The 288,358-nt window shown below is 40.0% G+C and overlaps 3 protein-coding genes and 2 long non-coding RNA genes across 7 annotated transcripts; 2 read left to right on the forward strand and 3 right to left on the reverse strand.

Moving 5' to 3' along the window:
- The first annotated feature begins 5,442 nt into the window (after positions 1–5,442).
- LOC126948985 (uncharacterized) lies at positions 5,443–38,030 on the forward strand. The gene is made up of 3 exons (XR_007723578.1): positions 5,443–5,921; positions 36,508–36,782; positions 37,873–38,030. It is a non-coding gene; the product is annotated as an uncharacterized LOC126948985 (long non-coding RNA).
- On the reverse strand, positions 6,996–51,477 carry IL5RA (interleukin 5 receptor subunit alpha). The gene is made up of 13 exons (XM_050781409.1): positions 51,048–51,477; positions 49,649–49,790; positions 46,600–46,668; positions 46,031–46,115; positions 43,782–43,927; positions 42,795–42,933; positions 39,032–39,185; positions 38,765–38,952; positions 36,236–36,381; positions 32,983–33,121; positions 17,314–17,410; positions 15,557–15,641; positions 6,996–11,110 (listed from the first exon to the last, which is right to left on the reverse strand). The coding sequence occupies exons 3-13, from the start codon at positions 46,600–46,602 to the stop codon at positions 11,024–11,026; spliced, it is 1,269 nt and encodes a 422-aa protein (XP_050637366.1). The 5' UTR covers positions 46,603–46,668; positions 49,649–49,790; positions 51,048–51,477; the 3' UTR covers positions 6,996–11,023.
- Positions 51,478–73,856: 22,379 nt separating this feature from the next.
- On the forward strand, positions 73,857–104,738 carry TRNT1 (tRNA nucleotidyl transferase 1). 3 transcript variants are annotated; one of them, XR_007723573.1, is made up of 9 exons: positions 73,857–73,930; positions 75,967–76,141; positions 88,483–88,676; positions 91,739–91,877; positions 95,826–95,952; positions 97,647–97,840; positions 98,672–98,925; positions 99,118–100,376; positions 103,703–104,738. XR_007723573.1 is itself a non-coding variant. In XM_050781407.1 (9 exons), exons 2-8 carry the CDS (start codon positions 75,994–75,996, stop codon positions 99,379–99,381), a joined length of 1,320 nt encoding a protein of 439 aa, XP_050637364.1. In that variant the 5' UTR covers positions 73,857–73,930; positions 75,967–75,993; the 3' UTR covers positions 99,382–99,398; positions 100,237–100,377. The 3 variants fall into 3 exon arrangements, 2 of the variants coding, with proteins under 2 accessions (XP_050637364.1, XP_050637363.1); XM_050781407.1 differs by lacking the exon at positions 103,703–104,738 and having other exon boundaries at positions 99,118–99,398; positions 100,237–100,377; XM_050781406.1 differs by lacking the exon at positions 103,703–104,738 and having other exon boundaries at positions 99,118–100,377.
- LOC126948984 (uncharacterized) lies at positions 76,102–87,802 on the reverse strand. Its single transcript, XR_007723577.1, has 3 exons — positions 87,580–87,802; positions 80,623–80,660; positions 76,102–76,177 (listed from the first exon to the last, which is right to left on the reverse strand). It is a non-coding gene; the product is annotated as an uncharacterized LOC126948984 (long non-coding RNA).
- Positions 101,091–204,814, reverse strand: CRBN (cereblon). Its single transcript, XM_050781405.1, has 12 exons — positions 204,805–204,814; positions 130,850–130,939; positions 126,439–126,545; positions 125,330–125,532; positions 124,051–124,200; positions 118,968–119,127; positions 107,540–107,602; positions 106,033–106,117; positions 105,248–105,363; positions 104,727–104,791; positions 103,748–103,879; positions 101,091–102,349 (listed from the first exon to the last, which is right to left on the reverse strand). Exons 2-12 carry the CDS (start codon positions 130,914–130,916, stop codon positions 102,169–102,171), a joined length of 1,329 nt encoding a protein of 442 aa, XP_050637362.1. The 5' UTR covers positions 130,917–130,939; positions 204,805–204,814; the 3' UTR covers positions 101,091–102,168.
- Positions 204,815–288,358: the final 83,544 nt, after the last annotated feature.

The following is a 288,358-nucleotide window of genomic DNA, read 5'->3' on the forward strand; positions in this document are numbered from 1 at the left end:
AAGAAACAACTCTGGGTAACTTGAGCAAACAAAAAGTAAGGAATTAGAATGACACAGGTTAGATCACATGAGCCAAGGAAACACTGAAGGACCAAGTCTTGAGGAGAATAAGAACCAGGCCACTCTGCAGGTGCAGACAGTGGGGACTTTGGAAAGTCTTTTTGGGGTGCTATTGTGGGGATGAATCAGCTTTGTTTCCAATTTTGATGCCATTATGCTAAATATTCAGATTCCTGGGAAAGTGATCAGTTCCATTTGAGTTGCACAGCCAGAGTACCTTGATCAGACTAAGCCTGTACTCATAGGGGAGGGATAGTCAAAGGAAAATTAAGTTGCTGTTTTCCAAAGGTAACAGAAGAAATGCTGGGTTGGTATAAGTAACAGATTTTCCATGCTTAGCCAGCCAAGGGGACTTTCTTTGGCCCTTAGCCCGAGTAATACACTCGAGTGGAATGAATATATTACTGCTTGAGATTTTTTTCTGAAGGAGGAGCACTAGGAAAATTTGCTTTGCTTGTTTAACCTTTCCAAGTGCCTACTCTTACCCTCTTTTTTGTGTGTGGAATCCACTTGTGATTTAACTGTATGAAAAGAAATTCTATTCTGCCAGATATTTGGATTCTCTCAGTGTACCTACTTTCTGTGGAGCCCACACATGCTACATACAAAGCAGCACCTTTCCATGGGCACAGAAGACATGGATGATAAGCTTCATTTCTCAGGTAAACTCTTAATTCTTCCAGCCTGTGAGGTGGGAGGTACATAGGCCTTGATATTAAGATAAAATGATTGTGTTATTCCCAACATCAAGATTGTGGTTGTTTATATCCAAGAGGCAATGTTAAATCCTGATTAACCTTTTCCCAGTCTCTTCCACCACCTTGCCTCACTACAAATATGCCAAAGAATGTTGTTATAAAAAGTATACAAATAGCACATAATTAGCAACAAAAATGTCATGCAGTTTTTAAAGTAATCTAATGTAATCAACCAACAGGTGATTTTTGTTCACTACATTGGATTATCGATGCTACTGTTCTCCTCCATTAACACTTATAATCAAGAAGTGACTGTTATTTTCCTGTTGTTATAATTAGCAAAATGTTCTGGCTAAAAACGTTATGTGGCCAACCATAGTGATTTGAAAGGCAAGCCTTTAAAATCAAGGACTTATTATCAATCTGTGGACATACCCCAGATTTTTCCATTACAAAATGCCAGACGCTGAGGCCTTACAAAGGCAACCTAACACAGAGACTTAAGAATGTGGATCCTGGAGTTTGACTGCCTGGGCTGCATTGTAACGATTTGCTACTTATTAGGGAGGATAAAGTTTGTAAAACTCTAAATGCCTGGCTCTCCAAACAGTGATGATTTTATCATCCGTTATTGTTCCTCTTCTCAAGGGACTTTACCAGAACCCCAGATGTAGGATGTGGATGCTTCTCGTCACCAAAATGAGTAGAACTCAGCTGGCATATTCATTATCACCTTTTATTTAAACATGATCATTTCTTAATATAAATTTTAATATTCGATAATTTTAATCATACAATCAACTAATTTAAACTTAGGCAGTAGGGTTCCCATTCAGATGCCAGGTTTTGCATAAAGCTTCCCTCAGCTTCCCCATCTGGAACTGACCTCGCATTTCTCCGACCTCCAGGGGATGGGGTCAGTACCCATTCATGTCAGTCATCCCTTTGAACCTTGTATTTAAATCATTTTTGTTGGTGTCTTCCCGCTTATAGTAGACACAGAGCACCTCAGCGTTGGCATCTGGTATGATTCCCCATTGTGCTCCCGGGCACCAGGCCTGTGTTGCCCCCATCTCAGACCTAGAGGGAGAAGAATATCTGGCCCCATTTCCTGTGACTTCCTCAGGCCCCCTGCCAGAGTGTGATTACTAAATGCAAATCAGGCTGCCCATTCTGCAGAGGCCCCTTTTCCCCTTGTGCTAAATGGGCCATGCAGATTAAATGTTCCAGCTCTGCAACTCAACTGTAAACTACAATACTCAACAGAGATCGCAGTTTAAATGAAATTGGCCTCTATCCTTTATCACCAGCAGTTATGGACTGTGGTAGATTAGCAGAGCTCTAATGATATAGATCACATAGAGAGAAAGCTTTTTTTAAAAAAGGTCAACCATATGATCGATCTGAAAGTCTCGAAATTGGAAGGCTGAGCTACTTAAATATAGATGCAATTACATGTGATATCGCCATTCTCTGTAAACTGGATTTTTGCCACATATCCTTATTTATTGTTATGAATAACACAGACTATATCAGGAAATATATATGTCATAGGACTTTAACAAATAGTCATATCTTTAATTTGTTTTTCTAGTTTTCAAAGGGCTTTTCACACTAATAAGGAGGAAGACACAGGTTTTTATTCCTTTTTTATTTACAAAATGGGAGCAAAGAGGTTATATAGAAGCCCAAAGTAACATAGACAATTAGAAAGTCAGGGCTGGGCATGGTGGCTCACACCTATAATCCCAGCACTTTGGGAGGCTGAGGTGGGGGGATCACAAGGTCAAGAGTTCAAGACCAGCCTGGCCAACATGGTGAAACCGAGTTTCTACTAAAAATACAAAAATTAGCGGGGTATGGTGGTGCATGCTTATAGCCCCAGTTACTCGGGAGGCTGAGGAAGGAAGATTACTTGAACTCAGGAGGTAGAGGTTGTAGTGAGCCGAGATTGCCCCACTGCACTCTAGCCTAGGCAACAGAGCAAGACTCTGTCTCAAAAAAAAAAAAAAAAAGACTAGAATTTAGAACTTAAACTCGTAAATTAATGCATTTCATACACCTAGAAATAAGTACTTAGAGAAAGGACAGGGTGGGGTAAGGAACTAGACTTTGAAGTTCAACTAGAGAACGTTATAGGACAAATAGATAGGCCAGAGGAAATAGTGAGGTAGAAGGGTGAGATGTCTGAGGTTCAGATGCTGGAGGTGGAGAAGTTCTGAGTGCTGGCCAGGCCCAGGGCACAGCCATCTGGAGGAATGGGATAGGATAGGTCCCTGAGAGGGTTTTAGTTATTCAGCAAGGGACTATTGGCAGCCCTCTCTGTACCAGGCACTATTCTGGGCACAGAAGAATGATGTGGCATTCAGATGTGTGTGAGGTAGCCAAGGCATCAGTAACAGTATTTTGTCACAATACAGAGAAATGCAATGATAATAATAATAGTAAACAGTGATTATGCTTATAATATGTGCCAGTCTCAGTGCAAATCAACCTACTGATTTAGTTACCATTTATTATTCCTATTTTATACACAGAGAATTGAGGTTGAGAGGTTCACATTGTCCCTGATCACACAGTTGATCAGAGAGGCCAGGAATTGGAATGCTGGTGGCTTGGGTTTAGGGCCTACTCCAAAACATTAGATGTCTCTATCTGTAAATAGATGACATATAAACAATAAGGTAGATTGGTAGATAAATAGACAGATAGATACCAGTTCCCATAAGCAACAAGAAGGAAAGGCAGTCATGAGCTTCAGGCTCAAGTGGGATGATTTCTCTGCTTCTCTTTCCTTGACTGCAAATATTGTTTTTTACATGTTCGTTGTCCTTGACTTCAGGTGTCTTAGAGCTGTTTCTTTAAACTCCGGCTACCCTGCAAGATCAGGATTACCCAATAAAATAGGAGAGCACCCATTAAACTTGGATTTCAGATTCAAAAAAAAAGTTATGCTTCTCTATATAAGTATGTCCCATCCCATGTGGTATTTATTTGAAATTCAAATTTAACTGAGCCTCTTATTTTTATTTGCTAAATCTAGCAACCTTACACCAGGAGGTCTTCATTACCCTCATTGAGGTAATTAATTTGTAATTCAAAATTTCAGGGTCTTGCTGATGTGTTGTCAGATCTCTGAAGGTCAGTGGCTCTGAGGACGAGACCTGAAGTTTGTTGTTTTGAGTTCTGTTTCGTTTGCTGAATTCTCCTTCCCACTTTTCCTTGGATGGTGTGAGGATGGGATGTGTATGTGTCCAGAGAGACAGGGCTGGTGGGTAAAGTTCCTGTTAGAGCTGGCAGAAAAGAGGTTTTTTTTGTTTTTGTTTTTGTTTTTTTAAAAAGACAGAGTTTTGCTCTTGTTGCGCAGGCTGGAGTGCAATGGCGCGATCTCGGCTCACTGCAATTTCCGCCTCCTGGGTTCAAGTGATTCTCCTGCCTCAGCGTCCTGAGTAGCTGGCATTACAAGCATGTGCTGCCATGCCTGGCTAATTTTGTATTTTTAATAGAGACGGGTTTCTCCATGTTGGTCAGACTGATCTCGAACTCCTGCTTTCAGGTGATCCACCCGCCTCAGCCTCCCAAAGTGCTGGGATTACAGGCGTGAGGCACCGCACCCAGCCCAGAAAAGAGTTTTAAGACAAGGGAATCTTTCCCCAGCAAAGGCCCACGTTACATGGCAAGAAGGTGTTAAAGCAGGTGGAAGGGATTCCAGAAATATTCTGAAGGGTTAAAAAAAATGGGCCTGTTGCCAAGAACATAAGCCACAGCACAGCTAGTTTGAAAACTATGTAGTGGATGCATCATTTATCAACTACAATGTTAGGACCAAATATCCAAGACCAAATAACTGGCGGTTAGAATTGGCCCGGTTGTTCCTCTTGAATTTAGTGGTTAACAAATAAGATATTGAGTGCGTACTGTGTGTCAAGCACTTGCTGGGCACTGGAGAAACTGAGATAAATAGGGTTAAGGCTTCCCTCCTGGTTCACTGAAGGAGACAGAAATACACTTATTAAAGGATGTTGTGAATAGTGTGACAGATAAAAGTATGAACAGAATGCTGGACCGGTGTTTCTTGCAAAACCTACTTATAATGAGGTTAAGTTCAGTCAAACACATTTTTTTTTTTACCATTGATCCCCCGTGATGATTTTTATTTGATCAAACGTGATTGTTATTTTCTCAAATTGGTTGCTTTTCTTAAAAAAAAAAAAAATGAAAACACATTTACACATATTTTGAATACATGAAGCCATGTGTAAATATTGGCCTTCTGGGAAAATCTAGCTTATTGCCTGCTTTTTTTGTAAATAAAGATTTATTGCAACATAGCCACACTGATTGATATACTGCTGATGGCCACTTCTGTGCTATCATGGCAGAACTGAGTATCTGCCTCAAAGACCATATGGTCTTCAAAGCTGAAAATATTTACTATCTAGTCCTTTAAGAAGATGTTTGCTGACCAAGGAGAGTGGCTCATGCCTGTAATCCCAACATTTTGGGAGGCCAAGGCTGGATGATCGATTTAGCCCAGTAGTTCAAGACCAGCCTGAGCAACATGGGAGACCCTGTGTCTACAAAAAAATTTTATAAATTAGCTGGGCATGGTGGCACACCCATGTGGTACCAGCTACTCGAGAGGCTGACGTGGGAGGATCACTTGAGCCCAGGAGGTCGAGGCTGGAGTGAACCGTGATCACGGCACTGCACTCCGGCCTTTCCAGCCTGGGTGAGACAGGAGACCCCGCCTTAAAAAAAAAAAAAAAAAAAAAAAAGGGCAGCAGCAGCTTGCCGACCTTTAAACTACGACAGCAGTACTTTATTGTTGATTTCGTTCTTGCAATTTTCCTTTCGGGTTTATGTGTTCTTTCAATTTATTACTTGGCAGGGACAAATCTTTGCTTTTAATTTTAATAAATGAAACAAACCTAATAAGACACCTTCACGTTGAAAAGAGTCCGCTAGAACTTTAAAATCACGCACATGGGCCATATGGGCGGCTTTGTGTTGCTCCTGACAACCAACGCAGATGTCTACTGAGAGCCAAATGGTGGGTGGTGCCGGCTGGGAGGTGCGCAGGGAGCGCGGAGGAGTCCAGGTGTTTGGTAGCAGCTGAGGTGGATGGAGGGCGGCGTTTCTGAGACGAGCATCACACAAACTGTGAGTTTTTATTACTTCATTAATTTAAGCTCCAGTGACGATTTAACTTCTGCTATAACCACACATTAATAAATGAACCTACCATTAGAACTTACTTATTTAGAATCTATATTGTTTTCTATTCTGGTAAACATTTAATAAGCTCACTTCCTTTTCCTTGGTCTGGTTAGACGCAACCAGCAGTGGGTTCCTACTTGGGGCTTATGGAGACAAAGATAAAGCAGACACTGCTCTTGACCTCAGAGTGTTTACACTGGAAATGAGACAGAGGATTGTTAAAGAGTCCAAGCCAGGCGCAGTGGCTCACGCCTGTAATCCCAGCACTTTGGGAGGCCGAGGCGGGTGGATGACGAGGTCAATAAATCGAGACCATCCTGGCCAGCATGGTGAAAACCCGTCTCTACTAAAAATATAAAAATTAGCCGGGTGTGGTGGCACGCGCCTGTAGTCCCAGCTACATGGGAGGCTGAGGCAGGAGCTTGCAGTGAACCGAGATGGTGCGGCTGTACTCCAGCCTGGGCGACAGAGCCAGACTCCATCTCAAAAAAAAAAAAGAAAAAGAAAACAGTCCAATCACTGATAGAATTAAACAGAAGGACACTTAATTCAAACTGGAAGGTGAGCAAAGACTTTCACGTGGCAAAGAGTCGAAACTTAGAAGATAAATCAAAGTGTCAACAAAACGAAAAGAGGTTGAAAAGGCTTTTTCCACCAGAGAAAGTTTTGGCAGAGGCATGGAGTGATGCAATAGCATGGAGCTACAGGGAAATAATCAGCACGTTGGTGAAAACTGAGGTAGGAGTATTTGGGTGTGTGGCTGGAGAGCTAGTAAGGAGCTGAGTCATAGTGGACTTTAGCTTTAACTTGAAGATGATGGGGAGTTATGTAGGCAGATGTGCCTTTTACATTGATCCTTCAAAGGGAGGAAATACTGGAGGCCATGAGTTCAGTTCAGAGGCTACTGTAATAGTCCTAGCTGAGAGATGGAGGAAGACAATAGTGGGGACCGAGAAGGGGAATATAGGGGAAAAATGAGAAATGTACCCACTCCTCTTTAATTGCAGACTTAGACAATTCACTGTCATTTATGTTTAATAGTTCTCATTTTGAAATATTTATATTCACATCTATTACCTACAAAACAGGAAATAAACAAAATTGTCTTTTAGTACAATACAAAATTCCAAAGAAAGAAATGGTTTTCAAAAACTTTGCACCCTGGTACTCAATTTGAAGGATGTAGAAGCAGGAATAGCTACAGTCCTTAGGCTAGCACCAAGTCCTATTCTAATTAGGTTTTTCACCTTTACTCGTGCCATCAAAGATTGTTTTCAGTTCTCTGTTCTCACTTCCAGATATCTACTTTTTCTTTGACAAATTAGCACCTAAGGCTTATTAATTCCACCAGCAGATGGTCCTGACACATATAAGTCTCACCATGAAAACGTTTGCATTTTTAATCAGGATGTTCTTTGCCCACATGGATTCTTCCCCAGCCTGCATGAATAGCTTGAGGTCTGAGGCATTTCAATGAGGCTCAGGTGGTCTGGCTATTGGCAAACATGACCTTCACCCTCCAGTCTCTCCAGCACTCCCCCATGCTGCACGCAGTGAATTCCAAATGCCAAGGAAAGAAATTGGGCTAAAATCCCTATTGGAACGGATGTCTTGGAAAAGCGTGTTTGTTCTGATCCTGTAGCCGTGGAGGCTCTAGGGGAAAAGTGACTCTCTACCCTGTCCTAGTGGGAGATGGCAAGAGATGGGAGCCGATATCATGACTTTACCTTACATCAACCTGTCGCTGATGGTGTTTACTGTTAAGTGAATTTCAAACTCTTTGACTTGCCATGACAAGGCTAGTGAGAACAGTATAGACCACTCAAAATGAGCCACTTCTGAAACGCCTCTTACACAGCAATTTGTACATAACCATTTAGACACTTTGGCAGCAAAAACATCCAGGTCACAGTAGCTCAATGGTTAGGCACATGTGTCTCCTGGTTGCTTCTAACCACATTGTCGATAGACACCCAGCTTCCTCCCCATGTTATTATTGTAGGCCTTGAGGATCTCTGCCAAATACTGTTCAGTCTAACCTATATACAAGGTGCCGTATCAGGGCTGACAGAGGGCTTAAGAAACATATTTTCTTAGGTCAGATAGTGTCCTAGATACCGCAGATAAAAAGACGTATTTCACACAAGCTCCATCCTCCTGGAACTCGCAGTCTAGAGGGGAGGCCTCCCAGCTGTCAATGGTATATCCTGCAATGCAGTAGTTCCAACATGGCGATGTTCTCATTCTGGATGAGGCCCAGAATGAGAATCCAGAGGTGGGATCAACAAACTCTGCTTTTGAAGGCTTCATGGAAGAAGTGATGATGATTATGGGTTCCCAAAGAATGACTATGAGTTCCACAAGGCAAGAAGGGAGGAAGAAGTTCCCAATCCACCAAGGAGGCCACATGGGCTACTTCGTGTTGCTCCTGAAACACATATACCAAGGGCCAGATAATGGTACCAGCTCAGGGAAGTGTGGCAAGGAGCTGCACAGAGCGCAGGTGATCTATGGCTGCTGAGTTGGAGGGAGCAGTCTCTGAAGCGAGCATCACACCAAGCACTGAAGAGCCGGCCACCTTTGTGGGGGGGAGCTCCCTGCTTCTGTTCCTGCCTCCTAAGCAGAGGCAGCGTCCACAATGCCGACTGTCTAGGTTCTGGTTTGAAAGAGATCAGACAGGGTGCTTCAAGCCTCCCCATAAGGACAGTTTTCTGGGGACAGGCCTTTTCTGTCACTTTTTCCTTCAGCGACTGATTTTCAAATTTTGGTATTCATAAGACTCCCGGAGCAGCAGTTCTCCGAGTGTGTGCTAGAGACCAGCAGCATTGGCATCACCTGAGAACTTGTTAGAAATGCAGATTTTCAGACCCCACCCAGACCTATTCAATTAGAGACTCAGAATGGATCCTGCTCCTCTGTGTCTTAATAAGCCCTCCAGGTGCCTCTGATTCTGACCTAAGGTGTTCATTAAAAATACAGTTTCCTGGCCAGGAATGGTGGCTCATGCCTGTAATCCAAATACTTTGGAAGGCTGAGGCTGGTGTATCGCTTGAGCCCAGGAGTTTGAGACCAACCTAGACAGCATGGCAAAACCCCATCTCTACAAAAAAAAAATACAAAAATTAGCTGGGCATGGTGGTATGCGCCTGTAGTCCCAGCTACTTGGGAGGCTGAGGGAAGAGGATGGCTTGAGCCCAGGAGAGGGAGGTTGCAGTGAGCTCAGATCACATCACTACACTCTAGCCTGGGTGACAGAGCAAGATTGTCTCCGCCCACCCCCAACAACAACAACAACAACAACAAAAGCAGGTCTGAGATTCTGAATCATTCGAGTGACCAAACATTTTAAACATTTTGCCAATTATTGCACCACCTCCATGGGCCTTGCCTTCTCAGCCACACCCCTAAGCAGGCCTCAGCTTTCCCTGACACTCCTCCCCACATTTCTGGGGTCACTTTCCCCTGAGCCTGGTATTCAACTCCTCACTATGCCATTTCCTATCAACTTCTCCGAACCTTAGTAACTGCAATTATAAAATGGAACAGTAATACAGATCACTATAAGACAGTTCAGGCTTGTCAAGATTTAAGCTGTCTCTGTGCCTATTACCCAGGGTTCAACCCTCTGCTAGTTATAGTGGATAATTATAGGTTATTACCCAGGGTTCAACCCTCTGCTAGTTAGAGTGGATAATTATAGGTTATTACCCAGGGTTCAACCCTCTGCTAGTTAGAGTGGATAATTATAGGTTAGTTAAGAAAACAAACCTGGAAATATATGGTGATCAATGTGTCCCCACTGATGGATCAAGACTGACTAAAACAACTCCAGAAAGCATTTAAAGAGTGTGCCATGTGGGAATTCTGGGCACTGTTACCTCCTTTCTCAGCCTTCAGCTTCCTGACCCAGGGCCATGTAGAATCAACACTGTTTGGGTTCCTTCCTCTGGCCCATCTCTGCCCAGGACACACCTGTACTTGGTTCCACCTGTAGTTCATCACCCATCACAAAGGCCTCCAATCTGGATGCAGACTCATATGTGAAGATGTTAGGAAGAAGAACTTCTGTATAGATTGGGATATTTGATGGGATGGCCTTGTAGAAACCTTTCCAAACTTGAGAGACTAGGATTGACCTGGCATTACTTGAGTTGCTCTGAAGCCTTTGGCAGCAAACATCTCTTCAGAAAGTTCCTTCTTGATTCAGTGATCCCTTTCATGATTGAATTATGCTCAATGACTTTCTCAGCATATTTCCAGAATATTAAGTCTTCCTTCAAGAATGTATATTTGAACGAAATCCTGTCCTCTCTTTTAATATGGGGTGATATCTTAGCTCTATTATGCTTTTAAATTAGTTGGTTTCAAATGATGTATCCTGGATCAGGCCTCTGGAGCTTGAGATAATTTTCTCTCTCTCTCTCTCTCTCTCTCTCTCTCTCTCTCTCTCACACACACACACACACACACACACACACACACTCTCTCTCTCTCTCTCTCTCTCCCTATAAAACGATTATTCTAGAATGTAGGGGGGTGAGGAATTTGTGGCTCTCACTTGCTATAGAAAAGATAGTCTTGAATCCAAGTTCATGATTCACTCCAAGCTGGTGCAAAATGCTTTCTTCCTCAGATGGTAGCTGAGTGCTACCACTGGCAGCTTAAACAACCAAACGGGCACTGCCAGAAGTAAAGATAGCTGAACGTTAGCCTTAAAAGCTGTCTCTTGTGCAAGAAAAGTTTGAGGTAAGTCAAGCAAATTGCAAAGATCGGCAGGTGAGGAGGTGCTACCCTGTTCGGAGTGGTGAGAAAAAACATGGCAAAATGCTTGGATGAATCAACTTCCCTGCTGTGGGCGAGGAGATTTTGATGAAGCATCCATACTTTTAAGGGATATAAGACTGATGTGTCTGTGTGTATTGCTTCGCAGCTAAATTGAATATTCCATAAATTCTGAACACCTCTTAGCCAAGAACCAGCATCCCTGTTCTTCTTTTCACTGAGGCATGTGTGTGTGAGTTCATCAGAGGATGCCACAGTGGCAGTCAAAACACAGAATCCTCCAGGGTCTCAACTCCAGGCTTCTCTATATAACTGATGACTTCAATTTCTGTCTCAACGGAACCAGCTTTCTGCAAAACAAATGATCTTTCCTTAGATGTCTTTTAGAGAACTTTTGGGTTCTTTGAAATCTTTACACTTGGCTTTAAGTCTATTATTTTTTAAATAAAAATAGTAAATGTTCACTGAAGAAGATGTAAAAAATAAAGTGGAAAGAAGAAAATACCTAGCCATACACCTTTCTCCCAAACACAGCCCACTGCTTCTCGTAAGCCTTTCTTTCTAGGCATAATGTTTTCTTTAGACTTACTTGAAGTCATATGGATACACATCTTTTCTTTTTAGCCAGAGTCTCACTCTGTCACCCTGGCTGGAGTGCAGTGGCATGATCTCAGCTCACTGCAACCTCCACCTCCCAGGTTCAAGCAATCCTCCTGCCCCAGCCTCCCAAGTAGCTGGGACTACAAGCACACGCCACCGTGCCCAGCTAATTTTTGTATTTTTAGTAGAAATGGGGTTTCACCATGTTGGCCAGGCTGGTCTTGAACTTTTGATCTTGTGATCCCCCCGCCTCAGCCTCCCAAAATGCTGGGATTACAGGCATGAGCCACCACGCCCGACTGGATACACATCTTTAAAAATTGATTTCTTTCTCTCTGACATTACTGATTATAAATTACATTGTTAAATGTGCTTTGGTGGCATCACTTTTGATAGCTGCATCATAATTCCATCCATAATTTACTATAGTATCCCCCTAACTTTGGACAGTTCTGACCCATTTTGGCTATAATGAATAATGCTGATAATAATTGGAAAATTGGTAACAAAAATAAAATTGCCTGTAAGAGATCCTATTCTTTTACTTCATTTACTCATCTAACATATTTTTTACTACCTGCTCCACACTAGCTACAGTGCCGTGTCTTGGGAATTTACTGATGGACACAGCAGGCATGGCTCCTGCTTTTATCCATTTTACTTTTAATAGTTTACAGGCAACCTAATTGCGGGAGGAACCCTCTCTGGTTGCCATTGTAGAAACAAGGAACACCTGGAAACCAGTCTCATAAATTAAAAGCTCAGATCGGGCGCCGCAGCTCATGCCTGTAATCCCAACACTGGGAGGCTGAAGCAGGCACATAGCTTGAGCCCAGGAGTTGGAGACCAGCCTGGTGAGACCTTGTCTCTACAAAAAATATCTAAATAAGTAAATTATCAGAAAGCTCAGGATTTGATTTTTTAGAATAAGCCTTTCTTTTTTACTGCTAAAGGCCAACTTTCTTCCTTCACAGTACGTTTGTTTGTTTGTTTGTTTGTTTGTTTGTTTGTTTATTTATGACAAGTTCTGACTCCATCACCCAAGCTGCAGTGCAGTGGCACAATCTCAGCTCACTGAAACCTCTGCCTCCTGGGCTCAAGCCATCTTCCCACCTCAGCCTCCCGAGTAGCTGGGACTACAGGTGTGCACCACCATGCCTGAGTAATTTTTGTATTTTTTGTAGAGATGGGGTTTTGCCTGTTGGCCAGGCTGGTTTCAAACTTGTGAGCTCAAGTGATCTGCCCGTCATGGCCTCTCAAAGTGCTGGGATTACAGGCATGAGCCACTGAGCCCGGCCCTTCACTGATGTCTAAATTTCTAACTGAGGTCTAAGTTTCTAACTGAGGTCTGAACAAGCAAAAATTTGCTTCTAGGATGGCAGAGCTCCTCTAAGTCCTGGGACTTTGGGCACCCACCCCAAGCTCAGAGTGCACATGACCATGAAAAGCAGAGGGTTTCCTTTCCCACTAGCCAAACATTTCCCAGCGGCCATCCATAGCACTAGTATGCCCTCTTGTCACCCTTGTAGCACAGCCTCTGAGAATGGCTTTTGTCCTTGGAGGTGGAGGCTGTGCACGGCCTCATGGGGCCCAGCTGTAGGCAGCTCTGCACTCGCTCTCATCCTCTCTCAGGTGAAGAATTTAGGCCATAGGGCCCACAGCACCAGGCTGTACTTCATTTCCCCCATTCTACGCGCGTTTTCTTCTCTCAGTCTCTAACTGCTTTGTTTTTATGTGAAACTCTGCAATGTGAGAAGAGAATAAGTTGTCCTGAGAAGCCAGGCGCTGTTGAGTGCTGCCATTCATCCTCTGCTTATTCTGAAACCAGCTTGTCTGCCCCAAGTTGTTATTTTACACACTTGACTTGATTTTAATTAACAACAAATCACAACCTTATACAATAAGCTCTTAAACCAGTTTATTTCACCAACTTTGGAATATTAAAGGAAATCTTTCAGGGCTCTGTAGGGAAATTAGATACCAGCATTAAGATGTTCCATTAAGAGGCTGGGACAAATGACTTCACTTGGCTGCTTAAACTAGATGTGGGCTGGGTACGGTGGCTCACACCTGTAATCCCAGCACTTTGGGAGGCCGGATCACTTGAGGTCAGGAGTTCAAGACCAGCCTGGCCAACATGGTGTAACCCTGTCTCTACTAAAACTACAAAAATTAGCTGGGGGCGTGGTGTCGGGTACCTGTAATCCCAGTTACTCGGGAGGCTGAGGCAGGAGAATCACTTAAACCCAGGAGGCGGAGGTTGCAGTGAGCCGAGATGGCTCCACTGTACTCCAGCTTGGGTGACAAAGCGAGACTCAATCTCAAACAAACACACAAAACCAGATGTGTTTACTCAGGAGTGAGTGTGCTAGAGCAAGGAGGGACTGGCAGCACACATCCAGAACCGGCACCAAAGCTCCACCTTGGGGTCCACTCTTCTTCCCAAAGAACTCAGTGAACAAGAGCAGATGGGCCATTCCCCTGATAAAGGAGAACACAAGGATCCAACCATGGGCAGAATGATTCTTTTGCCAGCCTCCACTCTCTACTTCAGTCGGCTAGTAACTGTAACTGTCTATAAATCCTTCCAATACCCAAACTGCAAATGCTAAGGAATGTTCATCACTTATTGAAATTAATCATTTTGATGAGTTTTTCCATGAACCCTTTATTTTCCCTACAACCAGTCACCAGGTGGTTCATCCAATCATGAGTTACTTCATTTGAGAGAAACCTAAATTTACTAAGAAAATTGTTTGATCTAAATCAAGGATTGGCAAACTACTGCCGCGCGCCAAATCTGGCTTGTTGCCTGTTTTTGTAAATGAAGTTTTACTGGAGCACAGCCACACTCATTCATTAGCACATTTTCTGTGGCTACTTTCACACTACAATGGCAGAGTTGAAGAGTTGAAACAGAAACCATTTGTCCCTCAAATATTTACTACCTGGCCCTTTACAGAAAAAGTGTGTTGAGCTCTGATCTAAATAACTGTTCACTTTAAGGATAAATTTGACAAAGTGCATTAATTATACACTGAAGAATCACAAACCATTGCTGAGAGAAGTTAAAGAAAGCCTAAATAAACGGAGTGATATGCTATGTTTATAGATAAGAAGACTTCATATTATTAAGATGTCACTTTTCCCCAAATTAACTTATAACTCAACACAATATCACCCCAAATCCCAGCTACCTATTTTTGTAGAAAATTATCAGCTGAATCTAAGATGTATATGAAAATGCAGAGGACCTAGAATAGCCAAAACAACTTATTAAAAAATTTTGGGCCTTACACAAATGGTCTCATGGTTTACAATAAAGCTATAGTAATCAAGACAGTATTGTATTGGCATAAAGACAGACAAATAGATCAATAAAACTGAACAGATACTCCAGAAATGGACCCAACTATATATAGCAACTAATTTCCAGCAGAAATGCCAAGACAAGTCAATGGGGAAAGGATTATTTACTTCGACAAATGATGCTGGAACAATTGAATAGCCATAAGTAAGTGACCACTGGGCTGAACCTAAGTGCTCTGAATGGTGAACAGACCTAAGAAAATGCATATTGGGTGAAATAATTTGCCTTTTCTATAGTCTTTTTTATACTAAAGAGCTAAAGTTCCCTCTGAAAATTCTCTATTAACTTAGTTACTCATGTGGAAACATGGAGTCTTAAAACATTAGAGCTAAGCAGAACATTGTACAATCTCATTTGTGTCCCTTATTATACCAGAAAGAAATTCAAAACTCATAGGATTGAAGAGATTGTCCAACGTCAGTTAAGGGATGGCTGATATGAAATTAAAATTTAAGACTAACTGGAAAGAACACTTGTAACTCAGTACCTTTCCAATATGTCAATAATGAACATGCATAATAAAACAATCAGGCAAGCAGGCATGGTGGCATGCTTCTGTAGTTCCAGCTACTTGGGAGGCTGAGGTGGGAGGATCGCTTAGACCCAGGTGTTTGAGACCAGCCTGGGCAACATAGCAAGACCCCATCTCTTAAAAAATACAAACAACTGAATCAGCCAAAGAACAGAATGACTGAAGCAACAGAAATGCTCGTGGCCTTCTGAGTAAAAGCCCTGCCTTGTAATATAGAAAACTAAACCCAATGACAGATCCCAGGGGACTCAATCCTGGACACATATGGCATATCATAAGAACTTTCAATATTACCTCATAGTTAGCAGTTACAAAGAGATCTTTGATATTACTTTTTGGTGCTGGAATTGGTGGAAACAACTTGATCCATAAATGACATCTGAAAACAGAGTAAAGAAGGAATTAGGTGAGCATGAGTATACCTTTTGTCTCTAAATATCTACTCTAAAAATTGACCTGGTTAATTCTAGAACCTGCTGTTTTGTAAATTCAAAATCTTTATGTACCAAGACTTCCAAAATTATAGGTGAAGACTTTGTGGGTACCACAAGGCTTTGTTGTGGCTTCTGAGTCATCCAGGGAAGACCAAATGGGAAAGTGCTTTGTGTCAGTGGGTGTTACGAGGCCTAATCTCTCAAAATGAACTGTCAAGTGTGTGATGTTGTGCCGTTTCCTGCAATGCTGATTGAAGCATTCCTTCCTCAACTGTGTTTACTCACAGGGTTTACTTAATTTTGTTTTTTTTGAGACAATGTCTTGCTCTGTCACCCAGGCTGGAGTGCAGTGGCACCATCACAGCTCATTGCAACCTCCATCTCTTGGGCTCAAGCAATTCTCCTGCCTCAGCCTCCTGAGTAGCTGGGACTACAGGCACATGCCACTGTGCTCAGCTAATTTTTGTATTTTTTGAAGAGACAGGGTTTCACCACGTTGCCCAGGCTGGTCTCGAACTCTTGACCTCAAGTGATCCTCCAACCTCGGCCTCCCAAAGTGCTGAGATTACAGATGTGAGTCACCATCCCCAGCCGAGTTTATTTGCTTTTCATCTCCTTTGTACTGCCTTCCCCCAACCTGTAGATGCCATCTAAATATAACGTTTATAATATAGTAAAGCTGTTTAATAGAAAAGTCATTTTCTTTTCTTTTCTTTCCCTTTTTTTTTTTTTTTTTTTTTTTTTTTTTGAGATGGAGTCTCACTCTGTTGCCCAGGCTGGAGTGCAGTGGTGCGATCTCGGCTCACTACAACCTCTGCCTCCCAGGTTCATAGCTGGGACTACGGGCGTGTACCACCACGCCCGGCTAATTTTTTGTATTTTTAGTAGAGATGGGTTTCACCACATTAGCCAGGATGGTCTCGATCTCCTGACCTCATGATCTGCCCGCCGTGGCCTCCCAAAGTGCTGGAATTACAGGTGTGAGCCACCGTGCCCAGCCCTTATAAAACTCATTTTCTAAATTATGAAAGGGCCAAGACAAAACATGTTTTTAAGTCTCCTAAAAGGTCTTGTGCCTTACTGAATGCTAAAATGGGTAAGGGGTACTTATGGGCTATTTGCAGGCTCTAGGATAGGACACCAGATCCACATGAGATTTCTAGAATCTGTGTTTGACCTAATAGCCATCAGCCACTCAGAGGCCTGGTGACCTGATAGTTGAGGATGATGATGTGCAGGCATTCTGGTGATTTTAACCTTCCTGAGCTGTGAAAAGCCTATGTCGACAGCTTACCCAAGACAGCCAAGGACTGAGTGGAAGACTGAGAAGGAATCAAAAGAACCTGCAAGTAGAAACCTTCACAGATATTAAAAGCTGTCGACAACTTCAAGTAGGAGTGAGTGATAGCCGAGGGCTGCGTTGTGCTCTGTCCAACTTCTGTAAATCACCTCTGATGTTTCCACTTTTGATTTGACCTACACTCATCTTGGACAGGTCATCCAGGCACAAAAATACCATAATTTTACCAGATAATAAGAACCTTCTGCCTACCGGAGGCATGGTAAGCCTGTAAAAATGCAGTACTCAGACCCCACTGCAGGTACCCAAATACTTACATTCTACAGATGAGCAAGAGAATTAACAAGATGAAGCAGATGGTTGCCATAAGCACAATGAGAAACCACTCTCTCAAGGGCTTGTGTTCATCTTTTCCTGGTGGAAAACAAAAAAGAAAGAAAGAAGATAAAGTCCAAGTTAGAAGCAGCAGGTAAAAGAAATGATGAGGCTTGGGTCATCAGACAGCTCAGGTTTGAGTTGCTGGTGCTGGGTGGTGCTGGGCAAGTAACTTAATTTCCCTGAGCCTAAGATTTCTCATCTGTTAAAGATGGGTAACAGCCATCTCACAAAGTTGATATAGGGTGAAATGAAATGGCGGCAGTGAGGCCACTTTTTTTTCTTAAAGAATGATTTATTCAATCAATCAGCAAATATTGATGGCGTTCATTCCATGCACTGTGCCACTTGAATCCTGAAGCTTATTTGTTTTTGGTACGTAGTAAGGTTTTTAGATAGAAAAATCCACAAAAAGATAAGCCTACTGAGTAACCCAGTTGCATCACAATCAAAATATTTTACGAAGTTGGAAATTAAACTTTTGGAGGAAGTAAAGAATGAGATAATACTTGTAGTGAACAATAAAGGTATTAGACCCTAAGTGCTTTTCAATCTTAAATACCTTCAAAGCACCCATTACCATTTTACAGATAGGAAAAAAAGCAAACTGCCATTAAGTCAGTACAGAAAGTCAGTATTTTGTATGCCACTTATTCTCTGTTTAAATTTGCTTTGAATCTACATTCAAGGGACAGATTCTTCTAGGAACTTCTATGATAGCTTTGGGGTGTGTAATTTGTCTTTTAAGTACTAGAAAGGCATCCAAGACAAACTCAAGCCAGGTGGGGTGGCTCATGCCTGTAAATCCAAGCACTTTGGGAGGACAAGGCAGGTGGATCATTTGAGGCCAGGAGTTCGAGACCAGCCTGGCCAACATGGTGAAATCTCATCTCTACTAAAAATACAAAAATTAACCAGGTGTGGTGGCAGGCACCTGTAATCCCAGCCACTTGGGAGGCCAAGGCACAAAATCGCTTGAACAGAGGCAGTGGGGGTTGCAGTGAGCCGAGATTGTACCACTGCACTCCAGTCTGGGGGACAAAATGAGACTCTGTCCCGCAACAGCTCCCCTGCAAAAAAAAAAAGAAGAAAATAACTCAAGGCCATTTACCAAACAGTGTTTAAAGAGGTTATGTGTTTGCTAACCTGCCTGATTGAATAAGGTAAATCCTGCGTCATCTCCCTGAATATGAGTTTCCTTTCTGTGGGAGAGGCTGCTCATTCACTGATTCCTTTATTCATCCATTTAACAAATATTTATTGGGCTCCTATTGTATGTTTGGAACTGTACAAATTACTGGGATTCAGTGGTCAAAAGATCACATATGGGTGCTCCCGTCATAGAGTCCATTAGGAAAGAATCACACTCAGCAAAAAGCAACACAAGCAATGATGTAATGACCAGTGTGCTAAATACTGTGGTGAGGTTTCAACCACACTGCACCAGGAGAAAAGGTTACCATCCCCAGTTTGCCATGATTTGCTTCCTCTAGAAAACAAGAAATACATAAGTGGAATTTTCAGGTCCTTGTTAATAGCCTAAGACTTCCTAAACCTCCAAAATACTTAAAACTCAAATCATTCAAGTAACAAGAAGGAGAGATGCCTTGGGATATAATCCTAGTGATTCCAGTCTTGCCTTGTTCTCTTGCTTTTGCTTTTTTGCCTCCTGAGGACCCTTACCCAAGCTTTATCTTCTGCCTCCCAAAAGTTTTAATCTCCTTCTTCATCTCTTCTGTTCTGCTTTCAAATATCCATGGAGTCCTTCATCTTGAATAAGCCATTACCTTGCTCTGCCGTCTGTCTCCACTGTCATCAAACACGTTCTTTCTTTATTTCCCAGTCTAAATTACTGAATAAAAGCCAGGTGCGGTGGCTCACGCCTGTAATCCCAGCACTTTGGGAAGCTGAGGCGGACGGATCACCTGAGGTCAGGAGTTCAAGACCAGCCTGGTCAACATGGCAAAACCCTGTCTCTACTAAAAATACAAAAATTAGCAGGGCGTGCTGGCTCGTACTTGTAGTCCCAGCTACTTGGGAGACTGAGGTAGGACAATCGCTTGAACCTGGGAAATGGAGGTTGTGGTGAGCTGAGATCGCACCCTGGCATGCCAGCCTGGGTGACAAAAGCGAGACTGTCTCAAAAAAAAAAAAAAAGATTCGGGCCGCTTCATTTCCCATCTCTAACACTGCTTTTTTAATCACGGTGACTTTCTCCTAGTCTAATTCAAAAGACGCTTGTTTTCTTTTTCCAGCTTTATTTTTACTGACCTCCTTCCTGAATTTCATAGTTGAGCCCACCTTGAAACCGAGTCCTCAGCTTTATTGCCCCAATCTTCCTCTTCTTAGATGGCACTTCTCCCCATTTTAATTTTGACTTGCCCTCTCCACTCATCCTTTGACCCTTTGGTATTTTCCACTGTGGTCTATTCTTTGAACTTTGAAAAGTATGTTTATACCGCTTCATCTTTTAATTTTGGGAAATCTTCTCCTAGGTTTTTATTCCTGATCCTGCCTGATACTCAGCTCCAGGCCTAGATCTTAGCCTGTCCGTAGGTGAAACCTGCTGGAATATTTCTCAAGGCTGACAACATTCAAAACCAAATGCGTGCTCTTCTTCACATCAAAACCCCTTCTCTCAGTAACTGCCCATTTCAGTCTCAATCCTTCCAAGCCCCCAAACCTGAAGCCTTGAAGTCACTTTGACTCTTTCCATCCTTTACAGGCCCTGTCCCTTCTCCTCATTCCCTCGGTTCATGTCATTACTGTGTACCCAGTGATTAGTGCCAGACAGGCATGCTTTGTCCAGTGCTTTCATCCCTGCCTAGTCTGGACACCTGGCTTCTAGTGTCAGCTTGCTGTGGAGGTGGTCACTCTGGGCCTTGGTTTCCTCATCTTAAAACATGGCAGTTGAAATATATAATCCTGCAGATCCTTCCCCAGCCAGCACCTTTTCTAGCACCACTCACTCAGTACAGGGTACTGTCACTTCATATATACATACCTTTAATAAAATTGGTTTTAGAAAAGGAGTGCCTTTTTGGGCCGGGTGTGTTGGCGTAATCCCAGCACTTTGGGAGGCCAACGGGCAGATCACTTGAGGTCAGGAGTTCGAGACCAGCCTGGCCAACATGGTGAAAGCCCGTCTCTACTGAAAATATTAAAATTAGCCAGGTATGGTGGCGCCTGGCTGTCATACCAGCTACTAGGGAGGCTGAGGCAGGATCGCTTGAACCTGGGAGGCGGAGGCTGCAGTGAGCTGAGATCGCGCCACTGCACTCCAGCCTGGGCTATGGAGCAAGACTCTGTCTCCAAAAAAAAAAGGAAAACAAAAGTAGTGCCTTTTTGCTGCTGGAACTTTAAAAGTTGTAATAAAATATAAAAATAAAAAAAGAGAAATCAGTAGTCACTGGAAGTAACTAAGAGCTTATTTTCTATACATATTTTTACATTCCCTTTTTCTGAGTGCTTCTAGGTGCCCAGATACTGTGTAAAGTGCTTCACGTACATTCTCAATTCTCACAGCGATGCTTTGAGATGGACACTATTATTCTCACTGTACAGATGCAGGAACTGAGGCAGAAAAGGACAGAGTAAGTCAGCCCAGGCCACCCAGCAAGGAAGTGAGGGAGCCCAAACAGTCCGTGCTCTTAGCCTTGATGCAGGAATCCCATTCCTCTCCCTCCCTCTGCAAAACTGAGGGCACACTGAATACACAGGAACTTCACTTCACTTATTCTAAGCATTGCTTTTCCTTGAGAACTCTCCTGAGCATCATCCCTATAGCTCTCTGTGCTTCACGGTGGGAAGCCCTGTTCTATTGTTTGCATCCCCGCTGCCTGATAAGGCTAAGTGTGCAGGCAGCTTCTCTAATTAAAGGTGGCTGCTTTGCAAACTACCGTTCCTCCTGACATTCCCCAAACTCTAGGTGAGACTGAAGCACTTGATTAAAAACCTATGACTATACTATTTATTTATTTATATGAGATAGAGTCTTGTTCTGTCACCCAGGCTGGAGTGCAGTGGCATGATCATAGCTCCCTGCAGATCCTGACTCCTGGGTTTAAGCAATCCTCTCGCCTTAGCCTCCCAAGTAGCTGGGACTACAGGCGCGCATCACCGTGCCTACCTAATTTTTAAAATCTTTTGTAGAGATGGGGCCTCAGTATGTTGCCCAGGCTGGTCTCAAGCTCCTAGACTCAGGCAATTCTCCTGCTTTGGCCTCCCAAACTGCTGAGATTACAAGCGTGACCAACTGTGCCTAGCCCTATGGCTATAGTTATTTTTTTTTCAAGTTTTATTTTGAAATATACTTATGTCTATTGTTTTACAAAAAAGCATTCGCCACATTTTGTTAAATAATGGAAAATGGACCCTTAAAGTGGCAAAGCTTTTATTTTCCTAAATCCTACAGATACTCGATGGTTCCAGGATTAATATTCAGTTCTCTGGATGGGAGCTGAGTGCTCTGTTAGACTTCGTTTTTACTGCATTCTCTCTTAGGTAATGTGAAGAGTAGCTGGGACAAACAAATACCAGCAAATCAAATACTGTCTTACTTTATCTCCCAGTCTGATTTCCTGAATAAGGCATTCAGCCTGCTTCATGGCTCCATCTCTCAAACTATTCCCTGCTCGTAACCATTATGCAAGTATCCCGATAACCACATTCAGAAACTGTAGGTTCAGAGACACGGGATTCTAATTCAGCAAGTGGTACATCAGCAGAAAAAATGTTATCCTGTTTACAACTAGGTTAAACCAACAGAAAAAATATGGGTCCTGCAGAAAGAAGGGGCAGTGTTGTAAATAATTATCAGGGTCACACTGTCAGTCACGTTTGGGTCTTAAATTGTGCAATACCCCCTAGCCTGATATGGCAAGTTCTGATAACAGTACCGTTTTCTTCTGACCATGATTACAAAAATCTTTTCAGTTAAACCACTCTCGAGTTATTCACTTCAGCCCTCATTTTGATAAGCGAAGATTCTCACTGAATTAGCAAAAATATAGAGGCAACCCTGATTTTATTTCATTAAATGAAAAAAAGTTATTGATGCATACAAAGTACTACGTGAGAAGCAAAGTCATGGTCACTGCCGGGAGGGAGTTGGCACATTAGTCATTTCTCCTGGCCTGGCTTCTCCACTTGCCCCAAATGCATTAGGGCTACTCACCTATAGCCAGTTGAAAACAGAACTAACCCCTGAGAACACAATCAAGGTCAGCTTTTCCTTGAAGAAAATATAAATTGGCAGGAAAATTTTGTGCAAGAAAAAGCTTTCACGTACTCATTGCCAAGTAGAAATTACTTGTGGATTACTTGTGGTCAGTTACTTATTTATGCCAAAAAAAAAAAAAAAAAACACCCAGTAGATTAGTGAATTAAAGTAAGCACCTACTCTGTTTTGCTGAAAGTAGAGCAAGGAGAGAAGATCCCACTGAGAGCATACATTCTTTGGGTCAAAATGATTAAGAATTTCAATACTTTAAAAGTTGGGAGATCCCACAATGTAGTCTTAGTTTGAATTCTGGGGTCTCCAACCTTGGAGATTTTAAAAACAAAATGTATTTCCAGGTAATATGGCTCTTTTCTCTGACTCAAGGAGAATACCTTTCTTGCCATTAAAAAGGAAGTCACAGATGTTTCTTTTCAAGAAATCAATGGGCACTGCCATTTGGTTATGCAAAAATGGGTTTCAGAAAGAAGAAGTCACACAGCCTGTCCTTGTAAGGAGGACAAGCTCTCCAGACTCCCTATTTGATTCCTGGGTGCTTTTTAGGCATCGCTAACTTAGACCATTTGGGAAATTCAGTTTCTGGTGTCTGGGGACCTCAGTTTCCATTATTTTTGACATCTTAACCATTTGACCTTGCAAAGAAGCCAATAGTCTGCTATTCTTCTATGACCCTAGAATGTATATGGAGTGGGACATGGGGTGCAGGTGGGCTGAGACAGTGGCAACACAGAGGGCAGAAGGACTCCAGGTATTGCACCCAAACTAGTCCCAGCTCTGCCTCTGGGAGTTTTGTCAAGCCACTTCCCTTTTAGGGCTGCAGTCTCTCTTGCTCTATGATCTATGAGGTTTACACTAATAGCTCTTAGGAGGTAAATTTGATTTGGAAGCCTGTTCCACCTTAAATTGTGCATGTAAGTATGAACTTTCAGTGCTTACATATTGATTTTGAATCTGATTTCAGACTCAACAATAGGTTTCCAGGAGCTAATTAGTAAATTGATGGGATGCTTCCAACGGAGCAGGCCTGCTGTGTTTTTAGAACCAGCAGGTGCTGAGAGAAGTTCAAATGGCACCAACAGGGTTGGATAATTGAGAGGATGTTAATATGGTAGTCTATGATACAGGGTTTAACTAGCTTCCTGTGACTTGCCTCTGGTTGGAGGGGAGACTGTGGCATCATTCATGAATGAGCACCCCAAACCAGATCACAGGCTCCCAGTGCAAGCAAGTCAGAAGCAGACCTTTTGGGTGAGTGAGCTTTCGAGGCAGCTGTCAAATGGACTGTGGGAGGTACCTGGTTTAGAGAAATAAAAAGAGGACAGCAAAATGCAGCTTCAGTGAACAAAATGTGTAGAGTAGTGAAGGACCCAGATCAAACACACACAACCAGCACTATCTTCATCTGGTGGAACTGGGCTTGAATGAACTGAATAGAGAGAGGAAATGGAGACTGTGTATTTGTGTACATGTGTGTATTTGTGTGCATCATGCATGTATTTGTGTGCATGCATGTATTTGTGTGTGCATTCAGGATTAACTGGATGGTTCACTGCAGTTAATTTTACTGCTTGTTAAGTTTACTGCTTGTTTGCATTATCCCCCAGTAGGACTAGACTTGATGAAGTTGAGAGGGGAATTCCTCATGGCAGTCTTCTTCTCTGCAGGCTTTCCCACAAAGCACCAAGGGCCATGTACCTTCTAGGGCCCCCCAAGCAACCCAGAATTTTCTTCCCTGTAAGGGGCTGCTGGGCCTGTTTTATCAACCTGCTAAAGCAGATGAAAGCTGGCTGCAGAGCATGTGGTCATCACATAGAAGTAAGCAACAAGGGATAAAGAAGTTTAGTCCTAGACTGAGTGTGGTGGCTCAGGCCTGCAATCCCAGCACTTTGGGCAGCCAAGGTGGGTGGATCACTTGAAGTCAGGAGTTCAAGATCAGCCTGGCCAACATGGTGAAATCCTGTCTCTACTAAAGATACAAAATTAGCCGGGCGTGATGGTGTGAGTAATTCCAGCTACTCTGGTGGCTGAGGCAGGAGAATTGCTTGAACCCCCATGGGAGGTGGAGGCTGCAGTGAGCCGGGATCATTGTGTGATTGCACTCCAGCCTGGGGGACAGAGCGAGACTCTATCTTATTAAAAACAAAACAAAACAAAACCAAACAAAAAAAACCCCAGAGGTTTAGCCCTAGTTCTGCCACTTGCTACCAAAGTGACCTTCAGCAGGGTAGCCTCTCCAGCTTCTATGTCCTGCATTATAAAACAGGGAGATGGACTGAATAAATTAACACATGTGAAGTGCTTAGCACAGTGCTGGTACATAGGTGATCAATAAATATTACTTATTGTAATTACGATTAGGATGAAAAGCATTGTGTCAACAAATTCATCAAGATAATTTCCCTTTCATCAAAGCGAGGCCAAAATTGGAGTGCTATCAGAATTCCCAAAATGCAGAATGATAAACTCAGGTCAGGAGAAATAAACACACACCAAATATTCCAGATACTGAGGAAGAGAAATGGAAGTTCCTGCCCTTCAAGGATTTAGGGTTCATAATGTTCATGTTAATGAACATTATGAAGAACTTGGACAGGAACATTTAGACAAGAACGGCCTGAAGAAACTAACTTCATTCCCAATGGCTTGTCTGGATGGAGACTGACAAGGTCAAGAGCTGGCAGAGCTTCCTGCTTTCACAGCCCCCAGCCCCTCTGCCTGAGCTTGGCCCATCCTCCAGCCTCAGTTTCCCTGGCTGGAGTAATAACCACCAGGGCCATGGAACATCTCAAAAAGAACCCAGGTGTGGAGCCAGTCCTCTGGGTGGATTCCAAACCCAGGTGTCCCACTTACTATCTGTGTAGCTTCCAGCAGTTCCTTCACCTGTCTGCATCTGTTTTCTCACCTGGGTGATTAGGAAATCATGTATGTGATGATAAATAAGATGATGTAGGTGAATATGTCCTGCACAGGAGCTGGCCCCCTGACAGAGTCCCTCCCTCCCCCAAGCTGCCATCCCACCATGAGGCAGAATGTATGCCTAGAAGGGAAGTGCAAACACCAATAGAGGTGGCTGTGCCTGAAAGCGCTGTGGGAACTCCCTGCTCCTGGCAGTTGGAGATGAAATCTGAAAGGCCCCTGTTAACCCTCCTTCAGGCCAGTGGGATGACCACTGGGGTGAGGCAGTCCTGCTCCGCTGGTGGGAACAAATGGGGCTGCCAGGTGGGTTCTAACCAGGCTGGACAAAAGGAAGCAGTGTGACCAAGCCATCTGTCTACACAGGAAAACCAGAACCACAATAAGCTGTGTTAGTCTTAAGTCAGCCTAAGTGGGTCTTTCATGTTGTTACTGGGTCAACTCTTGTTCCTTTTAAGCAATTTTTGCTACAGTATAGACCCGGAGGCTCCCATCTCAAACCTCACAAGAGTTTTGCAAGATTATTTTGGAAGGCCTGGGGATAGCTCATGTGGACCCTTCTACAACATTTCCCTTTCATCTTTCTCCTCGTGTCACCATAGTGTGAGAATTTAACAAGGAAAAGTTGCTGAAGGAGAGGGATGGGATAAGGAGAGACAGAGAGAAGGGATCAGAGCTCCAGGTAGGAGTCAGAGTCCAAGGAATCAGGTTGGAGCTGCGGGACCTTGGCACAATGCAGGCAAACTAGAAAATGAAGATGTATTTGATGGTCCCAAAGGTGACTCCAGTTTTTGATTCCAGGTGCCCAGGACAAAGGTACGAAGTCACCTCATACATCAGCCCATGAATGTCAAGTCAAAAGGAAAAGGCACAGGAGTTTCTCTGGGGTGGCCTTCCTTCCAGCCCATATTCCCATAGGCCACCCTGATACCCTATCTCAACCCATTTTCATTAAGTCCTAACAGATTCTAGGCTGTGTCACAGGACTCTGAGACACCCACCCCACCAGCTCAAACTCTTGAGAGGAAAGCAAAGGCCAATATTTCCTATGAGCAACACATCTCTATGTTTAAGGAGCTGCTGGGGGCAGCAGGTGCTCCTGTCTGCTGTGACCTCGTGACTGAGTGATCTGAAAACTGTGCTGAGTCTTCTTCAACTCCCCCGGGTGTAGGTGCCATGCATCTCAAGACTAAAGAAAGCTTTAAATAAAATACATTTTTAATGGAACCCAGTAGCATCATTGCATAGATCCTGGCCATCAAATTTTGCCTTCAGTGAGGTCAAAGCAAAACCCCATCGTTTCTTTGAAGGGCAATTGCAGTGATTGTGGTCTGTCACAGAAGAAGCAGGTCTCAGAACCACTGATCCTGACCAAAGACACAGCCAGAAATAAGAGCAGGGTAGACCCACATAACTCTCCTTTTCCGTAAGCAAGGACATGACCATGGGAAAATTTATTTTCATCATTCCTTGTTTCACACTTGGCATTTGAGCTTCATGGATGGAGGAAAGAAGAGAAGGTGATGGACTTGAGAAAACACACAGCTTCATGAAGACCAGGGTCAGGAAACAAAAAGTTTCGATAAACAGGAGACAGCAAAGATAACAAAGGAACAGAAGAATCGGAAGTTAAGAAAGTTTAAAAAGGAGAAAGACATGTGAAAATTGGGAAGTTAGCTCTTAAGATAAGACAGAGAAGCCAGCTGACATAGGGCAGTTGATAACGAGTACTGATAAAGTGAAACTGCTACTTCCATAAAAAAAAATTCCCGCCCAGCTCAGTGGCATGTGCCTATAGGCCCAACTACTCAGGAGGCTAAGGCAGGAGGATTGCTTGAGCCCAGGAGTTTGAGACCAGCGTGGGCAACATAGTGAGACCCCTCATCTCTTAAAAAAAACATTCTGAATCAAATTGTAGGTCTCATTCAGTTTTTGAGAAATCTTCCAAAGGAGAAGTCACTATATCAAAAAGACGCCTAAGGTGCATGTTTATCATAGCACAATTCACAATTGCAAAGATACAGAATCCCCCTAAGTACCTATCAACCGATAAGTGGATAAAGAAAACATGGTAAATATACACCATGAAATACTACTCAGTTGTACAAAAAGAATGCAATAATGTCTTTTGCAGCAACTTGGATTGAATTAGAGGCCATTACCCTAAGGAAAGTAACTCAGGAACGAAAAACTAAATACCACATGTTCTCACTCATAAATGGGAGCTAAGTTTTGGGTACACAGAAGCATACAGAGTGGTGTAATGAACACTGGAGACTCAGAAGGGGAGAAGGTGAGAGGAGCATGAGGGATGAAAAATTACCTATTGGGTATGATACAAACTATTCAGCTGATGGGTACAATAAAAGCCCAGACTTAACCACTATAGAAGTCATCCATGTAACCAAAAACCACTTGTACCCCTAAAGCTGTTGAAATAAAACAATTATTTTTAATTTAAAAAATTCCATGCTCTGGAAATTCTAGGACAGGAGAGCCAATCAGGCACTGTTCAGAGCAAGCGAAGAGCACTCACTTGCTAATTATACCCTCTCCCTGCTGTCCCCTGTGCCCCTTGGCTGGCCAGGGACCTTACCAACAGAGCTGGACAGCACCCCCTTCCTCTCCCAGCTCCCCTTATCTCATCAATCAAAACTTACCCTGTGTCTCATTTTTTTAATGAAATAACCTTGGGCTATAATGGGTTAATTAGTTAATCAAATCTATTCTAATTCACTAATTGGCTCATATGTCATCTATTTGAGAAAATCATATAAATAGCCACTTCTTGGCTGTTTGCAACTACTGAGTCATTTAGTATCTCAGGACCTCCATTTTCTTACTTTAAAATAACGGTGGGGGGGAATTAATGTCTAAGAAAGGGGTGATATTTGAGTTGAGTCTTGGCGTAAAATGGAATGGAAGGGCTGCAGCGTGCTATTTTTAAGATAAGGCAAAAGAGGAGAGAGCGTGTTTAAAGGAAATGAATGTAGCAGCAAAATCGCCTGATAGACTTCTAGCTGAGCATAATTATTGCTGCATCCTCAAGGGATAAAAAAGAGCCATGCAAAATGTCCCAGAGGGGCTTGGACTTCCTATTATGTTTATTAATCATCTTGATGAAAATGGAAAGTCTACATTGATTAAATTCACTAATGATCCTAAACTGAGCGAGGAGTAAATTCCAGAAAGGATAGATTTATAAGGTGAGTAGTAATATTAATCAGCTCATCTTCATGAAAAGGGTGGCAGTAAATGAAATGGGATTTGCTATAGATAATGGCAACGAGGTACACCTGGGGGGAAACGATAATGAGTCCAGATTCAAACTAGGAAGGTATTATTTAGGAAATAATAATGGTGAGAGAGCTCTAAAGTGGAGAGTGAATAATAAATTAAAAACAAGCTTAAAATAAGCGCTCATTATGGATCACAATTTCACTCTCAGCACTTTTGCAGTGGGGTGGTACAGAGAAGGTGAACGTGAATGGCAGAGATGGAAGCAGGTTTGTAGTGCAGCACTTATATTTTACTGGTGAGGACGCTGGGGCCCAGAGAGGTTAGGTATAGACCGACCAGGTCAGGGTGGAAAAACCCTGTCACGCTGGTCACCACTCTGTCCCCTGCGGTGGTGGCAGGAGATCACGATTCCTTCTGACAATCTAAATTTAGCCTCAGAATCCTCAATGCTGCACTCTAAGCAGTCTCTCATTACTTTGCTCACAAAATATTATCTCGTGTCATCTCTAGCTTACATCATAGAGCTAGACGTTGGCAGAGCCGTGGCTAAAAACCTAGATGTCCTGAATGTCTAGTGCTTCTATTTCACCCTGTACGTTCTAAATTCTCAGCAGGCAACATTGACTATAACTTCAAAAGTCAAAGACTCAGAAAGCATAACTCACTTCTTATCCAGGGTTCTGACCTTGATGCCCATCATCTTGGTTTAAGTTTCTTTAGACAGCATTTAAAAATCTCCCAAATTGAATATATATAGAGAGAGGTGTTGGGAAGACACTTAGAAATAGCAATAGTTTTGAGCCAGTGAGTTTTGTGCCCCTGGGGAGTCACAGAAAGCATTTTTAAAAAGAAGTCTATTGAATTCAAGTAACAAAAATTAAACTTCCACCTTAGGCATTTGACAAAATTAATGACCTTGTTAAAAATTCCCTGAGACTGATGAATGCTTCTCATATTTGTTTCTCTCCTGGGGAACAGAATGAATTTTCCCTGTGCAAATGGAGCCATGTTGAGGAAAGTCCTGTGTGTGCTGGTTAGTTAGGTGAGGGTGTCAACCTAGGGAGGAAGGGAGGGGAGGGGAAGATTGGTCTCAACAGAATTGTGAAGCAGGTGAGTTTTGCCCATTCTCACTTCCTTTTAGTGTCCTTTCAGTTCCCTCTCCCCAGGAAGGCTCATGATGCTCCTGTAAGTCTCTCTGATTGATGGGACGGCTACTCCTCTAAGGCTGAGCTGGTTGTGTGTTGCACAACTTTAGGGGACGCTATTCTCCTTTGGGAACTCACTAACTTAGCATGACCAGCCCCCTGGCAGTTTCAGAACAGTTCTCCATTTATTAGGCCTTTCCTTATCTTTCCCAGTCTTCAATGGAAACCTATCTTCTATGTGTCAGATCAGAGTCATTTCCACATGGGCTAATGGGTCACTGCCCAAGACTTTCCTGAAGACCCACCCCATAGCGTAAGCAAATGAATTAAATAGTAGAACATTTTGGCATGTGCCTGAACGAAATCTCTCCCATGTATACTCTTCCAATGGTTAATGAATACCTCATAGGATTCATGAGAGATAGCATCCACACACTTGATCACCCATAATCACAAAGGTTGGCTACCAAGATCTTTTTCTCTTTTTTTTTGTTTTGTTTTGTTTTGTTTTTTTTGAGATGGAGAGTCTAGCTCTGTTGCCCAGGCTGGAGTGCAGTGGCGTGATCTTGGCTCACTGCAGCCTCCACCTCCTGGGTTCAAGTGATTCTCCTGCCTCCCGAGTAGCTGGGATTACAGGTGCGCACCACCACGCCCAGCTAATTTTTTGTATTTTTAGTAGAGACAGGATGGTGTTGATCTCCTGACCTCATGATCCGCCCTTCTCGGCCTCCCAAAGTGCTGGGATTACAGGCGTGAGACACCACACCCATCCCCTAGATCTCTTAAATAAGACTTTAATCTACCCAGCACTTTAAAGCTTGCAGAATCCTGTCCCACCATGCCAGAGTGTCCAGAGATCAGGTAAGATCAAGTCAGTTAATCTGGGGTCAGAGCCCCATCCCTGCCACTTGTTGGCCATGCAGAACAGAGTTAAGCCAATTATCTAAACTTTCCAAACAAGTTTTTTGATAGGACTAAGATAATGTATTTACCATAGTGCTTGGCAATAAATAAATAAATAAATAAATAAATAAATAAATAAATAAAAATAAAAAAACACATGTAATCTGCTATCCCTGCAGTTGTTTTTATTTCAGATACCCTGTGGGGCAGGAAAGCTGGATGTTATCTCCTTTATCTTGAGAACCCTAGCAAACAGAGAGAAATGATTTGTCTGGCGATACACAATCAATCCTTGTCAAGGCTGAATGTTAAACCTGGGCTTTCTATGTAAGGCTCCAGTCTTCTTCCCACCATCTCATGCTCTTATAGACCTAGTGCAACAGTTGACGACATGTGTGTGCCTCCCCAGGCTGCATGGTTTATCATATACATGAGACACACTGGTTGCTTTTTAACTGTTTCCTTCTCTCATACAATGCCTATGCTGACTTGCCGGAAACACCCGAGTAATAGCCAGAGTATGAATTTTCTTTTCTTTTCTTTTCTTTTTTTTTTTTTTGAGACGGAGTCTCGCTCCGTCGCCCAGGCTGGAATGCAGTGGCATGATGGGCTCACTGCAAGCTCCGCCTCCTGGGTTCACACCATTCTCCTGCCTCAGCCTCCTGAATTTCTGGGACTACAGGCGCCTGCCACCGCGCCCACCACCACGCCCGGCTAATTTTTTTTTTTAGTAGAGACGGGGTGTCACAGTATTACTGAGGATGGTCTCAATCTTCTGACCTCGTGATCTGCCCACCTCGGCCTCCCAAAGTGCTGGGATTACAGGCGTGAGCCATCGCACCCGGCTAACACAGGGTATGAATTTTCTGTCTTCAAGGTGCAAGTCCACATGTCCTGGGTGTGGAATTGACATCTGTGTCAGGGTAAGACTGGAAATGTGCCCCTTCATCCATAGCTGCCATTGGGTATATTATCCTTCACGGATCTCACTGACAGAGAAGGTGCCCATCTTACTAGCCAAGCAAACTAGTCCATTTGGTCCTAACATAAACAGTTGCAGAGCTAACACAGGAGCCCGGTGATGCATGGACCTTTTGATACTCTATATCTGTTAGGCTGAAGGCTCAGGGACAGATCCAGATTTTGTGGGCCCCTGTAGATTATTCAATTTTGGAATCTTCTTTTTTTAAAAAAAGTATAAAGTCAAAATTAGATACGGGAAAATTACAGAGATGGAGAACAGACTAGTCGTTGCCAGGGTTCAGGGATAGAAGAGAGGAGAGAGAGATGGGTGTGTTTATAAAAGGGTAACAGGTGATGATGAAACTGCTCTGTATTTGACTGTGGTGATGGGTACATGAATTTAAACATGTGCTAAAATTGCATAGAACCAAACACACACATACAAATGAGGACATATGGCTGGGCACAGTGGCTCATGCCTGTAATCCCAGCACTTTGGGAGGCTGAGGCCACTGGATCACCTGAAGTCAGGAGTTCAAGACCAGCCTGACCAACGTGGTGAAACCCTGTGTCTACTAAAAATATGAAAATTAGCCAGGTGTGATGGCATGTGCCTGTAGTCCCAGCTACACGGGAGGCTGAGACAGGAGAATCACTTGAACCCAAGAGGCAGAGGTAGCAGTGAGCTGAGATTGCGCCACTGCACTCCCACCTGGGTGACAGAGCAAGACTCGGTCCAAAAAGAAACAAACAAATGAGGACATATAAAATTGATGAAATCAGTAAGATCTGGATTACCAACACCAATATTCTATTCCACTATTGTACTATAGTTCTATAAGATGTTACCCTTGAGGAAAACTGGATGAAATAGACACAGGATCTCTATTTTTTCTTCCCACAGCATGTGAGTCTAAGTATTTCAAAATAAAAAGTTTAATTTAAAACATGGATAAAACTGGAAACAAGATTTGGGAAAAAAAAAATAGGCACCGGGTCTAGGAGGGTTGGTGCTAATGACAAGGTTGGACACTTAAACTTCACTTGGCTTCATTTCCTGGTTGGAAAGGCAGTAGACCAATAGAAAATGAGTCACATTAGAGATATGAAACCATTTTAAGACCCACAAATGAAAGTGTACACTTCTGGGATTACCTTCTTTGATCACAAGGAAGGCTGCCAATGTAAAATAAACATAAGCTACTTACCCACATAAATAGGTTGGCTCCACTCACTCCAGAGCCCCGCCTCTCTGCACATGGAGCTCACTGCTGCTCTCACTTGAACATCATACTTAGAAAGATCATCAATTATTGAGATGAATGCATTGGTCATCATTTTTTCTATCTAAGTGGGGAAAAATAGCATTATAAGAATCTCTAAACACCTAATTTAGTTCTGCCAATTATCAGAATGGGAGGCCCTATATAGGTCATGTGACTCACTGTTCAGCAAGCCATTTAAAATCAACAGGGCACATATCAATTCGTTTATACTAGGCGCTTCAGTGTTGCTGTGTTGGCAGTCACCCTTCAGGAAAACGCTATCTTGTAACCCAAATATATGAAATGGTCAACAGTCAAGATCCAGGTGATCCTATCCAGGCCGAGCAGATGTTTCCAGACTGAAAGACTGGAGTGGCCTCTGCCAGGATGCATTATTCCCTCACCTTGTCCCTCCATAATCTATGGTCACATTACTAAATAATATTACACGAACACTAGATTGTCTCGTGTTGAAGCAGTTTTCTCATGAATGAGCCCTTCTTCTTTTTCTTTCTGCTGATCACGGTCGCCACCATCCAGCCAGTCCCCTGTGCCAGAGATGTGTTCCTGACACCTGTATCTTGAATACTCCCTGGAGGTGTTTCTCCCTTTTTTACTCCAGCCCTGTGTCCACTGCCTATTTTAGCTCTTATTATCTTTTGCTTGGACTGTTGCAGTAGCCACTAACTGATATCCATATGTCCATGTGGCCCCTCCCCACTCACATCCGGTTTTCACACTGCTACCAAAATTCTTCTTCTACTCTGCAAATGTGGACATATTTCTCTCTTGTGTGAAATTCTTCAGTGGCATCCATTGCCCGCAGTCATGGTTTTTAACAAAGAAGCCATTTCTTTATTTAAAAAAAAAAATCTTATAGAGCCACTCTGGGAGAAGTCACAGTGTCAGATACAGAGTCATGAGTTCAGTGTTGGTCTTATATCCAGGCATCCAGGCAGACTGAATTACTTGCCACTTGACTGAAAGAACCATACTCTCCCAAGCATAAAGTTAGTCCTTTTCCTAGACTGGTGCAGGTCAGGAACTATTTATTACTGGCCTGTGATGGGCTAAATACAGATAAAATTATGACTACAATTTGGAAGTTTTGGTAGCAATTTGACATCGCCATGACATCCAAACACATGATCAGTGAACTGATACTTTACATGTCTTTGGCTATATTTAATTTTTGCTAGCAAATCATTTTTATGTATTTGACAAAAGCACCAATCGATGGTAGATTAGATATTATAAAAACACACGCACTCACAGCCCTTCAGTGTAAGTATTTTGGGAAGCTCTGGCTAAGAAAGTCCTTCTCATGTTTTCTCACCAGACCAGTTTCTCTTCATCCTTGCAGACTCCGTTCAATTCCTCTCTGCATAGCAGACTCTGTGCACACACCCCCATCTCTAGCTGCACTGGCTTTTCCTGTGGGAGAGCAACCCCAAGGCTGGGCAAATATGTCACAAGATTGGGTCACTCCATGGCAGAAACAGTCTTATTTCTCACAAAGAAGCCAATTTGTAAATATTTGTTGAATCTAATGGAATTGGCTTTGTCTACTCTCTATAAGACATGAGTTGGAATCCTGTTTTTTTTCCCTAGCTTTGTGACTGTGGGAGAGTTACTTCATCTCTTTTGCCTCACTTTCCTATAAAATGGGAATGATAATTACATCATAGAATTATTGTGAGGGTGGAATATACACATAATAAAGTTTGACACATAATTGATGCTCAAGAAATGTTGATTGACTTTCTTCTCAGTTCCTTTCCCTTTGTAATTTTTGTCTATTAGTACTAATGAGTTTTTTTAAATTGTGGTAAAATACATATAATGAAATTTACCATCTTAATCCCTTTTAAGTGTACAGCTTTGCGATATTAAATACTTTCATATTGTCGTGTCACCAATGTTCAACAGTCTTTTAATCTTGCAAAAGTGAAACTCTGTACCCATTAAACAATAGCTCTCCATCCGCCCTCCAACCAATTCCTGGTAACCACCATCCTACTCTGTTTCTAAGAATTTTACTATTTAACCTCCGAAAGTAGAATCAGACAGTATTTGTCCTTTTGTGACTGATTTATTTTGCTTAGCATAATGTCCTCAAGGCTCCTCCGTGATGCAGCATGTGTCAGAATTTCCTTTCTTTTAATGCTGGATAATATCCTATTGTATGTATATGCTGCATTTTGCTCATCCATTCATTTAATGGGTACATGGGTTGCTTCCAGCTTTTGGCTGTTGTGAATAATGCTGCTATGGACATGGGTGTACAAACATCTCTTTGAATCCTTGTTTTTAATTCTTTTGTATATATAACCAGAAATGGAATTGTTGGATCATATGGGAATTCTATTTCTAATTGTTTGAGAATTCATCATACCGTTTTTATAGTAGCTGCATCACTTTAGATTTTTTTTTTTTTTTTTTTTTTTTTTTTGAGATGAAGTATCGCTCTGTCCCCCAGGTTGGAGTGCAATGGCACGATCTCGGCTTACTGTAACCTCCGCCTCCCTGGTTGAAGCGATTCTCCTGCCTCAGCCCCTACCCCCAAGTAGCTGGGATTATAGGCATGCGCCATCATGTTGGCTAATTTTTGTGGGGTTTTTTTGTTTGTTTGTTTTGTTTTGTTTTGTTTTGAGACGGAGTCTCGCTCTGTCGCCCAGGCTGGAGTGCAGTGGCCAGCTCTCAGCTCACTGCAAGCTCCGCCTCCCAGGTTTACGCCATTCTCCTGCCTCAGCCTCCCGAGTAGCTGGGACTACAGGCGCCCGCCACCTCGCCTGGCTAGTTTTTTTTGTATTTTTTAGTAGAGATGGGGTTTCACCATGTTGGTCAGGCTGGTCTTGAACTCCTCATCTCAGGTGATCCACCCACAGTGGCCTCCCAAAGTGCTAGGATTACAGGCATGAGTCACTGCACCCATCTATCATTTTAGATTTTAACCAACACTAGTACCAATAAGTCTGTTTCTAATCCTTTGTATTAGTTTCAACCAAAAGTATGTTCTTTCAAAACAAAAGGCCAGTAAGATTTGGTTTATACCTATAATACCTGGGTAGATGTAAGTTAACTTTGACCTTGTTAGTACCAAGCTGTAACTTGGTTGCAGTCACTGAAGATAATTTTTTAAATGTTTCTAAAATAAATGTCTGTCATCAAATATTGGAATGATCTGAGTAATTACCTGCAAATATCCGTTCCTTGCATTGTGTATTTTTACTTCATAATCAAAGCAATGGATTGGAAAGGCAGACACTGGTTTCTCCCATTGGATAGAGAGACGAGTTCCTTCAATCTCTGCTGTGACATTCAGTGGCGGATTTATTTGATCTAAAGGAATGAAAGATCAGTGATTTTTTTTTTTTTTAGAATCAGTGATCAGAGCTGATAACTCCAATCCACCCACACTTCTCAAGGCATTTCTAAGATATGCTTTTTTCAAATATTTACCATCAGGTCTTAATCAGCTGATCTCCAAGCCACAGGAAGCCAGTGGCCTCCCGTAATACTCTTGTCTAATAGTGCTGAAGAAGAAGAGACCCTTTCTGGAAACTACAAGGATTACTACTCCAAATGGAGTCAAATGCTTGAATCTCTTCCCCACTCAGCTCATTGCAAGACTCACCCACCATCTACCTTTACTACTCAAGTTGTACCAGGCCCAGAATAAACCTGACCACTGAGAGAACGTTTCCCTGGACCTTCCACCAAGCCTTGCCTCTTCCCAGTAGGTATGTGGCCCTGAGCAAATCACTTCCCCTTTCTGAGATTCAGTTTTCAATTTTAATTTCATTTTGTTTACTGCATCTTTTGTTTTTTGTGTGTTTGGGGGATGGAGCAGGAAGCTTCAGTTGTCTTTTGCATCAAAAAAGAATGGATTAGGGCCGGGCTTGGTGTCTCACACCTATAATCCCAGCACTTTGGGAGGCTGAGGCAGGCGGATTACGAGGTCGGGAGATCGAAACCATCCTGGCTAACACGGTGAAACCCCGACTCTATTAAAAATACAAAAAACTAGCTGGGCGTGGTGGCAGGTACCTGCAGTCCCAGCTACTCGGGAGGCTGAGGCAGGAAAATGGCGTGAGTCCGGGAGGCGGAGATTGCAGTGAGCCGATATCATGCCACTGCACTCCAGCCTGGGGGACAGAGTGAGACTCTGTCTCAAAAAAAAAAAAAAAAAGAAGAATGGATTGGTCTTCACTTAGGACTCTAATGTCCTTTCCCCTGAGATCTCACTTGATTGTCTTATGGTCCCGTGAAGTGAGGGGAAAATTAATTCTTAATGAGTGTCCTTGTCTTAGGTAATGTGACTTAGATCTCACAGTTAATAGGGACAAGCTAAGAGTGGGGTCGACTGGCTTCAGAGCCTCCTGTTGCCTAAGGAGAAAATTCTTAACCAAGAAAGTACTTATTTATTTTAGTAATCTTAGGAATTAGCCTCAATAAAATGAAAATCATAAAAGAAAATGAATTCCTGTGGTCTGTACTAGATTATATCCATTTTCATATTAATATCATTGTTTCTAGGTCTTCCTCAGCATCTTTTATTGCCTATTTTCATGAAAGTGACATTTTTAGTTCACCTAAGAAATATACTACTGAGAGAATTGCATAACCTCTTTAGTAAGGGCTATGATTCTTGACACAAAGTTATATTCCATTGGAAAATAGGTATGTCACAGCCAAATCATACTCTCTAAATAATATTGTAGTGTATTTATTAAACCTTTATGCCAGGCACTGTTCTAAGCACTTTATCATTAGTAACACAATTCTCACGAAAACCGCACAGGAAGTATTGATTCCTCTCCATTGTTTCAGATAAGAAGATTAGGCACAAAGGAATGATCAGCTTGTCCAAGGTCACTCAGTCAGCGGTGGAGCCAGGATCCAAATCCAGGCAGTCTGGCCCCACAGCCCATAATAACCACCCACCATTGAAATCTAGAATCTCCGTAACTCAGTATGCCATGTGAGAGCGCCTGGTGAGTTTCACGAATAGAACTATCTGGGATGAGGGAGAGTGTCTTCTCTATTGAGAACTGAGCAGATGAAACCATGAATATAATTTTTAGAGCTGAGAATTGCACACTGAGAGATATTCGAGCTGCAAAACATCCAGGAGATGGGCCAGAACAGTGAGAAATGCAGAGAGAGAGATATTAGCCTGGAGAAGAAGGGCTTCTGGATGGGAAACCTGCTGCCTGTGATCAGCTAAGAGAGGCCATTTGTTAGGGAAAGGACTCAAACCGGCTGGGGTGGCACTAGTCCATCACAGGACCCAGGGGCAGAAATTTCACAAAACCTGTCAGAACTCATGAAAGATTAAATGGTCTCTTTTAAGCAGCTAGTTCACTTTTCCTGGTGCAGTGATTCTCAACTGGGGGAAATTTTACCCCCTGAGGGGCATTTGGCAAAGTCTGAGACTTTTTAAAAAATCACAGCTCAGGGGCAGAGGGGCATACTGCTGGCATCTAGTGTGTAGAGGCCCCTCTGCTGCTCAATATCCTACAATGCCCAGGACAGCCCTCCATAACACAGCTATCCAGCAAAAATCATTGGCGGCGTTGGGCTGGAGAACCCTGCCCCAGTGGTTTTCAAACGTGGGCCTGATGCTTACTTAGCATCAGAAAAGTAGTAGAACTAGGTGATCTTCTCCAGTGCAGAGATTCTGAGATTCAGTTATTTCAGCTTTGGGTTAAGTCGATCTTACCAATGGCATGAAGGGCAAACAGCTGATCAAAGGGCTTGATGGCAGAGTGCTTGCTGGAGCCGTTAACAAGCACTGCAAGCCAGTCACGCCCTCTGCTGTGGATAAAAGTCCTGGGAAACCAGCATGCGATATTTCTCCCCATTGAGTCTTTGCTGTATTCTTGGCATTCTTCAGTCCAAGAGCCATACCTAAATTGGAACACTCATGAGTTTTATGAGGTTGCAGGAAACAACCATTTGCCTAAGTAAAAATAGGTACAGTACTAACCTATAGTAGAGAAAATACTGCGTGTCCTCAGGGGCATCTGTGCCAACAAGCCAGGTGCAGTGAAGGGAAACTTGGTATGGCCTTAAATGTGAATAATTATCTGCTGTAGTGTTTGTGGTGCAAGTTAAATTCACAACTGAGGTTCCGGGAGACCCTAGGTAGTCAAAAATAAAAAGAACAAAACATTGCCATGGCAAACTCTGAATTTCATGCTTCTTTTGGAACTATAATGATATAAACATCTTATTCACCACCAAAAAATAATCATCTTCACGTTTTTTTCCCCTTGAGACAGAGCCTCACTCTGTCACCCAGGCTGCAGTGCAGTGGTGCGATCTTGGCTCACTGCAACCTCTGCCTCCTGGGTTGGAGCGATTCTCATGCCTCAGCCTCCCAAGTAGCTGGAATGACAGGTGTGCACCATCACACTTGGCTAATTTTTGTATTTTTGGTAGAGATGGGGTTTCACCATGTTGGCCAGGCTGGTCTTGAACTCCTGACCTCAAGTGATCTACCCGCCTCAGCCTCCTAAAATGCTGAAATTACAGGCATGAGCCACCATGCCCAGCCATCATCACATATTTCTAGAAACCTACTAACTACAAAAGGCCAACTTACTGGAGATATGGAATTAGAATTATAAAGTCCCCATTTCTGATATTAAACAGCTTCCCAGCTATTTTGTTTGGGGCTTGGGGGTGATGTTTGTGCAATAAATGTGACAAAGTTCAAGAGAAGTACAATATATTGTCGTTTAGAGGTTGATGTCCAGCAACTTTGGTGCTCTAATGCCACATTTGTTAATAACTAGCTGTGAGACATTGACCCCCACTTTTCTGGGCTCTGTATTTTCAACTGTAAAGGAGAGGGTTGGTATAGGAAGGTCTTGAGTATCCCTTTCCATCCTAGAATTGTGTGATTCATTAGGTTGTATCCAAATGCTTCATGAATTACATAGGTTGCTGCTCAGAAGAAATGAGTTTTGACAACACTGCAAGATAATACCACTACTTTGCAGACTTGATGCACATTAGCATGTTAAAGTCCTCTTTAATATACTAGGACTTTAAGAAAACCTTGAATTGGCCAGGCACGGTGCTCATGCCTGTAATCCAAGCACTCTGGGAAGCCAAGGCTGGTGGATATCTCTTGAGCCCAGGAGTTTGAGACCAGCCCAGGCAACATGGTGAAACCTCGTCTTTACAAAAAATATAAAAATTAGCCAGGCGTGGTGGCATGCACCTGTAGTCCCAGCACTTTGGGAGGCTGAGGCGGGCAGATTGCTTGAGCTCAGGAGTTTGAAACAAGCCTGGGTAACATGGCGAAACCCCGACTCTACAAAACATACAAAAATTAGCCAGGTGTGGTGGCATGTGCCTGTAGTTCCAGCTACTTGGGAGGTTGAGGTGGGAGGATCACTTGAGCTGGGGAGGTTGAGGCTGCAATGAACCAAGATCATGCCACTACACTCCAGCCTGGGCAACAGAGTGAGACCCTGTCTCAAAAAACCAAAAGAAAACCTTCAGATTTTTTTTTTTTTTCTGAGACGGAGTCTCGCTCTCTTGCCTGGGCTGGAGTGCAGTGGCCAGATCTCAGCTCACTCAGATTTTATTGTATTATTATTATTATTACTTGGAAACAGAGTCATTCTGTTGCCCAGGCTACAGTGCAGTGGCATGATCTCAGCTCACTGCAACCTCCCCCTCCCGGGTTCAAGCGGTTCTCCTGCCTCAGCCTCCCGAGTGCTTGGGATTACAGGCACGTGCCACCACACTCAGCTAATTTTTGTATTTTTAGTAGAGACTGGGTTTCACCACGTTGGCCAGGCCGGTCTCGATCTCTTGGCCTCAAGCCATCCACCTGCCTCAGCCTTCCAAAGTGCTGGGATTACAGACATGAGCTGCCATGTCCAGCCCCATTTACTTGTTATAACTTGTCTAGACCACATACCAGCCAATTTGCGTGAGCTTGATCCCAAGTACAGAGACTAATCCAAGGCAGATACAGGATCACAGAGATGGGTTATTGTATGTGGCTTACATCAAACCACTATTTCCCCTTTCTATAGTGAATAACTGGATTTTACCTATAAGGCACTTTGCAGCTTACATTTCTACAATTCTAATTATCCTCTGAGCACTCTAATATAGGATGACACTAATAAAAATTATTTCTGTTTTGAACCAAGTGGAATTCACATAAAATGATTCCTTGGATGAGAACTATAAGACAAAGAGTCTCTATAGATCTCTAAACTGTACTTGGGCATGGACTTTCTGGTCATTTGGTGCATGGACAAATATATATTAGGTTGGTGCAAAAGTAATGACCAAAATCACAATTACTTTTGCATCAACCTAATATATGAATATATACATGAACTGAATAAGTCAATTTGCTTCGAGATATTTCTTCTTTTTATCTGTGCAAAAGCAAAAGTACAGATATATCTTTTATCTGTGCAAAAGCACAGATATAAAGAAGAAATCCATCTTTAACTTCTCTACAGGTAATAAGAGGCTGTCTCTCATCATCTTCTCCCTCTGCTTCTTGAAAGACACTGGCTGACAGTGATAAAAATGATCTACAGCTGACTTAAGCTACGACCAAAAGACTCCCTTCTATCTCTCAAGGCTCCCACTTGGATGCGGTCCTTTCTGGCCTGGGTGCAAGAGCTTGTTTCCTTCTCTGAGCAACCACCAACAAGACCAGTGTTTCCCACAGTGTATTTTAAAGACCAACAGTTAATACAGCAATGAGAGGTTGAAATGAAAACAAGCCTTTCTAGTCACATAATTTGAGAAAGACTTAATGAAGCAAACATAAATAAGTTTGCATTTAAAATCTTGGCTGGGTGCAGTGGCTCACACTTGTAATCCCAGCACTTTGGGAGGCCGAGGTAGGTGGATGGCTTGAGGCCAAGAGATCGAGACCAGCCTGGCCAACGTGGTGAAACCCAGTCTCTACTAAAAATACAAAAATTAGCTGAGTGTGGTGGCACGTGCCTGTAATCCCAAGCACTCGGGAGGCTGAGGCAGGAGAACTGCCTGGTCAACATGGTAAAACCCCATCTCAATAATAATAATAATAGTACAAAAATTAGTCCAGCATGGAGGTGCACGCCTATAATCCCAGCTACTTGGAAGGCTGTGACATGAGAACAGCTTGAACCCAGGAGGCAGAGGTTGCAGTGAGTCGAGAATACACTGCTGCACTTCAGCCTGGGCAACAGAGGGAGACTCTATCTAAAAAAAAAAAAAAAAAAGTAAATGAGAAGATCTTTATGATTCTGTTTTAAGTTACTAACACAATTCAGAAGGCATGGTCTTTCCAGCTGGCCATATGACAGGATAATTGTTCGAAAATTACCCGTGAGCTCAACTGACCAAGGCAATTGTTATTGGGTGCACCCATATGCCCCAGGACTTGGTAGCCTGCTTCTCCTCTTTTCTCTCCCCTATTGTGTGTGTGCACTTAAGTGTGTGATCAGAAGTATTACTGATTCTAATTATCAGAAACACCAACTTTCCACTGGAGGTCAATTCACAGACGGTGGATATTTCTGCAAGAATGTGCCAGATGGAATTCAGTTGGTTATGATAAGAAGTGGCAGCAGCCTTAGTTAGGATGTTGTTGATATGGGAGAGTACTTGACAAGAACAAGTGACTGACTAAAGGAAAGTGAGTTAGTGTTAATTTTTCTGCTTTTCCATATTTGCAAAGTCCAAAACATACAAACTGGACTTTTGGAGGCCTGCTTTACCTGGTGGGGCATGAAGTTCAGCAGAAGCCCAGCTGCTGGCCAGGAGTGAGTGGTCGTTCTGCAGGATGGTCCGCACACTTGCTGAAAATCCTTTGTGGAGGATGGTTACGCATTTGCTTTCAGTGATTCTGGTTTCATACTAAAAATAAAACCCACAAGTCTTGATACATAAAAGAGAACTAGCCTTAAGAGAGCTATTTTAATGAAATATGCATTTTCCTCTACTTTTTAAATGACGAGTAAGATGCAATGAAATAGTTTTGCTAGAAAAAAAGTCAAAACAAAACTATTGTAATAACAACATAGTAACTTCTCAATGACACATGAACACATTATTCTTGTAAAAACAAACTAAATATTACAGTTAAACTGAAGTTCCCTTTGACCACCATCTCCCCAGAGGTCAATGTTTGACAGAAAATTCTCTAGAATTCCATATTGACTGAAAAATGGTTAATATGAATCACTTCTCCCTTTGTTTGACTTTATTACACATCTAATATGTAGTAGGTGCCTGAATGTAGCCCTGAGGTAAAATTGAGGCTCTGAGAAGCTAAATGACTTGTCCCAGGTTGCAAAGGTAGGAAGTGGATGAACTGGGATTCGAACTTGGTTTCCCTGACTCTCCATTCTGTCTGCTGTCTTCTTGTTTTGCTAGGCTACTGTCTCCTGTTCTGTTGGGTTGGTGATTTTAGGGGAAACAGAAAACCAGTATCCAATCCATTGTGCCTAAAAAGTTACTAAACATTCTTCGTTAAGGGAAAGAATCATCCGAAAGTTAAAATATTCTGCGATGCTGTTTAATGCTGAACAATACACCCAGCACTAGCTCACAGGCATTCTTAGAGAGACACTAGTCTACTGGTAACATAACAAAGAGCCTGTCAGTACTTTTGTTTTTTAATATAAAATTTCATTTGATAAAGAAAATGCAGTCAAAACGCATATTTATTCTCAATAAGGATATCCATTAGAATAAACACTTACATCATCTTCTTTTGGAGCGTTTATTTTCACTTGATATTCTAGATTAACATTCCTTTGCTCTTGATCAGGATTTGGTTCCCAACGTAAAAGAACTTGAGCCAAACCAGTAACTTTAATGGTGAAATTGACAGGTGGGAGAAGTGAAACTGTTGATTCAAAGAATAAAGAAACAGCACAATGTTCAACTGAACATAGGCAGCACTTTTAAAATTTTTTGAATATTTGTTGCCCTGCAGATGCTGTCCTGGACCTGCGAGCACCACAGACACAGTTGCTCCTGCCATGCCTGTAACACCGGGGCAAAGAGAAAGTGTCTATTTCTACCTGAGTAGCTAGGACTACAGGCGCATGCCACCACGCTGGGCTAATGGGTTTTTTTTTTATTTTTTTATTTTTGGTATTTTTAATAGAGACAGGTTTTCACCATGTTGGCTAGGCTGGTCTCCAACTCCTAACTTCAAATGATCTGCCCGCCTCAGCCTTCCAAAATGCTAGCAGGCAGGAGCCACCACGCCCAGCCTAGAAAAGGTTTCTTTAAAACTGTTTTTAACATCTTTTTTTACATTGCCCATGTCCAGGTGTTTACCTATAATACCTATATTTTTATTGAAATATGAACATGTTACTATATCACTATTCACTATTCACTGTAACTATAATTTTCAAACTGAGAGTCATTATCCATTAGCAGTCAATGATAACAATGTATTGGTTTGTGACCATAATTTTTCTTTTAATGATGTGGAAGAAAAATAGAATAGAAAATATCAGTGTGCATCAAACCTAGTAAGAGTTGTTTCATGAATCTCGTTTCCACTACATAAGGGTAGTTATATATTTGTATGTGTGCTGGTACATAACGTAAAAATGTATTTACCTCTTATTATGAGTCACAGACAAAAATATTTGCAAGCAAACTTATTTAAATAGGGCTTTACAGAAAGAAAATGTTTCTTCCCCCTTCATGAGCCACTCTCTGACTTTGCTTTCAAAATAAAAGCTTTTGCTTAATTGCAAAATCAATATCTGTTTATTGAAGAAATTTTGGAAAACACAGATAAGCAAAAAGAAGAAGATAAATTTTTTAAAATAATTGTACCACCAAGAATGGCATTAACATATGATATATTTGTTATTTTTTTCTTGGGTGTATATTTATGCAATTTTTAATTTTTTTACTACATTTAGGGCAGTATTGTGCACACAATTACAAAACCTTCTTTTATTCATTTACTAAGTTATCAGGATTTATCCATGCATCTTAACAGACTTCCCACACCTCTACATCCATGTAGAGGTTTTTAGAGCTCTGAGGATTTTTAGAGCTCTGTCTGTATTGCACTGTCCATTATGGTAGCCATTGGCAACTTGTGGCTATTGAAATTTTAATTAATTAATTAATTAATTTTTGAGACAGAGTCTCACTCTGTTGCCCAGGCTGAAGGGCAGTGTTGTGCGATCTCAGCTTACTGCAACCTCTGCCTCTCAGTTCAAGCTATTCTCCTGCTTCAGCTTCCCAAGTAGCTGAGATTATAGGCATGTGCCACCACAGCTGGCTATTTTTGAATTTTTAGTAGAGTTGGGGTTTCACCATGTTAGCCAGGTGGGTCTCAAACTTCTGACTTCAAGTGATCCACCTGCCCCTGCCTCACAAAGTGCTGGGATTACAGGTGTGAGCCACAACATACGGCCTAAATTAATTTAAATTCATTACCTTAGTTGCACTGTCCATATTTCAAGGGCTCAGTAGTCACATATGGCTAGTGGCTACTGCATTGGACATTACTGCGATAGAACATTGTCATTACCATAGATAGTTCTGTTGACAATGCTAGACTGGGACCTGGGATGATTTTCCTTAAACTCTGTCATCACACCAAATACGTACATCAACACATTTCAGGACAAAATGCAGTGGAAGTTTCTTACTGTTTGGTCATGGGGCCTTCTAACTACTCCCTTGTGTGGGAAGACATTCCAAATGCAACCACTGGCGCCAGCTTTATTCCATGGTGCCTGGACACCCACACTTTGACTTTGATTTCCCACTGTAGCATAACATTTGCATTTCAGCCAGCATTGCTTTCTTAAAATATAGCATGTTTAAAGCATCTGTCTTGAGGATAAATATTATCTCATAAAAATCCATATATAATGTTCTAATTGACAGTTTAAGAGAAAATAATGTTATCCTTTTACTAACATACTTTTAAAGGTAAACATTATTGAATTGAATAGAAGGTCCTTACTCTTGTCATCAGGAAGTAAGTCAGCTTGCAGTATCTCAGTGGCCCCCAAAAGTATCAGTAATACAGGTGCCATGATGATCATATCCTACAGAAAACAAGGGAGATACCAAAATCATCTTGCTGCTATTTTTAAGAAAAACTGAAAGCTGCTTTCTAACATAAAATGTAGTTGTTTGGCCATTTGAGAAACATTTATGGCATATTCGTGATGTGCTAGAAATACAAACATGACTAAATCTTGGACTTTGTCCTTCTGATGTAGATTCATAGCTTGAAAGACAGAGTGAAACATAAATTGATAAATGTAGACCAGTTGTAAAACTGCCCCCAATAAAGGTGTGTGTGGAGTACAACAGGAGCAGAGACTTCTGATTTGCCGTCTAAAGGGTGAACTAGAGTCCTTGAAACACACAACAGGGAAAAGACACTCCTGGTGGAACCCAAGGTATGTGCAAAACTGGAAGAGAAGGAAACAAATAGGAGGGGATTGCTTTTCGGCAAGAGACCAGAGCAGACCTTTGAACAGTAGAAGTTGTAGCATAGTCAATAAAAGAAACAAACAACATTACCATTTTCACTATGAGGATTTAAAGATGAGCGAACATGACAGGAAACTTCAATCTAAAACAATTGGTAGCCTGAGAAAGAGAAACTTTGTCTCACCAATCCAGAATCAACTTGTGGTACTTTGACTTTGAAGAGTTTTTCTTTTTTCTTTTTTTTCCCCAAAAGGGAGCAGGTTACAAAAGAATTGAAAAACGTAGTGATAGACCTGGGGAAAATAAAAACAGTATTTCTATCTCCTTGAAACAATTGGGCAATGAGAAAGAATCTAGAGCTGGAAATGTGATAACCCAGGGTGAACACACACAAAAGTCTCGGCATCCTGTTCTACATGTCAAAGAGGGGAGTCGGTGATCTCTTGCTGGGAATTGCAGATGAGAAGTCTTGAGTTTTTCTTCTGTACATTTTGAAAGGCATAGTTCATAAGAACTTAGCTTTAAAGGGCAGATAACACGCATGGCTTCCCCCTATGTTGCCCTCACTTTTACACAGCAGTTCTTCCTAGTCTCTTACCACGTGCTCCCCTCAGAGATTTGGTACCAGACACATGTGGCTGTTATACATGATGGAAATCCCTTCCACGGACATTGTTCCTACCCATGAAGGAAAGGAGTCTGAAAGGTGAAATAATCTGCCAAAGATCAAACAGCTGTTAAGTAATGGAGCCTAGACCCCATCTCTGATCTTCCAACAAAGAAACCTAGGCTCTGTCAACTTTATGGTACTAATTACAATGATTTATAATTTCAGCTAAAACATTTATTTAAGTGGCTTGGTATTTTCCAAATATAATTCTGGTAGAACCACAGGAGAGACCTGGGCTAAATGAATACCTCCAGGAAATAGCACAGAACACTCTTAACTTTATTATTACTTCTTAAATTATTACTTAGGTTGCTACTATTACTGCTGAACTTATTAATGAAATTGGTAAAATGCCACAACAGCAGGAAAGAATCGGCATATAAATCACTCAATTCCTTTTCCAATAAACTTAAGTATTGTTAATCAGAACTATGCCAGTTTTTATTTTAAAATCCCGTTTATTTTTCTCTGAGGATTTCACAGTATGTAGAAATTTAAAAAAAAAAAAAAAAAATGACCATGACAACAAAAGCAGGTACTCTATAATTTAAAATAAAGTTTCAACAAGCGAGAATTTTAATGAATTAAGAGAAAACACTGGTAATCTACTAAGCCTGAGAAGCAAAGATAAAAATTCCTTAAGAACAGCAACAAAGATAGCTTCCTCTTTAAGTTATGAAGGTGATTTCTTAAAATGTCAGCATTTCCTGAAATAATATTAAATATGCTCTCATTTTGCACTAATTTTCAATAATAGGAATTCTAGGTCAGAAAAAACTGCACAATTAATTTTTTTGTGACTTTCACTGGCAAAGTAGAACTATGTTATAAGTGTACTTGTAAAAACAATAAACATCTATTTATCCTTTGCAATTAAATTGTTGAAGTAAATAATAAAACTGTTGAATATCTCAGTGGAGAGATAATTGAATATTTTATGTAAGCAGGCACTCTCCCCTAGAATTTGTCATGTATTCTGATTTTATAGCTCCTAAAAATAGAATTGTTTTTCAAATTTGATCATTCAAAAAAATTTTGATTGTTAGTTTTTGGCCATAAATAAGTAGATAACTTTTTCATGTCTCATTGTTGTATTTTATATTTAAAAAGAGATGCTTTTGAACAAAATCAGTTGTCCTATAGGCAGCACAAGGTACTCAATAGGGGTCTAAATATTACCAAGAATGACAGGTTTTTTTTGTGAGTCAGATAAATTGTACATAAGGTTGAATATTACTAGAGCTTCAGGATTTGGTACCATGTTTTCTACAATTCTGCTCACTCTCTGTGGCCTCTTAGTACTTCTTGTCTCCCTGCTAAAAAATATAAAAAACAAATCTCTTCAGGCCATTTCTTTAATCCAAAGATACACTATTATATACACGTCAACTGGGTCATATTTCACTATAAAATAATAGAGCAACTTCATTAGCTTAAATAGATATATATCAACAATATGTTCAACTCATTCTTCTCATGGCTACCAATTAAAATCTAGCAGAAAACCATTAAATTGTTAAAATAAGATGCAAACTAAGCAGAATGAAGCAACTATAGGTTGTTTATCACCAGGAATATATGCTCAATCTCTAAGAAAAATCATGATCTACTTGCTCATATAACATTTCATCGAGTCAATCTAAAATTCCTTAAGTGCTCTCTAAAAATCTAGTTTCTGGTAGGTGTAACATTTTTTGAAACTTTGGAGAAAACAACCACAACCTCCTTCTCTATAGGTGTTTCTAGAAATTTTGACAATTAGCAGTGGATTTCCCCGGTGTTCTTGAGAACTGATCAAATTCTACTGAAGTTCAGACTTACAAATATTTTCCCCTCTTCTTTTCCAAACTTATTTTTCTGCCTGGGACATTTGTTTCATAACCAAAGTTATACTGGCACCCCTGTTTTTAAAACCTTTTTGAGTCAACTGTGGTGACACCTAATTCCAGACTCAACCTTAGTGGCAGAAATTGTAAAGCAACTGAGAGGATTCATGCTCTGTTAGGCCTTTAAATATAAAGAGTTTACTTTCTCTTTAATCTTGTACAGTATAATCAGCAATAAAAGTTATCTCTTGGGGGATGAAGAATAAATAAACCAAGGTATAAACTGCAAAAGACATGTTTACCTAGGTATATTGCATTACCCCCCAATGAAAAACTGCACATTCATGTCTAAATATATAAATGAATAATAAGGACCACTTATGCATGTAATTTTTTTTTTTTTTTTTTACTACTACTGTACTTTTGATTAAATTTCTGAAATAGTCCTAAAATATAACTCATGAGTTCAGGTTGTGGCTATAATCATAAAACTCTCTGTCAGTCCATGTGGAAATGGTGTTGCCACCTTGAGTATTTAGAAAAATAGAAAAAGGAGTTTGCTACAAATATCCCAATGGTTAAATATTTCCTGCCAATTGCACACGGTGCAATTTGTCATCCCACATCCATGCTCCTGGCATACCTGTCTACAGACGATCCTCTTGTTCCAATCGGTACTCAACAGTAGATGGTGAGGACTGTGTCTGTCGTGTCTACGCTCATGGCTGCAACCCCAGCATCTAGCATAGTGTCAGGCACAGGACTGATGCTCAGTGTGCCTGGCCCTGTGTGGAATAGAAGCAAATTAGTGCACAGCCCTAATGTGCAATGTGCGGTGAAACCTAACAGAGGAATGAGTTAGGTCAGGAGTGCAGCAGGCTGGGGAGTGTGTAACAAGCCTGGCTGACTTTTGATACCTTGCCTAAAAATTTCCCATGCAGTGTTTCAAGTAATATAAACAAATGAGGTGATTTAACTTCTAAAACTGTTTATGCTTTGAAATGCAAACTTTTAACAAATAGCTACATAAATCCCTTTTTCGATAACCATGAAAGAGGACATATTCACTTAAAATAGAAATCATACCAGGTAATAAAATGTTCAGTATGGTAATTCATTAAAGCAAGTACTAAGTATATTATTCACATGGCTGTAAAAGCACCACCACTTTTCATGTGGTTATTAATTTTAGGCTCATGGGTATTAAAAGATTCTAATTTTTCTTCTCTCTCTGTCTCTCTTTTTATCCTCTTTTTTTGGTTCTATTTCATCCTTTTTTTCTGTCTACATGGAAATATGCTTACCTTTCTTTAGGTAAATACATTAATGAACACAAAAGCAAGTGAAATATTTCAGCAAATTTGTGTACATTTTATATACAATGAAACAATCCTGGAAATCCAAGTACCCCTGCCAGAAAGAAAAAGCAGAATGCCTCCTTCAGTTAGATAAAGTGCCATTATCTACTTTTTGTTGTTGTTTCTTTATTTGTAGATTTCTTGCTTAACTCTGAAACTTCCTAAGCTATTTTATTAAACCCTATACCGTATTTTGAAAACTCATTTATTTTCTAAGAAATCTTGGCAGAATATATGTTCTCATTTTAATTGCATAATTATCTAGATCAGTGGAAAAGAAATGCCTTATATAAGCATCAACAAAACCATAGGTGTTGTTTTAATATGACTCACCTTGCCACGGATTTGCACATCTCAGTTACTGAGCCAAAACACAAGAATAGAATGCTATACCCAGAATCAACATGACCTGCCTAATAATGCAAGTTTAATAGGACCATTATTAGTTCTGTCCCTGCTAATAATACTAGAATTATAAAGAGTTTTGTTTCCCCTTTTTATTGTTTACAAGTTTGTCATATATTTAGAAGTCATTGTTTCTTGCTTTTCCTGACCCTCCTCCCCACCCTGGGTATAGTGAAATTATTAGGAGGTGGAGCACAGGGTATTGTTTAGCCCGTGTCATAGAAAAAAGATATTTATTTGCTTACTCTGTGGTGAGTGAAGCATTTGATTCCCACTTACTGAGAAGTGCAGTGGCCATGCGATCAGAAGCAGCGGCAGGGCATTGAGAATGAACCTTATCTCTGGGTGCACTTTTTAACTCAGAGGCGGTTCTTCACTCTTTCATCATCACAGCTGTAATGGTTAAAAACTCTTGGGCAGCTTCCTTCATGATGGGATGGCAACACATTTTCTGTAAGCAAATATGGAGGAGGATTTGTACAGAGCAACTATGCAGAAGCCGAACTGGAACTCCCAACAACCAAACTGCTGTCAAATGAAAGAATCTCTTGTCCAGATAGCCATTATCTGATAACTGTCTCGTCTGCATTTTCACTCTCTTTCAGAGCTGGTTTGCTCTCTTCAGGAGTTGGAATTAGCTTTTACTCATGGTGACAAGGTAATCAAGTTTTCTGTGGGTACTCTAAGCCGTTGCATTTCTGTTCTGTTTATGTGCCTTGTTTGGCTAGAGTAGTTACTGTGTCTCTATCTCCTAGGCAACACTGACACATGATTTGATAGGAAATAGGGCCTGAGGAGTACCGTCTCCCTACTCACTAGGCAGTAGCAGCAATTCTCAGCCCTTAGAGAACAGCCTTAGCTCTTCTCTGCTTTGTGAGCAGGTCTGGTACCCTCAAGTAAATATGTGTGGGGGATCTGTTTCTGGGTGTGATAAATTGCTACTGTCACCTGAGATCATCCTACACAAATTGTAACAATGGCAGTGTTGGTCTGTGGGTGCACCCAAGACCACCTTCCTCACATTACACCCATTGTAGCACCCAGCTATCTTCAGAATGCTTCAATTTCAGCAAACCTCCTTGGCTTTTCCCGTCCTTTGTTCCATTTCTGTTTGATTCCTTCCGGGGAATTTCAAGGAGACTGACTAGCAAAGCTGACTTAAAAAAAAATAGCTTAGCATGTGAATAGATAAGAATAGTGCTTCTTGTATGACCCAAGGCAGAGAGTAGTAAGTAGTTGCCTTTGGAAGGAGACCTTCAGTCTAGCCTAAGGAATGAGTGATTCAGGATTCCCTGTCTCCTTAGGAGCCGGTGAGAGTCTCAGACAGAGCAGATGCCGAAAGATGGTTGCCCAGGTTAGATCAGTGATTCTGTTTGTGAGATGATAGACGGGCTTCCTGAAGGAAATTTCCGAAAGGCTCAGGGTAGGAGCCGTGCAAGTACAGTCAGTGTGTGTGCTTGGGGTTCCCAAGGTGACAATTTTAGCAGTTGCCAAAATGAAACTGGAGCAATTGTTGTCAGGTTGAAAATTGTTGTCAGACCTGAAAAATGTGATTTTCCTTGGGGAAAAGAAAAGTAACACAAGGAACAGAGAGAGATCCATTTATTTGCTAAGAGGCACCCAGAAAAGTTTAGCGATAGTATCAACCATCTGGCCTACTCTTTTAAGTCCTGCACATCTGTTTATACCTGTAGCATATTTCTCACTAATGAAGCCTTAAAAATACTTATTAATCATTGTGAAGACAGTAATTTCTGGCTTAAAAGTCTGCTTTAATGGTCTCTCTCTCTCTCTCTCTATATATATATATGTTTATTTTTTGAAACAAAGTCTCCCTCTGTTGCCCAGGCTGGAGTGCAGTGGTGCAATCTCTGCTCGCTGCAACCTCCGCCTCCCAGGTTCAAGCCATTCTCCTGCCTCAGCTTCCCAAGTAGCTGGGATTACAGGCACCCGCCACCATGCCTGGCTAATTTTTTGGATTTTTGGTAGAGACAGGGTTTCACCATGTTGGCCAGGCTTGTCTCAAATTCCTGACCTGAAGTGATGCACTCGCCTTGGCCTCCCAAAGTGCTGGGATTATAGGCATGAGCCACCACACCCAGCCAATGGTCTCTATATTTCTTACATTCATTTACTCAAATACTCATTGAATGCACCTACGCATTATGCTAGGCACGGTGAAGGGTATAAAGAAAATTAGATCTGGCTACTCCTTCCATACCACCTTCCTGGGTATATGATCTGTAATTAACTACACCAATAAAGACAAGCAAACAAGCAAAACAAACACATGCTCACACAGAGACATTGTCTCTATGTTTCTATATAAGCACAAAGGAAAAAACGAGAGGCAGGGACTTGTATTTTTTTTGCGGGGGTAGGGTTGGTTGTTTGTTTGTTTTGGGATGGAGTTTTGCTCTTGTTGCCCAGGCTGGAGTGCAATGGCGTGATCTCAGCTCACTGCAACTTCTGCCTCCTGGGTTCAAGCGATTCTCCTGCCTCAGCCTCCCGAGTAGCTGGGATTACAGGCCCCCACCACCACGCCCAGCTAAATTTTTTGTATTTTTAGTAAAGATGGAGTTTCACCACGTTAGTCAGTCTGGTCTTGAACCCCTGACCTCAGGTGATCCACCTGCCTCTGCCTCCCAAAGTGCTGGGATACAGGCATGAGGCACCGAGTGAGGCCTGTTTGTTTTTTATGGCAATAATTTAATTCTTTATAATAAAATATAAATGAAGACAGTATGACAGAACATGCTGGAAAAATTCACAAAAGTCTTTTTTTTTAAAGTGAAATTAAATATGTCTGCATCCCTTAAGCAAAACAATGTGAGTTTAACCAAATAGAAATATGAATAGTAATAAAATGAAAATCATGGTTCAGTGGCTCCACCATGAACTTTGGTTAAAGGAGCTTGTTAAAGGTATCAACTTCGAGAACTTGATTCCATGGAAATAATGAAAAATGTAGATCAAGATTTATACAAAAGAGAGAACAATTCATTGTACCTTTACTTGGAATAGTAAAAGTAATATAGGAATGGTGAAGAGAAATATGTAACTGCTCAAGGTTGAAATATGTGATGTGGATGTTAAAAGGAATGTTTATCAAGAACTTTTTTTTTCTTTTGAGACAGGGTATTGCTCTGTCACCCAGGCTGGAGTGCAGTGGCAGGATCTCGGCTCACTGCAATCTCTGCCTCCTGGATTCAAGTGATTCTTGTGCGTCAGTCTCTGAAGTAGCTGGGATTACAGGCATGTGCCACCATGCCAGATAATTTTTGTATTTTTAGTAGGGAGAGGGTTTCACCATTTTGGCCAGGGTGGTCTCAAACTCCTGGCCTCATGTGATCCTCCTGCTTTGGAATCCCAAAGTGCTGGGATTACAGGCAAGAGCCAATCAAGAACTTTTAATAACATGGGATATTATGAAAAAATGTAAAGTAAAAACAACAGGAGGGTATACACACATACAATTTTTTTACAATCTTATTTTTGGTCAGAAGATCAGACTGATAGGAATAGTTATGTCTAAGTGGTAGGTGTATTAGTTGGCTGTTGCTACAGAACAAAAAACCACAGATCCCTCAGTGGTAAACTGTGATAGGCATGTATTTCTAACCCATGTGTCTGAGTTTTGACTGGGGTCTGCTTAATCTTAGGTTGGGCTCCAGATCACAGAGTGAGTTCAGATTTGTTCCAAGTATCTGCCATTCATTTGGAATCAGTGGCTACCCAGGGCATAATCTTTTTATGGTGACTGCAAAAATGCAAGAGAGCAGGACCAACTGCACAAGCACAAACCAAGCATCTGCTCCTGTCACATTCCCTGACATCTCAAGAGTCTGAGCAAATTGCATGGCCAAGCCCAGAGTCAAATGGACGAAGCCCAAAGTACATTCCACCATGATAAGGGTGTGGACATGGACAACCCCTAGTGGGGAGTGAAGAAATGGGACCAACAGTTCATTCTACCACAGCAGGGTTAATGTTTCTTTTACTTTTATTCTGTGTTTCTATATTTACAAATGTTTTATTCTGTACAAATGCAGGCAGAAAAAGTTATTTTAAAAAACATTAGAGACATACAGATCAATTTAATAGAATCGAGAGTCCAAAAATAAACTCTTGCATTTAGGGTCAATCGATTTTTGACAAGAGTGTCAAGACAATTCAGTCTTTCAACAAGTGGTGCATATCCACACGCAAAAGAATGCCTCACAGCATAGACAAAAATGAATTCCAATAGGATCAAAGACCTAAAAGTAAGAGGCAAAACTATAAAATTCTTGGAAGAAAGAATAGGCATAAATCTTCATGACCTTGGATAAGGCAATGGTTTCTTTTATTTTCCTTTTTTTTTTTGAGACAGAATCCTACTCTGTCACCTAGGCTGGAGTACAGTGCTGTGATCTCGGCTCACTGCAAACTCCCCTACCTCCAGGGTTCAAGCGATTCTCCTGCCTCAGCCTCCCAAGTAGTTGGGATTACAGGCATGTGCCACCACACCTGGCTAAGTTTTGTATTTTTAGTAGAGATGGGGTTTTGCCATGTTGGCCAGCCTGGTCTCGAACTCCTGATCTCAGGTGATACAACCGCCTTGGCTTCCCGAAGTGCTGGGATTACAGGTGTGAGCCACTGTGCCCACCCAATGGTTTCTTAAATAAGATACAAAAGCAGACAGAATAAAAGAAAAAAATAGATAAATAGATTTCACCAAAATTAAAAGATTTTGTGCTTCAAAGGATACCATCAAGAAAGTGAAAAGAGGATGCAGTGGCTCATGTCTCTAATCCCAGCACTTTGGGAAGCCAAGACAGGCAGATCACCTGAGGTCAAGAGTTTAAGACCAGCCTGGCCAACATGGTGAAACCCCGTCTCTACTAAAAAATGCAAAAATTAGCCAGGTGTGGTGGCGGGTGCCTTTAATCCCAGCTACTCAGGAGGCTGAGACAGGAGAATGGCTTGAACCTAGGAGACAGAGGTTGCAATGAGCTGAGATCGTGCCACTGCACTCCAGCCTGGGCAACAGAGCAAGATTATGTCTAAAATAAAATAAAATAAAACAAAATAAAATAAAGTGAAAAGACAAGCCACAGCATGGGAAAAATATTTGCAAAGATATATCTGACAAGGAAATTTTATTTAGAATACGTCAAAAACTCTTACAACCAAACAATAAAAAGAAAAATGACCCACTTTAGTCTGTAATACCAGCACTTCAGGAGGTTGAGATGGGAGGATAGCTTGAGCCCAGGAGTTTGAGGCTATGGTGAGTCTTGTTCATGCCACTGTACTCCGGTCTGGGTGACAGAGCAAGACCTTTCTCAAAGAAAGAACGCAAGAAATAAAAAAGTAAAATAACCCAGTTTAAACATGGGATAAAGAATTTGAACAGATGTATCTCCAGAGAAGATGTAGCAATAGCCAAGATGCATAGGAACATCTGTTCAATATCATTAGTTATTGGAAATGCAAATTAAAACCACACTGAGATACCTCTTCACACCCACTCCAATGGCCGAAATGAAAAGGACAATAACAACTGTTGATGAAGATGTGGGAACACTGGAGGCCTCACATACTGTTGCTGGGGAGGTAAAGTGAGGCGGCCCATTTGGAAAATAGCCTGGCAGTTCCTCAAAAGGTTAAATGTGGAGTTACCATATGACTCAGCAATTCCATTCCTAGGCAAATACTCACCCAAGAGAATTAAAATCATGTGTCTACATAATAATTTATATGTAACTATTCACAGAAGAATTAGTTATAATGGCTAATGAGTGAAAACAACCCAAATGTCCAGCAACTGATGAATAGATAAAGAATATGTGGTGTGTCCATGCAATGAAATATTATTCAGCCATCAAAAAAAGCACTGATACTGCAACATGGATGAACCTTGAACACACGAAGCTAAGTAAAAGAAGTCAGTCACAAAAGGTCACACACTGCATGATTCCACTTACATGAAATGTCCAGAATAAGCAAATCTATAGTGATAGAAAAGAGATGCATGGTTGCCTAGGGCTGCCAGGGGATGGAGGGAGTTTGGGAAAAATGAGAAGTTACTGCTAATGGGTATGAGATTTTCTTCTGAGATAATAAAAATATTTTAAATTGATTGTAGTGATGGTTGCCAACTCTGTGAATATATTAAAACCATTGACTTGTACCCTTTAATAGGTGAATTTTATGAGATGTAAGTTACATCTCAATAAAACTGTCATTAAAAAATACCCTAGCAAGATTAGATGCCCTCACAGGATTGAAACAGAATTCTGGGTAGTTGTCAGAAAAATTCTAGTGTAAAATCAACCTGTGGAGTTGTCACATGTAGCTAAAATTAAAAGCATATCTTTATTCAGTAAAGCATTTCAGTAGCATAAGCTTTTTTCAGTTCTTTAGTCCTTTTATCAGTTCTTTAGTCAGAGACCAGTTCTTTGCTCTGAAAACTAAATAAAGGAAATCAACCAGACTGTGTAAAAACAATAGTAAAAACTATACAATTAAACATTATTATTATTACTATTATCATTATTTTGAGACGGAGTCTCTTTCTGTCACCTAGACTGGAGTGCAATGGTGCGATCTCAGCTCACTGCAACTTCTGCCTCCTGAGTTCAAGCTATTCTCCTGCCTCAGCCTCCTGGGTAGCCAGGACTACAGGCATGCACCACCACGACTGGCTAATATTTTTTGTATTTTTTAGTACAGATGGGGTTTCGCCATGTTGGCAAGGCTGCTCTCGAAATCCTGACCTCAGGTGGCCTGCCCACCTCGGCCTCCCAAAGTGCTGGGATTACAGGTGTAAGCTACCACACCTGGGCTAAACTTATGTTTTTAATGTAGGTTAATGTCCCATTTCAGTCAAAAGAGAACCTACCATTTTCCTGGGACTGTCAATTGCCTTATACACATGATCACATCACAGTCCTATAAACCTATTTTACAGATGAGTATACCGAGGTTCACAGAATTTACATGGCACAGACTCTTTGTCATGCTCTCCAAATTCACATTGCCTAGAATGGCAAAACTTTAATTCTATGATTGTCATAATTATTATTTTTACAAAACAGTACAATTGTTTAACTTGGACTATCTGATTTGATGGTGGTGAGTGGGGAATTCCTCTTGAGAAACTCCTGATTATTTCAGAATAAGTCTGAATGTCATTTCATATTTGGGAAGATCACTCTCTCGTCTTTCCCTCAAGTGTGCATTAAACTGCTGCTTGTATTTGTCTACTTAACGTTATATATATATATATCTAATTATCTATATATATAATTATCTATATAAATATATAATTATATAATTATCTATATAAATTTTTAATTATATAATTATCTATATAAATATATAATTAAATATATAATTATATATTTTTTATATATATATATAATTGTTTTTTGAGGGTCTCACTCTGTTTCCCAGACTGGAGTGCAGTGGTGCAATCATGACTTACTGCAGTTTGACCTCCTGTGCTCAAGTGATCCTCCTGCTTCAGCCCTCCAAGTAGCTAGGACTACAGGCGCACACCACCATGCCAGGATAATTTTTATATTTTTTGTAGAGAGAAGGTTTCGCCATATTGCCCAGGCTGGTCTCGAATTCCTAAGCTCAAGCGATAAACCCGCGTTGGCCTCCCAAAGTGCTGAGATTACAGGCATGAGCCACCATGCCTGGCCTCATTTAAATTTTATATCATGCCAAATATTATGTTGATATCTCTGTCTCCACCACAGAGATGGCCAGGTGCAAGTGTCATATCTCCTATCTGAATGCAGATTAGACAATAGGTCTTTATTTTATCGAGCTTGGTTTTGCCAGAATTCATCCGAGTATCCAGCACACAGAGGAGGTCCTCGTGCTTTAAGGAAAGAGGGTTTCTGTTTTTGTAAAAGGGAATTCCATTTGAACCTATATTTTGAAGGTAAAAAATACAGGAGAACATCGCAAGGAAGCTGAATTAGGCTCCTCTTGATTCTGATCTGAGGCTGCTGATAATTCAGAAATTTGAAGGTGATTATTCTCAGTCTTTACCCTTGGGCCTTTGTTCTTTTAACTATTATTGAAGTCCCATCTTTTAAAATTAATGACCCAGTATGACATTTCAGAGCAGCTAAAATTGATTTGTCTATTTACTTACCTCTTTTAAATGTAAAATAAAATTGCATTTGTGTGTAAAATCCCCCAGCACCAATGAAAATTGTGATTCTACATTTGCTGAGAAATATCTTTATTTGTCCTCTGGGAGATATTAAACTTTGGTTGCCTTCTATTAAACTTTTATGAGAACAAAACTAGCAATGACTTTTTCTCCAAACAGGTACTTTTTGTTGTTTCAAAGAAAGAACATATTCTTGAAACAGAACTTGTTCTTTTAAACAAATTACTCAGTGTCATTTACAATGAAAAGTGAGGGTGGGGAGGGGTGTGAATAAATTGCAGAATATTAAAAATAGCTCATATTTATGTTTTTTCTGACTTGTCTAAATATTGCCTCAAATATCTTCCCCAGGAGGCCTAAAGTGCTATAATTTAAGTTTTTGCAGAGACAGAGACACACTGTTACCCAGGTTAGTCTCAAACTCCTGGTCTCAAATGATCTTCCTGCCATGGCCTCCTTAAATTCTAGGATTACAGGTGTGAGCCACTGTGCCCAGCCTAATTCATATTTTTATGGAAAGCATTATTTTCCCTTCACTGTCCTATTTTATTTATTTTTGAGTTGGAATCTTGCTAGGTTGCTGAGGCTGGAGTGCAGTGGTACAATCGTGACTCACGGCAGCCTCAATCTCCTGGGCTCCCAAGGAGCTGGGACTACAGACTTGCGCCAAGTCTGTAGTGATCCTCCTACCTTAGCCTCCCAAGGAGCTGGGACTACAGACTTGTGCCACCAGACCTGGCTGATTTTTTAAAAAATCTATTTTTAGTAGAGACAAGGTCTGGCCATGTTGCCTGGGCTGGTCTCTTAATTCCTTAGCTCAAGTGATCCTCCAACTTTGGCCTCCCAAAGTGCTGGGATTGCAGGTGTGAGCCACTGCACCCAGCCTAATTCATATTTTATGGAAAGCATTATTCTTCCTTCTCTGTCCTATTTTAAAATATAAGTGCACTGGGAACAGTGATATATTAGGGAAGGCTGATGTGGAGGGGACAGTCCTGGAGTAAGTGCTGGTGGGCAGTGGCAAACGCCATCAGAAAGGTCTCACCCTGCTTTTTGATGGGTCTACCTCTACTCAGCTGTGGGTTTTCATTTGAAATTGAACTACCTGTGGCTCATGCCTGTAATCCCAGCACTTTGGGAGGCTGAGGTGGGCGGATCACCTAAGGTCAGGAGTTCCAGACCAGCCTGGCCAACATGATGAAATCTCATCTCTACTAAAAATACAAAAATTAGTGGGGCGTGGTGGTGGGCGCCTATAATCCCAGCTACTCTGGAGGCTGACGCAGGAGAAACGCTTAAACTCGGGAGGCAGAGTTTCCAGTGATCCGAGATCACACCACTGCACTCCAGCCTGGGAGACAGAGTGAAACTCCATGTTAAAAAAAAAAAAAAAAAAGTAAAATAAAAAATTAAATGAAAAAATGAAATTGAACTACCTGCCTAAAACCCAGAAAGGGGGGGAAATAGAGAAAGTATTCAGCATTGAGGCTGATGCAGTTAATGCTAAGTCGAGCCATCAATTCTTTTTGACATCCTTTTCCTTGATAGTCCTGTTATCTTTTCATCCACTAAGTTACTAAAGCTCAGGCTCAGAGGTTGTGGTAGGCAGTCCTGTGGACCCATTTTAGACTTCTGACCTCCAGGACTATGAGATGATACAGTAATGTGGTTTTAAGCCATGAAGTTTGTGGTAATTTGTCACAGCAGCCATAGGCAATGAATGCAGGGGTCATGGGTGATTTCCTTTTTTCCTCATGTCTCATTCCATTCCACCCTCATAGCCTTCCAGTTTGACTCTAGTATCCACTCACTTCTCTTCCCCGCTGTGGCAACATCCTGGCCCACCCTCCTGGGCACAACTGCCCCAGCCTCTTGCCTGGGCTCTCCAACCCATTTTCATGCTGCAGTGTGCCTGATTGCAGGAAAGCACAAATAGGTTTATGAAAACTCCTGCTTTGAAAAACCTTTAATGTTTTGCTATTGACATTAAAATTAAATCCAAATGTCGTCCTGAGAAGCACCCAGCACTGCATGCTCTAGTCCCTGCCTTCGTCTCCAGCCTTATCAGTGTTCAATGGTGGTTTTGAGGCAGAATGTCTGGGTTCAAATTCTGCTTGTGCCACTTACTCTCTGTAGGACCTTAGACAAATAAACCTCTCTATGCCTCAGTTTCCTCTTCTATAAAGTACCTAATTGGATGTTTGTGAAGATTAAACAAGTTGATCGAAATAAAATGCCTGGCACTGTTCTAAACACAATACAATTGGTAGGAAGCCTTATTCTTACCCATGCTACTGGCAAATCATGAGCACTGAAACATCTGGTGAATGAATGAGTGCATCAATGAATGGAAGTAATGTTACATTCACAACTTCTCTCTGTGTTCCATTGCTTCTCTCTCCAGTGTGCAGAATGAATCAGTGTCACAGACACACAGTCAAAATTTAGATAAACCAAGAGACATACAAAGATATACAAACAACAGGATCTAAGATCTGGTTTACTATGAAGAAAGATGGAAATCCTTTGAGGCAATTGCTAAACTCTTGAGGGTGCCTCTAGTAAGCACTGAAGGACACTCAAACTAGCATTCAGACCTAACATTGGTGTATCGAAGAAATATTGATATATATATTTCTAAGCTGTTCTTACCTTTTCTGATTTTTTTTTTTTTTTTTTTTTTTTCTGAGACAGAGTCTCGCTCTATCGCCCAGGCTGGAGTGCAGTGGTGGGATATCGGCTCACTACAACCTCCGCCTCCCACGTTTGAGCGATTCTCTTGCTTCAGCCTCCCGAGTAGCTGGGATTTCAGGCATGTGCCATCATGCCCAGATAGTTTTTGTATTATTATTCTTTTTTTTAGTAGAAACAGTTTCACCAAGTTGGCCAGGCTGGTCTTGAACTCCTGGCCTCAAGTGATCTGCATGTCTCAGCCTCCCAAATTGCTGGGATTACAGGTGTGAGCCACCACTCGTGGCCTCCTGAATTTATTTAATAATGTGTAGCCTTCTAACTGAAGAATAATATTCATGACTGTGGTGTTTCCCTAGAAAGGTGTGAACTTGCCAGATGCTAACAGTACTCCATGTCTATGGTATTTACTTTTGGGTATGTCCTACAGAAAGAGAATATTTCCAGTAGGATTTCTGTGCAGTAAACGTCAGTTCCTTTGCAGATAAAGTTTTATTTCCTTTAGGATGGGCGTATATTAAGAGATAATAGAAAATGTCTTGTGTGGGAGAGAGGAGTTTGAGATTGCTTTGGTTGTCTTCACCATGTCCTAAGGGGTTGAACTGGGCATTCTGTCCAGAGTTCTTTCCCCCTTTAGTTTAATGGCCTCAAAGTTCTGTCCTGCTTTCATAGGTACATGCTTCAATAATTGAATTAAGTTTCATGTTCTTAATTTTTTTTGCTAATATATAAAAATGTAATTACTTTTGGGGGGAGGTTTATTGATCTATAATTTATAAGCAGGAAAGTTTACCTTTTAAATGTAGTTGGTATGGTTTGGGTCTTTGTCCCCATTCAAATCTCTCATCAAATTGTAATCTCTAATATTGGAGGTGGGGCCTGGTGGGAAGTGACTGGGTCATGGGGGTGGATTTCCCCTTTAGTGCTGTTCTCCTGATAGTGAGTTGCAGTGAGATCTGGCAATTTACAAGTGCATAGTACCTCCCCACCACCCCTTTTTCCTGCTCTGGCCATGTCCTGATAGTGAGTTGCAATGAGATCTGGCAATTTACAAGTATGTAGTACCTCCCCACCACCCCTTTTTCCTGCTCTGGCCATGTAAGAGGAGCCTACTTCCCCTTCACCTTCTACCATGACTGCAGGTTTCTGGAGGCGTCCCCAGCCATGCTTCCTGTACAGCCTACCAAACCATGAGCCAATTAAACCTCTTTTCTTTATGAATTACCCAATCTCAAGTATTTCTTTATAGCAGTGTGAGAATGGACTAATACAATACTGTTCTATGCATTATGGCAAATACAGAGTTATTTAATCACCATTATAATCAAAACATAGAAAAATTCTATCATCTTTCTCTCCCCTCACTATTCTCATGTGCTTTTGTAGTAAATACCTCCTCCCATCTTGAGCCCCTGGTAAGAACTGATCTGTTTTTTGTCTCAGCAGTTTTCCCTTTTTCTTTTTTTTTTTTTTTTTTTTGAGATGGAGCCTTGCCCTGTCGCCCAGGCTGGAGTGCAATGGTGCGATCTCAGCTCACAGCAACCCCTGCCTCCCTGGTTCAATCACTTCTTCTGCCTCAGCCTCCCGAGTAGCTGGGATTACAGACACCCACCACCACGCCCAGCTAATTTTTGTATTTTTTTTGTGGAGATGGGGTTTCACCATGGCCAGGCTGGTCTTGAACTCCTGGCCTCGTGATCTGCCCACCTTGGCCTCCCAAAGTGCTGGGATTACAGGCATGAGCCACTGCGCCCGACCTATAGTTTTGCCTTTTCTGGGTGTCTTATGAATGGAGTCTGTTATATGCAGCCTCTTGAAAGTGGCTTTCTTCACTTGAGACTCAGATGTGTTGCTGTGTGTATCAGAAGTTTGTTCTTTCTTGTTCAGTAGTATTCCATGCTCCAGGTTGCTTATCCATTCATCTGCTGGAAGAAATCTGGGTTATTTCCAGTTTGGAATAATTTGTGACTACACCACTCAACTCATTTTAGTGTGACCATAAGTTTTTATTTCTCTCAGGTAAATATCTAGGAGTGGATTGCTGGGCCATAAGGTATATGTATAGCTAGTCTTATCAGATACCAGTAAACTGTTTACCAAAGTGACTGGGCCAGTTTGTGTTCCCACCCACGGTGTATGAGAGTTGCAGTTGCTCTTCATCCTCATCAGCACTTGCTATTTCCAGGTTTTTCAATTTTAGACATTCTAATGGGTATGTAAAGTTATCTCATTGTTGGCCAGGCATAGTGTCTCATGCCTGTAATCCCAGCACTTTGGGAGGCTGAGGTGGCAGATCACAAGGTCAGGAGTTCTAGACGAGCCTGGCCAACATAGTGAAACCCTGTCTCTACTAAAAATACAAAAATTAGCCATGTGTGGTGCCACATGCCTGTAATCCCAACTACTCAGAAGGCTGAGGCAGGAGACTGCTTGAACCCGGCAGGCGTAGGTTGCAGTGAGCCGAGACCATGCCATTGCACTCCAGCCTAGGAAAAAGAGTGAGACTCCATCTTAAAAAAACCAAAGGTATCTCATTGTTGTATAATTTGTATTCCCCTAATGATTTTATATATTATATTATATTATATTATATTATTATTTTAGACAAGGTCTCACTCTGTTGTCCAGGCTGGAATGCAGTGGTGTAATCACAGCTCAATGCAGCCTGGACCTCCTGGGTTTGAAGTGGTTCTCCCACTTCAGCCTCCTGAGTAACTGGGAATACAGGCACACAATACCAACCCTGGCTATTAAAAAAAAAAAATTATAGAGAAAGGGTCTCATTATATTGCCCAGGCTGGTCTCAAACTCCTGGGCTCAAGCAATCCTCCCACCTTCACTTCCCAAAGTGTTGGGATTACAGGCAAGGGCCACCATATCTGGCCTCTTAGTGATTGATGATGTTGAGTATCTTTACATATGTTTGGTTGCTAACCATATAGCTTCTCTTATTACACTTATTTCTTCATATGTGATATATATTTTTACATACTATATTTTTGCTGATAGTATATAAAAATAGAATTGATTTATGTATATTAACCTGGTATCCTGAGACCTTCCTAAATTTACTTGTTAGTTCTAATAGTTTTGTCAGTTCCTATGATTTCTGTGTAAAAACACCATCATGTCGTCTTAAAATAGGGACAATTTTACTTCCTTCTGAATTGTTACACTTTCCATATCTTTTTCTTGCTTTGTTAATAGTGACAGACAAATGTTGAGAAAAAGTGGTAAGATGGGGCATCCTTGCCTTGTTCCTGATATGAGGGGGCGAGTGTTCAATATATTACCATTAAGTCTGATATTGGCTATAGATTTTTCATGAATGGCCTTTACCATATTAAGGAAGTCCCTTCTAATCTTATTTTTTTGGCAGTTTTTGAGTAGGGATTGAATTTTAAGTGGTCTTTCTACATTTATTGTGATGATGACAGTTTTTCTTTTTCAGTTAATATGGTGAATTACGTTGATTGGTTTTAGATCATTAAATCTACCCTGCATTCCGTGCATTTGGGATAAACCCAAATTGATCATGATATATTATCTTTCTATATACACTGTTGGATTCAATTTGCTGACATTTTATTAAAGTTTTTTTGTTTCTATGGTCATGTGGTCAATTAAGCTGTATATTAATTTTTTTTTTTGTAGCACTGATTTTATGTTATTTGGGTTATGCTGGCCTCAAAAGGAGAGGAAAACTGTTTCCTCCTCTATTTTCTAAACAAACTTTGCACAAGACTGGAGTTCTTTCTTTCTTATATGTTTGATAAATTTGACCACTGAAACCATCTGGGCCTGGAATTCTCTTTGTGGGAAGTCTGTTGAACAACATTCAATTTCTTTAAACATGAAGAGCTATTCAGATTTTTAAATTCTACCCTATTTCAGCTCTGATAAATTGTCTTTTTTATAGAATTGGTGCATTGCATCTACACTGTCAAATTAATTGGCATAAAATTGTTTATAATATCTCCTACTAATGTCTATATGATCTGTAGTAATATCCCTGTTTTCATTTCATTTTCTTGGCCAGTACAGTAGGAATTCTCTTACTTTGTCTCTTTCTCCTCTCTCTCTCTCTCTCTCTGTCTCTCTTTCCAGTTGGCCTTCCATAGCCATGGGTTCTCCATCAGTGGATTCAACCAGCCATAGGTCAAAATATTAAGTAAGGCTGGGCACAGTGGCTCACATCTGTAATCCCAGCACTTTGGGAGGCTGAGGTGGGTGGGTCACCTGAGGTCAGCAGTTCAAGACCAGCCTGACCAACGTGGTAAAACCCTGTCTCTACTAAAAACACAAAAATTAGCCGGGTGTGGTGGCAGGCACCTGTAATCCCAGCTACTCGGGAGGCTGAGGCAGAAGAATCACTTGAAACTGGAAGGCGGAGGTTTCAGTGAGCTGAGATCGTGCCACTGTACTCCAGCCTGGGTGACAGAGTGAAACTCCATCTCAAAAAAAAAAAAAAAAAAAATTAAATAGCAATTAAAAAAGACAAAAAAGCAATATAGCATAACAACTGTTTATATAGCATTTATATTATATCAGGTATTATAAGTAATCTAGAAATGATTTAAAGTATACTACATGTCATGTGCATCCGTGTGAAGAGACCACCAAACAGGCTTTGTGTGAGCAATAAAGCTTTTTAATCACCTGGGCGCAGGTAGGCTGAATCCGAAAAGACAGTCAGCGAAGGGAGATAGAGGTGGGGCCGTTTTATAGGATTTGGGTAGGTAAAGGAAAATTACAGTCAAAGGGGGTTGTTCTCTGGCGGGCAGGAGTGGGGGGGTGACAAGGTGCTCAGTGGGGGAGCTTTTGAGCCAAGATGAGCCAGGAAAAGGAATTTCACAAGGTAATGTCATCAGTTAAGGCAGGAACCAGCCATCTGGATGTGTACGTGCAGGTCACAGGGGATATGATGGCTTAGCTTTGGCTCAGAGGCTTGACATTCTTATCTTCTTGTATTAATAAGAAAAATTAAACAAAATAGTGTTGAAGTGTTGGGGCAGTGAAAATTTTTGGGGGGTGGTATGGAGAGATAATGGGCAATGTTTCTCAGGGCTGCTTCAAGAGGGATTAGGGGCGGCATGGGAACCTAGAGTGGGAGAGATTAAGCTGAAGGAAGATTTTGTGGTAAGAGGCGATACTGTGGGGTTGTTAGAAGGAGCATTTGTCATATAGAATGATTGGTGATGGCCTGGATGCAGTTTTGTCTAAATTGAAAAACTAAATGGAAGACACAAGGTCTGAATAAGAGGAGAAAAAACAGGTATTAAAGGACTAAGAATTGGGAGGACCTAGGACATCCAATTAGAGAGAGTCTAAGGGGGTTCAGTGTAATTACTTGCTTGGTTGGTGACTTTTTAGGCTCTATCCAAGTTTTTGGGGCGCAGTTCAAGTTGGGCTGGTGTCTGGAATGAGACTGGGACCTAATAAAGAGGAGTGTCCACACAGGAGCTCAAATGGGCTGGAACCTGTAGCGTTCTGAGGACAGGCCTGAATTCTGAGAAGAGAAAGTGGTAAAAGTATTGTCCAGTCCTTTTTAAGTTGGTGACTGAGCTTGGTGAGGTGTGTTTTTAAAAGACCATTAGTCCATTCTACTTTTCCTGAAGACTGAGGATGATAAAGGATATAAAGGTTTCACTGAATACCAAGAGCCTGAAAAACTGCTTGGGTGATTTGACTAATAAAGGCCGGTCTGCTATTGGACTGTATAGAGGTGGGAAGGCCAAACGGAGGAATTATGTCTGACAGAAGGGAAGAAATGACTGCAGTGGCCTTCTCAGACCCTGTGGGAAAGGCCTCTACCTATCCAGTGAAAGTGTCAACCTAGACCAAGAGGTATTTTAGTTTCCTGACTGGAGGCATGTGAGTAAAGTCAATTTGCCAGTCCTGGGCGGGGGGAAAACCTTGAGCTTGATGTGTAGGGAAGGGAAGGGGCTTGGGATATTCTTGAGGAGTAGAATAGCAGGTGGAACACTGAGAAGTGATTTCCTTGAGGATAGATTTCCATGATGGAAAGGAAATGAGAGGTTCTAAGAGACGGGCTAGCGGCTTGTAACCTACATGCAAGAGGTTACAAAATGACGACAGAGTAGAATGGGCCTGTGAGGGGGAAGGAGATATTTTCCTTGGTCTAAGAACCATTTGCCTTGTGTGGGAAGAGATTGATAGGTGGAAGTTTCAGCAGGGGAGTAGGTGGGGGTGACTAATGTGAAAGATAAAAACTGACTGTGAGGGACAGAAGTTGGAATTCTAGCTGCTTTTTTAGCTAACTTATCAGCATAAGCATTTTCCTGAGCGATGGGATCTGATGCCTTTTGATGGCCCTTGCAGTGAATGACTCTAGCTTCCTTTGGAAGTAAAGCGGCTTTGAGAAGTGTCTTTATTAAAGAGGCATTAATGATGGAGGACCTTTGCATAGTGTGGAAATCTCTTTCAGCCTATATAACAGCATGGTGGTGCAGGATATGGAAGGCATATTTAGTCAGTATAAATACTGACACGTGGTCCTTTTGCAAGAGTGAGGGCCTGAGTTAAGGCAACTAGGGCTTGCTGAGAGGTAGTGGAGGGTGGCAGAGCGGTAGCCTCAATGATAGATGTGGAAGATACTATTGCATAGCCTGCTTTTGCTGGTGAGTGGCGATTAGGCCTGGTGGAACTGCCATCAATAAACTAAATGTGATCAGGGTGAGGAACAGGGAAGAAGGAAATATGGGGAAATGGGGTGAATGTCAGGTGGATCAGAGAGATGTAGTCATAAGGGTCAGGTGTGGTATCTGGAATAATGTGAGAGGCCGGACTGAAGTCCGGGCCAGGAACAAGGGTAATTGTTTGAGACTCAACAAAGAGTGAGTATAGCTGAAGGAGTCAGGGAGCAGAAAGTATATGCATCACATGGGAGGAAGAAAATAGATTTTGGAAGTTATGAGAACTGTAGAGAGTGAGTTGAGCATAGTTTGTGATTTTTAGGCCTCTAAAAGTATTAAGGCAGCGGCAGCCGCTGCACACAGATATGAGGGCTAGGCTAAAACAGTAAGTTCAAGTTGTTTGGACAGAAAGGCTACAGGACGTGGTCCTGGCTCTTGTGTAAGAATTCTGACCTTACTAACTATGCCTAGGAAGGAAAGGAGTTGTTTTGTAGAAGGGATTGGGGTTAGGGAGATTTGCTGGACACGATCAGCAGGGAGAGCACATGTGTTTTTATGAGAATTATGCCGAGATAGGTGACAGATGAGGAAGAAATTTGGGCTTGACTGAAGTAATGGGGGCTGTCTGTAAATCCTTGCGGCAGTACAGCCCAGGTAATTTGCTGAGCCTGATGGGTGTCAGGGTCAGTCCAAGTGAAAGTGAAGAGAGGCTGGGATGAGTGGTGCAAAGGAATAGTAAAGAAAGTTATGTTTGAGATCTAGAACAGAATAATGAATAATGGGTTGTGGAGGAAGGTATTGAGTATAGGAGAGTATATGGGTTTGGCACCATGGGGTGGATAGGCAAAACAATTTTATTGATAAGGCGCAGATCCTGAACTAACCTGTAAGCCTTGTCTGGTTTTAGGACAGGTAAAATGGGGGAATTGTAAGGGGAGTTTACAGGCTTTAAAAAGCCATGCTCTAACAGGTGAGTGATAACAGGCTTTAATCCTTTTAAAGCATGCTGTGGGATGGGATATTGGCGTTGAGTGGGGTAAGGGTGATTAAGTTTTAATGAGATGGTAAGGGGTGCATGATTGGTCTCTAAGGAGGAAGTAGAGGTATCCGATACTTGTGGGTTAAGGTGGGGAGACACAAGGGAGGATGCGAAGGAGGCTTTGAACTGGGGGAAAAGGCGGCAATGAGGTGTGGCTGTAACCTAGGAATAGTCAGGGAAGCAGATAATTTAGTTAAAATGTCTTGGCCTAATAAGGGAACCGGGCAGGTGGGAATAACTAAAAAGAGTGCATTAAAGAATGTTGTCCAAGTTGGCACCAGAGTTGGGGAGTTATAAGAGGTTTAGAAACTTGGCTGTCAATACCCACAACAGTTATGGAGGCAAGGGAAACAGGCCTTTGAAAAGAAGGTAATGTGGAGTGGGTAGCCTCGGTATTGATTAAGAAGGGTACAGATTTACCTTCCACTGTGACAGTCACCTAGAGTGTCTGGGATGGTCCTGTAGGCTTCCGAGGTGATCGGGCAGTGTCAGTCTTCAGCTGCTAAGTCGAGAAGATCTGGGAAGGAGTCAAGAGAGCCTTGGGCTAGAGTTCCAGGGGCTCTGGAAGTGGCTGCCAGGTGAGTTGAACAGTCCTATTTTCAGTGGGGTCTCGCACAGATGGGACATGGTTTAGGAGGAATCCTAGACTGAGGACATTCCTTGGCCTAGTGGCCAGATTTCTGGCACTTGAAGCAAGCTCCTGGGGGAGGATGTTCTGGAGGAATCTCTGGCAGCTGCAGCTCAGGCGTTTGGAGTTCTTGTGTGCTGGAGATGTGACTGGGGTTTCTCTCACAGTGGAAGCAAGGAATTGCAACTCAGATATACATTGCTACTTGGCTGCCTCTACTTTATTATTGTACACCTTGAAGGCGAGGTTAATTAAGTCCTGTTGTGGGGTTTGAAGGCGGGAATTTAATTTTTTGGGTTTTATTTAATGTCGGGAGCAGATTGGGTAATAAAATATATACTGAGAATAAGACGGCCTTTTGGCCTTTTAGGGTCTAGGGCTGTAAAGTGTCTCAGGGTTGAAGGTTGCTGCTAAACGAGTCATGAACTGGGCTGGGTTTTTCATATTTGATGAAAAAGAGCCTAAACGCTAACTGATTTGGGAGAGGTCGGATAAAGAAAAAGGAGCATTAACCTTGACTATGTCTTTAGCTCTAGTCACCTTTTTAAGAGGAAATTGCTGGGCAGGTGGGGGAGGGCTAGTCGAGGAACGAAACTGTAAGCTAGACAGGGTGTGAGGATGGGAGGTGATAAAAGGATTATAGGGTAGGGGAGCAGAGGCTGATGAAATATTGGGACCTAACTCAGCCTGGCGAGGACAGGAGAGGTCAGATGGGTCTGTAGAAAAGGAAGATTAGAAAGACTCAGCGACACTTGGGGTTGGGACTGAGGGGACAAGCGGGAGGGAAAGAAGGAAGATTTGGAACGATCTGCATTGGTAACAGAGACTAAGGAGGGACTGATGTGTAAAAGAATGCCTGGACATCAGGCACCTCAGACTGTTTGCCCATTCTATGACAAGAATTATTTAGATCTTATAGGATGGAAAAATCGAAAGTGCCGTTTTCTGGCTATTTGAAATTACCGTTGAGTTTGTATTGGGGTCAAGCCGCACTGTAGAAGAAAAAAAGGCATTTAGGTTTTAGGTCAGGTGTGAGTTGAAGAGGTTTTAAGTTCTTGAGAACACAGGCTAAGGGAGAAGAAGGAGGAATGGAGGGTGGAAGGTTGCCCATAGTGAAGGAGGCAAGCCTAGAGAAAAGAGAGAGTAGAGACACGGAGAGAAGGGGTTGGGGGGGGGGGGTTCTTGCCCTCCAGAAAAGTGGGAAAGGGGTCAAGACATGGAGAGAAGGGGTCAGGAGGTTCTTGCCCTCCAGAAAAGCGGGAAAGGGGTCGAGACATGGACATAAGGGGTCAGGGGGTTCTCGCCCTTCAGAAAAGTGGGAAAGGGGTCGGGAGGTTCTTGCCTCCCAGAAACGCAGAGGATGGGTAGAGACAGGGAGAGAAGGGGTTGGGGGGGGTTCTTGCCCCCCAGAAAAGTTGCACTTGCCACTAAGGGTGAAGGACCAAGGCAGGCATCCCTACATGGTCAAACACCTCTGAAATGTAGGTGAATAATCGGGCAGGCATCCCCGTGTGATTTAAACACCAAGGGAAGACTGTCTTCCAGAGTCCGTGACTGGCGCCGGAGTTTTGGGTCCATGGATAAAAAAGTGTCTCGTCTCTACTAGAAAAGGAAAGGAACTGAAATTAAGAGAAGGGAGAGATTGAAGTATGGCGCCAAGATTGAAAGGAGAAAGAGGTTGAGGGATAGTGAGAGAGGTCAGAGAAGAGAGCAAAAAGAGGCCGCTTACCAGATTTAAAATTGGTGAGATGTTCCTTGGGCTGGTCGGTCTGAGGACCCAAGGTGGATCTTTCTCACAGAGCAAAGAGCAGGAGGACAGGGGATTGATCTCCCAAGGGAGGTCCTCCGCTCTGAGTCACAGCACCAAAATGTCATGCACGTCCATATGAAGGGACCACCAAACAGGCTTTGTGTAAGCAATAAAGCTTTTTAATCACCTGGGTGCAGGCGGGCTGAGTCCGAAAAGAGAGTCAGTGAAGGGAGATAGAGGTGGGGCCGTTTTATAGGATTTGGGTAGGTAAAGGAAAATTACAGTCAAAGGGGGTTGTTCTCTGGCAGGCAGGGGTGGGGGGTGACAAGGTGCTCAGTGGGGGAGCTTTTGAGCCAGGATGAGCCAGGAAAAGGAATTTCACATGGTAATGTCATCAGTTAAGGCAGGAACGGGCCATTTTCACTTCTTTTGTGGTGGAGTGTCATCCGTTAAGGCAGGAACCAGCCATCTGGGTGTGTACATGCAGGTCACAGGGGATATGATGGCTTAGCTTTGGCTCAGAGGCCTGACATTGCAGAATGTGTATAGGCTATATGCAAATACTATGCCATTTTATATAAAGAACTTGAACACTGGTTGGGGTGATGTTCTGGAACCAATACCCCATGGATACGAAGGACAACTGTATATACACATGTATATATAAACTATAGATTTACAAGGCCAGAAATTGTTGAGGGTGCCCAGCACAGTAAGTGGTACGAAGTAAGTTATAATAGTTATATTAGTGTTGCCTTCATTGGTGGTGATTTGGAGAATCTATTCTAGGTGGGTACAGCAACGGAGAGTTTGGTCCAGTTTGTCTAGAGTCATGGTGGTGAGAAACAGGAGACAAGCCTGAAAGGATGATTTGGGGCTTTCCTTGTTCCGTTAAGGCACCGGATTATATCAATGCTGTGCATCTGAATGTCAATTTGGAAAGCCAGTCCTGTGCTTCCAGAAACAGGATATTTAACACCTTGAAGAGGTGTGGTAATTGAACATTTTACTTTTTAGTAAAATGTTTTTACATTTTAGGGAGTCTACGGAGAGTGGGGCTGAAGAGTTTAGGAAGAACAAGTAGGCATGTGGGGCGGGCAAAAGAACAGAAACAGCATGCACATACATTTTTCTAGGAAAATTTTAGGGAAAGCTAAGTGATGTAAAGTTACACTTAAAAGACTACACATTTTCAGCCGGGCACAGTGGCTCACACCTGTAATCCCAGCACTTTGGGAGGCCAAGGCCTGTGGAACACGAGGTCAGGAGTTCGAGACCAGCTTGGCCAACATGGTGAAACCCCGTCTCTACTAAAAATTAGCTGGGTGTGGTGACAGACACCTGTAATTCCAGCTACTCGGGAGGCTGAGGCAGGAGAATAGCTTGAAACTGGAAGCCAGAGGTTGCAGTGAGCCCAGATCATGCCACTGCACTCCACCCTGGGCAATAAGAGCAAAACTCCGTCTCATAAACAAACAAACAAACAAAACCTACACATTTTCGCACTTTAAGGGCTCAAGGGCTGTACTACTCCTTTGCCACTCTCTTTGCTCTTCTCCGCTCTAGAAAAAATTAATGAACTGACTCAAATCTAAGTTCTCCACTTTACAGCTGGGAAGCCTCCAGGCCAAGGCGGCCAGTGGTTACACAAACCAGGTAAGAAAATAAAATATGCCGAGTAATTTCATAGGACCGGAGGGCTTAGATTTCGAATGCGTGTGACTCTGTCAACTGTGGACTTAACCCTATGCAGAGATTAGAGTACAGAATAGTTAAACAAGAATAAAATAACATTTACCGAACAATCCGTCCTACCCTGGGGTAGGTTTTATTAACAGTCTCATTTTGAAAAGGAAGACAGCTGCCAGTTGTCCCCGATCGCACAGGCATACCGCGCAGATGGGCCTCTGAGCAGCTCAGGGCCAGCCAGAGGTGCAGTAAGAGGCGCGCAATTAAGCGTACGCGCTTCGGTTTCCTCAGGGTCCCCCGAGGCTCCGCTTCACCCAGACGGGCCTCGGCGGGGCGGGGAAACCGGATCAGAGTTTAGCCTCACCGTGGGGAGGGGCGAGGGAAGCCGGAAGCCCTTCGGTCCGGGCCCCGCCTCCGCCCTCGCCCTGCCGCGACTTCCCATTCACCGCCAGCCGATGTGCGTTGGCGACGTCATCGCGTTCACCGTCCCGGAAGTGCGCGTGGCGGCGACGGCGACGGCGGCAGCGGGGCCGGTAAGCGGGCTCGCGCCGCTCAGAGGGGCAGAGTTGGTGGCGTGGGTTGCCGCCCCTTCCTTCCTGCTGTGGGCCAGGGGAGCCGCCGCCCTGAGTCCTCGAGGAAGGCGGGAGTGGGAAGTGGCCAGAGGCCTCCTCAGCACTGGGCATAAGAGCTCCGACGCGGAGGTCGTGTCCCCGCCACGTTTCTGGCGACCGCAGGCGCGGATTCCTTGGCTTCCCTTAGCACTTTCCCCTCCGCGCGGACTGCCCCGAGACGCTTTTTCACTGGGCCTTGTCGCCAGCACCCGGCCTGGGGGGCGGGACGCGCCTTTTCAGGGCGGGGGTCCCCAGAGCGTTTTCCTGAGTTGAGGCGGAGGTGCACGGAAACTAAGTGGGTCCCACGTGGCCTGCTGGGAAGCGCAGCTCCTCCAGCCCGCTTCCGTGGAATGGAATGGTTTTTCTCTGCAGGTTTACACCGGGGCCACTGAAGAGCTGCTGCTGCCTCCTTATGGGCAGAACCCCTGTATGGGGGAAACGAGGATGTGATACTTAGAAGGGAAGGCAGGGTGTGCTGGAAATCAGAGGAGATTGCAAGATGACAGGAAAATAATGAGGAAAATGGCAGCAAAACTAATTAATTCATGGGAAAATACAATTCCTAGGCGCTATCCCAGGGTCATGAATTCTCGAGTGCAGGTGGGGAAGTAGGGTGATATTTGTGCCGAGTAATTTCATAGGACCGGAGGGCTTATGTGACACCTGTGACCATGACAAGTTCTGGAGTCCAGAAACTCGGATAGCGTTTCTAGAATCCCGCACCCTTCACATACTGACTGAAGCCCTGCTCTGGGGAGAGTGCCATCACAGTACCATGTGGCATGCGAGTGTAGCGGTAATACTCCCCGACCAAACCGCCAAACCGAGGGTTAGGCTGCTTATTCTCGCCTCCCAATAACCAGATGCAGATAAACTAGGAAAGAAGGGAGTTTATTTATGTAACCGGGTACAGGGAGAAGGCCTGGAAAATATCCCAGACCAACTCAGAATAACGAAGTTTTCCAGAGCTTATATACCTTCTAAGCTATATGTGTATGTGTAAGTGTTGCATTCATCTAAAGACATAAGTGATTAACGAATTATCTATAAGATCTGCGTCCTGAAGACCTTCCTCGAGAGCCTTAGTAAATTTACTTAATCTAAATGGGTCCAGGTGCTGGGGTGATTACCCTTATATTCTCTACTGCTAAATCATGGAGGTTTGGGGAGTTCCCTCAGACCGCTAGTAAACTTGTTTGTGGAGGCCTGGGGAGTTTCCTCGGATCCCCAGTAAAACTTGTTTAATTCTAAACGGGTCTTGTTAAGAATTCCTTTGTGGCTGGGCGCGATGGCTCCCGCCTGTAATCCCAGCACTTTGGAAGGCCGAGGCGGGCACATCACTTGAGGTCAGGAGTTCGAGGGCAGTCTGGCCAACATGGTGAAACCCTGTCTGTACCCGGAAGTGTAAAAAATTAGCCTGATGTGGTGGCGTGCCCCTGTAATCCTGGCTACTCGGGAGGCTGAGGCAGGAGAATCGCTTGAACCCAGGAGGCGGAGGTTGCAGTGAGCAGAGATCGTGCCATTGCACTCCAGGCTGGGCAGCAGAGGAGACTCCATCTCAAAAAAAAAAAAAAAAAAAAAAAAAAAAGAATTCCTTTGTTATTTTATCATGCTTCAAGGTCCGGGAAAGTCTTAGGCAAAACTCTTGCTGGGCTTTTGTTACCTTCCAGCCTTGTTTAAGGGCAGTGGCTAGCTTTTTCAACCACTCAGTACTGAAACAGTTATTACGGAGGCCTGCGTTAGTTAGACCCCGCCTGCCACAGTAAGTGCTTCTGGAGAACAAAACCAGGTAGATACATAGATCTAGTCTTAATCCCTCAAATTGACACCTTTTTCAGTTTTTTCATCTGAACAAGAGATGAATTTCTGAGTTGATAAACTTGCAATGTGTCCCTTTATTTTCCTTCACTTTCCTTCACTTTTAATTTCATTGGTATGCCTGTGTGTTTGCCTTGTAGACGTGTAGTTGGTGACCACCTCTCCAGATGCTGAGGTGCCTGTATCATTGGCACAGGCCAGTACTGAGCTGTAGGTGGAATAGGCTGTGCCTTCTGAAGCAGTATCTATTTACAATGAAGTTGCAGTCTCCCGAATTCCAGTCACTTTTCACAGAAGGATTGAAGAATCTGACAGGTGAGAGATTAGGATACCTTTTCTTGATCTGGAAACCTGTATAAATGGAGAAGTAGAGGGTTAACTTTTTAAGCCTACATTTGGATATTTTCTTTGTTGTTTTAATTATTTTTTAAGAAAAAAAAAAATAAGTAGAGGGTCTCTCTGTGTTGCCCAGGCTGGTCTCAAACTCCTGGGCTCAATCCTTGGCTTCCCAAAATGCTAGGATTACAGGTGTGAGCCACGGTGCCCAGTCTGTATGTTTTCATTGTTGGAAGAAAGGCTTGGCTGGGTGTACCCAGCCTGTAATCTCTTGGGGAGGCCAAGGTAGGGGGATTGTTTGAGCCCAGGAGTTTGAGGCTGCAGTGAGCTATGATCATGCCACTCTAGCTTGGGCAACAGAGTGAGACCCTATCTCAAAAAAAAAAAAAAAAAAAAAAAAAAAAAAATTAAAAGAAAAAAAAAAGCTTACATATGGGTGATCCAAAAATATAGCTAAATCACTGGAAAAGGCAAGAAGTTGACTGCAATAAAAAGCATGGCTTTTCTGTATGCTGTGCTAAGTACTTTCCATACATTACAGGACTGGTCCTACTGACTTAATGAGTACGTACATTTTGACTTGTTATGTGGAAAACAGATTCTTAGGCATGTGAAGTGCTTTGCCTGTGTTTCTGTAACTGCTAACTAGAGAGCTGGGTTTCAAACTTACGCAGTCTGATTTCAGAGCCCAGCTTGTAACCACCAAGATCTGTTTCCTTCCTAGGTGTAAGTGCTTTCATGAGAACTGAAGGAAGAAGGAAATAGGAGTTACCTCCATTGTGCATGTTGCAAAACCTGTCTGGAAGGAGCATAGGAAATGGCTTTAGCTAAGCGCCTGACTCCAGTAGTTTCTTGCTGTTGCCACAGTTTTATTAGTATTGGTTCTTAATGTCATCTACTGATGTTGCTATAAAGCAGCCACACAGTAGCATTGCAAAGCCTGTGGGAATTTTAGTAGCACCTTCATAAATATATTTAGTAGTATATGTAGAAATATGACCTAAACAGCACTGGCTATCTATTAGATTCACCTGGGGAGCTTTAAAACACATGCTGGGGTTCTACCTGCAGCCTACTGAATTAGAATCTCTGGGTGGGATGAGCATCTATGTTTTTAGTAAAAGCTCCACAAGTTAATTCTGATGCAAGAAGATAGACGAACCATTACTTTAACATGACTCACCTTGTATTAGCTTATTCTCAAAGCTACTTTCCTGTTCTTGAAATTAGATGATGGCTTTTTAGGTACGTGCCAGAGATAAATGGCCCAGAATATGTTGATTCTTTTAGGTTCTTTTAGACAGACTTTTAAGTAGAGGGCTTAAATGCAGGTTTGGTTATACCGATGCTTCACTATCTTTTTTAATTGGAGAGAGTGAAAATTGCTAAAAATTCACTGTCCAATAGAAATTTATAAGCCCATATGTAATATAAACTTTTCTACTAACCACATTAAAAAGATAGGAATGGTAAAATAAATTTTAATAATTATTTTTAGTACATCTAATTTAATCCAATATATATAAGATACTATCAGTATGAATTTTGTATAAAAATTGTTAATGAGACCGGGCACAGTGGCTCCCACCTGTAATCCTAGCACTTTTGAGTGGCTGAGGCAGGTGGATCAGTTGAGCCCAGGAGTTTGAGACCAGCCTGGGCAACACAGTGAAACCCCATCTCTACTAAAAATAGGCAAGCATAGTGGTATGTGTCTGTAGTCCCTGCTACTTGGGAGGCTGAGGTGGGAGGATCACTGAAGCCTGGGAGGTGGGGGTTGCAGTAAGCCGAGATTGTGCCACTCCACTCCAGCCTGGGCGACACAGACCATGTCTCAAAAAAAAAAAAAAAATTATTAATGAGATATTTCATATTCTTATTTGGAAGTCTTTGAAATCTGGCATGCATTTAATACAGCACATCTGAATTCAGACTCACCACATTTTAAGTGCTCAGTAAGTACAAGTGGCTACTGTTTGAATAGTGCAGATTTTGAAGCTCTGATTTTGGGTTGAGTTGAAGCTTTTTTCTTTCTGTGTATGCCCTTCACAGCCCCCAATTTTTCAACTTCAATTGCAAGAGGCCTCTTGGAAGAAGGAGTAGTAATTAACTCTTGATGGCCTAACTCAGGTCATTCTGCATTTTTTGGAAATAAGGTTCTAGATACTGATTACTCTAGTTTCTTGAACATCATTTTAACAAGTGTGTTTGACTTTCTCAACCTGACATTGAGAACTGGATTTTCTCCACCCTGAGAAATAAGGTCCTAAGGAAGTTAGAGCCTAAATGGTATGGTAAGGTAGAGGTGGTGGTTGCTTTCAGAGTCCTGTCCTTGAAGGACTAGCAAATGAGAACATGGATATATTCTAAAGTTGACTTTTTCTAGGCTACTGGAGAAGTGTCAAGAATGGAATCTTTTAGTGCAACGATTAACAAGTTAGAATGTCAAAGACTTGGGTGCCCTGGTAAAATGTAATGTTCTGTATAAAAACAAAATGTACAAAAACACACAGCCTTTGTGATGGCTGCTGTATAGTGATACTTGGAGTTTAAATCCTGTACCAATTTTCAAATCTTAATAGCTGCTTTGCCATGTGTAAAATTAGTTTTTAGTATGTAAGAATATGAGAGACTAGAATAGTGTATTATTGTCATGTCATAAGGGTTTTATAATTTGTCAGGTTATTTTATGTATCTTTCTTTTTGCTTCAGGACAATCACATGCTAGTGGCATATAAGATTATTTCTCAGCTGGCTGCAGTAGCTCACGCCTGTAATCCCAGCACTTTGGGAGGCTGAGGTGGGAGAATTGCTTGAGCCCAGGAGTTAGAGACCAGCCTGAGCAACATAGTGAAATCCCATCTGTACAAAAATAATAATAATAAATTTAGCCAGTTATGGTGATGCACACCTGTAGTCCCAGCTACTCAGTAGGCTGAGGCAGGGGGTTCTTTAAACTTGGAGTCAGGGCTCTGCAGTGAGCTGTGATGGTGCCACTACACTCCAGCCTGGATGACAGTGAGACCCTCTCTCAAAAAAAAAAGATTATTTTTCTGTCCTAGAGATGAGGCTGAAGTTCCCAATGCGGATGATTTTTGCCTGAGCTAACAGCATTAATAGACGAGCAAGGACTTCTGTGGTCTGTTGGCTGTTGTCTATAGGGGGTGATAGTGCTCAGTGTTATGTGATGTCAGAAGGCCATCATATTAAAATTTAGCACAATAGGAACAACTGATCACTCTCTTGAAGTCCGGAACTCTTAGAACAGATGGTCTGTTTTCCTGTAGTAATGCTTACATCATGTCTTCCCACTCATAGCTCCCACTCACTGCCCCTTACCCCACCCCAGCCTCCAGTTGTCAAAATTCAAAGCTGTAAAGGGAAGAAGTTCATGAAAATTTAATTAAAAGTTAACATTAAAAAGAGGTGACAATTATAAAAGTTTTCTGACATTAATGTATGGTCTTTTGAATTGCTAATAAGAATGATTAACAATTGCTTTCTATCAGATGTGGCATTTGGAGCAAATAAACACAGTTTGGGGATGATGAGAGTCTGCATTTCTTGACTTGACTTTTAGCTTAAGTTTGCAGTTAAATTTGGTTGCATTAGGTGTTGTTTTCACTGAATTATTTCATTGAACGTAGCTTGCAAAGTCTTTTGAAATGTTGACTGCATCCCTGTTTCTGTAAGATAGAAGATACCAGTAACAGGAATAAATACATCTTTAAGGTTGATAGTCCCTGCTGTTTTAGGCCAATGTGAAATTATGCTTTTCTTATAATTTTTATGACTGCTCTTTCATACAGACAGATAAATATGCCTTGATATGTCTTTCTCAATTGTCTTAAATGTTATTTTGAAAATCCTGAATGGCAAGTTCTTTGGAGTGGTTTAATAACATAGGGCTAATCAAAATGGTGAATATATTACTTTGAGTTCTGGATCTCTTTGTAATGCAGTTAACATACTAACTTTGAATTTATTGTTTTATTTTAGTAAAGCCAGCATGAGAATCTTACATCAGTAGTTATCTATGTAAATTAAGCCTTGACCTTCTTCATTCCATTATTTATAGTAGGTTCAAATGAACGTAAAACTTGCCCTTTATTTGCTTGAATTTCAGAACAGCTACCTGATACTGTTTTAAGAAAACTTAAAAAATCCCAATACTTTCCAGTGAAGTCATTCTTTTTTTTAATAGCTAGAATATCCTAATTCAGTTTAATTATGAGCCAAATTGGTATAAAGATGAATAAGATAGGTTTTCTACCCTGAGAAGTGGGGAGACAAAGACATAAAACAGGTAATTTTAATATAATTGGTATGTATAAAGATACGCTGTACTAGACTCTTAGAAGAAATTCACCTAACCTCACCTTCAGGTGAGGCTTCCTAAAGTGAATCACAACAGATAAGTAAGAGTGAGCTAGATCAATGTTTTCCAACTGGGTAGTTACCTCTTAGTGGGCCATGAAGTCAATTTAGTCGTCATGACCTGTATTTAAAAAAAAAGAAAGAATAGAATAGATTGCATGATATGAAGGGCAGATTTTCTTTTATGATACTTTTGTTTGCCATGTAGACATACAAATTTCAGTGACTGCTATGTGAATGTCTTAGCGTGGGTTATGGGCCAAGAAGTGTGACAGCCAGCCACTGAGCGAGCGTAAATTGGGGAGGTATTTCAGCGAAGTGGCTCACACAAGCAAAATTATGGAGGAAAACTACGGGGAGAGTTTGGTGCAGACAGCTGGTGCAGGCAAAGTGTGATGCAAAGTTTAGCAAGAGATGAGACAAATAGGTCATGGAAGCCTTTGGATATAGCACTGAGGAATTTGGGTACTGTGTTGTGGGTAGTTAGAAGGAGCAGTTAATGCATAGCATAATTAACCTGGTGTTTTGGGTACTGTGTTGTGAATAGTTAGGACGAGCAATTAATGCATAGCATAATTAACCTAGTGTTTTAGATCCCCAAGTCTGGATGGTGGAGGCTGGATTTAAGGGACGCGACGTGGTCCTGGAAGTGGGCCTTGATGGGAAGTGTGGCATTAGGGGAATATGAGCACTTCTTCTTGGGGAGAGCTTGTGGAAAAGATATCCTTAATTAAGTTAAGAGGGTAGAGGGAGGGAGCATTTGTTTTTTGTTTTTTTATTATTATACTTTAAGTTCTAGGGTACATGTGCACGACGTGCAGGTTTGTTACATATGTATACATATGCCTTGTTGGTGTGCTGCACCCATTAACTTGTCATTTACCTTAGGTATATTTCCTAATGCTATCCCTCCCCACTCCCCTCTACCCACAATAGGCCCCGTTGTGTGATGTTCCCCTTCCTGTGTCCAAGTGATCTCATTGTTCAGTTCCCACCTATGAGTGAGAACATGTGGTGTTTGGTTTTCTGTTCTTGCGGTAGTTTGCTGAGAATGATGGTTTCCAGCTGCATCCATGTCCCTACAAAGGACATGAATTCATCCTTTTTTATGGCTGCATAGTATTCCATGGTGTATATGTGCCACATTTTCTTAATCCAGTCTGCCACTGATGGACATTTGGGTTGATTCCAAGTCTTTGCTATTTTGAATAGTGCTGCAATAAACATACGTGTGCATGTGTCTTTATAGCAGCATGACTTATAATCCTTTGGGTATATCCCCAGTAATGGGATGGCTGGGTCAAATGGTATTTCTAGTTCTAGATCCTTGAGGAATCGCCATACTGTTTTCCACAATGGTTGAACTAGTTTATGGTCCCACCAACAGTGTAAAAGTGTTCCTATTTCTCCACATCGTCTCCAGCACCTGTTATTTCCTGATTTTTTAATGATTGCCATTCTAACTGGTGTAAGATGGTATCTCATTGTGGTTTTGATTTGCATTTCTCTGATGGCGAGTGATGATGAGCATTTTTTCATGTGTCTGTTGGCTGTATGAATGTCTTCTTTTGAGAAATGTCTGTTCATATCCTTTGCCCACTTTTTGATGGGGTTGTTTGTTTTTTTCTTGTAAGTTTGATTGAGTTCTTTATAGGTTCTGGATATTAGCCCTTATCAGATGAGTAGATTGCAAAAATTTTCTCCCATTCTCTAGGTTGCCTGTTCACTCTGACGGTAGTTTCTTTTGCTGTTCAGAAGCTCTTTAGTTTAATTAGATCCCATTTGTCAATTTTGGCTTTTGTTGCCGTTGCTTTTGGTGTTTTAGACATGAAGTCCTTGCCCATGCCTACGTCCTGAATGGTATTACCTAGGTTTTCTTCTAGGGTTTTTTATGGTTTTAGGTCTAACATTTAAGTCTCTAATCCATCTTGAATTAATTTTCGTATAAGGAGTAAGGAAAGGATCCAGTTTCAGCTTTCTACTTATGGCTAGCCAGTTTTCCCAGCACCATTTATTAAATAGGGAATCCTTTCCGCATTTCTTGTTTTTGTCAGCTTTGTCAAAGATCAGATGGCTGTAGATGTGTGGTATTATTTCTGAGGACTCAGTTCTGTTCCATTGGTCCATATCTCTGTTTTGGTACCCGTACCATGCTGTTTTGGTTACTGTAGCCTTGTAGTATAGTTTGAAGTCAGGTAGCGTGATGCCTCCAGATTTGTTCTTTTGGCTTAGGATTGTCTTGGCAATGCAGGGTCTTTTTTGGTTCCATATGTACTTTAAAGCAGTTTTTTCCAATTCTGTGAAGAAAGTCATTGGTAGCTTACTGGGGATGGCATTGAATCTATAAATTACCTTGGGCAGTATGGCCATTTTTACGATATTGATTCTTCCTATCCATGAGCATGGTATGTTCTTCCGTCTGTTTGTGTCCTCTTTTATTTCACTGAGCAATGGTTTGTAGTTCTCCTTGAAGAGGTCCTTTACATCCCTTGTAAGTTGGATTCCTAGGTATTTTATTCTCTTTGAAACTATCTTGAATGGGAGTTCATTCCTGATTTGGCTCTCTGTTTGTCTGTTACTGGTGTATAAGAATGCTTGTGATTTTTGCACATTGATTTTGTATCCTGAGACTTTGCTGAAGTTGCTTATCAGCTTAAGGAGATTTTGGGCTGAGATGATGGAGTTTTCTAAATATACAATCATGTCATCTGCAAACAGGGACAATTTGACTTCTTTTCCTAACTGAATACCGTTTATTTCTTTCTCTTGCCTGATTGCCCTAGCCAGAACTTCCAACCCTATGTTGAATAGGAGTGGTGAGAGAGGGCATCCCTGTCTTGTGCCAGTTTCCAAAGGGAATGCTTCCAGTTTTTGCCCATTCAGTATGGTATTGGCTGTGGGTTTGTCATAAATAGCACTTATTATTTTCAGATACGTTCCATCAATCCCAAATTTATTGAGAGTTTTTAGCATGAAGGGCTGTTGAATTTTGTCAAAGGCCTTTTCTGCATCTATTGAGATAATCGTGTGGTTTTTGTCTTTGGTTCTGTTTATATGCTGGATTATGTTTATTGCTTTGCATATGTTGTGTTGCATCCCAGGGATGAAGCCCACTTGATCATGGTGGATAAGCTTTTTGATGTGCTGCTGGATTCCGTTTGCCAGTATTTTATTGAGGATTTTTGCATTCATGTTCATCAGGGATATTGGTCCAAAATTCTCTGTTTTTGTTGTATCTCTGTCAGGCTTTGGTATCATGATGATGTTGGCCTCGTAAAATGAGTTAGGGAGGATTCCCTCTTTTTCTGTTGATTGGAATAGTTTCAGAAGGAATGGTACCAACTCCTCCTTGTACCTCCGGTAGAATTCGGCTGTGAATCCGTCTGGTCCTGGACTTTTTTTGGTCAGTAGGCTATTAATTATTGCCTCAATTTCAGAGCCTGCTATTGGTCTATTCAGGGATTCAACTTCTTCCTGGTTTAGTCTTGGGAGAGTGTAAGTGTCCAGGAAATTATCCGTCTCTTCTAGGTTTTCTAGTTTATTTGCGTACAGGTGTTTATAGTATTCTCTGATGGTAGTTTGTATTTCTGTGGGGTCGGTGGTGATATCCCCTTTATCATTTTTTTATTGCATCTATTTGATTCTTCTCTCTTTTCTTCTTTATTAGTCTTGCTAGTGGTCTATCAATTTTGTTGATCTTTTCAAAAAACCAGCTCCTGAATTCGTTGATTTTTTTGGAGGGTTTTTGTGTCTCTATCTCCTTCAGCTCTGCTCTGATCTTAGTTATTTCTTGCCTTCTGCTAGCTTTTGAATGTGTTTGCTCTTGCTTCTCCAGTTCTTTTAATTGTGATGTTAGGGTGTCAATTTTAGATCTTTCCTGCTTTCTCTTGTGGGCATTTAGTGCTATACATTTCCCTCTACACACTGCTTTAAATGTGTCCCAGAGATTCTGGTATGTTGTGTCTTTGTTCTCATTGGTTTCAAAGAACATCTTTATTTCTGCCTTCATTTCGTTATATACCCGGTAGTCATTCAGGAGCAGGTTGTTCAGTTTCTATGTAGTTCAGCGGTTTTGATTGAGTTTCTTAGTCCTGAGTTCTAGTTTAATTGCACTGTGGTCTGAGAGACAGTTTGTTATAATTTCTGTTCTTGTACATTTGCTGAGGAGTGCTTTACTTCCAACTATGTGGTCTATTTTGGAATAAGTGTGATGTGGTGCTGAGAAGAATGCATATTCTGTTGATTTGGGGTGGAGAGTTCTGTAGATGTCTATTAGGTCCGCTTGGTGCAGAGTTGAGTTCAATTCCTGGATATCCTTGTTAACTTTCTGTCTCGTTGATCTGTCTAATGTTGACGGTGGGGTGTTAAAGTCTCCCATTATTATTGTATGGGAGTCTCTCTTTGTAAGTCTCTAAGGACTTGCTTTATGAATCTGGGTGCTCCTGTATTGGTTGCATATATATTTAGGATAATTAGCTCTTCCTGATGAATTGATCCCTTTACCATTATGTAATGGCCTTCTTTGTCTCTTTTGATCTTTGATGGTTTAAAGTCTGTTTTATCAGAGACTAGGATTGCAACCCCTGCTTTTTTTTGTTCTCCATTTGCTTGGTAGATCTTCTTCCATCCCTTTATTTTGAGCCTTTGTGTGTCTTTGCATGTGAGATGGGTCTCCTGAATACAGCAAACTGGTGGGTCTTGACTCTTTATCCAATTTGTCAGTGTGTGTCTTTTAATTGGACTATTTAGTCCATTTACATTTAAGGTTAATATTGTTATGTGTGAACTTGATCCTGTCATTATGATATTAGCTGGTTGTTTTGCTTGCTAGTTGATGCAGTTTCTTCCTAGCATCATTGGACTTTACATTTTGACATGTTTTTGCAATGGCTGGTACCTGTTGTTCCTTTCCATGTTTAGTGCTTCCTTCAGGATCTCTTGTAGGGCAGGCCTGGTGGTGACAAAATCTCTAAGCATTTGCTTATCTGTAAAGGATTTTATTTCTCCTTCACCTATGAAACCTAATTTGGCTGGATATGAAATTCTGGGTTGAAAATTCTTTTAAGAATGTTGAATATTGGCCCCCACTCTCTTCTGGCTTGGGGAGTTTCTGTGGAGAGATCTGCTGTTAGTCTGATGGGCTTCCCTTTGTGTGTAACCCGACCTTTCTCTTTGGCTGCCCTTAACATTTTTTCCTTCGTTTCAACTTTGGTGAATCTGACAATTAATGTGTCTTGGAGTTGCTCTTCTCGAGGAGTATCTTTGTGGCATTCTCTGTATTTCCTGAATTTGAATGTTGGCCTGCCTTACCAGGTTGGGGAAGTTCTCCTGGATGATATCCTGCAGAGTGTTTTCCAACTTGATTCCATTTTCCCCGTCACTTTCAGGCACACCAATCAGATGTAGATTTGGTCTTTTCACATAATCCCATACTTCTTGGAGGCTTTGTTCATTTCTTTTTACGCTTTTTTCTCCACACTTCTCTTCTCGCTTCATTTCATTCATTTGATCTTCAATCGCTGATACAGTTTCTTCTAGTTGATCGAGTCGGTTACTGAAGCTTGTGCATTTGTCACATATTTCTTGTGTTATGGTTTTCATCTCTATCAGTTCTTTTAAGGTCTTCTCTGCATTGATTATTCTAGTTATCCATTCATCCATTCTTTTTTCAAGGTTTTTAGTTTCTTTGCGCTGGTTACGTAGTTCCTCCTTTAGCTCTGAGAAGTTTGATCGACTGAAGCCTTCTTCTCTCAACTCATCAAAGTCATTCTCCGTCCAGCTTTGTTCCTCTGCTGGCGATGAGCTGTGTTCCTTTGGAGGGGGAGATGCGCTCTGATTTTTTGAATATCCAGCTTTTCTGCACTGCTTTTTCCCCATCTTTGTGGTTTTATCTGCCTTTGGTCTTTGATGATGGTGACGTACTGATGGGGTTTTGGTGTGGGTGTCCTTTCTGTTTGTTAGTTTTCCTTCTAACAGTCAGGACCCTCAGCTGTAGGTCTGTTGGAGTTTGCTTGAGGTCTACTCCAGATGCTGTTTGCTGGGTATCAGCAGCAGAGGCTGCAGAAGATAGAATATTGCTGCACAGCGAGTGTTGCTGTCTGATTCTTGCTCTGGAAGCTTCGTCTCAGGGGTGTACACTGCCGTGTGAGGTGTGAGATGTCGGTCTGCACCTCAGTTGAAAATGCAGAAATCACCCGTCTTCTGTGTCACTCACGCTGGGAGCTGGAGTCTGGAGCTGTTCCTATTCGGCCATCTTGGGCACGCCCCCGCATTTGTTATTTTTAAGCAAATCATTTTAAGGAGTCTACAGAGAATGGGGCTGAAAGATGTGGGAAGAATAGGTAGAAGAGGAGTGTGGGCAGGATAGAGAACAGAAGACGTTGAGGTAGGGACGGAGGATTATGTTCTGAGTTGTGATTAGAGGTGCTGGAACTTTGATGTATGATGAGTTTATTTGAATGCTCGTGTCACTGCCCACTAGCCAAAGACCAACAGGGACACAAGTTGGGTTGTTACTCCTGGCAGTGAGGAGCAACATGCTGAGTGAGGAGTAGCATGCTGACCCTGGAGAACCCAGAGGTATGCTCAGTAAGAGGGCTTTAGAAATGACTTCTTATAGGAGTTGGGCTTGTATTGGGTCATATTGGAGAGCATTTAAGGTAGTAGAGCTTTGCAGTGGGTTAGATGCTCTCAGGAAGCAGAAGTAATTCTCTGATTGGGTGTCTTAATAATGCTTTCCTAGAAGTTGAGTACAGTTGTGAGACTAAACCTAATTGGTAAGGCACAGTCACTGTTACCAACTATTGTAGGGTGTATCATGTACAGTGTTCATGTTTTGTGTATGTTTAGCTGATTACAGAGTTGTCTTGATCGATCCATCATGGCACAGAATGGGCTTGTGTAGATATTGATGTTTTGTGAAATTGTTTCTGTTCCACAGGACCCCAGGACCTAATATTGTGACAGGCCAGCTCCTGGATGCCATTCTCACTAGGTTCCATGTGGGCATATGGATATAGTTATTGTGGATTTTGCCTTACCCTGTACATATAGAGGAGTCAGCTATATACTTGCTTGTAGTTGTTCAGTGTCCAAACGGTTCTACCTAGAGCACAGATAGGAGTTGATTTTAGAATTATATACAGATCATTTCTTGAAGGACTTATAGCTATAAACATTTATCATAAGTGGTATAGACTAATGTTGTCTGATAGTTTGATGCATGAACATCCTGCCTCAACATCTATTTATACACACAGAGAAATAAAAGAACATCTTACCATTTCTAAAGTATGCACATAAATGGGGAAAAGAAAGTAGAATTGTTTGATTTACTTTTTTTTTTTTTTTTTTTTTTTGAGATAAGGTCTTGCTGTGTCACCCAGGCTGGAGTGCAGTAGCACGATCATAGCTCACCGCAGCCTTGAACTCCAGGGCTCAAGCCATCCTCCCACCTCAGCCTCCCAAGTAGCTGGGACTACAGGTGTGCGCCATTGAACCTGGCTATTTTTATTTTTTGTAGAGTTAGAGTTTTTGCTTTTTGCCCAGGCTGATATTGAACTCCTGGGCTCAAGTGATCTTTTCGCCTCAGCCTTCCAAAGTATCAGGATTACAGGTGTGAGCCACTGCGCCTAACCTGCTTTAGTCTTTAGTAATACTTCAAATTTGTATTGATCACTTTGAGGCATTGTGGAATTCTGAATTATCTTCTGAATAAGCAAAGGAAAATTCTGCAAGTTCCCTGTTTCCCGTTGGTCCTCAGAGGCACTCTCCTGAAGACAAGTCTTTTTACTTCTTTGGGCCTTGTTCTCATTTTTCATAAGAAAAGCCTCAGTTAAATGAATCTCTGCTGTTCCAACTAGATGGAAAAGCCTCGTACTTTGTGGTTAAACACATTGAAATAAAGAACTTGGGAATAAAAATCTTTTTTTCTCTTATCTCAGAATTATTTGTCAAAGAGAATCACGAATTAAGAATAGCAGGAGGAGCAGTGAGGGATTTGTTAAATGGAGTAAAGCCTCAGGATGTAGATTTTGCCACTACTGCTACCCCTACTCAAATGAAGGAGATGTTTCAGTCGGCTGGGATTCGGATGATAAACAACAAAGGAGAAAAGCATGGAACAATTACTGCCAGGGTGAGTCAAAAGTTTGACAGTTAATTACATTGCTTTTTTGGTAATTTTTAAAAACTTAATAATTTTCTCTAGTTAAGAGCAAATAACGAAAAGTCAGTCTCTTCTACCCCTGTCTGAAACCCTGCAGTCCTCTGTTCTCGCAGTCATATTTAAGTTTTATGTTATTTCTCCATTTCTAAAAAGACCTTTGTATACTATGGTGTTTACTTTTTAGTTTTTACTATCGCAGTTTTAAGATGTGTTATGTATTGACTTTCCATGAGGGAAGATGATTTAGCTTTCTTACCACACCCTTCTCAACAACAAGCACATGTAATTCTCCTACTTCTATCTTCCTAGTATATTTATATCATAATTTTTGGTTAAGTCAATATTCAGGGTTCACGTTTACGACTCTGTATTGTTTACAGCCAGATTGTGGAGTATATTGTGATTACATTTCTTCTATTGGCATGGTTTTTAATTTTCCTGCAGTTAATAGCATTTTTCTTTTACATAGCTTTCCATGTACCACTAATTTCTTCCTGCACTCTGCCAGAACTGTAGAGTTCCTCTCAAAAGATTTAAACACATTACATCAAGTTTCGGTTGCGTTTTTGAGAAACATCTTACCTGGTGCTGTCTTCCTGCTCCAATATGGACTTTTAGGAATTTCCTTGGCCTATTTTGTTAGATCTCCTGTTTCCTGGGTCCCATGTGCTGTTCTCTCTTGGCTTAAGCCCTCATTTTAATAATCCAATACCTGAGGAAGCCTTACACGTCTGAAAATGTGTTTATTTTACCTCCACACTGGTTTGATAGTTATGGTTATAGAATTCTAGACTGGGAATAATTTTTACTCGGAAATTTAAAGGTATTGTTTTCTAGCTTCCAGTACTGCCACTAAGTCTAGTTCCATTTAGATTTCTCTTTTGTTTAAAAACCTGACTGCCATTATTTCCTTTTGGAAGTCTTTCTGATCTTTTATGTCTAATGTTTTTAATTTCAAGATGATATAACTTGTTTTGGATAATTTTCACTTATTGTGCATGCCACTTTGTGGGCCTTCTTATGTTTCTTTCATAATTTCATCCCTTTTGTTAAATGTTTTTTCCTTTGGAAACTCCTATTATTTGGATGCTGGATTGCTGGGACTGACCTTCTAGTTTTATGTTTTGTCTTTATTTTACATTCTCCTGTCTTTTACTTTCTATGAGAGTGCCTTAACTTCGTCTCCCAGTCATTGTATAATACTAGCAAGTTCTGTGGTCTTGTAGAATTTCAAGAGGTCGGTCTTAGTATATTTCTTTGGAAAGCTTCCCGTTCATGTTTCAGATGCAAGATCTTTTATTTCTCTTAGGATATCTACTATAGTTATTTTGACAATGTCTTTGTTTCTTCTGAGTTTTTTCTTTCATGTTGGCTTTCTTTAAATATGGGTATTCTTTGGCTCTGCCTTTATATTTGGGTGATGCTGTATACTTGAGGGCTTTATTGTAGTTTTGCATGGGAAGTGTCAGCCAGTTGGGACTCCCAGTGTAAGTCTCAGTAGGAGTTTTCATTAGGAGAAATCAGAGAAGAATACTCCAGTATTATGCGAGGGAATGAGCCTGATTGTTAGCATCTTGAAACCAAGTAGGGAAAGGGATGAGGGTCATGTTAATTTTCACTTTAATTTTGTTTTCATTATGATGCTTCATTCCTATGAGCATCTGTGCCTGGTGAAACAAGTTCTGATTATTTTTGGTTCAACCTTTCTAGAGGGTCAATCCCTGGTTTTCGGCCTCGTTAAGGGAGTCATTCTAGGTGGGTCTGATTATTTCTTAAAATGAGTTTGAAACAGTTTTCCTATTTCAAACCTTACCGTATTCTTTGCCTTCAGAGATACGTGTGCCTCAAATTCTTGAGTTCTGGAATTCTATAGTGAGAGATAGATGTAGCTTGTATCTAGAGAAGAGTATGTATGAAATTGAGAGAAATCTTACAACAGACTTCTGGTGATCATGAATGGCTTTCACTTCCTAAATGAAGACATTCTTAACTCTTGGCACATAAAACACTTTATTCTCTACTCCTAAATGCTAATATGCTGTCTGTCAAATATACTTTCTCTTTTACATGTATTCCTCTTTCTCCACCTTGCCTTTGGTCATCTTTTCTCTTCATTTGAAATTTTCCTGCCACACCTGCATGTACAAACCCTGCTGCTTTTTCAAGGCTTGGCACAGATGCCACCCTATCACGAAGTTACACAGCTTCCCCAGCTGGAGGTAGTCTGTCTTCCTATGATAGAGGTAACTCTTTATTTTAATTTATTTCTTTCTCTTTTGAGACAGGGCCTCACTCTGTTGTGCAGGCTGGAGTGCACAGTGTGATCTCGGCTCACTGCAGCCTCTGCCTCCCGGGCTCTAGCGATCCTTCCACCTTAGCCTCCCAGGTAGCTAGGACCACAGGCATGCACCACCACACCTGGCTGTTTTTCTTTGTATGTTTGGTAGAGACGGGGTTTCACCATCTTGTCCAGGCTGGTCTTGAACTCCTGAGCTCAAGTCATCCACTTGCCTTGGCCTCCAAAATCCTGGGATTACAGGCATGAGCCACCACCCCAGCCTTTATTTTAATTTCCCTGGGAATTATCAGTAAGGGAGTTACAGGATCTGTTAACTGTACTTACTGTTTATCAGTCTTTTGCTCAATGGCATATGTTCCATAAATTGACATTCACCTCTTTGCAAACAGGAGCTATTAAAAGTATTTCAGATAACAGCTTGATTTGAAATTGAAGAACATTTTTGAGGGTTTCTCCACATCACCTGGCAGAGGTGACATGTTTGTAAGTTAAACTCATCTTTTTTAATCATGATGGATATTTAAAAAAAAAATCAGTCTTTGGATCTGTTTTTGAATGACGTGGATATCTTTCTGTTTCAATGTTTAGATATGGTAGTTGATGTTAAAAAGATTATAACTGTCAGGGCTTATAGTACCATCTCTTTATAAAGACAAAAACTTATTTTTTTTCAATTCAGTAGTATGGAAACCGAATTTAAATGACAACAAAAACCCCATGTATTTAATTGCAGCTTCATGAAGAAAATTTTGAGATTACTACACTACGGATTGATGTCACCACTGATGGAAGACATGCTGAGGTAGAATTTACAACTGACTGGCAGAAAGATGCGGAACGCAGAGATCTCACTATAAATTCTATGTTTTTAGGTAATACTTGCAGATAAAACCATATTTTGAGTCTATCAGAATGCCTTCTTTTCAAGTAAAACCTACATTCTGGAAACGTTATTCAACTTCAGAATTCGCGTTAATTTCTTCTAAGAGATGGTTTAGCAGATTGCTTAAAAGAATAGACTCTGGGCCAGGTGCGGTGGCTCAACGCCTGTAATCCCAGCACTTTGGGAGGCTGAGGCGGGCAGATTATGAGGTCAGGAGATTGAGACCATCCTGGTTAACATGGTGAAACCTCGTCTCTACTAAAACTACAAAAAATTAGCCGGGCGTGGTGGCGGGAGCCTGTAGTGCCAGCTACTCGGGAGGCTGAGGCAGGAGAATAGCGTGAACCTGGGAGGTGGAGCTTGCAGTGATCCGAGATCACACCACTGCGTTCCAGCCTGGGTGATAGAGTGAGACTCCGTCTCAAAAAAAAAAAAAAAAAAAAAAAAGAATAGACTCTGGAGCCAAAATCCTTGGGGTCAGATTCTGACTCCATCACTCACTAGCCACAAAACAAAAACGTTAATTAATATTGGCTTCCTTTGTACAGCCGTTGTGAGGTTTAAGAGTTAATAATTATAAATGCTCAGAACAGTGCCTGACACATGTACACATTCAGTCAGTGCTAACTTCTTAACTGCATCTGAACAACATTAACATTTCAGGGAAGGAAAATGCACACATGGTACATGTACACACTCCACACACACACCCAGGATCATTCTTTTTCCTTTGCACTACCTTTCATGCATGTGTATTCACTCTTTCTTCTGCTTCCCTGGCAAACAATGGTGAATGACTTCAGCACCTTTTTTTACTGCTGAGCCTACACACAACCTCAGATTCTTTTTTAGCATTGTTTTCTAGCAGTCATCAATAATCAGAGTCAGTATGTAAGATGAAACCTATTTACTTCAGCTTAACTTTTATGTTTAATGAAAGCACTGGGAATTATATAGGGGGTAGATATGAATTAGGTTAGTGTTTTGATACGTTACTGATGCATCATATGTTGTACTTTAAAGTTAAGACAAGCCCTTTATGTTTAAGATTTTGGATTAAAAAAGGATGAAACATCTGCTATTCATAACGTAGTTTGTAGCAACAATAGTGGTAAAAGGATGAAGTAATAGGATTTGCTTCATGCATGGATGGGCAAGAAGTTTATAAGCTAAGGTGGGATCTCTTGCTGATTACAGTAATGGCAGATACAATTTCTAGGGTACCTACTGGGTTCTAGGTACAACACTGGGTACCTGATATACTTTATTTCATTAAACTCGCAGAAAAACATCATAAAGTGTGTTAAGCCCACTTGATAGAAGAGGAAACTTGAGACTGAGAGATACTAAGTAACTTAGTTTAAGTCATAGAGAACCATTATTTTGGCTTGTTTGCAAAGCCTAGGCAATATATGACCATAGAGAGCCCAATTGGTGCGTTTTCTCTCAATTAATATAGTCAGAGCTCCAGGTATTTATTTATTCTCATATTTACTCATAGAAGAAACTGCTCCAAGTAGTGCAATATAGAGAGTCTTGTCAAACTGACTTCTCATAAGCATACTGAAAGAGAGAAACCAACATTCTTTTTCAGTGTCCAAGTTTATAAAATAAAAGCTGTTCTTATTGGAACTATCATTTTCTGACATTTACTGAACCCTTATAACGTACCAGGCACTGTTCTAAGCACGTTATATACAATCTCCTGACAACCCTGCAAAGCAGATACTGCTATTTAACCGATGGTAACTTGCCCAAAGTTGCACAGCTTGTAAAGTGTAGGATCGGAATTCCAACTCAGGCAGCCTGACTCCAGAGGTCACATTCTTAACCACTACATTATTCCCTGCAACTCAGCTGTATTTCGTATTTTTATTTACTGTATTTTAAAAGGATGATATTCAGAGCAAAACAAAATACACACCAATATGATGCTTACTAAGCTTTGTGTAGTTTTCTATCCTGGCTTTTTCCAAGCCTTATTGGATCAAGCATTCATAGTTCTGGCATTTATGGTTGGTTATTTTGCTTTCCAAACCCTTATTTTTGCTTTGATCATATTCCTGTGATTTTTTTTCCTCCAAATTTTGATCTTGCCTTTAGGTTCCCCAGGGAGAGTTACAAGTCTCTTCATTAGGAGAAATAACACTGAGATGGATATACCATATTTGCTACTTTGTTATCATATTTTTGTATGTTTATTTACGTATTTTTTTTTTATCTTCATTTTCTTTTATGTCTTTTTGAATCTGGAGCCTTCGAAATTTGCCATATACGTCAAGATGGTTCCCTTTTAAAAGTTACTATATGCATATAAAACTTTTAACAGCTTGGGAAGACTTAAGCATTAAGTGTGAACTTACCAATATACTGTTGCTTTTGGGATAATCAAAGAGCATTCAAGTTCAAACACAACCAAGAGGTATTTTTGACAAGTAGTTGTCAGTGCCTCTTCTGTAATGCTACAGAGTGAAGTATCTCATAGGATCACTGACCTCCCCATTTGGTTAGCTGAATGGTGTCTGTGTTTCGGCTCTCAATTCCTTTTTCTTTTTCTTAAGTCTCCATGGTAACCAACTGTCTTAGTTTGTCTGAGTTTGAAATATTTCCTTGGATGTGTGATTTTCAGCTTTAAAACTAGGAAAGTCTCAGGCAAACCAGTATGAAGTGGTCACTCTACTAATTAATACTTAAGGTTTTATGTACATATATATAAAATTATTTTATGTTGCTTTTTCTTTTTTGGTTTGACATATGAATTTGTTTATTACCATTTTTGTGAATGGCTAATAGATTAACATGGTTCAAAATTCACAAAGTTTTAAAGGCTCTGTAGTGAAGTCTCCTGATCTGTAACCAACAGGACTGCCCATGTTTACCACACCCTTGCTAACACTGTTATCAAATGTTTGCATCATTGCCGCTGAAAAATGCTATCTCGAAAATGTGTGTTTACTGGCCGGGCATGGTGGCTTATGCCTGTAACCCTAGCACTTTGGGAGGCTGAGGCAGGTGGATCACTTGATGTCAGGAGTTCGAGACCAGCCTGGCCCATATGCCAAAACCTTGTCTCTACTAAAAATACAAAAATTAGCTGTGCGTATGGCAGGTCTACTTGGGAGGCTGAAGCAGGAGAATCACCTGAACCTGGGAGGCTGCAGTGAGCTGAGATTGCACCAACTGCACTGCAGCCAGGGTGACAAAGTGAGAATCTGCCTCAAAGAACAAAAAATGGATTTATGACTAAGGTTGAAAATCTTCATTATTAAAGAGATTTCTACATTTCCTTTATATGTAGCCTATTTTTCTATTTATGTGGCCTTATTTAGAATAATTTTTATATATTACGGAAATTAGCCATGTTTTTTAATATGGGCTTACATGTATTTTTCCAAAGATGTCACTTATGACTTTCTGTGTGACAGTAGTTTCTGCCATACAGGCATTTTTGATTGTTTATGTCATTCAATTATTTCTTCGAAAATCCTGTTGTTTTGTGTTTTGTTTTCTGTTTTCTTGCTAAGTAGAGTTTGAAAGATCTTCCCCATTCCAAGAATATGAAATATTTTTGTTTCTTCTGTTAATCCTGTTATGTATTTTTTCCATTTTATTTTGGCTATTGTTTATTTTCCCATATTGTGAAAATTAGCTTGTATGGTGTCTTGTTGGCTCCACTCCACCTCATACAAATTTTGCATATTTCTTGTTTAGGTTATTCTTGAATTACCTTTTTAGTTGCAATTGTAAATGCAACTAAACAGACTAAAAGACTGTCTTTTATTGTCTTCCATTTGATAGCTGATATATATGAATACCTGTGTTTTAATAACTCTTCCTCCTGCTGAATTTTTACTGTTTGTGATAGTGCTTAGCTGATTTTCTTGTGTTTTCAAATTCTTATTTGCCAACAGTGATTTTTCTCTCTTCTAACGAATAGGTTTTGATGGCACTTTATTTGACTACTTTAATGGTTATGAAGATTTAAAAAATAAGAAAGTTAGATTTGTTGGACATGCTAAACAGAGAATACAAGAGGATTATCTTAGAATTTTAAGATACTTCAGGTAAGAATTTTTAAAAATAAAAAGTGATAGTTTTAATATAATCACTAGAGCGTAACACTAGTCATATGAAACCTACAGCAGGTCAGTGTACAAAATGGTGACATCCCAGATGTCTGTCTCCAGTGGAGACCTGGCATCCTATGCCTTATGAGTGAAAATTACTTAGCTACTTCATATTGTATTTTCATTCCCAGAATGCACATATACTTTTTGTGATCTTTCCTGTAATTCTGGTTTAAGTCATTTTTTTAAATGCCCATTTTTCTTTTTGATTGATATTTCCTTCATTGATCCATTAGTTACACAGATGTTTGAATGCTTACCACAGGTCAATCCCTGTGTTAGGTGTATTAAACATGGTAATGAATGAGTGGAAGTGTTCGCCTTCATACAGCTTATGGTTTTAGGTGGTCGTGGAAATCAGGTGATAGTTCACAACAAAATGACTTTGCTGAAAAGAAATACCTGTTATATGATTAAAACTATCAAAGTATAAAGACATACTCAAAACTCGGATGGGCCGGGTACGGTGACTCACGCCTGTAATCCCAGCACTTTGGGAGGCTGAGGCAGGTTGACCATGAGATCAGGAGATTGAGACCATCCTGGCTAACACGGTGAAAACCAGTCTCTACTAAAAATACAAAAAAATAGCCAGGCATGGTGGCAGGCACCTGTAGTCCCAGCTACTCGGGAGGCTGAGGCAGGAGAATGGCATGAACCCGGGAGATGGAGCTTGCAGTGAGCTGAGATCGCGCCACTGCACTCCAGCCTGGGCAACAGCAAGACTCCATCTCAAAAAAAAAAAAAGAAAAACTTGGATAAAGTTGGTAAATATGAAATGCACGACTAGTTTTGTGAGTAGCAGTGATTTTTAAATGTCACACACTAACCTTTTTAAAAAACTATCCGAATTGGCTAGTTGATGTCAAGTAATACTCATTTTTCACTGGTTGGGACTGCTCTCAGAATATTCTATAACAGATCATATTTTGTCAATAAATGTAGTTTTTTTTTAACTTGAGTACCTGTAGTCTCTCTTACAAATAATAGAACATAGATGAAGACTTAGCTGTATTTGGATCACTAATCCAAATTTAGCATTAATTTACTTATTTAGCATTAACTTTGGACCACTGATGAATAGAGGGTGTTCATTAGAACTTTAAGGATATGAGTGGTAAAACACATGTACGTTAGGGCTTCCAGTGCCAAGATTCCGTGAAATATACTCCAGGGTGTGCAACTAGATTAGTCATATTTGAAGGTTTTCATTGAAAGTATTAATGTGTACAGACAGGCAAGTTTTGAGGAATTAAGACGACTATGTTAAGGTACTGCAGTCTTGTTTTGGTTTGCTCCCTTTACAAGAATGCTATTTTTTTTCATCTACTGCAAGTGCCAGTTCAGAAATTGCATTTGATGACCATTCTGAACGTCTTAAGTCAATGATTTGGAAGTGAGGTTGAGACCTTGAGGTTCTAGTTCTTGCTAACCTCAGAAAGGCTACTTATACTTTATTAGATGTAGGGTTTTCTTATCTGGGAAAAGAAAGAGGAGGTGGAGAAATGACCAGTTGCTTTCTACTAAAATACCAGTAGATGTATGGGATAGTATCAATAAAAATGAAAAACAGATTTTTCTTGTGACATGCCAATATAGAGGTAATACCCTGTGAAGATTTTGTCTTGTAGGTTTTATGGGAGAATTGTAGACAAACCTGGTGACCACGATGCTGAGACTTTGGAAGCAATTGCAGAAAATGCAAAAGGCTTGGCTGGAATATCAGGAGAGAGGATTTGGGTGGAACTGAAAAAAATTCTTGTTGGTAACCATGTAAATCATTTGATTCACCTTATCTATGATCTTGATGTGGCTCCTTATATAGGTGAGAGCAAGTTATAAAGTATTTGAATTTTTGGCACCGAAATATCTGGTTTCAAATTTCATAAGGAAAAAATGTTTGACTCATTTGGTTGAATTCTTGATGAAGAAATGGAGTACTTTAAAATAAGACAAAGTTTTGGTTATGGGGTGGGTACATTTTGTCGTGAGTAGGGAACAGCTCAAAGACAGCCTGTGATGCTTGTAGAGTAGTCTCGAGTCAGATCTAGGTTTGAAGGAAGCTCAGCCCCTTATCTAGTCTTTGCAACTTGGGTTAGTTTCCAACCCAAAAAAGGGGTTTAAAAGTAATATACCGTCTGTCTAAAAGAAAAGCTAAATGATTCAGTGAGTTAATACATGTAAAGCTCTTTTAGAAGAGTAACTTGTACACAGAAATTGTTCAGTAAATGTAATTCATTTTCACAAAGAACAGTGGGATTATATGGTTTATCACACTTCTGGAAGCTTGGGTATATTATTTCAAATTTCAGTAACATTATTGAATGGGGGGTGGATGTTGTATCAGTGGAAAGTCAGGAATTTGTGATTAGAAAGAATATGCCTTGTGAATCTGACACTACCATCACTACCACCTCTGGACCTCTTGATGTAGCTTGTTAATGGAAACAACATTTTAGAGGTTTTGAAGGTGATAGGGGAGAGAATAACAATAATATATTAGTGGTTTGCCTGTAAGTTGGAACATCAGACTGAACCTATATGATGTATCCTAGTGACAAAGCATTTCTGTATACTAAAACAGTGGCAAGGTTTAGGATATGAGTGGTTTTCTTCCCCCACTAAAAACAGGTGAAAAATGCTTTTATCCCTACAGGTTTACCTGCTAATGCAAGTCTAGAAGAATTTGACAAAGTCAGTAAAAATGTTGAAGGTTTTTCACCAAAGCCAATGACTCTTTTGGCCTCATTATTCAAAGTACAAGATGATGTCACAAAATTGGATTTGAGGTTGAAGATCGCAAAAGAAGAGAAAAACCTTGGCTTATTTATAGTTAAAAATAGGAAAGATTTAATTAAAGCAACAGATAGTTCAGACCCATTGAAACCCTATCAAGACTTCATTATAGATGTAAGTATATACTCGGCTTGGTCAGAAATATGAAGTATTGTCACTAATTTATAATTTATCAAAACTAAGATCTACAATTCTGTGAACTTTACTTATTTTAAAGGAAAAAATTTGAGTGTTTAAATTTTAGGATAAGATCGTAAGTGTATGTTTTCATGTGTGATGAAACTAAATTTTGATTTTGACATATAGTCTAGGGAACCTGATGCAACTACTCGTGTATGTGAACTACTGAAGTACCAAGGAGAGCACTGTCTCCTAAAGGAAATGCAGCAGTGGTCCATTCCTCCATTTCCTGTAAGTGGCCATGACATCAGAAAAGTGGGCATTTCTTCAGGAAAAGAAATTGGGGCTCTATTACAACAGTTGCGAGAACAGTGGAAAAAAAGTGGTTACCAAATGGAAAAAGATGAACTTCTGAGTTACATAAAAAGACCTAAAACTGATGGCTACTAAAAAGCAGAGCATTTCTGGTAAGATTAATTTTCTCCCCTCTTAATGAGGTTTTAGAAACTACATCATAATAAAAGACAGTTTAGGGGACCTCTGTAGAACAACAAGGGTCTTATTTTGTGAAATATATTTCAAGAACTAAACTGAGATCCGATTTATATCACTGAAATGTACAGTTCTTTTGGAATAGTTTCCATAGTTGGCTATCATCTTAACCTGTTCAGCCTTTTTAAAAAAATTGTTTTTGCATAGGGTAGTACTAAGATCTTAAAAAGTAGTAACTGTCTTGAAGAAAAAATGTTTATTGTTTGCAATTGAAATAACTGGGTTACCTTGAACAATGACTATCTATGATATGTCAGTTCTTATCTGAATTCCAAAAGAAACTTGGGCTTAAAAAGGAAATAACTGACAAGTCTGCATAAAATATGAATACTAAATGTGTCCCCAGTTGCTGGCATTCATACGTACAGGATTTGTTCTAGCAAGTTATGCTTTAGTATGTGGTTGATATTTTCCTGTCACAATGATTTCTTTGTGCTGCAGGGCCTGGGACAGTCATGGGATTAACTTGAGGGTTACTCTTGAGCCTATTATTTTAATAAAACATTGGTATTGGAAGATAAATGTGTTTATGTGATATCTGACAATGTATATCAGGTGTCATATACAGTGGTAATATGCCTCTCTTTAAAGTAAATGTTATTTTATTAATTAAAAGGATATGGTTTACATTCTTACATATTTGTTCTCTAAAGATTTGAGTCCTAAATGCTTTCATTAGGTAAATAAAATGTATAACACAAACTGTTTATTTCAGCTGCTATACTGACATATCATTATTTCCTTTCTGTGTAGCCAGTCATAACATCTTTGTGCTCTGTGAGCAAATAGTAATTTTGGACCTTGATAAAACAATTTTGTAGAGTATAATATTTCTAAGAGGAAGTGTCACAGGGGCTATGATGCAAGAAAGCCTCAGAAATGACTGCACACAGGTCAGTAATTAAATGCATTATAAAATAATACTTTGAAATATTTAAGTAGTGCCAAAATACAGATTTAGACCCAAAATCATATAATACATACCATTTCTGTATAGAAAGTATGCAGAGTTAGCTATCAGAGGTTTGGTTTTGTCATGTGTAAAGCCATTTTCAGTAGTAGTATATGTGTGTTTTTACAGATCAGAAAATTTTATTTGCTAGTAAGCAGTATGGGACATACTGAAATTATAACTAACTTTTCAGGGGGAAAGGTAACTCATTGCAAATGCTGCTGAAAAGAACTTCCTGGGATCCACTTAGAGTCAGTTTTAGTGCAGTGTAAGAACTATTATGAACAACCAATGAAGTCATATAAACCCACAATTATTAAAAGTAGTAGGCCAGGCGCGGTGGCTCAATGCCTGTAATGCCAGCACTTTGGGAGGCCAAGGCGGGCGGATCACAAGGTCAGGAGATCGAGACCATCCTGGCTCTCACGGTGAAACCCCGTCTCTACTAAAAACAAAAAATTAGCCAGGCGTGGTGGTGGGCACCTGTAGTCCCAGCTACTCGGGAGGCTGAGGCAGGAGAATCACTTGAACCCAGGAGGCAGAGGTTGCAGTGAGCTGAGATCGTGCCACTGCACTCCAGCCTGGGCAACAGAGCAAGACTCTGTCTCAAAAAGTAGTAAAGTAGAGCTTAGAAAAAATAAGGCAGGGGCATATCCTGAATAGAAGCATTCTTGAATTTTCATTTACTCTATTTACATAAATATGCAATGTGATACTCAACTGATTTCACTCCACTCAAGGCATGTATTTTGGCCTCATACTATTACTCTAGTTTGAGTAAACATTTAACCTGATTAGTTTTAAAGTAGCAAAAGAGTATCAATAAAACCAAAGTTATTACACAAATGTGAAAGGACCCACTAAACCGTTGAATATAAGCAAAGAGGTAGGTGGCAAAGCAGTCTTTTTAGAACTTTAAAATTATGAGTGATATTTTATATTATTTGAACAAAGAACATGTTTAGTTTCACATTTAAGGTTTACTTACAGATTTTCTTCAATTTACATTGAACAAAATACAGTATCACGTGTAGCCTGTGTGAGGGGACATGTTTTGGCAAATTTTCCCTGTAATAGTAGTTTTGGTTCAAATTAATTTTTGAAAAATAGCTTTTGTATGGAACAGTATAAATGGGCTTACAGTTCAAATACTGAGCAAATACACAATACTATTTTTTACTAACAGGCACATAAAGGAAATGACAACTATTCGTGGGCTCAAAAAACTGCATATTTTAACTAATTTTCAAAATTTACAAATCAGTATCTCAGAGAAGCTAAAGAAAATGGAAAGGAACAAAGCCCTTTTAGAATTATACATTGCCTTGCTTCTTTCAAAAAGGAACATGTACTTGTCACCCTAGCTTTTGTCATTTAGAGCACTGGTACAGATATGCTGTCCCATACATCAGGATCAAATAATTCGTTTCACATTGTAGGAATTTTTTTTTACGCAGGAAATAATCTCATTTCCAAACATGTCTTCATGTCCCATCAATGATATGCTGCCAGACATATCAGATTCCACAGGATAATGGTACCAAGCTACCCAAGTAGATGTTTCTAGTATTCTAGACTGCTGTTCATGCTCTCCAAAAGTATACTTAGAAACTGCAACCCTCCAAGTAATGTTGTGTTTACTTAGATATGTATCAGACGCAATAATTTCCAAAGCAGATCTGATTTTAGAATATAACCAATTTGTTAGATAACTTTATCTCTACCACATCTGTTTACAAGCAAAGTATTACTTTGTCTGGACTTATTTCATCTTCGGTGTCTGGGATCGTGGGCAACAGAGCAGATCGCGTTAAGCCCCAAAATTTTTGAGGTGACATGTCTTTTTTGGTGGCCGTAAACTTCCATCCAATATGGCTTGCACAGATCTTACACTGGGCAACAGTCCAGGCATACCTAAGAAAATAAGGAAAGATATCAGCTAAGGAAACACTTCTGTACTCCAAGCCTATCCTATCATATCAACCTATCATGAAGACAGACCTTAGAATATCTCCTTAATCCTTAGGATTTGATCCATACAGTTCCCTGAAACCTAAAAACATTTTCTAATTTGGATACATCCTATGGTAATACATCAGTCTGTTATATATAATTTTATGCTCTTAAGCCATGTTCACATTCTTCTGCATAGAAATAAAGAGTAATCTTATAAATTTCTTTATACAAATTGCTGGTTGCCAAGACCACATTCTAACTTGTGTTGTATTGCAGCCAAGTTAGGAAACAGCAACCACCTGCAGAAGTAGGCACTTCTGTCTGAGTTAAACTGGATGGGCCAGGAAGGACACGTCTCAAAAAATACTTGAAAACTACTATTCTAAAATAAGAATGATTGTCAGATAATGCAACCAGAAATACAAACCATGGCATTTTATTTTTAAGATAAACCACATAATTGCAACTGTTATTTCTTTTTCCCCTAGGTATAGTATGCCACATTTACTATTTATAGTAACAAATGTATTCTAGTTTTAGTCCTCACATAGGGTGCCAAATAAGATAGATAGGGCAATCCAAGTGACATGGTCCTAACTCTAGAGTAGCATGTAATCCCTTCTTAGCATCCCTCTTTGAAAACTGAAGATAGTTGAAGATAGTACGGCTGAGGGAAGGGAGCAGGTTCCCAGGATCATACTTTTGAGAATCATTAAGCTGAAGCCAACAACAACAACAACGAAAGGCAAACCAGAAGAAAAGCAGGATTCAATGGGTTCTGCACCTTCTTAGTCTATCATTGCTTTGTAAACATTCTCCGGTTTTACATTACTACAGAATATGGTCCAGATATGAAGTTTTACTGGGTCATAAAACAGCTGATTTTCAGAATTATGTGACAGAAAAAAACAATTTTGGATTTAACTGGATACAGTAATTTGAGGACAACTGCAGTTGTCAACCTTTTCTTAACTTTTCATTCAATGATGCTATATAAAAGATACAAAAAGTGCAACATGTTTCTAGCTATTTGTGGAATGAAGGACATTTAAATAAAATTACTTTTTTTTTTTGAGACAGATTCTCACTCTGTCGCCAGGCTGGAGTGCAGTGGCTCAATCTTGGCTCACTACAACACTCTGCCTCCCAGGTTCCAGCGATTCTTGTGCCTCAGCCTCCCGAGTAGCTGGGAGTACAGACCCCTGCCCCCACACCCAGCTAATTTTTGTATAAAATTACTCATTTGTCTACTTTTTATTATAAAGATTGTAGCAACTCTGCTTAGGACTCTGGATTTTTCTGCCCAATTAGGGTAAAAAAAAAAAAAAAAAAAAGCAACCACCACCATAACATTACCCAGGAAACCAGCTGTGTTCCGTAGAAGGCCGGCCTATCAGATTCAAGTTGCAAGCTTTATACACAGTAAGTGTCTCATGCACATATCCATGAGGATTCACATAAGCTGCCATCGGCCCACATAAGGATAAACTAAAACAAAGAATCAACATGGAGGACAAGTCAAAATAAGAAGTCTAATTCTATTAAATGCTTAGAATTTTCCTGAAGTTCACCAAGAAATGAGGTATGAGCTATATAGTTTTTAATCTTTCAGTTTTACATAATACCAGGATCTTAGTATTAAAATGGGGTGGGGGTGTAGCTGGCAGACAGGCCTGTTTTGTCTAAATGTCTAAGTGTTTTCTGTGATGACCCAAAGGAAATAGTACTTGTTTTTAAAATCCTCCTCAAGACAGACATTGTAAAGAATATAAAATTCAAATGCTTCTAAAGGAGTCTGAGAGTATAAGTGCAATAACAAGGTCCTGTGCGGTCATTTTGGGGCAGTTGATTATTTTGCAGAAAGCAGTTTCCTTACCTTCTTGATTTATAACTCTGAAAATCATTTTATGACAAATTCATCAAACACTGTTATATCAGAGCATCAGTGTTCAGAAGCATGTCCTACTTTGGCCCTATATGGCAAAACTGATGACTGAAATGTAATTTCTGAGGCATCTATGTTAGGGCCTAATTGAAGACAATATATTGTGTAGATTTCTAAGACAGTCTAATATATAGAATTAGGGGGAAAAGAATTGCTCAGTTGTTTTACCTTACCATGCTCATTACCTGTGAATAATCCCTGACATGTATTGTTGATCTGAGTACTCAATCTGGAAGATGGTCTTACCAAAAGTGAACTAATTCCCTATATTTCATTTGCTGAGTGTTTGTAACTTTTAGGTATTGGAGGAAAGTATATGGAAAACAGAAACACAGTCTTGATTGTAATTCTGATAAGGCAAGTATATTAAAAATGTAATAAAGACCTTACCTGAATATTTCATTTTTGGTTGTTATTTCTGTTTCTTGACATTGTTTACAGCAAAGGGAAGTACACTAAAAAATTTGAGAGAAGAATTGGGAAAAACTGGCATTCATTTTATCATGTAATCACATAGATCAAGAAACTCATAAAGATATTGCCCTCTCTGAATACCACATTTTCCTTCCAAGCATTCAAAAACACTTAAAGATGGAGCAAGAAAATCACTGAAACTGAGATCTGCCACATATTTACATAAAACTAAATGACCTTCTCTAGGGTAAAAGAATAGTGATATATAACCTTGGATATTTCCATGTAGAAATCAAGTATTTTTCACTAAGTTGATAAATGTATTCATATTTGACAAACACAAAACAATTTGAGTTTATCTGTAAGATCCCAATTGAAATCTGAATTGCTTGACTACATTACTGGACTTATATATAGCTCCATTGGACCCAACAGAGCATCCTAGTTCTCCAGCCTGAATAAAACATGGTCATCAAAAACATATTCACTTTACTCACTTTATTCATAATGTCTAATTCACAGCGAAGTCGTTGGATAGCACTGCCAATTTTAAGGAGCTGAATTCTCAATACATCATCAATAGGAAGACAAGCAGCTACTCTGTAAGAAAAATCTTCAAGACATGGTTTTTCAAGTTTTAAACTTAAGAGTCAGACAAGCATCAGACAACTTACAAATCAGATAATGTCCTTTTGAAATAAATCCTTCTCTATAAGGTTACACATTTCATACATGTATAAACAATATGAAAATATACCAGCTGTCAAACACATACTTTTCAGAAGCTCTAAATTTAACTTCTTTTCCTATACTTTTTTTGGTAAAATCCTTTTACGTTAAACGTGAACTCAAATCCATGTTAGAAGTTATTTGCCAAGAGACTAGAAAAATAACTAAACTATACCTTATAAACAGATGAAGAGAGTTTATGTAATTAAGGCAAGTCCTGGAACTAAAGTCACTTGTTTTAAAGGCACCTTAAAGAACACAGAAAGGAATCCTCACACTCAGGAGGTGTTTTTGGATGACAGCCACTTCCTGCAATTTGTCTGAAATTGTCTGAAATTGGAGTGTTCACAGAATATAAGGATTTTATTGCAATTAATTTTGAAATACTCATTTTTTTTTCAACTGCTCAAAGGAAGTTATGCTTTTCAGAATTAAAATGTTTTAATCAGTCTAAAAAAAAAACCAAAACTAAAATATATGATTTCATCCATTAGAAAGCTATTTTTTTTACAGCAAGACATCCCAGGCCCCAGGCAGTAAACTAACTTCATACCTATTGGATTTGAAGGAAGAGAATCATCTTTTAGATTTTCATCCCATTCACGTAGCTGTTTCTTGATTCTGTCCATTAAGGTTTCCTTGTTTAAAATAAAGGTATAATCTTGTTTAAAATAAAGGTATAAAGGTATAATAATCAAGTTCATGGACTTATCAAAATCTACTATTAAGCTTTTCAACTCTTAAAACTAACACATTGGCAGCAATTTAAGTAATCACTCAGTCCCATCTCAGTCCCAGTTTAAATGCCTCCATTTTCTTATGCAGCAATGATCAAGCTCCAGCTCCTTTGCCCAGCATTAAGTCTGCCTTCCAGCCTTTTCTCACTCACTGTCTTATCCCAGCAGTATGTGCTCCCAACTCCCTTGTGGATTGCTCTGTTCTGTGCCCCTGCTTGGAACTGGCCTCTCTTCTGCCTTCTATTAGGCCATTTCTGACTCAGTCCATAGGGATTATGGCACCTATAATTTGCACTAGCACCTGCTATCTACATACCTTACTTGGCACCTATTTACTACATAATTTTCACAAGCATATGCAAAACATATGCAAAAACACTCATATATTGTGTCTTTGTAATTGTTTAAAAGCTGCTAAAAAGCAGAGATCAACTGCAGTTTCCTTTAGTATTGTGCATGCTGCTGAGTTTTCCCAGGACTCCAGATTAGTGGGCAGTGATTCATTAAGGGAAATGGCTAGCATTTATTGAATGCCCGCTATGCACACCAACTACAATAGCTACCACTGTATCCATTTTGCAGGTCCTTGGAGAAGTAATTTGCTCCAGGCCCAGAGTAAATGACAGACATCAGACTCTGAAGTCAGTCTCTGATCTGAAATCCAGATTCTTTAAACCATTTCAACACTGTCCCTTACTTAGTTTTGCAAAATGTGGCAATGCCTAGTGTTAAATTTTAAGGAGCAAAACCCCTCATGGATGCATTACTTAATAGACTAATGATCAAGAGATGTAAGTTAATATATTTGTTTAGAGAAAAACCAAAACTGTTATAGATGGATGCTTTCATGTTCTAAATGTAACTATCACCCAACCCAACAAAATCTCACGTGCTTAGTAAAACTCTAAAAAAGTCTTATGATAATTTTTTCTTTGTCTTTGCTCTGTTGTCCAGGCTGGAGTACAGTGACACAATCTCAGCTTACTGCAGCCTTGACCTCCCAGGCTCAATCAATCCTTCCACCTCTGCCTCCCAAGCTGGGACTATAGCCGCATGCCACCACACCCGGCTAATTTTTGTATTTGTAGAGATGGGGTTTCACCATGATGCCCAGGCTGGTCTTGAATGCCTGGCTTCAAACAATCCATCTGCCTTGGCCTTCCAAAGTGCTGGGATTACAGGTGTTAGCCACCACTCTTAGGATATTTTGTTCTTAAGTTATAAGGCACTAGAAACTGGAAAAACTAAACCTTTGTTTTTTAATGACCCTTAGTTATGACATGGCCTACCATATATAAAGTAAATTTAAGGTAAGTTACTTACAGCATCATATAAGGAATATAGCCAGCGAGGCCATGAAGTTAGATTTGCACAATGAAACTTTCTCTGAAAACAAAACAAAAAAAGGCACTTAAAAAACCCCACAGAATAAAGATTCTAATACTGGAAGAGCAACATCTAAATGATTTTGGCCTAGGAAACCATCTAATTTTAAAAAGATAAAAAATTTTGTAGATAATCCCATAATGTGACTATGAAGTGTGAAATCATGCTTCTATATCCTTCAAATATATAGTAGTAACTAGAATCTTAATTCCTATTTAAAAAGGTCAAACATTAAAATTTCAATGCTGAAGGCAACTTTGGGAAGATAAATGTGAAGAGTAAACACCATACTTCTATTATGACCATGTTAGTTGCCTTTATATTAGTAATTACTTGTCCAGTATCTGAAGTGAAAACCTCAAAATATAATCCAAACTGTTTTTGTGTAAAAACTTTAAATGAGAACCAGCTGAATCACTATAAGGGCAAAGATAAGAAGTAACAGAATCCCAAGAAGGATAAAATATTTATACACTTGAGACTTTATGATGAAGTTCCTCATTTCATAAAACTCAAAGAAAGGGGAAACCGATTATATATGACCTCCAATTGTAACTGAAATCCAAACAGAACCATGCCTAAGTCCATATACAAATGTGAATTGTACTTAATTTCTGTAGAATTTCAGTATTTGAGGGGGAGACTCAATATTGTTAAGATGTCAGTCCTCAAATTACATATTCATTGCAATACCAGTGAGAATGGAATTTATAAGTTTAAAGTTCGTTTGGAAAAATAACCGCAAAAATAACCACACAATTTTTGAAAGAGAAGCAATGGTCTATAGGACACAAAAATATTACTGAAGGGGTGCACTGCAGCAGTGCTAATAGCAACAAATTGGAAACAACCTAAACATCAATCAAAAATAGAGTGAAATACGTTAGAATATGTTTATACCAAGGAATGCTCTGCAAGTGATCAAAGAACAAGGTATAGCAGAATATAAAGAATTATCACTTTTCTCAAAACAAAACCTACATATGTACAAATCTTTGTAATTTCACTGTAAATAAAATGTTAATTGACATGTGACATGACACATGAAAGTGAGAGAAAAGGAATAAGGTAGATCAAAAGGCACTTTTAACAGACCAGAACAAGAAAAACAAGGTAACATTTAACAAAACAAGTGAAGACCCTACTCCTGCACCTGCAAGATCAAATGACTAGGTATGTTTTCATATGCTGAATACTTAACCTACATATGTTTCATACCTAATCATTTGATCTTGCAAGTGCAGGGGTTAAGATCTGCAGGAAACGTGGGAACACAGCACACATAAAAGGGACTTGGGACTGAGCTAATAGCTGGAATTGTGCTACACAACTGTATGATGTGCTACACCACTCACACCCTATACTTACCTACTACCCCAATCCTATTCTAGCTATGTTAGTTTGGTGCAAAAGTAACTGCGGTTTTAATAGAAGACTAGAATCTGAGAGACAATGTTATTCTATTCCATGCTGTTCAAATATGGGAACTTTCATTATCAAAGGGAATGTCTTATTACCAGGGATGTTCAGTTCAGAGCTATCTCTCAAGTGGACATACCTGTTTTCAAATATTTTAGGAGTTGCAACATGGAAGAGGACAGACTTGTTCTAAAACACGACCTGCAGCTCAAAACAAAGGATTCCTTGATGAGAAACATTTCTGGCTTAATATAATCCTTATATTTGAGACTATGCAAAGATCAGCCGTCCCCAACCTTTTTGGCACCAGGGACCAGTCTCGTGGAAAACAGTTTTTCCAAAGATGGGGTGGAAGATGGTTTTGGAATGATTCAAGTGCATTACATTCATCATTAGATTCTCATAAGAAGCATGCAATCTAGATCCGTCACATGTGCGGTTCACAATAGGGTTTGTGCTCCTGTAAGACTTTGTGCTGCCACTGATAAGAGGTGGAGCTTGGTTTCACTTGCTTGTTCACCACTCACCACCCGCTGTGTGGCCCCGTTCCTAACAGGCCACAGACCAGTGCTGGTCTGTGGGCCAGGATTTGGGGACCCCTGCCAAAGGTGATTTGAGATAGCCTCCTACTGTGTGCTCTGGTAGTGGTTAAAGCCTGAGGAGTCAGACTATGAGACCCTTCGGGTAATCTCCAATAAGTTGTCCTTCACTTTTAAGACTAAATATCTAATGGTAAGATTATTGTCACAGTCCAGTTACAGAATTTAAAAAAATACTACCAAGAGCACATCAAGTAGCTCTGAATCTTCAGGAACAGCAATGGCAACCATTAGTATTGTGCCAAGAACTTCACATTTCTAAGACTAGTCTAAGGTTAGTAGTTTATTATCTCCATTCTAAAGTAAGGGAACAGGCACACAAGGATGCTATAACTTGCCCAAGGTTACAGACTCAGTAAATAGGAAGGAGCTAGGATTTGTATACAGGGAGTCTGAGACTCTAATCATCATTCATTCAACAAATACTGTGAGTGCCTGATAGGGTTTGGCCATGTCCCCACCCAAATCTCATCTTGAATGGTAGTTCCCATGATCCCCATGTGTCGTGGGAGGGATCCGGTGGGAGGTAATTGAATCACGGGGACAGGCACCTCCATGTTTCCCTCGTGATACATGTGAGTTCTCACGAGATCTGATGGTTTTATTAAGAGGGTTTTTCGCCTTTTGCTTGGCACTTCTTCCTGCCATCATGTGAAGAAGAACATGTTTGCTTCCCCTTCTGTCATGATGGTAAGTTTTCTAAGGCTTCCCTAGCTATGCTGAACTGTGAGTCAAATAAAACTCTTTTCTTTATAAATTACTGAGTCTTGGGTATGTCTTAGCAGTGTGAGACCAGACTAATACAATGCCTAACACGTGTCAGGCTATTTTTTATACATTTAGGCTATGCCAGTGAATGAAAGAAAAACCAACAAAATTCACTGCCCTGTGGAGCTTATATTTTAGAGGGAAGAAGCTTACTAACTTATATATTCTTAGAATTACAAAATGACAAAGACCCAACTGAAAGTTTGTTTGGCTGACTGACACACTCCTCATTCAGTTATTAAAATATACTTCACATATCAGAATGGTTACTTTTATAATACAAAAAAAAAATGTAAAGTGTACTACAAAAGTGTAATTTCATTTGGCACCCGTGTCAAGAAAAAGAATCTGAAATAATTATAAATTTCAAGTATAAAGAGAATAAAATGTGGCACACTAGCATATTAAGAGCAATGCACTGGATCAGGCATTCACTCTGCCACCATGCCCATGAGCAAGCTACAGTTTCAGGTAGCTTCTTTTCAGGGTCAGAAGACCTCCAAAATTCTTTATCTGGAGCATCCTGACAGATTCAAATATGCATAATCCATCCTTAATATTTGTGATGTATGTTAGTTAGACACACGGAAGAGACATATACCAGAAAACATTAGCTAGCTGTTACAGAGCAACTGCCAAAATTTAAGACATTTCAACATCCTCAAATTTAAGAGTCCCATTTCGCTTTCTGGCATAATAGGAAAGGCTCCTGTCTTATATCTGGGTAAAATGGATGATAAGTTCTAGCAATTTATAGTTATTCTTTAAATATATCAATACCATGATTGATGTCATAAAATGGTTGTACTTCAAAATTTTAATACTAGCCAAAAAGTTTAGGCACTTAAAAGTGACCAATGACTGATTCTCCAGCAAAGTAGTATTCACTCTGGGAACAGGATTTACTACTGAAAGCAGGCATAAAAGCCCTTAAAATGAATGTTACCTGGAGGTAATCTATCACAGTCCTCCATTTTTAAGCCTCATAACTATGGCTTCAGCTTTGCCTCCCAACAATGTAGAATGTTCACAAAATGTGAAACTCCATTTAAGTGAGTCTTTGAAGTGCAATGAAAATGGAAAGAGTAATGTGAAAAGCTAAACATAAATAGTAAATCACTACCACTGACTTCCTTTATATAGTGACTAAAAGTGGTCACTTACTGTGTTAAATCCTATTATAATCAGCAATGTAAATGACAGAAATAATTTATACAAATAATTAAAAAGTTACCAGTTTTTGTTTCCTTTCATGAACCAAATTCCTACATGGTAATAAGAACTGGAATGGAATGATAAGCTCTTTTTCCTGCTCCTGAGGCTTATACGCTAATGATAGATATACAAGTGCACATACAATATGTATGCCTGGGAAATGACCAGACTTTCTGAGGAAGCACCTGACTATACATAGCCTAAGATTTCAAGACTTTTCTTCTTTATATAAAAATAGTCAATAAATGTTACTGTTCTTACTATTTCTATCCTGGAACAAGGTCAAACAGATTCTCAAGTTCACAAGGACATGTTCATCAATGGTAGTCACTGACAAGCTTGACAAAAGAGCAGTGAGGGGCTTACCAGCCCTATTTTTATTTACACAGATTATAAAGTGCCAACATTTACAACAATATGATGATGGCACACAAGTAGACCAAAAGAGAAGAAAAGTAAAATAAACATGAATTTGGTCTGTGACAACGATGGGATCTCAAATCAATGGGGGAAAATATAGACTATTCAAAAAGTGGTAGTAGGACAACAGGGAGCCATCTGGAAAAAAGTAAAGTGGAATTTATACCAGGATCAACTACAGAAGGATCAGAGCTTTCCACGGAAAAGCAATGAAACCACAGTAAGTATACAAGAAAACATGAGACATTCCTTTGCATGGGAACATCATTTTTGGCTATGATTTAGAATATAGAAGCATTAAAAAGTAAACTATATAAGAACAACAAAAATAGTTCTGTATGACAGAGCACACCAAAAACAAAGTTAAAAGATGAAAGACAAACTAGGAAAAATGTTTGGAACTCATTAATTACAGAGACTATAAAGCTTACAAAGAGCTCCAAGAAATCAACAAGCCAGTAGAAAAATGGGCAAATACTTTATAGAAAGGAAACACAAACTGCTCTTACAACAAAATGCTTACCCTTGCTCTCAGAAATTAAAATTGAACCTTCAATGTAATATATTTCACTTATCAGATCAGCAAACATCAGGTTTGATACTACATTGCCTGTGAGGCCATGATGAAACAATGATAATAAAAACAAGTACAAACACCTTAAGTATTTTGAAAATAACTCATTATTATTATTATTATTACTATTATTATTATTGTTTGAGATGGAGTCTTACCCTGTCACCCAGGCTGGAGTGCAGTGGCACGATATTGGCTCACCACAACCTCCACCTCCCAGGTTCAAGTGATTCTCCTACTTCAGCCTCCTGAGTAGCTGGGATTACAGGCGTCCACCACTATGCCCGGCTAATTTTTGTATATTTAGTAGACATGGGGTTTCACCATTTTGGCCAGGCTGGTCTTGACCTCCTGACCTCATGAACTACCTGCCTCGGCCTCCCAAAGTGCTGGGATTACAGGCGTAAGCCACCGTGCCCGGCCTCAAAATTATTTTTAAAACTGACAGAATTATAAATGCATTTACCCTGTAAGCCAATAACCTCACTCTTCAAAAGTTATCATAAATATTTACCTATATAAAAGATCATTTGTACATGTTATTTAGTACAGATCTATCATCAGTATGGGACTGGTTATACAGTGTATCCATACAAAATAATTCTGTGCAGCTTTAAGAATGAGCAATGCTCTATAAACTAATACAAAAGAATCTCCTGTAAGATACACTGTTAATAAAAAGGTATGTATCCTTCTATAAAAGAAAGAAATAAGAACATTTGTATCTAGATAAAGAAAATTAGGAGGAGATTTAAACACTAATCTGAGAGATTATGTGTGAGGCCCCTGCCCTTCCAAATTCGTGCTCAGTTCCTCCCTGCTCTATGCCATAAACAGGAACAACCATGGCTAAGTTCAGCAGAGGCCAGAAAGATGAGCACCAATTACTTTCTTAATATCTATTTGTTTCTCATTTGACTTAACATTTCATACTCAGCTCTTTTCTGATTAACACAGTAAGCCTTGATGTATGAATAAGCAGGTGGTCTGGGCAAGCAGGGAATATACTTAGAAACATTTAAGTCATACTCCAAACAGGTTTAAACAAAATTTCCTCTTTTTTTAGGGAGATTTTTACTGTAGGGGGATTCTCAAATCGCCCTACAGTAAACCAGTGAATAGAGAAAGGCACTGTGATGGGAAAAGCAGCAAACAGTTTCAGAGCTCGAATTCCAGAACAAGAAAGGTCTCTAGATGGAATGGGTTTTGAAAGTGTTTCCTAATTACACTGGCCTAACTCCTTAATCATGAGAGACACGTGCTGAATATTCTCTAATGCTTCCTTGTCAGAATGGTAGATAACACAGGAACACTTCCAGAAGTTTAAATAATTTTATTTCATGTCATTTGGGATGTTTAGGTTTCCATGGCAAATGCTGTGTGCCGTTTCAAGGTTAACTGAATACATCTCAGGAAGACTACAATCCTGGATCCTTTAAGTTCCTTTTCTGCAGGAAAAGTGTGTGCCAACCTTATTAGCTTGAGTGAGCTTACAGTTATGTAAGCATCTCCCAACTCTGACCATTTTAATTACTAAGACATGGAGACAGAACACACATATGCTGTGCTTCAGATTATGGTGGGATGGACAAGTCAGATACAAGCAAGCTCTATGAAGAAAGGAATGAATTGAACCTTGTATCTGTCTAAAGACAAGCACTGTTACATAATCCAGCCCCATGGTAAGCTAGCGTCCCACTAAAGGTGCAGCATGCCAAACCACTCAGATGGTCCCACTGCATATGGATTTCCTACCAAAGATATCTGCCATCCCCTTTCCCTGTTAGATTCCTTTTTGATGCACACAGAATGGCTCTAAGTGGTTTCTCTAAAGCAGAACAGAGTTTGTAGGTCACTTGGAGTCCAAAATAGATCAGCTAGCAGTTGCTCTTGGCCTAGTGATCTAGATTCCAAATTTCAGAACCTAAGAAATTCTATCAAGGTTTAAACAAGGGAACCCTTTAGATAACCTGACATATATGGGATGGAGATATCTGTATCACCTAAAACTTTTTAGGCCTTCTCATTCCTTAGCATCTTCTCTTTAGCCCTTGGCAACTCTGAATATGAAAATAACCAAGGGCTAATTAAGACAAGAGGAAAAGCTCAGAGGATCTGAACCCAGGCAAATACATGCTTCTTTGGTCTTCGCAGCTCTATGTTTTCTTGTCTTGTTAAGCCAGTGGCAACCCAGTTGTATGGGACAAATTTGGAATGTAATGTAAGCAAGGTGCTTTAACCATAGAACAGGAAGAATTTAAGCAGTAACTCACATAAAAAACAAATTTAAATAGCAGTCTTACTTGCTTAGCCCAAGTTCAGGTTTAAGATTGCAGGATCCTACGGGCAGGTCACAGAACTAGCTGCACAGAACACTTAAGTCAGGAAGTAACTACCACTGCTCTCAACCTATACTTAGAACTTTGCAAAGAAGAGTTAATTTAGGATTTTTAATGGTTAAGAATTTTTAACCCATCTTGGTGTGGAAGAACTATTCTATATACCCAAATACTTAATACAAGCATACTGCGATTCACAGATACTGCCTTTTTTTCTTCTTTTTTTTTAAAACAAATTGAAGATTTCTGGCAACCCTGTTTCAAGCAAGTCTATCAAGTCATTTTTCCAATAGCATGTGCTAATTACCTGTCTGTGCCATATTTTGGTAATTCTCACAATATTTCACACTTTTTCATTGTTATATGTTATGATGATTTGTGATTAGTGAACTTTGATGTTATTATTGTAACTGTTTTGGGGCACCATGAACTGCACCCATTTAAGACAGTAAACTTAACAAATGTGTTTTGATTGCTCCACTCACCAGCCCCTCCATCTCTCTCCCTCTCCTCAGGCTTCCCTACTTTGAGACACAACAATATTGAAACTAGGCTAATTAGTAACTCTACAATGGCTTCTAAGTGTTCAGGTGAAAAGAAGAGTAGTCACACATGTCTCACTTTAAATCAAAAGCTAAAAATGATACAGCTTAGTGAGAAAGGCATGTCAAAGCTGAAAGAGGCCAAACGCTAGGTCTCCTGGGGCAAATAGCCAAGCTGTGAATACAAAGTGCTACTCTGGTGAAAGCCGAAAAGCCTTATTACTGATATGGAGAAAGTTTTAATGGTCTGGATAGAAGATCAAACCAGCCACAAATTTCCGTTGAGCCAAAGCCTAATCCAGAGAAAGTCCCTAAATCTCCTTTCAGGGGCTAATAGCTGGTGACTTTAAGTTAAAGCCAATGCTCACTGGCCATTCCAAAAATCTTAGGGCCCTTAAGAATGATGCTAAATCTACTCTGCCTGTGCTCTGTAAATGAAACAAAGTCTGGATGACAGAACATCTGTTTAGAGCATGGTTTACTGAATATTTTAAGCCTGCTGTTGCGACCTACTGCTCAGAAAAAAGACTCTTCAAAATATTACTGCTCATTGACAATGTACATGGTCACCCAGAAGTTATGATGGAGATATACAAGGAGATTAATGCTGTTTTCATGCCTGGTAACAAAATTTCTATTCTGTGACCCATGGATCAAGGAGTTATTTAGACTTCCAAATCTTATTATCTAAGAAATACTTTTTTTGTAAGGCTATAGCTGCCACAGATGGTGATTCCTCTGATAGATCTGGAAAAAGTAAATTGAAAACCTTCTGAAAAAGATTCACCATTCTAGGTGCCATTAAGAATCATCAGGATTCATGGGAGGTGGTGAAAACATCAACATTAACAGGAATTCAGAAGAAGTTTACTCCAACCCTCATGGATGACAATTTTGAGGGTTTCAAGCCTTCACTGAAGGAAGGAACTGTGGATGTGACAGAAATAAAAAGAGAACTAAAGTTAGAAGTGGAACCCAAACATGGGTCTGAATTGCTGTAATCTCATGATCAAACACGGATTAGGAGTTGCTTCTCATGGATGAGCAAAGAAAGTGGTTTCTTGAGAAGAAATCTGCTGAAGATACTGTGAATGTTGAAATGACATGAAGAATTCAGAATATTACATAAACTTAGTTGATAAAGCAGCAGCAAGTTTTGACAGGACTGACTCCAATTTTGAAAGTTCTATTGTGGCTTAAATGCTATCAAACAGCGCTGCATAGGGATCTTTTGTGAACGGAATAGTCAATCTGTGGGGCAAACTTCATTGCTGTCTTAAGAAACTGCTGTAGTCACCCCAACCTTCAGCAACCACTACCCTGATTAGTCAGCAGCCATCAATAGCAAAACAAGACTATCCACCAGCAAAAAAGATTATGATTCACTGAAGGCTCAGATGATTGAATTTTTTTAGCAATAAAGCATTTTTTAATTTAAGGTATGTACATTGTTTTTTAGATAGAATCTTATTATACATGTGATAGACTACAGTATTGTGTGAATAAAACTTTTATATGCACTGGAGAACCAAAAAAACTCATGAGACTCACTTTATTGTGACACTTGCTTTATTGCAGCGGTTTGAAACTGAACCTGCAATATCTCTGTTGTATGCCTGTACCCCCCTGAAAAAAAATATCTAATATGAAATACACAACTATGTGAATATTGAGATGACACATAGGGAACATCTTGATGCAGTTACCTTGCCACATATTTCAGTAGCAAACCAGTGCCAAACATACTTTTAGGCACTAAATGACTTAATATATTCCAAATCTACTCCTTGGGGGGCCACATACTGACAGTGATCACTGACATACTTATTTCTACAGTAACATTTAAAATGACTATGGAAGCAAAATTTCCCACAGTTCAAAGAAACAAGGGCAAATGCGTATTTAAAGTGTCTGTATCTGGTATAGGGAAGAAAGTATTGCACGGTGATATGATCTGGTTGTGTCCCCACCCAAATCCTATCTTGAATTGTAACTCCCACAATTCTCACATGTCATGGGAGGAACCCAGTGGGAGGTGACTGAATTATGGGGGTGGGTCTTTCCTGTGCTATTCTTGTGATAGTGAATGAGTCTCACGAGATCTGATGGTTTTAAAAATGGGAGTTTTCCTGCACAAGCTCTTTTTCCCTGCCACCATCTCTGTAAGACATGACTCGCTCTTCCTCGACTTTCACCTTCTGCCATGATTGTGAGGCCTCCCCAGCCATGTGGAACTTTTAAGTCTAATAAACCTCTTTTTTTGTAAATTGCTTAGTCTTGGTTATCTCTTTATTGGCAGCATGAAAATGGACTAATACACACAGCTATACAAAAGCTGCCTGTTAAGGCAGTATCAATATTATTAAACATTAAAAAATACTAGTTTCAAGGTTGTTTGGGAGTCTTAAAGCAGTCTAATTATATCTTCATTAGAATCTTCCTTAGAAACACTAGTCAAAACACACTGTACCATGAAACAGATCAGTTAACTGAAATAAAGATAAGACCAGGAAGTCCTATAGATACCTGGTTATAACCCTGATGCTCATCAAGTACCCATTCTGCACAAGTTTTCGTGGAAAACTGGAGGAATTCTACAGTAAGAGCAATAAAAGTTTGGTACAGTAACTAGTGTATAAGTCCACTTCATTAATTATCCATAATGATTTACGTTAAATTGGAAATCTGTGTTTACATTAAAATATTAAATCCTCATGACTTAACAAAGGGATGATTAATACAGAACTTTTAAGGTTACAATGGAAACAGTCTTTCCATATTAAAGAGAAAAACCTCAAAAAACCCAATTATTCTAAATTTAGAAACTAGTAATCTTTTTCTTTAGGTAGCAATTATAAATATTAACTATACTTAAAAGTGCACATCTCACAAATGAATAGAAACAGGTTCCCTCAATTTTTTTTCCACATGACAATTATGATTTAGTGAAAGGATATAACATAGGAATTAGTGCCTAAACAAGCGACATTTTTAAAGAGCACCTAGTCTCAAGTCAATTTTTGTGATGTCAACTGCGTTTCATTAAAACACATAGCAAAAGAAACCTTTTCTCTCTGATCTGGAAGAAGAAACAAACTCTACTTTTCTACTACTACTCTACCCCAAATAAATCCTCCCTTCCTTAAGATAATGGATGTTTATGATTCAAGAGCCAAACATCTAATTTGATCATAGTTTAATAAGCAATTCCCACAGAATTAAAAATCATAAGTGATTAATATAACCAATAAGCATAATAACAAGGATATCTTACAGCTGTGTGACATTTTATTGTGTTTGTAAACTGCTTTTACATAAAATAGCTGCCTGTGCAATTTTTAGAGGGTCCAGCTATGATCAAATGTAGCTGGAATACTGCCACACAAGGTGTCTGGGGAATGAATCATGAGAGTTGTGTTTCTTTCTTAAAACAGGAAAAAAACAATCTATCTTCACTTTTTGAAGATGCATAAAAAATTAGTTTCTCACCTTCTGGTATTTCTGCCACCATTTATATGAACACTGGTCTTCCCTTGAGACAGGTTTTGAAGGAAATATCTGGCACTTATTGAGGGATTCTAACTGAACTGCAGACATGGTTGAAGGCAACACACATTCGGGAAGAATTTGCACTTTAGCTTGCTGGATTCTAAAATAAAGAGAACCAAGCATGGTATTCATTTCTAAAATCGACTAAAACTATAAGTTTCTAAACAGTGATAATTTTAAATACTATGATTTTCCAAGTTTTATCTTTTAAACATTCATCAAATACTGATGTTTAGATATAGAAATTTTCAGAAAATAATTTTATTTCATAAATCATACCAAAGTTAAAACCAAAGATAGCCTAAGGTATGGATTTTCAATGTCACTGTGGAATGGAAAGGGAGATCTACACATTTCAGATAAATACAGAGTCTATAAATGAAACAAAGTTTTAAAAAACCAACATACAACTAACTACTGCTTGATACTTCTAATTTCTTAAACATTCTTTAGACACCCAAACTCTTCTATCCCCCCACTTCTTATGCTGCTTAACTCTTACATCTATCCTTTCCCATAAGTCATCTGAGTAGAGAAAGGAAGAGAAAAATCAAGAATGCATTTACATGGATGAATTAATACTAGGGAATTACATGCAATCTTTCTGTATGCATTCCTTTTCACATTAAAAGTTTATCTGTACAGAGGATCAAACTATACATTAGATTCTTAAAAGTTATTTAAAATGTCATAATAAAGCCTTTTCCAAAATGCTACTTGAGAATATCATAATTGCAAATATCTGATGAACTAGTGCAAACAGGAAGGTTGTATGCATGAGCTATCTTCCTGTGAGGCGCTGTATCTCTTAGAGTGTAGCTTTTGAAATGTAGAATATGTAACTATATTCAAATGCTAGTATAAAACACTGTCAGACTGACAAAGTCAAATATATTAAAAGTCTCTGCTTTATTAGTTATACTTAAGACTTCTAAAGTAGTCTTTCATAATAACCCCTGTTTGACCACAAAATATTATGGATGAAATTCTGACATTTTACTTATTAAAAGGAAAAATAGCTGAGTGTGTTAGAAAGTACCTAGCTTTAATTTAATGATAATAGTAGACTCACTCTACCAACTTTATTTCCTTCATGCAAACTCATTAGAAATACTCAAAAAATTTGTCTACATGATTTGGGAAAATGTTAAAACATTTTACTATAGTCAAACTATGGTCAAGTGTTCTTATGTTACTAGAGCTCATTAGAAACAAAATCTCAATTTCCTTCACCTGATTCATGAACACAAATAACCTGTTAATTATATTATGAAGACATCCTATGGAAATTTTTAGAAAGCTGATTCTTCTTTAAGGTTATAGGAAACTGAATTAAGAATTTTGCTTTACCAAACTATTGTGTAAGATTTGATTATGATAAAAACAGTAACATTATTGATCCCGTGGCTTACAGATCATGTTAACAGTCTGCAGTACAAGCTGTTTGAATTGCCTTGAAGGATGAAAGAATGCTCTCCTTTACCTGGTTAAACACGGCCAGGATCCACTGCATACGCAGTGGCTGGTTCTCCCAGCAGCTGAGTTTTGTTTTTAACATAAGCCAGTTTTTTTTCTTTCCAACCTGTTTATCAGAGTTGTTTTGTGATTACAGCAACATAATTTATATAAATGTTATAAAAACCAGTGAAATATGAGTACAACAATAAAATTGCTTCAAGGAACATTAAGTAGAGACATAAAAAAACTGCTTTCAACTTAGGTATATGCAACTTTAATAGGAAAAAAACCGCACAAATCTGGAAAATTTCTGCACTCAAATTGCCTTGTGACTATCTTTAGAATCCCTCTTTAAAGAAAAACTAGCAGTATAAACTGCGGATAATATACAATGAAAGTGCTAGAAAGTCTGCAGTCATCTCCAATGTGCAGACCTGCTTCAATTAAAAGACGTTGGTCTCCCCAAATGAAAAATGAATGAATTTATACATTTTAAGTTAAAATAAAATGTTTAAGCTATATATGTGTAACATTTTGTGATTTCCAGCTTCAACTAACTTTCTGACTAACAATTACTGGTCTCAGTCATGACAGGTAAGAGATCTTCTCTTATGATGCCAACAGGATATCAATCCCCTCCTCCTCTCTACATGCTAACAAGTAGGAACTTCTGAAGAGTCCTATGTCAATGAGACCTGTGTTTTTACTAAAAAGAAATTTCTTTGTGTTCAGAAGATGCCCTTCCTGCCGCCCCACCCCCTACGATTCTGGTTGTTGTATACTTTTTTTTTTGGAGATGGAGTCTCACTCTGTTGGCCAGGCTGGAGTGCAGTGGTACAATCTCTGCTCACTGCAACTTCTGCCTCCCAGGTTCAAGTGATTCTCATGACTCAGCCTCCCGAGTAGCTGGAATTACAGGCACCATGCCCAGCTAATTTCTTTTATTTTTAGTAGTGATGGGGCTTCACCATGTTGGTCAGGCTAGTCTTGAACTCCTGGCCTTAAGTGATTCACATACCTTGGCCTTCCAGAGTGCTGAGATTACAGGTATGAGTCACCACACCTGGCCTCTGTAGTGTACTTTCAATAAATGAAGTGTCATTTAGGTAAAAGACAAATGGATATTTTTATTTTTTAATTTTTTTTAGTTTTCTATATGCTTATTTCTCTAAAACAAATGAATATTAAATATTTTACTGGAGAAAGGGAAGGTGGCTTGAGTTTCAAATGTGCTATGAAGAAATCCTGGTATAAGGGAAGGAGTACCAGTTTGGAAATCAGGGGACCTAGAACCAATCAGGTCTGTCGCTTATTTGCTGTTTAGGCAAATTACTTAACCTCTCTAGTACTTAGCATTCTGATATAGAAAAAGAGGAGACTGCACTAAATCATCTCCAGAATTTCTTTCATTTCACCACTTCCAGTGAAGGTGGTTACAGGGCCAGAGAAGTAGTGGAGCCAAGAGAAATCTCATTCCACAGAGGCCTTTTAAATGAAGACAGACATACCCTTATGAGAGACCTTAATAATGGGTCTACAGAATACTAGAGAGAATGTGTCCTTTCCAAGTCTTATCCGCCTGTATCAGTTTGATAGTAATCTTTTTTTTTCCTTTGAGATGGAGTTTCCCTCTTGTGGCCCAGGCTGGAGTGCAGTGGCACGATCTTGGCTCACCGCAACCTCTGCCTCCTGGGTTCAAGCGATTCTCCTGCCTCAGCCTCCCAAGTAGCTGGGATTATAGGCATGTGCCACCATGCCTGGCTAACTTTGTATTTTTAGTAGAGATGGGGTTCCTCCATGTTGGTCAGGCTGATCTCGAACTCCTGAGCTCCGGTGATCGTCCTGCCTTGGCTTCCCAAAATGCTGGGATTACAGGCATGAGCCACTGCATGTGGCCTGATGTTAATTTTTACTAGAGTCAAGCATTCATTCCTTGTCTCGTTTTCAGAGTTAACGATATACTGCCATCTTGTGTTCAATAGTTTTTCCACAATCAAAACTCACTAATGTCAAGACAGTCTGAGAAATATACTTTTCCCCAAGTCAACTTTCCTTTATGGTTTCTAGAATAGTATTCACAATTGAAATTGTATGAAGTAAGAAGTACTTTAAAAATGGAACTGTTAGCAAAATCCACAGTAACAAAACAGTTTTCTAATTATCATAATGCAGACCACCCCCAGGAAATCATTCTTTCATTCATTTATATAACATTTATGGTCCTAAAAGTAAAACATAAATAAGTCTTGGTCATTGTTCTTAAGCAGGTTATCTATCGAGGGAGACAGACATATAATCCCATCAGGACAGGGCAATGTGGTAAGGCTATCAAAGTGTGCACAATGAATGTTCTGAGGAAGTACCTGGAGAGAACTAAACACCCTAAGAGCTCTGGCAATCCCATCTCACATTCCTCTATGCTCTCTTTAGCTCCAAGGAGCTATCTGACATGTCAACATTTCCATAATTAAAAAATATATAGGAATGCCCACCATGTGAACAAAATAGATAAAACGTTCCTGCCCTCATGCTGTTCACATTCTTTTTTCAGTCTTAATCCCCACCCCACCAAATAAAAACCCCAAAATACTCAGAACTTCCATGTGTTCAGAAGATACTACCTGGGCAACACAGAGGTCTGATGAGATTTTCAACTCTGGGTATAAATTGGAAACCAATTCACTAGTACTTGTATTGTGTACCAGGACTGTGTATCTGTAAGACCTCAGAGGTGATGTGCCACAGTTGAGAAGCACTTCCTTAAGAGATAATATCCAATGATCAAGGCAAATGCTTTACTTTGTTTCCTTTTTAAAAGAGGATAAAATAAGATAAACTGGACTTTTCTGTGTCTGCTTTAATGTGCATCCCTTGAATTTGTGCAAAACCCAGCCATTCGAGCTATGTCAAAATGAGTAACTGCTGAAACAGTACACTCAGGGAATTTCTAAATGTCACAAGGCACATAGACTACAAGTATTTATTGATCACTTATTATGTAAATAGCATTTCTGGGTGATATAAAATTCACACTGGAGAAGGACACTAAATATAAATGGCTTTTATAGCTCAGATAGAGCAGTTGGCAGATGTAACCCGTGTGGCTTTCAAACATCATAGCAATGCTACAAAAACCACAGCTGTCCTGGTGAGCACACAAATAGCTCACAAGCCTGTGGTCTCCCTATCCTCTTATGCTCTGAGAGGCCTTCAATCCTAAAGAAGCCAAGTCCCAAATAGCACCTCCCTTTGGATTTACATTACTATTCTCAAACCTGGAGAGACATTAGAATCACCTGAAAATCATTTTTAAAAGATGCTGCAGCCTCATCACTCTCTGGAGATGGGAGATGAGGTTGAAACTCAAGCTTCTATAGTTTTAAAAGCTTCCCAGGTGATTCTGATGCATAGCAAGGTTGGAAACCACTGGGCTATACCTTAGAAGGGAAAGAGAACAACTAGTTAAAAGTTACAAAATCTGAAAGGTCAGTAGAATAACAAAGTACAAGAAAACTATTTCATTATAAAACATTCACAGAGCATTAGGGTGTATGTTATTTCTTACCCATCTGACTGTGTTCTTAGCTCAAGGACTTTGAACCTTTGTCTTCCAATTGCTTTCACTTTCACTATCTCAATTCCAAAATCCTGTTCTTCTCGATAGGCATATATCTCTGCTGTTGTTCCAAACTGTGCTTCCCTTTCCTGTATATTGCTTCCAAGACAATTTTAAAAGGAAAGAATTTTGAACATTTGAGTTTTAAATATATGCAAAGTATGCAAAAGCAATACATATGGGTAAACAATTTATAGACTCAACCCTTACTACAAAGCTAGTATAATTTTATTTATTTATTTGTTTGAGACGCAGTGTGGCTGCGTTACCCAGACTAGAGTGCAGTGGCATGATCTCAGTTTGCTGCAACCTCTGCCTCCCAGGTTCAAGTGATTCTCCTGCCCCAGCCGCCTGAGTAGCTGGGATTACAGGCACACACCACCACGCCTGGCTAATTTTTGTATTTTTAGTAGAGATGGGGTTTCACCATGTTTGTCAGGCTGGTCTCAAACTCCCAACGTCAGGTGATACACCCGCCGCGGCCTCCCAAAGTGCTCGGAGTATAGGCGTGAGCTACCGTGCCTGGCCAATTTTATTTATTTTTAAATCACATGGGGGATATAGAAGGAGGATTCAAGAAGTACGATTAGAGAACTTTAGGAAAAGAATAGATTTCTAGTCACTGAAAATAATTTAGAACTTACAGGGGTTTAAACTCATTTCCCAAACCAAACATTCTTTCACTCTGTCAAATGACTTATCATTTCTGCTGCTTACTGGCAGCACTGTACTGGGGTGGGAGCTTCCTGTATGTATTTCCTGCCTCTACTGCAGATTTCCTTTATTTGCCACGGGATACTTAACATTCAGCTTCAATTTAAAGGGTACAACCTATGAATTCTGAGAGACAAGGAAAGAAAAGACCACTCTTTTGGAAAAGTAATCCTTTAGGTTAAAATAAAAAAGCACTATTTCTCTTTAATAAAGACAGTTATTGAAACCAAGATTCCAGAAATGTTTTTCATCAAATATAAATGATTAAAAATTTTTCAAATACCAGAAAGTTAAATTGTGTATGAAGGTGTAGAGCTGAGTTAGATGGTAATTAAATGAACAAAAATACTCCAACTTGCACTATGAAACTTCTACTTAACCAAACTCCTAACCTCACATTCTTACCCAACCTCTCCTGTACATGCATAATAACAGCCTGCTTTGGCTTCAACAATGACCACCGCAATTACCCATGAGAGGAAATGTATTAAGCAAATGGACTCTAATATTTTACCTGTATGCAAGAACAGCAAAGGTTCTATCTTTCTGAATTAAATTCCGCACCATACTGACTTCTTGAGGGTGAAAAAGCTGAAGAGGCAATGTCTGTCCGGGAATCAGGATCATCATCACCTGTGGCAGAACTGGAATCACCTGACAGCTGTCGTCATCGTGCAAAGTCCTGCCATGAAATTCTTCCATATCAGCGCCTAGGTACTATTTAAGAACATATATAGGTACAGCGTCATGATCAGTATGTAATAAAAATATAAGCTCAACAGACTAAAGAGCAAATCACATTAAAAGAAATACAGGCCAGGCACAGTGGCTCACACCTGCAATCCCAGGACTTTGGGAGGCCGAGATGGGTGGATTACCTGAGGTCAGGAGTTCAAGACCAACCTGGCCAACATGGTGAAACCCTGTCGCTACTAAAACTACAAAAATTAGTTGGGTGTGGTGGTGGACGCCTGTAATCCTAGCTACTCAGGAGGCTGAGGCAGGGGAATCACTTGAACCCAGGAGGTGGAGGCTGCAGTGAGCCGAGATTGTGCCACTGCAGTCACTCGAGCTTGGGTGACAGAGCAATGCTCTGTCTCAAAAAAAAAAAAAAAAAAAAAATACAAATGGGGTTACAAACACTTAATAAATGTGGTATATAAGCATCCCATGTGAAAATATAATTTTTAATCTAACTTTAACTCTTAGAAGAATTTCTAATCTTTTATGAAGAATATCTCACAAACACAGAAATTCAAGAATTTTTAAATGCAAAGTATTTTATTTTTACCAAGAAATATCTCTATGTCCAAATATCACAAACAGCAAGTAAAAAATGTATGTTCAGTAACACTCTAGTACCTAGAAGTACAGAGAAGTATTTAATAGCTCAATTACTAGAAAGGCTATAAAGAGCAACAATTCTTCAAACAATTCCACCACAACATAGTATTAAGCTTCTTCAAAATTATAGTTAAATGTTTATCTACTGGCAAATAGCCCATGTCCTCATCCACAATTTCTGATATCTAGTAATACAAGTATCAGTCACCTGTATTTATGAACTTTTATCTACATTTAAATTTGTATCTATTATATTAGATCTATCACTAAATTACATACTGTATGTGATGTTGGCAGACTGGTGTCAAAATTTATGATGTTTGGTTTTTTGGCTTCTTTACTATCCTGGTCTTCAACTTCCATTTCATCTTCTTCCTCACTCTCTGCTGTAAGAGTAGAATATTGTAAGAAAAAAAAAATGAATGAAAACCTTTCAAACACATAATTCCTTCTTCAAAAAAGGGGTACTTCTAAAACCACATGCATTTGGTAAACTCTACAGTACTGTGAAGAGGCAGTCAGAGGGCTGGGGTCTATGCTGGGCTCTGTCAGTAGCTATTTTTTTTTTAAGTCAACTGTGAATTTTAGAATAGTTTAACATTTATAGAGAAGTTGCAAAGATAATACAGAGTGCTCCTGTATGTCACACACCCCTTTCCCCTATAGTTAATTTATATTAGTATGGTACATTTGCCACAACGAAGGAATCAGTCTTGGTACATTACTATAACTAAACTTCACATTTTATTTGGATCCCCTTAGTTTTTATCTAATCTTTTTGTGTTCCAGGATCCCACATTACATTTAGTTATCATGTTTCCCTACCCTCCTCTGGGCTAGTGTAGTTTTCAGACTTTGCTTGTTTCTGAGTTTTGAGGAGTACTGGTCAGGTATTTTGAAAAGTATCCCACAACTGGGTTTTGTTGATGTAATTCCCACAATTAGACTGAGGATACGTGTTTCAGGGAGGAAAAAGTGAAGTGTTGTTATTCTTTTGTTTTTTAGAAATGGGGTCTGTCGCCAATGTGCTGTTTTTATTACATATCAAGCCTACATATTATGAACTAGTCCTGCTATGAACCTTGATCACCTGGCTAAAGCAGTATGTGTCAGGTTTTCCCACTATAAAGTTCCTTTCCCCCTCCTTTTCACATTATACTCTTTGGAAGCAAATCACTAGGTGTAGCCTCCACTTAAGCGGTGATGAGTTATGCTCCACTCCCTTGAAAGGGAAATACCTATATACGTTATTTAAAATTCTTCTATATGGGAGATTTTTCTCTTCTCCCTCACCAGAAACTAATTTTAACACCTTAGACAACTCATTCTGCCCAATTAAATTTTAGTTTCCTCATCTGCAAAATGACAGGCTTAAACACGTCAACCTCTAACGTTCTCTCAAACTCTCAACTTCAAAGAGTTCCTACATAAGTAAGAAAAGAAACCAAAGCAGGCAAGATCTGTTAATTAAAACAGAGAAAGATAATCTGGCAGGAAGAATTTCACAGCATTTTTCTAATGATAACATTTCCGTGGCTGTCACTACATTATTTTAAAGTGAAGGCCAGATGTGGTGGCTCACACCTGTAATCCCAGCACTTTGGGAGGACGAGGCAGGCAGATCACTTGAGGTCAGGAGTTCAAGACCAGCCTGGCCAACATGTTGAAACCCCATCTCTACTAAAAACACAAAAATTAGCCGGGTGTGGTCGCAGGTGCCTGTAATCCCAGCTACTGGGGAGGCTGAGGCAGGAGAATTGCTGGAACCCAGGAGGCGGAGGTTGCAGTGAGCTGAGATTGTGCTACTACACTCCAGCCTGGGTGACAGAGCAAGATTCCATCTCAAAAGAAAAAAAGAAATTTTTGCAATCATTTTCATACTATTTTGCTTAGTAATTTTAAATTTAAAAATAAAGTTGCATGAAGCATAAAACATTTTAGAAGAACGTCTTAGAAAACTAGATGTTACCAATGACAGCAAAGAAAATTAGAAAATGCTACACAATACAAATGCTATTATACTAACTGTGAGTCTGTCCGTTTCATACAAACTATGAGTAAATTTCCTATCCTAGACCAGTGATTCTCAACCACAGGTGATTTTGCCCCTCAGGGGATACTGGTTGTAATAACTAAGGGAGTCTGACTGGCATCTAGTGGGTAGAGGCCAAGGATGCAGCTAAATAGCCTACAATGCAAAAGACAATCCCACCCAAAGAATTCTCCAGCCCAAAACTCAAGTGCTGAGGTTGGGAAACCCTGGCCTAGACTAACAATAAAGAATTACTGAATCTCATTTCTCACCTCCCAGTTCCTATATTTTTAAACGCCCCAAACAAACTTCTAAATCAATAAAATGTCAATACAAAATAATCATTTTTTTCCTTTACATATCATTATTTAAGTCAAACCACCTGTAGCCAGGTCCCTGACAGAAAATAAAAATGTTTTTCAATATGGTAACTGCCTTGGACTTTCTATTCATTGTTACAATTTCCCAGATACAAAACTTTGTCAAAAACAGAATTACTTCAACTTATATGTAAATAGTCAATGGTCTAACACTTCATACAAATTTTCCTTGGAACATGTAAGTTTCACCAAAAGATAAAAAAGGGCAATCTAAATGGATGAGAAAAATATTCTGTATCAAATTCTTTGTATTTCCAACGCTGACAGCATGGCTATCACTTGGCATGCAGCACGATCCACTTTATTGCTCTACTACAGAAAGTTTAAAAGATAAACTATTAGCTCAAAGGCTGGAATTAATATTGTTAAAAATTTACATTTTAACTCTTCTGACTCCTAGTCTCTAAATAATTTCTTTAGTAACTTTTTTTTCATAAATATGGCTAAAACCCACTTTCCCATACTCAGTTATGTTTATTGTTTCATTTGCCTAGGATAAATTCTTCACATCTCAACTATAAAGCTTTTTGTTGCAACTTAGAGGACTTATTCTTCAGAACAACTCGTACTACATGGAATTATGGAAAGTCCAATGTTTTCCTACAAATAAAATTTACGTAATTTGGAAAGGCATTATTGCTATATCTACATCATCTCTGGGCCCTCTCCCGATGTTTTTCTGAAACACACACACACACACACAAAACACGCTGACTGTTCAGAGCTATCACAGTGAAGTCTGATGACTCATCTCATGCAGAAGCACCATGTGAATGCCGACAGAACATCAGTATCCTTCCTCTTCTATTTACCATTCTCCCTGAAACACCGGATTTGGCACAGAGAGTAGGGCTAATGTCTCTGAAAAAACAGCTCAGCTTTCCATCAAAGGCTGGCACACTTACCCTTGTGTCAATTCAGCTAGGATGGCTTCAAGAACAACCACTGACTATGGTTTATTTTTATAGAAAAGTTCTCTCCTATATGGTGGGCGTGCACTCAGTCTCTTCCATGCTGCTACTAGTGGACAAATTAATCTTCCAAGCATAGATTTCCTTAGGCAATTACCTGAAACCGAAAACTGTTTCTTGGCAATCCACGGGAAAAACCCCAAACACACTGGCAAGAGATGCCAGTTTCCCAGCAACTTAAACCCAATCTACCTCCTAGGCCTTATGTTCCACAACCATATCCTAAATATGTGCTTTTGGATGTCTCCTGATCTACCTTGAAAGGCTTTTTCCCAGCTCCTCTGACCCTTGAACAACTTCTGCCTCTGAAGAACCACAATAGCATTCATTTATCTGGCCCTAAATCAACTGCCTCTGCAGTTGATTTATGTTTAGTTATATTCTCAGCAGCCCCGCCTAGACAGTAAACCTCAAGTATCAGATTGTGTATTATCTCTCGTTTCATCTCCACAACACCTAACATACTTGATTAACCAAGGGACTCAGTTAATAGTCTCAAGTTTGGATGATACGCCTTTTGGAAAGCATCTCTTGAAAGGCATTGCATGAGAAGTTTATACAATATTCCATGCCTTTTTTTTTCTGTTCAGTATTTCAACACAAGGCCAAAGTCTAAACATTTCACACAACATACAGGAAAAAGAAAAACTAAGTATCTCTGATAAAGCATAATCGTAGATGCCTGAGAAAAACAGACCAACAGTAAGAAAAACAAAATAGAGAAGGGATTTAGAGAGATAATGACAGACACACCCGGGATGGAATCCTAACTCTGCTGTGTGACCTTGCGCAAGTCACTGAACTAATCTGCAATCCAATACTCGCTGATCAAATCGGAAACTGAAAAGTGATGTGGAAAGGATTAAAAGGCGAAATGCAGGCAAAGCGTTAAGCGCAAGGCTCGTAACACGGTAAGTGCTTAGTACATGTTAGCTGTCACTCTTATTAAAAGGAAGGAAACCAGCAAAAGTAACAGCTGTGAATCTGACCCGGCCCTCTAGTTCCAGAGCATTTCCTAGGAGCTACACTCAGGACACAGGGAGGATGGAGAGGATGAGTTTCCTGTTCTTATGAGCAAACGTCCCCCGACACCCTGGCTCACGGCTCGGGGCAACAGAGCAGCGAAGAAGGTGCCGCGACTCCATCGCTGGCCAAGGGCCGACGTGAAGCAGCCTCCTGGTGCGGCCCTGCTGGGCTGGCTGGCCAGTCTCGGCGCCCCCACACCCGCCTCCCAGGCCCAGCTGCACCGTTAGCGGCTCCGGGCCTCGCCGCACTCCCGACTACAGGGAACTACTCCGGGCGGTTACCAGGCAAGAGAGGCAGGTGATTGCCCATGTTGTGCGCAGCGTCCTGCTGATCTCCTTCGCCGGCCATGTCTGTTTACCCGCAAAGGAGGCTGGGACAGGGCGGTGCCGGAGACTCCGGGGGAGGGTCCGCGTCTCGCCGCTGCCGCGCACCGGGGCCACAGCGCCCCCTGGCGGCCCCAGAGGAGCAGACGGCGGCGCGTACCCAGGCCTGGGAGTGATGCCCTAGGCGGAAGGGACAATTACAGGCCTGCGCTCCGCACCAGAGACAGAACGCCGTCCCCCGCCATCCAGGGCTGAGTGCCCGGCGTACACGCTGCAGAGTCCTCACCTTGTTCCAGCCTTTAGCATGACTTATTTAATCGTACTATATTGCATATGGAGAAACTGAGGCTGAGAGCCTTTAGTCTCCACCTTGTTTTTAAACGAAGAGGGTAGGGAGTAAATAGAAACCTGTTCATGCAGCAATAGTTTCAATTCTTAAAATATGAAGCATATATAAAATAAGCATATATGTGAAGGCTGGGGGAATCCATCAGTTATTCCGAGGGTGGTTAAATTATTGCTGATTTTCTTCAGTAGTTTCAATATATGTACATGTAACTTCAATAACTTCAGTAGTTTCCATATATGTACATTACATTACAAAATCAACAAGTATTAATCAGAAACATACTTGAAATGATTCCACAGAATGGAAAACGCCTATAATTGGTAAATAAAACTGTCTAAATATAAACTAACCTACTCATTATGACTTCAGCTATGTAAAAACAAGTCACTGTGGCAAAAAAGAAATAAAGACTATGTAAAAAATGAAGATGATTCTGTTATAATGGTGGAGTTGTGACTGGCAAGATATTTGTTTTGGAGGGTGGACAAAAGTTTTCGTAGTGTACTTTCAATATCATTTTTTCGGCGAGGAAGGAAAACTGAAAAATCCTTAAATGAGATAAAACAGCTTAACATGGTAGAGGTGGTGGTGGGTGGAGGCTGAGAGGCAGCAGCAGCATTGCTCAACAGCAAAGTCATGGATCTAGATTTGAAAAAATGATTTCAGAAAATTTGCCTCCCTGATAAGTTACAAGCGGAAAACTCCCTTGTGACAGAGGTTTGTGAATCATTCCTGTGTCATTTTGCCTCCTGTCTCCGAATCAGTCTGTGGTCTTGGTCAAATCACTTATGGCCTCAGGCCTCAATTCACCCGTTTGCAAAATAAGAATAAACCAAATAGTGTCTCCTATTTGTTCCAGTTAATAATGTCTGCAATATACGATTAGGTTAATAACAATTACATATACTACATAATGAGTTAACAGAGTTAAGGTGATCACTCCAGTCAATTGAAGGATGATTATATGCCACAATACCAGAACAGAACGATGAGGGAATGGCCGGTGTGTGGGTGTGCGTGTGTGTGCACACGTGAAAGATAGAACGCGGGCAAGCAGGGAGCATGCACTAAGTAATATGTGTGTGTGTTTGATGCTGTAGCATTATCAGTCTCATTATAGTTTGTAGAATTTCAATAACCTGTGCTTACCTGCAGCAGAATGTTCTTTATGCAAGCATCTGGCTTCTAAACAAGTAAGCTCTGACTTTCCAGTCATTCTCCCCAGAGGTGATATCAGAATTGTCTGAACCCTGGGTCAATCAAGAATTCTTTGGACAAGAAAGCACAGCTGTAAGCCTGGTGGAGTCCACAGATGTGGCTGGAAAAGCACTGTTTTTCTTTCTTCTTTTGTGCATTGCTGCAGATCACCAGAGCTCACATCTGCTTATCTTTTACTCCCCCATTCTCCTCTTTTTCTCCCCTCTCTTCACATTCACCATCTGCTCCCTCCTTCATGTTATCCCTCCAGAGTCTACCCAGTCATCCATAGCTACACCTTTCAATAGGGATAACAACAGATGATCATTGAACAAAAATATCTAAGCAAGCAGGTTTCTTGGATTAAGCACTGGTCATTAAAACCAAAAGAAAAACATGATCATTTACCATTTATGTTTAATTTGGTAACTTTATCCTGAAAGAAGATATCATACTGAGTTGTTCCTCACATTTCCTCTTGCTTGCATGAAGTATCAATGGATAAGGAACTCTGCAAACCAGAGGGAAAAGAAATATATAGGTTCATAGATCACTGTCTTACAGCTCAAGAATTAACTTTAATAGTGCAGAATTAAGGGTGGTAGAAGATGGGAGAAAATGTAAATGAAAGAGACTATCGTTCTTTCAATTTCTGGCTTCTACGCAATATTAGCAGCAAGGGATATGTATACTGGGAAAAGACATTTCGGTCTCCCCACCCCCCTGGTTTTTTTTGTATTTTTTTTTCTCTCTCTCTCCCCCCCATATAGATAGATGGATAGAGAGATAGATAGATAATTTTTTTTTTTTCTCGCAACAGGGTCTTGCTCTGTCCCAGGCTGTAGTGCAGTAGTGCAATCTTGGCTCACTGCACCTGCCACCTCCTGGGCTCAAGTGATCTTCCCGCCTCAGCCTCCAGAGTAGCTGGGACCGTAGGCACCAGCCACCACAGTCAGCTAATTTTTGTATTTTTTGTAGAGATGGGGTTTTGTCATGTTACCCAGGCTGATCTTGAACTCCTAAGCTTAAGTAATCTGCCCACCTCCACCTCCCAAAGTGCTGGGATTAAGGGATTAAGGCATGAGCCACCACGCCCAGCCTCTACATATTTTTTAATGTGTTAAAGAATGCTACTACTCTCGTCTAAGCAGTTGATTATCTCTTGCCTGGAGTATGGCAATAGCATCAATCCCGGTTTCTCGGCTTCTACCCTTAGTTCTTACAGTGCTTTCTCAACAAAGTCTGAGCGATCCTGTTAAAGCACAAGTCAGATTATGTGACTCCCCACTCAGTACCCTTCCTTGGCTCCCCATCTCCCTTGCAGTGGCCCTTATAGTGCACAGTGGGCCCCCTGTATCCTTCCCTGATGTCACTTCCCTACTGCTCTGTGGGCTTTCCGTCCCCTCCATCAACACTGACCTTCTTCTTCCACAACCACATGGACCCATGGCCACCTCAGGGCATTTGCAATTGCCTTTTCCTTTGGCTGGAATGCTCTCCTCCTGCATAGATGCATGACTTTCTCCCTTGTAACTTCCACATCTTGGGTCAAATACCCCTTCCTTGGGGAGTCCTTCCTACACTACCCAGTGTCAGATTGTGACCCTTTTCCCCGACTTCCCACCATTTTCTATCCTTCTTCTCTGCTTCATTTGCCTTCATCTAAGCATTTCTCAACTTTTAAAATACTATGAGACCTGGATAAGATAGTGAGACCCTGTTTCCAAAATAATAATAATATAATAATAAAATACTATGAGGCTTACTTTTAAAAACAGTCTCACTTCTCCCCACTCAAAAGTATAAAGTCTGGATGGGGGATTTCTGCTCCCAAGAACAGGTTCTGGCATTTAAAAGCTGCTCAAAAAATGTTCATTAAATGAAAGATAAATTGCACAGTCTGGCAGACACCGATTTCCTACTGACTCAACAGCAATTCCTCTTTCCTTCCTTGCCAAGAACTCTAATTTTGTTTGGGGCAATAGTGTACTCTGCTATGGGGTCATGTTTTGCTGTAAGCCTATAATAATGAGCCCACTCTATTCCCCCAAGCTCCTCTATGGCTGATGATATCACCTGACCTGGTCCTGGCTAATGACACCTAGAGAAAGTCAGCTTGGTAACCTCTAAGGATGATGAAGAGGGAAGACAACTTTAAGAAGAGATTTTCCTCCATGATGAAAGGCAAAGATGTCATTCCTCCCCACTTCCTGCTGGGATGAAGATTAAGACCCATATTGGTTTGATGGATAAAACCAGCCAACCTAGTCCAAAGATCCAAAATTGTTTTTAAAGGTAATTGTGGACTTTAGAAAAAGCAAAGCTAGATTAACTTGTAGGCGTATTTGGTTATCGTTTTTTGAATAGATGAATTCATTAATTTTGGAAGTGCATAAATCTTCCAATGCTTTCTCCCTTGGGGCAAAAGCACAGGTGAGACAAGCAGCTCCACGGACATGTTCCTCTCACAGTGCCACAGTTCCCTCGGCCACTCTGTGAGACGCAGGTCACAAACAGGTGACCTCTCAAGCTAGAGGCTTTCTTGCCCTGTGCGGTATTTTGAGTTTTTGAGTTATATGATTGCCAGCCAGCATTTGGCAATTGAAGAATACACATACCAATATTGATTTCCTGCTTCTCTTTAAAACTGGGAAGATTTGGCCACCATAAGTCAGATTCATGCATGGGAACAATTATTTCTGACTAAATAACAATGCCTGGTTTAGTTGGGGCAACCCCTGTTGGTCACAGAAGCCAACCAGCCAGTGTGTGTGTGTGTGTGTGTGTGTGTGTGTGTTACCTGCCTTGGTCTGGCCTGCATTTGTGTGTGCAACCACTTATATGAGTGTGTAGCAATTGATAGAGCAACCCTACATTGGGATTTGGCCAGGACAGCCTTGGTTTGTGTGTGGTGTATCAGCATAACTACCAGAGCAGCCCCACCTCTTGCCCCATTCCACTCTTCAAAGTGTGCCAGTTTGTACAATAAATTGTCCTACATATAGAGCAGTAGAGGTGCTTGCAGCACCGTGATGGGGCTATGTGGACATCGTTATCTGCCTGGGGAGTCCCATTCATAATCAGCCTCCCTTGACAAGGAAGGATCATAACTATGGATCTGTAAATCCTTTGTAGCTCTCTGATTCAGTCATAGAGAATCATGTTCATGAATTTTCTTAGAACTATGCTAGTTGTGCTGTCGCTAACTTAAAGAGTCTTTAGAGTTAAGTCAGGGTAATTCTCAAGTTCCCAGTCCACAGAGGCTACAAACAGTTTCCTAAACTTGCCTCAGTGGAAAAATCTTTTAAACTTTTTGGCAACCTATATATCAGGAAAAATAGTAACATATTCAGGAATGCATTTTTTTTTTTTTTTAAGTCTACTTCTTACCATCAAGCGCAGGGGCTGGAAGTCATGGCTGTGGAATGTGTATGGCAGCATCTGATCCTGTAAATCCCAGAGTTATGAGGGAATGAAAGATAGATCTTGTCAGCTTTATGCAGACCTAGAGAGAAGAAAAACAGGGAAGCCTGCTCAGTTAGCAGGCAGAAAACCAGAGGTAGTAAGGGTATTTCATAGCCCCTTCAAAATGTTGACAATTTTATTAATGACGCAGTTTCGTATTTCAGTAATATGGTGAGTAATTTGGGATTTGAAAAAAATACGTTTATATGCAACTTTCCCTGCTACAGTAATATTTTCAGGTACACTAGAGCCTATACAAGTCCCAGGCATGTTGGATTATTTGCCAAAAATGATTATTTGTGATGATACTTAATGTTGCAATTTACTGAGACTTCCTGCCACTACATCCATCTCTGACTTGACAAGTAAAGTAGGGAAGATTTTTGTAAGATAGTAAAATTTTGGGCAATTTATGGTTTTTCAACTTGTGTGCAAAACTTTGTTCATGACTCACCCAATAGCTTATCCTGACACTACGTGCTATTTCCACTGGAAGCAAAGGCGTACAGAATATTGCAGAGGAACGAACACAAAGCAGGGAGAGAGGAGACCTTGGTTCTAGTCATTGCCTTGGTTCTACCTGTAACTTTTGTTGGGGTATTTCAATGTCTTCCTCCTTGCACTTGTATTCTTGGTCTTGCACATAAGGGTTTACAAAGGCCAGGATATGTGAGGTTTTGCTACAGTAACAAAAATTTCAGCAGCTTAACCAATAGAGGTGTATTTTTTGCTCAAATCAAATGTTCTATGGATTTGGTGACTCTCCAGGGCACCATGTTCTCTATTGACAGATCACCAGCGAAGGCTGCTTTGGTCTTGTGGAAACTTCACATCAGCATGTGCTTCTATAATTGCAGATTGCCCATGGCTGAAGGAAAAAGCTCGGAGAATTGAACACTGTCTCTTAAATGCTTCTGCCTGGAAGAGAAACATATTACCTTCACTCGTATTCACTGGCCAAGGTGAATCCCAGGGCTCAGTCTAACTTCAAGGGAGCAGAGTAGTCTAATACTCTGTGTAGGAGAAGTGGAACTTGGTTACATTTGTAATCTCTGCCACAGGGTGGTACTATCTTAGTGATTTTGATATCTGTGTACATATGTTGATATATGCATACATACATACAAATGTATGTGTGCATACACATATATATTCACATATATAAGCTTCAAAATTATTTGCTCAGAGGAAATCTTACATGGAAATGTAAGTATAGCAAATGAAAGTAGAACTACACTGAGGATGATGTTCTTGGCTTTCATCACCCTTCTGTACTTCAGGAAGACCAACTTTTCACAATCCCTGGACAGTTGTAAAATGCTATCATGCTATTCAGTGGTCAGAAACAGAATAACTTCTTAAGAAACTAGCTTAAAAATAACAGACCAGCATAATTACTAAAATCAGATGTAAGTAGAATCATGTAACTGAGAAGACCTATACTGTATGAAAAAGTTAACCAACTCACAAAGAAACTGAGAAGAGAAACAAAAACCAGGTCAAATCACAGTCTAAATAAATATCATTCCCAATAGCATGAAGAGGATTTGGGTCCCCAAATCCTAGTAAATATATCGTTTGCTGCAACTGACATTAGCTTACTATTTGTATATAAGGAAACAGAAAATTTTAGAACCTAGGTGTTAATTGGGGAAGATATTGAATATAAAGTTACTAATGGATGCATGAGTAACGTAGCTTTTAATTAATGAAAAATAGAAAGATGGATATAAGAGTCCAATAATGTGTTTCAGTAAAGGAGCTAACTGAAAAGCCATAAGGCAGAAAAAGGCTAAAGTGACTTGCAAGACCAAGATGAGAACAGAACCCCAATGTGTTCAGAGACAAAAATCATGCTAATACTCTAGACTCTGAATTACTTGTCTATTCTTCAACTCAAATTAATAAACATAGTCACTATATGTCTACTATGCACCCGGTATTTTTTACAGGAACCAGGGGTACAGCAGAAAAGAAAACAGACAGAAGAGTCCATTACCCTGGGTGAATGAGGCTAATGAGCTAGCAGAGAAGAAAGATGACCAAAATGTAACCTCTGCCCTGGGCTGGATTACAGTTTGAGGGTAGAGGTTGGGAAGCAGGCACATAAATGGCATAACAGGTATCTAGTTAAGTAGGATACATTATTATATATTTTTTCTCCAGAGAAACAGTATGAACCATGATGGTTGCTGGAGAAGGAGTGCAGGGACCATCTCAGAGAAGAAAGATTAAGTAGAGGGTTTGTTTCAGCTACATTGCTTCAGCTGCTGGATTCAGCATGAACACCAGGCTAGTTAGTGTGGTGGCAGCAGTAGCAGCACATGGAGGCTTCTCTACCAACTAAATTTCAGGTATGTCATCAGTTCTCTGTGTGTACCCATAGCAACAGCCACAATCGGAGCAATGAGCAGTTGGTAGGCCTTATAGTGTATGCATCTTAGATATACACACACTGAAAGGATTTACCACTCATTTTCCTTCATAAAAATTACTTGTAGACTTTAATTAGCCATCTAAGATATTAATCAAAATTAAAGATCCAAAATAGGGACTCTCATGATCTAGAAGGATTAACCTTTATTCTTTACTTCTAGAAATCTATCCCATGGAAATAATGCAAAAAGCAGACAAAATTGATCCACAAAGATGTTTATGTCAGCATTATGTGAAACATGCAAGATGGAAATGAGCTAAATAACAAATTGTGAGTTATCTGATATCTTTCCAATAAATGATTTCTCTGCTTTGGTAAGCCAGAGTCAGGTTCTGTTGTCCATTACTGAAAACCCAGAAATACAGACACACACACACACACAAACACACACAAACACACGTCTTCCCTGTCCACTTGTTACTGGGGCTTAGATCCAACTTAGTCCACAGAGGTGCATGCTTAGACAGAAACTGTTTTTTCTCAGCAAGTTGTATGCTTCTTGCATGTGTATATATATAGGTAAAAAGAAATGCGCAGACAAAACAATGCACACCAAAATAAATACTTTGAAACAGTGGGTACTTCTGGATACCAGGAGTTTTCTCTCTACTGGCTTCTAAAAGCTTCCTATTTTTCTAAGATGCCATAATTATAAGAAATTATACATAAACATAATTATAACAAATTACTTTCATTATAAAAAAATTAAAAGGAAGTATGTTTTCTTCCAAAGGTCACACTAGTAGCTAAGACACACATATACAAATAATAGTATACATCCCAACGTGACAAGTGCTGTCTATAAGAACTTTATGTTATAAGAGTATACCACATAGCAAATGACTTTAACTTTACTGGATGGAGGCACATCCCGGACCTAAGATCCATTCCTGTCTGAACAGGATCCCTGTGAACAGACTACAGCTTGGGCCCAGGATCAGGCTCTAAAGGTTACCATTGTTTTATTATGAATCTCCTACATACTTGGGATTTCTGTCAGCCTGACAGTACTTGCTTCTAAATTAGAAGACTTAGTTCAGGTTCTGTCACTCATGAATGAGCAAACATTTGTTAAACACTTACTCTGATCCCAAATCGATATCTGTGTTTTGCATGTGTTCCTTCATTGAACTTTACAGCCATCTTGAGAGGTTGGTGCTACTATCCCTATTTTTGTGATCACAAGTCACTTTCTCCCTCTGAAAACACAGGTTCAGGATAAATGATTTTCTAGGTCTCAATCAGCTTTCACTTTTTCTACAGCTTTGTGAATTCAGTCCTTTTCATATCTTAACTCACTGTGTGTTCCTTAACTTTTGTACTATTCACTTGGTCCTTCTTCCGCCATTGCCTGGGTCAATCCCCAGATTCTTCCTCTTGCTTTAGATTTGTGGTCCTATTCTTACTTCTTTCAGTCCTATGTGATACTGCTCAGCTTCCCCCAAGACAGATGCCAGGGACGAGACATCAAGGGATCTAAGAGATAAGGAGTGGATGTTGGTCTCAGTGTTTCTCAGGGTAGGGCTATGAGGCCATTGTACTCTACAAGGGGTCCTCCTGGATAGATACAAATGTATCCCTGAATGTTAAATCTTTTCTTTGGGGAGTGAAGACAAGCCTGTGGACTTTCATTTTGATGTGCAACTAAAGATTTTTTTTATTAATACAAATTTAAAATATGAATAACTAAAACTTGGTTTTCATAAACAAAAATTAGGGCATTATTAGACTTTGCTATACACTTTCATTTTATATTCTGTGAATAAGTCTGGCAGCCAACCAATGCTTTGACAATATTGCAAAACTTCTACTGAGACTGTACAGGCATAGATCAAGGGGTTCCCACAACTTTCTGGAAGGGTACTATATTACTTACACAGTGTCAGCACTGTCTTAAGTCGGTTTGGGTTTGGGTTGTTGCTTTTATTGCATTAATTGAGTTGAGAAAAATATTGGAACTTGCTTTTGTTGTTCATTATGTTGATTGACTGATGCATTTTTAGCGAGTTTTATTGTTACTGTGCCTACTCCAATTCTTGGTCTTCACAGAAGTCTTTTGCTCTGCAAAGCAGGAATGCATGGGATGGGGAGGGTTAGGTCTTCTGCTCTGCTGTAATGAGTCAGCATCTAGAAAGTCTGAGCGCTGCTGATTTACAGCCCAGCTGGATGTCTTTTGAGCTGCATTACATGGCCATTTTCCTGTTGGCAGGAGTCTCTGTGCTGGCTGATGACCCTTGGGCAGCCACCATATTCCGATAAAGCAAATTGACTGTGCTGCTTTAAATTTATATCATGCCTGTTGCTGAAAAAGTAGGGAATCTGGGGATTATCCAGGCCCCTCTAACAAGCTCTCTTTACCAGGTTTGGGCCAGAAAGAAGAGAGTGGTGAGGCTCTCACTGTTCTGAAACACTTGAGCGTGAATCTTGCTGATGACAGAGATTGGCCCAATGCCTCGAGCAGAGATATAATCAATGATTACAAATAGCAATAATGCTTATAGTTTAACCTTTTTCTTGCAAAAGTATTTCCTGTATCACTCAGCTCAAATGTCTTTTCTTCCAGGCACTTTATTTTGAAGTTTTATTTTTCCATATCCAGTTCCACAGCTCTGCAGAATGTTGATTGAGGTTAGGAACCATGCCTCACTCATCTTTGTACGCTCAGTGATAGCATAGAGTGAAATGTTGACAATTGTTGGACTGAATTCAACTCAGAGGAGAAAGTCCAGCTTATGTCTAGTCATGGTATGTGCTATCGAATGATGGCTTAGAGCGAGAACCCAGTCATCACTAAAAGTAGTATAGACCTCCGGGTCCCCAGGATAGGACAGAAGAAAGAGGGAGATATTGAAGGTAATGAATACAACAACCTACATGTGTGGAATGCTTTCCACCAGCCATATTCTGGGAGAGAGATTTTCATTCATTATTTGAGTTAATCCTCCAGATAGTCCCAAAGGTTGGTATCTGTAAGGCAACTTAAAGGGAACTAGGGAGTCAAAGCTCTGTGACTACTTAACAGCATCAAAGTAGCAGAGCTGGGAATGCAAACTCAGAACTTGATAACTCCATTTAAAGACAATGAGGGGAATTAGTTGCTGAGAGGAAGAGCAGACTGTGTGGGAGCAGGTAAAGGACAGAACATGGGAAAGTTATGATGTAAGCCTTGGCAAATGCAAGGGGCATTTCTTCCCTAGAAATAGAAGGGAAGAATGAATGATGGGGTAGGGTTTGGGCAACCTGAATAATGGTCCCCTGAAGAACTCTACATCCCTGTGAATACATCACCTTGCATGGCAAAATAGGCTTTGCGTATGTGTTAAATCGAGGATTTTGAGATGGAGAATTTTTCCTGAAATATCTAGGTGGACTCAATCTAATCTCAGGGGTCCCTATTAGAAGGATGCAGGGCTGGGCACAGTGGCTCACATCTGCAATCCCAGCACTTCGGGAGACCGAGGCAGGAAAATCGCTTGAGTTTGGGGGTTTGGGACCAGCTTAGGCAACACACTGAGACTTTGTCTCTATTTAAAAAATTAGCCAGGTATGGTGGCATGCACCCATAGTACCAGCTACTTTGGAGGCTGAGGCAGGAGGATCGCTTGAACCCAGGAGGCTGAGACTGCAGTGAGCCATGATTACACCACTGCATGCCAGCCTGGGTGACAGAGTGAGACTCTTTTTCAGGGGAAAAAAAAAAAAAAAGGATGCAGGAGGGTCAGAGACAGATTTGACAGGAGAAACAGAGGTCCAGTGATGTGGGACCACCATGAGCCAAGGAATGCACCAGCCTCCAGAAGCTGAGAAAAGCAAGGAAAGGATTCTCTCAAGAGCCTCCAGAAGGGATGCAGCCTTGCCAACACCTTGATTTTAGCTGACTGAGACTAAATTTAGACTTCTGATATCCAGAACTATAAATATAAATTTGTGTTGTATGAAGCCACCAAGCTTGTGGTTGTTATAGAAGCACAAGAAAACTAATGCAGCGTGGAATGTGACTATACAGAGATCTTGAAGTGCAGAAAATGTTTTTGCAGCCAGAGTTTGTTTTGGGGTGAGGATGGAATAGGGTGAGCACCAGGGCGTTGTTCTTCAAAATGGGCCTAGGACATCTGAGTGCCTGTTCACATGCAGATAGACCCCAGGCCCTACCTTAGAACTTTCCAATCAGACTGCTCCTACAGTGACCCTCATGACTGTGTGTGTACTGCTGTGATGACAGTGATGAAGTTATAGCCTCTCCAGATAGACAAATAAATCAAAAGCTGACATCAGAATATTGATTTGCACTGGCCCTTGTTGATGGAAAAATTTAGACCAGAAATTGAACAGGTGGGTTGCTCACTTCTCCCCACCAGCTGTGATCATGGAGATGTAATGTAAGTTAATTTACCCTTCATCGCATCTTTTTCAAATGGTTGCCATATTGAAGTGCAGCATTAGGTATTGAGGACAGACAGTGGTGAACAAAACAGATGTGCCCCACCCTCTCCCAGAACCTACAGTTGTAATGGGGAAAGCAGACATTGATTACATAAATATAAATGATGTTTATAACATAAATGATGAATGTTATAAAGAGAAAGTCCATGGTGCTATGAGCCTCTAATTGGAGGACCTGACCTGTCTGGGGAAGAAAGGCACAGGACCTTCCCTTGGGAAGTAATGTCTGAAACATTAGCAAGAGGTAACTAGGGAAGAGGGTGTGGGTGAGGGAGGGACAGCATAGCAGGAAAGGCATATGCAAGAAACCTGAGGCTGGAGAGACTCACTGAGGCCAGGGCTCAGGGAGAAAAGGTAAAAGTGGCTGAGGCTCACATCTGCAATCACACCACTTTGGGAGACTGAGGCAGGAAAATCAATTGGGTTTGGGGTTTTAAGACCAGCTTAGGCAACACAGTGAGACCTTGTCTTTATTAAAAAAAAAAAAATTAGCCAGGTATGATGGCATGCACCGGTAGTACCAACTACTTGGGAGCCAGAGGCAGGAGGATCGCTTGAGCCCGGGAGGTTGAGGTTGCAGATGACAAGAAAATTAGCTCCTTGTGGGCCATATTAAGAATTTTCACCCTCCCAAAAGCAGAATCTTATGACTAGGTTTGCATTTGGAAATCAGTATTTGGCTGCGAGGTGGGGGAACAGAAGAATCTGGACAAGTGTGGACTAGGAGACACCAATAAGGAGGCAGTGGCATTACTCACCACACAGTGCTTGAGACCCAGAGGGGGCCCAATAAGCCTTAGTTCCCCACTCTCATTCTAGAAGACTGCCAACACTGATTTGTCTTTTAAAGAAAGTCAGGTTTTCAGCTTACCCTACACTTGAGAGCGAGCATAAATAAATCAATGAAGTCTATTTTCTCCAGATCTCTGACCGATCAGCAAGGGCAGGCAGCATCCACAGGTGAGAAAAGTGAAACTACTGGGCCTGTAGGCAGTTCAGTTACATTCATACAATCATGCACAGGCAATGAGTAATCTAGAGTTTTCCTATGGGTTACTGCTTTGGGACCAGTTTAAGCCTAAATTTTGATTCCAGAGAAGGCAAAGAAGAACTATTCTCACCCAGACAATTATCATCTGCAAGAAAAAAGTGCAGAAAGCAAAGTAACAGTCAGTAAACATAAACAACCCACATCAATAAATCTGTTTTTTTACTATAGTGACAAGAATTCTTCAAAGACCAAGTAAAAGAAGATAAGAATTTTCTAGAAGGTAAAGGATAAAAGATATGGATGCCATCGGCAATAATTTTTATGAGCCACATCTTTATGACTGGAAATTATTGATTACTGTAAAAGTTCCCTTAAGTCAGGAGACCTGCTATTACTTTTTATGTCTCATTTACTATAATTTTTATAGCTGTTTTAACAGTAAATCCTATTTTTGAATTTGAGTATGAAGATAAAAATGAATTAAATCTATCTGAATTGTTATTCTATCTGGCATTTCCAGGCTGTACGACCTTGGGCAGGTTACTCAAACTCTCTTACCTCTGTTTCCTCATCTTTCAGGTGGGAATGATAATAGTTTACATCTTAAAGGGTCTTTGTGAGATGGATTATAATAACGTGGTGAAGCCTCAGAACAGGGCTGGCACGTGGTAAGCACTATCTCAAAGCCTAGCAATTGTAACCGAATAACCCCATTTTTCTAAGAGGTGGTTTTTCTCTCTCTCTTCTTTTATTGTTCTCCTATTTAGCCCTTCAGAAATGGAACTATGTGGATTTTTACCTCCCCTTCAGACATTTTCCTACTGGGTAAGTTCATGTAACTGTGTGCTCTAAGACAGAACTCTTAACAGTTAATTTACAAACCGCAGCATGTTTGCTAGGGAACTCTCACCGTCCAGGAAGTTGCCTCGAGAGATAATAGCTTGCCCAGGAAAACGCCAGCAGTCACCAGCTCTACTGCCTGGTAGATAAGCTAGTATGAGGACTTTTGTCCTTGCTCACTTTCTCCCCTGTCTTTTAAAAGTGCTCACTTTCTGCTCCAAAAGGGAAGCGGTACCTTTAACGGTGGGATGCCTGTGCTGCTTCCTCTAAGCTAGCTTTGGAAATAAATCACTTTCTTTATGCCAGACCTCACTCTTGTTAATTAAACTCTGCCAGTGATGAGCAACTAACCCACATTTTAGTTACACTATTATTATCTGCTATATATCACTCAAATCTAGAGCCAAGTCCATTGTTTGTTGTATATCTTCTCCCACTCATTGGTTTGCCTTTTTGTTCTCTAGACAGTAATTAACCTACTGTCTCTTTGCTCCAACCTACCCGGGAGCTATTTGGCTTTTTGCCCCGCTAGGAGGTACTAGAGGGAAACCACAGGGCTGGAGAAAAAAGGGATTCACTCCTTCCTGTCTGCTTCTTGCTCCTGGGAGCATAATGCTCGTCCTACTTCTCCAATGTCAGTGTGTTCCCGTAGTAGCAGTCACATCCAGTATGCAGTTTTTCCAACATTTGCAGAACCAGCCTTTCAACCTGTCAGAGATCCTGGCTGTAGCTGACCAGCACCTTCTCAGAGGACTGAATTTCAGCTCAATAGGCTGCTGCTTCCAGCTTCTGAGTTTAATAATGCCAACCTTTCCTTTTGTACTCTAGACCTGCAACTGTTACCTCCACATTACCTTAATGTTCTCTTTTTGCCTTTTCAGTTACCTGGTTACAATTCTATATCTAGTTAGCAATTCTTTGTATTAAGCTCTCTCTTCATATAACTGGGGTGGTTTATGAAACCTGACTTATCCCTGACTGACACACATTCTTGTGGTGCTTTTTGATGAACTGTAGTTCTTACTTTGAATATAGTTCAATTTCTTAAAAGAAAAAACTCTACAAATTAAAAAAATAGACAATCTGAAAGAAAATTGAGCAAGAGGCTTTCACATGTACTTCATAAAAGGGTCTCCAAATGCCCAAACATGAGAGTATGTTCAACTTTCTTCGTAATTAGGAAAATGCAAGTTTAAACTCTAATGAAATACCTACTAGACCAGTTAATATTAAAAATAATGAAAATAACCAAAGAGAATGAGGATGTAGAACAATGCAAACTCTCCTATGCTACAAGTATGAGTATAAATTGGTTACATCCACTTTGGAAAACTGCTTGGAAGTATTTATGTTAGTCATATCTAAACCAATGACCCAGCAATTATAATATTAAGTATATCCCTAGTTGAAATGCATGCATTTAAAAGCATGTACAAGGATGTTTATAGAAACATCATCTGTAGGCTGCTTTATCTATGGAGTAGCCATTCTTTATTCCTTTACTTTCCTAATGAACTTGCTTCCACTAAAACAAACAAACAAACAAAAAAAGAAATAAAAAAACAAAAGTCATCTGTAGTAATTCCGGTTTGGAAGTAACAGAGATATTTATCCTTCAATGACAGAATGGATAAGCAAACTAAAATATATTTATACAGTGTGATATTATACAGTAATAAAAATCAATTATAGCTCCTCAGAGCATAGATAACTCTGACAAAACACTATCAAGCAAAAGAAGCCAGATATAAAATAATGAATATAATGTGATTCATCAACAGAAAGGTCAAAAATTGGAGAAATGAATCTGGTGTTAGAAGTCAGGAAGGTAATTACCCTTGGGCTAATGTAAGGCGTAAAGATTGGAAGGAAGATGAAAGGGGTTTCTGAGTTGGTTGTGTTCTATTTCTTGCTCTGAATGGTTTCATGGTTGTGATCACTCTGTTCATTGTGGGACAATTCATTGAGCTGTATATTTTCATTTATTGTACATGTGCTATATTTTAGTGAAAAGATTTAAAATACTTAAAAGCTTGATGTTTCAAATCATCATTGAGCATTTATTTGAAAAAAATTGTCAACTTTTCAGCTTCTCCCTTACTATTCCTTTTTTTTTTTTTTCTTTGAGATGGAGTCTTGCCGTAGTGCCCAGTATGGAGTGCAGTGATATGATCTCAGCTCACTGCAACCTCCGCCTCCTGGGTTCAAGAGATTCTCCTGCTTCAGTCTCCTGAGTAGCTGGGACTATGGGTGCCTGAAATCAAGCCTGGCTAATTTTTGCATTTTTAGTAGAGATGGGGTTTCACCATGTTGACCAGGCTGGTCTTGAACTCCTGACCTCAAGCGATCCTCCCACGTCAGCCTCCCAGAGTGCTGGGATTATAGGTGTGAGCCACAGTGCCCAGCCATCACTTACTATTAACTTTCTTTAGGACATGACTTTTATCTCTTTTCTTGGATTTCTCTACAGATTTAAAACACAAAACAAAACAAAGTTGCTTTAACCATTGGTTATGGTGCCAGATATTGCCAACCATGCTGATAACTCCTTTAACGTAGGGTTCTATTTGGTATTGAATCTCCAGGCCTGAGTACATTGTCTGAATCCAGCAAGTGCTAGATTTAAGTATCTGTTAAATGCTAGGGGATTTTTGCCTAAAATATTTCATTACTATTCTCACAACTCTAATACAGTAACTTGCATAGAGAAAACAAACATATTTCAGAGTATAAAAATGAATTCTAAAAGCATAATTATAGTTTAAACTACATGGTGCTTCACAAAAAAATTGACTTCAAATTCTTTTAAACTATTCAATGAACTGTTATCAATTTCCTAGGTAAACTATATCACCATCCAAATATATTTTCTGCTTAGTTGGTTATTTTTTTCTGCCAAAGTTTTTAGACATCCAAGAAATTGTTATTTTATTTTCTATTTTCTAGAAGATGCCAGTTGAAATTGTAGCGCTAACATCCTGTGGTAGCAATGGTGGTGGTTGGTTCTGCTTGACCACAACTTTGCCAGCTGGTTGACTCTGGCAAATCCTTTGACTATGTTTGACATTAGGCTATTCATTGTTAAATGAAGAGGTTGGACTTGTTAAGGACACCAAATATGTGCCAAACCAGCCACTATTTCTTCCTCCCACCCTAGGCAGACATTGCTAATCAATCTCATTATACTTTTTCACTGAATCCAAACATAGCCTTAGAATTCTCAGCATAGCACACCAGAACCATAACTATCAATTGTTGTTCATAACTAGGCAAAACCTAGTTGTCAACCCTTAACTGGATGATCCAAAATGTTCCATTCAATTCCAAAGTTCTATGGTCCTATGATCCATAAAAAGTAATATTCCCTATGATAAGTCCAAGGCACTGCACAATCTTAAAGTGCATTCAGAATCAAAGAAAGATTACATTTTATTACTCACATTTTCAATGGTAAGAGTATTTTATTGCACTATCAGTCTTTGCAATGGATAATCCATGTACAGTGCTCATTTAACACAACTCTTATCTATGTATTTCATTTCTATGATGATATTTAAAATTAGCACAGAGACACACATCAAGTATCCCCATAGAATGCAGATGTCTCAAATCTGAAATCCCTCTGTCCCTTAACAGTCAAGTCAGTTTTCCTAAAACTTGACAGGGAGACATTTAGTGGGTCTCTTCATTCGGAGAGTGAATTTAGAAAAATCAGGAGCAAAGATCTAAGAAATTGCTTTAGCAAAGGTCTGAGATTGGAAGTATTTGAATAATATCTTCATATTAGGTTTAACAGCAAATTTGAGTTTTTTCTAAAGGCTCTGGATGGACTTCTTTATCTAATGTTAAAATATATTGTGCTGATCACTGACAGCCTTTTAAGGCAGCATTACTTGATGGATGAAAGAAAACTGAGAAGTCTGTGGCATTGGAAACACTGTGGGTGATTCAAATATCAGACTGCTGGCAAATAATTAGTGCTTTTCATTCAAATCTCCTTACAGAAGTTGTGTCTTCAGCCTAGAAGTGGAACGCTTTTTATTTTTTCACCAGAGTTGGGATTACATTCTGAGTCCATTTTCCCTTCTACCAGAGGACATGAACCCTGACTCCAGGGGGCATACTTTTAGACTAACAGTTAGGCAATGCTAGTACATGGAACTGAGACTGAACTCATTTCATGACGCTTTGAGGATCTTCATAAGAAGGGATCATCCAAGTTCTAGCGAGCAGAGGAGAAAAAGCAAGTGTCTGGAAATTAATCAATGGGGCTGAAATCCTGGCTCTGCCACTAGGAGGAACCCTCAACCTGTTAGGCCTGTTTGCATTTGTATAACTGGAATAAACTAGATGCTCCCAAAGTTTCTTCCAGCTCTAATATTCTAGATGGTGCTCGATTAACGTTTGATGATAGGGAATTCATCCAGATAATTTGGGCCAAAGTGGATTGTAGCCCACTTTAAAGTAGAGGTTATTTTTATGACTGAGCTGCGTGTGTCTATTGCTAGCCAGGGTGTGCTGACTGCCTAGATGAGAATCGGTTCTTGTATCCCAGCTGCCCCTCTTCCACCCGCTGCCTTCTTAAACCACGCTCATCTTCCCAGTTGCTTTAGCAAGCCATCGAAACATGACACACCAGCTGGCTTTCGAGATAGGCTCACGCGATACAGGTTCTAGGACATGGTGATACCAGTTCACTTTCCAGTTCTGTTTTCCTTTTGATTATAAGAACTTCCACTATAGCCGAGAGAATATTTCAGGTGTGATTTTGGAATAGTTCTCGACTGTCTGAGTCTCAGTCTGTGGCATGAAGGAGGAGGCCTGGGAAATTTCCACCGTTCCCTTCTGCATTATAATTTTACATGTATCCAGGTGCTCCTTTTAGCCTCTGAGTTCATCAAACCCAGACTAATTAGCTTTCTGATCCAGAGCTTCATGATAAAGGCTACTTGCCTCAGAGTGTTCTTTCAGTATTTATACCGGGCTTACCCAATGCAACTGGCTTCACTTGAGTGGCATTTGTTACAAGTTATCAATTGTGTTTTCAGATCATTCTATGGGTTTCTAGGGATGCTGAAGAAATAATCTCACTGACTATATCTGACTGAATATATGTGTATGTATGCATATATAGGCACACACATATGTATATATGCACACATGCATTTTATACACACACATAGTTTTCAAAGGAATTGTTTGGAGCTAAGTGTCAAAATCTAAATTTGAGGACTGTGATGAGTATAAGGTCCAGGTTAAATGACCCTTGTGGACCACTGCAGAGGAAGCCCTGGTTTGCACAGTGGGTTGGCTTGTGCAAAGTGCTAGACTCCTGAATATTTCCTGTATCCTTAGAATGTATTTATAAGTTTTCTATTGCTGTTATCATAAATTACCACAAACTTGGAAGTTTAAACAATGCAAAAGTCTCATGGTTCTGTAAGACAGAAGTCCAATTCACCTCTCACTGGGCTATAACCAAGGTGTTGGTAGGTCTGCATTCCTTTCTGGAAATTCCAGGGACGAAACACTCACCTTGCTCTTCCAGTGGCTCGAGGCTGCCCGCATTCCTTGGTTCATGGCCTTCTTCTCAGTTTTCAAAGCAGCGATATCACATCTCGCTGACCCTTCTTCCATCCTCACAGCTCCCTTTCTCTCTCTGACCCCAGCTGGGAAAAGTTCTCTGATATTAAGGTGTTGTGCTTAGATTGGGCCCATCTGTATAATCCAGGTTTTAAGCATTTGTGAATAGATTGGGCCCACCTGTATGATCCAGGCTACTCTCCCCATTTCAAGGTTCTTAACCTAATCACATCTGCAAACTCCCTCTTGCCATGTAAGGTAACATATGCATAGGTTCCGGAGATTTAAATGTGGGCATCTTTGGGGGAACCATTATTCTACCTATCATGATATAATTCAGGGAGGCCTTCAGGAAAGCCTAATTTTTACACCCAAAAATGAGACATGTGAGGAAACCCAAAGCCTCAAAACGATGCTAAGTAATATGTGGTGCTCCAAGGGCCTTGGGGACCATTTTGTTAAATCTCTTACTTTACACATGGGGAATCTGGTGCTCACCCAGGCACATGGCTTGATCAAGGTCACTCAACTTGTTAGCAAAGGAATACACTTGGCATCTAGGTCTCCTGGCACATAGCTTAGTCCTCTTTCCACCTCTCCTGGAGTACCTCTGATTGGACTCTCACTACAAAGAAGTATTTTGTTTCATAAAACCACTGGTAGAAGTCTCTATTCTACTTGGAAGAGTAGTTTTGGATGAGAACAGAAATTTGTTAAATGGTTTGCAGATGAAATGTCAAGATGGTTTGCCATTTTACAAACAAAATCACTTTTAATCTCAAGTGACAAAACTACTCTGTCGCCAAGGGGAGATGGTATTTAAATAAAGGTCGCACGTAATCAGGGGCAAATGCAACATATCAATCAAATATTTAAGAATAAGTTTGAAGAATCTTTGAAACCCTGGAAACTTTACAATTCTCTTTTTAACTCTTGTTCATCCTGTCTTTAAATCCCTGAATGTACATATCCATCCACTCATTCATCCATCCACGTGTCCATCGTCTACACCTACAAGTTACTCATTGCATCCAGATCCTGTGCTAGGGGCACTTGGGATGCATTCGTGAACAAATCAGAGTCCCTGCACTTGTTTGGTTGAAAGTAGTAGATCAACGTTTCCCAAAGTGTGTTCTATGGCTCTTCTCTATCAGAATTACCAGATTCCTAATTCCTATACATATATAAAGCCACAAGGGGATGGGTCTGAAAGTCCACATCTTAGCAAGCTTCCTAGGTGATTTTAATGCACATTAAATTTTGTCCCTCACTGCCAAAAATAAAAACAATTCAGCTGGTAGATTCTCATTTCCACACTCTCCTCCTTAGTTCACTGGGACCTGTAGCAATCGTGGAGGTGCGGGAGGAAGAAGAGCCAATCAGAGCACCTCTCCTTCTCTAATTATAGCCAGGGCTCCTCTGCACCTCATTTTATTTTGGGAGGTTCTCAGATTCTTAGTGAATAGTCCCCCTTGGAGAACATTTGGGAACTCACCAACTTGCTCTCTGAATTGAATGAAGACAACAAAAACTCAAAATTGATACAAACTCAAATTCAAACCCGTGTACAATTTGGTTTTCTTTCACCGTCTCTTCTGGTTTTCACATAGGCTCTTACCATGACAATAATATATGTGTCAAGACACACTTAGCATTTGTCAGAAGTCAAAATACAGATGTGGTGCTATAATTTAAAATGAATGCTTGATGTGACATGATTAAGTTCATACCCAAGAAGACAAGAGCCCCAGCACTTTGCTTCCATGCATTGAAATCCACAAGCTTAGCGAGTTACTAAGCTCCCGATGGTGGGGCTTAAATCCGTTATCTAAATGTTACCTAATAACCCAGTGAAATCTGGCAAAACATATAAATTTCCCAGCTGTTCTGAGTTGACTGTTGATTTTGAAAAGGCACCAGTTTACTGCTAATAGACCCCAGCCTTCTAAAGAGGACTTTTCATTACTAACGACTTATCACTGAATAATGGAAGCATTCTTCTACCAGTTTTACTTTCAGCAGCATGGCCAGAAACACTGCAGCTTCTGAAAGTACCAGAGGTTCAGTTCCCACCTATGAGTGAGAACATGCGGTGTTTGGTTTTCTGTTCTTGTGATAGTTTGCTAAGAATGATGGTTTCCAGCTGCATCCATGTCCCTACAAAGGACACAAACTCATCCTTTTTTATGGCTGCATAGTATTCCATGGTGTATATGTGCCACATTTTCTTAATCCAGTCTGTCACTGATGGACATTTGGGTTGATTCCAAGTCTTTGCTATTGTGAATAGTGCCGCAATAAACATACGTGTGCATGAGATCACTTGGACTCGGGAAGGGGGACATCACACACCGGGGCCTATCATGAGGAGGGGGGAGGGCGGACGGATTGCATTGGGAGTTATACCTGATGTAAATGACTAGTTGATGGGTGCTGATGAGTTGATGGGTGCAGCACACCAACATGGCACAAGTATACATATGTAACAAACCTGCACGTTATGCACATGTACCCTAGAACTTAAAGTATAATAATAATAATAATAAAAAAAGAAAGTACCAGAGGTACATACCTAAACCAGTGTCACCAAATTCCTTGAAAAAATGTCATTTCACTTTGGTTAGAGGAATTTCTTGAGGAATTTCTCTATTTTATTTTTATTTATCTATTTTAATTTTTTATTTCCATAGTTTTTTTGGGGAACAGGTGGTGGTATTTGGTTACATGAGTAAGTCCTTTAGTGGTGATTTGTGAGATTTCGGTGCACCTATCACCTGAGCAGTATACACTGAACACAATTTGTAGTCTTTTATCCCTCATTCTCTTCCCACCCTCTCCTCCTGAGTCTCCAAAGTCCATTGTGTCATTCTCATGCCCTTTCCATCCTCATAGCTTAGCTGCGCCTTTGAATGAGAGCATACAATGTTTGATTTTCCATTCTTGAGTTACTTCACTTAGAATAATAGTCTCCAATCCCATCCAGGTTGCTGCAAATGCCATTAATTCATTCCTTTTTATGGTTAAGTGGTGTTCCATCATATATATACCACAGTTTCTTTATTCACCCGATTGGATTTCTCTAATTTATATGTAGTCCTATAAGTGCTTATTTTTAAGAGCTTATTTTATTTATTATTTTTAATCAGTTAAATCCATTTGACCAATATTTGTCGAGTGTCTACTGTGTGCTAGGAACAATGCTAAGCATTGGGGATGCAACGCTGAAAAACGCAAAGGCAATCCCTAATCTTGTCGAATTCACTGCATTCTACATGCAAAGCTGGGGGTTGGGGGGAGAAAAGTAACAGGAAGTTGTAACAAATAATCTGAAGTACATGATGAGTGGCTGAAGTAGAGGAGGATGACTTTAGTTTAGTTTGAGTGGAAAACAGAAGCTTTCACAGTTGTAGTCCCATAGACCATTCTAAATTCTCAAACCCATGTTTATGCATAAAATTCCAGTGAGGGTTTTTTGGTATTGATTATATTTTAATTGCCCTTCATTTCATCATATATATTTTACAACAAGCATCCAGCTCATTAACGCATTGCAGTATAGTCAATATACGCAGAATCAGAATTCATAGTTTATTTAATGATTGAAGCTAATGCGAAATCATGATATTGGTGTTTTTCAGACTTGTTCATTTTCCAAGTGAACTTTAAGCCAGGTGCACAAATATCTATTAGCCACAAGATGGCGCGGTTGGCATTTAACAGAGAGTGGCTGGAGAGGAAATACTGGACTTGAGAGAATTGCTCACACGCAGAAACAGACGCACACATTCTCTATCTCTTTGCACTTAATGAAGAAGAAAATGAAAGCAGATAAGAAAAGAAAGGCATTTAAATAAATGCTCAAGTAAGATTTCAAAAGTAGAAAAATGTTCCCAAACTAACTAATGTTATCTGGGTTTGTGACCTCACTAGACGGTCTCACTCTATATGATGCCAGTGCTTGGAATTCACCAATTCCTAACACATATTTGCCACCAGCACAACCTTTTTTCCCCTCACCAAGACAACTAAAAAGTGAACTTAAATTTTAAAAATTAAAAAATAAGGGAAATACCTTGAGCTTGGGTTATTTTAAGAGCCCCACCTTTTTTTGGCACAAAATTTTTCATGTGTCTCACCTTAGGGACAAGCTTCTACATCCTCTCCTGCCTCTTCATTGGCTCCCCAGCCTCCTTTTGGCCCTGCCTACTATACTTCTAAACCCTTTCCTGTTCAAATCATATTAATTTTCATCCTCCCAGTTAAAGGAAACAAAAGCACTGCTCCTCATTCTTCTAGTTCTTTTCGCTAAAGTGAATCCTTTTCTTCTTTCCGTTTCTGTAAATAAATTTCAAGAACTCCCTGGGGCCGGGCGTGATGGCTCAGGCCCCTAATCCCAGCTGCTTGGGAGGCCGAGGCATGAGAATCGCTTGAACCTGGGAGGCAGCAGTTGCAGTGAGCTGAGATTGTGCCACTGCACTCCAGCCTGGGGGACAGGGCAAGGCTCTGTATCCTTTCACCTTGCACAGGCAACCCTGCCTCACTCCTCACCCATCCCCATCCCAGCAACTGGCTTCATTACCCCTGTCTACCCTTGGTGATCTTATTTTCTAAAATTCTTATTTTGGCCCTCAGGGGATTTCTTTCCTAGGGTACTACAAAGATTTCACAGGGCTGCTCTTGCTCTGGCCACACCTCAGATAAATTTCAATTTCATTTTGCCCTGGCAGTAGAGCAAAGAGCTTGATTCTCACATTTTGCTAACTGATTCTCCTTACAGTGTGGAACCATAATGAAAATAAGAGCAGGGCAGATTTACTCTGTTTTAGTCAGGATTCTTGGTTTCGGGTGAAAACAGTTCATGCTTTTTTATTTGGCATGTCGGAGTCTACCCGACTAGCATAAAGTCAGGAATCTGGGCAGCTAGTCCTGGCTTCTACACATTAACTGTGTGACCTTGGGCGTGACCTCCTCGGGCCTCAGAGTCCTCTGTAAAATGAGAGCCTTCAAAACATGCTCTCAGAGACTCTTTCTCATTCTAACATTTTATAATTCTGTAAATCAGTGGTTACTTACTTTGCCCAACCTCCTCCAATGTGGTTTTTATTGACTCCTAACTAATACAAGCAGGGCTGCTTTGTTGGGGGTCAGGGGAAGGGGTAAAGGGAAGGGTGGGGAGGGACAGGAGGAGAGAGGCTGGAAGAAAGGAGGGGCTCAGCTTACAGCCATCCTCACCGAGTTAACAGGAATTATGGACAGAAATATAGTTACCATTAAGCATTAATCAGGCTGAACTTTGACCTACTCCCTTGTAACCAAAAGTCACATAACACTAGATACTAACCATTTGCATCCCCATTATTTCTATAGATGGGATCTGTCATATTAGATTAATAAAGTTTTTGTTTAAGAATTGCTTGAGCAGGCTGGGTATGGTGACTTATGTCTACAATCCTAGCACTTTGGAAGGCTGAGGCAGGAGGATCACTTGAGTCCAGGAGTTCAAGACCAGCCTGAGCAATAGTGAGACCCTGTCTCCACAAATAATAAATTAGCCAGGTGTGGTGATGTGCACCTGTAGTCCGAGCTACTCCTGAGGCTGAGGTGGGAGGATTGCTTGAGTCAGGGAGGTCGAGGCAGCAGTGAGCTGTGATTGCTCCACTGTACCGCAGCCTAGAGATGACCGCCCCCTACCCTAACCACCCCCCAACCACTGCCAAAAAAAACCTGCTTAAGCAGATCTGGAATTCTTGAATTCCAGCAAAACAGCTGATGCCAGTTTAAAGACCCCTCCAGAGAAACCAAACCAAATCAGCATGGATGGGAATATTATTTCTTCATCTCCCTGTCCTATGACTTCACCCTACAGTCTTTTACCGATCAACAATCTCCACATTTTGGCCAACTCCAAAACCCTTAAAAGCCCTAGCACCAAACTCCTTAGGGAGATGGATTTGAGGTTTCCTCCTGTCTCCTTGTTTGGTGGCCCTACAATTAAATGTCTTTTTTTTGCTGTCAGTGTCTAGGCGTATTGACTTACTGTGCACATCGGGCAACAGACCTATTATGGTTACAAGCCCTCCATCACCCTCTCAATCCAAATTCTGTCTTCTCTGCAAAAGTTCCCCAGGGATTACAAAATCAGGAATAACACTTTACCTATTAAGGTGACTGACTTTTGCAAGTTATCTTTTTAAATTCTATTTGGAACAATAAAAGGAATAAACAAAATAGTTATAGATTATTGTAATTTAACCTTCAAAGCTCTTATAGGCCTTTTAGTGGCATTTCTCCTTGACAAAACAGAAATGGAAGACAGCTGCTGACAGCATGAACAGAATATTGGTCCTTGCTTCTCATACCTCCCCTAGGCCATGGATTCTCAAACTTCGGCCATGCATCAGTATTATTTTGAAGGCTTATTAACATGCTCATTGCTAAGCCTCACCTCCCTAGAGCTTCCCATTCTATAGGTCTGAGGTGAGGCTTAAGAATTTACCTTTCTAACAAATTTCCACGTGATACTGATGTTACTGGTCCAGGAACTACACCCAGGGAACAACTGCTCTAAGTAAAAAGCAGGTGGACCTGACTTTACACTTCTCATTGTTTAGGCTGCTTGTTACTTGCTTATGGTTCTAGTATTAATAGAATAATGTTCCCCCAAATATGTGAGTTCTCAGAACCTGTGAATATGTAAACAGGTGGCAAAAGAGATTTTTCAGATGGCAGTTAAGCATCTTGAAAATGAGAGATTATCCATGATTAACTGGGTGGGCTGAATATAATCAGAAGGGTCTTTATAAGAGGGAGGTAAGACCGTCAATGTGAGAAAAAGGAGATGTGAGAACAGAAGTAGAGGTTGGAGTGATGTGAGGAAGGGGCCATGAACCAAGGAATGAAGGCAGCCTCAAGAAGCTGGAAGAGGCTATAGGGGAGGATGTCTCCTTGCCTTTTCAGCTTTTTCCCATTGAGTATTGGAAGTGGGTAGTCTCTCCATCTGCAGACTCAGTAACTTTGCCCATTTCCTCGACCTCTTCGAGAGCATTTATTTTTTCTAGTTGTGTCTTTGTTGATTACTTTTGCTTTAAATGTTCTGTTTCCCTCATTGTGAATACCCTAGATGAGAATTCACCCTTTGTCCTTCTTAATTGTTGTGCTGATGGCCTCTCATCATCTCACCCCTTGTGTGCTGTTCTTCTGCACTCTGGAAGGGCTTCTGAAGTTGTTCTATATCATGCCAATCCTACCACTGTTCTTCTGTGACAGGCCCAGGTCTCTTTCCATGGCCAGCCTGCTAACTTTGCATCTGCCCTGTAGTCTTCTACAGCAGTCTGTTTTATATATATATATATATGATTTCTCACATCACAGAAACTCTTCTTGCATCCTTTTGAAGATGCCAAGTATTTCTTTTGTTTCCTAGAATTGATCATTTTCAGAAATATGCCTGTATTCAATATGATGTTCTGTTTTCTGGTTCTGTTGTATTTGTCTTACTTTTCCTCTGCTCACCCGGGAATACGGGAGATATAGTCAAATTGCCCTGCTCTTGGCTCTGTTCACTGTCTGCTCACCTGTTGGTGGATTCCCCGTTTTACAGAACATGTAAAGATGCACAGCTCCTACACCAATTTCCAAGAGTAACGGAAACCCAACTTCTATGATTCTGCCCCTGCCAAGTTTTTCTGTCATTCTGAACTGATAGAATGTACAGAATCTATAATCTCTCACTAAATTGTATTTTTCTTTTATTGTTATTATTTTAGCCTGGAAGAGCTCTTAATCATAGTAAATTAGCTAGCATTCCTTGAGTCTTCCATTTTATGCAGTGATTTCAGTGCTTTATGTGAATTTACTATTTAAATCCCTGCCATAACCCTGTGAGTCAGGTACCCTACTTTAGAAAGATTAAGAAACTGAGGCATGGAAAAGTTAAGGAATTCTCCCAAAGTCACACAGGCACTAAATGGTAAAACCAGGTATCAAATCGAATCAGACTTTTAAAGTTCTGTTAAGGAGATTTGTCTCTTTGAGCTATCTCATTTTGATAGATTTGGGAAATTGCACCCATTTTGTAGAAATGGTAAAAGGAAAAACAAAAACCCAGACCTGGCATGAGAATGAACTTGGAGTCCATTGCCCCTTCAGCCATACCAGGCCTTCCATAGTTTTTTCTTTTCTTTTCTTTTCTTTATCTCTCTCTCCCTTCCTTCCTTCCTTCCTTCCTTCCTTCCTTCCTTCCTTCCTTCCTTCCTTCCTTCCTTCCTTCCTTCCCTCCCTCCCTCCCTTATTTCTCTCTTTCCCTCTTTCTCTCCTTCCTTCCTTCCTTCCTTCCTTCCTTCCTTCCTTCCTTCCTTCCTTTTCTTTTCTCTCTTTTCATCTTTCTTTTCTCTTTCTCTCTCTCTTTTTGTTTTTTGAGGTGGAGTCTTGTTCTGTTGCCCAGGTTGGAGTGCAGTGGCACAATCTCTGCTCACTGCAACCTCCACCTCCTGGATTCAAGTGATTCTTCTGTCTCAGCCTCCCAAGTAGCTGGGATTGCAGGTGCCTGCCATTTTGCCCTGCTAATTTTTGTATTTTTAGTAGAGATGGGGTTTCACCATGTTAGCCAGGCTGGTCTGAAACTCCTGACCTCAGGTGATCCACCCACCTCGGCCTCCCAAAGTTCTGGGATGACAGGCATGAGCCACCGTGCCCGGCCTTAGTTATGTTTTCATAAAGTCATGCCAACGTTCTTCTCAGTGTGTGAATTCCCAACACCATTTAGCAATGTCTGATTTATAGAAATTACAGAATTAGAGGCTCTGATATATGCTCTCTAAATCATTCACTCTTATATTTCCATCAGTGGAGCACTTAGGAGGAAATGCATTTGTTTGCATTTAATGCCTGTTAACCATGCCTGTTTTAAAAACCAACGAATAGAAAATTTCTAATAAATCCTTGATTCTTCATTGTTCATGAAACAAAAATTATACTCTGTAAGAACAGAGGTCTTGAGGATTTTCCCCACCCCGTTTTAGGTAAAGGCAGTCGGCAAGTCTCTTTGCAACTTAAGCTGGAAGTCTCTTCCAGATGAATCACTATGATCTAAGTTCCAGGGTTCAATAATGACAAACAGTAACACCAAATATCTACAGTCAAACATATGCTTCTACCCAGTGGCAAATATATCTCTTGAATTAGACTTCATGGTCTGCATTTCTCTTTTCTGCCTGCACCACCCTTTGCTTAGGGTCTTAGAATCCTGCACTGTCCAATATGGTGGCCACTAGATGAGTGTGCTTACACATAAAACATTCAAAATAAAATAAAATATCCAGTTCCCCAGTGACACTAGCTACACTTCAAGCACTCGATAGCCATGTGTGCCTGGTGGCTGCTGTTTTGGCGCGAATTTGGAGTATTTTCATCACCACAGAAAGTCCTATTGCACAGAGCTGCCTTAGCTGTTTCTTTAGCTGGCGGGTACAAACCATTCATGGACAAGGGGAGGAAGGAGTCCTCCTTTATTATTTGATTTCAATAATTTTAAAACTGGAAGAAATATTAGAGTTTGTCCACTTCCTTAATGGTAATGTTAGCAATAGTTTACAGTTTGATAGTGTCTGGAACATGTGATTGGTCAATAAATGTCAAGAAATGTTTGCTGAATGAATGAATTAATGATTTAGAGTTTATGCTCATTTATATACTCTCCCACTTGATCACTAGCAGAATCCCATGGGGGCTGGACTGATCATTCCATTTTAAAGATGAAGAAACTAAGGATTAGAGAATTTAAGTGATTTAGCCAATATTAAACCAGCAAAATTAAGAGATGGGCTTAAAACCATGAATTAAGAACAGATAGGTTCTGTTACATTTTCAAGAACATGAAGCAGTGGGAGGCAGAGTCAGGACTAGAACCCAGGTCTTCTGAAGGCAAACCCAGTGTCTATTTTACTATAGCATCACATATAACTTTGGAACATATTTCTTATTTTTTTAAAGCCATAATTTTTTGTAGTTATTTCCCATCTTTCCCTCCTTATCTGACTCTAAAATTGTGCCTTTGGTAACCTAATCTTCCAGGAACTCCCTTTAAAATATTGATACATGGCCTAATAATAACAACATATATTATGAGGTCTTACTACATAGCAAGCTCTATTGTAAACAACTTACATTGATCATTTCCTTAAATCCTCAGAGCCCTATGAATTAGAAATAATTATTATCATCCTTATTTCCTGGGTGGGGAAACTGAGGCATGGGTAATTTATTCATAATTGACAATACAAACCCCTGAGATCTGACTCCAGAGCCTAAGGGAGGGACCCCTGTGCAACTGGTCCAAGAGAGATGTCTCTGAAGTTCAGCTGAAGGTTCGTAGGAGGGAAATCTCCGAGAAACACACAAAAGCCCCACAACCAGAGGGAAACAAATGCCCCAAAGGGAAAGAGGCAGTTTTAAAACATCCTCCAAATCATGGCATCACTAGTCACATAAAACTATGCCCTTTTTACCTGCCCATCGCCTTCTGGTTCCAGCTTGGAGGGTGAACCCAGCTAATGTGGACCAGGAGACCCCAAAGCTCCCTACCCTCTTTATAGACTTCAGCAAAGCTAAAAAGAACTAAAAGCACCACTATGCTGGAGGCTGAAAATCTCTACAGTCAGATAAGAGTTTGGATTATTGCAAATTCCTTGAATTGAGACTGTTTCGGGAACAGAAAATGATGGGGAGTTTTTGTAATTATCTGAAAGTGACCCCTGAAAGTTCTAAGATCTGACCAAGATTTCATTCATGCCATAAATTTGAACAAGTAACAGAGGAAAATAAAGTTGTCTTCTGCCCTCATATTGAGCTCAGCAGTGTAAGAAAACGGTTATAGAAATTAAAAAGTGAAGTTTGCCACCGTCTAGGTTTTAGGGACTTCTAATTTTATCCAGATCTCTATTCGGCTCAATTTATCAGCTCTCAGACTACAGGTTGGGCTATTTTAAAAGTCCAAGGGGAAAATATTTAATAATATATGCTGCCCAACTTCCTCCCAGAAGCGTAACAAGAAAATGATTTCTCACAACCAAAATTTGGAGAGATGGGTCAGGAGAAGCCTAGTCTCACGGCCAGAGTTGTGAGAGAAGCTGCTTTGTCTTGAGATGCCCAACTTTGAAAATTAATCAAATACACAAAGAACAGAACTCAGGTATTCTGAGACCCAGGTCCCTGAAGCAGAATCTTCATGTACCAATTTGTTTGGTGAGTAATGCATATCCATCAGTAAGCTGAGTGTAAGTATCAGGCATTAAAAGAGATAAAAGTTGTGGAGCAACAGGAACTCTCATTCATTGTTAGTGGGAATGCAAAATGGTACAGCCAGTTTGGAAGGCAGTTTGTCATTTCCTCACAAAACTAAATATACTCTTACCATACGATCCAGCAATTTGTTCCTTGAAATTTACCCAAATGAGCTGAAAATTTATGTCTACACGAAAACCCGCTCACAAATGTTTATGGCAGCTACAGTCATAATTGCTGTAACTTAGAAGAAACCAAGATTTCCTTTAGTAGGTAAGTGGATAAATAAACTGTAAAGTATATTCAGTTAATGGAATATTATTCATTGCTAAAAAGAAATGAGCTATCAAGCCATGAAAAGACATGGAGAAACTGTAAATATTACTAAGTAAAAGAAGCCAATTTGAAAAAGCTAAATACTATGTGGTTCCAACTATATGACATTCTGCAAAAGATAAAACTGGATACAGTAAAAAGATCAGTGGTGTCAGTGTTTGAGGGGAGGGAGGAATGAATAGGTAGAGCACAGAGGGCTTTTTGGGCAGCAAAAATACCCTGTATAATACTACAATGGTGGATACATGTGATTCTATGTGTGTCAAAACCCAAAGAATGTACGACACCAAGAATGAACCCTAATGCAAACTTATGGACTTTGGGTGATAACGATATACCAAAGTAGGTTTGTTGATTATAACAAATGTACCTCTCTGGTGGGGATGTTGACAGTCGGGGAGGTTGTGTTTTGGGGGCTTGCGGGAACTTCCTGTACTTACCACTCAGTTTTGCGGGGGAACCTAAAATTGCTCCAAAAAATAAAGTCTATTAAAAAATAAAATTAACTAGAAAAAGAGATACAAGTTGAGTGGGAGGCAGCCAGGATCTTAACTGAGATATCTCCCTCTCTTTATCTCTGACCTATCTCTGGCTTTCTGCTTTCTTTTGCATCATTTGGTTTTAATGGAAAATGGAAGCTGGGTGCTGGAAACAGGTGGTCTATTCATTGTGTGACTCTGTCCAGGAGATACCCAGAGTCTTTACCATACCACTGCATAAGCACAGTCAAGGGAGAGAATTGGACTGATTCCAAAATGTAAAGAAGAAGCTGGAAACTGGCAGCCTACAGGTTGAATTCTGCCTGCAGGCATGTTTTGTTGGTCAGAAATTTACTATATTTTAAAATATAAACTACTTGACAACATGTAAAATTGTAAGTATCACATAAAAACATACATTTCTGGCATTCTTTCATTTCTTTTTTTTTGAGATAGAGTCTTGCTCTGTTGCCCAGGCTGAAGTGCAGTGGCACGATCTTGGCTCACTGCAACCTCCCTCTGCCTCCTGGCTTCAAGCGATTCTCCTGTCTTAGCCTCCCGAGTAGCTGGGATTACAGGCACATGCCACCATGCCCGGCTAATTTTTATATTTTTAGTAGAGACGGGATTTTGCCATGTTGGCCAGGCTGGTCTCAAACTCCTGACCTCAGGTGATCTGCCTGCCTTGGCCTCCCAAAGTGCTGGGATTACAGGCATGAGCCACCTCGCCCGGCCCTGTCTTCCCTCCCTCCCTCCCTCCCTTCCTTCCTCCCCGCCTCCCTCCGTCCCTCCCTCCCTCTCTCCGTCTCTCTGTCTCTTTTCTTTCCTTCCTCCCTTCCTCCCTTTCTCTCTCTCTCTCTCTCTCTCTCTCTCTCTCTCTCTCTCTCTCTCTCCTTTCTTTCTTTTCTTCAGAGCTAGCAACAAAGATCCCAAATTTCCATCAAGCAATTGCTGGCTACAGCTGGGCTATTTCACTTACATCATCTCTCAGGCCCCTGAGGCAATAAGATCTGAGACCCCTGTTGCAATGGGTTTCATCTATTTAAACAATGACTTGGAAGTAATTTTTTGGGTAATAATGATGTGTCAAGATTACTTGGAATTTTCTAAACTGTGAAATTCACTTAGAATAAGAAAAGCATAAGCTAGTATATGACAGATCTGTTGTTCCCTGTAGAAAAATTACGGAATTTTCTAAAAAGTAGAAATTTATAGATGTGTCATTATCACATGAGCTTCTACTGAATGACCAGCCAGTGAATATGCAAGAGGTAGCAGAGAGCTGTACCGGGAATTAGAGGGCTGAAATTTTATTTCTAGTTCAACCTTTAGTCATCTGGGTGACTTCAGAAGATTCTCTTTAATTTCTTGGGCTACAGTTTTATTATTATTATAACACTAGGGATTGATGTAGCCAATGTTCCCTAACAAGTTTTTCTTAAAATACCCATATCTTAAAAGAATCACTGTGAAAATAGGATTCCATTTGGGAATGCTGTGTCCTTTATTTATCTGGTTTTGGAGGACAATCCTTGAACATTGGCATATTTAGGAGAGGTCCTATAGGGACTGAAACTTGGCTAACTTTGTTTAATCTAGTGCAGTTTACAAATTTACTTGACAAAAAGAGCATATTTCTGAAAGACAGCATCTATTAACATGGCTCGGAACTTACATCCTGTGGCACACGCTTTGATGAGTTGCAGCTACCCTGAAATCCATTCAGCCTGAGGATCCAATGGTCCTGTGAAGATTTTTAAGTATAGTTTTAGAACTTCAGGATTCTGCATTTTAGGATGTTTATAATTAATTCTTTTGCATTTTATCCATTTTTTTTCCCTGGAGATAGAAGTCTGTTTTTCTCCCTTAAGATAACTACAAAACAAATTAGCACTGGAAAGTATATTCTCTCTGCATTATCTGAATTTGATTTTCCAAGGTTTTCCTTCCTTCTCTAGATATAATGGGTGCTAATCCCTTCAAAGTGACCATTATGCTGCTAAAATTTTTAAGTCTGGCAAAAGCAGAGCTGTTGTGGAAACATTAAGAAAACATAATTACCGTACAATGGCACTGCCTAATTTGCATATTGTTGAAATGCATCTTGACCAGAGAAGAAACAATTTTCAGAAAATATTTTCTGTGTCATAATTTCTTTCCTCTTTATTTTTCTTATACACATGAGGCTGATCAGAAAGCTTTATTACACAAAGTTGAAATAAATCAAGATTTTAAAAAATCTACTTTTCATGAATGAGCCAAGTTTAATCTTTTATGGTACCTCGGGGTGAGTTTGGGAGCCCTGAAAAATATAGCTCCTTCTGGAGCACTAAATTCCTTGAAAGAGCTGATGAAAATGCTGTTTCCTTCCAGATGATGCAACAACGCACACAGGCATAAAGGAATTAGCCTGTGAGCCTATTTCACCACACATTAAGCTAACCATTCAACGTTATAAGGATGAATACAGATTTATATCTTCAAACAGTCTGAATGGGAACATTCAAATTCTTCATATAGAGCTCTATTTTTTTTCCAACAAAGGCAGAGGTTACTGCAGGTATTCTTTTCAGTGTTGAACTCAACTCTCCTTGTTGCCATTTTTAAAGGGCTCAATGGCAAGGGATTTGGGATTGACAGCAAATGACTTCTTACAGTGCTTTAGCTCACTTTCGGCAGAACAGAGTATTACTCTCTGCTTAGAAAGAGACTTGAGTCTAGCATTTAAAAAGGATTTTGATACTAACAAACCAAAAATCGGGAGTCCAGACCATTAAGATAAAATTTGATGGGGATGCATATAGTCTTTTACTAAAGCTCAGATAAGTAAATTGCACAAATGTGTGATGGGTATCTGGACCAGGGAATTTCAGTTAATCACATGCTCATTGCAAGCCAGCAAATTGTTAGGTTTTATTAATAAAAACACAACATTTAACACAATATGGGAGGTTTCTGTCCCATTACCATCTACACTGGTCAGTCCAGATCTAGACTACTAATTTAATCCCAAGTGCCATATTTTCAAGGGAACAGTGATAAATCCAAGAGTATATAGAAGAGGTTTGTATTAGTCTGTTTTCACACTGCTGATAAAAACATACCCGAGACTGGGCACTTTACAAAAGAAAGATGTTTATTGGACTTATAGTTCCACATGGCTGGGGAGGCCTCACAATCATGGCAGAAGGCAAGGAGGAGCAAGTCACATCTTACATGGATGGCAGCAGGCAAAGAGAGAGCTTGTGCAGGGAAATTCCCATTTTTAAAACCATCAGATCTTGTGAGACCCATTCACTACCATGAGAACATCATGGGAAAGGCCCACCTCATAATTCAATCATTTCCCACTGGGAACCTCCCACAACACATGGGAATTATGGGAGCTACAAGATAAGATTTGGGTGGGGACAAAGAGCCAAACCATATCAAGGTTGATGGGGTAAGTGTGGGTTTATTTGGAGAGTGTGAACCCTCTAAGGCAGAGATTGGGACTTTATTATCTTTCTCTACCCACTAGCTGGTTGCTTGGAAGAACTGAGAGTGTATGGACCCAAAAAGAAAAGGATTAAGAGAGAAGTAACAGCTGGCTGCTATGTGAAAGAAGGTAACTTTCTCACTTTAGAAAAAAAAGGGCTGATAGTTGCAGATTATTACTATGTGATGCTATAGAATAGTACTTTTTTTTTTTTTTTTTCTGATATGGGGGTCTCAATCTGTCACCCAGGCTGGAGTGCAGTGGCATGATCTTGACTTACTACAGCCTTGACCTCCTGGGCTCAAGTGATCTTCCCACCTCAGCCACCTGAGAAGCTGGGATTACAGGTATGAACCACCATGCCCAGCTACTTTTTGTATTTTTGTTTTTGTTTTTGTTTTTACTGTGAAGCTGAAGTCTTGCTATACTGCTCAGGCTGGTCTCAAACTTCTGGCCTCAAGTGATTCTCCCACCTAAGCCTCCCAAGTAGTTGGGATTACAGGTGTGAGCCACTGCACCTGGTCAAATATTATGTTTTATTTTTGTTTTTATTTTTTGAGACAAAGTCTCACTCTGTCACCCAGGTTGGAGTGCAGTGGCACAATCATGGCTCACTGCAGCCTCGATCTCCTGGGCTTTGTAATCCTCCCAACCTCGGCTTCCTGAGTAGCTGGGATTACAGGCATGTGTCAGCATGCCCAGTTAATTTTGTATTTTGTTTTAGAGATGGGGTTTCACTGTGTTGCCAGACTGGTCTTGAGCTCCTGGGCTCAAGCAATTGGGCTGCCTTGGCCTCAGAGAGTGCTGAGATTACAGTCATGAGCCACTGTGCCCAGCCGAAATACTATGCTTTAAATAATAATATCCAGTGTTAGATGCAAACTCAGACTTGACTAAAATTTTCCACTCTTCATTTTTGCCCTATTGTCTGCCAAAGTCTGTGATGTTTTTCAAGGCTAAAAGACTTTAAATGGATTTTCATGAATTGATGTAGATGTAAAGTGGCTTTCAAGATTTCCTCCTCTTCCTGTTGCTTCAACTAAATGTTGTGGAATATCTCTTATTATTTCCTACATATCTCTCTTCTTCTATCTGCAAACAACTCCAATGATAAGCAAAATTTGGACAGTCAAATCACCACAAGCCAGATTAATCAGAGATATTGTATATCTAGGAACACCAAAGAATGAGATGAGGCCCCTTATATGACTCTCCTTTCATGCCCTTTTCTATGTGGATTGTTATGGTGAATGGGGAAAGCTATAGTAATATGGTAAAATTTCCGATTAAAAATATTGGTGATTTTTAACAAGATTTTTAACAAAGCTTTTCCTCCCCAATGGGATTGGATTTGAGCTAGGGATGATTCTTATTGCTTGAGAATGCCATGTGTTAATAAAGTCTCTCAAGACAACTTCCAAATAGTTGTTATCTTATTTTTAAGTAATCTAGGTGTTCAAAGGGCCACAACCAGAAGAAGATGGATGTGGGAAGGCTGGTATGTATGTGTATGGAGGTATCCATAGCTGTAACACAAAAGACCCATAGGAGAAAGCTAATGGTTTTAGAACTTCTGAACAATTAGAATAGTCCAATAACGTCAGGGTAGTGTTCTCTCGACCCTGGAAATCTTTAAGCAAAGGGCTTGAAAGGCTAGCCATAGCAGTGAGGAGTCTCATAATGTAAGGAACGTTGGACTACTGAACTGTTTCTCGATTTCCTATTAGTCCAAATCACTAACAAGCAATAATCAATTGATCAAAACACAGAAAGTGGCCCAGCATGGTGGCTCACACACCTAGAATCCCAGCACTTTGAGAAGCCAAGGCGAGTGGATCACTTGAGCTTAAGAGTTTGAGACCAGCCTGGCCAACATGGAGAAACTCCATCTCTACAAAAAATAAAAAAATTAGCTGGGTGTAGGTAGTGCACGCCTGTAGTCCCAGCTACTTGGAGGGCTGAAGCAGGAGGTCAAAACTTGAGCCTGAGAGGTCGAGGCTGCAGTGATTCATGACTATGCCACTGCACTGCAGCCTGGGCAACAGAGTGAGGCCATGTCTCAAATGATAACAGCAACAACAACAAAAAACACAGAAAGTGTAGGAGTCCCTATAGCTGCCACCCATATAGTAAACCAATTTTCCAGTCTAATGCCAATGGCCAGTTCCATCTGTCTCTCTAATCCTTAGAGAAACATCTGTGATAACATAACCCAGAAAGAAGAAAGACTGGGATTGCTTTATAGTAAGAACTAATCACCTACCCTCTAGAGAGCAGAGTTTCTGGGAACAGACGAAAAATGTTGGGGGGCAGCATGAGATTCAGCAAGCATTTATTCAGCTTCACTTTGTGTCAAGGACTATACTAGAAACTTCAGGAGATAAACAGAAGAATGTAGATCCCTAGCCTCTAGGACACAATAGTCTACTTGAGGAGATAGACAAACACACAGGAAGTGAAATCATCTCTAATTCTTCAGCTTTGCCTCCTCCTTGCAAATTTGTACCTCTGAGCCAACTGTCTCCCACGTGGCCTTCAAATCTCCAAACTTTCCATTTCTAATACTTTTAACACTCTGCTGCCACTACTCTCATCATGTTTCCTACACTGCAAAACGTATTCTAACTTCCCATATCCTTCTCAAAATCATGCAAAACCCTAAGCATGGCATTCAAGCCTTGCAATTATCTGCTTCAATTTTTTTTTCTACCATCACCTATGGATGCACTCTGTGATATTATTTGGATACATGCAACACGTGGCCATCTCCCAGTCTTTGCTGATTGTTTCCCCTGGCTGAATCCTCTGGCTCACTATCTTTCATGTCCAGTTCAAATTCCATTTTCTCCAAGAGGATGATCTCAGCTCTCTCACCTGGAAGCACCCACTCCCATGTTATCAATGACCAGCAGCACTTGATTGCCTCTTACTGCATTTTCACAATGTAGCTTGAAATGTATTTATTTGTAGAGTAAAATCAAAAGAAAAGTTGTTTGAACTTTAAAACTGCATTTAGCCAACAATAAAAGAAAAAACACAAGTGATCTTTTTTAAAATTTGGATACAGCAGACTATTTTACTTGCCATTCCATTCGATGGGTATATGCTCTGGAACAAGCCCAAGGTGGGAGATAAAAGTAATCTGTTATACCCTTAATTAGTGCCAGTCCCCAGGGTCTTGCTTTTAGGACATGTGATAGGTTTGACTGTATCCCCACCCAAATCTCATCTTGAATTATAGCTCCCATAATTTCCACATGTCATGGGAGGAACACAGTGGGAGATAATTGAATCAAGGGGACAGTTTTCTCCATACTGTTCTTGTGGTAGTGAATAAATTTCATGAGATCTGATGGTTTTATAAGGGGGAACCCCTTTCACTTGGTTCTCATTCTCTCTTGTGTACTGCCATGTAAGATGTGCCTTTCATCTTCTGCTATGATTGTGAGGTCTCCCTAGTCATGTGGAACTGTGAGTCCATTAAACATCTTTTTTTTTTTTTTTTTTTTTTTTTTTTTTTGAGATGGAGTCCTACTCCACTGCCCAGGCTGGAGTGCAGTGGCACTATCTTGGCTCACTGCAACCTCTACCTCCTGGGTTCAAGCATTTCTCCTGCCTCAGCCTCCTGAGTAGGTGGGATTACAACCATGTATCCCAACGCCCGGCGGCTAATTTTTGTATTTTTTAGTAGAGATGGGGTTTCAATATGTTGGCCAGGCTGGTCTTGAACTCCTGACCTCAAATGATCCACCCGCCTTGGCCTCCAAAATACTGGGATTACAGTCTTGAGCCACCATGCCCGACCCTCTTTTTCTTTATAAATTACCTAGTCTCAGGTATGTCTTTATCAGCAGTGTGAAAACAGACTAATACAACATGTCATAATATAAACATGTATCTGTAAACACTAGTTCCCCATGGTTGACTGAGAAGTTTCCATAGTAAACCTTGACTATAGAGGCAGGCATATGGCTTAGGTTGGACCAAAGGTATTTCCTACCACAGAGACAGCACTGAAGGTCACCTAATTCAATTTCATTTTCCTCTTCCTGGGCAAATAGAAAAATGGCAAGCAAGTTAACTCCTTCATATAGTGCTCAAAGAACTGATGATCCTTTCCAATCACTGGAAAAACTGGCTTTGTTGGGCTTTTTGAGCAAGATATCTTGTTTTTTAACATGGACAAGACCTTTCTGGGAAACCTCAAGAAGAATGCTGGCTTTGGAATGTAGTCTCTGTAAACTAGGTAACTTCAGGATACATGTTTTATCTCAACTGGAATGTCACTCTTGAGTTTTGGAATCATGCCTCTGTCATCTCAGAACCATACCCAGTGCACTTTGGACACTTAATAGGTATCTACTAAATGAAGGAATGAACAAACCCTGAGTTGTGAAGATGCTACAGTTAGGTACATACCCTTTGATCTTTTTGAAATTTAAATGCCAGGAATAACAATATTTTGAAACTGACCATCCATACTCTGTCACACAAAATCCACCTGAGATATTTGTAAAATGGTTAGTCCAAGACTAGGATCTCAGCCATGGCCACCGAGTAGAGTGAAACTAACTCCCCTCCTTTCCCCGCAACTGCCTCCCTGTGAGGGGTAACTAGTTGTCTTTATTTCCTGAGAATAATACATTAATAAAAGGGGCTGACACCCATTTTCCTGACAGATATACCAGTTACAGATAACGTAAGTGCCAAAATACCTAAAGGAGTTGGTGGTCTAATCAAGACAGACTGCAATAGCTGCATTCCAGAGGTGCAGTTTTTCTCTGCTCTAAGAGGTACGATGCATCACGTAAAACTGATTCATGTTAATGATGGAGAACATGGCACAGCTGATGGCTGTTCTCTTATTTACCAACCTGTGGATCAGCCATTTGTCATTTGGATGCACAAAGTGGGCTGTATTGCAAATGGGAAGAAATCACCCAAGCCATATTTCAGTCAAGAATAAGAGATTGTCAACTCATTGAAAATGTATGAAAATAAATCCACCTGATATATACATATTTTTTATCTGTTCCAGCGGGACATGATAAAAATGTCTCTGGGTAAATCTTATTGCTGATGGAAAGCAAAGGATGAGAGCCTATGGGGCAGGTTTGCAGAACACATAGCCCAGAGGTTATGTCTCCTCTCCACTGTAAATACCTCTCTGTTTTTTACCCTCTGATATATTCAGTTGAATCATAGAGTGTTAGAGTTGAAGGGGTCTATCATATCCTTTTCCAAGGTTTTGAGCCTGAAATCCACAAACTTGATAGATCTTGAAGCCTCTAAAAGTTTCTTCAATATTTCTTTGTCTAAAAGCTTCTATAAAGACTTTCAAAGAGGTCCTGAGGCCCCAAATCACTCAAAAGCATGTGCGTGCATGCACCCACCCACACCCACACCCACACCAACACACACACACACACACAAAGTTTAAATTGTTGTAAATACCCATAACCTAAAATGCACCATCTTAGCCATTTTTAAGTGTATAGTTCAGAGTGTTAAGTACATTCACATTGCTGTGCAACCATTACCACCACCCATCTCCAGAACTATTTTCATCTTGCAAAACTGAAACTCTGTACTCATTAAAAAATAACTCCCCATTTCCCCCTTCTGTTAGCCCATGGCACCTACTATTGTACTTTGTGTCTCTATGATGTTGCCTCTTCTAGGCACCTCATATATGTGGAATAATATCTCGTCTTTTTGTGAATGGCTTATTTCACTTAGCATAATATCATCAAGGTTTATCCATGTTGTAGTATGTGTCAGAATTTCCTTCCTTTTTGTGACTGAGTAATATTCTATTGTATGCATATACCACATTTTGTTTATCCATTTACCTTTTTAATGGACACTTGGATTGCTTCTAGCTTTTAAATATTATGAATAATTCTGCTGTGAACATGGGTATGCAGATACTTATTTGAGGACCTGGTTTCAATTTTTTCGGGTACACTCACACAGAAGTGGAATTACTGGATCATATGGTAATTTTAACTTTTTAAAAGAAATGCTTTTTTTTCATAGTGACTGCACAATTTTCATTTCTACCAACAGTGCGCAAGTGTTCCAATTTCTACATATCCTCACCAACACTGTGTGTGTGTGTGCTTTTTTTTTTTTTTTTTTTTTTTTGCTGTTTTTCTTTTATTTTAAATGATAGTAGCTATCCTAATAGGCACAAGGTGGTTGGTATTGCATTGTGGTTTTGATTTGCATTTCTCAAATGATTAATAGTATTGAGCATCTTTTCATGTGCTTGTTGGCCATTTGTGTATCTTCTTTAGAGAAATATCTATTTAAGTCTTTTGTCCATTTTTCAATCATGTTATTTATTTTTTGTTGAACTTCAGAAGTTCTTTTATATACTCTGTATATTAACCCCATATTATATATATGATTTGCAAATATTTTTCTCCCATTCTGCTAGGTTGTCTTTTCCTTCTGTTGATTTTGCCTTTTGATGCACAGCTTTTAAATTTTGATGTAGTTCAATTTATCTATTTTTACCTTTGTTGCCTGTACTTTTATATTTCATATTTATACGAAATATTTTTTATTTTTTATTATACTTTAAGTTCTAGGGTACATGTGCACAATGTGCAGGTTTGTTACATATGTATACATGTGCCATGTTGGTGTGCTGCACCCATTAACTCATCATTTACATTAGGTATATCCCCTAATGCTATCTCTCCCCCTTCCTCCCACCCCACTACAGGTCCTGCCCTGGTGTGTGATGTTCCCCTTCCTGTGTCCAAGTGTTCTCATTGTTCAGTTCCCACCTATGAGTGAGAACATGCAGTGTTTGGTTTTCTGTCCTTGCGATAGTTTGCTAAGAATGATGGTTTCCAGCTTCATCCATGTCCCTACAAAGGACGTGAACTCATCCATTTTTATGGCTGCATAGTATTCCATAGTGTATATGTGCTACATTTTCTTAATCCAGTCTATCATTGATGGACATTTGGGTTGGTTCCAAGTCTTTACTATCGTGAATAGTGCCACAAAGAACATATGTGTGCATGTGTGTTTTTAGCAGCATGATTTATAATCCTTTGGGTATATACCCAGTAATGGGATGGCTGGGTCAAATGGTATTTCTAGTTCTAGATCCTTTAGGAATTGCCACACTGTTTTCCACAATGGTTGAACTAGTTTACAGTCCCACCAGCAGTGTAAAAGTATTCCTATTTCTCCACATCCTCTCCAGCACCTGTTGTTTCCTGACTTTTTAATGATCACCATTCTAACTGGTGTGAGATGGTATGTCATTGTGGTCTTGATTTGCATTTCTCTGATGGCCAGTGATGATGAGCATTTTTTCATGTGTCTGTTGGCTGTATAAATGTCTTCTTTTGAGAAGTGTCTGTTTATATCCTTTGCCCACTTTTTGATTGGGTTGTTCTTTTCTTGTAAATTTGTTTGAGTTCTTTGTGGATTCTGGATATTAGCCCTTTGTCAGATGAGTAGATTGCAAAAATTTTCTCCCATTCTGTAGGTTGACTGTCCACTTTGATGGTAGTTTCTTTTGCTGTTCAGAAGCTCTTTAGTTTAATTAGATCCCATTTACCAAGATGATCCCAAGCCAAAAGAACAAAGCTGGAGGCATCATGCTACCTGACTTCAAACTATACTACAAGGCTACAGTAACCCAAACAGCATGGTACTGGTACCAAAACAGAAATATCGACCAGTGGAACAGAACAGAGACCTCAGAAATAATACCACACATCTACAACCATCTGATGTTTGACAAACCTGATAAAAACAAGAAATGGGGAAAGGATTCCCTATTTAATAAATGGTGCTGGGAAAACTGGCTAGCCATATGTAGAAAGCTGAAACTGGATCCCTTCCTTACACGTTACACAAAAATTAATTCAAGATGGATTAAAGACTTAAATGTTAGACCTAAAACCATAAAAACCCTAGAAGAAAACCTAGGCAATACCCTTCAGGACATAGGCATGGGCAAGGACTTCATGTCTAAAACACCAAAAGCAATGGCAACAAAAGTCAAAATTGACAAATGAAATATTTTATATTTCATATTTGTATTTCATATCCAAGAAACAATTTCCAAATTCAGTAACAAGAAGCTTTTCCCTTATTTTTTCATCTAAGAGTTGTACAGTTTTAGCTCTTACATTCATGTCTTTGAGCTGTTTTCAGTTATTTTTGTACATTATGTAAGGGTCCAATTTCATTCTTTTGCATATGGATACCCATACTTCCCAGTGCCTTTTTTTGAAAAGAGTGTCCTTTCCTCCATTGAATGGTCTTGGCACCCTTGTCAAAATAAGTTGACTATATATGGACAGTTTATTTCTGGGCCTTCTAGTCTACCCAAAATAATAACCTTTAAAGTTGGTTTTGACACTTTACACATAAAGAAATAGATTCCTGAAGCAAGGGGGTCTATTGTAAATTACTCTCTGTATGAGAATAACATATAGGACCAGAGCTCAAGTCTCCTGATTCCTAGGCCACTGTGCCTCCTTTAGTGATCCACTGCAATTCCACCTCGCAGAGTAAACAGGGGTTATAATTTCTTAGGATTATTCATTTTTCTCATTCTCCTTTTGTAATAAAGCCAAAATCTTGACCACAGAGGAGGGTACATGGCTTAGGCTTGATCAAATTAGTGCTTATTTTGGGGATTGTGTCCTAGAATAAACAAATTTAATTTTCCCCTCTTCCTGGGCATAGAATAACTGCATTATTTTCTAGCTTCTCTCACTGTTAGGTGGGGCCATGTTATTTGGTGGGATATGATAGAAATGGTATATGCAATTTCCAGGCACGTCCTTTAAAACATCCTTTATATACTTCCAACTTTTTTCTCACATCCTGGGACCTTGCAGGCCAGATACTTAGACCAGGTGTCATAGAATAAGGGACTCTAGATCCACTTAATGGAGGAGACCCTTTTCTGTTAGGCACTGTAGGCACTGGTGTTTGTGTGATTTGAAATAAAGTTTAATCTTCTAAACCATGGAGATTTGGGGGGGCTGTTACAACAGTCTAGCCAGAGCTTTGGTAACATAATGCCCTACTCTCCTGGGAACAGTGCTCATTCCAAGGGTGGGCACATAATATAAAGACAGCCAGGCAGAATCCTTCTTTGTAGTACCACACAGCTTTGTTGTAGTAACAAACAATCTTAATAATTTGGTGGGATCAAAATGATAAACATGTACTTTTCTTTCATGTTACATATCAGCAGCTTTATGCTGCTGCCATAGCTGCATTTATCTTTTTATTCTGGGAGCCAGGCCAGTGGAGCAACCCCTATAAGACACCTGCCTGGTCTTGTGGCAGAGGAGAAAAGCTAGAGGACTGGTAGAATACTGGTGTATTAGTCTATTCTCACCCTGCTATAAAGATACTACCCAAGAATGGATAATTTATAAACAAAGGAGGTTTAATTGACTTACAGTTCCGGATGACTGGAGAGACCTCAGGAAACTTACAATCATGGCAGAAAGCAAAGAGGAAGCAAGGACCTTCCTCACATGGTGGCAGAAGACAGCATGTGTGGGAAGTGAAGGGGGAAGAGCCCCTTATAAACCATCAGATCTCATGAGAACTCACTCACTATCACAAGAACGGCAGGGGGGAACCACCCCCATGATCCAGTCACCTCCCATCAGGTCTCTCCCTTAACAATATATGATTACATTTCAAGATGGGGGATTACAACTCAAGATGAGATATGGGTGAGGAAACAAAGCGTATCTGTATCAACTGGGATGCCATGTACTCCTAATCTTGCCCTTACTACTTCTCTTGTTCACTCCACTCCTGCCACACTAGCCTTCATGATATTTCTGAGAAATACGTGAAGGCTCTCACACCTCAGAGCCTTTGCACTTCTGGCCCCCATGCTTGTACCTCTCTTTCCCAAGAGCATTTACTTCTTTTTTTCCTTGTGATCTTTGTTCAAGACTGCCCTTATCAGAGAGACCTTCCCTGACCCCATTATATAAAATAACTTCTTCCCATCCCAATCACATCTCTATTCCATGACTGTGCTCTGCTTATTTTTGTCAGAGCATTTGTAACCCCTGACATGTTGTATATTTATTGTTTGTTTCTGTAAAGGAATAAGAATGGGGACTTGGTTTTGTAAACTCCTTTATCCACCTTTTTTGGAACATGGTAGATGCTTAGTATATATTTGTTGTAAAAATGAATATATGAATGCATACAATTGATACAGGGATTAATTCAAACCACATAATGTCTGTAAAATGCATAATGCTAGACTAGGGGCATAGTAGATGTAACTCTACTTATTATTGCAAGGTATATGTAGGCTGTGCCTTACCTCCATTCATGATCATTCACAAAACAGAGGCCAATCTGGGAGAATTTGGGAGTAACGGTCCTTCCTGCATCCCTGAAGCCACATATCACAAGCAGCTATGCATGTAACCTGTAAGTTTACCCTGAGCACTGGAGAGCAGGGTTCTATAGAGAAGCATCCAGATGTGACAACCTCTTGTCCCCAGCAATGCCCAGCTTGACCTTTCTTATCAGGACCTCTCCAGTGGCTTGTTCAGACAGTAAGTAATGAAAAATATCAGGTAGAGACACCCCTGAAAGAGGATTACTGAATTCTAACAGGATGGCTGAAAATAGACAAAAATCCCCCAAATCTATCCTTTAGAGATAACAGGCAGCAGGCACTACAGAGCATAGGTGAGGAGAGAGCCAGAATTGTGAACAAGCATCACAGTGAGAATGATTTGCACAGACTGAGGCTGGGGCTGACTGCAGGCCACGGGTGGTGGTGGTGGTCATCATCATTTAGAATCTGTGAGCTTCAGAAAGGCTTCTCCTTCTCCCCTTCATCCCCATCAACACTAAAATTCCAGTGGTCCTAGTTGTAATATATTCTGAGATTTCATCAGAGCAGCACTCAGAAATAGCAAGGGGCAAAGTGGCGATCTCGTCAGAGAGTCTATTATATATTCCCTCACACAGAGAGCCTATTGCACATTCTTTGATGACCACACAGGGATATTGTTTACACAGAGCTGCTTTATTCTAGCAGAGATCCCACTGAAGAGCTGCAGGAGCCATTTACAGGCTGGCAGCAGCAACCACGAAGGGGAAAATCATAGCCACCTCTAATCCGCTTCCTACTCTCTCACACTCGGTCCTTCCTTTCCTGGCCTTCTCTGGGTGGCTGCTTTTGCATGCATTTGTGTTACCACCCTGCATTTGCCTCTCCTTTCTCAGACTCCCTTTCTCTTCCCTCATTTCACCTTTCCTTCTCTCTGCCTCTCTCATCACCTAGTATTTACCCAGCACCTAATGCTTGTTAGATGCTGGGGTTGCCCCCGTGGTTATGATGAAGATGGCAGGAGCATGCTTCCTGTCCTTCTGGAGCTGATGGTCAGTTGCTGAGTGTGTGTCTTCCAGGGAACAGAAGAGGAGGCAGGAGAGGTGAACTGTGATTTTCAGGGGAGGTGGGGAGTCAGGGAGCTATCTGGAGAGGCATTTGAAGGATGAATTTGGACTTGAAGAGATGAGATGGGCAGAGCCTTTGAACAGGAAGGGCTAAAAACCCACAAAAGCCTGAAGCTGGGTAACTACCAGAGAATAGAGAGAAGCTGAATGTAACTTCACAATAGCTAACATTTCTGGTATACCTACTCTATGTCAGGCATGTGCTTAGGCATGTGACATAGACAATCTCACTTAATCCTTGTTTAAGCCTATGGTGAGTAATCCTCTTTTACAGATAGAGAAATGGAGGCTAAAATAAATTGTGTAACCTTATCCCACAACTAGTTAGTGGTAGAATTAGAATTTAAACACAGATTCTTAACCACTAGGCTTTACTACCTCTTGAGGGGAATAGCAGGAAATCTGTTTACAGCCAAGAAGTGACAGCCAGATAGTGAAGGGTCTTGGATGCCTGTGGAGTTCCCAGTTTCCTCAGTAAGTGATGGCTATGGGTAGAGTGGGGTTCGTAAAATGTTGAAGCAAGGCACGAATACATGCTTTCGCTTAATCTTTGTCTTACCTGAGTATAAATAGGCAAATACACACAGATTAAACTCCCTCACCAAGGTTAACTTTCTCCTGTCCCTTGCATCATCCTACACATCACTGATGATGAGGACAGTTCTATCCGAGCTGTTTCTTGTCTATTTCACATCTCCTCCCTAGTGTCTTGATTACTGTTCGATACTGTGACAAGGGCGTTTTAATACAGCTAGTTAAAACAAGGTTCTAAAAATCCATATTCAATCCATATTGGCCGTTGCAGATTCCTGTGGTGGTGGTTTGTTTTCTTTCTAGTGCATTATTTAGTAACGAAGAAATTTTCTTGCTCAGAAATTGTGGGCTCATTATCATTTTCATAGTTATATGGTAAACGCATTCCCAAATTGCGATGTTAAATTTTCTAAGAGTCCCCAGGAATTTCATTTTCTTTAAAAATTTGCTTATTACTTATTCATTAAATAGATTTATCCTGAAGTAGATAATACCATCTCTCGTGAATGCAAGTTTCATTACCTTTCCTTGAGGTTAATAGATGAAGGTCAGACATAAACATGCCAAAGAGCTTTTAACTCTCTTGGTTACTGGCTGTATTTTAAAATATTCCACTCAAGCTTTGATTTGGGACTTGACCTCTGAGATCTTCAGTGTAGCCCCCAAGGCAGAATGCTAAGTAAATGATCAGTCTGTCTTCAGGGAATTGGGACTTGCTATCAACAGTTTCACACATTTTAAATATTTCTTTACTTGGAAAGAGGAAAAGGTACTAGTTTGTTCTTATTATGATAAAACAGGCAAATGTTTCCATTTAAGCTTAAATTAGGTTAAGATAGCATGAAGCCTCCTCATGATGAGCATATAAAAGGAGGAGGGAAGGAAGCTGAAAATAAGTGAATATATCCAGGATGATTCTTAAGCTCCAAATACAAGAGAGTTACCTGTGTTGCCTTGCCTTGCCTTCTTTTCGTTTCTTGCAGGTCCCCAAATTCTCTGGGTTTAAAGGGCATGAGACTACAAATAAACAGTCTGACAATTATATACACAGTAGTCCAGTAGGAAAATCTTCTAGTTTTAAGATTTGTGGTGTGCACTTCCCAACACTGGTGGAATATCCCTGATGACATACCACCTTGGTATGTGAAACATATCTACCTTTTTTTTTTCTGCATTAATTCATGTATTGATTCATATTCTTCATCCCTACTACAAGATCACTGGGATGGTTAATTTTGCATGTTGATGGACTGGGTCATGAGATGCCCAGATAGCTGATCAGATATTATTTTTTGATGTGTCTGTGAGGGCATTTCTAGAAGAGATTGGCATTTGAACAGTGGACTCAGTAGATAGCCCTCTCCAATGTGGGTAGGCCTCATCCAATCTGTTGGGGGCCTAAATAGAACAAATACATGGAGGAAAGGAGGACTCATTCTGAATCTCTTACTGTTAGAGGGATATCAATCTTTTCCTGCTCTCAACACTCCTGGTTCTCAGGCCTTCAAATTGAACTTGAACTTATACCATCAGCTCTCCAATTCTCAAGTCTTCAGACTCAGGACTGGAACTATACCACTGGCTTTCCTCAGCTTACAGCTCGCAGACAGCAGCTCTTGGGATTTCTTAGCCTCCATAATCGTATGAGCCAATCACTTATAATAAATCTTACCCCTCTCCATATGTATATAGATAGATATGGATGGAGATATAGGTATATATATATGTATACATACACACACATATATACATATACACAGATTTGTTGTATTGGTTCTGTTTTTCTGAAGAACCCTGACTAATACAAACACTAAATGTCATTGAAGCAATAGGCTGAATCAGATACCGCCAACTGTAGTACTCACAGTATCCTTGGGTGAAACAAATGAGTGTAAGAGGGCTATCTCCCATTTTCTGTGAAACACACAGACCTCCCTGTCTTTTTGATTCTCTACTTTCTCCAGGGACATGAATACAAGAAATATTTCACTTTAATTACACTGTAAGAAAAAAGACTAGCAACTAGCACAAACACAAAATAACAATTAACATTTTATCTTTTCAGGGAACAACAGAGCTTGATGGGACTTAGGCAAACTTCAAAGTGGGTGCTGGGCAAAAATGGTTTGGTTGTTACCAAGCCTTAGCTGACTGATACAGATGGCAAATAATTATTGCAAGATCTGCTCTTCTTTGTTTTCCAAGAGAAGCCAGAAATCTGGATTTCTATGTAAATAATCCAATTTTCGAAGCTGGCCACTAATTCAAATTTTTAAAAATCACATAGGTTTGGGAAGAAAACATGTTATAGGCCATTTCTGAGTCATGGATCACCATTTTGAGAAGTCTGGGGCAACTGGAAAGGTAGGCATGCTGAGTGGGGTGGAAATGGGGAGAAAAAAGCACAGTTAGAACATGATATTGTCATCATCTTCGGAGCATGAGCAAAGCAGGTACATTTACATGGTTTCCTATACCAGACAGTAAGTGTCTGCTAAATCAGAACCATATTCACTTTAGTGTAGTTAAAAAGATTATTAGAATGATATGTTGGTAATTTGAATTAGTTGCATAATGATCCACCACAGATTACAGTAAGTGAAGGAGAAAATAAAAATAAACACTGAGCTGGAACAGATTTGTAGGATGAGCAGAGAATGACAATTCCAGAGGAAGTGGTAGATACAGAATTCACAATTCCTAGTCTCTCACCCTTTTACTGAAAACATGAAGGGGACTGGCAAAAATATGGCAAAGTAGTAGTGGTTCTTACAAAAGGAAATGATTTCAAATTTAGAAGCACTGTCTTCAAAAGAATCATCCTTGTTGTCTAGAAATTATTTTATTTATTATAAGCCAAATTGTGATATTTATACTCCATTAAAATGATTCATAGAGTTTGTTTATAATCTTAGGACAGGTAATGATCTCATTCAGTCTTAATTTCTTTGTTTGGAAAAGAGTGGTAAACATGATGGCTTCTGAAAATTCAACTCTATCATTTTATGAGCTTCTATTCCCGGAAGTGATAGTTGGCCCATTACAGGAAGTGATGCTCCACTGGAAAAAGACCATTTAAAAGAAATGCAATTAAAATGGGGACCAAAAATGTATGCCAAATTGTGAAATGTTTGATTGGAATTTTATCTCAAAAAATGAGAAGAAAATTACAAAATTTGATTCCAAAGTTACCATCATTTAGATTATAAATGCAACTATGCATAAGATGTCAGAACGAACACAGCATGAATCAAGCAGTGATTGATTCTGGACAAGCATGATATTTTTTCTGACTAATTTCAGTGGTAGAAGACACAATATCTTTTATTTCATGTTTGATTTTCACAGTGTGGTAATCAAGAGGGGGCACTTACGTGAAAGTGTTTGAAGGCTTCATCAATTTTCCCAAGAGCCTCTCTTTCATCTTTTGTTCTTAAATCGTCCTCCTCTGAAGCATTTATCTTGCAATCATTCTTGTCTATTTTTCTTTTAATTGTTAACCATCTGACTTTACTAGATCCTTATGTGTCAAATGGCTTTGTGTTCAATTAGAGCAGCTTTCTCTCTCTTTCATCGGTGTTACAAAATACTGCATTTTGGGGGCAAGATTTATGCGGTCTACAATTGCTTTGCATTGTTGCAGCACAGAATTGACAAATAATCAATAAGGTGCTACCTAACATAGACAGTGGTCTCTGTTTGTGGATAGGGGCTAATTTTGTAAGCAGTAAATTGTTAGTAAATATTTTTGTGCTTCCAAGACTTTTCCCTCTCTTACTTAAATAATTCTAGGATAAAAAAAACAAACAAATACTCTTTAATTACCTGATTCTTCTCTGTTTGAGTGAGTGTTATGCGATTCTTCTCCACTGAGTAAGTTAAACTTACCACACACAGGATAAGCTTATTATAGTAAAATTCTAATTTTCTTTTTTCAGTGATAGATGTATTCAATAAACTACTATTTTCTTTCTATAGTTTATATTTGGGAGAAAAAGTCAAGAAAATAAACTCACGTGTTAGTCTGAACATTTAGTTTTTGTGTATGGACCAAAATTTGTACAATTTCAGACCAAACTGCCTGTGCATTCTCCAATAATAAGAATTGAGGCTCAGAATCCAGACATCACATCTGTTTAATTGCATGTGGTAAATTGCATGTCATTATAGAAAAATATATGTGTGTGTGTGTGTGTGTGTGTGTGTGTGTGTATATATATATATATATTTTTTTTTTTTTTTGAGACAAGGTCTGGCTCTGTTGCTCACACTGGAGTGCAACGGTGTGATCTTGGTTCACTGGAACATCTGCCTCCCAGGTGCAAGCTATCCTCCCACCTCAGCCTCCGGAATAGCTGGAACTGTAGGCATACACCACGTTTGGCTAATTTTTGCATTTTTTGGAGAAATTGGGTTTACTGTGTTCCCAGGCTGATCTTGAACTACCGGGCTCAAGAAGTCCTCCCAACTTGGCCTCCCAAAATGCTGGGATTATAGGCATGAGCCACCACGCCTGGCCTAGGAATAACTTTTAAAGTAAAATATAGATTAAAAATAAAAACATAGAATAAACTAAAAGAAAAAAAATTGTAGAAAATCTGCAATGAAATGTTTTAAACAGTTAAAATGAAAACCCTCAAAATCTTTGGATCAGATCCACCCACATGAGGTTCACTTTTTAAAGATGAAATGATTTAAAAAGGTTAGCAAAAGGCCCTCACATCTGGTAATAATAGGACTGGGGCGGGACTGCAAATCACTGCGGGGATACTCTCTGAATTATAAATTAAAATAGAAGCTACTTTACAATCTAATCATTTGTCTAAAACAAGTAGGAATTGCAACCAAAGGGCAAATTGCCCAACAAGAATTGCCAATTATAATGTGATGTATGAACTTTGTCAGATAGGAACTTGGCCTTCAGAGAAGACGAGTGTCAGCCTCTGGATCACTTCCAGCACTTACAGTCAGGAGACAGCAGGGTTTCTCCAGCTTGCCACCATTGGCATCATAGGCTGGAAAATTCTTTCTTGTGGGGGTTGTCCTGTACACTGTGGTATATTTAGCATCATCCCTGGCCTCTACCACTAAATGCAGGCAGCACAACTCCTACCTCCATCCTGCCTCCCCACACCAGAAAGCGACAATCAATGTGTTCCAGACATCATCAAGTGTCTCCCAGGTATATAAAATTGCTCCTCCTGTTGAGTACTGCTGGGGCTGGGACTTTTACTTAAGAGTAATATTCACTGTTTTTTAGTGGCTTCTAGAAGGACTCTTCTAATGTATTTCAATTGAGAACTTCCCAAATTTTTAGTCATTCCAATACCCTGTTAATGTGTTTTCCCATCATTGTGTACTAATTTTAAGAACTTTGATAATTTATATACTACCTGCTCTATTATTTAATATTTCTTAAAGCTATTTCCCTTTATCGGTGGAAATAAATTTATTTAAAAAGGAAACATTTAATCTACTCTCATAAATGGAAGCTCAGCATTAACTAGAAGGTAATTAAAAATATACATATACAGACAGCAAAAGTATTAAATTCTAACTCCATAGTATTGGCTGCAGAAATCTCATCATAGCCTAAGGTCTGTGCTCTATTTATCAAACTGGAGAGACTGAGAAGTATTCAATGTGTTGAAGACATGCTAACATGAGGATGACAGGTTCTCCTTGTGGTATTCAAAGGATGGGGGTATAAAAAATGTAAGGGAGTGATTTTCTCATTATGTTGAAACTGCTTTTGCAAAAATTGTAACAGTGAGAAAATCATGGCAGTGGGAGAGATCTGATCTAGCCAACCCACCTCCTGCCTTTAGTTTTCAAGCTGCCTTAGTTTTTCTTGGCCTTAAGCAGAGCTAACTTTGGAAGACGTTTAGGTTATACTTTAAATAATAGCCCTTCTCAAAAATCACCCACCTTTGTGAAGGTGAGAGACCACCAGGCCAGGGGGAGGAGAGGAGCCTAAATTCTGCTAAGGTGTAGACTGGTAACAAGATATGCAACTTTCCCAGTTACTCCTGCAGATAATATCACTATTCTAGATTGGCCTTTTGAGATATCTTTTCAGGTTTTTACATGTCTGACACCTATAATGATGGCTCCAACTGGACCCACCCATTGCTCCTGTGGCCCCACCCAGAAGCAATTTAGCATGCAGGAGGACCATTTTCCACACCTCTATGATTGCACCCCCAATCAATCAGCAGCAAGCACCCACTGCTTAGCCACCCCTACCCCTTCCCCTAAACTGCCTTTGAAAAAACTGAAACCTACAAACCTTCAATGAGATTGATTTGAGTAATAACAGTCTCCTGTGTGGTGTGGCTGGCCTTGTGTCAATTAAACTTTCCTTACTGCAATGCCATGGTCTGTATTTGTGCAGCAGGCAGGAAGAACCCATCAAGAGGTTACATGTTAGTCAATGTTATTTAATGTCATGTACCACTTAAAAACATTTTCAAACAACCAGTGGTGCAATCCTCCATTCTGGGAGATACTTTCCTACTTTATCTGAGAATTTGTCTGGTTGGGGTGGGAAGAGTTAGGCACCATGCACATGTTATTATGTTGAAGTCAGAGTATAATCAGAATTATCTCATGGTTTTTTGATCAAAAAGAGTGTTTGTTAACATCTTGTGTGTTGAGTAGTTTCTGCTACATAGTCATTGCTGGCATGGCCTCTAGAACAGAACAGTCCTGCTTTGCAGCCTAGTCCCTCTGACAGTGGCTGTACCTTTTCATAAAGCTGTCCAGTATGGATGACATGAGATAACTTACGTAAAGTAGTTCGCATGCTTGGAACGTAGTTGGCACAACAATGCTTTTGAAAACAAAAATTGTTTGTGTGTGTGTGTGTGTGTGTGTTTTGTTTTTTTGTTTTTGAGACGGAGTCTTGCAGTGTCACCCAGGCTGGAGTGCGGTGGCATGATCTAGGCTTACTGCAACCTCCACCTCCTGGGGTCAAGTGATTCTACTGTGTCAGCCTCCTGAGTAGCTGGGACTACAGGTGTGTGCCACTTTCAACACCCGGCTAATTTTTGTATTTTTAGTAGAGATGGGATTTCGCCATGTTGACCAGGCTGATCTTGGACTGCTGGCCTCAAGTGATCTGCCCACCTTGGCCTCCCAAAATGCTGGGATTACAGGCATGAGCCACTATGTCTGGTCAAAAAATATATATATATTTTTAAGTGCCAATTTTCAAAAACAAGGTCTGGCTTTCTTTGAGACTGAGTCTCTAGGCTAGTTAGCAATTTTTCATAAAAGTGAACTCTGTGTTTTTATAAAATGATGCATTATTTCAAATTATCACCATGTAGAAAATTCACAGGCCATTTCTTCCCTTGACATTTCTAATTTCATTTCTTAGACCAAGAAGTTTGTGAAGTTCAGCTACAAAGACTTGTCAGGTAGGTAAACAATCTATTTAATAGGGTTCATCATCTCCAACAAAAGTTGGCAAAATCCCTGCTGGGTCACTAAAACTTTTGATTATTTGGAGGTATATTGTGGTGTCCTGCTTCAGCTAGGCAAAGACTGGAGACATGGTGACTTCTATTTATGGGTTCAGATTTTTGGTAATTGCATGCAAACATCTTACATCAAGGGCACACACATTTCTCAATGATAGCCATCAACCCTTGTGTTGAGGCAATGAGTGAATGAAACGAACATTTACTGAAGGCACTACCATGTGCTGGGTGCTGTGCCAGACCCTTGTTATTGAATCTTCCTGGTAGTTCTGTGAGGTTCCTATTATTCCCAATAAAAGAACAGGAAATTAAGGCTCAGGGAAGTTATATAAGTTGCTCAAGTTTTCATGTCCATTGAGTAGTGGATTTGAATCCAGGGCTGATTCCAAAGTCCATGCTATACCTGATCTATAGCTGTGGAAACTAAAGCAGCTCCATCTTGGATGCTAATCTGCCATGTTGATTTTTGATTAACTCTAGTTCTGGGAAGGCCTCTAAGATTTCATTTATCAATTGTTGCTTGTATAAGAGGAAACGTAAATCCTGCCCTTAAGCAATTGTCCTATGCATCCCTTCTGAAACACATATGACCTTTCCCTGTGGTGTATAAGCCCTAGGTCTGGGGGGTAATGGCATGAGGATCCACCATCTTGTCTCACCGTAGCCTGAGACACAGTTATGGTTTCTGTATCTAAGTCACCATCAAATGTTTTTGAGAAACTGGATTTGTCAGCGTCTTTATTTGGCCTCTTGGCTTCCTCAGACTTTTAGGGGAAGGTGCTGTGTTGGTCTGTTCTCACACAAGCTACCTGAAACTGGGTAATTTATAAAGAAAAGAGGTTTAACTGGCTCACAGTTGTGTAGGCTGTACAGGCTTCTACTTCTGGCTAGGGCTCAGGAAACAATCATAGTGGAAGGCGAAGGGGAAGCTGACAGGTCTTACATGGCCAGAGCAGGAGGAAGAGAGTGAAGGGGAAGGTGCCAGACACCTTTAAATAATGAGGTCTTATAAGAATTCACTGTCTATAATTTGAACAGCAAGGGGATGTCCATCCCCATGAGCCAATCACCTCCCACCAGGCCCCTTTTCCAACACTGGGGTTTATAATTTGACATGAGATTTAGGTGGGGATCTAAATTCACACCATGTTACTTGTCCACCACAAAACATGTGGCAAGTTAGCCAGGAGCTGAGAGGCTAAGAAGTGGGCAAACAGAGTGAAGCATCTGCAGGGGAAATCCTAGGGTGGCAGCCCTTTGTATGTGGAGTGGTGAGGCTCACTTTTCCTTTTTTGAGATGGAGTCTCACTCAGTTGCCCAGGCTGGAGTGCAGTGGCGTGATCTCAGCTCACTGCAAGCTCCACCTCTCAGGTTCACTCCATTCTCCTGCCTCAGCCTCCCGAGTAGCTGGGACTACAGGCCCCTGCCACCACGCCTGGCTAATTTTTTGTATTTTTAGTAGAGACGGGGTTTTACTATGTTAGCCAGGATGGTTCTGATCTCCTGACCTTGTGATCCACCCGTCTTGACCTCCCAAAGTGCTGGGGCTCACTTTTTAGAAGACTGTGCACAAGTACAGAGACATGCTGAAAATGCCAGCGTGTTTAGAGTGATTGGTTGGGCCGGGCGCGGTGGCTCAAGCCTGTAATCCCAGCACTTTGGGAGGCCGAGACGGGCGGATCACAAGGTCAGGAGATCGAGACCATCCTGGCTAACACGGCGAAACCCCGTCTCTACTAAAAACACAAAAAATTAGCCGGGCGAGGTGGCGGCGCCTGTGGTCCCAGCTACTCGGGAGGCTGAGGCAGGAGAATGGCGTGAACCCGGGAGGCGGAGCTTGCAGTGAGCTGAGATCTGGCCACTACACTCCAGCCTGGGCGACAGAGCAAGACTCCGTCTCAAAAAAAAAAAAAAAAAAAAAAAAATAGAGTGATTGGTTACTGGAGAGCTGTCTATCACAGGGTGGTAAGGAAGGGCGGTGAACTGCTGCTACAGTAAGACGGCTGCTTCTCTAGGCTGTCCATTTGTTGACCGGAGCCCAGCCAGCAGCAAAAGCAAAGTAAAATGACTTCAGTAGGAATTACAATTAGAAAAAATGTTTGTTAAAGAGTTCAGAGTCAAAAGTCAACTTAGTTAAATATAATATTTGGGCTATATATGTATAGATATGTTTTGTTCTAAGGCCTCTGCTCTCTCTGTAAAACTTCTCAGTCAATTGAATTATTTTTGTTTCTCTTTTTCCTTGTCTATCCTTTCTCTTGCCACTCTCAATGTCAGAGGCGTTCATACCAGAGTGACTCCATTATGAATGGGGGCTGGGTGAAATAAGGCTGAGACCCACTAGCCTGCATTCCCATAAGGTTAGGCATTCTAAATCACAGGATGAGCTAGGAGGTCAGCGCAAGATATAGGTCGCAAAGACCTTGCTGATAAAACAGCATGTGGTAAACGAGGCGGCCAAATCCCACCAAAACCAAGATGGCAATGAAAGTGACCTCTAGTCGTACCCATAGGTCTTTATACATTAGTTATAATGCATTAGGATGCTAAAATGATGGCTTTATGATAACAGAGATATTCACCCACTAAATATGCCCATTATCCAAGTCATGATAAATGCTTACAGAATCAAACAACAGTTCAAGAAGCCTTATCACCAACACCATGACAGTTTATAAATGCCATAGCAACGTCAGGAAGTTACCCTGTATGGTATAAAAAGGGGATTAATGCTCAGTTCCAGGAATTGCCCACCCCTTTCCTGGAAAACTCATGAATAATCCAGCCCTTGTTTAGCATAAAATCAAGAAATAACCATAAAAATAGCCAACCAGCAGCCCTTGGGGCTGCTCTGCCTATGAAGAAGCCATTCTTTATTTCTTTACTTTCTTAATAAACTTGCTTTCACTTTATGGACTTGCCCTGCATTCTTCCTTGTGCGAGATCCAAGACCCTTTCTTGAAGTCTGCATCAGGACCCCTTCCCAGTAACATCAATGCCACATGAGGGACTTAAAAGGAATTTCTGACACCCTAGGATGACTTGGGGAAAACAGCAACAGTGCCAGACTCCTCTTTTTTGGGGAAAACTCTGTTTTTTCTTCATGGAACCCTAAGTGTTATAAGCAGACAGATTCCTCTCATGTCTAAACCCTGCTGCCTTTTGTGTGATGTTACTGATCTCTTTGGCTTTGGGAGTACCAAAGATTACTTTGTATTGTGAGAGGACTTGACCTTGGTATGTGTAATGGCTGACAGTCACAGGTGAGAGCTAGTGTTAGAGGTGGCTGATATGCTTTGTATGCAAACCATGGGGGACTGGCTTTATGATAACAGAGATATTCACCTGCTGAATATGCCCATTACCCAAGTCATGATAAATGCTTACAGAATCAAACAACAGTTCAAGAAGTCTTATTGAATTTGCTGTCTCAGCTTTCCCCTCTGAATCTTAAATGGGGAAAGGCAGAGGGATAATCAAATAACTCATCCTAGGAAGGTAAAACATTTTAAACAGTTATTTAAAAATAAGATAAATTAGGGCAGGCACAGTGGGTCATGCCTGTAATCCCAGCACTTTGGGAGGCTGAAGCGGGAGGATCACTTGAGTCCAGAAGTTCAAGACCAGCCTGGGCAGCATAGTTTTGCCCTGTCTGAAAGAAAAGAAAAGAAAAGGAATAAAAAGCTCCTATCAGCATGCTCAAAAAAAAAAAAAAAAAAAAAAAGTGGGTAAATTTAAAAACACAGGTGGGGTGAAACTAAGACACAAAAAGAAAGGGAGAGTCATGGGACTAGTCTCAGCAGGGTGGAAATCTTTAGATGGTTATTAAGACATGAAATGAATAAAATGGAAGCTGATGGTGTTAAAACAAAGGTCTTAATACAGTACTATTGAAGGCTGAGTGGGCCAAAGGGAGCCCCTGCTGGTCCCCCATTGTTAAAGAGCCCCAAATCAGTTTTCTGTATTTACTCCAGATTAGAGAAATTTAAAAATTCAGAAGGCAGAGTTACAATGAGAAAGCTGAGTCACAAATGCCTGGGGCAATGTTGAGGCAGGTCAATCAAGATAAAGATTGATAAAAGGGGCCTGGGTTCAACCTTCTGTGGGAACCCACAGCCTTTTTCACCATAGAGGGTAAAATGGTCTGGAGGTAGAGAGAAAAATTTCTGGGACTAGCACATAAGAATGCAAAGACTGATAGGATTATAAAAGTTAAAATGTTTAAGCTTTATGTAAAGTAGTTGTGTCTTTTCACCTAAATGTTTTATGGGAATAGGCATTGTGTCTGACTGGGAAATGTTTCCCTTACCTAGCATTGCAGAACTGAAGGCATGTAAACGTGCCATTTGAGAAATGTTACTTGAACACGCTAAATGGGAACCAGTAAGACTGCCTGAGTCCTCAGAGTGTAGAATAGATGCTGGAGTGCTGGTAGGGACAAGTTCTCTACTTGATAGACCTTCATGGATCATTCATTGGGGTTTATGGCAAAAGCCTGTGAGCCACCTCCTCATGACAACTAATAGGACTTTGGACTAGAGAATTTCCAGTTGAGGGGCATTTACTACCTCGCTCTGGGACATTAACTGAAGCCACCCCTATGACTAGAGGACATAACATGAGCTTGGCACCTGAAATACCCGTGCAGTCTAGAGTGATGTCAGAGAAATACTCTGATGGCGATAGCAGTGCTGTGATAGTTAATACTGAGTGTCAACTTGACTAGATTGAAGGATACAAAGTATTAATCTGGGTGTGTCTGTGAGGGTGCTGCCAAAGGAGATTAACATTTGAGTCAGTGGGCTGGGAAAGGCAGACCCGCCCTTAATTGGGTGGGCACAATCTTATCAGCTGCCAGCAAATATAAAGCAGGCAGAAAAACATGAAAAGGAAAGATGGCCTGGCCTCCCAGCCTACATCTTTCTCCCATGCTGGAAGCTTCCTGCCCTCGAACATGAAACTCAAAGTTCTTCACTTTTGGGACTCAGATATATATATATTTTCCTATTAGTTCTGTACCTCTAAGAGAACCCTGACTAATACAAGTACCCCAAAGAATTCCATAATAAAATATAAATAGTTTATGTAGGATCATGCTACATGGGCAGCACAAGAAGGAAATACGAGCAGAGAGCCTCCTTTTCCTTATGACTGACTGTAGACTATGTGAGGAGATGCTGGATTCTACGGAGATGCTGGATTCTACAGTGCCCAATAAATAGCTCTCACCTGACTGACAAAGAGCTGCTTTGTTTGCTGATGGCAGTTCCAATGTGAACAGACAACATCTTGTTTGCAAGGCTGCTACTCTGATTGAAGAAGAGTCAAGAAAACCTTTCTCTTTTGAGCAATTAATAGCTTAACATAGATTGGGTAAAGCATACTTTTGTGAGCAAAATTTGCTTTTCTCTCTACCTTATTTCTCCAGATCTTGGAAACTATTTATAAGTATTCTTATTTTATGGCAATATAATTATTTATGTAAGTTTAATAAGAATCAGGTTCTTTTTTTGTAACAGGACACAATTGGAGACACTGGTTATTTTACCAAGGCTTTGACTGGAATGCCATATTTTCATATAGGACCAGACTGCTTTGAGGAATTAATGTTGATGCTACAGAGCCAATAAAAAGCCTTTTGGAAAGACTGGCCTAGTACCTTGTCTATAAGTTTCCCTTGCAAGGTTCCTGAACTGTGGCAAGTAATGAATGCCATTTTTTGATAGGCCCAAGAACATCAAGATATTTGGGGAACTCAAGAAGAGGGGAACTCACCCAGTTCATGCAGGCATTGCAAGCACAGTCAAATGGTGAATCTTTAGCTTGGCTTCCTAGTCTTAAGGCTTTTAAAAAGTTTAATCTGCAATTCCTTATGAAAGTTCCAGCAAAGTCAACTTAAAGGAAGCCTATATGGCTAATCACTATTCTTGTGCACTTTATGCAAATAACCAGGCCAAGTAAAATAAGACTAAAATTTATTTTCCAAATAAATTAGTCCTACTATAATTTATCCTTAGGAGAAATGGGGAAACTAAAGAGAAAAAAATACGTTTTGGAAGAAAACTATAGTAGACCCATTAATTATTAGATTCTAGCCCTAGCCATTGTTTTTGAGTTTTTAAATCCTGGATAATTTCCTGGCTATAAGAAGCCTCTAAAGAACTACTGGGTTTTAATTTTCTTGATGATGCTTTTAGTTGGGTCCCTAATGGACCAGATTCTTTTTTGTTGCTCTCGTTCAGGCATACCAATTCTCTTTTGATTGTAATCCTTGTGTACATTATATTTCTACTATTCAAACTATTAATGTTATGTATCTCTCACTGTTTTACTTCTCCTGAGAAAACCAAAGCCATAGTATTCTGAAGACCAAGAAATGATTCCACAGAGCTTGTGAACCTTCCTCATTTGGAATCCCACTGGGCCCAATCTGTTTTCCAATGCCAACTCACTGCTGCTAAAGCTATACGATGTAAATCATCCTCCCTAAAGCCTCAGGGACTATCATGGAAGAGGAGGGCATGTGAAGTTGTCAGAGCTAGATTATGGAGGTGGAGTGTGGAGGCTATAGCAACTTCATCTTGAATGCTAATCTGCCATGTTGATTTCTGATTAACTCCAGTTCTGGAAATCTTCAAGATTTCTAGTTTATCTGTTGTTCCTTGTATAAGAGAGTGTACATATCATAAATCCTACCCTTAAGCAATTGTTCTATGCATCCCTTCTGAAGCACATATGCCCTTTCCCTATGGCATATAAGCCCCAAGTCTGGGGCTAATGGCGTGGGGATCTACCATCTTGTCTTGCTACTGCATAAGACCCAGACATGGCTTCTGTTTGTAAGTCCCTATTCAATGATTCTTTCTGAGAAACTGGATTTGTCAGCCTCTTTCTTTGGCCTCTCAGCTTCCTTGGACTTTGAGGATAGGTTTGCATAGGCCTGCCCACCTTTAGACAATAGTAAGGATACCTCTTTTGTGCATGAACAAATTCATTGAAAACATTTACAGTGTGCATTTGTGTAGTATTTTAGGCTACTTTATACTTTCTTATCTAATATATCATTTGTACTTCACAATCCATTTTGCAGAAAAGCAATTTTTTGAACCAAGAAGTGGCTCACCTGTAGTTTTACAAATATTAATCTCATCTAATCAACTTACTCTAATTAGGGCTGGAAAATGTTTTTATTTGTATGACCAAGTGTTTCATTCAGTACTGATTTATTCTTGGGTTTTGACAGGTGCAGGCTCTTCTAATCTCAAAGTCCCATGAAAGCCAAATAAAAAAGTTTTAAAACACAGAAGTTAGGATATTAGATGCCTCTTAGGTGAACAATATTTTTTAAACCTACTTCAATCAAGTACCTTCATTTCTCCTAGCACTGGACTTGTGGGCTAGTATATATTGTCATGGTCATTTTGAAAGTGCGGAAGATGATGATGATGATCTCTAAGTTCTGACATGCTGCAAAGGTTACACAAGGCTTAAAATTCATAACCTTGCCTGATGTTTTTATTTTCCTTAGGAGTGCCCAGTTTGTTCCCTTCTTCTCCAACTGTTTTACTTTACCAAAACACTCCAAGTAAGTTGGAGGCAACTTTGCATTCAAACTTTGTTTCCCAATTCCTCAAACCCAGAGAAAAGTTGACCTGATACTCAAAATGCTATCTAAAACAAATTACAAAAGAATGGAAAAAAAGTTATTGCTTCTAGAAGTAATAGGGAGGTTTTGTGATAAGGAAAGAAATATACTAGAAAACTCATCTCGATCATTTCAATCACTGGACTCAGCCTGTGCTTTCGGGCCAATTTTCAGTCCTCTAGTGTCTTTCTGCTTTTAATTAGCTATAGAAAGCAAAAAGGGAAAATATTTTCCTTTATTTGAAAAGTATTGCTGGATATTCCTTTTACTTGTTTGAAAAGATAAATTTGATATCTTCTGGATATTACATTATTTTCAGTAGAAGAATACTTCTATTTGCATTGAACATGGGTCTATTCACTGGTCTCCTAATCTAGCCTGGGATATTGTACAGTAGTTCTGAGCTCTTTTAGGAAACAGTATGCCCAGTGACCAAGGCTCTGCAAACCAAACCAGACTAAGTCATTGATGCCAGATGCATCAAAGGTCATCTAAAGACCCTTGCTTTCTTCCTCATGGGCCTTTAGCAAACTATAATGTGAAAGCTTTTCTTAGTTGCTTCTGTATTCCCTTTCAGTCACTTCTACTCTCTTAGCCTCTCCTCTGCTCTCCTTTTCAACTGGATTATTATGACAGGCAGAAAATGTGACAGATTGACAGATACTGGTTTGGGGGAGTTTACTATTTTTTTTTTTTCTTGAGCATCAGCTGATATTTTCTATTCTTCCTTGAGTTGGGGAGTGGGCAGGCATGTGACCAAGGAAGGGACAATGGGACGTGGGCAGAATTTCCCAGCCTTTCCTAATTTCCTAATTTCCCAGCCTTTCCCAGGCACACACAATTGACTATTTCTTCTTATTATTTTTTAAATTTATGTTATCCTGAAACACCAAATAATTGACTATTTCCAATTGGTACTAGGCCACAAAGAAATGAAGTATCAAGTTTATGAGAATAGCCTCAAAATAAGACAAAAAGCTCTGAGTTAGAACTCTCTAATGAGCAGACTCCATGAACCTTAATATGTGGTTATTATGGCATATATTTGGCATAAACTGTGGTAGTCTGAATAATTTCTCTCCCACAAAGATGTCCACATTCTAATCCCTAGAACCTGTGACTATGTGCACTTGCATGACAAAGGGAATGACCTGTGAATCCCCATGGCCTGTGAATATGTGGGTTTTGTAAATTTGATTAAGTTAAGAATGTTGAGGTTTGTCCTCATTATCTGGGTAAGACCAATATAATTACAAGAATCCTTATAAGACAGGGGTCTCCAACCCCTGGGTCACAGAGAGGTACTGGTCTGTGGCCTGTTAGGAACTGGGCCGCACAGCAGGAGGTGAGTGGCACATGAGCTAGTAAAGCTTCATCTGTATTTACGGCCACTCCTCATTGTTCACATTACCATCTGAGCTCCGTCTCCTGTCAGATCAGCAGTGGCATTAGATTCTCATATGAGTGTAAACTCTACTATAAACTGTGCCAAGTAAGGGATCTAGGTTGCGTGCTCCTCATAAGAATCTAATGCCTGATCTGTCACTGTCTCCCATCATCCCCAGCTGGGATCATCTAGTTGCAGGAAAACAAGCTCAGGGCTCCCACTGATTCTACATAATAGTGAGTCACATAATTATTTCATTATATATTACAATGTAATACTAATAGAAATAAAGTGCACAATAAATGTAATGTGCTTCAATCATCCTGAAATCATTGCCTCAACCCCACTCCACGGAAAAGTTGTTTTCCATGAAACTGGTCTCTCATTCCCAAAAGGTTGGGAACTGCTGTTATAAGAGAAAGGCAGAGGGATAGAAGAAGAATATCAGGGTGATACTGTAGAAAACTTGATCATCCATTTATTGCTGGCTTTGAAGCTCAAAGAAGGGGTCACTCTAGAAGCTTGAAAAGGCAAGGAAATGGATTTTCCCATAGAGCTTCCATAAAGAATGCAAGCCTGCCAACACCTTGATATTAGCCTATTGAAACTAATTTCTGATCTATAGAACAGTAGGATAGTAAATTCATGTTGTTTTAAGCCATCATATGTGTGGTAATTGGTTATAGCAGAAGCAGGAAAGTAATACAGAGACCATTTTTTTCCCTGACTCTCTTTTATATTCTCCTTTATATTGCTAAGGCACTTTGCATAAATGAGATTGTCCTGTGAATAACAATAGATAATGTGTACTAAGTGCTCACTGTGGGCAGGCTACTATATCTATCATTTTCCCGTGGTTATATAATTTATTCTTCAAAACAAGTTCATGAGATATACGCGATTATTCATCTTATCTCTAATTCTTAGAAAGATTAAGTAACTTGTCTAAGGTCACACAGCTTAAGATTGATACACACAAAGCAGCTGGACACCACAAACATTCTTTTAATGGTATATAGCATATGTATGTAGGTATTGAAGCAGGATGGGAAGTCAAAAAAGTGATGACCACATTCTTGGGATGTGACAACCCTACAGTCAACACAATAAGCTTCAGCATTTGCACTGTACTCCAGTTTGGTCAAGCAAAGCTATCTTCGGTAGGAAACTTCCCCTGTAGATAGCACGCACATTTTGATTTGTCCAGTCCTCACACTGACCCTTTGCTCATTATAATAGTAAAAAACACACCCAGGGTGGAGATTTAAGATGATAATGAGACATGCGACATGTGAACAAGTATGTATAGCTACTGCGCATATACACTCAGAGGATTACCCAGAACATGCTTACCAGTAACACTTCTTCCCAACCACTTATGAATTATCATGTAAGACTCCCACAAAGGGGGTCTCCCTAGTGCCTGTCTTTGCTGTCTCATCCTTAGGAGCAGCCTGTCCCAAATCCTCTCTCAGGGTGTAATATCTATTCTGCACCTAACTTTCAGAGCATTCTTTCTCCTTTGCAATAAACTGCTCTATGCTGCATCTCCTTCACTGTGTGTCTCTTGCTTAAATTCTTTTAAACTAAGACGGCAACAACCGAGGTATCACAACAGCTATCAACAGTATCTACATGTGGGGGTATAGATGGATATACTCACATATATCATGAACTATGCTCCAGAAACCCTGATAAAACTTGACTTAGAAAACTTTTAGCATAAATAAAATAATAGTAAAATACTACTTTGAAACACTGCATTTAGAACATGCATTCACACTTTCTCAGGCCAAAAAGGTACGTTTCATACTCATGTGCAGCTAGCTATAACTTAAAAATGGACCAATAAATCAGGTCAGGTTGAAGCAGTTTAATCCAAGGAGCTTAGTTTCTGTCATCAGGTCTGCACTATGTAAAATAAGTGCAATAAAGAAATATTCCTAATATATGTTTCCCTTGTTGTAGCATAATAGGTTGTAATGGGTAGAGTACTTAAATTTTTGCATGCAACTTATTAGGTCATTTTCAATAACTTTATTTAAGGAACTTAAAACTTACTCAGCTTGAAAATCATTTAGACTGTGGAGATATTCTAAAGGACCACAGGAATGTTTACATTTCTATAATAGAGATGACTGCTGTTACTGTTCAGAAGAAGGTGGAAGATGGCTCCCTCCTATTTTCTGGTGTTAAATACTGTGCTCATTTCATGCAGGGACATTTAAAGACTAAAGGGAGAAAGCCCAACTTACCCCACGTGTGCTTTGGGGACTTCCCTCCTCAGAGTTTGAGCTTTTTCATCTATAAAAGAAGGCAACGGCCAGGCGCAGTGGCTCACGCCTGTAATCCCAGCACTTTGGGAGGCCGAGGTGGGTGGATCATGAAGTCAAGAAATCGAGACCATCCTGGTCAACCTGGTGAAACCCTGTCTCTATTAAAAATACAAAAATTAGCCTGGCGTGGTGGCGCGGGCCTGTAGTCCCAGCTAATTGGGAGGCTGAGGCAGGAGATGACTTGAACCTGGGAGGTGGAGATTGCAGTGCACTGCACTCCAGCCTGGCAACAGAGCAGGACTCTGTCTCAAAAAAAAAAAAAAAAAAAAAAAAAAGAAAAAAGAAAAAAAAAAGAAGGCAACATTCCTGGCCTATCCAGCAAGGTTGTTGGGAGGCTAAACCAGACCACACATGTGAATGCACTTAGGAACTGAAGTCCTACTGAAATAAAAAAGGATTATTGTTAAACTTTAATCATAATAGAAAACACAAAACTACTTAGCCATTAAAATCTGGATCTTCTGAAACAGCGATGTGAAGTGGTTAGGAAAAGGGAAATAGACATGAAAACGCTTTGGTTTTATAACATTTCTCTATAAGAAGCTGGAGATTCTTTTTGCTCTGCTGAGAGCCTGGAAGGAAGTGATATAAAGCTACTTAAGCCCTCCCCGGGTCTTTATTTACATCTGGCTTATCCTTGTGATGTGCTGGATATCTTGGCTATAGCTAGGTTTTGAGATAAGGAAAAGCCTGGATGATTATATCTGCTTTACAACCTTGCTATCTTCCCCCAAGATTGATATATATATATTCAAAGTCTCACCTATGCCTGCAGGTAACCCCTGGAACTGAGTCAGAGGAAAGGCTTCCTCTTAGCAGCTCTGGGCCAATTTTCAGCATCTGCTCAAGGGAAGATAATGATAGAACATGCGGATTTGGAGGAAGCTGAAAACACTGAAATAGAGCTTGGAGTTCTTCCCTGCACCCAAAATGCCTGGAGCTGGGTCTAGCATGAGACAGGCACTGAGTGAATGTTTATTAAATGTCAGATGACTGAGGCTATTATCTGAGGTACCTGCACAAAGTCAAAATAGGGTGTAAGGTAATCACTGCAGTAGGAGGAAGAGAAAGAAGAAATGACTACAGAAACTACCCAACCCTTAGAGTAGTGATCACTCTCACATAATGAACTAGCAAGTAAAATCTATCCAGACAGCTATAGCAAATATTGAATGTAATTGTACATGAGACAATAAAAATGGAGGTTTACCAGAAATGTGACCCTTTTTTCCAAACTTAATTGGATTAAGCTAGACTGCTTGGTCCAATCCTGGCTCGATCATTTAAAAGCGGTGTGACTTAAGTCCGATTCCTTATCTTCTCTGTTTCAGCTTCCTCATTTGTAAAATGGGGATGATGATAACAACAGCAATTCTACTCTCAAAGTCATTGTACATATTAAATCAGTCAATATATGTAAAAGCTTAGAACATTGCCTATAATTTATTAACTGACTGTGGCAGGCTGATAATGGCTCCCAAAAATACATCCACATCTAATACCTGTATGATGGTCAATGTTGTGTGTCAATTTGGCTGGCCCATGGTGCCCAGATATTTGGTCAAACATTAGTCTGGATGCTTCTGTAAAGGTGTTTTTGGGGTGAGATTAACTCTTAAATTGTTTCCTTAATGTAGGTGGACCTCAGCCAATCAGCTGAAGGCCTTAATAAATCAAAGACTGGCTTCCCCTGAATAAGAACAAATGCTGCCAGTGAAGCAGCATTGTTGTCTGGGGTAAGTACCCGAGGTTCATTGTCTCACACCAGGGAAATCAAGGACACAGACACTCAAGAAGTGAGTTTCAGAGTGGAGGCTTAATAGGTGAAAGTAAAAGAAAAGAGAACAGCTTTCTCTCCTGCAGAGAGAGGGGCGCCCGAGTGGTTCTTCTGGTTTTCTAGTGAAATGCACGGGCTTTTATAGATGAGCCTGAGGAGGTAGTGTCTGATTTACATAGGGCCCGAGAGATTGGTCAGACCAGGTGTGACGTTTGCATAGCGTATGAGGAAGCTGGCCATCCCACTCTACTCTTTTATTATGGAGATGGGTTCTCTGCCTGGCTTGCACCATGTTGTCTGTTCCTGACTATACATGTTGTTGACAAAGAAAAGGGAAGAGGGACCTGCCGTGTTGAACATGCCTGGCCTACAGATAGCCTTTTCCTATTGGCACAGCTGCTGGCATTCACCTGTGCAAGCTTCTAGTTTGCTTTTCTATGTCTGCAGCTTGAGTTTTCAGGCTTTTTGTTATTAGAGAAATGATTTGGGGGCTGCTTTTTGTTAAAAGGGAGGCCTTACTGAGGACTCTCTTACCCTCACTAACTGCCTAAATAATTTCTTTTTAGCTCCTGTATCACCAGCAGACTGCCTTTGGACTCAAACTGCACCTCGTCCCAGGCATCTGGCTCCAGCTTCCTGGCCTACCCCTTCAGATTTTGCTATAAGCCTTCACTCTTGTGTGAGCCAATCCTTAAAATCAATACTATCTCTTCACATCCTGTTGGTTCTGTTTCTTTGGAGAACCCTGACTAATCCTCCCTGAAATCTATGAATGCGATCTTATTTGGAAAATGGGACTCTGCAGATGTGATTAAGGATTTCGAGGCAGGGAGTTAACTTTGCATTGTCAGGGTGGGCCCTAAATCTACTCATGTGTCCTTACAAGTGACAGACAGAGGATGTGTAGACAGACAGAAGACTTCAAGATAGACACAGAGAAGGGAAAGTGATGGGAAGATGGATGCAGAGTTTGGAGAGATGTAGCCACAAGCCAAGGAATGCCTAGAAATGCCAAAAGCCATCCAGAGGCTGGAAGAGGCAAACAATGGCCTCTCCCACAGAGCCTCCAGAGGGAGTGTGGCCCCGCTGATGTGTTGATGTGGGACTTCTGGCATCCAGAACTGTGACGGAATGTGTTTCTAGTATTATAAGCTGCCAAGTTTGTGGTAATTTGTTACAGCAGCTCAAGGAGACTGATATATGCTAACTGTATAGGTATTTGCTGTTATTATTCAGTATCTATTCATTTATTAGTCAAAAAAGCTCAAGCAGTTGTAACAGAGACCAGAACCAGAAAGAAAGCAAGTCACATTTCTGAGTATCCATGTCAATGTTTATCCACGAATATATTTTCACATGTTATTCTACAGATCCTCACTCAGAGGGGCACTGTAACTGTTGATCCTTATTATTATAGAGACCAATAGAGATAATTCTCACCACTTTGACTCTATGGAGTTTGGTATCCCCAGACTACACTGATTTCCCCTTGGGGATGGGTGGTGGAACTCACCTTTGAACTCCTTCTTCTGCCCCTCAGGTTCTCCAGATGCAATCTGTGGAGCCATCCCTAGAAGGATAGGTCAGCAGTGCCATGGCACTGGTTGGGAGAGTCATCAACACCTTCATGTTTGGGGTCCAAAGGAGAAGCTACCCAATCAGGTGGGATAAGGCTAGGGTCTGGGTTCTAAGTTGGCAGGCACAACCTGAGCTCATCTATATTTTGCATTCTGACACTGGCATGTGGATTGCTCAGCCTGGCATTATGTCAGTCTCTAGGGCAGTGTATGAAATTGAGGACCTAGTCCGGCACAAGGCTCCTGATAAAACCATCCAGGTCAACTGCTGCAGTAGTTTCACCTTTGTTCACAAAATCTTCCAGCAGAGTTACCTTAATCTCCAGGCAGTTGCACAGCCCTTCAGTATTTTCTCTATATCTCTGTACCTCTTGTATTATTGTTCTTTAAATATACTCACTTCTTTTACCTTAGCTTCGTCCTAAACAACCCATAAATTCATGAGTTTGATATAAGAGGATAGTTCCGTTACTCAAATGGTCCCATGCATGTATTTATGCCATTGAAAACTCCCTTGGGTACCATCAACAGTCAACTTATCATTTTGTACTTCATGTGCACTGTGGGAAACAAACACTGCCATTGTGAATATGGGATTTTGGGCTCACTGGGGCATACTAGGGTCTTCTGAGCTGGGGCTATGGGGTGAGGAAAGGGACTGGAAGCTCCTTTTCTACTAAATGCTAATAATATTACCAGGTGGTCAAGAAAAACACCAATCTCCACCCCTCTGCCCCCCAAACTCTTCTTATTCCAATGTTACAGGGTAGAAGGTGCTCTTTTCCTACCCCTTGGAACAGAGGAGGATTGAATTATTTCCCTGATGAGCAATAGGTGGCAAAAGGAAAAGACAGCCTTGAGACGGTAATGACTACAAGTCCTAATAACCAAAAGGGATTTGTAGATACTACAGGTCAGGGAACCAAGACATGAAGCCATGATGGTTCAGCTGTGGAAGTACCAGGCAGGTAAGCCTGGCAGGACCAGGTTGCACAAGAAATCTGCAAAAGTCTGGCTAGTCATGGTGGCTCATGCCTGTAATCCCAGCATTTTGGGAGGCCGAAGTGGACAGATCACCTGAGGTCAGGAGTTTGAGACCAGCCTGGCCAACATGGTGAAACCCCGTCTCTACTAAAAATACAAAAATTAGCCGGGTGTGGTTGTGGTTGTGCACACCCGTAATCCCGGCTACTTGGGAGGCTGAGGCAGGAGAATTGCTTGAACCGGGGAGGTGGAGGGTGCAGTGAGCTGAGATTGCACCACTGCACTCCAGGCTGGGTGACAGAGTGAGACTCTGATAAAAAAAAAAAAAAAGAAATCAATCAATCAATCTGCAAGTCAATAAGAGCAGCATCACTGGAGCCCTGTCCCATTTTATATCTGCACCTGGGAATGGAGGATGTAGGAATGCTCCAAGGTGTCCTGGTAGGCCTGCCCCCTTCAGAGGTGAGAATGCAATGCTTGGAAATTCCTGCCAGTTATGAGCTGAGGATGGAGTCCTGGTAGATAGCTCTGGAAAGGAAACTCACACAGCAGTGGGGCCAGTGAAGGCAGCTTATTCCTGGGTAGACGTGCCACTTTTTTTTCTCCAGTTTCTTCAGACAGCTGCACATCATGACCTAGTCACATTTCAGGTTCCTTTTAGCTGCTGTCTTTTCTTCTATTGGGGGTAAAATCCCAGCTGCTTCCCTCTATGTGGTTCTGCCTTATACTGGCTTCATTTGCACTCTGCTACTGGTTGTGTCTGTTCTGGGTCTCCTCAGCAAAGCAGAAGAATGGAGGAGACTGCTTTGTTCCACTCAGGACTCAGACATATCTCCTGGAACAAAGCAACTGAGTTCTATTCATCCCCATATTTGGGAATGACAATTTCTCTCAGAAAACTCTCACATCTATCATTCTGGCTCCTGCATTACTGCCTCAATGCATCTTACCTTTCCTAAAAACCACCTCCTAGAAAGTCAACACACCAGTGCTACTTTCTCTGGACAAATTCTATTGCTTCTAGTATCATCGGTCATGGAAATATTTTTTTTAAATGTTAATAATTTGGGTCATTTATTTTTAAAAAAAGGTCAATGTTAAAAAATGTCTTTCCCCCTGTGTCTCATCTACACCGTAACATAATATTCTATACTAGCAGTGCAGTCTGTGTGATATCAATGCAGGGAATAAATGGTCACAGACTGAAATAATTATGAGAAAATGCAAAAATTATTTAGAAATTGGTGCTGACTTTTGCTTCCAGTCTATTTTTTGTTTGTTTAATAAAGCATCTACAGCAAGGAATTAAAAAATAATGGTGTGATAATGTCAGTTTAAATCTAGTGGATCAACAGCAGCCATAAATCTAAATTTAATTTGATATTTAATAAAAACCTCCACATTCCCTGCATTAGGGTCCAGGAAACTGATTTGCTTCATCTGATTGCTTTTCCTGCACATTATGCTGAATATTGTATCTAATCACCTATTTTGGTGCCTTGCAAACATACCCGACTTCAAACCTGCCTCAAAATCAGTCCAGTTGATATATCTTGTTATCCTTTTTAAATGACTTATGTTGATTCTAGCTTTTCCTACATTATTCTCAATTATCTTTGCTGCCTTGCAATTTATAACTTAGGCCACCTAAAAGGTCCAAGTCATTGTTTGATTTAGCTTTGCTCTCTCATCTTTGACAGAGCATGCTTCAGCTTCAGAGAGCCGTCACAGTTTGATTTTATGTTATGCCTTGTGTTTAATAGTTCTTGGAAGTAAAAACAACAAGCCTATGGTAAGAGCTTCTTGTGGTGAGTGTGAGGGATGAGCACTGCAATATAGATGCAATAAAGTGGAGGAGAGACCCATAGCTAGAACAACTGAGTTTCTACTAAAAGTTTCAAACTAATGGTAGCAAAAGTACACAGTCCCATTTTTACATCACTCAAACTTGGGGAGCCAAATACCTGGTCACGTTAAATACGTGCCACTTCTTAACTAATGGGCTGCTGAAGATATCATCTCGTACATCATATGGAATATAACTTTCTATATCAGTGTGTGTTATAATGAACCATATATAGTTTTTGTTTCTGTAGGTCAAAGTGGTTTGTGTTAGCCATTTCAAATGGTTCAACCTAAAAAGTGCAGCAAAAATGGTTCCACCTGAAAAGTATGGCAACCTGAAACTTCTCTGGTAGCCCAGTAAACATCACCAGCTTTCTAGAAATCCCAAGAACGGAGTCCTGTCAATAAAATGAATTAATCAAAATGTCAAGAGCTGTAGTAGAACCTGGGAATACAGGTCTACTTCTAATGATAGTGGGCTTGGCACAGAAGGAGGAAAAGGCATGGCGATTTAAGCCATTTCTACATTAGCTCCAATTTGTTGGACTATATGAAAATTTTACATGTTCCTTCCATATCATGCCCATCAATCAGTATCTATTCTTCATTCCAGGAAGGCTTACCCAAAGTGTAACTGGCCTACTGCCTCCATAATGTGATGATTCCCAGGGGTATGGATCTGATGCTTCCCGTATACCCTTTCCCCCTGAATTAATCAGCACAGGCTGCTATAATAAAATTTCATAGGCTGAGTGACTCATAAATAATAAAAATTTGTTTTTCACAATTCTGGAGGCTGGGAAGTCCAAGATCAAGATTATGAAAGATTCTGTGTTTGGTGAGGACTTGCTTTCTGGTTCATAGGCAGCACCTTCTCATTTTGTCCTCACATGTTTTAGAGATGAAGCAGGCTCTTGTGGGACTCTTCTAGGACATCAATCCCATTCATGAGGGCTCTCATCTCATCCTAATTACTTCCCCCAAGCCTCACTTCTTAATGGCAGCACATTAGGGGGCAGGGTTTCAACATGGATTTTGGGGGGACACAAGCATTCCATCCATAATACCTCTCAAAAGAAAATGAATTTAGAATAACGGAAAAATATTGTGAAATATTTAAGCAACTTGAGAAGTAAAATTGCTTCCATTATTCTGGGTCCCCATGAAATAATCAGACTTCTAGATTAGTTTATGCATAGGTGTAAACACATATATCTTAAATAAAATAATACATCCTACTATACTTGCTATTCTATATTCTATCTTGATCACATGACAGTATATTACAGACATTTTCCTGTATCACCACATAGGATCTGCCATAATCATTATAACAACAACTGATGAAAATTCCACTCTATAACCATACTATTATTAAAAAAAATAGTTTCCTAAATAAGGACATTTAGGTTTATTCCATTTTTTTCCTATTAGAAACAAGTCTGTGATAAACATTCTTGTACATACACCTTTATAGGCTTATGCAATTATTTCCTTAGAATCACTTGCTAGCATAGGAATTGTTACATTAAGGGAGATGCATATTTCACATTTCGATACCTATGGTCAGGTTACTTTTTAAGGTACACTCCTACCAAAAGTATATGAAAATTCCTTTCCTGTACCCTAACCAGCCCTGGGCATCATTATACCTTTTGCTTTTTCAGTCTGATAGGGAGCTAATATATTACTGTTTTACTTCCATTCCTTTAATTAGTAGAATGGGAAAACTTTTTTTTTTTTTTTTTGAGATGGAGTCTCACTCTGTCGCCCAGGCTGGAGTGCAGTGGCAGGATCTCGGCTCACTGCAAGCTCTGCCTCCCGGGTTCACACCGTTCTCCTGCCTCAGCCTCCCAAGTAGCTGGGACTACAGGCGCCCGCCACTGTGCCCGGCTAATTTTTTGTATTTTTAGTAGAGACGGGGTTTCACCATGTTAGCCAGGATAGTCTCGATCTCCTGACCTCGTGATCCACCCCCCTCAGCTTCCCAACGTGCTGGAATTACAGGCATGAGCCACTGCACCCGGCTAAGGAAGAACTTTTCATATACAGAGAGAGACTATTTAGATTTCTTCTTTTGTGATTTTTTTTTTTCTATGAGTGATTTTCCTGTTTGTCAGGACTGTTTTGTAATGACCAGTTACCCATCTCAAACCGGTTCAAAACCAACCAACCAACCAACCAACCAATCCACCAACTAGGAAAAATGGGATGTCTTTGCTCACCCAGCTGTCGGGGACATCTTAGTTGCTCACAAAACTGAAAGAAGAACTACAGGAACCCATCTTGTGGACTGGATGACGAAGTCACAGGGTTTCATCTCTCATTTCTGCTGGTCTCTGCTTGGATTCATGCAGCAGTCAGGCTCTCAGTAAGGCAAAGAAAGTGGCTATTGGCACCCCAGATTCTCTTCTTTCCAGTTTAGCAACCTCACCGATAAGAAAATTCTCTTTTCCAATTTCTGTTTGTGAATCCCAGAGAAGCACTGTAGTTGGTTTTGCGTGGGACAACAGTTGTGTCTAGGAAAATGAAGTACTGTTGAGACAGGCAGGCTGGTTTATTTACTATCTTAAGATGATCTGGAGGGAAAGGATAAATGCCCTTCCACAAGCTCTATGTTCTGTAACTCTCATCCAATCCGTTACAAGAGATCCAAGAAGCCATTTACTGCAAGTTCCTATTTCAGGGGGCTAGGGTTCCTCAGAGCCCTGCATCCGTAGCTAGACTTGAACTCCAACTTAAAGTTACCACTTCTTCATTTGAATGCTAAAATTAATGCCCAGGGGTGGAGATTTAAAATATTAATGCTATATACAACATATGAAGAAGCATGCTGAGCCACTGCACAGGCACTAGGAAAACTCTTATACATGCCCCAATGTAACCTTTCTCTATACAAAGACCCTATAAAACTAACTCACAGTGCCCTCAGGGAGCAGCCTACTCCTTTGTCATTTCTTGGTGCTGGCTACCTTGTGCACAAGCTGGAATAAACTTCAAATCATCTTTCCTGCTATGTTTAGTGATCTCTCGATTTCTCTCCTGGGAGATTGCCAGAACCCCGGGCTCTGGTAACATGGTGACTACCCACGCTTGGGTCAAGTGCCCAACCCTGTGTCAAGAAGGTGGGTTCTGTTGTCAGAAGAAATTAAATGGGTGATAAATGTATTGAGTAGTCCTAAAGAGCCAACTACGTGTCCTTGCCCATTTGTCTATTTATTTCCTTGAATTCCAATGACACATATAGGCTGTACTACACAAACCACAGTAGCATCCACCAAAAATTTCTTGCATGTTTTTCCTTCTCATCTGGTCCTTCGTGCTAGCTACATGGATTCTTACAGTACTGGCCAGGAGTTCTGGCTGCATGGGTCTAATGACAACATCCTTTTGCCTCCATCAAGGAACTAGGAAGAGGGAAAGGTTAGATTCAAACAGTCTAGTTCTTAGATATTTAATGCAAGTCCATTTATCCCTAGGGCCTTAACTCGAATCCTTTTGAGTTGCTATCTTCTATTTCTTTTGTATCTTTCCCAGTACTTAACAAAGACATTTTCTAAATTTCCAAAATCTGCATGGAATGCCTATTCATTGTGTTCCATTAAGCCCCCTGCCACCCAAACCTCACATTGCCAGGGCTCTAAGGCATCTCTGTTATTGTCACTTGCTACTACTATACCAAAATCTCCTGAAAGGCATGAGGATTTGTATCCTCAGCACTGTACAGCATATAACAGGTTCTCAGTCAACATAAGTTGAATAAAGAATCAATTTGTAAAATAGGGGAGTTGGACCACATGGGTTCTGAACTTCTTTCTGATCCCAATATTCTTTGGATATTAATGAATCTTTAATATCTTAGCCCAGCCAAAACACAAATATCAGATGGTCTCTAAGGAGTAGAAAGGTTCAGGTTTGGGTAAAGGATAAATTCTTGGCCAGCTTAGTTTGATTGTGCTATACTGCCATCACTTCTGCCTCTGAAGATAATGTGATCTACCAAAAAAAAAAAAAAAAGAGCCTGTGATATAGTCAGACAGAGCTGTGCTCAAATTCCCTCTACCACTTAGTAGACATGTGAACTTGAGCAATTTACTTACTCTCTTTAGCATGTTTAGAATCAAGATAAAAGATCAAAATATAAAGTTAAAAGGATAAAAATATGAGTAACAATGATTACCCCAGGAACATTATATAGAGTTCAGTAATATAACAGATGTAAAACACTGAATACAGTATACAGCTCATAGTAGGCACTCAACAAATGATGTAGCAAATGAAGTGAGTTTATCCCCACTATACAGCCAGTGCCCAGTGAAAGACATGCCTCCTGGACTACATCCCAGAATATCTAAGAGAGGTCAGCAGAACTAACAGAATCAGACTCATATTAATGAACTGAGACCAGATCACACTTACCTTCTACTGAAAACTATGTAAGGCCACAACCCCTGTTCTCTATAATGAGAGCAGTAGAGATCCATTTACTCTTGCCTTATGTGTGAATAGGCACGGTTAAATTCACATACTTCCTATATTGAGCTTTAAATTGGTCTGCCTTACTTTATCTACTACTATATTTTCTCGGAATTTACTTGTAGGAAGATCAGCCAAACCTTTGTTCCGAGCTAGGTTTACTATGCAGTTCTCAGTGGAAATAACATACATATGGGACTCCAGTACAGTGCAAGTTTCAAGGGTACAGAAAGAATTTGTATCTGAGAACAGAGTGAGGAGTACAAGGAAGTATTGCCCATGAAATACAAATTAAATTCATTTCTCCATTATAAAACTCAATTCAAGTTATTTGGATTGTAAAACATGTAACAAACACTATTAGAAAGGATCAGATAATCATGAGATGGCCAAAGACTAGACTTTGGAATCAGCTGGTCAAGCAAGTCTTTTGGGTGACTTTGGCCTTTAAAAAAAAAAATTTACAATAACATTTTAAATTTTGATTTTATTATATTATTTGGTTATTAATGACAGGATCTTCCTCTGTCACTCAGGCCGGAGTGTAGTAGCACAATCATAGCACATTGCAGCCTTCATCTTTTGGGCTCAAGGTGTTGTAGGACTCTCCTTAGTTCAGCTAAAAGCCAGGTTTTTGTCACACAACTATGAAAGATTAGGCTTGCTGACATTTTGAAGGATGAGAAGGGCAGAGTTTATTGGGTGAAAAAGAAGAAAAAGGGGAACAGGAACTCTCAGCAAAGCGAGAGTCCTTCTGGTAGGCATGCTGTCTCACAGATTGAATCCCAGGTTACCACCCGGGAACAGGAGAGGCCAGGCTTCTCCCAACTGCAAACAGCACAAACTTCCGTGGCTCTACCCCAGTGCGCATTCCTCCCAGTGTACAGGCTGGTGGGAGGTTCTCCAGGGTTCCCTTTATATGTGATTGTCTCAAAGGAATCTTTCCACTTCAGCCTCCTGGGTAGCTAGGACTATAGGCACGCACTGTCACACCCGGCCAATTTTTTAATTTGTATTTTTTGTAGATACAGGGTCTCACTATGCTGCCCAGGCTGGTCTCAAACTCTGGGGCTCAAGCAATCCTCCAGCTTTGGCCTCCCAACGTGTTGGGATTAAGAGTCATGAGCCACTACACCCAGCCTACAACCAGTTTTTTTTGGGGGGATCAACATTGTTTCTTTAAATATAACAATCTTTATTTTAAAAATCATAAAGTATAGCACAGAGAGAGGAAAGCCAACTTATCAGGTTAATTTTCCTACTGATTTTTGTCTTGGATGGGTTAAGGGACTATTTGTGTTAACATTTTTAAATGGGCTTTGTATTGCAAGTTGACATTACGTTGAGGAAGTAACATTAGACCTAGAGTCAGGAGTTGTGCCTCAGTCACTAACTAGATGTGTGACCTAGTCACTTGACCTCTCTGGGCTTCAAATTCTTCCTTATATAATCATCATTTGGACTGGATCAATAGTATTCAAGTTATATTGTTATTGTGAAACCACCAACAGGATCCAGACCCACACCCCCACTACACACACCCAAACACACACATTCACAGCCCAAGTAGCCCCACACATACTTGTTTTAAAGGAATATCATATAGGGATTTCATTTACATTTCATGTAAAATGTAATGGTTACAAGAATGTGCTTTAGAATCAAATCAACAGAGTTTAAATGTTCATTCAACAACTCCAGCTGTGTGAGTTATGTAAGCCTCAGTTTCCATATCTGCAAACTTATTGTTATTATTAACAATATATATATTTTTATTATTAACTATAGTCATAGGGATGTCTTTGGGGGTTAAAAGAGGTAATATAAAGGGCTTGCAACAGTGTCTACCACGCTATATTAGTTCGTTTTCATGCTGCTGATAAAGACATACCTGAGACTAGGCAATTTACAAAAGCAAGAAGTTTATTGGACTTCCAGTTCCACATGGCTGGGGAGGCCTCACAATCATGGTGGAAGGTGAAAGGCATGGAGGAACAAGTCATGTCTTGCATGATAGTGGCAGGTGAAAAAAGAGTTTGTGCAGGGGAACTGCTCTTTTTAAAACCATCAAATCTCGTGAGACTCATTCATTATCACAAAACCATGTTTTCTTCTTAGGCCTCTGGGACTGCGATGGGAGGGGCTGGTGTGAGGACCTCTGACATGCCCTGGAGATATTTTCCCCATTGTCTTAGGGATTAACATTTGGCTCCTTGTAACTTATGTAAATTTTTGTAGCCAGCTTGAATTTCTCCTCAGAAAATGGGATTCTTCTTTCTTATCGCAGTTAGGCTGCAAATTTTCCAAACTTTTATGCTCTGCTTCCCTTATAAAACTGAATGCCTTTAACAGTAACCAAGTCACCTCTTGAATGCTTTGCTGCTTAGAAATTTCTTCCACCAGATACCCTAAATCATCTCTGTCAAGTTAAAACTTCCACAAACCTGTAGGTCAGGGGCAAAATGCCAGCGGTCTCTTTACTAAAACATAACAAGAGTCACCTTTGCTCCAGTTCCCAACAAGTTCCTCATCTCCATCTGAGACCACCTCAGCCTCGATTTCATTGTCCATATCATTATCAGCATTTTGGTCAAAGCCATTCAACAAGTCTCTAGGGAGTCCCAAACTTTCCCAAATTTTCCTGTCTTCTTCTGAGCCCTCCAAACTGTTCCAACCTCTGCCTGTTTCCCAGTTCCAAAGTCACTGCCACATTTTCAGGTATCTTTAGCAGCTCCCCACTCTACTGGTACCAATTTACTATATTAGTCTGTTTTTACTCTGCTGATAAATACTCAAGACTGGGCAGTTTACAAAAGAAAGAGGTTTAAGGGACTCACAATTCCACATGTCTGAGGAGGCCTCACGATCATGGCAAAGGTGAAAGGCATGGAAGAGCAAGTCACGTCTTACGTGAATGGCAGCAGGCAAAGAGAGCTTGTGTAGGGAAACTCCCATTTTTAAAACCATCAGATCTCATGAGATTTGCTCACTGTCAGGAGAACAGCACAGGAAACACAGGTCCCTATAATACAATCACCTCCCATTGGGTTCCTCCCACCACACATGGCAGTTTTGAAAATTGTAATTCAAGATGAGATTTGGGTAGGAACATAGCCAAACCATATCACACACACTACCTACTTAATATTACTATATTTGGACACAGGATTCTGAAACCTAAAATTGGTTTGAAAATCAATGAGCTAAATTATCTTTTAAATTCTTTCCAGTTCTTTTTTTTTTGAGAGATGGAGTCTCACTCTGTGGCCCAGGCTGGAGTGCAGTGGCATGATTTTGGCTCACTGCAACCACTGCTTCTTGGGTTCAATCAATCCTCCTGTCTTCAGCCTCCCAAGTAGCTGGGATTACAATCATGTGCCACCATGCCCAGCTAATTTTTGTAACTTTAGTAGAGACAGGGATTTCACCATGTTGGCCAGGCTGATCTCGAACTCCTAGGCTCAAGTGATCCTCCCGCCTCGGCCTCCCAAAGTGCTGGGATTACAAGCATGAGCCAATGCTCCTGGCCTAAATTCCTTTCAGTTCTAAATTCTTTTTTTCTGAAAAGTAACTCTTGTAAAACAGCAGAAAGGAGCCATTTATAGATGGGGCTTCTCTGATTCCCTGACTTCAAATGCAGCCTGACTTCTAAGTGGTAGTTAGCTGAGAATTTTATTTATGGATGTCTATCTATGTATCTATCTATTTATCAATCAATCAATCAATCAATCACCTATCATTGAGCATACTAAGGTAAAACTCACACATAAATTTAGTCCACCTGTTTTGGTGTACAGTTCTATCAGTTCTGACAAATGCATACAACCAAGGAACCACCATCACAATCAAGATATGGTTCCATCACCTCAAAAAATTCCACAATGCCCCTTTGCAGTCAATCTTCTCACCTGACTCCAGCCCCTGGCAACCACTGATGGTTTCTGTCCCTATAGGTTTGCCTTTTCCAAAAAACCATGTAAATGAGTCATATAGTCTATAGACTTTTGAGTCTGGCTTTTTTTCACTTTACTTCATTTCACTTCAGCATCATCCATGTTGTTGCATGGACCAGTAATTCAACCCTGTGTATTGCTGAGTAGAATTCCACTGTGTGAGTGTACCACAGTTTACTCATTCACCAGTGGAAGAATTTTGAAAAAAAGCCACAAAAAACATTTCCGTGGATTTCTGTTTAAATATCTAGGAATGGGATTGCTGGGTCATGTGGTGGATGTATTTTTAACTTCATTAGACACTGTCAGGATTTTTCCAGAGTAGCTGCACCCTTTTGCATGCCTATCAGCAATTTTGGAGCGTTTCCATTAGTTTATGTGTTTGTTTTCTATGACAGTTATAAAAATTGCCACAAACTTGGTGGCCTAAATTTATTATGTTATAGCTCTGGAGGTCAAATATCCAAAATGGGTCTCACTGAGCTAGAATTAAGGTTGGGGCAGTCTGCATTCCTTTCTAGAAAGCCTATGGGAGAATCTGTTCCCTTGCCTCTCCAGCGTCTTTAGGCTACCTGCGTCCCTTGCCCTGTGTCCCTTCTATCTGCAAATTCAGCAATGGCTGGTTGAGTCTTTTTATATAGCATCACCCTGACACTTACTCTTCTGCCTGCTTCCAAATTTAAAGGCTTTTATGACTACATCAGATACTTGCATAATACAGGAGAATTTCCTTCTTTTAAAGTCAGATGAGGCTGGGTGTGGTGACACATGCATGTAATCCCAGCACTTTGGGAGGCTGAGGTGGGAGTTGTTCAAGACCAGCCAGCCTGGGGAACATGGTGAAAATCCCGTCTCTACAGGAAAAAAAAAAAAAAAAAGAAATTAGTTGGGTGTGGTGGCACGGGCCTGTACTCACAGCTACTTGGGAGGCTGGGGTGTGAGGACTGCTTGAGTCCAGGAGGAGGAGGTTACAGTGAGCTGCTATCATGCCACTGCACTCCAGCCTGGGTATACAGGGTATACAGCCTGGGTATACAGCCTGGGTATTTATTTTTTGAGACAGAGTCAAATGATTCACAAATTTACTTTCCTTTGCAGCTGTATTCCTCCCTTGCCATATAATATAATATACTCAAAGGTCCTGGGATTAGGATATGGACATTTTTTGGGGGCGTTATTCTGTCTACCACAGTTCAAAACTCACCAGCACATACTATTGTCAATTTAAAATATTTAAGTCATTTTAATGGTTGTGCCTATTGTGATTTTAATTTGCATTTCTCTAATGACTAATAATGTTGAGCATCTTTTCATTTATTTCTTTGCCATCATATATCTTCTTTGGTGAAGTGTTCACATCTGTTACCCATTTTATTTTATTTTATTTATTATCATTTTTTGAGACAGAGTCTCACTCTGTCGCCCAGCCTGGAGTGCAGTGGTGTGATCGGCTCACTTCAACCTCCATCTCCAGGGTTCAAGCTATTCTCCTGCCTCAACCTCCAGAGTAACTGGGATTACAGGGACTCACCACCATGCCCAGGTAATTTTTGTACTTTTAGTAGAGACAGGGTTTCACCATGTTGGTCAGGCTGGCTTGAACTCCTGACCTCAAGTGATCCTCTCACCTCAGCCTCCAAAAGTGCTGGGATTACAGGCAGAAGCCACCATGCCCAGCCTATTACCTATTTTAAAAATTAGGCTGTTTTCTTATTATAGAGTTTGAGAGTTCTTTGTGTAATCTGGACTATAGTTGTTTATCAGATATGTACTTTGAAAATATTTTTCCCAGCCTATTGTTTTTCTTTTCATTTTCTTAACAGTATTTTTAGAATATTTAAATTTTGATGAAGTCCAATTCATCACTTTTTTCTTTTATGATTTATGCTTTTTGTGTTCTAAGACATTTTTGCCTAACCCAAGGTTACAAAGATTTTCTTCTGTGTTTTCTTTTGGAAATCTTATGTTTGAAGTTTTACATTTGGGTCTATGATCCATTTCATATTAAAATTTTATAGGTATACGATATGGGTTCAGGTTCATTTTTCCTAACATAGATGTCCAATTATTCTAGCAATTTCTCAAAAGCAGTTCATTTAATTTTCACCTTGATCAATATTTCTTTTATTTAAGAAAAGTCTTGAAGAAAATTTTTCAACTGCTTTGGGTTTTCATAAACTCAGAACTTTTCAGCTGTTTTTGATTTTTTCATTACCTATGTGCTAATAATATGCCCTTGATCAAACTGAAACATTCATTCATTATAGACCAGGTTAGACACATACCAAGGTAGTCAATACATACCCTAAGATTTATGATGAATAATTGATTTCTCACTGTTGTGAATAGGGCTCAAATTGTTTGATTATGTATTTAGCTAGTAATGAAAACTCATTAGCAGAATCCTATTTCATGCTTGTTTACACCTGCAAACAATTTCTTCTTGTTTAAAGGATTGTTCCATCTGGTCTGTCTGATCTAATTTTTCCCAGTAACATTGTATTAATAACCATCACTCAACCTCACCTAGAAAGCATAATGGGCTCTCAATCACCCTTTCACCCCTGGCTCCATTGCCACTTTGCACCATCCCAGTACCTTCACTGACACAAAGGACTTGGAGTTCCATGATGGTTTTTGAGAAATGGCTTTGAGTCACTTTGGAGAAGTTACTTAAACCAAGAATAAAAGGATGAGAGGCCCATGTAGCAGATATTCTTGAAATCGCATACAAATATATTTTTGATATTTATTTTTCATGAACATTCAGTTTTAGCATGTTTTATGTGGGGGTGGTTGGAGGAAAAAGACCTTAAACATCGAATTATATGGAAATCATTGGAAATAGCCTTTTACTATAAGGAACTGATGACGATTGCCTCAGATCCAAATATCATTTACTTATCCAGAACAGATTCTTGTTTCAAATATGAGATCACAAAGTCCTTGAATCAGACTAAAGTTGCATTTTAATAGGGATGGGTATAACATTGATTTAGCCCATGGAGATGTGACTGGCTGTTTTTTTCTTCCTGCATTATTTACAGGTTTTACTTATCCAAGTTCTTCAGAGCAGAGAGCAGCAAAGATGCAATGACTCAGAGTTAGTGCTTTGAGATACTTTATCAGCTATCTGGAAATAGGATCAGCAATGACACCACAGATCCTGGATTCCCGATGTAAAATGAAGCAGGCAAGTGGCCTGCAAGAATTCGAAAAATATTTCCTAAATTATGCCTAATATCGGCCATTAGGAGATATAGAATACATGTCCATGACCCTAAGGAGTCACACAGCAAAGCACCTGGCTTTACTTTTTTTTTGGAGATAGGGTTTTACTCTTTCCCCCAGGCTAGAGTGCAGCAGTGTGATCAAAGCTTACTGCAGCATTGACCTCCTGGGCCCAAACAATCCTCCCACCTCAGCCTCCCAAGTAGCTGGGACCGTAGGTGCATGCCACCACGCCTGGCTAATTTTTTGACTTTTTGTAGTGATGGGGTCTTCCTATGTTGCCCAGGCAGGTCTCGAACTCCTGAGCTCAAGTGATCCCCTACCTTGACCTCTCAAAGTGTTAGGATTACAGGTGTGAGCCATTGCACCTGGCTGGTTTTACTTTATTAGTCTCTCAAGCCTGTTTGAGCATTAAACACTTATGTTCTCAACATATCTATGAATAGCCTGTGGACCAGCGCTCTTTGGGATACCACTTTGAGAAGTGTTGAGCTAGAACGCTGAGAACTAGAAAGGTGCTTAGTAGTCATCCCATTTACATTATTATCTCTCTTTCTCTGAGTGTCTTAGCATTTTCTCCCAGTCCTCTAACTTCAATGAATTTTATTTTTCTTTCTTCTTGTTATAAATGTAATATTTTCAAGTACAATACTATTGGGTTGGTCAGACACATTTTATGATATCCTTAAAGCAACAGGTGAGAATGATGCCAGGCTTCATCATAAAAAGAAGATAATAATATTGACCAGTCTTAATATTGTAAAGATTAAATAAAATATTGTATTTGGAATTCTTTTATAAAATGTTCAATAAGATAATCATATTTAGCACTTCAGAGTTTTTTGTTTTTTTGTTTGGTGTCTAAGTGGAACCAGCTAGTCTGGCCTGTGAAAAATACTAAAATAGGAGCTTTATCTTTGGACAAACACTGCCTTTGATTTTTGTGTGACTCGTGGATCTGCCCTTTCCATTCTGTGGTCCTGATGTCCTGTGTTCTATCTCTCTAGGCTGTTCTCCTGAAGGGATAAGGTAGAAGTTACTGCCACTTCAACATGAAAGGAGGAAGTTGCATTTTTGGCCTTATGAGACAACGTGAAGAAAGTGGAAAGTGTGCTTGGATGGAGCCCTCTTCCCTCCACTAGTACTGGAGGCAGGAGATGCTCAAGGCTACACTTCTTCCAGAAGTGGTCCCATCAAAATGATTTTGTGGAATGTGTCATCTTAGGAGCTCTTAGCCTTTGAGAATCTGCACATTCTTGTATGATTTGGGGAAACATTTTACACCCATCTACATAACTTTAAAATGTTTTAGGAGAGTGAGAGAATGACAGAAGGATCTGTAATGGTCAACTGAATCCTCCTTATTAATGCTTTCATTTCTAAGGGAGAGCTCTTGGGTCTCAGAGAAGTGACATGAGTTATTCAAGAGTACAAACCTCATATCTGGGACAATGACTGAGGTAGTAGGCAATTCTGTGAGCTGGACAGCACCAAGAATATTATCCTCTGATCTGGGTGCAACGTGATAAAGGAAATATAGGTGAATACTTGTTGCCCAGGAAAGGGACTTAAAATCATATCACAGAATGAATCGTTGAAGACAATAGTGATGTTTGACTCAAGAAAAGAGGATCTTCAACTATGGAGACCAGGAAGATCTAAGGAACTAGAGGCTCTAAAACAGAAACTGCAACCCTGACTCCAAATTAGAATCATGATGGGCAGAGCGAAAGCAGGATGCAGCAGAAGAGGGTTTGTCATGAGAAAAACCCTCAGATAGGACCTGCTGACTGCAAGCTCTCCTCCATCCTGAGAGTCTATGAGATCGGGAGAAAAACTCTGGTCTTATGTTGATAAAGCTGCTGAGAACTTTCTCAGTCTCTAGGGAGCAACCATGCAGATAGGGCTGGCTTCATGGTCAGACAGGGTCCTGTGCTTAGAAGTGTTCAGCACTTGGTTTAATGCTTTGCCATCACCATTTAGAAATTCTCAATCATTGTTGCACAGGAGGATATGCATTTTCATTTTGTGCTGGGTTCTGCAGTTTACGTAGCTAGTCCTACATACAGATTTCCATTATGAACCAACACCATTTCAGGGCTTGGTAGTGGTGACTGTATCATGCCATCAAGCTTGAAGGTAGTGCTGCTGCAACAGCTAAATAAGCAGGGGCCAAAGTGAAGGTAAGGGCGAAGAGACTAAGTCTCAAGCTTCAGTCTTCAATGTTATGCAGACACCATCTTCTATCAGGCTCCCAAAGGCTCTGACAGTTTCCTGGATTTGACCATCCAATTCTTAGTTCAGTCCAACCCTGAGTAAAGTAGCCAAATTCAGTGCTAGCTTTCAGTTGTGAATTTCTCATGGAAAGTCTTCAGTATATTAGGTCGAGACTGACATAGAGCCTCAGTCTTCTTTGGTTGAGATGAAACAGCAGAGGAGTAGTCTTGGTAAAGATCAATAAAGAAAGGAAAGGCCTGAGGACCTGTAACTTTCATTCTTTAATTTGAGTGCCAAATTTGCAAATGAGGAATAATCTCTTAGGAGTTTCCGCTTTGAATTGGATGATTTCAAGCATGGCCTGAGAATTAGGCACAGGAGCAATTAGCAATATGAGTGAAGGTCCACAGTGAAATCCCCTTGGTGAAGGAATGACATTTCTCTTTCCCAGAGCACTTGGCAGCTCAGACAAAATTGCCTGCTGGTCCTGAGGCCACCTCCTCCCTGAGAGATGATACAATGGTATGCCTGATAATATCTGTTTATGTCACAGGCCCAGGGTTTAAAAACAAAATTGAAAAACACACAGCAACTTGCAAAAGAGTAAAATTATGTGAGTTTTAATCTGGTTGTTCAATAAAACATTACTAAATTAGACTTTTTGCATTCCTTTTGATAGCCTCTTCCTTTGGAGGACAATCTTACTGTATTTTAGAGTTCCACTGCACTGTTCCAAAGGAGTTAGGTAAAACCTATAGGCCAAGTTATGAGTTTTTGTTTTGAATAATTTTCCCCCCTTTAGGTGAACAAAACATTATCTTTATGGATCTCTGGAGAGCTTCTGACCTGGAGGAGTTATTTTGTTTTGTTTTATAGCCTTAAGAAATGTTCTAAAAAATATTTTGACAGAATAACAAACAAGTCAAACAATTTTCAGCCAAAGGCAGCGGCAGCTTGGTTTTTACACTGACATACTTGAGACGGTAATTTAAGGGGTGCTGCAGTTAGCCACTGCAGTAAAGATTGAATTTCCCTAGAATTCTCTAAAGTGTATGATTGCTTGGATGCCTGTGTCTTTAAGACCCTGTTCATGGGTGAGGCCTTGGTGAATCACAATGCATCTAATGCAAAGCTACCCTTGCATTGGATTGGATCCCTACAGGAATCATTAGCATTGAGGCTGCTGTGGGAGCTGCTATATTCCCTGTGCCTGGCAACTGTTTTATGTGGAGAATTTTTATCTACATGACACAGGCAAAGTCAGGTATGCTGTATTACCCTTCTTAAGTGTCTTTTTTTCTGTTTCTCGTTTCCTCATGATGCACAATAACGTGAGATCAAGAAATATGAAGGGGCCAGAATCCTACTGCTTTGACCTATGTACTGGACATGTGCTGGAACAACCCTGCAGACAATCTTTCTATATCTTTTTTTTTTTTTTTTTTTTTTTTTTTCTGGAGACAGAGTCTCACTCTGTCACTCAGTCTGGAGTGCAGTGGCATGATTTTGGCTCACTGCAACCTCTGCCTCCTGGGTTCAAGCGATTCTCCTGCCTCAACTTCCAGAGTAGCTGGGATTACAGGGATGGACGACCATGCCAAGCTAATTTTTATATTTTTAGTAGAGACGGGGTTTCACCATGTTGGCCAGGCTGGTCTCCAACTTCTGATCTCAGGTGATCCACCCACCTTGGCCACCCAAAGTGCTGGGATTACAGGCATGAGCCACCGCTCCTGGCCTCTTTCTGTATCTTTCTAAAGGCTCTGAGGACAGACACAGCTCCAGTGGTGTTCAATGTATAAATTTTCATTAAAATATCTCAGAATTTTATGCTTGGGAAAAAAATCCAATACTCTTTTATACTGCAGTTAGACTGTGAGAGCACTGTGGCATATTATACTTCCTTTTTGCATTGGATGCCAGGAAGCTCAGAAGTTGCTACATGCTCTATCTTAGCAAATGTCATTAACCTCAGTTTTTGGTGCAGCTTTTTTCTCCCTGGCCATCTTTATTACACTGATTTTCTCTCTTTTTTAAATCATTCTATCATATCTGTGGCTTTTAGTATAAGCAGCTGGAAATAAATACATAGAACCCATTTACTCTACTTGTAGAATATTTAACCTGATATATCTTTGTTCCTGATATTCTTTAGAGCAATAGTTTGCATATTGGGGGATATTCTTTTTAAGAGTACCCTAGGTACTACCTTCCCTCCCTATTTGACAAGTGCTAGATATGTGTGGTTCAGAAAAGATACCTTGATGATATCGATGTAATCCTTCAACCTATTCCCCCCAGGCTGAAAGCTATAGGGGAAGAGCAATACAGTTGACTCGTGAACAATATGGGAATTAGGGGCACCAACCCCACACTGTACATACGAAAATCTGTATATAACTTTTGACTCCTTCCAAACTTGACTACTCATATAGCCTACTGTTGACTGCAAGTGTTCAGCTCTTGGTTTAATGCTTTGCGATCACCATCTAGAAATTCTTAATTATTTTTGCACAAGAGGATATGCATTTTAATTTTGCGCTGGGCTCTGCAATTTATGTAGCTGACATGTAGATTTCCATTATGAACCAACACCATTTCAGGGCTTGGTAGTGGTCAACATATCATGCCTATCATGCCATCAAGCTTGAAGGTAGCACCACTCCAACAGCTAAATAAACAGGGGCCAAAGTGCAGGTAGGAGGGGAGAGACTAGGTCTCAAGCTTCAGTCTTACTAATTACAAAAGCCTTACTAAACAGAAGCAGAATTAGAAGACTTACTAATAACAAAAAGAGTCCATTATCACATATTTTGCATGTTATATACAGTATATACTGTATTCTTACAATAAAGTAAGCTAAAGAAAATGTTATTTAGAAAATCATAAGGAAGAGAAAATATATTTACTATTCATTAAGTGGAAGTAGATCATCAAAAACATTTTCATCCTTGTTGTCTTCAGGTTGAGCAGGCTGAGGAATAGGAGGACAGGCAGAGGTTAGTCTTGCTTTCTCAGGGTCTACAGAGGTGGGAGAGGTGAAGGAAGTAGAAGAGGAGGCAGGCACACTTGACATAAGTTTTATTAAAAAATTACTTATAGATGGACCCATGCAATCAAAGCTATCTTATTTAAGGATCAACTGTTTTAAACTTTAATGTATATGGTACATTCTGATCTAGAAGGTCTCACATAGGGTGTAGAGATGTGCAATTGAAATTTTTTAAAGGAATATTCACACAGTGGATTTGAAACAGTGTTATGAAGATTCTAAGAAGCAGTGACTATCCAAGGTTAAAAAAAAGTGATATAGGGTGGAGATTAACCTCATTCTATAAGTCAATACCAAATGTTGATTTCAGAATCAAATAGGCTTCATTGTCATAGAATATTCCCTGCCTTAGTGGAACTGGAACGCAGGTGACCTACAGCCTAGTCCCTGTTTTGCCTAATATCTTGGTGACCTTGAGGAATCCTCTTAAGAACTATACCTCTGGATCTCCTCATCTATAAAATAAATCAGTGGGCATATGATCAAAATGACTCTTTCCACCCAGAAAATGCAATGATTCTTCACCACCATCCAGAGAGATGGTACATTTAGAAACAAGAGGAATTTTAGAGCCTCCAGATAAACGATGAACTGTGAGAATGACGGGAAAAAGCCTTTTCTGTAAAAGGTCAATGTGGCTTGGTTTTCTGCCAGGGAAGCACACATCCACTTTGTTCCCCAGCATTATAGATGTGAAAAGAGAATTCATGAGTTGTGTAAATAAATGGCTGTTTCATCTACAGGAGTTGGAAGCCAAATGCAATTGTTAAATATTCACAATCAATAAAACAAATCTGTAAACCTGATTTAGCTTGGAACAAGGAAGTTGGACTGGAGAAGATCCCTGGAAGGTATTGAGCAACCTGGGCAGGGCGGATGCTGAAGATGATCAAGCTCTGTCTTTTCTCTCCTAGATCCTCTCCACCCAGGGATAACAATTCCCCCAACACTAAAGAAATTATTTTGCAGCAATGACCACTTGAAATTAATGAGTTCATAATCCCATGTCTCTCTTGGAAACAGTAAGACCAAGACTAATTATCCTCAATATAAAAAACACTTTTTTATTAACATGAACTCTTTTTTTCTACTGCCATATCTTTCAGTACACTACTACATTTTAAACAGAGAAGATGTAGTTCAATTAGAATGCTTCGTGAAAAGCAGTGGAGGCTGATAATAATTGCTTTTCAGAGACTGCTGTAATTGGCGCTCCAAGGATTTTATTTCAAAGTATCACAGTCAATTTAGGAGGGTTGTTTTATCTGGACTTGAGCTGCTTTGATGAAGACTCTATGTCTTGATGTGTCTAGGTTTTCTTAAATTTAACTAAACTGTTTTTTAATGATTATGTTAATAATTACAGTACCATGATTCTGTTTTATGGACACTGGATGATAAAATTCGAATTCCCCTTCTGTCTATTAGTTAAAGTTGTAACCACAAAATGTACACAATCCTTGCTCATTAACCATTTGATAAGCCCTTGAAATTCCATGACCAATAAAAATATCTCTATCATTTGATGCCTCCTGTGCAGTGTTTAATATATTAAATCAAAGCAGGAGAGGAAGTTTCTTAATGAACATTCTAATATCCTACTTGTTTTTGCTGATGCTGTTGTTGTTGTTGTTGTTTTAACCTGGATTGCCTTCCTCGTTTTTGCTCTGGCCCAATGGGTAATATTCTACTTATTCTTTAAGTCATAGTTCAAATGCCACTGCTTCCATGAAGTCTTCTTTGATTACCAAGAGAGGAGTTTGTTATTCCAAATTCCAGATCTCAGAGCTTAAGCTTTCTCATTTGCAGTATGGTGATCCCAGGGCTATGGTGAGTTAACACTTCTGGAAGCTGAAACGGTATTGTTATCACTGTTACGAGTTTTTCTTAAATCACCTGTTGGGATGCTATGAGTTGGAAGACATGGGATACAACACAGAAGTTGGCTAAAGTTTAGAGTCATCAGGACAAAATTTACCTCTGATTGAGAAGTACCAATTAATTATCTGCAGGATGATATTTCATGTCTGAAAAAAAAAAAGCATGGAGGTCCTGAGGTAGACACACACTACCTGGCTATGTAACCCTGGGAAAGTCACTTAACTTTTCTGGGATTCAATGATCTTTTATGCAAAACAAATTTATCAAACTAAATTATCATTAAGATTATTTTTGCTTCCAGTATCCTGGAGTATAATTACACATGGTACAAACTTTAAAAATGTGCCCAAGGTATTTGCATTAAAACTAATTAATAACGTACGTAATCATGCCAACAGAGATCAGATTTCTCCTGTGCAATTACTGTTCCTGGTTTCATAAAGATAGAGCAGAGAAAAATTTCATTAACTTACCATTCCATTTAAAGTTGATTAGTTATATGAAATATGCTTGGGTAATTAATAACTGGAAGTAGAACTCTCCATCTCATTGTTATAGTATCATCTTGACAAAATACAAAAGTTTCTTTTGTAGGGAATATAGTGAATTCTGTAATGTCTTCTGATTCTGTGGAGGATAGAAAAAACCCTCAATGATAGATCAAATAATAGCTAACATTTTTAATAATCTTTATTATTTGTAGTAGTAGTAGTAGCAGAAAGGTCAGAGGTGTTTGAACCAGAACGACTCCGTCTTGAATAGGGGCTGGGTAACCTAAGGCTGAGACCTACTGGGCTGCATTCCCAGGAGATTAGGCATTCTAAGTCACAGGATAGGAGGTTGGCACAAGATACAGTTTATAAAGACCTTTCTGATAAAACAGGTTGCAGTAAAGAAGCTGGTCATAACCCACAAAAACCAAGATGGTGACAAGAGCCACCTCTGGTCATCCTCACTGCTCATTATACACTAATAATGCATTAGCATGCCAAAAGACACTCCTACCAGCACTATGACAGTTTACAAATACCATGGGAACCTCATCCTATACAGTCGAAAAGGGAGAGGAACCTTCAGTTCTGGGAATTGCCCATGTCTTTCCTGTAAAACTTATGAATAATACACCCTTTTTTTTTTTTTTTTTTTAAGCACATAAACAATAAGTAACTATTAAGTATCCTTAGGCCAGCAGCTCAAGCCACTGCACTGCCTATGGAACAGCCATTCTTTTATTCCTTTACTTTCCTAATATACTTGCTTTCACTTTACTCTATGGATTTGCCTCAAATTCTTTCTTGTGCGCAATCCAAGAACTCTCTCTTGGGGTCTGCATTGAAACCCCTTACTAATAACAGCAATAGTGCTAATGTTTGTTGAACATTTACCATGTGCCAGGCACTGTTCTGAGTGCTTTATATGGATTCTATCACATAGTCAGTGCTGTGAGGTAGGTAATCTCATTATCCCTTTTGAGGTAACAGAGGCTCAGAGAGCTCAAATGACTTGACTAGAATGATGTGTGGAAGAAATGGGGATTCAAAGGCAGCTGGAGCTGACTTCCGAGTCTGAGTCCTGGCTGTCAGGTGGAAGGTGAAAAATGACAGGACTGTAGTGTCATTAATGAGAATTAGGACCCCGTTTGCAGAAGACTGGCACTATAAGATTGTAAGAGCAAGGCTGATAATCAGCTGCTATGTGCACGTATGGTTCTACTGCTACTTAAGATATAGAAATAACTGGTTGGAAACTGCTGCTGCTCTGACTCTGAGTGCCTGCCCCATAGCCTCAAACTACTGTGACCTCTTTTATGGGACCTGCTTGCATCTTGTACTCTCCCGGTATCTCTTCATAACCTAGCAACAAAGGACTGTGATATCAGCCACAGCTGGGGAGTCCAGGATCCTGCCCCAGGATTAAGACTGGCATCCAATATGACCTTTGTTATCCCTGTCATAATGATTGTGAATTAAAAACAATACTGCTCTTGGTAAGCAGGGCTGCGTATCAATATGCTGCTTACAATTGGGACAAAGGGTTGTGCTTTCTGTTCTATAGGTAGGTCGGGGTGGTTGGAATGGGAGACTTCCTGAAGCACTGACTTGCCTAGGACAATATTCAAAACAATAAATTTGTGACATTTCAGTAGCACCATTCTAAACACCATTCTCTAAATAAAAGCAACCAAGGGCTCTTTGGTGAATTGGTTGATCCCCCAGCTGGGGTGGGGAAAATACAGAATGAGCCTGGAGCATCTGGGAATGCCAAATAGTAAGGAAATGCTAAACAAATCAACACAAAACAAAAAGATGCTGAAAGGGCACAAGAGATACCTGGAAGAGCTCTGACTGGCTAAAGTGAGAACAGCTTGACCTACAAACCTAATGATGATGTATTAGCTTACAACCTAAAGAATAAAATAAAAACATTCACCAGCCCATTCTGATATAAATAATGAACTGAACAAATAAATGGGGGATAAGTGACAACTCTTCTTTGCAGATAAATTCCAATTAATACATGTGAAAGAAATGGAAGAAATAGAAAATCATCATTACAACACACACTAATAATTACCACCAACAATCTCTCCTGATGGATGCTATAGTTGGTAGGTAAAAGTTTAAACAGAAACATAGTATTTTCATAGTTTCAAAGTATATTCCCCAAATATTTGGTAATGACAAAGGGAAAATAGTAACTTTACAGTGGAGAAACATGGCAGATACCACGTTAGAGAAGTGGTGGAGGTTAATATCACCAGCAATACCTGAAGAGATCGTATAATCCCTGATTTGACAAATGAGAAGCCACATCACCCCCATGGTATACACTCCAATAATCCATTTCCTCAATAAAGCAATGAGAAAACATCAGACAAACACAAATGAGGGACTTTCTACAGAATAACTAAACAGTACTCTTTAAAAGTGCCAAGGTCATAAAGACAAGGAGAGAAGAAATTGTCATAGGTGGGAGGAGCCTTAGGAGACATGACAACCAAATGCAAATTGAGATCCTAGATTGGATTCTGGAACAGTAAAAGGACATTAATGGAAAACTAGTGAAATCAGAGTAATTCTGCATTTAGTTAACAGTAGTTCTCAGGTTTGATCATTGTTCTGTGGTTATGTAAGGGGTATTTAATATAAAGGGAAACAGAGTGAAGGGTGTAGGGGAACTCTGTACTATTTTTTGTAACTTTTCTCTAAGTCTAAGATTATCTTAAAATAATGAGTTTTTTTTTAACTTTTAATTTTTATTTTTTATAGAGATAGGGTCTCAAACTCAATCAAACTCCAGGCTAGTCTCAAACTCTTGAGCTCAAGCAATCTTCCTGTCTCTACCTCCCAAAATGCTGGGATTACAGGCATGAACCATCATGCCTGGCCAAAATAAAGAGTTTTTAAAAAGGAATTTAAGAATCAAAACCCAGGAGAGTTTTCTACATTGTGGCCTCTGAAGAAAGCATTTTCCATCTTTCATGAAATATATGGAATTAAGGTTGGGCATGGTGGCTCATGCCTGTAATCCCAGCACTTTGGGAGGCTGAGGCAGGTGGATCATCTGAGCTTAAGGAGTTTGAGACAAGCCTGGGCACCGTGGCAAAACTCTTGTCTCTACAAAAACCACAGAAATTAGCCAGGTGTGTTGCTGTGTGCCTGTAATCCCAACTACTCGGGAGGGAGGCTGAGCTGGGAAAATCGCTTGAGCCTGGGAGGTGGAGGTTGCAGTGAGCTGAGATGGTGCCGTTGCATTCCAGCCTGGGTGATAAAGACTCTGTTGCAAAAAAAAAAAAAAAAGAAAATATAACATGTGGAATTATACATGGAATTTATATTTATCACAATAAGCACAATGTTTGAGGGAAAAATATAAGCTGTGGACCACCAATTGCAATGCTTGCTTTCTTAAAAAATATTCATTCACCAAATCTTTATGGATCTCCTTCTGTGAGCTAAGAACTGTGCTATTGTGAATATCTTCTCTTCGATTTTGTATAACCTTCATTTCAAACTCTTTCTGCCATATGAAGTGAAATGAAGTTTCCAAACATACGTTAATTTCTCTCAGGAAATGGTTGCTGGTCAGGTTGTACCACCACCAATGCCCAGGCTGGCTGTTGGTGGTTTTGTTTCCTTGAGTTACTTTGGGTGCTCTTGGTTATGGGAAGGTTCGGGAAGCTTTTGCTGTCTTTGGCTCCAAAATAATAATAATAATAACACTTATATATTTAGATAAATATACTAAAGGTGATTAGGTTATGTATGAGGAGAAAAAGAATGGAAAAATAAAAGATATTTGCTTTATAGGAATGAGTATAGATAAGACGATTGTGTATAGCCCAAATACATGTGGGGACCTCATGTGGTCTGAAGTTTATGCAAAGTCACATTCTAAGAAGCACAGTTTCAGCATAGAGAGATATTGAAAAGAAATCCCCATCCTTACTTGAGCCTCCTGAAGACATTAAAGGAACTCCATCCATATTGTTCAGCAACACTTATCCCAAGTTCCTTTCTACATTTCCCTGAATACCAAATCATCAAACTCTTAAGTCCAAGCTTAATGGCTTTTCTTCCACTAGTTTTATTCCTTTTCTTTTCTTTTTTTTTTTTTTTTGTGACTGAGTCTCACTCTGTCACCCAGGCTGGAGTACAGTGGAACGATCTTGACTCACTGCAACCTCCACCTCTTGGGTTCAAGTGATTCTCCAGCTTCAGCCTCCCGAGTAGCTGGGATTACAGGCGCATGCTGCCACATCCAGTTAATTTTCGTATTTTTAGTAGAGACGGGGTTTCAGCATATTGTCCAGGCTGCTCTCGAACTCCTGACCTCAAATGATCCACCCACCTTGGCCTCCCAAAGTGCTGGGATTACAGGCGTGAGACACTGTGCCTGGCCTCCAGTTCTTTATTAGGCAAGTTCATTCTACTAATCTCTCATTTGCCTCTTGGATCTGCTTCTTGCTTGCAATTCTGTTTCATAAAAGACAAGGAAACTAGAGTCCTCGGGACTTGCTTTCAGTGGGTGGATAATGATGGGGAGCTGACGGGGGTGGGTATTAGAAACAAACTCCTGTAAGGAAAGCCCCCATGGAAGTCCTCGGCTCACTCCAGTCTCAAGCTGGAAGTCAGCAGAATCCCTTCGGTTCGTAAAGAGGTTCCTCTTCCTCCTCCAACAGCCTCTGTCCTCATGCCCTTGGTTGCAGAAGGAGCTTTTCTCAGACTTATGAACAGTAAAACTGGAGCATGGAGCCGGGTTATAATTGTTACCCAGGGGCAATTCAGATGCAGTGGGCCCTAGGGAGTACCACTCCTGGTCTTGTGAAGCAGCTGCCTCCTCAGCCAGCGCTTTCCCACAAAAGTTTCATAAAAGCTCTTTATTACATAATTATACTTCTGCATCTTGTAGTTATGTGAGGTAACTACTTGCAATTAGCATGTTTAATTAGCAAATTAGGTGTTATAATCACAATACGGAGCAAAATTTGTCATGAAATTGGAGTTCATAAACAAATGGCTTTTTTATTTAAGGAGGGGAAAAAAAATCTTACGAAATCAATGTAAACCTTCAGTTTTGGTGGATAGTGAGATTTAATTTATGTTGAGCGCTAAAAGGGGAGCTTTCCATCTGTCTCCCAGATGGAGCCTGCTTTCCCCCTTTAGCTGGGAATTAGTCACTGTGGTGTGTAACTGTCCCCTTTGTCACTCCCGGGCTGTGCTGGGTTTTCTCTCTAGGGTAGACGTGGAGCTGACTTGCCTGGAGACACGTGTTGTAGAGTGTTGGTGCTCAACTGGTCTAGTTCATTCTGTGCAAGAGATGCTTAGTGTGCCCCACTGTGTGCTAGGCACTTTGAGGTGATGGAGATGAGTTAAGTGGCTTAATTTCGGAACCAACTTCTAAATATATTGGAAACAAATAGAGGAATGTAGAGAATGCTGGGGGAGTGCAGAGGAGGAAGTAATTAATCAGTGGGCAATTGAGGTAGCCACTTTGATGTGGCATTTCCCAGGGAAAAAAAGTATATTCAAACCACCCAACCAAACCAAGGTGCGAATAATTTGTTCAGACCCTTCTATGTATCCCTATGCCACAGTTCTTAACATGGAGTTCAAAGACCTCCCCTACCACTTCTGTAATTGGGCTTGATTGTCTTCTGGGCCTTACTTCATTCTCTTTGAGGACAGGTGATGAGTTTATCAATCTTGTGACCATGTAAGTTATGAAATTATAGGTCAAATTTTATGAATTTGCATTGTTTTGTAGAAAAGGTACATAGATTTATCTATATTGATGTGGCATATTTCCAGTGGTGTCTGTGACCCACAAAATATCAACACTACTGATTCCTATAGTTGGCCCTTGAACAACATAGAGATGAGGCACGCTGAACCCTGGTGCAGTCTAAAATCCATATATAACTTTTGACTCCTGCAGAATTGAATTACTAATAGCCTACTGTTGACTGGAAGCCTCGCTGATAATATAGACAGTAGATTAACACATATTTTGTAGGTTATATGCATTATATACTGTATTCATACAATAAAGCAAGCTAAAAAATGTTATTAAGAAAATCATAAGGAAGAGAAAATATATTTGCTACTGAATAAATGGAATTAGAGTATGACAAAGGTTATCATTCTCATTGTCTTCACATTGAGTGGGCTGAGGAGGAAGAAGAAGAGGTGTCAGTCTCGCTGTCTCAGGGGTAGCAGAGGCAGAAGAAAACTTATGTATAATTAGACTTGTAGAGTTCAAACTCAAGCTGTTCAAGGGTCAACTGTATTGACAAATTATGTATATATATATTCATTAAGTTCACAAATATAATCTAGGAGATAGAGATTGGGACACAGCTCCTACCTTAAAGTTACCAGGGACAACAAAAAAACATAAAGATTGCAGAGATGGCCAGTTGACCAAAGCATGTACTCTCTTTCCATACAGTAGCACTGTAGTTCCAGGGATGTTTTCCAACCCCACTTGCATCTAAGCATAGCCACATGCCTAAATCTTGCCAATGGAACATGAATGATGCACAGTGTGTCACTTTCAATCTGACCAGGATAAAAAATATGTCTTATTTATTCACGCTTTTTTTCTCTTCTGCAATGACCTTGGGAGCTATGTGTTGAAGATGGCAGTCACAAGATGCAAGGAATCTGGGTTTATCCATGCCCAAGTGGAAGGCTGCTTCTTGAACATCTATACTGTTCCGGTTCAATGGATCATTGTTTAAACCAAAAAGAAATGTATACTGTAGTAATCATGAATATTTTTGTGTTTCTATGTCACAGAAACTAAGGTTTACTTACCTTATGCGAAAGGCAAGTTCAACAAAATGTGGTGTTATGATGATGCTAAATGCAATGGGACAGTAGAAGATGAAGACTGAGAAAATTAAGGAAAGCATCTAAAGTGGGACAAAGTGTAAGCAATGTCTCCATGAAGAGTAGATGCCAAAGTAAAGGGCTCACAGTAGGTCCTACTGGGTGGCAGAAAGTGGGAGACAGAAGGTGAACATTTCAAGCAGAGAGAACAACACAGGCAAACTCCTGGAAGTGTGAGTGAGTGGAATGGCTCAATATGGCTGGAGTAAGTAATGGTATAGGGATGGAGGTTAGAGAAATACACAAGGTATTCTTAGATCGTGAAGGAGTTTAGACTTGACTCAAAGGACAAGAGTCATGAGCTATAAAGGAAAATTACATAATTGGATTTGGGCTTTTGAAAGATAACTCTAGTTGTTCGCAAAGGATGAAGGGGACAAGACTAGACTAGAGGCAGGGTGCTTAATGCAAAGGAAATATTTTAATCCTGGTGATTAAAGCCAGCAGCACAAACTGAGGAACAGGTAATGGGAACAGAGAGAACTGACAGGATTTGAAAATGACTAGATAAGAGAGAAAAGGGATACACAGTCATCCCTCAGTATCCATAAAGGATTGGTTTCAAGACCTTCCCTCCTGATCCTTCACCCCCAACCAATACTCAAGTCCCTGATATCATATAACCTATACACATCCTCCTGTATACTTTAGTCGTCTCTAGATTACTTATAACACCTAATACAATGCCTACACATCATGTCATTTGTATGGATTCAACATAGTACTTGGCATGTGGCAAATTCAAGTTTTGCTTTTTGTAAGTTTGTGGAATTTTTTTGGTTCCAAATATTTTCAATCTGTAGTTGGTTGAATTCATGGATCTGGAACCCCAGATCCAGAGGGCCAAGTATGTGGAACTAGAGCCGGAGATAAATGCCAGGATGGGAAAGGGCAGAGGGCTCAGAATAGAAAAACGATGGTGCCAATCTTTGTTTGCTATTAGGTTGGTTCGTGGGTTTTATCTCAGTAGGTTTATTTACCCATAAAATGGGCAAACTAGTTTGCAGGGTTTTTGTCAGGATAAAATAAGACCCAGCATATGGAAGTATTACATAACTCAGCAATGCTTTATAAAGGGAAGTTTCTTGGCTACAGATAAAGTCTACATAACCCTTGTCCAAATATCTCATCCCCAGGAATCTGAGCACTGGAGTATCTTTAAGACTCTTTAAAGGTGGAGTTTCAGAGGTTCTACATGGAGAAGAATCACTTTCTACTCTGGTAGATCAACCTCATAGCAATGGGGAGGGTGGTATCTCCCCCAGTGAGCCAACTACTTCCCTCAGAATGAGTCATAGAGGCCTCAGAGTGGTTCAGCTTTCCTTAGCACTACCACATTTGGAGACATCATATGTCTGTACGTCTTTGGGAGTCATCTTTCTTTCTGGTATAGCCCCTGAAGCCCTGCATTTGTAGCTTCCTCAAATCACTCAAGTCATCTCAGTCTTTTGCTGCTAAGGGTAGTAAGAAGTTCTCTGTAATAGAGATCAGTATTCTTACGTTTCCTCATTTCTTAAAAAAAGCACTATGGCCTCTAGATAGTTGGACAGTTCAGAATGACTCCTCATTTTTTAAGTCATAAATGGCTTCTTTGTGAGCACAGGGTAGAAACACTAGACTCTCAAAAACCACTTGCCATGCAGTTCTCACTGTCACATAACATATCTATAGTGTAATAGTTTTCCTTGATTCCTGATACTAGCTGGGTTCTCTGTACTATATTTCACAGTTAATGATAAGGACACTGAGTTCATTTCTGAAAAACAGAACTACCTCTGCATAACTTGTAAGATTTAATATTTAGCTCTGTCTAACAGGCATAAACACTCGCCATTTTCCTACACATCTGAACCTTGGACAGAATTCAAATATATCTCTTGAATCAGATTGACAGCCTTTTTTTGGACCTAAAGAAACCCGATTTAAACAATTTTTCTTAAATGTACTTTCCAAGGCAGACAATTTTTCTTGAATGTACTTTCCGAGGCTTGGCTAGACAACTTGGCGGGTGGCAAGTCATTGGAGTTCATAGCAGAATGAATCTTTGATTGAAATACCTGGGTCAAAGATAAAAAAGAGAGCAGTTCATACAACACAGCAGCTGGTATTATAAACTCCTTGCATAAAAAACAATTTGCAACATGTATAGATGTATCATTAGTGCTTTTGGAACAATAAACCTTCCATTTGATTGCACCATTTTAAATGTTTGATGGAGTATATTGTGCTGCCTAATTTAGCTGTTCTTGAATGGCAGCATGGATGACGTTCCCCATTTGCATTTGCAGTTTGTCAAGTGCCTGCCATTCTCCTGTAATGGGAAATGTTTCCAGAAGGGAAAGATAAGATACGGGGTGAAAGGTAGTGGACTGTCAAAAAGCATTGCAGGCATATGCAAGATGGTAGGCCCCAGGCAGATGACACTGGATTCCAGGCTGCGCGGCTCTCTTGGAGGCAGGTTCTGCCTGGCTTTCCCCCAGAAGCCAGCGGTAAAGCATGTATTAATACCTACAAGGGGCACTGGAATGGGCTGTGGTTTTTCTGTCCAGCATGTATTCCCATCTCCTTTCTGGTAACACTGCCTCCTTTCCCTTGGGAAACTTCTCCACCAGTACATGTGGTCTTTGTGGAACAGTCAATTGTAGCATCCTCTCCCTCTTCCAAACACATCTGGAGTGGGCATATAAACCAGGTAGACCAGTCTGAGTATACTTTTCCCTCTCAGAACAATGATTGGCTCAGGAACAGGCATGTGACCAAAGTCAGACCAATCAGATTCTGTCCCCAGACTTTACCAAGCTAGTTGCAGAGACAGCTTGTGCTTGTTTTTGGCTGACAAGATGTAAACATATATCAACAGCCATCTTTCTCACAATGTGGAAAGGGCCTCTCTGAGGCAGGAGGGGACAAGATGAGTGTATATAAAAAAGCAGCACCTAGACAGATATAGAGAGAGTGTCCTAGAGCACTCATTCTCTAAGTCTCTGCATCCAGGAAAGAAATCTACCCTTGGACTCCCCAGGTATATAAGCTCATACATTCTATTTCTTCTATCTCTCGATGTAGCTGTTTTGACTTGGGTTTTTGTCAGTTGAAATAAAAGAGTTCTGATGAATACAGTTATAAAAAATGCAATTACAATGAAGAAATGAACTAAAATTATCCATAACTTATTCTACCATGACCCATGTCTAGGAACTACTCATGCTAGCTTTTTGTAGCTAGCATATGTAACATAATTACTTATAGCATACATTTTTTATGAGTGATAAAAATCACATTAGGGTAAAGTCAGCAAAGAGGTCATTTTTCCCCCTATGTGCAGAAGGAAATTGTGTTTAAATATTGGAGCGAGAATGCCACCATCCATAGCCATAACAGGCACAGTTGTATATGGCAACATCCTCTTCGACACAGGCAAAAAGTTATCTTCAAAGTGAAGGGACATTATGGAGAAAAATTATCCCTTTCTCAACACTTGTATCCTGCTCCTCATCTGAAGTCTCAATTTCCTATCATTTCTATTTTAAAAAAAATAACAGCTTTACTGAGTTATATTTCACATACTGTATAATCTGCCTATTTAAAGTATACATACGATTCAATGATGTTTAATATATAATATTTATAGAATTGTGCAAGGGTTAACACAATCAGTTTTTAGAGCATTTTCACTACCCCAAAAAGAAACTCTGTGCCCTTTGGCAATCCTTCTCCAGGAGCCCCTCCCTTCAACCCCCGGCAACCACTAATCTGCCTTTTGTCTCTATGAATTTCTTTATTCTGAAATTTCATATAAATGGAATACTGAAAGGAAAATAAAAACCTTGGGACCCCAAACTCATATGCTAAGGGGAAAAGTCAAGCTCAAGAACTCAATAACACCAAACTGCCTCCCATTTTGTTCATAAATAGGTAACTATGAAGATAAAAGGCTGTATACCTCCCTCACAATTTGCTCACAAGAAAACCTCTTGTGGACCCCAGGATCTTTACACAAAAACAGTTCTGTTGAATTTTGCCCCCAACGATGTAAATTGACAGCTTATCCTCACAGGCATGGGACAAAGGACTGAACTAGAAGTCATCCCTCTGCTCATCTGAGACAAATGTATATTTGATTCCTCTACTTTATCTTGTGTAAAAATTTACTTTATCTTATGTAAAAATGCAGATTCACTGAGCATGAGACAAATGTGTAATTATTTGTATACCTCCTCCTTTCAAAGTAAAATGTGGACTCATTGAATGCTGATCAAAGACTCAAAAGAATGCAACTGCTTGCCCCTTTTATCTACCCTCCCCTTTTTTCCCCTTTCATGTTTTCCTACTGCCTGCTCTTTCCCCTTTAAATATTGAAGTCCACAGTCTCTCTTTGGAAAAAGCATGGACCACAGATGTTACCATGGTTTTGTGTTCCTTTTTCCCCAGGGCATCCTCAACCTATGCAAAATAAACTTCTAAATTAATTGAGACCTGTCTCAAATACTTTTTGAGTTGCAGAATCATGTAATGTATGTTCTTTTGTGACTGGCTTCTTTTGCTTGATGTCATATTTTCAAGGTTCATCTATTTAGTATCAGTAGCCATGCGGTTTTACAGCAGAATAATATTCTATTCTATGGGCATACCACATTTTGTTTATCAATTCATTCACTCATAGACTTGGATTGTTTCTACCTTTTGGCTATTTTGTTATGAATGTTCAGTATAATGTTTGTATGGACATGTGTTGCATTACCCTTGGGTATATACCTAGAAATGGAAATGCTGGGTCATATGGTAACTCCTTTTTTTTTTTTAACTTTTTGAGAAAATGCTATCCTGTTTTCCAAAGCTACACCATTTTTTATTCCCACCTGAACTGTATGAAGCTTCCATTTTTTCTCCATTCTTGTCAGTACTTATGTCATTTTGATTATTGCTCTCCTAGGAGGTATGAAGTGATATCTCACTGTGGTTTTGATATGTATTTCCCTGATGGCTAATGAAGCTGACCTCTTTTCGTGTGCTTTGTGGCCATTTATATATTTCCTTTGGAGGAATGTCTATTCAGATCATTTGCTCATTTTAAAATTGAGTCTGATCACTTTGATAGCAGTCACAAGAGTACATTGGTGAAAGGACTTTCTCTCCCTTCTTCACAATCCCCCATTCTAGGAATGTAAGTAAAGATCCCTGTTAGTAGCTGATTGGGCATTAAGGAAGAGGGGTGCATCTAGGTTCATTCCCAGGTAACTGGATGGGTAGTGGTGTTATATTTAGAGATGGAGAATAATATGCAAGGTAGAATTTAGAACTATAGGTTCTAATCCTGATGCTGCCACTACTAGCTATGTAACTTTGGACAAATTAATTTCTCTTTGCCTCCATTTCAATATCTGTAAATTGAGGCTAGTAATAGTGCCTATCTCATACAATTAATGTAAAAAGTAAATAATTTAACACACATAAAACACTTAGAACTGTGTGGGTTTATCATTATTTGCTTTCTACTTCTTCCTCTCCATCATCTTCTTTGATATCATCATCATCATCATAATTGACAATGCAGGAGGAAGAGGAATTTAAGAGAAGGTACGTAATCTGTTGATACATTCCATTTTGGGCATGCTCATTGGAGTACCTGTGGACATTCAGTTACAGACATCTAGCAGTTAAGTGGATGAGGAGCCAGTAACCAAAGCTGGTGGTTATAAAGTAGGAAAACTCTAGTGATGGTGCTATGTAGGAAATTAAAGGAGGAGCATGTTTAATAAATGGGGTGGTCTATAATATTAAATACTCTATAAAGTTCAGATAATACAGGGGACTAGTGAGCCTATTGAATTGAGTAATAAAGAGCTTGCTGGTAGCATTTAGTGGAGCATTTTCAGAGAAGGGGGTCTCTTTCACTTAGCCAATGACTACATTGAATCTGGAGGCCATGACTTGGCTCATAATCATGTGGTTTTCTCTGGTAGGGAAGAAAGTAATTGGGTAGTGTTAACAATTCAAAGACCTGAGTCCCGCATGGGTACTTCTTTCCTTTCAGGCTGTCAACACAAGAAGCTTATGTCTAAGGAAGAATCATTGGCAGAATGGGAAATAAGGTCAGGGCTTGGCAGTACTCAGTTCCAATGGGGGACTTTTCTGGTAAAATCAAATTGGAGCATGAATCTGAACATGTAGCCTGGCACTTGGACTTAAGCTTCTTACCCTTGTCATATTGAAGCAAGAAGTGGTGGGAAGAGTGCCTTCACAGAGTGGGGGCAGGACATGAAGAAGGAAATGAGATATAGTTGCATTCCTGACAAGGCACAAGCATTCCACTCACTTATAAAATATGGGCCAATAAGCATCTGCACAAGCAGCCCTTCTTCTGTTGGGAGGGCCAAATATTCCTTCACGATCCAACTTTTGGAGTCATTCCAGAAATCTGACATGAGGGGACCAACTTCCTCCCTTCTTGGGCAGTTTGACTGAGCGGAAGTTGGGGGTTACCAGGGTATATATGTCAGAGGATGTGATTTCCACATTTAACATGTGATTCACAAAAACAGTATTTTGTTGATCTTTTAAGAAGCTTATAATCATAGAACACTTGGAAGTTATACTCTTCATAGAACACCATGAAATATTGATACATTTAATTTTAGGAATAATTTTAAGGAGAAAATGTGGCTCTATTATATGTCACAATATAAAATCATAACCACAAACTCACATATCCGTAAAAAAATCATGCTGCTGAATTAAGAGTGATTGGCTGTTTGCATTAACTTTTGCTTGATACTTATTCGTTGCATTTGTTATCAGCTAGCACTCACCAGCAGACAAGCAGTAGCAGGTGCAAAAACGGCTCAAAAATTTTGGCAAAGAAAAGCTTAAAATTGTGAAAATTTTATCCATTAAGTTATATTTTCTGGAAATTGCAACACCCCTGCAATTATTCCAATTTAGTGATGGAACATATCCATTTTGCAGACTGAGAATCTCTAAACTAGTTCTAAAAATTTAATACTACAAGTTGTCCCGTACCAGAAAGGCTGTGACTTGTCTCTTAACAGATACTATATTAAGAGCTCATTTTTGCTTTGGTAGTGGGCTGAGAGGCTACAGTTCAGCTGTTTGCACTTTCCATTTCCTGTTACCAAATGCAAATGAACTATTCAACTCTTTTTCCTTTCTCACATTAACTTTCCAAAATGTTTGTGCCGTATACAAAATAGTATCTATCCAGAGAAGAGGTAAGAGTGATAAAGTGTGAGTAGTCTCTCTTCTGAGAGCTTCTGACTATTACTTTCTCCTAAATTGTTCATGGCATAAATTTCCTATCCCCATTGTAATATAAGCATTGGGGCCGGGCATGGTGGCTCACAACTGTAATCCCAGCACTTTGGGAGGCCGAGGCGGGTGGATCTCTTGAGGTCAGAAGTTCGAGACCAGCCTGGCCAACATGGTGAAACCTCGTCTCTACTAAAAATATCAAATAACTGGGCGTGGTGGCACACAACTGTAATCCCAGCTACTCGGGAGCCTGAGGCAGGAGAATCACTTGAACCCAGGAGGCGGAGGTTGTAATGAGCCGAGATTGCACCAGTGCACTCCAGCCTGGGCGACAGAGCAAGACTCTGCCTCAAAAAAAAAAAAAAAAAAAAAAAAAAAAAAAAAAAAGGGAATATAAGCATTGGGGCAGGTCTCTGTATTATTAACTGCTGTGCCTCCAGCATCTACAATGGGACCAGAGCATAGTACATGCTTAATACGCTTCACTGAATCTGAAGTTCTCATAGAAGCATTGTATTTAGGATGGTATGACTTTTGGTGTAAGACATACTTGGATTTGATCTCAGCTTACTGTCTTAGGCAATAAACGTAATGTCTCAAAATTTATTTACACATCTGTTAAACTGAGACAACTATACTTAGCTTTTATAGCATTGTCATGAGGATCGAGAATCACTCTAAGTAGAACATTAATATCATGACTTGCACATAGGATTTAATTAATAAATGGAAGTTATTGTTATCCAGACTGTAAGTGATATGTCTTGCAATTTTATATACTTACCAAATTGCATGATAATAAAGCAGTGTGGATTTATTTTATTACGATAAAATTTTGACAATTTAGTGTTTCATGTTTTTAAAAACTATGTAAATTTCCTTATTAACACATTTTAGCTATTAGCAGTCCACAGAGTGAAAACAAATTTCTTACATCTAATTTAATCCTCTCTTGTTAAAAGTTAAAAATGGCTGGGTATGGTGGCTTACGCATATAAACTCAGTCCTTTGGGAGGCAGGAGGATCATTTGAGGCCAGGAGTTCGAGACCAGGCTGGGCAACATAGAAAGTACCCCTATTGCTACAAAAAATAAAAATAAAACAATTAGCTGGGTATGGTAGCCTGTGCTTGTAGCCAGTCCTAGCTACTTGGGAATCTGAAGTGGAAGAATCTCTTGAGCCCAGGAGTTTGAGGTTACAATGAGCTATGATTAGACTGCTGCACTACAGCCTGGGTGACAGAGCAAGACATTGTTTCTCAAAAATAACAACAACAACAACAACAAAAACACAAAAAACTCAAAGAACTTTGTCAAAGAAACTAAAAATTATTAAGTTACAGAATGAGCAAAAAGTTCATGAAATGCACTATTTTAATGGAAATCACTTTTTGCCCTCCTGTATTGATGCAGACTTCATTAATTAACACCACTAGATTCTCTATGATTATCATTTAAGCAAAACCAATGGGCCCTGGGTTTGACAGTCAGTTTTCTAGGTTGATTTTTCTATAAAAAGAACTACTGTGAACTATTTCTACAATGGAACCATTGATTTACCATTTACATATCAAAGGAAATGAAATAAAGGTATATGAAATTCTTAACAAGGTCATACCTTTAGGCATCATAAGGGAACAGAAACCATTGGGGCATTCACTCAGAGCTAAATTTCAGAATTTGGATGGGTCTTAAGATAATAAAAATGGTAGGCTGGGCATGGTGGCTCATGCCTGTAATTCCAGCACTTTGGGAGGCTGAGGTGGGAGGATCACCTGAGGTCAGGAGTTCGAGACCAGCCTGGCCAAAATGGCGAAACCCCATCTCTACTAAAAATACAAAAATTAGCTGGGTGTGGTGCTGGGTGCCTGTAATCCCAGCTAGTTGGGAGGCTGAGTCAGGAGAATCACTTGAACCCAGGAGGTTGAAGTGAGCCCAGATGGTGCCATTGCACTCCAGCCTGGGCAACAAGAGTGATACTCTGTCTCAAAATTAAATAAATAAATAAATAAAGTTAATAAAAATGGTAGCACTCTCCTTGAACATGAGGTGAAGCTATTTTTTTCTGTTTGTAGTAATGCTTTAGATGGATCAAGGCTAACCATTCCCTCTTGCTGTCATACATAAGCACCCTGGACTTGAATAGGTTTAGTTGTGAGTGTATTATCATCTTCTCAATACAGATAATATTAAATGTCACCCCAGCCTGAAATTAGGGAGAAAGAGTAAATATTAATCACAAAGATGAGCCTGGGAATATAATTTTGGAGGCAAGCTGGTCTTAGGACTTGGCCCAATTTATGCAACCTGAATGAATCTAAGGACACTTGTAACATGCAACTTCCTCAACGTAAATTCTATAACTTCCAAATTTCTAGCATTGAAGATGATCTGATCAATTCCAGTGGTTCCTGTTTAAAGTGTAAGTAATTCATTTGTCCTTTAAAGAAATATTTATTGAGCACCTGCATTATATCAGGCACTGCTGATACAGCAGTGTGCAATGATCCTGGAATGATTAACATATTATCTCACTGATGCCTTAGTATGAACCCATTTATCAGAAAAGTTCCCTCTGTAGAGACTGAGAGGAGCAAGTGGAAAAGAGAAAACCTAGAAACTTTAGAAGATGGAGATAAGAATGAATAGATTAAACAGAACTTTTGGTTTTAAGTTACAGAATGCAATCTGAACTATCTCAAAAAATTACCTTGTTCAAAAAACTGGCTTTTGGTTTTGGTGATTTGCTCTATTATATTTTTGTGTTTAATTTTATGGGTTTCTACTCTAATTTTAATTATTTTTTCTTCTGCTTGTTTTAGGCATACATTGCTCTTCTTTCTCTAGTTTGCTAAGGTGGAAGCTTAGGTTATAAATTACAGATTTTCCTCTTTTGTAATACATGCATCTAATGTTACAGAGTTCCACTTATGCACTGCTATGCTGCATTGTATAAATTAGGTAAGTTATATTGTCTTTTTCACTTAGTTCAAAGTATTTTAACATTTCTCTTGACACTTCTTTGATTCACATGTTACTTAGCAATGTGTTTAATTTTAAGCTATTTGGGGATTCTCTAGTCATGTTTCTGTTACTGATTTCTAGTTTATTTTCATTGTGGTGCGAGAACATGCTTTGTATGATTTGTATAAATTTGTTAAGGTGAATTTTATAGTACAGATTGTGGTCTATCTTGGTTAAAGTTCCATGTGAGCTTGAGAAGAAAGTATATTTTACTGTTGTTGAATGGAGCAATCTATAAATGTCAATTAGATAAAGTTGATTGATAGTGCTGTTCAGGTCATATATATCCTTACTGATTTTCTGCCTGTTTGATCTATGCATTATTGACAGATGGGTGCTGATATTTCTAACTATACTAAATTTGTCCATTTCTCCTTTCAGTTCTGTCAGTTTTTGCCTCATGTATTTTGACAGTCTCTTGTTAGGTGTATATATAGTAAGGATGGTTATGTCTTGGACAATTGACCCCTTTATCATTATGTAATTGGCTTGTCTTTCATAATCTTTCTTGTTCTGAAGTCTGCTTTGTTTGAAATTAATACAATGATGGTAGCTTTCTTTTAATTAGTGTTAGCATGGTATCTCTTTATCTATCCCTTTACTTCTAAACTATTTGTGTCTTTATAGTTAAAGTGGGTTTCTTATAGACAACATATAGTTGGGTCTTGTTTTAATTTTATTTTTGTTTTTTAATCCACTTTATCAATCTCTGCCTTTTATTTGGTATATTTAGACCATTCGTATTTAAAAGTGTTTACGGTTTTCTACCATGTTTGTAAGTGTGTTCTATACATTGTATTTGTTCTTTATTACTCCAAACCCCATTTTCTGCCTTCTCTGGTTATAATTGAACATTTAATGTGACTCAATTTTATCAATCTCTTAGCAAGTAAATTCTATTTTTGTTTGTTTGTTTTTGTTTTTTGAGATGGAGTCTTGCTCTGTCACAGGGCTGGAGTGCAGTGGCATGATCTGGGCTCACTGCAACCTCTGCCTCCCAGGTTCAAGCAATTCTCCTGCCTCAGCTTCCTGAGTAGCTGGGATTACAGGCATGTGCCACCACACCCAGCTAATTTTTGTATTTTTAGTAGAGATGGAGTTTCACCATGTTGGCCAGGATGGTCTCAATCTCTTGACTTTGTGATCCGCCCCCCTCGGCCTCCCAAAGTGCTGGGATTACAGGCGTGAGCCACTGCACCCGGCTCTAAATTCTAATTTTTAAAAAGCATTTCTCAGTGGTTGCCCTAGAGTTTACAATGTACCTTTTAAAAAGTTTTAAATATTTTTGGTAAAATATATATAACATAAAATTTATAATTTTAACCATTTTTAGGTGTACAATTCAGCAGCAATAAGTACATTCACATTGCTGTGTAACCATATAGAATTTTTTCATTTTTTTTCAAAATGAAGCAGTATCCCATTATGCAATATGCATTTTAAATCTAAATTCACCTCCAAATAACACTATACTCTTCTTGTGTAGTGCAGGCAATTTGTAATAGAGTACTCCCAATTAGTTCTTCCTGTCCTTTGTGACAGTGCTGTCATTCATTTCCCTGATCCACATGCTATAATAACTAGTAGACTGTTACTTTTATTCATTTTTCAAAAATAAATCGTATATATACAGTGTATATTGAAGGTATACACATATATAAGGTTATGAGATATATATATATATATGTATATATATTAAAGTGGTTACTACGGTGAAAGAAATTGCTACAACCATCATCTCACATAGTTACCCATTTCTCCTTCCTGTGGCAAAAGCAACTACAATCTGCTCGTTTAGTAACAATTCTGAGTATATTACAGCATTATGAATTACAGTCTTCAGGTTGTACATCAGATCTTCAGACTCGTTCATCCCTCATATCTGCTACTTTGTATCCTTTACTCTACATTTCCTCATTTCCTTCCTACCACCTTTCCCCTGGTAACCACTGTTTCATTTTCTCTCTATATTTGATTTTTAAAAATATTACATATATAAGTGAGATTATGCAATATTTTTTCTGTATCTGGCATTCACTTATCATTATGTTCTTCAAGTTCATCCATTTTTGGCAAATGACAGGATCTCCTTTTTTTAAAGGCTGGATAAAAATCTGTTGCATACATACATACAAATACACACAACAGATTGTACATGGAAATATACAATGGAAACATATGGAAACAACCTAGATGTCCATCCCCCGACAAATGGATAAACAATCACAGTTTCTTTAACCATTTGTCTGTGGATGGACATCTAGGTTGTTTTCATATCTTGGCTAATGTGAATAACGCTGCAATGAACATGGGAGAACAAAGATCCTTACACGATGGTGATTTCATTTCTTTTGGATATATACTCAGAAGACGAATTGCTGGGTTATATGGTAATTCTATTTTTAATTACTATTATATCTTTTAAAAAAGTTGTCTTTTGCATCAATTAAGAGAAAGAAAAATAAAATATTTTTGTTTCTTTTCTGGAGCTTTTCTGTATCAAGATACATATTTTTGACACATCATTTTCCTTCTTTCTGAAGAATTTACTTTAATATTTCTTGCAGAGTAGGTCTGCTGGTGATAAATTCCCTCAGCTTTTGTTTGTCTGAGAAAGTCTTGATATTTCCTTCATTTTTGAAGAATTAATTTTGCTGTATATAAAACTCTAGGTTGGTGGAAATCTTTTGTTCCTTCTTTTGCTTTCACTTTAGATATTGCACTCTACACTCTTGGTTGCATGATTTCTGATGAGAAGCATGCTGTAATTCTTATTTATTCCTCTATAGGTAAGCTATTTTGTTTAAGAAAATCTTTCAAGATTTTCTCTTTGCCTTTGACTTTCTGCATAACTGAGTGAGGTTTTGGAATTTATCCTGTGTGGATCTGTGGTCTGGTGTCTGTCATTAATTTTGGTACGTTCTTAGCCATTATTCACATATTTCTTCCTTTCTATTCTCTCTTTTCCTTCCAATATTCCAATTACATGTATGTTACACCTTTTGAAATTATCCCCCAGTTGTTGGATGTTGCTTGTTTTTCTTTTTACTTTTTGCTTTTCAGTTTGGGAAGTTTCTACTGATCTCACTTCAAGCTCACAGATTATTTCCTGAATTGTATCAAATCCACTGATGAGCCTACCTGAAGGCATTTTTACATTTCTGGTACAATGTTTTTCTAGAATTTCCTTTTTGCTATTTCTTAGAGTTTCTATCTACATTACCATCTGCTCTTGCACATTGTCTACTTCTTCCATTAAAGCCCATTTCATATTAATCATAGTTACTTTAAATACCCTGTCAGATAATTTCTACATTTATGTCATATCTGCACCTGTTTCTGCTTATTGCTTTGTCTCTTCAGACATTCTTTTTTCTTGCCTTTGGCATGTTTTGTAACTTTTTGTTGAAATCAAGACATGTATCAGACAGTAGAACTTGAGGTAAATAGGCCTTTAGTGTGAGGATTTATGGTTATAAGCCTAGGAGTTGGACTCTTTTCTTTTTCTTCTTGTTCTTCTTGTTCTTCTTCTTCCTCTTCTTCCTCTTCCTCTTCCTCTTCTCCTCCTCCTTTCTCCTCCTCCTCCTCCTCCTTCTTCTTTAAATGTATTCTGTGCCTATGCTTACCCAGACTCCGTTTCATATTTGCTATAACTATAGGTGCCAGAGGTTCCAAATTTCTCTAGTGTTCAAGTTTTTGTCTCCTCTCTAGGTTTTGGGCTTCCCCAAGTATTCTGCCTCAGATAGAATCTGCATTTTGCAGCTTTCAGCTGTAACCTAATGTTATCATACTGGGGTCCTGTTGGTGTGGTGTTAAGGGTAGGGAAAGGGAAACATTCTAGGGACTTTTCAGTGTTATAGCGGGCCTGAGACCTGGAGTTGTGACATTCACAAGTGTTTCTCCAGTGGTAAAGCTTTTTTTCTTCTGTCTCCTGCTCCCTTCCCTGGCAGCACCATGCCCAATTTATTTCCTTGAAGTCCTATCCCTCGTTGTTGTTGTTGTTTTGTTCCCTCTCTAGTAGGTGAGGCAGGAAAGCTGGAGGAGGCTATGAATTGAACGAATGTTCTTTCATCTACTGAGTAAGGCTCTGGCAAAGTCTTTTCCCATGGGTAGTAGGTCTTTGTAATGGAGAAAGCTCCGGTTAAATTTTACAATGGCTACTCTTTCCTTACCCCTGCCAGAGCTATAAGAGCATCTTTCTGGGATCTTCAGCACGAAAACCTGGTAGTGTTCCTGGAGGTAATGCTCATGGAAGTGAGGGCCCCCCAAAATTGTAGTCCTCTGGAATTTCAAGGAAAGTCCATAAAAACTGATTTTGTTTTTCTATCTTTTTGTTATTTTGAGGATGGGAATGCTGTCTCCCAAGCTCTTCACATGTCAGAGTTGATACTGGAAGTCTCTTTCTCAAGAAATGAAGATATATTATTTACCTATATAACAAATTCATGGGAAGGGAGGCAGAGCTGGCTTCAGGAATCACCAGGACTAAGGCCTTGAATACTGCCAAGAGACTCCTTCTCCACATTTTGAATTCTCCCTGTGACAATATTACTGTTTACTATTGCTGTCAGCATGTTTTCTCTCTGTCTGCAGGAACCTCTGGACTCACACCCTAAAAGCTGTTACCACATAACCAAAAGATCTTCCCCTTCAGCTTCAAAAACAAAAAAAATCCTGCAGGAGAATTGTGATCGGCTCACCTTGTTTCACACACCCACAGCTTGGTCCAATCACTGTGGCTATGGAGAGGTGAGACTCTGATTGGTCCAGTCTGAACCACATGCATTCCCTTGGTGCCAGGGAAATGTGACAATTTCCAGAACACCGTTAACTAACTCCAGTACCATCTCCATAAACTAATGGGGATTCTTACTAGGCATAAAGAGAGAGAGTGTAAGAGGGGGAAGGAGGCCTTTTTAGAAGGGGAAGTATAGGAAAGATAAGGAAGCCAAACACACGAACAGAAGGGGGATCTGGGGAATAACTAACTCAAGGCAAAATATGCCCACTTCACAATTTCTTCTGCTTAGAAACATCTTTTAGTCCTTTGGGATGTTTATGAGAAGGGATGATTTCAAACCTTGCCTCTTACAGTCCTTAGTGAAGTGGATAACTGAGTCTATTAATCTGACAATGCATTTAAACTGAGTTATTGTGACAAGGGAGTTCCATTATCTATTTCATCGAGTTGCAAACTGTCAGAATAAATCTCATGAGGGGGGGAAATCAAAGCTGCTTTCTTTTATTTGCCATTTTTAGATTCCATGAAAGCTTAGATTCAACTTGGCTTAATGCATAGCTCTGGACAGAAGATCAAGGTGGTGATTTCTGCTGTAAGCTCCTGCACTCCAAACCCCCACAAAATAAAAGGAAAAATCCCCACACGTGACAATTCCTGGCAGCTCAACCTGAATGAGATTGTTATTTTTAAAAAAATTAATTAACATTTGCTCATTCAAGTTTGACCTGAAGTAGTCTAAATCTCCATGAAAAATTTAAGAAAGGGAACTAAAGTTTCAATGAAAGTTTCTGTAAAAGCTGTTAGAAGGTGTGTAAGTTCTCCTGTGAAACCCAATTTGAACTAGTTTAAGCAAAAAGAAACATTTTATAGCCTCATTAAACAAAAAACCCATGGGTTTCAAGACTTCAATCTCTGGTTTTATATTTTGTTATCAGGACCTACTCTTCCATCTCTTGGCTTTGCTCTTTGTAATGGGTTTCATTCTCACCTACTTCCGTATGAATTGATGTCCAGTAGAAGAGGAAGTACATATCACTCTCATAAAGCCATCAAATCTAAAGATTGCACCTCATCAGACTGGGTCACATGCTCAAACCTCAAACTGTGGCCTGAGGATGATGGCTATAATTGGCCAGGCTGGGAGGGTGGAGCCAGCATTTATAGAACAGGATCTAAACTAAAGGAAGGGATGGTTTCCCAGAATAAACTCAGAGTTGTGTTACCCAAAATAGTAGTAATAGCTGTAACAAAAGGGAAGGTGATAACAACAGACATTTATAGAGTGCTTATTATGTGCCCAGCACTCTTCTGTGCATCTTAAATGGTTTAAGTAATTTAATCCTCATCACAACCTCAGGAGAAGACGGGTTGTATGACTTACCAAAAGTTACAAGCTGAGAAGCAGTGGAACCAGGATTTGAAACTAGTGGTCAATATCTCTTCTAGGAAGTTGTTTTTTCCTATGCTCTTCTATAGCCTATAAATTGCATCCTGATCTCAGACTGCCTGGACCATTTGGAAAATGCATACATCCAGGATCAAAGGCTAAAAATCTTATCTTTCAATTTATAGACACTATTTTGGTCCTATTTCTCTACTCTCAGCCTCAACAGATGGATTTCTACAAAGAAGGCTTAGGTTTGAAGTTTACCCTTGTTTATATAGGTATGTCTGTATCTGTATTGTTCTTTCCACTCTCTCTTGAACAAAAATCTAAAGTTTACAGATATGTATAAGTCAGCTTGCTCCTTTATTCTGATAAACGTTATTCCTTTTCTCCACAACCCCCATGGGAACTCACTGAGTTGGAAGTCTGGAAATCGATTTCACTGTCCACAGCTATGCAAACCACCTACAGTGCCCTTTCACAGCAGATGAATTTTAAGGGAATCCCAAAGAGAATTTGCACTGGCAAGGCAAAACATCTTCTTTCAGTCATTTACAGATATTTGTGGAGTTTATGGAAAAAATAGGCTAAAAATCTTTCAAGGTCAGGGGAGTCAATGGGAAGAGAAAAACAGGAATTTTGGAGTTAGGATCTCTGAGTAACTCAGTTTGAAAGAAAAAGAATAGCTTGATGAATTCAGTAAAAAGCATTTCATAATAGTGCTTGAGTGTGATTTTAAAAAATTGAGTAAGTTGATATGCCTCATGGCTAGGTGCTGTCCTCATGATAATAAAGGAGCTCTCAGGAGGTCTGGTTGTTGTAAAGTGTGGCACCTCCCCCCCCACTTTCTCTCTCTTGCTCCCGCTCTGGTCATGTGACACATCTGCTCCTGCTTTGTTTTCTGCCATAAGTAAAAGCTCCTTGAGTTCTCCCAAGAACCCAAGCTGATGCCAGTTCCGTGCTTGTACAGCCTGCAGAACCAAGAGCCAATTAAACCTCTTTTCCTTATGAATTACCCAACCTCAGGTATTTCTTTGTAGCAGTGCAAATGGCCTAATACAATATGCTACTGGGTTCAACCCAGTATTTTTTTCCTATTTATTCTGTGTAACAAACTACCCAAAACCCAATGGCATTAAACAATAATCACATCTTATTTCTCATCAGTCTGCTGGCTGACTGGGAGTTGGCTCATCTAGGCTCAGGACGATTCTGCTTCACGTGTTTCTCATCCTCCTCCTCGAATCAACAGATCAACTTGGGCATGACCTTCTCATGATGATGGCAGAGGATCAAGAGGGTAAACTCAACTGTATAAGCCCTTTTTAAGCCTCTGTTTCTATTATGTCAGCAAACTTTCCATTGGCCAGAGCAAGTCACATGCCAAGCATAGCATCAAGACATGGGAAATGTGTCCTATTCAAATAGGAAGATACTGAAAAATTACACAAAAAAGTGAGTAGATACAGGGAGAAATAAAGAATTGTGACCTTTAATGCAATCTACCATGTTCCATAACGTAGACTACGCTGATCAGATCTGTGGGTGGTAGCTGACAAGAGATAATTCCTAAAACTCTTTTTGGTTGACGAGGGGTCCATGGCATGTTTTGAGTGAGCCATTCAGATATTAATAAGAACAAACACCTACATCATGCTTACCATATTCCAGGTATTATTCTAATGATTTTATGTGTGTGTGTGTGTACATATATATAAGATTGCATATATATACGATATATATATAAGATCATTATATATTGTTTTGTGAAAATTATATGTGTTATATATGTGTTATACACACACACACACACACACACACACACCCCTAATTTTCACAATAACCTCAGGAGATAGGTACTGTTATTATCCCCATTAGACTCATGAAGTACAGAAAGTTAAATAACTTGCTCAGTTGGTAAATAGAAGCCAAGATTCAAGCCTGGGCAGTCTGGCTACAAAACTCATGCCTTTTACCCACTAGGTTTTTCTCTCTTAGAGAGAAACAGAAATAAATCTGAAAAGTAGTAGTGGAACAGAAATTATAAGGATGCCATGGCAAACCAAAGCCACAGGTAAGCTTTGTTTAAGAAGGAATAAGGGGTCAGGCATGGTGTCTCATGCCTGTAGTCCCAGCTACTTGGCAGGCTGAGGCAGAAGGATCACTTGAACCCAGGAGTTCAAGGCTGCAGTGAGCTATGATCATCCCACTTCATCTCAACCATGACAACATGGAGATATCTTGTCTTAAAAAAAAGAAATGAAAAAATACATATAGTGATTGAGAAAGGTAGTATAAACAGAGAAGAGAAAAATAAAAATAGATTTTGGAAGAAGTGAAGATGAGGATTTGAGATGGGAAGTGGGGAGAAAAGGTAAAAGAATCCCTAGCTCTAGCCTGGCCCTGACAAGTCTCCAGTGCTAACTTTCTTCTCTAGAAACCTCTGCTTTCATGGTGAAATAATGATAGCAGTTCCCCATTTCCTCAAAAGTATATTGTGTGTTACTGAGCATTTAATTTGGAAAAGTGCTAGAAATAGAGATCTATAATACTTTACAGTTTGAAGAGTCATGGCTTGCCACATTTATAAACTTTTTATAATCTCTTACAAAATCAACCTTTGATTTCCAAAGTATAAAAGAGGTAAAAGCAGAACCATTCTGGTTTAATGAAGATGGTACATCTTCTATGTGGCCCCTTTCTCAGGGCCATCCTTCCCCTTCCCTGCATTGAGGTGAGCTCTGTTGAACCATCAGGATCTTTAGCACACTGTTTAAAAAATAGCGACCTAGACCTCAGTAAATTGTCTCTTAAAGAGCAAGATAGTAAATATTTTAGGTCTTTTAGGCTCTTTAGTCTGTTGCTATTGCAGTGCAAAAGCATCATAGACATTCCTTAAACGGGTGTACATGGCTGTGTTTCAATAAAACTTTATTTATTCATACCATTTTTGGATGTCACAAAATATTATTATTTTCTTGATTTTTTCCAACCATTTTAAAATGCAAAAACCATCTTTAGTTCACAGGCCAAATGAAAACAGGCTGTGGCTGGATTTGGCCTCTGAACAACAGATTGCTGAACCCTGATTTAGACTTTATCAAGGGACCCTAGGGAAGAACTCTGCCCTTTCTCATACATAAGGGTCAGGGACAATCTTAGATGCAGGCTAAGTTGGTGTGTAGTGTACAGAATATGACTTCAACTCTTGAGGTGGTTTCAAGCTCTGGATGTCTCTATTCCTGAAGATTTTTGCTCCACCAACTCACAGCTATTTGTTGTCCTTTTCAACCAATGACATCTTTTATTCCACAATAAATAAGGAGATTTTAAAAACCCATCTGAAATTCTATAGGTGTCAGATCCTTTACTGAAAGCAGGCTTTGACCTGAGGGGAGAAGAAGGAAATAGCTAAGGTTTTCCATTCTTGAGGTTTTAAGATTCTAGAATAGAGACAGAAGAAGGTGGAGACACAGAGAGCATTCTGAAGGCAGCACTTCACTTCCTTGCCTAGAGACAATACTGCTTGTAAATCTACAGAAGCATCTTGACTTAGGGTTCTGGAACTGTATTGTCAACTTTCAATTTGGTGTGCCAACAAGCAAATGGAGCAAGCTTGGACGATCGAAATCTAACAACTCCTAGCAACTCTTCTATGCCAATCCTTTTGTGTATGTCAGGTGCTATTGGAGCATCTGTGGGTTCGTCCTACCCATTTGGAGCCAATAAACATAGACAGAAAATGAAAGAAGGAAGAAATTCAAGATCCCAAGTAGGCCCCAAATGTAATCAGCTTCAGAGCAATTAAGAATTGACTGTAAAGAGACCCATCTCACATAATGACACTCACGACCTCAAAGTAAAATAATGGAGACAGATTTACTATGCAAAAGGAAAACAAAAAAGAGTAGGAGTTGCCATTCTTACATCAGATAAAACAGAGTTTAAACCAATAAAAGTGAAGAAGGATAAAGGACATTACATAATCATAAAGGGTACAATCCAACAAGAATACTCAACTATTCTAAATATATATGCACCTAACATTGGAACACCCAGATTCATAAAACAAGTTCTTGTTGACCTATGAAGAGATTTAGACAACAACATAATAATAGTGGGAGACTTTAATATGCAACAGACAATGTTAGATCATCGAGGAGGAAAATTAACAAAGAAATTAACAAAGAAACTCAACACTTAACCAACTGGACCTAAAAGACATCTACAGAGCACTCCACCCAACAACCACAGAATGTACATTCTTCTCCTCTGCACATGAAACATATTTTAAGATAGACCCCATGCTTAGTCATAAGGAAAATCTCAGTAACTTAAAAAAATGGAAATCATACCAAGGATACTCTCAGACCACAGTGCAATAAAAATAGAAAATAATACCAAGAAGATGTCTCAAAATACCCAAATACGTGGAAATTAAACAACTTACTCCTGAATAACTCCTGCGAGAACATTGACATTAAGGCAAAAACAGAAAAATTCTTTGAAATTAATGAAAACAGGGACACAACATACTAAAATCTCTGAGATGCTGCTAGAGCAGTGTTAGGAGGAAAGTTTATAGTGCTAAATGTTTTTATCAAGAAGTTAGAAAGATCTCAAATTAACAGTCTAACTTTGCACCCAAAGGAAGTAGGAAAAAAGAACTAAGCAACCAAAAGCTAGAAGAAAAGAAATAATTAAAAAATTAAAGAAGAACTGAACGAAGCTGAGATGCAAAAATCTGTACAAAAGATCAATGAAACCAAGAGTTGGTTCTTTGAAAAAATAAGATTGACAGACCACTAGCTAGATTAACAAAGCAAAAAAAAAAAAAAAAAAAAAAAAAAAAAACAAAACAAAAAAACAAAAAGAAAACCCAAGTAAGGATACTCAAAAATGACAAAAATGACATTACAACTGGTCTAACAGAAAAAGAAAAGATCCTCAGAGAATACTCTGAACAACTCTATGCACACAAACTAGAATATATAGAGGAAATGGACAAATTCCTGGAAACACACAATCTTCCAAGATATAATCAGGAAGAGATTGAAACCCTGAATAGATCAATATTGAGCTCTGAAATGGAAACAGTAATAAAAAATCTATCAGCCAAAAAAAGTCCTGGACCAGATGGATTCACAGCTGAATTCTACTAGATATACAAAGAAAAACTGGTGCTAATCCTACTGAAACTATTCCAAAAATTGAGGAGTAGGGGCTCCTTCCTAATTCATTCTATAAAGCCAACATCAGCTTAATACCAAAATCTAGCAGAGACACACCAAAAAACAAAGTTTCAGGCTAATATCTATGATGAACACAGACGCAAATATTCTCAACAAAATACTAGCAAACCAAATCCAGTAGCACATTGAAATGTTAATATATCACAATAAAGTACGCTTTATTCCTGGGATGCAAAGCTGTTTCAACATGTGTAAACCAATAAATGTGATTCAACACATAAACAGAATTAAAAGCAAAAACCATAAAATTATCTCAATAGATGCAGAAAAAGCTTTTGATGAAACCCAATATCCCTTCATAATAAAAGCCCTCAACAGATTAGACATCGAAGGAACATACCTCAAAATAATTAAGAACCATCTATGACAAACCCACATCCAACATCATACTGAACAGGCAAAAGCTGGAATCGTTTCCTGTGAGAACTGAAACAAGATAAGGATGCCCACTCTCACTACTCCTGTTCCATAGAATATTGCAAGTCCTAGGCAGAGCAATCAGACAACAGAAAGAAAGAAAAGGCATCCAAATGAGAAAAGAAGAAGTCTGACTATCTCTATTTGCTGACGATATGGGTCTGTAACTAGAAAACCCTGAAGGCTCTGCAAAAATTCTACTAGAACTGATGCATGATTTTAGTGAGGTTTCAGGATACAAAAATCAATGTACAAAAATCAGTAGCATTTCTATACATCAATAATTGTCCAGGCTGACAGTCAAATTAAGAACACAATCTCATTACAAAAACCACAAAGAAAATGAAATGCCTAAGAATACAGCTAACGAAGAGGGTAGAAGATCTTTACAGGGGAATTACAAAACATTGCTAAAAGAAATAAGTGATGACAAAAATAAATGGAAAAACATTCTATGCTCATGGATTAGAAGAATCAATATTGTTAAAATGGCCATACTGTCCAAAGCAATTTACAGATTCAATGCTATTCATATCAAACTACCAATGTTATTCTTCACAGAATTAGAAAAAACTATTCTAAAATGCATATGAAAACAAAAAAGAACCTGAATTGCCAAAGCAATTCTAATCAAAAAGAACGAAGTTGGAGACATCAAACTACTCCAAACCATACCATAAGGCTACAATAACCAAAATAGCATGGCACTGATACAAAAACAGATACATTGACTAAAGGAACAGAGTAGAAAACTCAGAAATAAAGCCACACATTTACAACCATCTGATCTTCAACAAGGCCAAAAACAAGCATTGGGGAAAGGACACCCTATTCAATAAACAGTAGTAGGATAACTGGTTACCCATATGCAGAAGGAGGAAACTGGACCCTTACCTCTCATCATATACAAAAATGAACTCAAGATGGATTAAAGATTTAAATGTAAGATTACAAACTATGAAAATCCTAGAAGAAAAACTAGGAAATATCCTTGTCGACATTGGCCTTGGCAAATAATTTTTGGCTAAGTTCCCAAAAGCAATTGCAACAAAACAAAAATTCACAAGTGGGACCTAATTCAACTAAAGAGTTTTTGCACAGCAAAATAAACTACTAACATAGTAAACAGACAACTTACAGAATGTGAGAATATATTAGCAAATTATGTATTTGACAAAGGTCCAATATCCAGAAACTATAGGGAACTTATCAAAAAGCAGAAAACAAATAACCTCGTTAAGAAATGGGCAAAGGACATAAACAGACACTTCTCAAAAGAAGATATGCAAGTGGCCTACAAACATATGAAAAAATGCTCATCATGAATCATCAGTGAAATACAAGTCAAAACCACAATGAGATATTGTCTCACACCAGTCAGAATGTTTCTTATTAAAAATCAGAAAACAACAGATGCTGGCAAGGTTGTGGAGAAAAAGGAATACACTGATGGTGGGAGTGTATATTAGTGTGACCATTGTGGAAGACAGTTTGGTGATTTCTCAAAGAACTTAAAACAGCTACCATTTGACCTAGCAATCCTATTACTGGGTATATGCCCAAAGGAAAATAGAATGTTATACCAAAAAGACACATGGACTTGTATGTTCATTGCCACCCTGTTCATAATAGCAAAGACAAGGAATCGACCTAGGTGCCCATTCACAGTGGATTCGATAAAGAAAATGTGGTACATATACACCATGGAAAACTATACAGCCATAAAAAAGAATAAAATCATGTCCTTTACAGCTACATGAATGGAGCTAGAGGCCATCCTAAGTAAACAAAATGCAGGAACAGAAAACCAAATACCACGTGTTCTCACTTATAAGTGGGAGCTAAACATTGAATACACATGGACTTAAACATGAGAACAGGAGACACTGTGAACTACTAGATAGGGGATGGAGGAGGCATAGGTTGAAAAATTATCTACTGAGTACTATGCTCACTTCCAGGGTGCAGTATACCAATGTAACAAAGTTGCGGATGTACCCCCATATCTAAAATAAAAGTTGAGATTTAAAAAAAGACTTGACTATATTTTTATTATTACTATCTAAACCCCCTTTGTGGCCAATGTTAAAAGCTAATTTGCTTTGGCTGTATCTTTAATGTGTAGGATTTATTTTTTAAAAGTCATTTGCAGAAGAAAAATGAAAGAAGATAATGCTTCTATTTTGATTGACCACGATTTGTTAGTTGCCTAACCAGTCGAGTGAAATTGAATTGAATGCCAGGTCAAGCAAAAAAGTCGAATGTTTTTCTGTAGATGAAGTTACAGGATATACAATAGAAAGTAGATGGAAGTAATCAATCCTCCCCCAAATTTCTACTTCCCTCTAAACTTCTATAGAAACACTTCACAAACCAAACTTCTGTGCCCAAAACAATTGACTTAACTTGAAACTTTGCTTTTCTTCTTGTATTTGACTGGGTAAACCTCTGAATAAAATATTCTTTAAAATATCTGCTGAAAACATATCACCAAACTGGGAAAATATAATAAACGGGCACTTTGCGAATGCCTTTTTTTTCTACTCTTCTTTGCAGCAGTCACACTGGTTTTTGTGATATGTGTGAAGAGGGGACCTGCTTCAATGAAAACGTTACCCCACTCATGACAGGACAGAGCTAAGAGAAAATGAAAAGCGCACGTCTTAGAATCCTTCTCTGTTGAGGAATCAGCAGTTATACTGACTAATTGTATTTTTGCAAACTCTAAGTATTCTATGAAGTACTAAAAAATGTTAATTCATGATTTCCCCTGAAGCTGTCATGTGGTCTCAGTGGGTGGTCAGGAAGTGAAGTGTAAAACATCAATGTCTGCATCTCAGGGAGTCTTCCCTTTGATCAAGCTCAGAGCGCAGGCAGGAAACAATATGCTCCTTGCTTTACTGCCATTTAGGATTGTTCATTAGTTTTAATTATTTTCTAAGATCTAGAGGGAGCCATCCAAAAAAATTAATCATGAATGGAAGGCAGGGCAGCCTTCTGTGATCGTAAAAACACATAAAGCATTCTGGATTATGGACTTTTTATAATTTATACTCAAATTTGAACTGAAGGAGGCATGTGGTATATCAACATTTATTTAGAAAGCATGGGAATTTATGATAAATCATAAGTTTAGTTGTAAAATAAGTTGATTTTCCACTGTGTTTTTAATATTAATTTTGAGAGTGGGTATGGAGTGCTTTCCTAATTTTGACCTTGCTAGAAAAATAAATTTTGCAAAACCATGTTATTGTGAGGAGGGATTTTAACATTAGGCTAATTACACACTGTTTGTCTTTCTCTAAGCATTCCTACCAAGTACAGAGAATGTCTTTTGTTCTGGAGCAGCCTATTCCATTCTGGAAACTTTAGAAACTCAGAATCCTGTCTCTCCATAACATCCTCTCTGCCATCATTTCATAAATTAAACCCATCTTTCTTCCATGATAGCCCTTCAATTATTGAAGCATCTGTTGAGTTCCCTTAAGTCTTCTGAAGGGTTTAGGATTGTGGGATCTGGGATCCAACCACTTAGGTTCAATTTGGGGTTCTACTACTTACTAGATGTGTCACTGGGCAGTTATTTAGTCATGGAAGACCTTGGTTTCCTCTTCATGAAAAATGGAGAAAATAATTATGCCTAGTTACTGGTTGGTTGTGAAGATTAAATGAGGATATCCATCTAAAGTCCTTTGTAGCCTGTAAAATGGTGTCAGTAAACACTATTTATTACTATTCATATTATGACTACGTTTCTGATGAAACAAATTCCAATATGTCCTCATATGACATAGTTCTGAAACCCTCCACCATCAGGGTGACCAGCATGTCCTGGTTTTATGAGTGAAAAGTCCCATATCCTGGAACTCTCCCTGAATCCCAGGAAAACCGGATCAACTGGCCAACCTACCTACTGTTTATGTATTGGTTACTGACTTTGGGATTTTTCTGCCCCAATTACAGTACCTTTAAGACACCCCTGCAAACCCTGCCACATAATACAGTCCCATTAAAAACTTTCTGGGGTGCCGAGAGCTGTGTTGGGGCTATTGTCTGGCTTACTTTCTGACTACATCTTGCTTCTTCTATGATAACTATCTGGTACCTTTAATACTATGCCCTTGATCTTCAGATTTGGACTTTTTCTGGATTGGCTTTGAGTGTCTCCTTACAAATCTTATTTGACCCCTTCCTTATCTATCTTCCATTATCACAGATGGAATTGGACAGATATTCACTTGTGCTTGCCTGGTACTGACTTGGAATCTCCCTGGGAGTCAACCTCCATCTTGCCTTATGAGAATGGATACATCAGCCTGCACCAAGTCACAAGGCACAGGCTTGGAAGCAAGTGAAAATCTATCAATCTACAACCTTAGAGACTGACTTTTAAACCAGACCCTTTCAATTGTTACTGTCCTCTACTACATATTCTGTATCTATCTATAATCATATAAAATAACTATGCCTTACTAAAACTTCAACATACTATGTCTCCTACATTTCTTATGCTTTGTTCTGAAAATCCTTTCAAAAAGGGAAATGCAATTGGTCTGGCATGGTGGTTGGTTCCTGTGATTACTCCTACCTTTTTTAACAGCTCCAAAACCATCTACCTGCTTGTTGCAATGTCTGTGATTCATGAAAAGACATTGATAGACACAGGAAAAAGTTGTGAGATTTCTGTAATTGCAAAAGATAAGGACATTTATCTTTTTAGAGATGACTACTCAAAGCAGGAGATAGTATGTTCTTGACTTTCCAGGTCTCCCAAAATTTCCCATGGAGATCCACACCTGGTACCCGCTTCATGTAGTATTGAATCCTCAATAAGCAAAAAAGACGGCACTATCCTATTCTCAAAGGTCTTTATATCCTCCTTGCCTTCCAACTGCCCTTTAGATTTTGGCTATGAACCACTACTCACCAGGTGCAATTAATGAGTAGAAAACAACCCCAGCATATTTCTGAGTGTTTACCATCAGATTTAGGTGAATCTATGATAAATTTCTAAGGCATAGCCCCCTTCTGCCAATGGCCAACTTTCAGATTTACTTTGGGTTTCTTTTGATATTGTATGCTGGAAAAATTGCCAGAGATTATTATAAATACACTTGTCAGTGGTGTACTGAATCTGCTTTTCTCCTTCTCTTTAAAATGCAGAACTAGACTTGCTAATCTTTGGGCTTCTGAAGAGGTTCCACATTGTTTATTCCCTTTTGAGACTTGGGATCTTTCACAGAAGTAAGGAATGTAACCAAGAGTCCCAGAGTGTTAGTCATACGTAACAAGTTACAAGCAGGTTTTAAGGAGGATGAAGTGGTCTTTGGACATATTTGTTTTTTCTGAACTTCTATAGAATGTAGTTATACCCTAACACCCCATATACATTCTATCTCTTATTAGAATGTAAACTCTTCAAGAAAAGTGCATCAATTTTAGTCATCTTCATATCCTACAAAGGGATCTTACAAATGAGTATTTTTTTCCATTGTGGGAGTTTTCTAAGTATAGAAATTAAGTGGACATAGCTCTCAAAGTAAAAAAAAAAATATGATCTTGTTGGAACTAAAGCTATCTATAAATTGGAATTCAGTCTAAGTATTCATGGATGTCACCGAAGCGGGGTTGTGCAGTGGAGTTCCACAAAATTCGTGTGTAGATTCATGTCCCTGCCCAGCCCTCCCAGGATAAACAATGTTAATGACAATGTTTTCCATGTATGTGATAGTTAATTATTCACAAAGTCAATGCTGAGTCTTAATGCTTATCTTTTGAGATAGGTTATATATAATCCCATTTTAGAGTTGAGAAAACTAAGGCTCAGAGAATAAAGGTGACTATTACCAAGGAAACAGAACTAAGTGCAGAACCAACACATAACTGAGTCATCTGGCTCCTTCTCCTCTTTCTAACTTGGGCTTGCCTGCCTTTGCTGTTGTGTCTATACTTCATGGCATGTGGAAAGCAAAGATTATGTAAAAGCAGCATCTCCAACCACAACCCAGGAGGTAACTTCTCTTTCTTTCTCATCTTCACATCCAATCCATTAGCAGGTCCTCTCAATTTTTCCTACCAAATAGATACTGGATTCATCTGGTTTGATCCCACATCTGCGCCTGAGTCTACACTACCATTATCCTCATTTGGATGAGTGCAGTAGCTTCCCAAGGGGGCTCTCTCCTGTCATGCTTTATCATCCACGGTTCTCAATTTGAGTATGCATCAGAATCTCCTGGGGGCCTTATTAAAACACAGATTGCTGGATCCCGTGTCAGAGTCTCTGATTCAGTAGGTCTGGATTGTGCCTGAGAATCTGCACATCTAAATAATTCCCAGGTGATGCCACTGCTGCTAGTCTAGGGACCATGATCTGAAAACTGCTGCTTGACACAATCTATTTGCCATACAATAGCCCGAGTGATCTCTCCTAACCTCAAATCAGATTAATTCAGTCCTTTATACACAAGCTTCTTTTTGATACCTTCTCATTTATACCCATTACAAAAATCTAGCTGATTCTTGCTCTGTCTCCCAGGCTGGAGTGGAATGGCATAATCATAGCTCACTCCTGACCTCAAGTGATCCTCCTTCCTTGGCCTTCCAAAGCACTCGGATTACAGATGTGAGCCACTGTGCCCAGCAAGCCATGAAGTCCTTTTTGATATGCTCCCGATGACCGCACTAACCTCATTTCCTCCTTGTTCACTGAGCCTCCTTTCCATTTCTCGTCATTCAAACTTTATCCTACCTCAGAGCCTTTGACCATCCCTCTGCCAGGAATATTCCTTTCCTAAATCTTTAAATGAATGGATCCCCTTTATGATCTAGGTGTCAGTTCAAGGTTGGTCTCCCCAGAGAGCTCTTTCCTTTCTTGTTACAGTTGTCCTTTCAGTAACTCTGTCACCTCTTTCATATTTTTCCTATTGGTTTTACTTATTTTCTGCCCATACTGTGAGTGCAAACTCCATGAGAATAGGGCCATTGTCTTCACGGTTTATACCTGAGCTCTATACCTAGAACCATGCCTGGCACATAGTTTGACTCAGTAAATGAATGATAAATGAATGATTGAGCCTCTAAAACTGTCTTAAGATCCGCAGTCTCCTGAAGATTAGTAATCCCTCTAGAATCCCAGGTCTCATGCTTTCTGAAGCTCTGAGGGTCAGTGGTCAGTTCCAAGCACTCTGCAACCTTCTTTACCATGAAGGAAACAACTATATACGATCCTGTGCACCTTGCAGCTGTCTGAGTGGAAAAAAAAAACTGTAGGTCATAAATATGGCAAAAAGTAGAGACACAGAGCCAATTTTTCTCACTATTTGGTTAAAGTAGAAATAGAGATCCTTAAGGAGCTAAGGACTTCTGAAAGAAATGAGGAATGACTCTATACAGTATCCATAAGTATCTTTATCTCTGCTGTGGATCCCAAGGATTGAATAAACTTACCCTCAGGAATAGGTGCAGCAGCTATAGATGTGTGTGTATATAAATAAATGTATATATAGACCACAGAGAGAACATCTGTAGTCTGTAGCTTGTGTAAGTTCCATTCTTTTTTTTTTTTTTTTCGGAGACAGAATCTTGCTCTTGCTCTGTCACCCAGGCCGGAGTGCAGTGGTGCGATCATAGCTTACTGCAGCCTCAAACTCCTGGGCTCAAGGGATCTTTCTGGCTCAGCCTCTCAAGTAGTTGGGCCTAAAGGTGCATGCCAGCACACCCAGCTAATTTAAAAAAATTGTGTAGTGATGAGGTCTCATAACATTGTGCAGGCTGGTCTCAAATTCCTAGCCTCAAGCGATCTTCCTGCCTCAGTGTCCCAAAATGCTGAGATTACAGGTGTGAGCCACCAGGCCTGGCCTCTAACTTCCATTCTTTTGGGGAAATTCTTAGTGTCTATGTGGCTGGGATGGAGAATTTCCTTCCCCTCAGCTCCATGCTGGACACATGCCTCAAGCCTGGCCAATCAGATTACTCCATTACTCTGGTTAGCTGTTGGTCAAGAGATATGTAACTGCATCACTCTGGGGCAATGAGAATACCTCCTACAAATTCTCCTGTTGCTATCAGGAAATATACTCTCTCTCTCTGGAATCATGAGAAAAATATAAGCTTGAGAACTCTGATGACCTCCTCATCATGGCATGGGGAGAGTCTATTTGAGAATTAAGCTTGATATGGTTTAGCTTTGTGTCCCCACCCAAATCTCATCTTGAATTATAATCCCTATGTGTGTAGGGTGAGATCTGGAGGAAGATGATTGGACCATGGGCGTGGTTTCTCCCATACTGTTCTCATGATAGTGAGTGGGTTCTCGTGAGATCTGATGGTTTCATAAGAGGCTTCCCCCTTCACTCTTCCCTTCTTCTCTCTCGTGCTGCCCTGTGAAGAGGTCCCTTCCACCATGATTATAGGTTTCCTGAGGCCACCCCAGCCATGTGAAACTGTGAGTCAATTAAACCTCTTTTCTTTATAAATTACCCAGTCTCGGGTATGTCCTTGTAGCAGCATGAGAATGGATTAATACAAAGCTAAATCCAGATACAGAGAGGTGGAGTCTGGGTGACATCATTTTAACCACTGGACCCAGAAGTGTCTAAACCAAATACTGGATTTCCTACTTAAGGGAACACATTTTCCATTTGTTCTTGAGCTAATTTGAGTTAGATCCTGTCACTTACAATTGAACGAGTGCTGAGGAAACATGTCCTACATGTCCTCATGAGACTCCTCCCTGAAGAGTCCTGCTGTGCTATGTTATTTTTCTGTCAACACCTAGTTCAAAGGCAGTTGGAACCACCCACAACATTGCACTGAAGCTACTGTGAATCTTGAGAGCCCACACACCATTGCAAAGACAGTATGGAAAATGTTATAATGATGCTCCCATTTCTGTGGTGTTTTCTTCTAAAGAGGTTAAAAAAAAAAAAAAACCCTAATATATATTTCTCTTCTCTTCACTTTGTTCCTGTAAAGGGAAAAGGAACACAGATACTCCCAAGCTGTGTGACCCTTGGAATTTATATCCCTTCTCTGAGTGGCAGATTTTTAAAATTTTAAAAGAGGGGGAGGAGGTAAGACAAGAATTTCAGCTCTGACATTTAATAAGACTGTGATGCATTATGTGAGTTAATTAGCATCCTGGCTGCAAGGACTTTGCAAAACAAAACATTGGTGTTGAACGCTGTTGTCCATAAGTAAAGTCAGAGAAAATATGTTCTGGGTCACATCAGAATCCTTGTCACCCAGAAACAGCATGGGAAAATTACTTTTATGCTTCCCAAAGAGATCTTTTATATAAAAGGAGTACAAGTTGTACTGAAAGAACTTTAAGAGATCCACTTTATTTTACTACCAACTTCTCTAGGGAAATAATACTGTCATTTCATCATAGACCTTGGGTATAAGCTAGTATAATGTGCTCAAGAGTTAAACTGTGAATTACAGATGTTCTCAGGATTTCCCAAAGTAAACCTGGCTTTGAGAAAGATAGTTTATGTGATCCACACTTGCCAAAGAATACAGCTAAATTATTTCTTTTTAAAGGGCTATAAATCAACTGCTAATCTGCATCCTGCCACATTTTTCAAAGCCCTTCAGGCCAATGCAACCTAAATGTGAACAAATAAACGTGCATTGAACTTATAGGGAATTGGTGTCAACATATGCATGTATTATATTAATTAGCCTTTTTAGAACACTTACTGTGTGAAGAGTTGAGAAGCAGACCTTATGGGAAAATACAAAACACAGTTCTTGCTTCAAATCACAAAGTACTCATTGGAAGTCCATTGGAGACATCAAGAAAACATTTCAAGGAGACATTTAACTTCCTGCTAATTAATATAACAAATAGAATAAAAATTGCAGAGAGAGAGAAAGCATGCAAGAGTGTTAGATGGAATTAATGACTAAAAGTTTACTGGAAGGGTTGAGCTTTTCTAGAAGAAAGGGAATATGTATGTCTTTTGGAGTATTTGATGAGTTGCATGTTGGTTATGGGTGGTGGAGGGAGGGAGTTTATAAATGAGGGTCAGAAAACAGTTATCATGTGGTGTGATTGAAGAATATGTCATTATACACTATCTAAAATGGCAATGAAGTGGAATATAACACATTTATCTCTTTTAAGGAGTAGTATCTGGTAACCACAGAAGTACTAACTGTTTATTGTTTTGGTGAAAGAATTCCCAAATATTGCATGGAGAATGTTTATAAAAAATGTTTGTAAACCTGAAGTCAAAATTGAACAGAACATTCTGTATTTCACTTGCTAAACCTGAAAACCCAATGGAGAAGGATTTTAGTCTAAACTTACTTACAAAAAAGAGTTGAGCACATGTTAAAGATAGTCCCATCAATATTATATATCATGTGTTATATGCTGGACTCTGTTCTGGGCACTTTATATATTTTGATTCATTTAATCCTTACAAAATCTTACGAGGTAGGTACTATTACAGTATCTTTTTTCCAGAGGAAGAAACTGAGACACAGAGAGCCTAGGTAACTTGCCCAAGGCAAGCTAATAAAGGGCAGAGTGAGGAATTTGAACCCAGGCAGTCTGACTGCAGAATCTGTGCTCCTTATTATGATATAATTATGCCAGGTGAGGTCTGTGGCCACATAGATTGAGGAAATGTTTCACCATAGCTCTTTTAACATAGTAAATCTTAGTGCTCAACTGTTGGTTCAACCCTTAAAACCAAAAGCACAGTCCCTGGAAAAAGCACCCTTAATCCTGAAGAAAGCCCCAGATATATCTCCCTAAGGCTTGATATCATCTGGTAGCCAGCTTCAGTTGATGGGCTACTTCTCTTCCTGTGCCTCCCACCCACCTCCATCAAATCCCCTTTTTGTCTGTCACCACTGTCCCTCCCGAATTGGCCAGTATTAGTCATCATATAGTCGTAGTGCTTGGTGAAAAGTCAGCATTGCAATACCCCAGACCAACATCTGCTCAAAGACTCGCCATGGCCAGGTGCTTTCCTAGCAATGGATTAAGTGGCGGGGCCTCCAGGGAACTGAGCAAGGGTATATGCCACCCACATGCCTCATTTACTGCCAGGGACTAGACCTTCACTGGGCTAAAAGCCCATGCCTTTTACACTATTTTATATCTGTCAAAGCTTGTCCCCAAGACAGGCAGAAAGCTCTTGATCAATTTTCAGATAGGAGCAAACACCATACAAATCGAACAGACACATCCCTGGAATTCCAGTGAGAAGAAGTATGTTGATCATTTATGGACGTTTTTCATTGAACCGATGCTCTAATTATACAATGTAAATGAGAGCATATCATAAATATGCATCTTAAACATATTTAAAAATCATTAGGTACCTGTATTGACTCGTTTTGACTTTTTGTACTATGCTATCAATTTGTGGAGTGTTCGAGCATTTTACTTCTATAAAGGCACTTATGGCAATAAAATGATAGAAAATCCCCTATCCGTTCCTACTTACAACTGAGGAATAAGCCTATTTGTAATGACTCTTACATAAGAATTGTATTCAATGCTTCTCTATGTAATCAGACATTACATGAAATTAGAAACAATAGGGGAGCAAAATCAATCAGCCATGGCAGAGGGATTGAGATAATAACGACTCATTTGACTGGGTTGCTTGAGAAAATTAATAATGACAGAGGTAATTACTAACCTGGGAGAGCCAGACTCTTGATCATTCTTTTATACTTTTAAACATGAACTATGCGGAAGTGCATCATTTCAAACCACAAGCCGTTGTGCTGTGGCCAAGAAGAGACTGGCTCAGGTAGTTCAAACATCACATCCTCTAGATGAGTGGTTCTCAACTAGAGGTGACTTTGTCCTCAAGGAGACATTTGGCAATGGCAAGAGACATTTTCACTTGTCTGAACCTGTGGAGTGGTTGCTACTGGCATCTAGAGGGTAGAAACTAGGGAGGCAACTATGCATTCTGTGAGGCATAAGAGAGCCCTCAACAACACAGAATTATCTAGCTCCAAATGTCAATAGTGGCAAGGCTGAGAAGCCCTGGCCCTAGACGGTGCCTCAGAGTCATAAACTGCCCTGACACAGAGCTCAGAAGGCAGGTCATGAGAACACCCAGAAAAGGAGCAGCAATGATAGGTCTGAGATGAATGGCTCATCTCCCACTTTCTTTGGTTGAGGTCTCTATTCTGCACAAAGGCCTTGGCAAATCCCTTCATTTTTCTTGTAGCTCTATCTGCTCTCCAGTGCAGGGGCATATATCACAGCCACCTGTCTGCTGGCTGTGAGACACCTCTACAGAAACAGACAGCTTAATGCATCAGAGAAAAGGCCAGGCTGGCCACAGCTGGCCAAAGTGATGCTCAACTGGGAAATTCCATCTGGCTGTTTTCTCCCAGTCCCCAGCCCTTGGTTGTTTGGAAATGCCTTGACCTTTACAACTTAAAATATTTACTGAGCCAGCTTCCAGGTGACAAAAGGTGTAAGGGAATAAGAAAGCATGAGATTATTGAACAAATGTGCTTAAAACATCTGCTTTCCATGTCCAAATATTGCTTGTTTATGCCTCAAGTCATTCTACCTACAATTTGCCTTATGTTGTGCAGGCAGACAGTGACTAGTTTGTGGTAGAATAAAAATAATACAGCAAATTTCCTACCAAACCCACCTCAGGTCCACAAGACCTTGAAGTAGTGTGGCTTTTCTCTGCTACCTCAGTTCTATCTCTGTTAAACACATGGCCACATTTCACAGGGCTAGAAAACTTCATTTTTATCATAATAGGAACAAGTCAAATTGGGGTTAAAGAAAACTATTCAATTCAGCTGCTTTAGGAATAATCACAAAGTAAACAGAGTTTAATTTGTAATGTGGGTACCTCCTCTCCTTTATCTCAATCACAGCTGTTTCTTTATTCTAATATTCTATAGCACCTGGATGCCCAGAGTATATCCTACTGCGCATCTGGGGTGGGTCTTCCTCAAAATGTCTGAGATCTTTCCCGTTCCTTTATCACTTTTGATAATCTGGACCTACTGTTTGCAAAGGTGACATGAGCACGAGGTTGTCTCAACATCTGTCATTTTGGGGGCTTTCTGGTGAAGCAGAGGATGCAGTGTGTCTCTAATCACAGGGATCTCTGGCCCTGCAGCCAGTGTGGCAGGTGTCTTATTCCATTTTACGTTGCCATAAAGGAATGCCTGAGACTGGATAATTTATTGAGAAAATTAATTTATTTGATTAATGGTTCTGCAGGCTGTACAGAAAGCATCTGCTTCTGGTGAGGGACTCAGGAAGCTTCCAATCATGTAGCAGGTGAAGGGGGACCAGGTGTGTCCCATGGTGAGAGAAGAAGAAAGAGAGAAGGGGAAAGGTTCCAGACTCTTTTTAACAGCCAGATCTTGTGGGAACTAATAGAGCAAGAATTCACTCAATACCATGAAGATGGTACCAAGCCATTCATGCAGGATCTGCCCCCATAACCCAAACATCTCCCACTAGACCTCACCTTTAACACTGAGCATCAAATTTCAACATTATATTTGGAGGGGTCAAATATCCAAAGTATCTCAGCAGAGGAGGACTTTAGCATGTCTCAAATAATGGCATTTGAATGGCTTACAACTATTGCTATTCCTTCACCCCATGTGATATAGGCATTTTATTTTATTATCCAGAAGAGGTACCCATTTCATACATTTTTTCCAGAGTCAGTATTTAATCTCAGCCTGAATTTCCCATTATATGCCCTCCCCAGCTACACAAATACTTTACACTTTATTAGAAGCACAGGATTTTCAGAGATGCTCAGTTCTATCCTCTCATTTTACTGAAGAAGAAACTGAAGTTCAATGCCTCATGCAAGGCCACTTTGGCAGATTGTTACTCTTCAAGATATCGCTCCCCCTTCTTTGTGGAATGATTTTCTTTACTTCTCTGCCATTGGATTTGGCCATATTTGCTTTGACCAATGAGATATAAGCAGAAATGATGTATGTCACTTTCAGGCAGGGACTTTAAAAGCCATCACATGGTACTACTATGTTCTGTATCTCTTTATATGTGACAAGCAATGTCTAAGATAGATCACAGATGAAGGGATGGAGAGTCACAGTTTGCTCTCAGCAATGTAAATGAGAAATAAACCTTTGTTGTTGCAAGCTACCTGTGTTGGTATTGTTGACTTGAGGTTGATTTGTTACTGCAGCATCATATAGCCTATACTGACTGGTACTGTTATCCAACAAATAAATAACAGAATTGCTTTAAGCCTCAGTCCTGATTCCTAGACAGGCTTTTTTCCAACATACCACACTGAAAAAAACATATTTCAGCTATAATGAGGGACAGAGAGAATAACATCCAACACTTGAGCAGAGTGGATTTCGTTTTTAGTATTTTTAATCAGCTTGTATTAAAAAACTAATTAAATAGGATTTTGGGTATTATCCAAAACACCATCAGGATGGCTAAATACTAGAAAGGAGACCTTTACTGGTGACATCCGCTTGCAGGCCAGAAAGAGAAAGTCTCCAGCTTGGACTGAACGTATTCTATCTTTAAAGGGGGAAGGACAGGTTGAATTTTATGACTCACAAGGCCTGTATCATACATATTCAGCAGGTTTGAGGGAAAAACCATACATATTTATGAGGGGAAGCTGAGAGCATTCAGACTGAGTAAACTTGCATGTAATATACATTCCATGTTCACTTTGGGGTGGGATTTTAGCATTAAAATGAAGTGGAATTTGGCCCCTTATGTCAAAAGGCGAACTATAAGACACAAGGACAGTTTGTGTGCAACTTCTATAAGCTGTTGAAACTGGTCTAAGTTCTGCAATAACTTATCAGAAAAGAATGTTTGTAAGCCTGGTCCTTGGTCCCCTGTCCAATCAGAGTTGTAGTGGTCTGGGTAGTAAGTCAGCCTGATCACTCCTATTGTTAGGGAGTTTAGCAAGGGTATGTTTTTCTTTTATAGCAGAAATTTAAAATTTGCTACGGCAGCCAGGTCTGCACTCCTCAACCCCATGGTTAACTTTGTGTTCTGAATCTTAGGGCCCATCTTAATTGATGAAAGGGCATCTATTTTGGTCTCGTGGCTCGCAGGGGATTATTCACACTATATATCAGTTGCATTGTGCAAATAATTAAGGGCACAATTCCTCAGCAAAGCCTAGCCCAACAGTTTAGACTTTCCATAAACATGCATTTCACACTCTGCAGAAAGTAAATCTCATCTTACATGGTACCAAATCTAATGTTTGTTAAGAATCAAAGATAAAAACTAAACAAAAACTCCTGAAATTTAGAGGGCATCAAACAAACAACAGCAAAATAAGAGAAAGGCAAAAACAAAAAAAAATCTCCAGACATTTCACATGATTGTAAACACCAATTAGGTATATAAATTTCCTTCATTGTTTTCTAGTTAACGAGTTTTCAAATAAGCTAAGAACATTCTGGTGATGTCTTTACTTAACATCGTAATTTCACAAACTGTCAAGAATGAAGAATTCCACTGGGGTAAATGAAGATATGCTTGAATTTTCTTAATTGCCACCTTGCTAAGGCTGCGAGCTTATTGTTTAGCGGTGTGACAAATGATTCTAAGCCCTGTCAGGCAGTCGCAGGGGAGACTGGGCTGCTACACAATGTGCCCATCTCATTACTGTGTTGCTGACAGCCCAGGCTGAGAAAAAAACCAAAACTTGTTTCATCAGTGGAGTTACAAGGGCCAGTACGGTAGTGACTGACAAAATAGAGGAACTCTCCTTATTGCTAGAACCTTAGCTCTCCTGGGATCTGGCTTTGCTTCCTGGGAGAAATGTTGGCTTGAGGGCAAAGCCCCAATGCTCTGCACTGGCCCTCTGCATAATCCCTAACACAGTGCCTAGCACATGGCATGTTCTCAAGAAATATTTGCTGAATGGATGAATGATTGAATAAACATCTCTCCCACCCAACCTTATTACTTCCTTCTTTTTTACCTCCACTTGCCAGAAGACAGACTGAATAAACTAAGCACATGATGATACCATAGTATTTCAGTTTGACACTTTGAGCCGAGGTCCCTCTACCTCCAGCTCACACTAATCACCTCCCTTTCCATTCCTTCATTCACTCTCTTGTACCCAATTCCCTGACCCACCAGTTCTGAACTCTTCTGAGGCATCAGCCCCCAGCTAAGTCAACTTTCAGTCCTTCCCCAACTGCTGAACAAAGCATATTGTTCTTAGCAGGTGCTCTGTATATTTTAATTTAAAAATTAATGTTTTATATTCTTAACGTGTTGTGTCTCAGAAATATTTGCTACTTAGAAGAGAAATGGGATAAGAATAGAAAAGGATGAACAAATAAGAATGAACTGCTGAAGGAGGGATTTCATGCAAAGGTAGGGGAAATAGTCCTTTGAATCTTACTGCATAAATAGGGGTTTCAAGTCCTAGTTTACAGACTGGCTTTGGTGTATAGCATGCATTCTCATTTGGTGTATAGCATGCATTCTCATTTGGTGTATAGCATGCATTCTCATTTGGGGTCATATTGTCCCCTAAGAGGGTAAAAATTGGCTCTTGGGGAGGGATGAAAACATTGTCAGATATTACAATGGTTTGTGCCCCTCCCCAAAGGGCCATGACACAGAGACAAATGTACAGTATGTCTGTGGTATTAACATTGCATGGGGTGTGGGTGATTCGAAAAAAATCTTATAAGATCCTTTGGGGAAAGGGGGATGATAGCGGGAAAAAAGATTGAGAAGCACTGGTTTACAAGAATATTTTTCCAAGCCCAAAGAAAAATAGGTTGTGTTATACACACACACACACACACACACACACCCCTCTGCATAGAGTAGATAGATCAGATAGACAATCCATGTGATTTTGCTAACAGGGCTTCTTGGGAGAATTCCGCGTTTTGATTTTGAGATTTTCCTTTCTTAGAATAGTAAACATTAGACAACTCTGCTGGTATCCAGGTTAAAAAAATTCTTCTGGTTAATTAAAATCCCAATCTGAGACTCACTATTTTGAAATACGGGCAACTCAATCTATGTGCAAAATTAGTCTTGTCAAATATTAAACAATGTGTCTAGTATTAGAGCATAGGAGAATACTACTTCAGTCCCAGAAAGAACTTCAGAAAGAGAACACTTTTCTGTAAGACCCAGTGCAGGAGTTAATTGCACTCTTCAATTCATGGTAAATAGTCTCCAATTTTCTGAGCTGTTTGCTTGATTCATTGTTTCACTGTCTATCCACACTCTGCTCCCACGCCTCTCCTCCAACATTTCAGTGTGTTAAATGTGCATTCTGTTGGCTGAGCACAGTGGTTCACGCCTGTAATCCCAGCACTTTGGGAGGCCAAGGAGATGGATTGCTTGACCCCAGGAGTTCAAGACCAGCCTTGGCAACATGGTGAAACCCTGTCTCTGCAAAAAATAAAAAAATTAGCTAGGTGTGGTGGCGGCCACCTGTTGTCCCAGATATTCAGGAGGTTGAGGTGGGAGGATCATCTGAGTCCGGGAGGCAGAGGTTGCAGTGAGCCAAGAGTGTAACACTACACTCCAGCCTGGGTGACAGAGTGAGACCCTGCCTCAGAACAACAACAACAACAACAAAAACCCCAAAAAAGTGCATTCTGTTGATTTTATATATTATTTTGTATAAATAAAATTTGTGATTATTGCATTGTTGTTCTGTGTGCACGTGTTTTAATTTATATACATGGCAGTGTTATCTACCCTATTGTTTCTGACTCTATTTTTGCTCTGTTTTTGAGATCTGTGTTGCCCTGATGCTTCTTCCGCTGCATCATCCACCTGGGTGTGCATCTGCCATGACATATTCAGCGCTATTGCAGAAATAATATCCACATTGTCTCCAGCTCCTCAGTTACCAGCTATCTTGGCAATGAACCTTCACATACATGTCTTATGGATCTGGGTGAGAGTCCCTGGGACTTCCCTGCCTAATCCTGAAGTTGCAGGAGCCATTTTGAAAAATGTTTTCACTTCAGTTGCCATAATCATATGACTTTTCTGCTGTTTAACTATATTTTATATTTCTGAAATATATTCCACTTGATTTTGACACATATATAAATACATACATATACATACACATATACATACACACACACACACACACACATATATGTTATTTTTAGAGACAGGGTTTCTCTCTGTTGCCCAGGCTGAAGTACAGTGGTGCAATCATAGCTCACTGTAGCCTAAAACTCCTGGGCTCTAGCTATCTTCCTACTTTGACCTCCTAAGTAGCTGAGCGCACAGGTGTGTACTACCATGCAAGGTCCTGATTTATATTTTTATACACTCTTCAATTCAGTTAGTGAGTATATTTTTACACCTATGTTCATAAATGAAATGTGCCCATTATTTCTATATATTTTTCTGCTTTTGTTGTTATCTATATTTGGAGTTAAGAATACACTAGCACCATAGAACAAACTAGGTAGATTTTGGGTTTTTTTTTTTTTTGTATTTTTCCTTAAACAACTTGTGTAAGTCAGGAATCAACTGCTTCTTGAAAATTTGAACGAAGTGTCTGTAAAGACATCTGGACCTGGAACTGTTTTAGAGGCTAGTCTTTGTCTACATTTAAAAATAACTATTGTACTATGCAAGACATCTTCTTCTTGTGCCAATTTTTCAGGAATTTATCCAATTATGCTTACAGAATCATTTCTGTATAGTTGTTAATAATCCTTAGTATTTTTATAATTGTCCATTATATCTATGGTTAGTTCACTTTGTATTGTATATATTTTAATAGCTTTGAGATATAATTTGCATAGCCTAAAATTCACTTGTTTTAAGTGTACATTCAATAATTTTTAGTACATTTCCAGAGCTATGCAACCATTAATCCAATCTACTGTCAGAAGATCCCATGTGGGGATGGGGTCAGCTGGTCACTCCTGTTCTCACTCCTAGCCCCAGACAGCCACTAATCAACTTTTTGTTTCCACAGATTTGTCTTTTTTAGATTTCATTCTGTATTTTGTTTATTTGCATTAATACCTTCAAAGAATTGGCTTTTAATTTTGTTAATCTTCTCTTTTTTCTTTATTTCTTCAATTTTGAAAGAGTTCTTCTCAGTCCATCCCCGATGACAAGAGCAGGACATGGGCCTGTACTTCCTTTGATAATCCCTCAGGCTTCGGTTGGGCACAGTGTCTGCTCAGCCCCCTCTCTTTGGTGCCTGTGCTCATTTGTCAACAGAGACTTTAACATTTCCTGGGTGGCTTGCCCCAAATGCTGGTTTCCTCTAGATGTTGGAGTTCCAGCTTCTATGAAGGTCAACCCTAAAGCACTTGGAGGACAAAGGGTCCCAGTTTCTGGCTTAGACATCCAAGCCTCTGTCTGGGACCCCTAAATTTAAATTTACGCCAGTGTGAGTCATGTGCTTAGAAAGAAAACAGACAGAAAGAATAGGAACTGGCTGGTCTGTGAAGTGGCTGGTTAGGACAGAAACTGGCCCAACCAACTTCTATTTGCTAAGGAATTAGAAGACTCCTAGCATCATCCCTGAAGTAAAGAAACAGGATATTTAAAGGACTAGAAGAAGAGTTTAAAGTCCTGTGTCCTTTTGTCTTTCTCAGCAAACATGTCTTTGTCATGTGCCCATGACTTCCTCACTTTTCCTCTACATGTGTTAACTATTGATTGGGCCTTATAGAAATTTCTCTGATCTTCTTTGTAGTCTGTACCATTGCCAATCACTGAGAAAGGGAAGGGAGCTAATATCAGGGACTTTATGTTTACCAGGCACTTTATGGAATTTTCTTTGTGTATATTCACAGCAGGAGTGCAGACATCCCTCTGACATACTGATTTCATTTCCTTTGGATAGAGTAAACCCAGGAATGTGATGGCCAGATCATATGGTAGTCCTATTTTAAATTTTTTGAGAAACCTCTGTACTGTTTTCCAAAATGCCTGGCCCTTTGAGATTGGTACAATTATCAATCTAATTTTAGAAATGAAGCAACTGAGAAAAGTTAGGTGACTTGCCCAGGCTCATTATAAACCAGTCACTTAGTGACTTCCTAGGTCACGCAGATGGTGTCAGAGCCAGAATGAAAGCTAAGATCTCTATCACACTGCAAATCTCATATTCCTTCTATGCCCCATTCCTAAAATATTAGGCTAGAAGGGACCCTGGATGTCATCAAGTGAAACAGTTCCCAGAAGTCAGTCTATCATTCAAATCTCCACACATTTTAAACTATCTATGTAACACCTAAACTAATATGACAATATTTTTATTTAAATAGATTTATAATTTTTAATAAAATATTTTTATAAAAGCTTTCTGTCATTACTGACAATGAAAAAACTAGTGTCATTTGCCATAAACAAGAAGTATATGGCTGAACTATTTTCAAAATATTCTTGTAGTTAAGCCAACCTCAAACTCAGTGCCTTATAACAAGGTGTGCTTATTCTCACATGCACAGGTCTGCAGGTTGGCTTAGTTTGATCTAGCTGGGCTTAGTTGGCCAGGCTCCAAGTTGTAGGTCTGCCTCACATATCTTATTCTGGAGCCCAAAATTAAAGAACAGAGGCTGTCTGTGGTTTGAAACTGGCACCCCATCATGTCTACTCATATTTCATTGGCCAAAGCAAGTCACACACCAATCCCAACATCAATAAGGCAGGGAAAGATAATTTGCTCACAGAGAACGGGGTGAGTATCTGATGAACCTTTATCCACCACATGTGAAAAAGAAATAGTCAACATGATGAAAACAAAACAATACTTTAAAATTTTACTTAGCCACCACTGCCTGCAGAAATGGGGTTTCCAAATAAAATACTGGATACTCAGTTAAAGTTTAATTTCAGATAAACAACAAATCATTTTTAGAATAAGTATGATCCATACAATATTTGGACATACTTCTCTTACGAGTCATTCATTGCCTTGTGTACTTTCATTTGCTTAATCTAGCAATTCTATGTAGAAATATTTTAGTCTAAGCCTGTTGTTTTCTTTTTATTTTTAAGGAGAGATTAGCTATGTTACAATATTCCAGCATTAAACTGAGACTTTGCTTCAATGTAGAAACTGGGAAGAGAGCTGATCAGAAAGGAATAACTTTCTCATGATGTAATTCAATACCATTTAAAGTCCTTTCCATGCTCCTTGTAAAATCATCGCACATTCAACTAAGATTATCTGGCATACAAGCAGAGGAACTTTCCTCCTGCTTGTCCCATTCTCTGGTAAACTTCATCTTGCAGATAAAAAACTGAAGCCCAGGGGTCAGGTAAGAAGCTCATCCAACTGCATACAGCCAGAAGCTGAGATCTGTCTCAGCTTGGGAGGCTCCTAATCCTGTCCCTTGGAAAAATAGAAATACTTAAATGTAGTTTTCTCTTTAAGATATTTGTTTATAATTCCAGAATGTTCTTAAAGTCAAACTTACAATTGTGATTTGAAGTTTAAGAAGTAGAAAATGAGGTGTAGGGTTTTCAGTAACTTCCTGCCAGTCATAATTTTTATATCAGCTTTGCTCAGCCCCAACCTTGATATACTGGAGCTATGTGGAGAGAAACACTTTTCAATGTCCCCCAGATGCTTGAGATAAATGGCTAGATGCAGAATAGTTATTAATTAAAAGTCAGGTACTGTGGGCATCTTTTTGATGGTTCTGAAACTGCTAATCACCCGCTCTGTCTACCGTGGTCCTTGTGTAGGCCTGTGGGATTGAGCTGCTCAGGTATTTAATGAGAAAATGCCAAGACTAGGTTTAATTTACTTGAAGGCCGCCTCCCCTCAAATTCACACACAGAGAAGCGCAATTTCAGTGCAAACTGCAGAACATTAAGAATGTCTTAAATCCTTTGAAATCCTTTTCTATTGAATCATATGCTTGAGGGAAGGGACCCCAGACAATTAAATGGAAACAGATTTACTTACTTGGAAGATGAGTCTTTGTTCAGGTAGTGCTGATGATCTGGCAGGCCCTCTTTCCGGTTCAGATTTTACAAAGTCTGGACAGATCCTATCTCTTCCTCCTCCTCCTCCTTCATGGAGCCTTCCCAGATCTCACCAGCATCCAGAGTTGAACTCTGAATTTATAGCTTTTGTTCCCTGTGTCATTTCTTTGGTAATGAACTGAGCCCGGCAATAGGATGTCACCAACATTGTGTGTATGTGTGGTGGGTGAAAGGGCACTGGTATATAGTTAGGTTACAACACTGCTATATACTGAAAGTATATTAGGACTGAAAGTCCTTATCTTTATTTATCTTTGCTTGTCTTCATGTCTTTGGGGTTGGCAAACTGTTTTCAAGAGCCACTATCTTTATATCATAAACAAGGGAACACATTTACTCTCTCATCCCTGGAGTGTTCTTCCTGCTCCTTTCTTACCTAACTCACTTCTTATGCTAAACAGCCAACTGCAACTTGAGTTGCAGGAAGATGTCCCTTATCCTTGCATCTGAGTCATGTGCCCTCTGTGATATGTTCATGGCCCCTTCAACTACCAACACCAGGGCTCAGACAACGTTTTCTATAAAAGGCCAGCAAGTAAATATTTCTAATTATGCAGGCCATATAAAGTCTCTATCACAACTACTCAACTGTGTCACTGTAGCTCAAAAGCAACCATGCATGTGGCTGTGTTTCAACAAAACTTTATTGATGGACACTGAAATTGGAATTTCATATCATTTTCATGGACCGGGAAATATTACACTTTTTAAAAATTGTTTCTGACCATTTAAAAAATGTAAAAACCATACTTAGCTCCCAGTTGTACAAAAAGGGATGTGGACTGGATTTGGTCTTTGGACTTTGCCATGGTTTGCTGATCTCTGATCTAAGCTCTTGTTTGTTTACTTGACTTTTTAAACTCAACACAGTAAAAGCTCCCCTTGAGGACCTCCCATCTTAGCACATCTAGGACATAGCAGGGTGCCTGGCTTGTGTGCTGGAGGTTGATCTCTACGCACCTCAGACTGCATGAGTAATCACCTTTCCTGCCCACCATAGTCTTCATGTGGGCCAGTGGGATGGATGACTCAAATGTTTAATGAGAAAATGCTTTAGTTGGTGAATTAGTCCATTTTCCCACTGCTGACAAAGACATACCCAAGACTGGGCAATTCACAAAAGAAAGAGGGTTGACGGACTTATAGTTCCATGTGGCTTGGGGAGGCCTCACAATCATGGGGGATGGTGAAAGGCATGTCTCACATGGCGGCAGACAAGAGAAGAGAGATTGTGCAGGGAAACCCCTTTTGAAAGCTATCAGATCTGGTGAGACTTATTACCTATCACGAGACAGCAGGGGAAAGACTGCCCTCATGATTCAATTATATCTCACCAGGTCCCTCCCACAACATGTGAGAATTCAAATTGAGATTTGGGTGGGGACACAGTCAAACTGTATCATTCTGTGGCCCCTCTTGAATCTCATGCCCTCACATTTCAAAACCAATCATGCCTTCCCAACAGCCCCCAAAGTCTTAACTCATTTCGGCATTAACTCAAAAGTCCACTGTCCAAAGTCTTATCCAAGACAAGGCAAATCCCTTCTGCCTATGAGCCTGTAAAATCAAAAGCAAATTAGTTACTTCCTAGATACCATGAGGGTACAGGCATTGGGTAAATACAGCCATTCCAAATGGGAGAAATTGGCCAACATAAAGGGGCAACAGGCCCCATGCAAGTCTGAAATCCAGCAGGGCAGTCAAATCTTAAAGCTCCAAATGATCTCTTTTGAGTCTATGTCTCACATCCAGGTCACACTGATGCAAGAGGTGGCTTCTCATGGTCTTGGGCAGCTCCTCCCCTGTGGCTTTGCAGGGCACAGCCCTCCCAGCTGCTTTCACAGGCTGGCATTGAGTGTCTGTGGCTTTTCCAGGCACACAGTGCAAGCTGTAGGTGGATCTATACCATTCTGAAGTCTGGAGGTTGGTGGTCCTCTTCTCACAGCTCCACTAGGCAGTGCACCTGTAGGGACTCTGTGTGGGGCTCCAACTCCACATTTCCCTTCTGCACTTCCCTAGCAGAGATTCTCCATGAGAGCCCCACTCCTGCAGCAAACTTCTGCCTCAACATCCAGGCATTTCCATACATCCTCTGAAATCTAGATGGAGGTTCCCAAACCCCAATTCTTGACTTCTATGCACTGGCAGGCTCAATACCACATGGAAGCTGCCAAGGTTTGAGGTTTGCATCCTCTGAAGCCACATCCTGAGCTCTATGTTGGCCCCTTTCACTGATGGCTGGAGTGGCTAGGGTGCAGGGCACCAAGTCCCCAGGCTGTACACAGCACAGGGACCCTGGGTCTGGCTAATGAAACCACTTTTTCCTCTTAGGCCTCCAAACCTGTGATGGGAGGGGCTGCCATGAAGACCTCTGACATGCCCTGGAGACATTTTCCCCATCGTCTTGGGGATTAACGTTTGGCTCTTCATTACTTATTCAAATTTCTGTAGCTGGCTTGCTTGGATTTTCCTCAGAGAATGAGATTTTCTTTTCTATCGCATTGTCAGGTTGCAAATTTTCCAAATTTTTATGCTCTGCTTCCCTTATACAACTCAATGCCTTTAACAGCACCCAAGTCACCTCTTGACTATTTTGCTGCTTAGAAATTCTTCTGCCAGATACCCTAAATCATCTCTCTCAAGTTCAAGGTTCTGCAAGTCTCTAGGGTAGGAGCAAAATGCCACCAATCTCTTTGCTAAAACATAACAAGAGTCATCTTTGCTTTGCTCCATTTCCCAACAAGTTCCTCATTTCCATATGAGATCACCTCGGCCTGGACTTTATTGTCCATATCACTATCAACATTTTGGGCAAAACTATTAAACAAGTCTCTAGGAAGTTCCAAACTTTCCACATTTTCCTGTATTCGTGGCGCCCTCCAAACTGTCCCAACCTCTGCCTGTTACCCAGTTCCAAAGCTGCTTCCACATTTTGGTTATCTCTTCAGCAGCACCCCACTCTACTGGTACCAATTTACTGTATTAGTCCATTTTCATGCTGCTGATAAAGACATACTTGAGACTGGACAATTTACAAAAGAAAGAGGTTTAATGGACTTACAGTTCCATGTGACTGGGGAGGCCTCACAACCATGGCAGAAGGTGAAAGACATGTCTCACATGGCGGCAGACAAGAGAAGAGAGCCTGGGCAGGGAAACTCCCCTTTTTAAAACCATCGGATCTTGTGAGACTTATTCACTATCACGAGAACAGCAGGGGAAAGACCTGCCCCCATGATTCAGTTACATCCCGCTGGGTCCCTCCTATAACACGTGGGAATGCAAGATGAGCTTTGGGTGGGGACACAGCCAAACCATATCAGTCGGGTATAAGTTACATGATGCACTCTTTGTCCTCCACCACACCCAGCAGGAAAAAAGTTCAAAATCAATGCAACTTGATAATATTAAAAGGGGTTTTAAATCCTTTAGCATCTTCTGTAATTGAATTGTATGCTCAAGAGAAGGGCCCCCTTACATCTGTGTAATGTGGGTATCAATAAAAATAAAATAAAATAAGGGCCCCAGACATAGTGCTGTAAATAGAAATATTCTGCTTCTTTCCCTCTGCCCTACCACATCTTAGTTCAATAGCTCTGCTCACCTGCAAAACCCTCCCTGCTGGTAAAAGTCTCTCCAGGCTTGGATAATTAATAAATTATCTCCTTCTCCTCCATGAAGCCTCCTCAGGCCCATGAGTTTTTGTATAAGCTGTTCCCTCTGCTTGCAATAGTCTTCTTTGTGGCTCATTCCTTGTGACATAGGACTCAGCTTTAATGTCACATCCTCCGAGAAGCTTTCTCTGACCACTCTGATGACACAGACACCCACCTTCTTTCTGCATGTTAGTACTGGTCCTTTCCCTTCCCAACACTGTTATGATTTGCAACTCCTTATCTACTCATGGGTTTGATTTTTGGATCGGCCGTCTAGCATAGCTCCTGACACACAGCAGGTACTCAATAAATATCTGCTGAATAAATGAACAAAAAGTTGGCTTCCTCAGTCACATTGCCTACATTTAAATTCCAGAACCCCACTTCCTAAACTCTTAGGAAATTTACTTGTTAAGCCTTTTTTAATGTGTAAAATGCACATCACCAAATTCATGATGTTGTTGTAAGTATAAAATGAGAATAGCTAAGTATGGTGCCTGCCACATAGTAAGCATATGAGCAATATCTATCTATCCAACCATCCATATAACAACTATTTATCATCTACCATTTTTATATCTATTGTAATCTATCCTATTTATCTACTGTCTATCAATCATCATCATCATTCAATTTATTCTCATCTCTTGAATGAATAAATTCATATCAGAGATAATCCCACTAAACGTTTTATACCCATTTCTTTGTCTTTGCTTACACTATGCTCGAGACCTCTAATATCACTTTATTCTGCGTAGAAACCAGGATAAACAAACTAAATCATCAGAGAGAGATTTCTCATGTTTTCTGTTTCTCACCATGTAATTGTCCTTGGCTTATATGCACAAACATGCACCCACTCCTGGACAGCTCTCTCGGTAGGAAGAATGAATTCTGAGCTACTATGTCATCATAGAAATTTTACACAACATGAGGAAAATAAAAAGTGATCCTGTGGATGCTGGTTAGTTGAAAACAGTCATCTTAAAATCTATTTTTTAAAAAATCTCTGCTTCAACATTCAGCACTAGTTGGTCTTCATCAAACCGAGACTTCTGCTAATGAAAGCAAGACTCGCTTGTCCAAAACTACAGAAAGGTACGAGGAGTTAATTGTTGCAATTATCCACTGAGTGGACTTGGACTGAGAATCCCTTAAAGGATGGATTGCTAATTGCTGCTAAATGGCGATTAGATTACACTCTCTATGTTTTCAAAATGAACTTGAGTTTAGCAGACCTTAAAGAATTATCTGAGTCAAAGTAAAGGGCAGAAAAGATGTCCTCAGAGTTTGATGAAAACATACACACATGAGCATAAACTCAGAACTTGTTTGCAAAGTATTTCTGTTAGTCCTTGCTTTCCAAGATATATATGATACCATATGCTTTATTAGACCATAACTTATTCCTATTCCAAACAATTGATAAAGATGAGAAAATCAATGCCATTTCAGAAGTAGACATGAACTATAAAACTACAGATATAATTTTAATATTAATGCTGCATGGTAATATGTTTTGATGACTGTTTTTCATTAGCATGACCCTCTTTGAAAGGCTCATTATGGTTTTACAGACTTTCCAGAGTAGGCAGCAATTGCAGCACTAGATTAAAGCAACAGTTTTTTTTTTTTTTTTTTTTTTTTGAGAAGGAGTCTTGCTGTGTCGCCCAGGTTGGAGTGCAGTGGCGCGATCTTGGCTCGCTGCAATCTCCGCCTCCCAGGTTCACACCGTTCTCCTGCCTCAGCCTCCCGAGTAACTGAGACTACAGATGCCCACCACCACGCCCGGCTAATTTTTTGTATTTTTTAGTAGAGAGGGGGTTTCACCGTGTTAGCCAGGATGGTCTCGATCTCCTGATCTTGTGATCTGCCTGCCTCAGCCTCCCAAAGTGCTGGGATTACAGGCATGAGCCACTGCACCCGGCCTAAAGCAACATTTTTAAGCAAATATTTAAAAATATCTCAATATCTTTACATGGCTTCTTCTGTTTGGCCTTGGTTTAAGTACATACTGCATGTGCATCCTGGGGGCAAGCACTATATCTTGACATTTCTCTAGTTTCTGTTGCCCCTAGCACAATAATTTGATAACTTATTATTAAATAATTTAATTATTAATTAAATTAATAATTAAATTAATAATTAAAAATTATTAATTTAGCCTAGCACTAAACTAAAGCTGGCTAAGTTAATAATACATGGATGAATAAATGAATGAACAAATAAACATCATGCAATGATGTAAATTCAACAGCATGCTACTCAATATAAGAGCCAACATTAATCCCTTAGGAGTTCTGTCTCTAAAGTCGATGTAGAAATATGTTTCCTCCTTCCTAAAATTTTCTGTTCAACAATCTTCAGTTACAAAGCTGGCTACTGAGGGCTTAAAATATACTTGGAATGTGCACCCCCTGGCTTCATGTCAGGATCCATTTTATTGGTATTGTCTTTCTATACCTTTACGTGGATTAAAACAAAACAGATTGGGAGATGTTGTCCCTAAATGCCCTGTTAAAACAGTAAAAGAAGGAATATCTACAAGCAAGTTGCTTTGAAGCACTGTGTGTGAACGCACAAGAAAGGACAGGAAAGAAAAACATCCTCCATTACCTGCAATGAAACAGAGTTCCAGGTCTGACTTGAACCTGAAGTTCTGGTACCACTATTTGGAACCCACCCAAGAAGTTTGCAATCTGCAAGAGGAATATCATGGTAGGTTAAATAATGACCCCCAAAGATATCAGGTCCTAATCCCTGCAACCTATAAATATTAACATATGGAGAAAGGGTCTTCACAGATGAGATTACATTAAGGATCTTGAAATAGGAAGATTATCCTGAATAACCTGGGTAAGCCCTAAATATAATCACAAGAATTCCCATAAAAGGAAGGAAGAGAGATTTCAGACAGCCAGAAGAGGAGAAGCTAATTTAACTTTGGGGGCAGCAATTAGAGTGGTGTGACCACAAGCTGAGAAATACCAGCAGCCCTGAGAAACTGGAAGAGGCAAGAACAAATTCTCCCCTTGTTCCCCTGGAGGGAGCCTGGCCCTGCGAATGCCTTGATTTTGGCCCATTGAAGCTGATTTCGTACTTCTGGCCTCCAGGACAGTAAAAGCGTAAATTTCTGTTGTTTTAAGCCAACAAGTTTGTCATAATCTGTTACAGCAGCCACAGGAAACTAATACAAATATAGAATTTTATTTTTATTCAGATTGGAACCCAAATCCAGATATGTTCCATAAATTCTTATGACGACTTTTTATTACTGCATGACAGTTTGTTAGAAATGCAGAATCTCTGGCCCCATCTTCAGAATCAGAATTTGCAATTTAACAAGATCCCAGGTACTCCATATACACTTTCACATTTGAGACTTGCTGCTCTAAATGACTCTGCAGCCTTTTGGTGAGAAGCTGCTTCTCAGTTATCTGAAGGTGTAGGGTTAAGTGTTGTATTAACAGGCTGGTGAAGATCTTACAATGTATGAGGAAAGGGCTAGCAGTGCAGGTAAAAATCCTTGTCTCAAACTGGAATCCCAGCACACCTTATACCTTACACCTTGAGAAGGAATGTGTAAGTGGCAACTATCTTGGAGCTGCATCAGGTGAGACCAGGATTCTTTTTTTTTTTTTTTTGAGACGGAGTCTTGCTCTGTCGCCCAGGCTGGAGTGCAGTGGCCGGATCTCAGCTCACTGCAAGCTCCGCCTCTCGGGTTTACGCCATTCTCCTGCCTCAGCCTCCCAAGTAGCTGGGACTACAGGCGCCCGCCACCGCGCCTGGCTAGTTTTTTGTATTTTTTTAGTAGAGACGGGGTTTCACCGTGTTAGCCAGGATGGTCTCGATCTCCTGACCTCGTGATCCGCCCGTCTCGGCCTCCCAAAGTGCTGGGATTACAGGCTTGAGCCACCGCACCCGGCCGAGACCAGGATTCTTAAAGATGGTGTTCAAATGCCTAAAAATGATTCTGTTGTTTACATGACCAAATCACGCACTTTCCATTTATCCTAAGTGTTAACAGAAAAAAATTTCTGATGGTCAGAGCTGTCCCTAGAGAAGTGAGCTTCTGGGTACACATTACATGAATGACATATTGACAAAGATGTTACAGGGACACAAATTTAAATGTGATTAGAGTGAACAGGTGACCTTTAACTTTTCTTTCCATAGAAAGCTTGTATTTGTGGGATTCTTAAACACCATCTAATGTCATATTTACACTTCTTTAACAAAGCAAACAGGCTGAATTATAGCTTCTATAGCCAAGAGAAAACTCATTAAACAGTTTGGATGGATTTCAAAAGCTATGCAAGACTATTTCCTGACCTATAGAAAAATCCAGTAGAGGAAATTTACCTGTCAAACTCCTGCTTTAATAGGCAACAGTGAAATGCTGGAGTCAACAACACAATCTATAAATGTGCATGGCAGCTAATTTTTAATTGGCACTTTCTCTTGCACCTGCCATAGGAGTTTCACACATTTATCAAAATACTGAAAATGCTTACTTAATATTTGCAATCTTGTTCCTTTCACATGTGATCAACACTACACAAATTAGTGTCCCTCTGAACACTCACGGATAATTGGAGCACAAAAAAGATCACTTTACAGCTACCTAGCTGGAAGGGGTTTCAGGGTTAGTTTCAACTCTTTCATCCTACAGGACAGAAAAACAAAACAAAACAAAACAAAACAAAAACCCTGTAGGGAGTTAGAAGACTACTTCAACTTTATCAAATGAGGCACCCAGGGTTAGTAGACAGATGCGTACGCTGCCTGTTTCAAACTCTCAATAGTATTGGAAGTTTCTAGGGTGATAGGACACCCGAGTAGAGACATGGTGGGGAAGGAGATGAAGTGAGGGCAAGACTATGAATCTTCTATACTGGACTGAATAGAGTCCCCCAAAATTGCATGTCAGTTTAGAACTTGAGGATGTAACTCATCTCTTTACCTGGAAATAAGTCTTTTCAGATGTAATTGGCTAAGAAGAGGTCATACTGGATCAAGGTGGGCTCTAAATCAAACGACTGCTTTCCTTATAAGTAAGCCATGTCACAGCTATACACACAGAAAATAGCACTATGTGAAGACAGAGGCAGAAGTTGGAGTGATGCTGCTACAAGCCAAAGAATCCTGAGGATTTCTAGCAACCCCTAGAAGCTAGGAAGAGGCAAGGAAGGGTCCCCCCTTACAGCTTTCAGAGGAAGCATGGCTTTGCCAACATACTGATTTTGGATTTCTAGCCTCCAGAATTGTGAGAGGATAAATTTCTGTTGTTTTAAGCTACCCAGTTTGTGGTAATTTGTAACCGCAGCCCTAAGAAACTAATACCTACAGCTCTTGTAATCCCAGCACTTTGGGAGACCAAGGTGGGCAGATCACTTGAGGTCAGGAGTTCAAGACCAGCCTGGCCAATATGGTGAAATCCTGTCTCTACTAAAAGTACAAAAATTAGCCAGGCGTCATAGTGCATGCCTGTAATTCCAGCTACTTGGGAGGCTGAAGTGCAAGAATCACTTGAACCCAGGAGGTGGAGACTGTGCCACTGCACTCCAGCCTGGACAACAGAGCAAGGCTCCATCTCAAATAAAACAAAACAAAGCAACCCGGAAACTAATACATACCATCCCAATGTAGAATGAAATATGCCGATGATGCCAACATTTACATTTATGAGATATTTACGATGATCCAGGCACTATGCTCAGGCAGTAAGATTAGCAAATGTTAGAGCAGAAGAGACTTTTAATAACTTTATCATGATTTAGGTGCTCACATGTATAAGTTCACTTACCATTTACAACCATCATGGACCTAGTCCTTTCATCAACTCCACTTTACGATTAAGGAAAGTGAGGCACAGGATCAAGTGTTGATGTGCTAGTCATTGCAAAGGAAACACATTTAAGATAAAATCAGCTATAGTGTCCATTGTCTGCACCTCTTTTGTGTCATGATTTTGTTTGTATTTACTCACTTTGAGTGCAACTCAGTCACTCAGTGCCTCTGCCTGTCTGAGATATTCCTCATGGCAGACACCACAGGATATGGTAGAAAAAGCCCCTGAGAGAGCTCAGAAGATGTGGCTTTCACGGGTGGCTTTTCTATTTACTGCTTGTGTGGCCCTCGGCAAGATACTTATTCATTAATTTTTAAGCCAGAAGAGGCTTCTACAGTGATCTGTATCAATATCCCCTCTACAGATGAAAAAACCCCTAAGATCCAAAGGGGTTCAGATGTGCTGAAGGTCACAGAGCTAATCAGTGGCTTAACATTCACTTTAAAGTAAGTCTTACTCCCTGTAAACACACATTAGAAATGTTTCAATCTCGATATCTAGTTTGCTTTACTTTGGGGTCAGATTTTATGGATTCAAATCCCCCCTCTTCCTCTTACCAGGCATATAACCCCAGGGCAAATGACTTTTCCTGTATTCCAGGACATTTTTATTTTTGGGACAAGGTCTTGCTCTGTTGCCTAGGCTGGAGTGCAGTGGTGGAATCACTGCTCACTGTAGCCTCAACCTCTTGGGCCCAAGTGATCCTTCCACCTCAGCCTTCCAAGTAGTTGGGACCACAGGCACGTGCCACTACGCATGGCTAATTATTATTATTATTATTTTTTTGAGACGGAGTCTCACTCTGTTGCCCAGGCTGGAGTGCAACTGCATGATCTCGGCTCACTGCAACCTCTGCCTCCCAGGTTCAAGCGATTCTCCTGCCTTAGCCTCCCAAGTAGCTGGGATTACAGGTGTGTGCCACCACACTTGGCTAATTTTTAAATTTTTAGTAGAGATGGGATTTCACCATGTTGGCCAGGGTCGTCCTGACCTCAGGTGATCTGCCTGCCTCAGCCTCCCAAAGTGCTGGGATTACAGGTGTGAGCCACTGCACCCAGCCTATTTAAAAATTTTTTTTATTAAGACATGAAGTCTTGCTATATTGCCCAGGCTGGTCTTGAACTCCTGGGCTCAAGTGATCCTCCTGCCTTGGCCTCCCAAAGTGCTGAGATTACAGGTGTGAGTCACTACACCTGGCCTAGTCTTAACATTAAAATAGGATAGAATAGTATCGATCTCCTTATAATTTTGTAAAGACTAAATAACATGATCCAATGAGAGTAGTTTGGATAATATCTACACCATATTATTATGGGTTTAAATACATCATCTATCTTCATTTGTGAGGCTTTTGATAAAGGCAAAAATCCTTCAATACTTAATATTTTCAAAATGGATCACTACATAAGAAAACATTTTAACTTCACTTATCATTTATTCATTCATTAACCAAATATTTATTGAATATCTATTATCTATAGGCACTGTTCCAGGTTCTGGGACATCACAGTAAGAAAATACACTGAACTCCCTTAAATTCTGCTAGGTGTGAACAGTAGAAATGTGGTCAGTGAAAGAAAAAAATTAAAAGAAAATTCTAGTAGGATTAGAGGACAATAATTAAATAACAATTAAGTAAATTATTTATTAGAAGGTGCTAAGTGCTACAGGGAAAAGTAAAGCAGAAAAGTGGATAAGTAATACAGATGGGGTAAAGGGAACTGAACAAGAATTGACCTTTTAAATAGGGTGGCTAAGGAAGGTGACATTGAAGGAATATTTGTGGAAGGAGGGGGAGCTACCCATGTAGATATCTGGGCAAAAGGTATCCAACAAAAAGCCAGTGCAAAGCTGCTGAGGCAGTAGTGTGCCTAGCATGTCAATGGACTAGCAAAGATTTCAGCGTGGTTGGAATAGAGTGAGTGTAGGGGAGAGTTGTAGGAAATAAGACTGGAAAAGAAACAGGAGCCAGGCCATGAGGTGTCTCTACAGCCATTGAGGTACCTTGTTTTTTTTTAAATTTGCATGAGTTATAAAGGTACTGGGTAGTTTTAAGCAGAGGAGTGTATCGTTTGACTTATAGTTTGATCATGAAACAGGTAGTTCAGCTGCTGCTGTGTTGAGAATAGATTAGAGGAGACAAGGTTGGGTGCAGAGACATCATTTAGGAGGTTTGATACATACAATGTTACATGTTGACCAAAACAGCTTTGTTTTCCTTCCAGGTACACACGAAGCCTACATTTTCCAGCCCCTTGGTATCTGGGTGGAGTCATATGTCTTGAAGTAGACAACAGAATGTGAATGGATATATCTTCTTTCCAGATCTGCCCCCTAAAGGTCTCATGCTTTTATATGCTCCCTTTGGCCTGTGGGGCTGGAAGCCAAGAACTCAAACAGTAGAGGCATATGATGGAAGCAGGGCGGGTCCCTAAGTCATCACTTAGGTAGAGAAGAGCTACCCAGGAGTGCCCCCAGCCTGTATAAAACAGAGATGTAAATGAGAAATAAACGTTTACCATGCTAGGCCACTGAGAGTCCGGGATATTTTTTACCATTTTCTGTTACAGCTCTAGGGAGCTTTACACTGACAAATACAAGAGGCTAGTTCAATAAACCAGGCAAGAGATTGTAATGGCTTGGATCTGGGTGTTAGCAGGTTATGAAAGGTGACTGGACACTGCATACATTTTGAGGTAGCCACCTACTAGATTTTCTGACCGATTTGAAAAGGAGAATAACAAAAGCATCAGGGATGGTGTCAGGGATTTTGGTGTGAACCACTGGAAGGATGGGGTTGTCATTAACGGAGCCAGGGAAGACCACAGGCAGAAGAGGTACGTATGTTAGGGGGCTGTGAGACAGGGGGTTTCAGGAGTTCAGATTTTGGCGTAAGAGGTCTTAGATGATTATCATTTGTACATGGACATGCTCAGTGTTCAGTTATAACACTGTACATGGTAGTGTGCTGGCCAGCTTGTACCAGCTTATGAGAACCAATTACCAGATTTGCAGTTTTATGAGCCAGTTATTAAACTATTAGTAACTGGAAGTCAGTCATAGTGAGAGTATTTATACCCTAGAAGTTGGCAAATGCTCAAGTCAGGGTTTTTTTTCCCCCAGGAGTTGGTTGTTAAACATTTAGCAGCACCCCATTAGGCATAAGAGTTGAGGGAGAGGTCATGTTTACAAATGAGATAATATCTTTATGATTTATTTTCCCCCAAGACATCTTAGAATCTCTCTAGTGTCAGAAATATCTTCCATTTAATGATATTTTTTCCTGGTCATGTTCTATTAACCAATGCTGTTTTTAGACAACTAGTACATGTACAACACCATTAAATGTGGTTCACTGTGTGATAACTGTTATACACTGAAAACGTTCAGTATTTTACTTCTATTGTCTATTCTATTTGAGGCAACAAAAAATAAAATTAAATAATCTCAGTCTTAAATCTCAATACGCACTTATGAGTCTTTTGTAAAATTCCCCACATTTGTAATATCCCAGACATTCTCATCTTTATTTATTTAGAGTCAAATACCTGCTGAACACGATCACTACTAACTTAAGATTATCCATTCGTAAAATAAGGATTATGTTTTCCCTGCGTACCTCACCAGATAATTGTGGAGAGCAAATGAGGCAATGCACATAAGAGTGTTTTGTCAATTGTAAGCAAACAGAACGAATGTTGATAGATCTGAAATAAAATGACAGAGTCTCTGCATCGCCTGTGGTCTTCAAAAGATTTATTAATGCCTTTTTGTGGATGGCTAGGTACCACTTAGAGTCAATTGGGCTGACATGTTCCTGCTGTTCTAGAACTTGATAACATGATGACTTATCATGGAAATTAATCTGGAAGAACTCCATGCCAACTTATATTTAAGGTATGCAAGAAGAATGTAAGGAAATGCTTTCTTATTTCTTTACTTCGTTACTTTCCTTACCGTGGACACTTCCTCATTCCTGGAAAGGAATATAACTATTCATCAGCTATAATGATGGAATCTCATTTTTGTATATTGTATTTTTACCTTTAGCTTTTAAACAATATCTGTTGCTGAAGGTGCATTTCTCAATATTTGAATTCAAACTGAGTTAAAAGGAGAAAAAATACAGAAAATAGTCATACATTATGAGATACAGTGAATAAAATTAGTTTTATTATTTATATTTACTCTATAGTCCCAATAAATGGGATTTCCAATATTTCCATCCTTTTAATATTTTATTAAAAATGGCCAATTGGAGGATTAATACATAGAAATATTTATATAAATACATCAGTATAACTTACATAGAAATGCTTATAAAAATAAAATGTCAGGGGATTCTTATGTGCTTAAATGTCTTTCAAAGTGCTTGTAAGCCTTGCATGCATTTTGGTATCCTTGCTGCTGAAGATTCATGAAAGTGATTAGATCAAACATGAGGAGCTGTGTCATATAAAGTAGGAATTATTGTCTGCCCAGTTTGACGCTGTATTTGCATGAAACTTCTTCGAACAACTAAATGGTTGGTTCATGCGACTGGAAGGCAAAGGTTGGATATGTTTAGGACAATAGTTAAGCCAATTTTGAGAGAAATCTAAATACTAGAAGAGCTTAATGTCTATTTCCTTTTATTAAAGCTGGTGCTATGTATGCATATTTGAGGGCCATACTGCAAAATGGGTGATTTTTTGAAATTCTTGTGATTTTTGAGATTCCTTTAATTTCAATGAAGGCATAAATTTTCATTAACTTATAGAAACCTGATGAAAAACACTAAGGTGAAATGCCTGACAGGGTCCCATCTCATTCAACATTTTTTCTCTAGTGTTTCATAGACCCAGATGCAACACTGCAGTGAGTATATTAGGCATGGTGACTACACTGAATGACAGAATCAACACAACGTCGTGAAGTTGGAAGGAGAGTAAAATTAGTAAGAAGACATGTAATAGGCACACGTGTAGCCCTAATGTAGGTTAAAAACATCAGTTGCATGAGTATAACAACACCTGTGATATACCTTGATATTGGCAGGGTCTTCGTCTCATTGGTCTCCAGAGTCCTGGATATTTTTTCTAGTCCTAACTGTTTTTCATGTGACAAGCACTTTATATTTTCTGATCAGCTTCATATGGGCACAACTGACCATGCCTTGCCTGCATCAGACACCTGTTTCTTCCTTCTGGGAGTTGGATAGCTGATGATCTGGTTAGCATCTGTATTAGTCTGTTCTCATGCTGCTAATAAAGACATACCTGAGATTGGGTAATTTATAAAGGAAAGAGGTTTAATTGACTCAGTTCTACATGACTGAGGAGGCCTCACAATCATGGCAGAAGACTAAGGAAGAGCAAAGAGACGTCTTACATGGCAGCAGGCAAGAGGGCCTGTGAAGGGGAACCCCCCTTTATAAAACCAGCAGATCTTGTGAGACTTACTCACTATCATGAGAACAGCACAGGAAAGATGCATCCCCATGATTCAGTTACCTCTCACTGGGCCCCTCCCATGATGTGGGAATTATGGGAGCTACAATTTTAGATTTGGGTGGGGACACAGCCAAACCGTATCAGTGTCCATGCATATACAACTTGGAAGTGTGGAGGAATCAATGTGCCATAGAGCAAGCCTTTGCAAATGGAAACTGACATGAGTAGATCAATATATCTCATTTCTGCATGGTTCTGAGAAGCAATTGTTTATATTGTAGCCTCT

This window comes from Macaca thibetana, chromosome 2 (genome assembly GCF_024542745.1).
Source record: "Macaca thibetana thibetana isolate TM-01 chromosome 2, ASM2454274v1, whole genome shotgun sequence".
NCBI classification, from domain to species: domain Eukaryota; kingdom Metazoa; phylum Chordata; class Mammalia; order Primates; family Cercopithecidae; genus Macaca; species Macaca thibetana.

What these genes read in the sequence shown, in the direction of transcription:
- IL5RA (XM_050781409.1), bottom strand. An exon ending in CTTACTTCCTGATGACAAGA is followed by an intron (nt 43,928 to 46,030) that starts GTAAGGACCTTC and finishes TTGAATCAACAG; the next exon opens with TTTCACTTCTCCCACCTGTC. An exon ending in CAAGGAACGGATATTTGCAG is followed by an intron (nt 33,122 to 36,235) that starts GTAATTACTCAG and finishes TTCCCCACTTAG; the next exon opens with ATAGAAAAAATGATGACCAA.
- TRNT1 (XM_050781406.1), top strand. Translation starts at nt 75,994, where the DNA reads ATGCTGAGGTGCCTGTATCATTGGCACAGGCCAGTACTGAGCTGTAGG. An exon ending in TATAAATTCTATGTTTTTAG is followed by an intron (nt 91,878 to 95,825) that starts GTAATACTTGCA and finishes TCTAACGAATAG; the next exon opens with GTTTTGATGGCACTTTATTT. An exon ending in TGATGTGGCTCCTTATATAG is followed by an intron (nt 97,841 to 98,671) that starts GTGAGAGCAAGT and finishes TTATCCCTACAG; the next exon opens with GTTTACCTGCTAATGCAAGT.
- CRBN (XM_050781405.1), bottom strand. Translation starts at nt 130,916, where the DNA reads ATGGCCGGCGAAGGAGATCAGCAGGACGCTGCGCACAACATGGGCAAT. An exon ending in TCTTCCTTCAAATCCAATAG is followed by an intron (nt 105,364 to 106,032) that starts GTATGAAGTTAG and finishes CATGTCTTGAAG; the next exon opens with ATTTTTCTTACAGAGTAGCT. An exon ending in GAACACAGCTGGTTTCCTGG is followed by an intron (nt 102,350 to 103,747) that starts GTAATGTTATGG and finishes TTATTTTCTTAG; the next exon opens with GTATGCCTGGACTGTTGCCC.